The sequence below is a fragment of the Oreochromis aureus genome, linkage group 7 (assembly GCF_013358895.1).
Source record: "Oreochromis aureus strain Israel breed Guangdong linkage group 7, ZZ_aureus, whole genome shotgun sequence".
Taxonomy (NCBI): domain Eukaryota; kingdom Metazoa; phylum Chordata; class Actinopteri; order Cichliformes; family Cichlidae; genus Oreochromis; species Oreochromis aureus.
In genome coordinates, this window is record NC_052948.1 from 16,734,254 (window position 1) to 16,946,556 (window position 212,303).

The 212,303-nt window shown below is 39.8% G+C and overlaps 4 protein-coding genes and 3 long non-coding RNA genes across 10 annotated transcripts; 2 read left to right on the forward strand and 5 right to left on the reverse strand.

Moving 5' to 3' along the window:
- Positions 1-30,671: 30,671 nt before the first annotated feature.
- On the forward strand, positions 30,672-106,413 carry LOC116332615 (cGMP-inhibited 3',5'-cyclic phosphodiesterase A-like). 3 transcript variants are annotated; one of them, XM_031755625.2, is made up of 14 exons: positions 30,672-32,382; positions 72,874-72,924; positions 81,924-82,184; positions 84,088-84,245; positions 90,446-90,519; positions 92,154-92,302; positions 92,427-92,564; positions 92,789-92,900; positions 93,121-93,234; positions 93,837-94,036; positions 96,028-96,231; positions 97,204-97,365; positions 101,713-101,971; positions 102,236-106,413. In XM_031755625.2, exons 1-14 carry the CDS (start codon positions 31,468-31,470, stop codon positions 102,547-102,549), a joined length of 3,111 nt encoding a protein of 1,036 aa, XP_031611485.1. In that variant the 5' UTR covers positions 30,672-31,467; the 3' UTR covers positions 102,550-106,413. The 3 variants fall into 3 exon arrangements, with proteins under 3 accessions (XP_031611485.1, XP_039471481.1, XP_039471482.1); XM_039615547.1 differs by having other exon boundaries at positions 92,157-92,302; XM_039615548.1 differs by lacking the exon at positions 72,874-72,924.
- LOC120441229 lies at positions 97,904-100,343 on the reverse strand. The gene is made up of 4 exons (XR_005613896.1): positions 99,748-100,343; positions 99,425-99,613; positions 98,429-98,529; positions 97,904-98,021 (listed from the first exon to the last, which is right to left on the reverse strand). It is a non-coding gene; the product is annotated as an uncharacterized LOC120441229 (long non-coding RNA).
- Positions 106,414-108,502: 2,089 nt separating the features above from the next.
- Positions 108,503-124,271, forward strand: LOC116332616 (solute carrier organic anion transporter family member 1C1-like). The gene is made up of 15 exons (XM_039615459.1): positions 108,503-108,698; positions 111,604-111,758; positions 114,593-114,734; positions 115,268-115,400; positions 115,575-115,696; positions 116,639-116,785; positions 118,294-118,392; positions 118,586-118,834; positions 119,120-119,284; positions 119,923-120,118; positions 120,325-120,490; positions 120,710-120,894; positions 121,061-121,125; positions 121,477-121,594; positions 123,819-124,271. Exons 2-15 carry the CDS (start codon positions 111,663-111,665, stop codon positions 124,042-124,044), a joined length of 2,109 nt encoding a protein of 702 aa, XP_039471393.1. The 5' UTR covers positions 108,503-108,698; positions 111,604-111,662; the 3' UTR covers positions 124,045-124,271.
- A 1,272-nt stretch (positions 124,272-125,543) lies between these two features.
- Positions 125,544-128,011, reverse strand: bcap29 (B cell receptor associated protein 29). The gene is made up of 8 exons (XM_031755770.2): positions 127,876-128,011; positions 127,362-127,468; positions 127,079-127,179; positions 126,820-126,967; positions 126,579-126,714; positions 126,240-126,336; positions 125,971-126,071; positions 125,544-125,886 (listed from the first exon to the last, which is right to left on the reverse strand). The coding sequence occupies exons 2-8, from the start codon at positions 127,451-127,453 to the stop codon at positions 125,851-125,853; spliced, it is 711 nt and encodes a 236-aa protein (XP_031611630.1). The 5' UTR covers positions 127,454-127,468; positions 127,876-128,011; the 3' UTR covers positions 125,544-125,850.
- An 11,911-nt stretch (positions 128,012-139,922) lies between these two features.
- On the reverse strand, positions 139,923-145,868 carry LOC116332716 (G-protein coupled receptor 22-like). Its single transcript, XM_031755763.2, has 3 exons — positions 145,466-145,868; positions 143,193-144,352; positions 139,923-142,345 (listed from the first exon to the last, which is right to left on the reverse strand). Exon 3 carries the CDS (start codon positions 142,339-142,341, stop codon positions 141,043-141,045), a length of 1,299 nt encoding a protein of 432 aa, XP_031611623.1. The 5' UTR covers positions 142,342-142,345; positions 143,193-144,352; positions 145,466-145,868; the 3' UTR covers positions 139,923-141,042.
- A 6,776-nt stretch (positions 145,869-152,644) lies between these two features.
- Positions 152,645-177,683, reverse strand: LOC120440866. Its single transcript, XR_005613583.1, has 5 exons — positions 177,502-177,683; positions 163,209-163,320; positions 154,220-154,329; positions 153,258-153,338; positions 152,645-153,015 (listed from the first exon to the last, which is right to left on the reverse strand). It is a non-coding gene; the product is annotated as an uncharacterized LOC120440866 (long non-coding RNA).
- Positions 177,684-179,723: 2,040 nt separating this feature from the next.
- On the reverse strand, positions 179,724-181,205 carry LOC120440965. 2 transcript variants are annotated; one of them, XR_005613673.1, is made up of 5 exons: positions 181,167-181,205; positions 180,365-180,474; positions 180,115-180,174; positions 179,931-180,021; positions 179,724-179,765 (listed from the first exon to the last, which is right to left on the reverse strand). It is a non-coding gene; the product is annotated as an uncharacterized LOC120440965 (long non-coding RNA). The 2 variants fall into 2 exon arrangements; XR_005613672.1 differs by having other exon boundaries at positions 181,162-181,205.
- Positions 181,206-212,303: the final 31,098 nt, after the last annotated feature.

The window sequence follows — 212,303 nt, forward strand, 5'->3', positions numbered from 1 at the left end:
AGGAGAACGTGTTTTGATTCTTTCAACGTAAGGCTGCAAAGTGTGATCACAGTGGTCTCAAACTCTGCTTCTGTTCACTCACATTTTATTTAAGCTGTGAGGCGTCACAGTCGCGTTTGAGAAGTTATAAATATTAGATTAAAATACACATGTGACAACTGCAGCGCATTTGCAGTTTGCATGAGCTAACACCCCCATCATCAACAGTTTGAAAAGGTGAAAATAACAACATATAAGAGATGCAACTTTCCCATCACTGACACATGAAAAACAAAACAAAAACAAAACGCACCCGATTCAAATTTAGGCAATCTCCCCTTCAATATCATCTCTTTGTGCACCCCTGGATGTCTCTCAGTGCAATTTGACCATATCCACTTCTGGCTCTGCACAATGTCACAATGAACTTGAAATGATACAAAGAACACGGATCAACTTATTTGATCATTTTGCATCAAACTGATCAAACATTTATCTCAGTGCTACTCAGCAGTGACAGGAGCTGGGTTTCTGGCTACGACGCACATACTGAACCAAGAGTTCAGCTGAAGAATCTGCCATGACCCAGCTAAATAATGGTGCAGTAGGTCGGGAATATAAATATGAGGATGTTTTTTTTAATATTCTCAAATATTGTACCCCATGAGTTTGCCCAAAATGTTTTCATTACATATGTCCTTTTCTGTGTTGCATGCCAGCTTGCAGCACATTAGAAATGCAGGGGTATTATAGGCCACACCAACACAACTGTAGCTCACCATGAGCAAGAGAACTTGCTTCCTACAATTTTCTCCTCCCTCCTAAAATGAAATGCAAACCAAATTTCTGGTTTGACACATTAGAGGCGATCCAGTGGGTATGACAGTGTACACGTGCAAGTGGTCAGACTGCGATTTCCATGAGTAATCTAAAAATCATAGCCAAACTGAAGTGCACAAGGAGCGACTTTGAAGGGAACATCAGCCAAATAAAAATCAGGCAGTACTTCAAGTTCACCCACCCTATTGACTGATAGGCTCTAGTGCATTGTTTAACCTTAATTTAATATATTCAGTCTTCTGACCAACAAACAGATGTTGAAAGTGTCATCTCATTTTATTAATAGTGTAAAATGTACCATGTAATATGAATAATATTATTGAAAATTTGAAGACTTATCTTAAAGGTCTATTCACTAATGATCTGCACAGCTATCCATGTGGTGTATCTGATTAACACATCCAAACCAATGGTCCACTGCTGCAGTCAGGTCTGCTCATGTGAAGCAAATTTCTTGGATGAGTAAAACAGCTCTTTACACCTGTGGTCCAGTTCTCATCAAATATGCAGTATACATAATTGCCTGGCTGTACTATTTTTTAACTGTATTTTTTTTTCATTCAAACCTACATGGCCCTGTGTGAAGAAGGGATTGCCCCCCAAACCTAATAATTGGTTGGACCACCTTTAGCAGCAATGACTGCAATCAAGCGTTTACAATTACTGTCAACGAGTCTTTGACTAGGCCACTCCAAAGTCTCCATTGTGTTTTTCTTAAGCCATTCTGACGTGGATTTGCTGGTGTGTTCTGGATCATTGTCCTGCTGCAGAACCCCAATGCATCAGCTTGACTTTTTGAGCTTTTGTCTTGTCAGTCTGCAAAAAATATTTTTGGAAAATGTGAGATGAGGCTTTGTGCTCTTTTTGGCCAGCTGTTTTTTTCTCTTTGAACTCACCATGGATGCGATCATAGTCTCTTTATATTGTTGAATCAAGAACTCTGACCCTGACTGAAACACATGAAGCCTGCAGTTATTTAATGTTGTTCTGGGTTCTTTTGTAACCTCCTGGATGAGTTGTCGATGTGCTCTTTGAGTAATTTTGGTCAGCCGGTCCTGTTCCACTCCTGGGAAGCTTCACCAGTGTTCCAAGATTTTTCCATTTGTGTATAACGGCTCTCACTGTGGTTGAGAAATGCCTTTGTAAACCTTTCCAGACTGATAGATGTCAGCGACTTTGTTTCTCAGCTGTTTCTTTAGCTCGTGACCTGAGGTGTTGCTTTTTGAGAACTTTTAGCTTACTTCACTTTGTCAGACAGCTTCTACTTAACTGATTTCTTGATTCATGTCTGCCAGTAATCACGTCTGAGTGTGTTTAGTGAAACTGAACTTTTCAAAAAATCACGGTTAATTCATGTTTTAACAAGAGGGGCAATTGCTTTTTTACAAAAGACCAGGTAGGTTTGAATAACTTTTTTCCCTTGATCAATGAAATCATCATTTAAAAACTGAATTTGGTATTTCTTGGGTTATGTTTGTCTAATAATAAAATTGGTTTGAGTGTGACTAATATGCAAAAACTAGAAAACCAGGAAGGGGCCAAAGACTTTCACACCACTGTGTGTAGTGCTAGGACTAGCTTCCAGGACACACACGTGTTCTTTTTATTTTTCTAGGCTTACTTTTCCCAAATAATCACATCATCAGGCAGCACAATCATTTCTTGGCATACACATAAACAGTTGGCAGTATGTGGAGATGGCATTCCTCTCTTTTGGGGATTTCACTTCTGCAGGCATGATAGTGTGATTCACAGTTCATCTGACTGTAAGTCAAACTAAGGAGAGAGCAAGGGCAGAAGCAGTGACCACAGTCCCTGTGCTCAAATGTGCCAGTGTTGTTTGTTTGTTTTGGGGTGGGGTTTTTTTGTTGTTGTTTTCCTTTATGGTCATCATAAATTTGAAATCTGAAATCTGTTAACCTGGCAAAGGCAGACATAGGCAAGTGCCAGAGCCGGGAAACAATCTCTTCATTTGCTCCACATCAAAAGAATGCACTGTGTGCAACATTAACAACTCTAAAGGGGACAGGAAAGAGATTAGTGAGGAGCTTAAAATGCAAGGCAGATAATGATGTCCTCAGTTTGCTTTGGAAAGATCCTTTGGAGCCAGCACTAGAGCAATCAAACAGGTCAATGAACTATAGAAAAAAATAGCCCCAAAAGCCCAGCAGGTTTCATCAGTCTCCCTTCAGTGAAAGCTGATCTCCTTCCTGACTCAGTGTATTAAACTTATGAACATTCGCATAATTCACTCTGCAATTTTACCTCTCGCTGATTGCTAAAATATATCCATTCAGTAAAAGTTTTTTCCCAGTTCACTTCATGATGACAGATAGATAATCCAAAGTGTATCTGAACCTCTGGTTCTGACAACAAACCAATATTCCATACTTAGCTGGGAAGGATTTACTGGGCTGACTGACGAAAGATGACTGGAGTGTTTCTGGGAGTTGCTATGTACGGTGGAAATGTCTGAGTGGTTCTGCTTGTTCTCCCTCATGTATGGACGTAGTTATTTTTCTAATAAAACCACTTGTGTCATGGATAATATGCTAGTTACAGTGATCCAAGCTGCTGTGTTACTAATACATGAGATTCAAAATTATCAGAAATACTTAAAGAAAGCAAAAAATGTTGATGGCCTATGGGACAGTGTAATACCTGTAGTCTCCAACTGCTTACCTGGAATAGATAAGAACTTTGAAACAATGTCTTAGGCCATGCAGAGAGCTCCCTGTCAAATCAATTTATTTTCCACCACTAGAAAGATGTTTAAGTCCTGTGCACGTCCTTATTTGTGCTCTTTTTGCCTAATGATTTACTAAGTGACGATGCTTTTGCGACTCTTAGGCGCTGTCCTTACAATTTTGACTTTGGGAAGTCAACATTTTATGAAGTCATAATAATTGTGTGGGCTGGTAGTAACTAACTTTTTCAGTTATGTTTAACTGCCTTTATTCAGTCAACCCACGACAGAGATGACAGAGATGGAGAGAGCCATCGTATACATGTATGAAGCAGTGGCATTTCATCAGGACAAGACGAGCATTCAAGCAGTGCTTGTTTTGCCAAATGTAATAATGGGCATAAATTAAAAAGTACCAACGTAAGGCGATCGCCCACAGCACGGTCATAAAGTTTCTTGCCTGTCTGCACACATCCTTTACATTAGTGCCACGTTGTAGCTGCAGTTGGCTGTTGTCGCTGAAATCTTGTTGTGTTTCATACTCAAAGGAAACTATATCTGTCTCCATTTTACAGGCATTTCCTTCTCCTATCAACAACGATTGAGCTGGGCAAGCTGAGATGCCAGCAGCTTTCCTCTGGGCATTTGTGGACTTTGGTGGTAAACTGATGGGAACCTGTGTGCAAAGCAAGCTGGCTCCGCTTTCAGTCATCTTAGATCAGTTACAATCTGTGTTTTGTGTGGAAACACAGCTAGCATTAGCAAGTAGGTAAGCTTCTGTGTTTTATCATCGTTACAGATGGGGTTCTTTATGCTAACCACCTTGGCCAACAAGTGGGATGCAGAGAAAATGGCATGTGAAAAAAATAATTAATAACCCCTCTAGTAGATTAGCAAGAAAAGCTGTGATGATGACGGAGAGCACCTCAGCACCTCAGACCATGTCCGGTCAAATAAAACGGGCAAGTTATCTAGGTTAAGGGTCAGCAGCACTTTCAGATTAGCATCTGTGAGAAATCACTTGGTTGATTGACTGTAATAAGTTTAACCAGCTCCATTACGTTGCCCTCACAGGACAGGACAGGATGAGCACTGTCTAGTTCTTTCCGCCACTATGCTGCTATAAGAGAAGGATGCTTTCGCTGTGCTTATGCGTGCTTCATGGCTCTACCCTATTACTCACAAAAAGGCTGCAAGTCAGCTTTCTCTTCCGGATTGCAATTAAGGAAACTGCATTAAAGACAAATGTTTTAATCTTACTGGACACTGGAAATGGATTTTGTGGGACAAAATGTCATTATGTGTGTGTTATTACCGCTTGGTGTGTTGTCCTCGACCTACGCGACTCACCAGGGCACAAAAGAGACGTGCAAAGTCATCTCTCATGGAGTTCAGACTTGGCAAAAGTGAAGCACAATATAAATGCCAACTAAATATGAACATATCTGACTTAGTAAGACTGCCATCAGGACTTTTTTGGAGATGTGATCAAGGAATACATATCTGCGAGGGCTATTGTGTAGTGTTCATATGCAGCTGCAAAACAGCAGCAGAATTTAATATTTCTTTGTCACATATTTAAAAAAAAAAAGGATGTTTATAAATGATTAAAAGAAAATTAAAGAACTGATCATTAAACTAAACTTTAAATGACAGTGTTGCCTTGTCATTTGAATTGGTGGCCCAAAGCATTCATACGATAAACTACAACACCTTGAATTAAGGCTTTGTTGCACGTATAGGTTTAATGACTTAAGATTTGTTTCAGTCATTGGATAAAACTTCATGCACAAGTTTTTCAGGCATTTTTAATTCTTATGTCCTCACTATTTATTTATTTAATTATTTATTTTCTTACTTTAATGCTCACTTTCTTGATATTGCACAATTTCGTGGGCTGGGATCACACAGGCTGATGGTGTATTTAATCTCCCACTTTTGCTGGCATGACAGTAAAAGGCCAAACCCAGATGTGGCTGTGATAGATTACTGTAGTGCCCTCTGCACTGTTTATCAGACCTCTTCGTTTTTACTGCCTGCATCTACCAGGCTCACAGTAGTTAAATACTAAAGATAAAAGCATATAGTGCAGGGCCCACATAAAAACAGCCTCTCAGTTGATTTATTAAGCCGTCCTCCACCACCTCCACTGTGGCCTTGTGGTTCTCAAGGCCATAGTACAATGATGACTGCCCTGCAACATGCCATGTATCTGGTGTTGTGCTGTATCCACTGACAGCTCTATCCACTGTGCCCCCTGGCAATAATTGTCAGCTTCTTAATGGCTCTGTTTTTCTACTTTGATGCGTTTTTCACATGTTGGTCAAACATGGAGCCGCTTGAACATGTTCTTTAGGTGGCCGCCTGATGTTGCATGTTTTCCACTCACAGTTTGTTGTGCTGTAGATTGTTTCTGTTTCCTTTAATTCTAAAATTTAAAGAGGATTCCTAATCTAATAAGGCGTGGGGAACACCTGCCTGTGGATAATCTGAAGCTGACACCATTGTGGTTGTTTAAAAGGTGTTGCCTGTGGTTCTTTACTCCATTTGATTGACATTTAGAGATAACAGCAGCTGAGGGAAAGGACCTGTTTGCTCACAGCAAAGCAGGAGGAGGGTGGGCAGCCAAGAAAAAGAGACTTGAAAAGATAGACAATGTGATAGAGAGAAAATGGGAGGGCAAACTGAGATAACCTCAAGTCCTCCTCCGATGACACATGCTCCCATCTCTGACTAGGTCGATGATGATGACAGCAGCCTTTGCTCACCCGGGTCCAGCATCAGCATCACATTCCTCTGTCTGATGAAGACATGTGAATGAGAGACTTCTTGCTAAAGCAAAGAGGAAAAATTTTGAAAATGTCAGATGAAAGCTTTGGTGTAATGCTTTTAAAGCTAGTTAAAAGGGTAAAATACTATTTTATAAAGTGTAAGAAGAAAGAAAATCAATACGCAGGCCAAAATTTACACGAGTTGCAGGGTTGCAACAATTCTGAGACTTCAATCAGAAACAAACGTCTTAAATATCATACTGCAGTTCCAGCTTCCTGTCCCATGATACCCACAAGAAACCCGGCATGCAGATTTAAAGCATGCTAGTCTGGTCAAAGCTGTAACGTTTAAGGATCATTAATGGGTGAACTATAAATGTAATAAGAATTTACAGCCTAATTAAAGCTATTTCTTTGGTCATCATTAAACTACGATCAGGCAGGCAGATGAGCCAAAAATATCCTGTTTTATGTTCTTTATCCGATGTAAAGTTATTTATTTAACATTGGCCAATGCAGTTTAACCCAGTTCCAATATGGAGCATCACACTGATGTGCTGCACATAAAGTTTGTAGCTGTTGCTGATTTCCAACCCTTGTCCCATGTTGGGTTTTTACATTTACAATACACAATCAAAATTATAACACCCAATTACATAAAACTACATTACACTATGAATATAAAACTATGAAGAATTAACCCTTTTTTAAATTAGAAGCACCTAATAGTTTGCTTTAGGAAAAAAAAACAATTGAAGTGAAAGAAATTAATGAACAATGGTTGGTTTGTGGAAGTCTCACACTATGTGGATGTCTACTAGAGATAGGCAAAGGAGTTTGCAAAGAAAAGCGTCTGGACTTCTTTAAGTTGCTTGAAGATGTTTCACCTCTCATCCGAGAGCTTCTCGGATGAGAGGTGAAACGTCTTCAAGCAACTTAAAGAAGTCCAGACGCTTTTCTTTGCAAACTCCTTTGACTACGATGACCTGGATGACTGAGAACCTTCACAGACCTACTAGAGATAGCTTTGTTTGGCAGTTGATAAGGACTCTGAGAAGAAGTTTGCTGAGAGTTTTATGACTCCATATTGTACTACGACAGTCCACTGCCAGATCTTTGATAATTCCACATCATCTGCATTATTAAGTTTTGTGTTAATTATCTACTGGGATCATGTTTGATCTCTTATAAATACTGACGTACATGCTGTCCTCATCTGGAGAAATATTTTCTAATGCCAAACCCCTAGTTAATGAGTGGCCACAGTAAGAGATTGTGTTACAGAATAAATGCTGAATGAAACCACATTTAAAAGACATGTAATATTCTGTCATCAACTTGAGTGGCAAGGGCTTAGACATCAGTTTTCAATATTTCACTGTATGCTCGAGCCTTGGCACTACACAAGACTTGGATGTTGTGACTGTTTGATGGTGGCGTAACCCCAGCATTAATGTTGTCACATTTGTCTGTATTTGTATGCATTTTGTGAATTTAAAAAATGTAACTTCATTCAACCAAGATTGCTTCTTGTTATTGAACTATTGGCCACACATTTGTAACTTCTATTGACAGAAGAGCAGAATGGACGAAAAAACAATGAAAGGCATTGAAAGACTTTAGTGGAGGTATATATGCATACACAGTCGTGAAAAAAGCACATTTTCAGTTCTAAGGCTTTACATATCAGGACACAGTATTTAGTACTAAGCATTTTCTGTATAAAATTATCAGACGGTCACATCAATGTGGAGCAATATTAGCTCAGTCTGCTTTACAGGGAAGCATTGAGTAATGCACAGCTCTCTTAAGGTCATGCCTGAGGATTTCAATGACGCAGAGGTCTGGACTTTGGCTCATTCCACCACCTTCATTCGGTTCTTTACCTGAGGTGGCACTAAGGTGCCCAAGGCCTGAATCATTACCCGTCCGCCACCGTGCTTTACACTTGGTTTGAGGTCCATGTGCTGATATGCTGTGTTTGGTTTTCACCAAATGTAGCACTGCACATTATGACTAAATATTTTTAAGTTTTGCCTCATCTGTCCAAAAGACGTTGTGTCAGAAATCTTGTGGTTTGTTCAGATACAATTTTGCAAACCTAAGCCGTGCTGTCATGTCATGTTCTTGGGGTGGCTCTAGCTCAGGAGGTAGAGCAGGTCACCTACTGAGGGAAGGTTGGCGGTTCGATCCCTGGCTCCTCCAGTCTGCATGTCAAGTATCCTTGGACAAAATGCAAACCCCAAGTTGCTCCCCGATGCATGTAGTTAGAAAGCACTCAGTTTAGAGAAAGTGCTTGTGAGACTAGGTGAATGTGGGATGTTGTATAGAGCACTTTGAGTACTCTGGGAAAGAGACAAAAGCGCTATATGAGAATCAGTCCAGTCCGTGTTTTTCTTAGAAAGAAGTCGCCTGCTCTTTGCAAATAAGCCACATGTGTTCAGTCTTTTTCTAATTGTGCTTTCATGAACTTTAAACATTTAACAAGATAATTGAGTTTTATAGCTTTTATCGAGGTGATCACACGCCTATGATCAGTTATTCTAGTGTATTACATTCGCAGGTCATGGCTGTTACTTACCTTCTGAATTCCTTTGGAAGCAGGAATGGTGTACTTACGTTCTTTATTCCTCACACTGGCTGTTGTTTATCTGAAGCTTCATTTAGCTAAGTTTAAGATCAAATGATTTTTATGATGCCCTTATTATTAAAACCTTCATATTGAAAGAAAGTATTCATATTTTTTTTATATGACCATATATTTCATAAATCGATGTCTGCAAACATGTCTCAGTCTCAAGAGTTCTTCTGCAGCCGATGGCATTTGTACATTACATCACTTTCATGTTCACAGTAAGTGATTCTATTACTTCTATTCTATTACTTACTATTGATTCTATTATTCCTACCTTTTATATTTCAGTGATTCACATTTTAATTTCTGTCCTGTTGCTCTTTTTTTGTTCAGGGAAATTTAACACGTTTTCAGCAGCAGTAGACGCGGCGTCGGTATGATTAGAATCTTTTAGCCCAACTGCAACCACCACTGCCGTCACCACCACTGCCACAGACCTTCGAAGAAATAGATCACCTCCAAATATCATGTTATGCAACCTTTAAACAACTGCAGATTTCTCTCTCTCTGCCTCTTTCTTGAGAGACATGGGACCACAAGCGTGCCTGGAGGCCATATGCAGATGATGGTCTGTCAGTTTGCGGACCCATGGTCAGGCCATCATGATGACATTTGCACTCCAAGAATGTCTGTAGCACTCATTCTCAACCATCTTTCCACCCTCAGTTTGAGCAATGTAGGCTAATTCTCCCCCTGCAGAATGCGGATTGTTATGAGGGATTGCTCATACAGTATGTTTGTTAGACCACAGCACTCCCTCTTTAGGTAAGCCTTTTTTCTTTGTGGTGCATGCAGTTCAGTGATATATAGTCTTGGCAAGATTCTGCATAAGTGTCAAGATTGAAACATATTTGACAGAATTCCTTTTTATCAAATATGTGTCTGGATTTGGGGTGTAAATATCAGCAGTTATGTGCGATGTGCTAGCCGCAGTGACCGTTCGAGCAATTCTGTGCAACATCAGTGAGTGTAAGTGAGGACAGATGAAAAGACATTTTCATGCATGACAGAAGTCCCTCTGGATCTGCTAATGACATGGAGAACTTCAAATATTTTGAGCAGGACATGCATACTTCCATTCAGTCAGTCTCACCACCTGATTCTGTTTCGCTCTTCCTCCATTTTTGTCTTTCTCTGGCCTTTTTTTGTGATAGAAGATATAAAGAGAGTTTCATGAAAGAAATATTTAGACAGATCACAAGCTTGAGCCCGTGCTTTGAAGCCCACGATGGTGGTGTTGACAGCAGCTACTGGAGCAGCTAATTAGGCTGCAGAGACGGCATCTCTGTGAGGGCTTCTGTGATGCAACTTGGAAGGAGCCCAGCTAATGCCACCACAGCAACACTGCAAAGATAGCGCCTTTGAAAGAACTGATTAGAGTTTACAGTGTGTCAATTGGATCTGTAGCATGGATTTACACTCAGGTTATAATTGCTGAGCACTTTGGAGAATGCCTGGTAGAAGTTACTAGGCTGCTAGTACACTGGTTTGAGGTTAGCAGGGGTGCAATAACAGGGCTTGGCGTGTCGCTCACGTTTGATGTACAGCTTTCTGGGAAACAATTAATCTTGGCTCGGAGTTCCGTGTTGATAAAATGTCTTGGGCAGGAAACTAGAATGGCTGTTGCCTGTATAGTCAGCTTCCTGTATGGAGTCTCACTCTGTTGGGCCTGTGTGAATTAAATATGGACCAGGGCCATTATAAATGACAGGTCAGAACAGCCAAATAGGGTTGGTGGAAAAACAAAGAGACCAACAGGATCTATCATGTCTGCCAGCTCAGTGAAACTTTGTTCAGTAAGGTCATGTCAGCAACAAACAAACTAATACTAAAAATCTCCGACTTGTCTTTTACTGTGTGTGCCACCTTTTGCACATAGTACAAATACTACAGTACTCTTATAATACAGTTTATTTCTATCTATCTAAAATGAAAATAACCTGATTTATATGAAGCGGCAGAGGCTGTTTTTTGTTTATTTCCTAAGTTTCCAAAACAAATGAAATGCTCATTAAAATGTAACACGTTTACTTAAATTTAATAAGCAAATCTGTAGCTTATAACATCTGTACAGTATGATAACTAAAATGTTTTATGTAGAGATGAAATGATTCAAAACTGGTAATGATTTTATGTTTTTTTTCTTTATAGGAATGACAAAACTTCACATTTGGGTGCAGAAAGGGTTAAAAATATTTGTGAAAAATATTCTGATTACTCCAAAATAATACTTAAAACTTGTATTTGCCAGTATCCTGTATTGTTTAGGTTATGTCCAGTGTGTCTTTTGTGCAGCGTCTGTGTAAATGTTCTTTTGCCAGCTAGAAAAAGCTTATTTTTCACTCAGCAAATGTTTCCACTTGACTTTGTAATGAACTTTCAAACAAACCCAGATTCACATTTCCTGGCATCGCTGACTATCTTTGGGTATCTTTGTGTGTGTGTGTGTGTCTGAAGCATTTTCCTTTGACTCGTCTAAAAAAGTGAAATAAATTAACAGCTTTATAGAAAATAACATTTCATAATGATCAAGGAGATTGCTACTAATCGTCATTCATCTGAAGCTTTCACGTTTACTTGTCATTGTTGTAGCAAATGCACTGGGCTATCTTCTCAAGGCCAAGTCACTGGCCAAGACTGCCAATTCAATCCAAGTTTCTCACTGGAAAAAAACAGTTTGTTTCATATGTCTCAGCCTTGTTATCAGGAGCAGGAAAAAACACTGTGATAAAGCAGACTCTTAAAGAATGGTGTAGCTTTACAAAAACACATTTGTCTCTCACCTTGTGAAAATAAAGTGAACATGTTTGAAGTTAACACGCAGGCCTTTGCGATCCTTACTGTGGCTGGTCAGGAAACGCCACTGGTTTGGGGCATTAACAAATAATAAAAGGAAAAAACGGATTACTAAATTAATTTGATTTTCACGTGTCTGTATCTACATGTACATTATATCATAAAATTACTTATGAATAGAACACTGCTTTGGCCACTTATTGTGCCTCATATACAGAAATGTCTCTTTTTTCATGTACCTGTTTTTCCTTTTACTGGGCGTAAATGCAAAACATAATCATTTACACTGCATTTTCTCTCGTTCTTGCATGTAGGCTGTGTTTATTCACTTAGGTTTCAATCTTTCCTTTGTTCTGTTGTTCAGACGATGTGTGCTCATTTTTTCTTGTAAACATTGTAAATTACTTTCTTGCAAATTACTTTCTTGTAAACTACAGTTATTTAAGTTTTTGAAAGCAGTTATTTAGGTTTAATTGTCTCACTTAGAGTTTGAGGCATCAAAATTTTACAGTTGGAGTTTTTAATTGTGATGTCGTTTACAAATCTCTACTTACCTACACACACACACACATCTACCTACCTACACACCTGCTTACACACCTACCTACCAACCTACCTATACACACAACATTTCTGGTGGATTCTGAGCCAAAAGCTAAGCTCAAGTCTGCTTCAAAACACTGTTTCAGACTGTTTTTCTAATCTTGGCTACATATGAAGTCAGTGCTATGGATATGCCTAATGTGGTCATTTCAGGCATACAGCTCTGGCCGTGAAAGCACGAGCCCCACCCACTTGTGGTTCAAACTTTCCTGTTTATCAGATACAGCCAATCAAGAGAAAGTTGCCTTAAAAGGGAGTTCAAACTGATGATTAAAGCAGTGGATTAACTAATGGTCTGCACCGTCAGCACCAAAGCCCAGTATAAAGATAAAAAGATATTTTTTTTTTAACTGTGGAAGAAAAAAAGCTACTACTGGAGTCCAAGAATGAAAATATGAACCTGGAAATAAGCATAATAGATCCATTTAAAATATAGCCCCGAGCCTCCTCGTTTCCTTAATCAATTAAACCCACTGGATTTCTTGCAACCTGAGCCTTATTAATAGTTTGAGCCCTATCGAGTTCTCATACACTGTAATATAGCAAACTGCAGGCTGACTCATACCCCTTCAACTCACAGTTTCTGTTTTAATTGTAACACTAAATAATAATGTGTGTTATTACAATAATCTTCTCCTGCTAATATTGTAACAGCTCAGTGCACCAAGCTTGACTTTAGGGCCAATTAATTTCTCCTGGTGGAAATGACAGTGTGCGCTGTGTTTTCCTTGGAATACTGAACAGATCATTGGTTAACACAGTTCTCTCCGGGGTTTAACATTAGGTCAGAAGGTTGGGAGCTCAATCTGTCCTACAAGCTGAGCGTATCCCAAAGCTCACCAACCAATAACTATAATTAACCCTCTGCTCCAGAGAAACGTGAACTTTTGAACTTTTTCCTGGTAGTTACGTTAGCTCACTCCTTAGCATTGAGACGGGGAATGGGGATTTCTCTCGGCAGACAAACTCCCTCTTGACATAACTGGCTTGATAAAGTTGTTGATTTGACATCCTTTGCCAACTTTCACAAAACAGTTATATTGTACTGTCAGTTTTCCATTCCCAGCCACCGAGGGTTGGAACTTTTCCACACAAAGTCATTGCAGTTTTAAGGACAGCTTCACCAAATTAAACCCCTAGTTTCTCTCAGTCTCTCCCTCTCTCTCTCTTTCAAAGCCTGTTGTAAAAACCGAACTCAAATTCCTGCGTTCACAAGGCTGATTGCGTCTGTTGCATCTTTGTATCATTCCAAACTGAATATCTTTGGAGGTTTGGTGTATTGGTCAGAAAAAAAACAAGGAATTTAGTGACCTCATCCCTCATCGTGGCTTCTGTGATTGACAGTTTTTCACATGTTTTGTACATTAGACCTTTCCTCATCTGTTAGTGGTGAATCATGCTGGCAGATTAATAGATAGTGAATGTTTGTTTCAATCCTACAGTTGTGCTTCTCTATGCTGGCCTCCTTGCTTTCATTTACTGCTGTTGGTGCAGGGCTGCAACTCAGTAACTACGCATTAGGCGTAAATAAAAGACTCATCCCACTGTTGAGTTAGCTGTACATTACGCATCCTTAAAGCTTTTTAACTGCTAGTCTTGAGTCACGTCCTTCAGAGCGTATCTTATTCTATAATTCTATAGTATATATTTGTTTTAAAATAGGGAACCACTCTTTTGCATTTGGACTAAACCTCCAAGTCTTGTGAGAACAGTAACTTTGAATTTCAAAACGAACATAGTAGTATATCTCAGTGGGTCAAAGGTCAGCATCAACATTATTACACTGCTACATAAGCAGCTAGGCAAACCTCCAATGGGATTTAGCCGAGTTTTTGACTGCTATCTTTTTGAAATCCTAATCCACTTGCAACAGAGATATCAGTTGTAAGATTCTCGTTGGAAAGTGACCCATTCCTTTCATCCCTTGAATTTATCTTCTCCCTTTCGATGGCAGGCCTTTTCCCAGCCATAAATCCAGTCTCTTACAAAATGCTCTAAAAACCATGTAATTGTACATTGCTAACCAAACAGATTCCTTTCTTGATTACTGCTCAGATAGAGGGGCCAGCTGGAAAGTTTCCCTCGTCGATTCTGCCCTGAACACAACAGAGCAGCCAGAAGAAACATTAGTCGGGTGGCACGGTGCAGGGCAGCGGTCAAAGCTACCCACCCCACACTCGAGGGTCAATGATTCGGTTTGTGCTCCTGTAAATACATCACTGGCAACAGCACACAATTTAAAACTACGTAAAGATATCAGCGAAGAGCTAAGTAATATAAGCAGATAAATTAAAGGCCCTCAGATGGTTAGGCAAACACAGTAAAGTCTTAATTCTCGTTTATCTAATAAATACCCCGATTTTCCTTTCCATTGTTTTACAAGCAGATTACGCTGTGGGTGTCCTGCACTGTTAGTATGGCTGTATCTCTCACATTCCTTTTTGTCAGACAGACTATCGTCTAGTGTGGTCTAGAAGGTAAACAGGACCCAGGGGGGTCTCTGAGCTCTAGTCTGCATTCGCTCCTCAGTGTCAGAGTCAAGTGTTAGCTAATGGAGCCTGTCAAAATCCCTCTAGCCTAAAACCACCTGCCTTGAGAGGCCTTGTGTGTCGATGTCAACTTGCTATACTACCCACTAGCCCTGGAGCTAGAACCAATACTGTGCTGTCACACTTGATTTATACACTAAGTGTGGAGGAATAAATGCTTCAATTAATCTTAATTAAGCCTTAGTAATCCTGACAGAGCTCTCTTAGCTGTGACTTGTGTGACCTTTAAATTGAAAAAGCCTATGTTTTCACATGGTCACTTTAATAATAACCCTACAATAAATTAGAGTTGAGGTGCAGCTGTGTGGTTTACAAACAAGGTTGTCTTACCACTCAGGAATCCATATAGCCACTTTGTTAGGTACATCTGTTCAACTGCTTTTTAATGCAAATTAGCCAGAGGAACTCAATCAGCATCAACTCACAATAGCAGTTGCCTCAAGGTGCATTATATGGTAAGGTAGACCCTACAACAATACAAAGAAAACAGAGAAAACCAGCAAGCACAATGAAGAAACCTGCAGCAGAACCCGGCTCAGGGAGGGGGTGGCTATCCGCCGCGACCGGTTTGGATGAGGGAAGGATGACAGGACAAAAGAAATGTTGTTGAAGAGAGCCAGAGTGTACTAATACATAATAAGTAACGCAATGCATATCGACATGTAGTCAAAACGTCTTGCTGAAGTACAAACTGAGAATAGGAAAGAGGTGATTTAAGTGACTTTGAACGTGGCAAGGTTGTTGGTGCCAGATGGGCTGATCTGAGTATTTCAGAAACTGCTGATCTACTCTGATTTTCCTGCACAATCATCTCTAGGGTTGATACAGAATGGTCTGAAACAGAGAAAATATCCAGTAAGCAGCAGTTCTCTGGGTGAAAATGTCTTGTTGCTGCCAGAGGAGAATGGCCACACTGCTTTAAGCTGATATGGAAGGTAACTCAAAAAACCACTTGTTACAACCATGGTATGCAGAAGAGCATCTCTAAACACCAACGCATCCAGCCTCGAAGCACACAGGCTATAGCCACATAGATTCAGATGGTAGGGTCAGAAATTTGTCACAAAAAACATGACAGCATGGGTACATCCTGCCTCATATGTTGCCAGGTCTTGGGATACAGCTGCATTAATGGAATACACATGGCATCATGGTGAGTGAGTTTACATGTGGGTGGACCATGTGTTTATTACCTGGTTAATAAATACCTCATGTTTTACTGAGTAACATGTAAAAACATAACTTGTTTGTGTATGAGTAAAGCTTCACCTTTTAAATCCAAGGCATATGTTTCTAAGCGTAACTGATTTCTAAATAGATTAAACTGAAGTTTGTTGAATTATGATTATTTCAAATCAATTTTCATGCCACATTGTCAAATGTCCCTTATTGACCTGTCCTCACCTTTACTGTGAAGTTCACAGTAAAATATTTTCCCCGGAAAATACAGCCCTTGCACCATTAGCTGGCAAACAAACTGTGTTTGTGTCGAGCCGCACATAAACAGTTTGTGTATTTGGTGATAACTGTCACCAAGTACATAATTACCGAGGACTGAAAGGAGAATGAAAAAAAAGTTATTCCATTTAGGTTTACTTATTTTCAGTGGAGCCAGCTAGAGGCAGACGTACTACAACCGCAACTTTATTGACATGTACATAGATTAACATAATCGGGTTGAGAAGGAAAAAAAGGATGCGTGCCATATCGTGACTCAATTGCGTCCTTGGCATCAATGCCATTCTGCAGCACATGAAAAATAAACTTATTTAAAAGCATTTTACGGTGGCCCTGAGAGGCCAAACGGACTGCAACTTAAGAAAACACCAGCAATAAGAAAAACGCTGTAAAAGCACACAAAACACAACGGAAATAGGAAAAACGAAAACAGAAATAGGAAAAAACAGATTTCCAAAAGCACAAGGGAAGTGTTTCTGGGGAGACAATAACCTGACGGACCAGTTGCAGGAACCAAAACATGCTAGGTAAGTGTATTTTAATCTCATAATTTATATAATACTGATGATGGATTTTTAGGCTGATAGTTAGGCTAACACACTTACCTCTCATCTTTTCTTTCCTCACAAAACTGATAGATCCTCCACATCTTTTAAGTGTCTCCCAGTGCAATTCTTAGCGTATTTTAGTTCCTGCAACTGGTCCGTCGGGTTATTGTCTCCCCAGAAACACTTCCCTTGTGCATTTGGAAATCTGTTTTTTCCTATTTCCGTTTTTCCTATTTCCGTTGTGTTTTGTGTGCTTTTGCAGCGTTTTTCTTATTTTCTTAAGTTGCAGTCTGTTTGGCCTCTCAGGGCCACCATAGTAGGGGCATTTTGTATTTAATTCCCTAGATTAAATTACGCATTAACTAAAGATACAAGAATGCTATTCTGAATGATTCAGGCCCATTTTGACTCCTGTATTTAATCACCCAATCAACTCAATGCTATGTGCTACCATGTTCAGACTAAAATGTACTTAAAAACTTGAACAGCCACCAACCTAGAGTGTCTTTTAGGATTACTGAACAAGACCAAACAGCATCCACTTGTCACTTAAAATTGCCATACGCTTAATATAATTTAAACAGTATATTTCTACAAGCTGCTATCATTAATGGTAAACACTTTTTGTTAACATGTTTAGTTCTGATTTAAAGTATTTCATTTTAACTATTAAAAGTATCGAAAAAATGAACGTAGGTCCAGACACTATGACTTCCCCCACTGGACTCAGTATTAGCGCCTTGGTTGTCATCATGTTGGGTGGAGTGCTCAGACTGCAACCCCCTTCATCACTGAAGATGGGGTCTGTCTTGCTCTGAAGCTAACCTCCGGTGCCCATTCAATTATTTATTAGCCACTCCTAGCGTGCACTACATTTTTCATATTGTTCTGTCAGTTAGAAGCTGTAATTCATAAAATGGGTTGCTAATGTGGTTTTTATGAATGGAACAATAGAAAAAATGATGTGATTTTCTTGAATGGAGTATAATTTGTCTTTATTTGATGGAAACAGCTAGTGGTCATATGTTTTACTGAATACTGCACCACCGACAGTATAATTTTAAAGGAGCATGCTACCCTGGGTAGATAAAACCACATGATGTCAGTGCCTCCTGCATAGCATGCTGCACAGTAGGTGTTTCAACCTTTTTCTTCAACGGAAACGCCATCCAGCTTCTCTGCCAGTCATCTTGGATCAGCCAAATATCAAGCTAAGGAAACTTGAAAACACTCCGTTCTTCCCAGATGGTGTGCCTGCTGTTAAATCCAAACATGATGTGTGTGTGTGCCCTCAGCTGTACATACAAACAAATATAAAAAGCTCTCATATGCATGCAAATGTAGCTGCAGGCTGGGCTTGTCACGCACACTCAGCTATGGTTATATGCTCATGCATCCATCTACAGGCATAAGTTCCCTTAACAGACGTTATCTTTGGATTCCTGAGTGGTTAGTTAGTCGGCAGGCTTATCTGGCCTCTGAGGCCAAAGTCAGAGTGCACATGTAGAGGAAGGAGCACTTTCCCCGTGCACTAGACTAATAACAAGCTCTGCTGGCTTTTCATGCCCAGTGCAGATTATATCAGAGCCAGTGCCTGATGGTTCGGTCTATCTGAGACTCTTTTTGCTCTTACCATTTGGACTATGTGGAGGCTTTCTCCTTTGGGAAGCAGAGTAGAGTGACGCAGGGAAAGTCAAAGCCAAGACACACTGGTCCAAGCACCAGGAAGTGCAGACAGGAAGCGACCTGGGTCTTTGGAAGTCATTAAACCCTTAATCTGATACCACGGGGAATGGACACACTTCAGCAGCTGCCATTCCCTCTCCTGTCGATTTATTATTCAGTTTTTCTAGGGAAGTTTTCAGCTCGTTATTTTATTTTTTTTGCTGCACAACCAGACTGTTTTTGTTTGATTTGATTACAGATGATGGCTCAGATAAATTATTAATTTCGTGAAAGTATTGAATATTTTAAAATCTTACATATCATACAAAGTCAGATAAAAATAAGCGAACCACTAATATACTTCCAACAGAGACAAGTGTTAAAATCATTACAGTCAAATACTGACTAAACAGAAACACGTCCTAGATCAGAAAATCCTAGATTATACATTTTTCTTTTCTTTACTACGTTTTTACCAGAGTTTGGTTGCTCTGTGCACCAGAAATTTAAAACCAACCCTTTTTAAGTCTCTACATGACTTATGCCGTGTGAACATCAAACTGGTGGGACGACGAGAACAGTGCAGCGCTCGAGTCCAGCAAAAAGGGGGGTGTTTAAATTTTAAACATATGCCATTTTAGTCTTTTAATTATTGAATGCTCACAGTGAGCCATGAATAAGTTGTGGATAATGTACACCCAGAGAAATGTGTCAGCACCGTATAGTCAGAAAAATTTGGCTCACGTCTGTATTCAGCAGTTCTCATTACAATTGTCTGAAGGAGGGGACAAAAAGGAGCAGCGAGAAGATTGTTGTGTGACGGGACTCGTAAGTCAGTTACATGTTGCCAACATAATTTTCTTGATCAGAATTCCTCCATTTAAGTGAATTTGACTGTAAATGTACTGAAAAAAATAAATAAATAAAAAGCCTACCAAATTTGCAGAAGACACAACAGAAAACCCAGATGTCAATTTCCTGAGACAAAGCACTCAATGATTAAAGCCAAATACTTAATGACAGGGTTGCTTCATATTTTGAAAAGAAAACATAATATTTAATCAAGTGTAGAGACTATTAATCATTATCGAGCTCAGGAAGTACTTAACTATGCAAAGCCCCAAATTAAACAAAAGAATAGAAAATAAAAAGAATATAAACAACATTAAAGTAATAAAATTGAATTTCTAGTGGCACGAACTGAAATAAACAAAGTGTAAGGAAATCAAGTTCCAAAAATTGGTTTCCTTATTTGCATTTCATTGTGCGTTCCCACCTGGAGCGTCAAACTGATTGTAATTCACAGGCCACATACAGCTGGACAACTTACACCGTTGCATAACAGCCTATAAAAATAAGCACACTCCATTTTTCCCGTTTCTTTTAGTGTAAAAAAGTACACTCTGAATTCGTTCACATTAAACAAACCATTCATTACAAAACAGAAAAGTGCAATTTCGACGGTATCTCTCAGGTTTTCCACAGTCAGTCGGTTTGCTGTCATTAGGAAGAAACGCTTGTGTCATCACTCAAAGAAACACATCAGTACGGCTCCTTGGCTTAACCACCTCCCTTTGGTGTGGTATGGCAGGCTGTGGGTAATATCTTTGTCAATAAGAAGGCTGCAGAAGTGACGACTGACACATCTGGCTCAGATCGTGTCGTGATGACACATGATCCATTTCTAATGACTTGTAAGACAATGCTTCAGGGTGCAGAATCTAGTGAAACTACGACAGGATTTATGCCTTTCGACTACATTTTGTGTTTACTGTTCTGGCCTTTTGCCTCCTCTATGGACCTTGACGCCCCTGCTTTAGATGCTGGTACTGTATAAAACTGATTTATATTGCACTGGATATCCAAAGCACACTAAAGAGTGTACTTGCTGTATCTATGGAAAAATATGGCTTTCAATTTTTGGTATTCCTTTTTTATAATTATTACTATTCACAAACCTCTAACTTTATATTTACCTCAACACTGGGTAGAAAATCTGTATTATCACATTTGGCACTATTACCAGCCTAACAATGGCCTGACTGCTCGCTTTGCCTTTAAAGGGTAACGTGGATCTGTTGGTACAGTCTGTGCATCACGGTGTTATAAACACTCCTGACACTGGGTAATGTTCATTGTATCTCGGGGCACACATGCTTTCTGTAAAGAAAAGAGGAGACTGAAAAAAACAGAAACAAGTGAAGCCATATATTAGCACTGGGAATGATAACATTTAAATTTATGCTTTAAAACATGCCGTTTAAGTCTAATCTTTCACGCTGAATTGAAATTTATGTCCTTAATCCGTGGCAACTCTAAGTCATTTGTTAAATAATGTCAGTCAAAACAGTTCCTATTACCAACAAAGCACTACATGTCTAGATTAGTCCAAGCAAAAGCTTTAGCTGAGCTGCTACTAAATCATGACATTATTTGTGTCCATTTCCATGGCAATCGAGTACACATATTGAGTCAGCGAGCATCTGGAGAAGTGCCTTTATGTTAATATAAAGAAAATAAATGTAGTTTTTGCATTGTCCCCACACCGGTTTGGTATTTTGGCTTCTTGAAAGTATCCCTTTGTCCTGTTCTGGGTTTGAAAACGCTTAGATATATATGAATATTGCACAAGTGCATTATTAACAGATACAAGTTGCTTTTTTTCCCTTTAAAGGAACATAAAGCACATGTACAAAGGGGTAGAGGTGTTCACAATGTTTTTTTCAGCACATCTGGAATTTCAACACTGATTATTCATTTAAACTCCTTGTGTCAAACATAATGTTTTATGCCACTGATAGATGTTTCTGCTTTTGATCTCTTTAGAAGATAGTATATCGTAAGATGAATATAACTCTTGTTTCATGAGGTTAAGAAAATATTGTCCTTTCCACTTTGGTAAAGCCTAACTTACGGCACATATTGTACTCAACAGATGCTTGTGAGTGGCAAGGATCATGTAAGAGTTTTCCCTGTTTACAGTGTTCAGGCTCAACCAAATGACAACTGTAAGCTGTTAGCACGATTTCTCCTTTTTGTCAGTTTACTTTAGACAGTCTTTCCTCCATTAAATGACGTCAAACGGCCACTGGCTAGACTAAGTAGGGCTTTTTAAAGTCTCTTGTCCGTCTACACAAAAGTCCTCATGCTGATCTTAATGGGGGGATTTTAAGTCCATCTTTCTCCGCTTATGAGAACAGTGGTGAATACTTTGTATTCTAATTTTAAGAGCTAAAAAAAACCCCTGTTGCCTTAAAAGTCTCTGTTTAGGGTATCAACGATGTAGGTGTTTCCTATAAAATGTTAGATAAATGACAGAACAAAAGTGCAGCGCGAGAGTTTGTAAATGGAGGCCTAAATCTGCCTGCTTCCTCTAGGGAGACCACACACTTTACGGATTACTTCCTCCTCTTCTCTGGTCCAAGAACAGCATAATGTGTGCCGGCGCCATGCTCTGTGATGGCAACCGGGATGAATTGTACAAACAGCGGGGGATACGAGGCAGCTTAAAAGCTTCTGTCCCAAATAAAAGTTACAAAGAACCAGAAAGGGAGAGGGGTTGTCACAATCCTGAGATGAAGAGTGGCTATGTGAGAGGCAAAGCTGATTGGACAGAGATGGGATCAGTCTGCCGCTTCTTCTGCTGCTGCTTCCCTTTCTTGGGGACGGGAAGTTCTGGCTCCCCGACTTCTCACAGCCTCTCCTTCTGTTTAGAAGCCAGTTTGCCTGTCTGCTGTTTTTGGCTGCTTTTTTGAGGACTGTTTGTAAGTCGGCCAACAACAACCTGAAATCTCATTCTATCCTCTTTATCGCAGGACAAAATCGTGTTTTACAGTAAACTGCTAGACAAGTGATTCAGAAAAAAAACAAAAAAACAACAAAACTTTTTTATGAAGGTCTGCTTAAATTCAGAGGATTTGGCCTGAGGAGAGGAAAGTTGACTTGCATGCTTCACTGAAAGCCCACAGCTGTTTGATGATTCTTAGTGGTGCCCTAAATTGTTCCGTAGGTTTTCGTCCTTGATGATTGTTTGTGTCTGGCATTTGAAAGACCACTTCAGATTCCACTGTGTATGAAGTCCTCCTTACGCAGCTAGACACATTCTCCAATAGCATATTTATGCCCTAGGAGAATAAAGTGTCCAGCCAGCCTAGACAATGTTACTAAAATATTACAGCACGGAATCTGACCTTCTCTCCTGATATGAATTTCGACCTACACTTAGGTTATACATGTGGTGCTGCAGCATACCAAATACCACTACTCACTTGTTCCCAGATTTAAATATAAGTTACAGACATGTGAAAAAGAACATTTTCACCGGACTCTGTGAACGAGCTGTGAAAAACTAAGTGCACCCTCACTGTTTGTAATCAAGAGGCAGCGGTAGCAGCCAGGTGCTGCTAACGAATGACTTAACTGATTCTAACTGATTCAAAAAGCAGAAGTGTTCATTGTTTGCTGGCCTGGAAATTTCCATGTGTCTGTTAACACAATGCCACAAGTAGACATCCTAGCAAATCGGATGATTTGGCTGGAAGGGAGAAAACTTTTTCTCTCTAAAAATAACATGGCAGCACGGCTAAGGTTTACAAAGTTGCATCTGAACAAACCACAAGGTTTCTGGCACAATGTCTTTTGGACAGATGAAGTAGAAGTTGAGATGCCTTACTAATGCACAGCACCACAGTTTGCGAAAACCAAGCACAGCATTTCAGCACAAACACCTCATACCAACTGTCAAGCACGGTGGTGGAAGGGCGATTTGGGCTTGTTTTACAGCCGCAGGACCTGGACACCGTGCAGGCATCGAGTCATCCATGAACTCCTCTGCTTTCCAAACTATTCTAGAGTTAAGTTGGCGTGAAATTTGGTCATTTATGTATTTATTTATGTGCATGAATGATCCCAAGCAAAGCAGCAAGACTGCCTGAAAAAGAAAAGAATCGAGGTGTTGCAATGGCTCAGTCAAAGTTCAATGACAACCTGACTGATATGCTTTGGACATTAAGAGTGCTGTGCATAAACAAATGCTTTCATAGACTGCAGAGAATCATGTGAAAACTTTCTTTGTCACACTTTCACTGTATATATGACAATTTCAGTCCTTGCATTCTCCTGTGCCATCTTTCTGTGTTGATGCAATTTTCCAGTTTAAAAAAACTGCATATAATTTAGCTAAAATTAACATAATAAGCATCATAATAAGGGAACAAGGAGTCAGTATAGTCTCGAAATTACTCATCAGACAAGTAGCTTCATAACAGTTTGTAACAGAGCGTATATTTGGCCTTACTTTCACTAATCAAAAGCAGCTTTGATACTTTAAGTTGAGCTGCCATTTATAACTAATGAATCTAAGAAATGCACTCCCGAAAAAAAGGTTGCATTTGAGTCCCGACAAACAAACACTGTTAGTTTCAAAAAAATAAAAAACCTTGGTTTTCAAAATGTCCAAAATATATTTTTTGAGCTTGACAGTCATGCTTTTTGACTCCATCCAGTTGCCTTGGAACGAGTTTCATCAGCAGAAGTATCCTGGGATTTTATAATCCTATAAAAGTCCTTGTGATCCTTCAGCTGAAAGTCAACAAAACTGGAACTGCACAGTTTCGCCTGACCGCGGTGTTCCCATGACAGGCGTGTGCTGCAGTTAATAAGAATTTATTTGATTGTTATTTGTGATTATGCTTTTGGAAAAGGCTGCCTGTTGCCACCATGCTTTTTTTCCTGACAGGAAAGTTCCCGTGAAGCACTTTATCCATGACCCCATGTTTCCCTGACAAGTGAATCGAGGCTATGGATCTGTTTCTGGGCCTCAGCTCCAAGTAGCATTCCTCGTGTTTAGGAAAACATGTAAACTGACGTTAAAAAAATAAAAGTGAGCAGTCAGCTCTTTTGGCCTTTCTTGCACGGCCCAGATGCCCATATGAAAGCTGACTTTTGTATGCTGGACAACTCTCACACAAGGTGGATGGCCTGTGTTTTTCCTGGCATGTCTTGAACAAACACAGACCAATTACATTGGGCTGCCTGGTGTGTCAGCCTATGATCTACAGTTTTATTTTGCATTATTTGAACAGGCTTAGGAAGTAGGTTTGCTCTTTGCAGAACAAGAGAGACAGAGATATATAATACAAGTTCATACAGTTTCCCTGGGTTAGGATACATCCCAGGCACAAACTGATATCTAGTTTCGAAGACATGGGCTACATCCTGTGCCAGCAAAGTGCCACATGGTTTAAGCGAGCTACAGTTGCAAAAAGAACTTTGAAAACTTTGATCTGAAATATTCAAAACTCATACATGCAACTTTTCTGAGGCTCCTTAGTATATATGCATTAAAATGCGTGGCTCCTATCCCACTCAAACCATAGAATTGCATTATTCATCTGAGGCAGTGTTTCAGCGTTCTCTCCGTGGCCGCAGTGCTCCCACCCACACAACCGAGTACCTGTCTTCTAATTCACTTTGGATATTCTTTGCAGTCACGCTCCAAACAGTGAGTCTTGTCAGTGCGTGCATGTTCTGACTTTTTGTGCATGATAGAGACACATATGACTATTACACCTGATCATGTCAAAGAATGAACTAGCAATAGGACACTATAAGAATATGTACTGCTTCAATTTTACTTTTGAACAGTCGTGAAAGTATTAGTCCAACTGAATTACTTCAAATTTGGCAGGAAGGGACAAACTCAGTGGCATAATTGAGGAACCGAAGGGGCGGTTCTTGTCATATTTGGTTTGATCCATTACTAAACTGATGACACCAATTACAGATGTCCAATGAAACTGATTTGATTGTGTAGGAGTCATTTGTGGGTAATAGTGGACAAACTTTTAAGGCTCGTGCAGATTTACCATGTGGGAAGGTGGATGGGTGGCAAAAAACATGTTTTAAAGTCTGAGCAGTCGAGCATATTTAAAACATAGAAGTAGCCACCATGGCATTAGACATTTGTGTGTGGACTCACGTTTTGAAGACAGGCCTTTAGCATAATGGAGCCAAAGGAGACATATTTGAACAAGAGGATTAAGTGCTAACCTATCAGCTAAGAGTAGCAATTAGGTAGAGGCCTTAAAATTGAATTTTTTCTGGCCTGCTGGCTCACTGGGGGTGGGACTTCTGGTTTCATCCTTCATTTCTTTGTATTTTGCTTCAAATGAGCCATTTTTAAAAAGTACTCTTGAGTTTTTCTTCGGACATTGGCTTGTTTTTCTCGACCATTTTCAGAAGAATTGTTGTTTGTTTGTTAAGCCACATAATACATCAAAAAGCATCCAATTCTACCTTGATGAACTAGTTTTGTGTCTACACAAAACAGACAACCAAGCAATAAACTGATTTAAATTTTATTTTTAGACTCTTTGTTTTTATAAAAACCCATAATTTGTTCCCATTTCTTTACATGAATTCATGAAATATGTCAAAAGAGCACATTTTGACACACATGAAATATTTTTTGTGTGAAAGAGATGATTCCAAAAGAGCTAACTTGGCATATCTTGGCACATTGTTCAGCATTTCCTTAAAAAAATGTGAGTAAACTTGACAAGTGAACAAGTGGCAGTCCTAAAAATCCACCTAGAGCAGATGGACAATATCTGAAAGTCATGTCCTCAAGAAACAGAAAAAGAATCCAGCAAAGACTTGACCCAAGACCTGAGCGATGCGTCTGACCCTTCAACTGGTCCATATACTGTTCACTGGACTCTCAAAGAAATGGTCTCAGTGGAAGGTTGAGTGTAAAGAAATATTCTCAAGGAAGGTAAACAGGGAGAGAAGGCTGAAGTATGCTTAATTAAACTGGACTTAAAATCATTGGCAGAAAGCCTTACGTAGTGATGAATCCAAATTTGACATTGTTATTATGTATAGAAGAGGTCGGTACAGGGGTACAACAGTGTAAAACATGGTCGAGGCTCTGTTATGGTTTGGGGTTGCATTTCAGCCAGTCATGTTGGTGGGTCAAAGTTGATGTAATTATCAACGCAGAAAAATACCATCAGATCTGGATCCACTGTGCAGTACCATCTGGAAAGCATCTGATTAGCAACAACTTCCTTTTTCAGCTTGGCAATGATCCCAAACACACTGTGAATACAATAAAAGCATACCTGGATAGAAAAAAACACACAATGCAACACTAACAGTTATGGATTGGCCTCCACAGAGCCTGGATCTCAACATTATTGTTGCAGTGTGGGATTGTCTTTACAGAGAACACAAAGACAGCCACCAGAAGAGCTTTGAATGTCCTTCAAGAAGCCTCTAGAACTATTCCTGAAGACCGCTTAAGAAAATGACAAGAAAGCTGGCTTAAAGAGCTCAGTTACCAAATATTGACTGTCAAGCTGGTTAGAGTGATACAAACTTCTTTTTTGCCTCACATACTTGTGTGTGAATGTGAGCGTGAATGAATAATGTCATTGTAAAGCGCTTTGGGTGCCTTGAAAAGCGCTATATAAATCCTATGCATTATTATTATTATACTGTTTTTCCAGATATTTTTTGCATATGTTTCATTAAATCAGTGCACCTATTTCCCATTTTCCGTGCAAAACATGGAAAAATGAGGGGTCACTCAAGACACCCTTGCTTTGTTACTCAGATCCATCCTTCACTTGTCACATTTGGTTTCAAAGTCAAGGTCCATTTTGAGGTTTCAGGGCTTCATATTGGGACCTTGCTGTCTAAAGTCCATCTGTACATGTGATAAGTATGACATCTACCTTTGTGATTCAAAGTGGCCACGTCCATAATAATACATAACCGTACAGCCTTAATACGATGTGAATGCGTACAGACATAAAGCTACAGAAAGACTTTAACAGTGAGTTACATTTTCTCCCTGCTTAAATGTGTTGGAGAAATACTATCCATCCATCCATCCATCCATCCTCTACCGCTTATCCTGGAGCCTATCCTAGCTGTCTTGTGGTGAGAGGCAGGGTACACCCTGGACAGGTTGCCAGTCTGTCGCAGGGCCAGAGAAATACTAAAACTATAAAAAACAACTTGTCTTGCTATAAATTCACTGTACTCGAAAGTCAATCTACCCCATCGTGTGTGTGCATGTGTGTGTGTGTGTGTGTGTAAATATATCATTAATAGACATCCGTTTTGGTGTGACATTTCATAACACATCCTTCTAGACACAATATGTTGCAGTCTGTGGAGAGTCAGCAGTATTATTTACAAACAAAAAAAAGTTGACTTTGTTGAATGGAATCATTTATTGTAGAATTCAGATTCTAAAACACATTGATTATTAAAGTTTCCCGAAGCCCACGTGAGTTGTCTTGTTTTTGTATGACCACATTCTTCAAATATCTTCTCAGATTTTCAGACATTTCCTGATAAATAATCTGTCGGCAGACCTGTGACTAATCTCCTGCTTGTCGCAGTTTATTTAGCGATAGAACATTTTTATAAAATTGTATCTTGTGCATTCTGATTGAAATGACTTGAAAATTCCGGCCGCTGTCGGTGTCACTGACCTACACTGATAATAAAGTTTTTGCCCTGATTGTGCAGCAGGATCCGGCACAGACTGATTCCAGTTATGTTACGAACAGGCTCCTTTCAGCAGAGAAAGGATGCTCGCTGATTCCTCGGTTGCTCGTGCTAGAAGGCCCACGCTCTACAGGCACTCGTGCAACTGTGTGTACACACAGGGGCAAATAAATGACTGTGTCAGGGAGTGTGTGCACGTGCATGACTGTGTATATGATGGCGGTGGCATTTGTGTGTGTGTGTGTGTTTGTGTGTAGCGATGGGTGCCCACAGCGCCACAGTGGAAACTTGGCCATGAGCCAGCTTTTGCCCATGAGGGCTGGTAAACACACCGTGATGGATCTCGTTCTCTGCACTCAAGTGCCAAGCACAATGTAAACTTGCTTCCATCACGCCACTCAGCCACTCTTCTCCTTCTGTTCTTTAGTAGTTCAACACTACATTAGGCTGCATTCTATGTGTAACATCAAGAAACAGCTTTTTGCATCTCTTTTTAGCATTTTTTGACAAAATCAAACAGACATCTGCAATTTGTGTATACTTGAAAGCTATTTACAACACAAATTGCCTGAAGTGAAACCCAAGCGTGGTATATGGCATCAGATCATGTTCATATTGGATTCATGAAGCGCAAAGAGGCTTCTGGGTCAAGTGGTTTACTGGTAAACAAGCCGGCCTTTGGATAGTCACACTTCCAGAGTACACATCTGATCTTCCTGCAGCAGTCCCACAGGCCGGCGTTGGTCTGAGAAAGGTCACTTCTGAAGACTGCACCCCCATGCAACATCAAAACCAGATGTCTGATGAATTGCTCCTCATAAAAGATTCCTCTTTTACAATGGACCGTGGCATTGCCAAATACGGTAAGACAGTTAGGTGAGCATTCCCCAGTTGTTAAAATTCCTTTGGGTAATTCAGAATAGTAGCGTTTTGGAGAGATAGTCACAGGAACGTTTCACAATGAGCTTGCTGTAAGATGCTAGATGTAGTGCGGGATATGCTCCAGGTTTGGAGTGATTTACTTTCACCTGCCACAAACAGTCTGAAACAGAATGTGATGCTTTTCATTGAAGAATCTTCCTGACCGTTGACGGTTTTGTGCGAAACGAGGGCAGCTGTTAGCTTTAAATTTTGATAACACGGGTGGTGTCCAAAGCATCCCAACCTGGCATGCCTCCCTTTACACGGCCTATTTTTGCAGCCTATCACATAATAAAATCATGTTGCATTTCATTACCACACACACCGATTTAACGAATGTGTGTATATCCTGTATTCTGGCTGACTTCAGCTCTGCCCCCTTTTGTCTTCCTCTTATCTTTCGTTTGTGAAGAGGGAATGTTTCTGTTCCTATCACCTATGAAATAAACCATTCTGATAAGGCAACATTGTTTCAGCTCTCCCTGAGAAAACTTACCTATGGGTTCTGATAAGCTGAAAAAAAAGTCCCCAAAAATCTGGAGCCAGCAGCTGCCTGGTGACACGCTGCTCTGAAAGGACTGTCTGGCTCTCTGCGAGCGTGTGCTGAGAGGTGATGGACAAGACCCGGCCTCCTCCCTGTTCCTATCACTCCCTGTTAGCGCGTCTTCTCCTCCCCTGCTTCTAACTAATCACAGCTGACAAGGCATACACAGGGCCCTGTAATACCCCATTGGGTGGAAGGAGTTGTGCTGACCTGTCTTAATCAGGGGAGAAGGAGCAGGAGAAGGACGTTGGGCTATAAAAGCACGACCTCGGCTTAACAGAGACAGCCCGTCAAAAAGACAATGCTCTGTCTTCATGAGAAGACCAGATGTTAAATGTTAAACAGCTTCAGGGTTAAAAGTGTGTGCTTACGTGTGTGAATGTGTAAGAGAGAGAGAGAGGAGGTGGGGGTGGGGGGGTCAGGGTTGAGAAAGAAAAAGAAAATACTTGTCCAACATGAGGCGACTTCTTTGCACAGCATCAAATATGAGATTGCCTGTGCTTGCTTTGGTGGATCTCTGTTTGCATATGGTGCATCCACTTCACGTGATAAGGGTGTAATCCCACGAGATTATAGCAGGCCATGTGAGGAAACACACTTATGCACCTCATGAACACCGTGCATTTATACACCCACAGGCTCTCTTGTGCTGAAACATTGATGCAGACCTTTCACTGTGACGTAATACTGTATATCATCACTGACACTTACAGTGGGATGATGGGATAAATATTTCAATGGCATGGGGGGTGGGGGGGGGGGGTCGAGCTGGAGGACAACCACAGCACTGGAATTTTGCCCAACTACAGTTCGCATGCAGAGCGCCCCGTTTCTCTCGTCAGCATCTGCGCATAGCCTCAATTAAAAATGAATTCATCTCGAGGCAATTTGAAGCTCTGAAGTTTGCTTGGTTCTCCTGAAAAAATAAAATAAAATTTGGGACAAAAAATACTGTAAGAAAATGATAAATGAAAATAAACTCTCTGTGATGTAACATGCTTTGAATTTTTGTTCCTAAATACCCCGTAATTACTCCACACAGAGAGAAACTCCAGGGAAATATAGGTCATCCACATTTTTTTTTTACAAAAAATCATTTTTATTTTCTCTATCTTAAAAAAAAAACGTATACAAATGCTCATATGCATGTATATGTTACATGGTGATGTATTAAAAAATGTTTTAAAAAAAATTCTACATATGTGAGGATCTGGTGAGGACAACGCCTGCTGGGCTGGCTGAGGAGGATTTGGGGGTTTCACTGCCGCTGCAATATCTTGCTCCCTGTGTGAAGTAGGAACTCGGGGGTGTGAATGAGCTGAGACTCACGGCTGGTTAAAGAGCTGGTGACAAACACGCGAAACGCTGAGCGACAACCTGGCGGACACTCACTCGAGCGGCTTAAATTCCTCAGCGGCTTTTATCCTCGAAAGTAACCGGAGACTCTTACCGTTTGGGGAGAAACCGAAAAGTGTCGAAACAAATGGTTTAAGGCTGAATGTTCGCAGAACGGGACGGATGTTTTGCAAAGACTGCTACTGCTGCTGCTGGTGCTGCTGCACGGGCCGTGGAGGTACAAAAGAACGAGAATGACAGCAGACAAAGTCAAAGAGACGGCGCGCCACAAAGGAGGGCAAAGCGGGACATGTGTGTGCAAAGAAGCGGTGCCCTAGATCTGTAACACATCTGAGTAATTCTGTCGTCCATGCTTCTTTTATGTTGTTTTGGGGCAGCAGTTCCTCATCCCGCACCTGGAAAAACAAAAGAGAGTGCATTCCCTGGCAGTACATCTCCATGCGTAAATGGAGAGACGTGTGTGCGTATTCGCCGTGCTCTTTTCCTTTGTGCTTACAATAAATTACGCTTGTTTTGTCACTCGTGTCCTGTCCCATGACCGCACTATCATAGATGCATTATAGACTTCCTCATACTTCATATCTGCCATGAGTGATGGCGATGCCTGCAGAAGCTTGCAGTACCGGTGCGCAGAGTAGCACTTACGAAAGAAGCTTCGGCGCACCGGATCGCAATGGTTATGTGAAAACATGTGTCATTCCACTGTGGCGAGACCGACACTATGAGTCGTGGGTGAGACTGATGTTTACAAAAATATGGAGTTCGCAAAGACTCCGGAGTGCGGTGTGTGTGGGCTCGCTTTCGTTTTTTCTCGCTCTGCTGGTCAAATGTGCAGACTGGAAAGCTGATGCCAGCAGCAGCGCTGACAGCAGACTCTCGCATTCATCGTCTCCCCTTCACTTCGTTTCAGGCTGCGCAGCAGAGCTGTTGCAAACTTGCTGGAGTGTGGTTTCGCCATTGTTCACCCTTGTATGTGCCTTCTTTTGGGTCGGTGTGTACTTAATCCGCTGCGGGGTTCTAATCCAGACCGCCATCTCCCTCCTAACCTTGTGCCACCTGGGCGAAGTAGCGGCGTGGTCTCTTCTGGATGGGACAGATGAGCAGCTGTTTTCATTCACGACAGCGGCCGTTGTTGTGCTCCTCTGCGTGGCCACCGGCGCACTCATGGTAGTACGGTTGAATCAGGGCATATCGGTGATCGTTTTCATCAGCGTAGTCAGGACTATCTCACTCTTCTCTCTGCACAAAGTGCGGGCCACTTGGAGACCATACGTAGCGTACCTGGTTGGAGTGCTGGGCATCCTGCTGGCGAGGTATGCTGACAAGCTCCTTCCCAACCAAGGGAGACACAAGGAGGGCTGCACCCCTGTGACTGAGGCCAGGGAAGAGATCCCTGTATTTAAAAGGCGCAGGAGGTCCAGTTCTGTGATAGCCTCAGACATGGCACACAGTCAGTCCAACAGCAAGTCACATCGCCGGACCTCTCTGCCATGCATCCAAAGAGACCAGGTAAGAAGTTCTTGTCCCATTGAACTTTTCTCTTTCTGCTTTGTGTCCTATGAATTTTTTTTGTTTGTTTTTTGGTTTTGTTTTTTTGAGTGGAGTGGAGGAAAGATGGGAACAGTCTGCGCAGTGGCATCAAAACATGGACCACTGGCCCTTTATGGTTCTGATCACAGATTTCAATGTTATTTTATTATTATTAGCAGGGATTTTAACAAAGCCAGACAGTTTGCAGGATCCTAATTTGAAAAGAAAAGTCAGGCATGTCACAACAGAATAACCATAACAGCAGAAAGTCTATTAATATGATAATACAATTATTATTAGTAGTATTGTTAAGTAATGTGCTGTTTTTTGTGGGTTTTTTTAACCTTGCAGTGTGAAGATTACAGTTTACTTGGGTGTGCTTTGATCTTTGATCAGATCAAATCATTTTTGACTCATATTTTGTGGAGCTAATTGCAGCCACTCTCAGGCACAAATTCAATAATAACAAATGATTTATTTTTCCTATTTACATCCACACTTAAACTGTTTAGACAAACTATCATTACAAATACCTTTTTAAAAAACTAAGCTGATAATACATATGAAAAACATATGAATTAATGCAGATTTTCCTCATTTTTCACGAAAACGATGCACATTTCAAACCAGTGTAATGCTTTTGGAGTAGAAAAAAAACTTAGGCCTATGGTTTAATGTCAAGCTCGCTTCTGTCATTTCAAAATAAAGTACCAAATATGAAGTTTTGTTGCTAAATGGAATGCTATTTTTGAGCCATGCCTTCGAGTACTGATGAGAAAGGGAAGCTGATCCCTGTCATCCCTAATTTTTTTATATCAAATGTTTTCCCCAGATAACGTCTGAGCCAATGCTTTTCTGTCCTGGACTCTAATGTCACTTGTTTCTCACCACTTTATCGGAGCTTGCTGTACTTGAACCTCTGGAATGTGGTTGCACTGACTTTCAAATCTTTACTGATACTGATACACATGCATTCCTGTGTTAAAGAAGACAGGTTAGCTTCACTCAAATGAACTCATATCAACTCCTAAAACCTTTCTAATGCAAAATCAGTGAATGAGAAACTGACTTTTAGAGCCATCAAAGCTATCATTGTGACCTATGAGTGTGGTTAGTCTGGCAGATGAGAGGCTGCACTGTCGGCCACTTGAAAGATGCCTTCAGGGCTAGTTAGTGTTGTAGTGTGCTAGTTTGTTTTTCTTTGCGGTCACACACATGCACACATATGGTACACAATTTGGATACGAAAAGACTCTTAGATATTTTACACTTTGCACTTTTTTCTGATTCAGGAATGATTTTGCAACTGAAGCTTATTTTTGTGTATTTATTTTTTAATTTTTTTACTTGAAGTAGGATGTTAAAGAGTTGTCCCACAAATAATATAAATTATTTCATATTATATTTATTTACACATGAAGAAAGCAGTTCAATTTCTACATATAGTTTTTGATATCTTCTCAATTCTCCATGAACTATTCTCTAAAGTTGCTCTTGTTTTCAGTGTACGCGACCATGCTTTTAAAACAATTCAGAAATCGAGTAAAGGTAAAAGTTCAGTAAAGCATATTTTGTAATTTCTCCATGCCACACCAAAGCAGTGAGACTACACGGAGACATTTGACAGCTAAACTGCAATAAGTCACAGCAATGCACCTTTACAAAGCTTGCAAATGTCAAACACATAAAAAAGGGTGGACACCAGGTTTTACATTTGGATTCAGGCTCCACTGGATTCAAAACAGTTGCTTAGAGCACAGTAAAAACAGACAAGTTATGATTTATGATGTTTTGTGTTTTCAGTCCCCATACCTCACTCAAAAGCAGGATGAAACCGGCTGACAAAGTAGGCAATATCATGAAACAGTGCAGACATTTACAACATCTGTGACTCTCATGCATTGTCACCTCAGCCAGGCTGGAGCCCTCTGCTGAAAGACGGTCTCAATTACAGGTGTTTGTAGTGGGACGTAAAGACGGCACTGCAGGCACCCACTGCGCAACATGAAGAAGTTCACGACATATTAAAGCTTCTACAACAAAGGCCAAGTGATGCACCCTTCCCTTTCATCTCTGATGGTTCTGCTTAGCAGTTGACCAGTCACGGCCTGCATGTAATTGAGCCACACATGGCGTGCATATGCTGTCTTGTCTGTGTGGTCTGTAATGTGTAAACAAGCTTGCACTGATCCACACTAGTCATCACCTTATTCCCACTGGGCTCTGGCATCCCCGGGGGTTGATGGGGGTGAAGGGGATCAGTCACACTTTTTGGGGCCCACGAAGCAACCGCCACATGGTGATGGGAACAGGAGAGATGCCAGACAGCAAATATATACATCTATATATTTTTAAAAATCTGGCTGGCAGATGAAAATATATATATTTAGTGTTTAACAGCAACACGGCTGTAATTTTCTAGGAGTGTCTTTGTTGTAAAGAGGCTGGTTGATGTTTTAACAGTTTGCCCTTTTGCTGTTTTCAAGAGAGTTATGATGTTTTAAAGAAGCAGCATAACAAGGAGTACATCTGCGCTGTGTTGACCCGATGATGTTTACACTAGTGCTATGTGACTGAAGTGTTTGAAGAACAGTGTAATCCTGGATGGAGCATTACATTTGATACTTAACTTTATTTTTCTCAGGAAGCTTCTCTCACAGACCTTTGAGTCTTATTAAAAAAACAAAAAGAAGAAACAAAGCTCTTCAGATTCATAGTCACGATGTAAAAACTGTTTATTCAGAAAATAAATAGAGCAAAGAGAAATCTGTTTCTTTGCTTCATCACAAATCTCAAAGCTACTCTACCCCCCCATTCTCATCACCATCCTTCCAAAGTCACGCTTTGAGGCGCTGCTCAACAGTAGATTTAATAAACAGTAATTTTCCCTTTTTTAAACACAAATTGGCTGCCGACATCTATCAGCTCACTAAATAGATGCATTTTGCAATGCTGGGGTTGCCCCCACCTCCCACCCCCATCTTTGGCTTAATAAAAGAAAGTCATTATCAGCTGATCTGATAGCAGTTAGCGGGGCCCTCTGTGGGATAGTTCTTCGTCTTGGTTTAATACGAAATGACAAGCTGGTCTTCTGTATTTCAGTTGGGGATATTGAACTGGAGAATAAGGTGTGGACTCGTGTGGATCACTTTTCACAGCATGTGAGGAAATTTGAGTCCAAGGCTGTCCTGCTGCAGACATAAGCGCCACCATAGAACTTTCTGTGCGCAGAAGCAGAGGAAGGCAGTCTGCCCTGTTTCAACCTCTCCTACCTGAGCTGCAAAGTTTGAGCAGAGCTGATCAGGCCGGTAATGGGGAGTAAAGTACTACACCCTTTGCAAGGTCTTTGAAGCCACTCCCTTTTCTCTCACTAACCCCACCCCTTTCCATAGCTATTTCTCCGCTCTCTGTACTCTCACTGACACCAGCACAAATATTATCCCAGCCAGAGGAGGAAATTCTTTCTTAACTCGGATGATGAAGATATTCTTGAAATCTATGATAATGACTTCCTGCGGAATGGGATCCAAACACAATTACTGTTGCTCTTGTAAAGGTTTCCTCTTACTCTATTTTTACCGCACTGTCCGTAATTGAATTGTGTTTGGGATGGAGGAGGTTGTTGATAGCCTGTAGGGCAGTGATTTACCACTGCACACTCTCATCCTGAGCAGCTTGTTTGTATTCTAAACTCATAGCCTCATGGGACATGATGCGTTTTAACTTTTTTTTTCTCTTAATTTTTTTTTTTTAAACTTGAATGGCCTCTGGGTTAGAAATGGTCTCATTGAAAGCCTCCTTCTGCACTTGGAAAGGAAGCTGATATCAGCATGGGGTTCCGTGTCTTGTGATTGGGCGTTCCACTTCACACTTTCAATCCTCATTCAGTCCCCGTGTATTAGCTGCGCTGTGCATGTGTGAAGAGGAGGAGGCGAGGGGTGGAGGAATTGGGGTAGGAATGAAAGTAGGTCATTTGAGGTTTTGTTTAGTAGCCAGGCAAAACACCAGGCTTACTCTTACCCCCCCTGAATGGTGGAAGAGTCTTGCGTTTTACTGATGCAGAGTAGCAACTTTTAGCGTGCTTATGCTCCACATTTGTATGTGTTACCTCTGCCATGTTGGCTAACCAGCATGAAGCCACATCACTCCGGGTTTTGGTCTTGAAGTTGCCCGTCCAAGTCTCCAAAGGTTCTCTTGGGATTATGAGAACTGGGTGCTGTTTCCGTAGTTTTGTCAATCACTTCAATCAAATATGTCAACATTATGCACACTGAAGTGATTAATATGTAGTTAGACTGGCTTAAGTATTAGATAAATGGCTTTGACACTATGTAACCAAACCAAACCAACCAGGTTATCTATACCAGTGGCTTTTGTTTTTTATTTCTTTTAAATAATGTATCCAGCTGATCAAAAAATAGTTTTAAACAATGCCTTTACCAAAAGCTAAGACTTTGTCCAGTGTTTTTTTTGAAAAGATTTTTCCACAAACTGTCAAGTTTTCAAACCGTTCCAATGTATTCTTCTGTATATCTGTATGTCTCTCAGCTTCCATACTGGAATAGCATTCAAATGGTGGTAAAAAACCACTACGACTGTACACTTGTGTCTTCAACCAAGCTACAGTTGCCATGGTGCAACGTGCCAGGTTACAAAAATCAAGAGGTGCACGACCGACTGAAGTGCTACAGAGATTGTTGTGCGCGACACAGGCTTACAGGATGTGATGTCAAATTTGCCGCGTGACACAGGCAACGCAGTGCTATATTTTGACAATGAGCTAATTTTCTTGTCCATAATCTCTTGTTAGTGATATTACCTTGATCCTAGATCTTAGCAATTAACTGAGTGAGAACAAAGTTATCAGTACTAATCGAAACAATGGCCAAAACAACACAAATAATGCCCAAGCTTTGATTCTTTAAACTCTACTCTCCTGAATCACACATCTGTGTCCACTTCTTTCATTTCAGTCATTTACAGCAATAAGACTAGCTCATTCCCTGTATCTCTGATCATTTAGGCCAACCAAACAAGAGGTCCAGGACTGAATTGAATATCCTTCCCTCTCTTCCCTAACCCTGGCACAACCACGCTCTGGTTCTCTACTGATTACCATGGAAATTGCAGACGTCTGTGTGAGCATGTGTGCGCATGTGTGTGTGTGTGTGTGTGTGTGTGTGTGGTGCCAGCAGCTTGATGGCTGCCAGCTGCTGTAGGCTGAGAGGTTGAATCCGCTCTGAGAAACATGGAGGGCCTCTAACCACAGACGCAACCCAACGCAGCTGGAACGGCTAGACAGATGCAGGCCTCCAGTTCTAACACACATCACACATATTAACACCTCAGGTTCCCAGTAACTGCCTCACACTGGACTACAGCAGAAGAATCTGAAGTGAAGTACAGATTTTTAAACTTTTTTTTGCGTGAATCGAATAGTAGATTATGAACTGTACTCATTTGTCCTGTGTTCTTGACTAAGGCAACTATGTCACTCAAGTTTTCTGTGTTACCATAAAAGATGGACTATTTCTGTAATGGAGGTGAACAGAATGTTCCTGGCACAAAAGTGTTTATGAGTAGAGTATGTGGGCGTCCGTGCTTGTGCATGAGTGTGTGTCTGTGTGTGTGAGACAAAGATAGAGAGAAAGTGTGCGCACGTGGTGGTGAAGAAGTGGATGTCCATGCATGCCAATAGGGCTGGATAGTGTTTGTAATACTACGTAGCCAATACTTGCGCCAGCATGTCATTACCATAACAATGTTCTTGTTGATTTTTTATTTTGAGAATTATAAACATATTTTTATTTTTCTAGAGAAAAGTTTTTTTTTACTTGTTATAGCTCATTAGTGTCTTTTTATCTTACTGCTATAACAACTGAATTTGTAATGATTGTGTAAATATTTTTTTTTTTTTTGTCTATTTAAGACTGCACTTTTAAGAACTGGCTAGGAACAACTTTAAAAAATTAGCCTATATGGGGAACTCTGGCTTATCAGTAAGCACTATCCCTGCTAGATAGATCTAAATGCATTAAGAAATATTAGATAGTCCACTTTGTAAATGTGGTAAACTGCCCTTAAAGAAAAAAGTAATAACAAAGAAACTGCAGAAGTAAAGAATATTCAGCTTTATTTAGCTAGCATCGTTTATAGAAACATGCAGCCTAAAGTGATTTTAGAGCACAGACGGTGGTAAAAACAAAAATAGAGATTTTATAAGATCTTAAAGTCCTCGGATCAACTAGGAGATCAGGATCTTCTTATTGATCTATTTGGTACATATATTGATTCTTTTAAAAAGCCAAAACATCGCTCTGACCCTTGAAATATGAACATAGGTCATTTTTGGGGTTTCCTGTGATGCCTGTGGTACCAAGAGGGTGGCAGTGGTGTCTTGTGGCTTGTGGGGTGGAGCCCTGAGGGATCAAACTTAGTGTGGCACATCCTGCAGATACTCAGACTGCAAACAAGGCACGTCAAAGTTACCCAGACATAAATGACAGAACCCAAGATTTGAATTTTATTCAGTTCACCTAGTCAGAGGTTTTAGTGTTGTGGCTGATCACTGTATGTCAAATGCATGCCTGAGAGATGGTGCCAGACTACAGGGGCAATACAGGAAATATCTAGTAAAGGATTGTTCCAGGAAAAAGTCCTTCTGGTTCCAGGTTCCAATAACGGTTGTGGAATTTTTATGGTGGATCTTTTTTCATAATTAGGCATTGGGGTCCTTAGGCCATGGCTGCTTTGGGCTGCTTTCTGGCTAACATTTCTAGCATCACTGTCAGGCCTTTACAGTGCATATGAAACAAGGGTATATGTTGAAAATATACTTACAAACTTATATTAGCAAGCAAACATCTAACATCTAAAAGAGTCATAAGGTGGTTTTCCCTAAATTCTGAAGTCTGAAACTGAAAAAAAATTGAATAACTTCAGAATTTTCTTGAATCCAAACATTTGTGTCTGTAACCCTGATGCCATGTTTTTGCTCTCTAAGGGATGGGCAGTACGTTCGTTTGGGGAATTGAATGCAGTGCCTCAGGCTTTCATGTCTATTTATCATCCTAAGGGCCTTTCAATCACAAGAGGAGCCCACCTTTAAGACAGTAATCCCTTACATGAGTAGACATTCCTGCCGTTGCCCTGCTGCTATATGAATTGGAATGTGCAGGTTGAAGGGCCTTGAGGACAGGCCCGCGGGCCCATTTACTCAGCCCTTTCTCTCCCTGCACACCGTGACCTGAGCCAACACCACCATCCTGGGCTGTCACCAGGTGTACAGCTGGCCTCTGCCGAATGAATAGATACTCTCACATTTCCCCAGGAGGTGTGTGCTCAAGTGGGCATGTGTGGGTATTCAGGAGAAGGAGGTGGAAATGTAGTTCTAGACTGAAATAGCGACCGGCAGTAGAATGTGTGAAACACAGAATAAATAATTCTTCGTTCCCCCCCGCCAGAAAAAATTCAAAAAAATTATCTGAGGCTCTTTCATCTGAGTTCAGATTGAGTAGGGGAAGTTCAGCTAATCCCCCTGTTCCAGTGTGGTCATTGTGTCTGCGTTAGAAACAGAGCAGGCCACAGTTGCTGCTGTCGCTGCTGCTGCTGCTGCTGCTGCTGCTGCCATGACTCATTTAGCGAGGGGGAACATTTTGAGCCCCTATGACTGAGGCTGCCCAATAAATCCAAACATAGTCAGCTATTAATTGATTATACATTTCAAGAGCATGACAAGAGAAGTGGTTTTCAGTGATGAATGACTGCATTTAGTAATCCACTGCCTGGTTTGTTTCTCATGGTTTCAACTGTTCAGACTATTGAGACTTTTTTGTTAAATTTAAATTGAACATGTAGTGTGAGTTGTCCCTTAAACATTCCGGCTGTGTACTGTTTCCAAAATGCCAGTGTTTATAGAGGTATTCAGATCCTTAGGTTAACTTGATAACAGCTTGCATGAACACAGGAGCGTTGGAGAGTAACTATTATTCAAACTATTCAAATTCTGTCTTATAAATCCAAATAACTTGTTCTTTGACTGTTTTGATTTCATGCCCCTTTAAGCTTCTATTGTGCTTAAATTCAAACATATTTTACTTTAATGCGACACATTCACTTTGATCATTAAGATTAGACAAAAAGACGACAACTTTCTAAATTTTAATTTAAAAAAAGTAAAAGTTTCTTCTTATAGTTTTACGTTTTGTTAATGACAATCAAGTATGTGCAACAGCTGGCATTAAAGACAGAGTGTATTTCCAAAATTACACACACACACACACACACACACACACACACACACACACACACACACACACACACACACACACACACACACACACACACACACACATATATATATGTATATGTATATATACACATATGAAAGCTCACGCCAGTATAAGATAAATAGAATTTTTTTCTAGAATCTAAAAACAACAAACTGAGGATAACAGGTCGAACTTAGAAGATGTACATATATATTACATATATTGTAAAATCCTTAATGTAATTAATGTAATGTCATTTGCCCAGTGGTACACTAATTTTAACATACAGTTGAAAAAGTCCACTTGTTCAGAATTATCAACACTTTTTCTTTACATACTGTAAGTACATCCTCACAGTAATAAAATTGACCTTTAGTTTAAATAGACTGCTCAGTCCACGATTTATGTTTGTGTTTAAATATATGTACTATAAATATATGGAGCTATAGGTACTTTGATGTCACTGCCTTCACTTAAGAAAAGAGTATTAATATTTCCTAACTTTCTCATTGTTATTTTCCAATGCCAACAATGCTCTATATGGGAGTTAAATATATATTATATCATGGAATTACTATTACCTGTTCCTCAGTATATAAAAATTACTTTAGGGATATATCTGGCTGAGTTTAGGCTCAATCTTTTATGTAGGTTAACTTTTCTCATCTGCACATTTTTATGCAAACTGTTGATCAGCAAATTATGGCTGTAAACCTAATAGAATGAAATGTAGAATTTATGCGTCTGGTATACAGTCTAGAGTGTAAGTATAAAGTACTGGAAAATTGAGATTTCAAGTAGATTAAAAGTTTGAGTGCAGCACAGTAAGTGGAGTAGACTTTCTCAGCTACATTCTGTTAAAACAGTTTCAGCTTCATATTGTTAATGACAGAGTTCCCTGGTTAATAAAGTACGTATCGTATCTCACCTTATTTCATTTGGTCAAGCTCTGACTGTGGAATATAATCTTTTAGACCCGAACGTAAAGCCGATTTAGTCAGCAGGCTTTATGTCTCTCCCGCTCAGTGGCGTGGTGCAAGGAACTGTGTTATTGTAACCTCTGCCTGGGGAGCCCTCCCCTTCAGTCCGGCCCACTGCCTCACTGGCTCACCATGAGCCCGTCTGTCCCTGCAGCCAACAAGGCTTCTGCTGTTCCCTGCTCAATGCTATGTTTTACTCTCTAAATATGTTAGAGAAAAAAATCTGTCTGTACATCTGTCTGTCAGTCGGGCTATTTCACCCCTTGCAGTGGCAAGAGTCTTCGGGTTTGGGTTAGGGGTTGTTTTTTCACAGTCACTTTCAATTAGCCAGATATTAAAAATGCAATGTATAACTGTAGGTACATGCTGAACTGGCATGAAGATTAATGGTGTTCATATGATTTTTTTTTGTTAAACAACATTTTTGGGAGAATTTTATGTCTTTCTTTTTAATAATACTATTAGAGATAGACAGGTAATGCAAGGAAACAGAGTAGGGGAATAACAAGCAAACTGGTGACTCATTACCCATGTGGCATGCGCTCTAACCTCTCATCTATTGGGTCACCCCATAATTTAGATTTTTATGGACGTACTGTGGATGAGGTAATACTAAAGTAGGTTACATTTAATTTAACAGTGCAGAGCCTCTTTTGGACAACTTTGGTTACATTTTTAAGCCACTATGCAACAACAAATAGCTAATTTTTCAGAAATAAGTTAGTTTTCCATCCATCCTTCTGTCTTCTCCTTATCCAATTCATTGCCAGTCTATCCAAAGACATGCATGGGTTTAAATTTAAGGTGACTGCTGATATTGAAATAGCTGTAACTGTGAGTTTTGACTGTCTTTCTCTGTTAAGTTTAGTGAGAGTTTATATGTTATGTTTTAATGATGGGAACACTAAAGTTTAGAGGAACTGTTTTCTTTTTGTTCAGTGTGTGTATGATAAATATTTAAATCTTTATTTTAAGTGAGTATTATGCACTTGACATTTACTGTTTCAAGGTGCAAAGAAAGCAACCAAATGGCCCACAGACAGACTCACACTTGCATGAGTTAACTGCTCTCTCAGTGCTCACGTATTAAGTTAGAAGTGTGGGCCTGTGTTCAGTTGTTAGACAACAGTGAGACGAAGGCAGCGCCACTGTCCTACGTCTATCATCAAATGCTTGTGCTTTTTAAGTATAATGAAGAGCATGATGAAGTACCACTGTGCATATTTTCTGGACAATGTAACTGCCTTCCAATATACAAACGCACAAACAGATTGCAAGGTCTCATTGATTTGTTATGGCACTGCTTGGAGACACTAAGCAATGCAAAGGGCAACTTGCTTTTATGTAGATGACATCCGTTTATAGTCTGCCTGAGTTTATTGCGATGAACAGCAGGCTCTTCCATGTATGCATGTTCTGCCACACAATCCTGTGTAAATATTGCACTGTTGATTCCAGGCACCCCTTCCTTCCCAAGTTAGCCAATACCAACTGCTAGCTGCTTGAAGTAGCACAAACCAAACCAATGAATGATAATTTACAGGCATATGTTTAGTGTGTGTCTATAGTCTGTGTGTCGTGAAGAGAAACGGTGACAGCTCAGACGATAGCAATGGGACTGAGATTAGAACAGGAGTACCAGGCTTTTTGAATGGTTATTTGCCAAGGGCCACCTTAGATTTCTCTCTCCACATTCCCTCTCTCTCTCTCCATAATATTTTCCATTAGCTGCTGTTCCATTCATACTCTCTCTGGTTCCTGCATCGTCTCCTCCGGGGCCCGACAGCTTGAATGAAATCTCCATATCTATGATAATCCTTCTCTTTTCTTCTCTTCTGTTCAGATTGGAAAAAAGTTTGCCAACATAATGTGTCTGTGATGTTGCACCCCCACCCCCTCCCTCTTTCCCCCCCCTTCCCATGTGGTCAGTCACACTTCAGTATTGCCATTCAAAAATTCTGATAGGTTTGGCTGATGATTCTTTAGGGTTAGCGTTTCCATTGTAAGGATGAAGAAAGGCATGTGGTGGTTTTGGCAAAACTCCACAAACTGGAGAGGCAGAAGGACCTTTGACGTCATCAGGAAACGTGACCCACTTCTCAAGAGGCAAGGAGCCTTGGGCTGGTTGAGCAGATGTTGCACAGATGAGTCTGCATGCGCGCGTGCATATACACACACACACACTAACACCTAGTTTTTATGCGCACATTTTACTCTGTCTTTATTTTCCGTTAAAATGCCCACAGAAAGCGAATAAATGACACAAGACATTTAGGTGGGTCTCATTTGCGTTTATGGCCGTGCGCAGGCGTGAACCAATGTGGTCGTCTGCTTGTGAGATATTAGTATAAGAGTTAAAGGATCACAGAAGTGAGTTAGTGAGTCACTGAGGTCATATCTGGTGGTTTTTCTCTAACAGGTGTCCGAGGGACAGGAAAAAAGGAGCCTGAAGCTAATTCTACAGTACGTCTTTTAGTTACACCACTTTTGTTATGTAAGGTGGATGTTCAGCTCTCCAGCAGCTCCATCAATCTTCTCCTTTTCCCATCTGCTGTGATTTCAGATGTTACATAAAGCCTTTCTTTCTGGTCTGTCAGTTAGATATGTAGGCTCTCTTTATCTCGCAGCTATTTGCACCTTTTCCTGAAAATGCAACTGTGCCTGTCACGTTTTTTTGTTCCAGCAGAGTGACTGCACAGTTCAAGCTGACATGCTTTCCCACTGGAGAACCAAACCTGTACAGGTTTGTTACAGGTGTGACATCTGCAATCAATATTATTATGCCGAAGCTGGGCCACATGACTTGTTGTAGCTGCACTCATAGCTGAGTCACCATTATTGCCAGAATCCAGCTCCTTCGAGCGCTTTACTATGTTTTAAATCATTGTTTTGGTTTTCTAAAGAACATTCTGTTTCATGCAGAAATCCCAATAGGAGAAGGGTCAATTGATTCTTAAATCTATTGGTCCTATAACCTGAAATCACTGAACAAGGGGACACTGCTGACCAGGTGTTTGGGGGTCTTTCTTTAAAAAAAAAATCTCTTGTTCTTGTTTTTCATGGCAAGTGACCCAAACCAGGGAAGGTTAAATCAGACTTAAATGAAAAACAATCCTTAAAAGTTGAGTCAACACAAACATTTCTGAGAGTAAAAGAAAAAAATTAACATAGAAGCCCTGCTGGACGTTTTCCTAAACTACATCACAGACCGCTGCTGTGGTCTCACATGTATCTGATCAGTCTGTAATTAGAAGGTATTGAGTATATCTGTATATTCAATCATTTCATTGCCGTTTTAATGTCAGAATTCTATCCAGAAACACAATTATTATGGGTTTGTTTTTATTTATTCCTTTCAAGTTTTTTTTCTCTTTTAGCCTTTTCATGTGCCATCATTTGAATCTGGACTCATTCTCCCGTGGGAGTTTCGTCTAATCAGATTTCACCCCCTAAACCTGATACGCAAATCGCGATTTGCGGCGTAGCTGATCTTCTACATAGTTTGCGCTAATTTGAACAAATTTGATTACATCAAATAATGGAAACAGCATGTTTATTCACACTAGAGTTAGATGTGTAGTCTCTCTCATTCTTCCTTTGTTCATTCTTCAGCAGGGAAAAGGTGCAAGCAATTCTTTGCTGGCAGAAGAGTCGGCGATTTTTATATGAACAAGTCCGTCTTATTGTCTTTGCAAACACCTCATTTCCAGGGATTTATCCCAGAATCTTTGTAAATATTTGGATTTTTAGACAAATATTTTGGATATCTATGTTGCATATACGTCACAATAATATGTTCAGCCTTTCTCCCTTGCTTCACTTTCTGGCATGCCACAGCCGGCAGTCAGTTTCCAATTTCTGAGAAAAATTTGCTTATCCTAGATCTTAAGAAAGGCAAACATCAGTGCCTGTTGATCTCAATTAGTAGCTTGGCTGGGCATTCGTGATAATGTTAGGTTTTTAATCCAGATTACTTTTTAGCAGCTGTGTCCTCTTTGTTAGTTATGGGTGAAGCATCAGAGGCATCATATTATTCCAGGCAGATGTTTGATCAGGCCTCTTCACGAACAAAATGGTTGGACCTCTAGAGGGTCCTCATGCTGTTTATGATGAGCTGATTATTTCGGAAATGTCGGGGATAACGAAGATTGGTCACCTTCAAGAAGTGACCCAGTTTCTAAGATTTTTGCATTCCTCGCCAGCCCCTCTGGTTGCTGACGGACAGCGGGCTGAGACCCGAGCCAACGACATTACATGCTTATAAAGATAATTATCTGCTTCATTTTACACAAAGTGCACATGCACGCATAACACGCGCGCCCACCTGCAATAAAGGGGGCCAGAGTGCAGTGTTGCCACAGATGTAATAAGCACCCATTTATTTCCACATTGGCACAATGTTAACTCTGATTCAGGGACCGGTGGATGAAAAGGTCAGTGGGCTTGTTTTGAGTGTAAGATTTCCATCATCACATCGCACGCTCTAGCAGATCCAGTCCAAACTACACAAACAGTGTCTCTGCAGCACTTGACAGCCTTGATTCTGCCATTAAGTCAATAATCTACCCTCACCCACTCCCTCTCCTCCTCCCTTCACAACTGACCTGCTGTTAGCTTACGTACTTCCCTTTTTACTTACCCTCAACAACTCTTATCCAAACAGCAGTATAATTTTCCCCCTTATGTGTTTCCCTTTCTCCCACCGTGTCATTTTCCACAATTCTTCCTTTGCATTTTTTTCTTCTCCCCACACTTCTCACCCAGCATCTTTTCATTGTTTCCAGACAGCGGTGAAACATATTGAAGAGAATGTGTGGAACGTCAGAGTCTGTTTTCACAGAGAAAGGCAGGGATACGGACACACACACACACACACACACACACACACACACACACACACACACACACACACACACACACACACACACAGGGAGAACTGTTCCAGGAAAGTGGCATCTGTGCAGCCCATTAGGGAGGGATTCAGTGGACCTGTGTGGGCCTTTTACATATGGTGATCAGCTGCTGGAAAGGAACTGGAACCAAGGGTCACATCTGAGAGGAAACATTAGGGGAGATGAGACATGTTGGACAGATGCATTCCCTTCAAGGTCCTTTAGCGCTCTATATCAATGCCGTGGTAGCAGCACACTAGCCAGGTTTTTCAGATCTGCAGGACTGTGCTGCAGGTTGCGGCAGCCAGCAATTCCGTTGGCTGCAATCGAACCCTCCCACTAACTCAAACATGTGGATAAAATTCTAACACTCCTTGAATCATAATCCCTAAAAAAAAGTTGTTCATTTGTTCTCAGGAAGTCTGAGGATCAAGAGTAAATGGTGCGGGAGAAAGTGAACTCTGATCAGTAGTAGCACTGTTATTACCGCCGGTCTGCCCTAAAGTAACGGATGCTGAAATGGCTCTCTTGAGTGCAGGTGTACCCTCTTGCCCTTAGTAACAAGAGAAGTGAGTGAGGAAGAAAGTATGGCAGAGTGAATGAGTGTTCTGAGGTTTTTGTTTTTTTTGGGAGGTGAAGTAAGGAGGTGGCCTTCTCTTCAGACCCTGCAGCTGCAGTTCATCAGTATATTTGTGTTGCTAAGTCTGAAATGACTGGACTGGATCCTGACTGGATCCCGTCCATGTCAGGGCAAGATACTTCCTTCTTTGCCCACCCCCTGTCTTTAGTAATTCAGTTTAATGCTAACTTGTAATGAAAATATTGCTTTCAATCCCCAAAATATCAGAATTAATTTTAAATATGAAATGTAACTCCTTGTATTAGAAGTTGCATTAGTTCTCGGTGCTGTGTAGCTTAATTGTATGTAAATTGTGTTTTTTTGTTTTTATTTTGGAGAAGAAAATACTTTTTAGCCAACAACAGTAAGCACATGTTCCTGACTAAGATGAATATTGCTGCTGCGCCCAGTATTTTTTATTTATGTGGCTAGAGACTGGGCACATTTGTAGTAGTAGAAAAGAAGTCGTGGGCATTTGCAACAACAGATTTGGATAAAATATCATCCTCTTCCTCCTCATTTGGAGCTCCAACAAAAAAAAAAAAGGTGCATAAACGTGCTCATTTATTCCAGATATTCTCAGAATTGCTTGTTGTCAGCAGATTAGACATCCTTTAACTAGGATTAAGCACTTGAATTGGGAGATGTTGACTGTTGACTGATATACTGACATCTAGTGGTGAGATTTTAAACTCTGTAACTTTAAAAGAACTTTAACTGTAACTTTAAGATATTTCTAGTTCTGTTAGTGTTAACGGTGTCAACGCGTTAGCGCGGTTAGCTCGTTAACGCGTTAGCACGGTGCAGCCCTACGCAAGGGCTATCCGTGCTAACTCGCTAACGGAGATTTGCCGTGTTAATGCGGTTATGGCGTTAACGTCATTTTAACGAGACTAACGCTGACAGCAATATAGAAATTTCTATATTAAAAATCCTAATTGCTCTCGAAGACACAATATATATGACCGCCCAGGGATCTATAAATAAGAACATTAACAAACACCAACGATGTTGAGACTTGAATAGGAAAATGGAACAAGATTATATGCAAAATAATGACACACAATGTAACTGAAATTTCCCCGCTTTAGGCAATGTTTGTGACAGCCTTGCACCTTTTCAAAAGTTAGTTATAGTTAGCTAGCAAGATTTTAAAACAAAATTTTAAAGTAAAATAGTTTCTTCTTAGCTGGTCACGGTGATATTACTAGAGGAACCGTCCTCTGGGAGGCTCCTGCTCACGTTGTTTGAAGATGTGTTGTGTCAGAGCACCTGGTCAGAGCCTCAGGCGGTGGATGTGGCTGTGCATGCTGCATGAATGTGAGACTCATTAAGCCCACTGGCGTGCCAGGTGGACTGCAGCTTGTGCTTGTTTCAACACACACACACACACACACACACACACACACACACACACACACAAGCGCGCGCACGCACGTCTACATAAGCTTATTCTGTGATGCATCAACACATATATGTGTGCTTACTAATAGGAGCACAAATAAGACACATTCACACAATTTGCAGTGACACACAGAGGTAGGGAGAGCTACTGGCCTTGTAAGCCTCTAATTAGATCATCTCAGATATGGTATCATTGTAACCAAATTAGTGATGATGCAGAGTATAGTATATCAGGTTTTGGCCAGAGCTCAGTCACATTTGTGGCAGAGAAATGACATGGAGTACTTGTCCCAAATGCAATAACTGAACTTGCGTCATGGAAATTAAGGACAGTTAAAAATACAGATACTTCAGAGGAAGGTAGATTGATGCCTGATAAAGCTCACATGTAACATCATGTTCGAGCATAAAGAGGAAAAAGAGAACATTCATCTGGCTGGATGAATACTCCTCTTGATATCACTCAGCAGTAGTTACAATCTGTCTTTTGATCGATCAGTGCTAACCTGTGTCACTTTTTCAAGAAAAACCTCCTTTGAAATGTCAATACGAAGAAAGATATTTGTTGTTAAAATGTAGTTTTTTTAATCATTATAACATCAAACTAAACTTGACTACTATTGCCAGCTGTCTCAAGATACTTGTTTATAATTATTGATATTTTTCTCACATGACATCATGGGGACATTGCTCAAGAGTTGTACACCATACTTGGTGTGATAAAACCACCAGTTTCTCTGTGTATTCTCTGACTGCTTGGCAGTGGTTCCTGGAGGTTTCCTGCTGTCTCTGAGTGAAATCAGTTTTAAAGAAAGGGTTGGACCAAAAAAAACCCCTGGTGATTGATTTGGTTGCTAGAAGATTCCCACAGTTGCCTGTGGGTTTTCTTGTTTCTCTCCAAATACTCGCCAACTGTCCCAGCAGTTGTACAACTTGACAAAAATGCAAAAGAACAAGGTTTGCCTTCAAAGTAAAAATTGGGCCTTTTTCAAAATGTACAGCTTTTACTTGGATGGTAAACCTTTTCCATTTCCAATTTGCATCACACGTTTCATAGTTTCGCTGCAGCTCGAGGGATAGCTGGACAGTGTTTGTAGACAAGTCCATCACTTTCATTCAAACCATGACTGCAGCAGTATGCTAGCAACCAAAAACAATCACAAGGTAGTTTTTGCCAACCATTTAATGATTACATGTTTTTCTCTGGTGAAGGTGGTTGCCTGGAGTCACTGACTGGTCTGTAGACCTGTATGACTTCATTTTCCCAGCGACTGCCACCGACTTCAAGCAGATCTTACAACCGTTTCTCCCTTCATGACTGGCGGTTGCCTGACGGTCATTTATAAGTCTGTGTGACTGCGTCTCAATCACTTGATCCTACCTCACTTACATGATTGTTGAAAATGGTGGACAAGGTTGTTTTTTTTTCTAACCTGTCATGTCCAGCAGCTTTAGCAAGCAAAATCATGATCTGAATCCACTGTTGCGCCTAAAACATTTGCTTTGTGGAAAAGTTAACGTCATAGTGGTCACAGACAGGGGTCTGAAAACCCCCCCTCAATATCTATTATGATTTTACATTACACAACCACCTTTTTATGAACAATCACTCTTATTTAAAAGTTACATCTCACTAATGTAGTTTGACCACATTTAGATTTATGACAGTTTTAAAGAAAGTTTATACCGTATGTAGCCACATCATTGTTAATACCACTAAACAGCATCTTGCTCATGTGATTAAGAGAATTATAATATTGCAACCCAGTACCACGTGTAATAGACACACCGGTCCACTGTGAAAAAGCGTGAAAAAGACATGCATCCAGAAGTTGCAGTAGTAGCTGCAGTAACAGCGGAGAAAGATATTTTATTTTATTTCAAGCCAACATGAAAAAATCACGGGATGCAACTTCTGCATGGGTGTCCAAATTTTTCCCTATCTGGTAGCATATAAACAAGCATGCTCACCGCAGTATGCCATATTTGATATATCGCCCACTCCTGTGTGAAGTGTAATTGGTACATTTTAATAATGTTTTAATACTATTCCATCCTTATAGTGAACAGGATAGTTAAACTAGCAACTTAATTAACTACTAGCATACTATAATGGAGTCAGTTTTATTAGGACCACTTCAGGCTGGTGTATTAAGTTGTACTTTTGTGTTTTTCTCAGTCCAGAAAATAGTAGGATGTCTATTTTTGAGCAAACCATCTTTCATCTCATTTCCCTGCATTCTGACATTTTAATATCTCCAGCTCCTTAAGGTTACTGTTTCTACTTGTTTTTACTTGATTTTAGTAACATACATTCCCACTGTTTCCATAACCCATGAATCTTTGTTTCAGTGGGCTAAATAACATTACTGCAGCTATTAGAAAACATGAGCTGGCTAACATCCAGCTAGCAGCATTATTAGCAAATATGCATTGTTGAATACGCATTTAGCAGTTTCTGGAGGACAGCTTACATTCTGCTGTGTCTGAATCAACTCTGGTGAGTTAAGAAGTTTAATTATTTCAGTGCAATTCAAACATTACGTGCAACAACACGTGCAACTTCTTTTGTGTTTATGCTAGCTGGCAGTAAAAAATAAGTAAAATGACCTCATTGGCTTTCTGTACTCTTGCCGTCCGTCTGAACTCACCTAATGGTCTTTGTGTCGGGAATGTGTAAGGCCTTTATAATAGAGTCTGCATTACATGTTTGTCTCTACATGCTCTTCTCTGATAGGCCCATTTTTCTTAATTACCAGAGTGACTGTTTATCCACTCTGTTTGCCTGGATCCTTATCAGCCCTAACAGTGTTTTAACTCCCAGTGGAGAATGTGTGGGAGAAGGCGAGAGGAAGTGTGCATGCAAGTGTGTGTGTTGTGACGCACAATAGTGTACATGTAACCGTCTGTGTTTGATGTGCTTTGTCAGACACGGGTCAGAGTGTGTGGAATGCCGAACATGCAGATTCTGTCAGTGATATCCGGATTGTGGTTGTGCTGCTGAGGTAGTGTTTTGTGTTCCTCCTGGTTGCGATGGAGAGATGGATTCTCTGTCTGTTGTCACCTAGTGGACACTTGTGTTGACATTTTAGAGCAAAGTGATGAGTGTTCAGGTTATTGCCTCATTCCTCAGCACTGACATTATCAAGCATACAAGGAATTTGCATGTTTTCCATGCCAAATCGGGAGCATTTGTAAAAACTGGCATTATTTTAACAAGCCGGATTGTAAAAATGTTCTTCTAGACCGTCGTCTGCAGTCTTTTTCTCATTTAAAATGGAGCCGTTTGAGTTGGCCATGTGTATATGTATATGCTTTTGTTTGTGCTTTTAGTGTACGTGTGTGTGCGAGTGCACATTGAAGTATGTGTGTAACCTGAGCTCTGGCCATCTCCCTGTGTGTGAGTAATGGTCCCTGTTTTATTGGCCCACTCCTCAACAGAGTCTATGAGTAATCACATAATGCATGCTCTGACGTCAGCACTGTTTCCATGGTAACACAGTGCTCCCCACTCTGGGGAGGTGCGTTCATTTTTTTTTCTTTCCCCCACATCTTGTCCTAGAGCCTTCAAAGCTCCGGCTCAGGATGGAGACATTACTCCTAAAGCTAGAATCACCTCCCCCCCAATCTATAGTTTCACAATGTGCTTGTATGATTAGCACCAAGGACTTTGCTCTCTTTTACCTGCCGCTTCTCCTTTTTTAGTTCTTTTCATCCCCACGTCTCTGTGTTTCACTCTAAACCTTGTGGTCTTTTATTTGATTTGTCCCCATTTTAGTCCTCCTCTGTTTCCTTTTGCCTCCCAGCTCTCTTTCATGATTAACCCTCATTTTAATCTCTGCCCTCTCTCTTCCCTTCTTTCTTCTGCTCTCAAAAACTCCGTAATGGTGAACAAACCACCTCTCATATTTTCACGCCAGATGTATTCATTTTCCCCCCGTCTTCACGCACTGCTGAATTCCACTGAACAGACATCCCCTCTCTTTTCTAAAGGCTTTCCTTTTTTGTATGATATTTTGCCTTTTCCCTTTTCCTTCCTTGTTCTGTTCAGAGGACAAGCTGTGTGTATCTGTTCCTACCAAAGATTAATATAATTCCAACCACCCGAGGGTTGCGACATTTCACTAAAGCAAGTTCAGGTACAGTTCATAACTAGATTGTAAATAGAGTATGTCTTATCTACACAGGTACTCTCTTAAACTCATTTAGCGTTAGATTTATATCAAATAGATACATTAAAAAACAAAACACTGCATTGCATACTAAAACCTCAACTCTTACCCACTGCAAAGGTTTTCTAACTCCACTATGCCAAATCTATCAAAGTTCCACAAAGTCTAACTTTTTTCCAAGCCTGAAAACCATCAAAATGTCAATAATCAGGCCAGCCTCGATCTCTAGCTAGCAGCAGACTGTCTGTCTGGCTAGCCAAACACACAGTGAAGCCATTAATGGCTCTCTGTTATGTCTGTTGTTAATGCACAGAGAGGCAGAGACTGAAAGCATTACGTTGCCCATTTTAACCATCTCCTTTTCCTACTGAAAGTGGAGTGTTGCTGTTGAGAAAAAGGGCACTGGGGTCGCCTAATCCTAGCAGGGATTTGCCACTGCTTTTCTGTCATCTAGATGCTCAACTCTGCTGCTCACTGTCAGGTGCGTAACTGGAGGCTAACAGTGAAGACTGACTGGTTGTCTGGGTGACAAGGGAGCAGGACCGCTGTAATAGACTTTGTGTCTCTTGTTAATCAACAGGGCTCTGCTCACACAGGCGTCCATCTTCATTTTCCAATCAATTAGATCGAGTGCACACCACACACACACACACACACACACACACAGGTGCATGTGACTGAAGTTACTCTGTGGATGTGTGGAAAAGAGGCAAAAGAGTCAGATGGAAGAACCACAAGTGGTAGTTATAAACATGTGTGATTCTGTGCAGTTTGCCAGTAAGGCAGTCATAAAAAAAAAAAAAATACTGCTTTACTGGTCAGCCTTGAGTCATGGCTGGGTTTCTAGATGACTTTGCCTTGACTTTGAGAGGCCCAGGGACACACAGAGCCATAGCCATTCGTGTGTTGTTGCATGTCAATTGAGTTTTGGCCAGAGACCCTGAGAGTGCAATCGAACCATAAACCAGTAAGCCACAGTTGAGGGCATAACCGCCCGAGGCAAGGCCTATTCTGCCAATGCAGGTGCCCTGGTTGCTGACAGTTTAACACAGCACTGCCAGCACTGCAAAAAGATCAAGTGCAGTGAAGGACAAGGAAAAGGTGAACATTAGAGTCAGAGTATGGACTAAATATGAATGTAAAAAAAATATATCTAAAAATTGGGAAATTTTATGAAACACAGGTATCTAAACGTGTAAATATGACGCTACATTCAAGAGATGGTTAGCTAAATTTAGCATATGGAAACAAAGGGATCCTGCTGCTCTCTTAATGTCTGTCATTTTGGCTTTTCTGAGGTTTTAGGATGAGTCTTGGCAAACAGGAAAGAAAAGCTGTAGTTACTCTTTTTCACCTGAAAACTCCTTTCATTCTTCTTCTGGTAATTGTATATCTGGTGAATCAGTGCTTCATAGGAATTGCATCATCCATGCAGTTCCCAGTCGTTGAGCTAAGCTTAACAAAACTGTAGCTTTACTCTTGAGGGACAGATACAAGAGTGTATCACATCTTCTATCATTTTACGTATTTCTCACTAATTTTTCTTCAAGGCAGTCGATCCTTGCAAATCTACTAATTGCTATTCAAATGTATAAATGATTGAAATGAATTGTGACACATGGCAAATGCAGTTCTATTAAAACAATAGCCTTTCAAACCGGCAGGCATCATTTAGCCACTGACTCCCAACTCGCAACAGCTCATTATTGTTGCTGTGATTTGTCATGTAATGTTGTAATCACCAACAGCGACTGTTTTGGATGTGAGTGCAGGCTGGATGAGGTCTGCCCGTCTTGCTTCTTCTCTTTAGGGATTTCCAGTGTGACAGTGTTAGAGGTGGCCAGATCTGAGTTTTGCATTCACATCCGTGCCCCTCTTTTTCAGCCTTTCGGCACCAGATCCAGGCTCAGGCTTGGCGCATGTGTACTACTCAGGTTATAAGCAGAGCTGTGATTTACTTGGGGTCTGTTTTCAATTAATGTAGTGCGCACATGCAAATGATAAACATGCAGATTTTTTTAATATAAAAATTTCCATGGTTTTTAACTCCAGGGTGGCCATTTTGTATTTACAAGTCCTACACAGTACAGCCTTATCCACTGTGCAGTTGTAGCTGTTTATGGCTCGGTTTTATGATACCTATCTTCTAGTCTACCTTTCCAATTAATTGAACTACTTCCCATTATAGTGGATTATCCTCCCCAATTGGGCATTTTTTGAGCCAGGATTGTTTTTACAATGGTCGTCATTTATTCAGAGTTGCAGCAGACTTTATTTCTTTCTGCTTTTACATGGTCTATGGAAAGTACAATTAAAGCAATTACAGATGAGAAGTAACACTAGCTTCAGGCTACAGACCTGCTTTGTTGGACTTATACGGGATGTGAACCTCTGCCGAACACGATCTTAAGGCTAGGGCTAATCTTTCTTTTCATTGTTTGATTAATTATCCTGCCAACATTACTGATTGACCAATTAAGAGAATAACAAATGAGCTTTTGGACCATGTAATGACTACGCGAGGTTAAACACAGCCTCCATCAAAATTCTCCATAACCTTTTTCCTGCTTTTTTTTCAGACAGTAGCAAGATGAGCCTGCTGTTCTGTGGTGTCTTTAGAGCACGGCGTGGGGAGCAGAATGTTAAAGGCAAAGGTCTCAACAAATTGTTTCCTCAGCTGTGCTGCAAAGGGATCTGCAAAGGATAGCCTAAGAATTCATCCCTGTTAGAGATTTGTTGTCTTAAACTTTCTCTGTTGTGAGAGTTTTTCTTGGTTTCAGCAACAGAATGCAAAATCACCTCCTCTTGTCAAGAAGAGCAAGGGGAAGTTTTTCCCAGCTCACGATACGTTCATGTTTGTGATCAAATTTACTGTGCATGTAATTGTTAACATTAGACTCACTGATATCAATATTCACCCTCTGGAAAAAATTTTAAAAATCAAACATTTTTAGACTTAAAAAATGTCACATATGTTTTTCCACACATATTTCACATTTCACAGCTCTTTTCCCTCTTAACAAATTAAATAGTCTAATATTAAATTGGTTTGATGATCTGAAATATGTAAGTGTAACATAAGTGCAAAAATGAAGAAACTAAGAGATCACAAAGAGAGCAAGTATATTTCACAGCACGTGTAAATAAACAAAACCAGCCTTTTAACCAAAAAGAGATCTTGGTAGATAAATTAGAGCATAAAAAAATCATTGTTATTGACACTGATTAGCAGCTCAATTTGAACCTAAACACAGTGTTGGTGCAGAATTTAGTAACTGCTGAATCTGTAAATGTGATTAGGTTTCTACCCATTAATGTTTAAATTAAGAGCTTTTTTTACTTTTAGTAAATACAGGGCATTATCTCTCTCTCCTGCTGCTTCCAGCTGCTTTATTCACAAGGGGTCGCCACAGCAGGTAGTGCCACATGTTTGATTTGTCAGATGTTTTTACGCTGGTTGGCCTTCCTCACACGATCCCAAAGGGATTTGTGTCTCCTCCTGAGACTGGACCAGGGATCTTTTGCTTGTTAGGCAAATGTGCAAATGACTACACAACAGAGAGACTCAGCATATCTCATAAACAAATTAAATATCCTGGCAAGGAAAATGTCAGTCATAGTCAGTCTACTCATCACCGTGTTTCTCTTACAGTATATTTGCTGTTGAACAGAAGCAGCATTTAAGTATACGGCATACTTCAAGTCATGCAGAGTTTGCACATTACTATTGTTCTAGTAGTATATGCCCTTGCTCTATACATTGTATATAAACTCTACAGTCACCAAATACTGTAGTCCAAAAGAAGCAGAGTGCTTTTCCTGTTATGTAATTGTTGTAGTGTGGTAAGTGGTGAGTACAAGTTCCATTCTAGCACGCTTCCATTATGTTGTTACGCGATGACGTCCAGCACCACAAGCTTCTGCTGGGTTGATTGAGGAAGTCGTGTTTCCAACATGATGCAGTGCTTCTTTGCTTTTTTATCAAGTTTGGCCTGAATGCTGTGAAGCTTTTCAGACCCCACTTTAACCCTGTGAAGCATGTTAATTAAATGTTTAAGCTAAGTTTTAAAAAGAAGAAAGCTGTGTAGAGTACAGCTCATGTTTAGTACACCAGGTGCTCTCTGCTAATTTGGCATTGTGCATGCTGACTGAGGCTCAACATATACTTTAAAACAGCGGTCCCCAACCTTTTTTGCGCCACGGACCGGTTTATGCCCGACAATATTTTCACGGACCGGCAATAAGGTGTCGCGGATAAATACAACAAAATAAAACTAGTGCCGGTACCGAAAAAAAGAAGATTTATTCATAACACACGTGAAAAGACCCAGGAAAACCGAGTTAACGATAAAAACGATAACAAAATAACGCTGAAAACCGATAAAAACCCTGAAAACCATACATTTCACACCTGAGCCTCAACTCTCGCGGCCCGGTACCAAACGACTCACGGACCGGTACCGGTCCGAGGCCCGGGGGTTGGGGACCGCTGCTTTAAAAGAAACACAAATGTAGACGTCATCCTCATCTCAGAAATGGTAATTGTGATACTTAACTAGTCCAACTCCACAAAAAACAACTGTTTGTTGTTTAGTTTTTTTTTGTTTTATCTATCTTTTTTAACATCTTTGCCTACATCTAAAGTTGTAGCCGTGCTGGTTATCTATTTACATTGTTGTACAAGTTGAATAAAACACAATGGAATAAGGAAAAAAACACTGCAAAACCTCACAAAAACATAATAACATGACAAGCTAATATTATATGTTAATTGCAAACATGTATCTACAGTATTATAAGAACTGTGATTAAAACACACATTACCTTGAATCCTCTGTTTCTTTTCAGCAAGTCTCAGTGCTTCTTTCACGTCCTAGTTTTTGTCACTTTAGCTGTTTGGTTATATTATCGACTCCCAAAAAACACTTCTGTTGTGTTTTGTGTGCTTTTGCAGTGTTTTGTTAAGTTGAAGTGCATTTGACCTCTCAGGGCCATCGTAAAACAATGACGCAATCAAGAACAACGGGACTTTCCCATATTTTTGTTATCCTAATTTTACTGTCTGCAAACTCTCTGAAAACTATCAGAAAAATGTGATTTATTGATCTGTTTCTGATCCAAAAAAACAAATACACAAGACGCTATTTTGCCCCTGGTTCTCATCCAGCAAAGCTCTCTGGTGTGAGGGTAAACTCCCAATTATCACAGCCTCGTGTGCCTAGGTGCGCAGCCAGCCAATAAAATTCGTCCCCTTAGTGATGCTGGCAACTTTTCCTTCTTTGACCTGTGGTGATAATGCTGTGTGGATTGTGATCAATCAGCAGTTTCTTGTAAACCTATAACAGTTTTTAATCAGAAGTTTAATCATTTGCAAATGTGCTACAAAGGACTTTTTATTTATTGGAATCATTAATAAACCACAATAACTTAAAGAATGGACTCAGTTTGTAATCTTAGTTAGAAATTCATAAAAAAATAAGCAAAGATAGACAAATAAAACCTTTTTCCCCCCTTTCCCAGAATGGAGGACGTTTGTAATTGATTCCATTTGTTTGTCTGTCTGTTTGTTAGGAGTCCAGCGTCTACCGTTTTCAGGATATCATTTTTCCAATTTTGTGTGATAGTAGAGACCAATAACAGCTTGAACTTGATCAAGGTCACAGCAAATGAGTAAAAACTTTATATTACGCACAGTTTTTTATAACATGAAACATAAGAAAGTCGAAGGCGCTTCCCCTTTTTTATAGGAAACATAAAAAAGGGGAAAAAGGACTTTAGCCTGGTTTTTGCATGCTGTGTCACATATAGCTAGCAACCTTTTTTGAAAAAGCAGCAATTCCTTTTTATTCTATGGATGCCTGGATGCTATGGATGTGCTTTAGTGGATTTTTTTTTTTTTTTTTTAAATCTTTTGCAGCTCTCATCAGTCTCTGTGTGTTTCTTTTTTTGGGACAAGCCATCATAAGTCATACATTTTTTACAGCATAAGTTAATTTAGGCAAGCAGTAACTTAATGCCATATCAGGAGTACCAGGAGTATTGATTGTAACGATTCAAGGATATGGAACTATTGTACATTATCATACCTACATTATTGTAGGATCCTCATTCTTTCTGTTTAAATCTTTATTACATAAGCTAGAAAAATAATAGGCTGCCCACCCAACACCCAAAAGAAAAACTAAAACTGAAGTATTCCTGCATATTTATGTGGTGAGTTATTTCTTCCGTGCATCCATCTCTTGACAGCAGTTTTGCAATTATTTATGGATTTGATGTTTTAAGTGGAATAGGCTATTTTGGGCAGTCCCTGTCCATGAGCTAATGAAAACAGATGGCAAACATGACGCAGTGCTTATTTATTTGATCAGGATAAGATATTTATATATATATATATATATATATATATATAGCAAACACAGGCACAGTGAATGATTGCTGCTTTTATAATGTATGATCTTTGCTACTTCTGTTCCGCAGCATCTGAGACAGTATCAGTGAGAACTGAGGCTCATGAATGTGTGGAATGTAAGCTGACGTCAGTGGCCCTACCGTAGCTCCAGTCACATGGCTAGGTAAACACGAGTAGCCATTTGGCCTGCTGTGTGTGGGTTGCACGAGAAGCTCTAATCAAGAGGATCCAAGAACTAAATTCCAAAGTTTTGCTCTCTGTTGTCGAGTGCGAAGAAAAACCAAATCCTCAGTGTATTTTTACTGGGATTCTTTTCATGTTTAAACAGCAGACTAACAAAGTTTTTTTTTACTACTGTTTTCCTAGCATGTGGCAAGCCTTAGTACTATTTCCAAGTCCTGAACACACTTGCACACTGTTATAGATATATGCTGTATATGCAATCAAGGGCCTGAAAACAGATTTCAGACACAACGCAGGTACAGAGATACAATGCATGTTTATTGTAATGCACTGATAAACTAACCGACACACAAATGACCTGCTGCCAGACATGAAGGATGTTCAGATATCATCCATTTAAGCTCAATCATGTGCTTGCACCAGTTGTGCTATATAACAAATATAAGTACATTTACTTCTTTATTTCCAATAATGCTGATTCATCAGACTTTTGGAGGGAACTATTGCACTTTCTACTGATATATCCAACAGTTAGCCACAAAGAAGACACAGCTGTATCAAATAGCAAGTACCTACCATTACACCAAGCTTAAAACGCTAACAAAGTCTTAGAACTAAAGTTGTTTTTACACATGCAGTGCAGTCCTCAACTTCCCTGAGCTAACAAATTTACAGCTAGTGAGCGGGCATCGTGTGTCCTGGCTCCTGCACACTCTAGTCAGGCCGCACCTTGGACTAAACCACAGAATATCTCCAATAATGAGAGAGCAGATGACACAAAGTATTGTTTGTTGTCTACATGTGATAAAAGACAACTTCAGACTGTTTCCCCGACCTGATTGTCCTCAAATTTAAAGTTTGTAATATCCATGCCATGTCTGCTCAACCCTTTAGCAAAAACAAAGAAAAAGTAAAATCCTTCTTTCACTAATGATTTAATGCATAGAGTCTGAACACCTTTAAAGCATTTGTTCTCTCTCAAAAAACTCTCAAAAACCAAAACAAACGCCTTTGCTCCTGTGAAGACTGGTGTTGGCTCTCTCTGTGGTAGAGTATCACTTCCTGTTTCTGTTACAACACGCAATGGTGTTTTTGTGTATTTTATCTGCATAGCCAATTTAATTAAAAACTTAAAGATAACGTCTTATTCTGAAGTGTAATCTTAACATGCCTAATCCAAAGCACACTCTCTGTTCATTCACCCGCTAATTATATTCACAGTATTCGCTCACTGTGTCTTCAGGGATTCGCTAGCTTAACTTAGCTCGTAGCCAACTTGGGTTGCCAACTTTTTAACTATCAAATAAGGGATACTTTGATGTGCCAGAATCACAATACACAGCCAGCTGGGCATAGTGTAAATATGCACTTTATGTTCATATTATTAAATAAAACCAGTTCTATTTGTTGTTATACATCATCCACCTGGGTCTTACTCAAGAGCTTTTGTCTGAATTCTCAGACTTTTTATCTGGTTCAGTGCTCAGCTCAGATAAAATAATTATTATGGGCGATTTTAACATCCATGCAGATACTAAAAATGACAATCTCAACATGGCATTCATTCTATTATTAGACCTAATTGGCTTCATTCAAAATGTAAAAGGACCCACCCAACACTTTAATCGTACTCTAGATCACGTTCTGACATATGGCATAGAAACTGAATATTTAACAGTATTTCCTGAAACCCTCTCTTGTCCCATATTTTCCTAATAACAATTTACAGCCGTGGATTACACAGCAGTAGGGAATTGATTTCATCATAGTAGACGTCTTTCTGAAAGTGCTGTAACTAAGTTTAAGGATATAATTCATCCACTGTTATCTTCTTCAATGCCCCGTGCTAACATAGCGCAGAGCAGCTACCTGAACAGCTACTCCCACAAAGGTCGATTATCTTGTTAATATTTTTACAACTCTGGATACTGTAGCTCATCTGAAAAAGAAAGCCTCAAATCAGAAGTACTTGACTCCCTGGTATAGAATTCAGAATAGAATAGAATAGAATTCAAATTTATTGTCATTGCACATGTCACAAGTACAAGGCAATGAAATGCAGTTTGCATCCATCCAGAAGTGCTTTAGCCATAATATAGATATATTACAAAATATATATTAGCAATAATATAGATATATAGATATATTACAGAAATGGGTCTGTTATAGGTATGAGGGTACAAAATATGGGTCTATTGTGGGTATGTATAACTCTCAAATGCACACCTTAAAGCAGATAAAGCTGGAGAGGAAGTGGCATCTCACTAATTTAGAAGATCATCATTTTGTCTGGAAAGCCAGTTTACTGCTCTATAGAAAAGCCCTCCAAAAAGCTAGAGTACCTTACTCTTCATTACTGATTGGAGGATATAAGAAAAACCCTAGGTTTCTCTTCAGCACTGTAAACATGCTGACAAAAAGTCAGAGCTCTGTTAAGCCAAACACTGCTTTAACATTAACTATTAATTTCTTTCTAAGTCTTTCTAAGTTTCTTCTTCTTAGTTGAAAACCCTTTGCTTGTAATGACACCCTGAAGTCTTGAACTCATGGACATCACCAGCTGCTGGGTTTTCCCTTTTTTAATGCTCTGCCAGGCCTTTACTGCAGCGGCTTTCAGTTGCTGTTTGTTTGTGGGCCTTTCTTTCCAAAATTTAGTCTTCAACAAGTGAAATGCGTGCTCATTTGGCTTAATATCAGGTGACTGACTTGGCCTTTCAAGCATATTCCACTTCTCTTGGGTTTGTTTGGCTGTATGTTTTATGTCCATCTGTATTATGAAACACCGCCCAATCAATCTGACTGCATTTAGCTGGATTTGAGCAGACAGTATGTCTATGAAAATCTCCAAAAGTTGATTCTGTTCATCTGGACGTTGCGTTTTCAGTGGGAGAAATGTTTCGTCACTCATCCAAGTGACTTCTTCAGTCTCAGCTGACTGCAGGTTTCCCCAATCTTGTAAACAGTACATTTGCATAATGACTGAAACCAGCCTACTGAAGGAACAATGGGCTGGGAGGTCAGTTCCTTCATCATAATTATGCAAATTCTCATGACCATTGATCAACAACCGCTGATCAAAGCCCACCGATCAAAGGCCACTGATCAATGGCCATGAGTACCATTCACAGAGAGCTGGGGAATGGCTGTCTATGAAAACCTCAGAATTCATCCAGCTGCTTCTGTCCATCAAAAAACACTAGTGTTTCAGTGCCACCGGCAACCATGCACGCCCAAGCCATCACACTGCCTCTGCCGCGTGTTACAGATGATGTGGTATGCTGTGGATCATGAACTGTTCCATGCCTTCTCCATACTTTTGGGAATGTTTTTCCCTCTGCTGGCTTTTTCAAATGTTTTTTTTTTTAAATATTTTTTGTTTTAGCAGTGTCCAATCTAGCCTTTCTCTTCTTGAGGCTTATGAGTGGCTTGCCCTTTGAAGTGAACCCTCTGTCTTTACTTTCATGCAGTCATCTCTTTATGGTAGACTTGGATATTAATACGCCTACCTTCTGGAGAGTGTTGTTCACTTTGTTGGCTATTTTGAAGCGGTTTGTCATCACCATGGAAATAATTCTGGGATCGTCCACCACTGTTGTCTTCTGTGGACATCCAGATCTTTTCGCGTTGCTGAGTTCACCAATGCTTTCTTTCTCTCTCAGGATGTACCTGAGACCTCAGTACAGCGTTTGATACTGTAGACCATTATATTTTATCACAGTGATTAGAGCATGCCGTAGATATTAAAAGTACAGTGCAGTGGTTTCAATCTTATCTATCTAATAGACACCAATTTGTTCATGTAAATTGAGCATCTTCTTCACACTTAATTATGGAGTTCCACAGGGTTCAGTGCTAGGACCAATTCTGTTCACATTATACATGCCCCTCTTAGGCAGTATCAATAGAAGGCATAGCATATTTTCACTGATATGCAGATGACACCCAATTTTATCTGTCCACAAAGCCAGATAACACACACCAATTAGTTAAACTACAGAAATGTCTTGAAGACATAAAGACCTTGATGGACTCAAGCTTTCTCCTTCTAAATTCAGGTAAACCCGAGGTTACAGAAATGTGGTTTCTAGCCAGATTCTTACTCTGGATGACATTGCCCTGGACTTCTGGGAACACTGAGGAATCTTAGAGTCGTTTTTGAATTTAGGAGAATTAAATTTAAAATCCTGCTCCTCACATACAAGGTCTTGAATAATCATGCCCCATCTTAATTTAATGCTCTCAGACTTGTGGCTCCCAGAGTATTTAAAAGTAGAATGGAAGGCAGTGCCTTTAGCGTTCAATCCCTTCTTCTATGGAACCAGCTTCCAGTTTGGATTTAGGAGACAGACACCATCTCTACTTTTAAGATTAGGCTTAAAATTTTCATTTTTGATAAAGCATATAGTTAGGTCTAAATCAGATGACCCCCGAATCCTCCCTTAGTTACACTGCAATAGGCCTAGGTTGCTACGGGAGTATACATGGAGTGTTTCTTCTTCAGTCACCCTTTTCACTCTGTGTGTGTCTATAACCCTCTCTGCACTTAATTATTTTTTATTATTCATCTCTGGCTCTCTTCCACAGCATATCTTTTGTCCTGTCTACATCCACTCACCCTCAACCAGTCGCAGCAGACGGCTGCACCTCCCTTAGTCTGGTTTTGCTAGAGGTTTCTTCCTGTTAAAAAAGAGTTTTTCCTCCCCAATGTTGCGCTTGCTCATAGGGGGTCATATGATTGTTGGGATTTTTTCTTTTGTTTTCTTTCTATTATTGTAGGGTCTTTACCTGACAATATAAAGCACCTTGAGAAAACTGTTGTTGTTATTTGGCGCTATATAAATAAAACTCAATTGAATTGAATTGAAGAATCACTCCGGGTGGTCAAGTCATAGAACTACTGTCACTTTTCACCTGAGCTCTATTATAACCATGCTTCATGTGGTAGCTTTGCCAAAGGCAAAACTGCTACACAGCAGAGTGACAGCATATCATTACTACACTATGTGTCGTTATTAACACATCATATATCACACTGGCAAACACAACAGGGAGCTTTAAGGTAGTATGTATTGTTTATTGCTTGCTAAGCCTCAGTGAGCTCCAGTGAGGGTGTGATTGAAGAAGATGGCTTTCTGTCACTCAAGGAGCCTGCAGCTTATTTCCCCAGAGGACAGCCAGCATCTCCCCTGACTTATGCCACTGTTTGCTTTCCACTAAGCCAGGTTTCCAGGATAGGCATTAGCATGATGGGTCATTCTTAAAGGCCGTATGTTTTGTCTTGTAAAAGAAAAAAAAAGGCTCAACATAGACCTGTACCATCATTGTCTCCTCAGAACCTCTAGTTCCCGCTATACATGGAACTAGAGCCCAGTACCCCATGGGAATTTCATTGACAAAGCAACCATTTTACAAGCTAATTGTGAAAAACCTGCCAGTGGGGTTGACGTGAGCCTTTTCTACCTGAACGGGCTACCTGCAAAAAAGAGGAAGCAAAGATTTATTTCCCCATGCAGACATACACGCTGTTTATCTGAGCCTGGCATTTACACACTTTCATGCACACACACACACACACACATGTTTAGTTAGTACATAGGGGCTGTCCCGACTGCACGTTTATGTTTGAACATTGGTGATTTATAAAGGATGTAGGGATGTGATTTAAAGGCATTTAAAGGATTTAAAATGCTTCGGCGGACAATTGCTGTCTGTTTGTTTACTGAAGTCCTGTGGGAATCTTGATGGGACTGGAAATGCTGAAACTGTTTGTGTGCCTGTGTATGTGTCTATGTGTGTGTGTGTGTGTGTGTTTGTCTGTGTGTTTCAGTGGTCCCCCTCTCTGATGAGTAAAGACAGAACACAGAATACAGGCCTTGCTGAGTCAGACCTGTGAATAAAAGATGAAATGATGTATGCTCTGGAGGCAGAATGCATGCATGCATGCATGCAAAAAAAATCCCTTAGTGTTTTCATAACATGCATTTCCCCAATCTGAAATTATCTTGCAGCAAAGCTTAATTTGTATTCTCGAGCTAGATAAGAGTCATTTCAAAGAGTACAGTTACGCATCGCTATTTAGCCAAAAATAACCCTGTTAAGAAATTCTGTGGGGTTTTCTTTGGTTTTCATGTAAAGGTCAGGTCGGAATAGTTTTGTTATTCATCTGTTCATTAACTTTGAAAATCCTGCTTGACATACTTTGCGTCTTCCAAAAGAAATATTGCCTCTTGTCCCAGTCAGACTTATGGCTTCATAAAAAGGTTTTACAGTGGAACACTGTAACACCCACTCCTGCTGTTGTCTCAGACCATTTTTCATTGCTTAAAAAACACCACCGAGCAACAAAATAGAGCAAGCTGGATTAACTCTTCTCATTTGCTGACATTCTTTGTCATCTGGCCTTTCATACACAAATGTGTGATTCACATGTGCTTCAATATATATGCAAATTATTTAGCAAGATAAAGTAAAAATGTACAGTTTCTATTCTCTAATGAAAGTTCAGATCATGTAAGAAGCACGTAAGAGAGAATATCTTTCTGGTTAGCTGTTCGATACGCAGGTGTAGTCACCTTTGGGGAAAATACCCCACAGCCGTGGCTTTATTTATCTGTATGGTAAACGAAAGCATTTAAATGAATTTTAATGTCGTAACTGATTTAGTTTGACATAAGCCTTCAAAACAACTGTGCTGTTTCCTGAGCACAGCTACCGTTGTTGACGCACTGTACACTGTTCAAATCAGTTGGGAATTAAACCGCACAAAGCCCACTGGCACCTTGCAAACCGAACAGAGTAAAGGCTTGTAAAACAAACAAACAAGTGGGGCTGCGCTCCCTTCTCAGCTCTCCAGGACCCAGCAGCAATCCTGACTGTACTATTATACACTAATGGCTTTGGCATGCTGTTTTTGGTATAGGCTGCCAGGTCTGCCCAGCCAGATCCCCTCTTTTTCACCCCGTTGCCTGTGTGGAGCTGGGAGCTCATGAGCAAGGAAAAACAGTGTAATGTTAGCAAAAATAAATAAAAAGGTGTCAATTTTACTCATGAAACACGTCTGTAAAGTCGGTATCAGTAATGTAGGCCTCCACGACCACTTTTTCACTGTCTGTCTGACATATTTCATATCATTGTCTTTGAAACCTTTTAGGTCAGAATATAGGGTACCCGCACTGAGGTTTTCTCTGGGTCACGGCATCCTTGTCGTGTGTGCTTTCACCCTCAGAGACTGACAGATCTATCTCTGGCAAAGATTCATACAGTGGGTTTCTTCTAGGATCAGCCAAAGTCTCTCCCAGGAAACATAAAGAGGATAAATCCCATTAGTCACACGTTTGAAATTATAAGCGTCTGAGTAAGAACATGTCACAGGCAAGAGAGGGGAGAGGGAAAAGCCAGTGTGCACATGCAGGACTAATGTGAGAAATATGTCATGGGATCATGCTTGAGCTTGTAAGCTTTTTTTTTAAATCTTTTTTTTTTTTTGGTGATTTTCTTCATTAATTGAGTGCTTTGCAGGCAAATGAATGTGTGCGAGAGAGTGTGTGCGCACATTTAGGTGTACATGTGCTAATAAAGTATGTTCCTCATTCCCCGCACACAGCCCCCTCCCCTGCCCTTGGCAGCCCACCTCAATAGTTCCCTTCCCTCTAGCGATGACGCAAATGACCCACGATGACTGACCCCCACGGTAAAACCTGTAAATCATTAGCCAGCATGAATAGGAATGACTCTCCATGCTCTCAACTCAGCCTTCAGGCAGAGAAGGATTTATAAGAGTCCTCCCCAACTGCTACACTTGGGACGGATGTGGCAGAGGAGAAGGTGGGGTGAGGTTTTTGCAGTCACCTGGACAAGGAGCCACACAGTTTGGATCGCAATTTTTTGTGTGTGTCTGCCTAAACAGGCTGTAGTTTCTCGGTAAACTTTAGCATACGCATACCGATTAAACTATCACCCTTTAATTTTTGTTTTTTTTCCTTTTGAAAGTAGCTTGCGTCTAGACCCATTCATTAAAGTTTACAAAGACATGTTTAAACTATATGATAGCTTGCTTAAAGATAAAGAAAGTAGAGATTACAATACAGGGTAAAGAGAAAATCTTAATGATCACACTTGTGTACCATTATGATTACTTGTATCATTAACATCGGTCCAATTCTCCGAGCTAAATGGACTTTATCTGTCTAGATTTCAGGGCGAGGAAATTATAACAAGCCCCTGGTAGACCAAGCAGATCGATCATGTGTCCAGAGTGTAGCTGGTAGATAATTAAGATATTAAAGTTTATCCTGAGAACACCCCTATGTGATTTGGTCTAAATTCTGTGTTGTATTCCAAATGCTACCATTATCAAATCCTGATATTATTGTATATTTGTTATCACAATATACTTATTTTCTAAAATGTCTCTAAAACTCATAAAACAAACAAACAAAACTTTTCAAAGGGCGTCCCAGGAGAAACCGTGCTCGTGACACTAATCATGAGAATACCTCCATCTGCAGGTGTAAAACAAGACTACACCTCGTTGTCAAAGGTAGGGTGAGCAAAGTAGAGTTTTACTGCGGTTCTAACACCCATGAAAGGGAGAATAAAGTTCTTTGATTGTTGCCTTGATGGTGTCCTTAGGGCTAAGCCGCTATAATTTCTGAAGCTTTCACATAGCAAGACTTAGCAGAATCTGACCTACTTTCTTTATGTCAGCTAGAGTGAAAGTGAGTGCAGGGATGTCTGAGTCAAACACTACAGACATCAGAATATCTTTGACACAGTGCACAGATAAAAGAACAAAGCAAGAGTAAAGAAAGGAAATACTCAGAGACCTCGAGGCGGTGTGTGTGTGCTTATGTATGAACGAGTGCGCGTGCGTGTGTGGCGGACATATGTGTGAATTCATGACTTTGCAGACCTAACTGTAAGTGAGAGTTTAATTGGACACAGAGGTGCTTCATTAAACCTTTGGGTCAAGCTCACTGGAAATCCTGCAGACTGATCTTTTGGCCTCACAACAGCACCTTAATTAACCCGACCATACTGAAAGATCTGGACACAGCTCTTTTTCTCCCTCCCTCTTCTCTAACAGGATGATCGGCTGGCACTGACTTTTCATCCCAGCTTCTAACAGCCCGAGTAGCCACAGACAAATGTATATATATGAGTAATATATATATATATATATATATATAGATATATGTATATATATATATATATATATATGTGTGTGTGTGTATATATAGATATGCAGGATATTACGTAATATATTATATAAATAAGCAGAACATAATGAAAAAAAGAAAGGAAATAACCCATATCGTTGTTCAAAATAATTCATCTTTTTTAACTTGATAACAGTGGGAAGTGTTTACTGTGAGGCTTCTGGTTGGTCACAGTAAAAGTGGTGCTATAGGTGCTGCTGCTGCAGCTCCCACCACTTCACAGCCACAGAGATGTGGTTCTCAGCTGGATATTGGCGGGAGTAAGTGAAACAACAAGCATATTCCAGTAGTTTGTTTGTGCTTTGACACCATGGTGTTTGCCCAGCACCTCAGAGGCACGGCAGCGTGCCATGGTGGTAGAAAGGGCATTTTCTGTATACTGGAATCCACACAGCTGCCCTCTTAACACTCTATGCTTGAGGACGGTTGGGAGTTTACTTGGCTGGTACTGTTTGAGCCATGAGATCACAGCTTGGTTGGGATATTGTGCCTGGCTGATCCCCATTACAGTGTAAGAGCATCCCTATTCATTCTTGTAATGCGTTATGATGCAAATCCTGCTGCGCTGCATTTTACAGTCAAATGTGATCGGTTATTTACGCGAGATAATTAGAAATAAAACTAAAATAGCTGAGACGTGAGCATATAAATTGCTTAGTGTGGTTTTATTTCTCTATTTATCAGTGCTGTGTACGTTAAATAACACTCACACCATTTCTCTCTCTGGCTGCAGATTTTACTTTTGTGTTCATGCTGCTCCGCACCATGCAGACCGATTTCCTTAAAGAGCTTCTTTACGCTTTATTTCCGCCTATTGTTGGCGTGCTTCACTGCGATTGGTGCACTTCCTTCAGAGCGATGAGAGCGGAGATGTGAGTGGCTAAGAGTCACTTTACTGACCAACCCACCCTTTTGGTTTAAATTCACCTTCAGCCAGTCCTTTGGACTGTATGTGCAGCTGCACATAAAGGAACCAAAATAGCAGGTCCTGTGGGTCAGGCAGATAGACAGTGTCAGCTTTTTGTCACAACTGAAAATATTGCCTTCCCACCCCAATTGGCAAGTAGTATAAATGCAAGACGTACCGAATGTACAGTGTAACGTGGTTACTTGTTCCTGTTACTTATTTCCAGCTTATTTTGCAGAAGGAGCCTCAGTCTGGCTGCATGTTATAAAGTGAAGTAATCTGCTATTACTATTACTGAGGAGTACCACTCATTCAGATTATAACGACAGCGGGCCAGAGTCTCATAAAAATGCCTCGGAGCTTATTGAGTGCGTCATGTTATTCAGGTAACTACAGCAGAAAGACTGAAAGAGACGACTCTACTTTCAAATCACTACCACTAGACCTGGCTTATTCTGACTTATGGCCCGGAATAATGAATCAGAGGGTGAAACAAAGGGCACAACTTCTACAAAGTTGTTATTTTTCCCAGTAGGTGTACTGGAGCTTTAGAACAAAAACAAGTCCATTCGAAAGTTTTACTGCTTCAGCTGTGTTATGCTGTCTGGACGGTGTCCATGAAAACCAGGAGATATCTAAGAAATCATTCATGTGTGGTTTTACCTCTTCAGAAATGATACTGGCAGTGACCTTTCATGTGTTTTAAGTATTATCTTTGACCACTCTCCTCGATCCCTCCAAAGCGAAGCAAACATAAAGCAAAACCAAGACTTACTTTCTTTCTTTAGTTGCTGTAGATTGTATACACTGATGTGTAATCATCTAGTTCTTTTTCTTATAGACTCATATTGTTGCTTTTTGCCTCTTTAAAACAGATGATGTGTGTGCATTTGTTTACTTATTGTTTATTCTAACACTGGCAGCTTGTATTTAAAAGCATAAGTGATTTTCCATCTGTGGTTAAACGCACACACATGTACTGGCATCCAACTGCACCCACCGTTTGAGAAGAGCAGCTACTGTACATGCACACGTATTAACATTTTTTTGAGTACTCTCAGAAAAAATAAACTTCTGTGGCCTGTGAAGTCACTCTGCGCAAGAGGCTATCGGCACGACTCAAATGTTGTGCTCAGCTTAGATATTGTGTGTGGGGTTTTTTTTTTTTTTGGCACATCAAAGGCAGCGTGTAGACTTCTGTATAGTCTATGTCTGTCTCTCAGAGCAAGGAGATGAAAGGTTGGGTTATATAAGATCGTCAAACAGAAAGGCTGTTTACTCGTGTGCGCCTGGAGAGACTCACTGATACTAGGACTTTCTAATGGAGTTGGACTCTAGCGCAACTGTAGAGTAGCCTACTGCCAGCTCCATACTGTAAAAAAAGCTGTCATTAGAGCTGTAAAGAATAAGACAAATAGCACTGACTGGCTAATACTATTATCTACAGTGATTTACTGTGCATGAACATACGCCTTTTACACGGCTGATTGTTGACTTCCTTTTGTACTCTATCTAGTATAGCTCTGTTAGTGCATGGGACAGTATGTTCAAGCTCAAAGGAGTTTAAAGCAACTCACAGATGTTATCGTGGATACACTCATTGCCAAAGCACAAGAGTATGTTTTGGGTAAACCCTTCATATTGTGTTTTATTCAACATCCTAAATGTAAAACTGTGGCACGTCAGCTGCACCTAAGGAGCGATTTACAATATATAGTAGTGACCTTGTTTGCTCTCTGTCACGGTCACCACATTTTGTGCTGCAGTACCTATTGTTGTGAAAACCTTGACTAAAAGGATGAGCGATACAATAACTGTGCCACAAACTTAACAGCAGATTGCACTTTACGTTTCGTCACGAAATATGTCGAAGCTGTTGCTTATTAAAGCAATTTAAAGCTGCTGTGACTCCTAAATTCAAGACCTTAAAAACTGTTTTCCCTCACTGCTAAACAACCTACTACTTCTGACTATGAGCGATGGATCCTGTGCGACTTTCTCCCAAATTTGGAGCTACTTCTGTTTTCTCACATGAGAAGTTTCTGTCTTTGCTTTTTTTTTTTTTTTCACAATTTGGAAGTAGGTAGAGCTCAGATGGAAAAAAGGATTTGCTGGATTTTAGCAATACTTGACTTCAAATGTGGTGACAGCTGGAGGGTTGTTTGCTTATTTTGGCCACTGTCAATCACGTGCGATTAAACCGTGCCCACGCAGTGCAGATGAAGTGTGAAACTGTTCATAGATGATACCCAGAAGCTTTATTACCAAAACTTTATTTTTGATTGCTGCTTATTGAGTCTTAATTATTTAACGTTAAAGTCGCATACTTTAGATTTGAAGTACTCAGTAACAAAAACAATAACCTGCTTAATTTTCCTTCAGTGATTTTGTACACCTGGCCATAAACCGAGGCATTTTTTCCCAATTGTACAAAATGACTCTAAAAATTAACAAATTTTTGAATAAAAATTTAAATGCTGTGAATAAAAAAAGCAAATTTTCTGTTGGCCTCCAAAAAATGTAGTGGGGGTAAAATCCCAGTTTATTAAGAAGGTACAATCCCAGTTCATTAATAGTTACAAGAAGGCAAAGAAATACATAAAACTAAATTACCCTAATTGGGCAGCAGTAACAATAACTGTAAAATTGCATTTGTTTAAAACAAAGCAGCACTGTGGGGGAAAAAAAGCTAAACAAAAGCACTGCCCAGACAAGCCCACAGCACCGGCGAATGAAAACCCACTGTTTTCCTAATGTTTTTACTCACAGCATGACACAACTCAATGACCTACACTGACACAGTAAATTACACCTGAATTATCAAATTGGCTCTTATGCTGGAGCCTCTTGCCTCAGTGTGTGCAGCAGCAATTTGTCAAAGCAGCCTGCTGGGGTTCTCAGGACTTCTCACTTATGGGGCAGAAAGCCCTAACAGAGCCAGTTGGTCAGAGAGGTGGCTAACGTTGACTTGGCTCTCCTGCAATGTGCCCACCAACCATCAGTGACAGTCGCTGCACTCCTGCATTTAGTTACTCCCAAGAAAGTGGAAAACGGGTTTACAAGGCCTGTGGGAGGACACAGTGGCTGGTAATTAAACAGCGTAAAAATCCTCAGCCTTCAACAGCCCCTTAGGCGGTGAATAAGAGCTAAAGTAAACCAAACCTGACTGTGAAATTGCATTAGACGTTTGTGCTTAATGGAAAGTGAAAAAAATAGACAAAACCCATTTTTGCTTTTATGAGCGTTTCCATTTCCCCCACACTTCTTCCACTTCTTTGCTTCTTTTTTCTTTCTATTCTGCTAGAGCAGAGTTTATCTGCATTATGGTGGCGCTGCTGCTGTTGTAGGAAGCGAACAGAAACAGGATGTGCAGGACTGCGGTTTGAACATGTCTCTGTTTTTGTTTCCCATAGATGCTCCCCCGTTCGGATTGGGACCACAAGAGAGGCTCCCGAGGATCACAGGTTAGCAGTGTCCACAAAACAAAAAGAAAAAAAAAGAGAGACACACATGTTGGAGACAGGAACTACATCCCCGATCTCTACCACTCGCCTACATGCACCTCATAAATGACGCAAACAGCATAAACCCTACCACTAACTGGCCTGTTCACACCCACTTATTTTGGTAGTGCTTAAACAGCATTCCTCTTCCCACCAGTGTCCTTGTTGCACTGTTAGTTTAAAGGACGCGTGTATGTGAGTTGGCCCTGAGGAGCTGCGAAAGCCACCGAAGATCAAGGGAATAGTCCAGTGTAGGGGACGCAGCTTGTTGAGGGCAGACACAGCCACATCCTCGACATTACTGTACCTTCTCCATCTTTGTGTGTGCATGTGTATGTTTAAATTTATGTATTGAGTTGCTACAGTGCCACAGGGCAGGACTCTGGAGGACACGGATAACAAACAATGCCCTTGGCACTGGCGTGGCCATATACACTACGCGTGTGTCCTGTACTGCATGGTCTCCTATCAGGAGGATATCCTTTGGAAATAAATAGACACTGTCTTTGCTGACGACGTATGCTTGAGTAGCAATAGATGTTGCAAAAGTTGTAGTTCAGGGTAAGGTAGAGTGGGGGGATAGTGTCAGAAACTGTACAGAGCAGGATTAGACTTGAAAATTACAGCATATAACTTAACAAGAGATACAGCTAATGCAGTTTTGCTAAAATCAGCCTTACAGTAATATCCCGCTCCCCTCACGGAGAAGAAATTTTCAATCGCATGCTACCCTCTTAAAATATTGTCCGAGGCAAGCGAGCACATATTTTTTGATTGATGCATTCCCTTAGCTGCCATTTAGATTCAGTGGTCAGTTCTGTCTTTTTTATTTGGACTAGTGCAGTGCATTCGTCAGTGGAATCCTGTAATAGTCCAAGGACTGACAAGACATGTAAGAAGTCGGGGCTTATGTTGGCATCTCTCTCCATCTTGTGGCTATTTTCCCTTGGCTCCGCTGTCTTGGACCACGTTGTCGGTCAGAGAGGCCGGTTGCACTTCACTATGCTATAGCACCTCATAGCGTGTGTAAATCACACAGAGAGAACCGGAGCACTTGATTGATCTCCACTGCGTCGCATTCGCCAATATGCACACATTAGCAGGCTCATTTTCCAAACCACATCTTCTTCTTCTTCTTTTTTTTTCGTTCCCCCGTGCAAAGCTTGCGGTGGATGTTTTAGCTTAGGAATTGACAGTGAAGTTATGTATGGAAAAGAGCTTTTTAAATATTTGTATTCAACTTGGAGACACATCGGTTTTGGAATATTACCCGAGGAGATTATCGGAGAAAAGAGTGCTTGTAGGCCCAGATTTTGTGGATGTTATTCTAAATTACAGCAAGGCTGGAAGAGTGGTCTGTGAGGCAGGGGAGCTATGACATTGCAGTCATGTAGAAGATTTTTCAGAAATCGCTGTGAGCGCTTCAAACACCGATCAACATTTCTGAAACTGCAAGTTTGGAAGTTGGAAAATTTCTCTGACGTCTTTCTGGTTGGTCCCATCATAAGAGTCTAGTAGATTATTTTCTCATTACGCGGAGTCCTGTGGCAAGAGTGAATTTAAGGGTGATATAGAATGAAAACATTGAACTACTTGTGCTTTTGACTATCCGGTGCCTGAAAAAAATAAATAAAAAATGGAATAATATAGATGAATTGCCACTTTTAAGACTTTTTGTCTTTTGAAATTACTTTTAATTTTAGTATATCTGCTCATATTCTCAAAACACATGAGTGTGTGCACTGATGTGCTCACGATGAATACATTACCTCTGGTTTTACATTATATATATATATATATGTATATATATATATATTCATTTTTTTTAGCTTCTGCCTCTACCACTCTGTCTCACAGCGTCTGTTTTTTGCATATTAGCTATATTAGTATGCTCCTATGCTGGAATTATACACAATGAAATATGTGGAGGAAAAAAAACAGGAGTTCAGATGGTTTTATGTGAAGGGTCAGTGGGCTTGACCTTTCCCAGTGATTCATAAATGAGGCAGTTATGCTTTTTTGTTTTGTTTTGATACCTCGTGCAACCTCCCCGACAAGCCACGTTTTAATAAAATATATAATAGCGTGTAATTGTACCCTGGCTGCAGAGCCGGGGACCTGGCTCAGTCAGTCGGAAGGTTTGTGAGGAGAGTTGGGTCGCAGTGGGGGTGAGCGTTGGTCTGAAAGTGAGAAGGGTAGTGCTGCTTCACAAGTTTTGGCTGGGAGTTAGGAGCGTCTCAGTGGAGTTTTGTGTTACCCTTGTGCTGTGATTCATACTGTATCACTCCTCTGTTATTCTAGAGAACATCGCCGTCTCCCTAGCTTCTGTTCGCCTAATCCAACCCGACAGATGCAATCAAGGCCATTACGTTAGCTGCGCTACCGCTGAAACAGAAAACTGCATGGTAATGATTATTTCAAACGTGGTCAAAGTTTTGGGTAAATAAAGTCAAAGTAAGGAACACACTAAAGTATTTTCAGATATATTCTTGCTCAGCACATTCTTGCTCTTCCCATTTTTCTTTTTTTTTTGCGTGGGGTTAATTGCAAAATAAGCTCTGCAGTGTATGTACCTTATGAAAAAGCAGAGTTGCTTACATTATTGCCGGACCTTTAGCTTCCCTCTGGGACACATTATATTCTCACCATTGCACAATTTTCAGAGGCCCACATATCACTGTTACTTTACTTGAGGCTCAGATGACTGTATGTTTAGACGAGTGAGCCGAGAGGTTAAAGGTGCATCAAGTGGACTCTCTCAAAAATTACAAATATGTGACCTTCCTGTCTGTGTATTCCATTAATAATCATCATTAGACAGAAGGATTAGGGTTTTGTTTGTTGCACCGAGTATATTTCATCTGTCCTCCTCAGAGTTTTTGGCGAAAGACATGGGGACACAGCAGGAACACCAGTAATCATATTTCCACTGTTCTGGGTGGTTGCACTAGTCAGCAATGTTGTTTGTAACAGCTAATCCTCCAAAATGTACAGTCTGTGCATACATTCAAAATAAATTAAACATAGTGTCATAGGCTTTTAAATTAATTGTTTCTCGTGAGGTCAGATACAACCTTCAGGTTAACCCTACTAAGAAGCATTTGCTAATAACACATTGTATTTTGCGGTACATTTCTAGAGCTAAACCTACCTACACAATTGAGTATAGACCATATATTAGTACAGAGAAAAAAACAGACTCTCACTCTTCGGGAATGATTGCTGGTTTGTTTTGAATGGCCCTCAGTTTAGTTTATATGAACTGCTGCTCGGGTGCTAATCTATGACATGGCTATTGATGTACGGTTCTAAAGTGTGTTCACATAAACAATTAAGACCATTGATCATGTGCACTGCTGTTATTCATTGTACAATGTCATAACAGACTGTTCATGCATGGTTTAGTATATGACTTAGCTTTTTGAGCAGTCATAAATTCTGTTTATTGATGATGGTAGTCAGGTTTACCTAATGTAGCATGTCAACCCCCTAACAGTTCGGAGTGTGTGACTAATAGGGCACATATTTCTGGTAATTTTGTGATCAAACTAGGAGGATAAATTGGTGGTTAAGATCAGCAAGCTTTTTGTAAAAGGTTAATGCAAAACATGCTTTATAGCTACAAGCAGGAGTGTAGCCACGTTTGTCAAGCCTTGAGGCAACTGTTGTTGTGATTAAACTGAACTTTTTTGTTTGCTTATTTTTAAACAACTATCGAGTCAGTAAAATTAACTTAGTTAACACAGACTGTAAATAAAAGATGAACTTAACCAGCACGAGGCCTCCCATTGGTTTTTGGATTTTTAAATAATTATGGCTGACAGGATCTTTTGAGAGTGATATTTAGATGAGAGCGGAGTGCAAAGTAATTGGCTAACTCTAGCAAACGTGGTTAGCAAACTGCATTTAGAGTCATGGTTAAAAAAATATTACACCTTCTTTAATTTCTATGGTTTTGAATATCAGGACATAATTAAAAAATCTTCAAAAAAGAAAGCAGGTCTTAAAATGAGATAAATACAACCTCAAATCAACTCCAAAACACAACATACTACACTGTCTCATTATTTATTTAACAAAAATTAACTGAATTAGTTCACACAATGCCACAAGTGGACATCCTAGCAAAGGCGTGAACGTCCCAGCAAATCCATCCCAAGAGTAGACCCTGCACTGCTTGGAGAAACTGTATGTTAGTAAATACAAATCGTTATTATTCATAGTAAGGATTTTATTTGACATTTTAAAGATTTGTGTTCAAATTACTAAGGCAGCCAGGCTGTGATATATATGCTCCAGACCTCAACCTGATTGAAATGCTGACCTTAAGAGAGCTATGTGTAAACAAATGCCCGTAAACCTCACTAAACTGAAACAACGCTGTAAAAAATAATGGGACAAAATTCCTCCACAACCGTGAGAGACTGATAAAGTCATATAGAAAATGATTACTTTAAGTTATTGCAGCTTGTAAAGGTGGTTAGACAAACTACTGAATCATGGGGCGCACTTATTTTTTCACACACTGCTTCTGCTTTTTGGCTCAGTTGTTGTCAAATAATTAATGACACCATGTACCTTCTTGTTGAACTCTTAGCAAGTGCGCAAACTTTTCTAAATTTCAAACTTTTAATAATTGTGAAGGACAATAGCAAAAGTTCTTTTTTAAAGGAATAACCATATGTATGATATACGATTCCTAAATGTTAAAACCCATTGTTTGAATATATTATTTCATTATTTAATTTACAAACACTGCATGTGTCTAAGTGAAGAAATGTTTCATCATAACATCTTTGGAGATTTGGTTTTTGTTTGTTTGTTTTTTTGTACACAAAGTGCTTTTTTCCCAGGCAAGGTTTATTTTGTAGCGGTCACATCTGTCTCCAAGTGAAGCCTGCTGTTGCAGCTATGGCAATGGCCTATAAATGAGACCAAACATCTAACCTTTACACAAAGTGCTTATATAAGTTTTGGATATTACATAACTCACTCATAATGTCATCTATTCCAGGACGTCCATTGATGATTCTCAAGTGTTATGTTGCAGACTGTTGAAACATTGGGAACATCAGGAGGTATTTCCTGGCCAAGACGCACCTTTTGAGGCATAAGTAAAAGCTGAAAGACAGGGATAGTTGGGATTTCACATTCTTTATGTTTCCTACAATGAGCTTTTAATAGCTCAAAGTTTAAACTCCTCATGTCTAAAGCATTTTATATAGGCTTCACAGAGCAAGGGAATGGCTTAAGTGTTGTAGCAGACAGGCTTCGCTAGCTTTTCAGGGTAATAGAAATACTACAAATTCCACTGTGTCCAAAAACTCCCACCTCAAACGCTAACCCAGCACCTGGAGTCTTTCACTGCACTTGAATGTTCATGTCCAGCTCTTAGCATTAAGTTGCTTACTCTAAGTTCAGTTTCAGACCCGTTGCATTCATCATTAACGTCCTCTTATGGCCACTTAGTCACGCAGTGTTGATATTCCTTACAGAGTGTTCATCTGTCCTTGCATTGCTTAAAATGACGCCCTCTCTGTGTTCACTTATCAGACTTTTAATGCCTTCTTTATGTTTTCACTTCGCAGTCGCGGCTGTCGTGTGAAAACAAAAGACGGAGTTTGCAGAAGTAGCAGATGAGTTTGCGTGTGTACATGCATGTGTGTTCGGAGCCACTGAGACCCCCTAAGGATCACTGTTGTTTTTATCCAGCCAGATGTTTTTCAGCCACCATATTTTTGTTTAACCCCCTATTTAGCGAACTCTTAAATCAGGCAATAAATGAGCTGAAAGACAGGTGTTTACATCTTATGCTCGCGGTGTAAAGTAAAAGAGTATAGGAAATGTGAGCGGGAGAACAGAGGGCAGCGGGGACAAACGATGATCTGTCCAGAAGTGTTCCATTCGCCTTTTAGAGGATGTCTCCTTAAAAGAGATCACTCTGTCTCCGTGGTGGTCATACGTCAGATTTGTCAGTTGCTGTGTGTCATCATGCGTGGGTCACCCCGTGTGGAGGACTTTGCTTAAACTCAGAGAACACATGCCTTTTGTATTCTTGCAGACCAACAGGAAAACGTGTATAAATACACCAACTTATCTGATAGGATACTAGGAAAACAAAATGCGAGACCTTCTCTGTTCCCACAAGAGGAGACGAATGAAAGGTATACACACATGTGTTGTTAACGTCAACCGCTTGCTACTTAGCCAGTGTAAATAGAATAAATCTGGGTGCCTGGCAGCTGGTGTCAAAGTGAATGGGACACTGGGGGGAGAAAAAAATCTGATAACATTCTTTGGGGGAAAAAGGGAACTCGTGGGCTTATTAGATAAATTAGCTGGCAGCCAGGACTGACCTGTGTTTAGTTGTGGTTGTTCAACTGCTCAAGGCACAGCAATTAAGAGTGGGTTGTGAACTTTTCACTTTACCCTGTGAAAACAAGGCCGACTCGCGCAGTGCCGGTGCCTTGAAAGCTGTGCAGCAGACGGTCAGAAACAGACGATGGCTGTTGGCCATCTGAGAGGTCAGGAGTGAGGAGGCCAAAGGTCAGATTCTATTTGAGACACTGCTAATGAGTCCATTCAACAAGGATCAAGTAATCCACATCTGTGCTGAACATGTTTCAAACTTATGTTGTTATGCGGATAGTTAACAGGCTGCTAGAATATCGAGGTCTACTACTGTGAAGTACATTGCTGTACTCCTCCTTCTCATGTTTTTGCTTTCTCTGAACTAAAAAGAGCCATATAAGGCAAAAATAAAGCCTTTGATCTATGAGTGGATGTAAGTTTGCGTGTTTGTATGTGTGCCTGTGTAACACCACAGCTATAAAACAAACCCTGGCAAAGTCTAACACTACAGCTGAGTATATTTCCTATACTTGATAGTGGCACAAAATGGATTATTTTTTGTTTTTATATCTTTATGTGTTGAGTTTGGATCTCGTTTATTTATGCGATTGGCTATTTAGCGTTTGTATAATTTGTTTTCTGATGTTGTTGTTGTTTTTTCCTGAACTAAATGCACATTTCAAGGGATTTCGCAGCGTCACTCTACATAAAAGATGTGCTGTAAAAGATGAACAAAGCAATTGATGACTTTTAACTTTTCAATTATTGTTTTTAATGATTATATGCACAGACACCACTGGAAGGCAGGAAAATCAAGATCTGACCTCATGTTAAGTATATTTTTAATGCTTAAGATTTTATTCATAGATTGTTGTCTCATTTAATTTTTCAGTCATGTTTTAATGCCCTATAGAAAGACAGCATTAAATTAAAGTGCATAATCCTGAATTTATACTTAATTCCAAATTTCTATTTAGTCACTTCTGAAACACACACAAGCCACCAACACTGCATCTATATATACCATACAGTAACATCATGACATTAATTCAATTCATATCAAATCAATTCAACTCGGTTTTATTTATGTAGCGCCGAATCAACCGTTGCCTCAAGGCGCTTTATATTGTAATGGAAAGACTCTACAATAACACAGAGAAAACCCCAACAATTACATGACCGCCTATGAGCAAATGCTTTGGCGACAGTGGGAAGGAAAAACTCCCTTTTAACAGGAAGAAACCTCCAGAAGAACGAGCCTCAGGGAGGGTGGCTATCTGTGTAGGAGAGGACGCCAGGACAAAGACACAGTGGAAGAGAGCAAAAGATTAATACTGTCTAATGACTACATGCAGAGTGTTGTATAAAGACGTGCCATTCATATATTCCAAACTGTTTATTTAAAAGTTAAAATTCTTAAGGATGCACTGAAATTCAAAACTGAAAATCAACATTTTTTGGCAGATACAACAGAATAAATTGCTAGAATAACAACTTATACAATGATCCATATTATTCCACTTTGTGCCAGGAAATACAGAATTTCATTCATTCATTATGAAAAGTAATTAACAAGTTTTAAGGTCTTCATCTTTGAATCTTTATCCACATAAAGTGACACATAGATAAATATTAGCCACTGACATTGGCAGGGCAAATAACATCCAGTGCTTGTTTGGTATGTCAGTGGATTCCCTTTAATTCTAGGACTTACAGGTCTTATAGTTTTTAAAGGTTTTATAACCCCAATTCCGCAAAAATTTTAGGGCACTGTCTAAAATACAGTAATTTGCAAATCTTATAAACTCACATTTTATTCACAATGGAACATAGAAAATGTTTATATGTAATGTTTATGTTTAAACTGTGACAATTACAATTTTAAGACAAAATGTTCAATTTTTCATCTCATGAAATGTCTTCACTCAGTGAAAAATTTATGTGTGGTTTAGTATTGTCTTGCTGAAATATGAAAGGCCTTCCTTAAAAAGACTGCTCCCTTTCCAGATGAGCTAGCTGCAAATTCCATAGGCACTAATACGTCCCCATGCCACCAGACATGAAGGCTTTTGAACTAAATGCTGACAACAAGCATGATTATTTGTCTGACAACTTTGCCTCAGTCCATTTTAAATGTGTTTTGGCCCAGAAAAACAGTGTTTCTGAATCATGTTCACATATGGCTTCATCTTTGAAAAAATGGTTGAATTCCACAGTGAACAGAATTGTGACTGGTGTTTACAGACAATGATTTCTGGAAGTGTTTTTCCTCAGTCCATGAATTCCATGACAGAAAATTCCAGTTTATCTTAACAGTAGTCACTGAGAAAGAAAGAAATTGTCTTAATGTAAAAACACCATCTAACCTTCAGCATAGTTTGACTACCAGTTCTTTATCATAAACAACAAAAGAGATGCAAGTGTCACAGTTAACCACATTATATACTCAGGCGGGAGCTGCTGACATAGTTTACACACCCGCTCTTCATGCCTGCCATCGAGAAGCGGAACACGGCCGCTATCAGACTCAGCCGTTAATTAGTATCAGCTCACATCAGCTACTATTGCAATGATGATTAACTCTTCTTTGTCTCCTTGTCATCCTACAGTCATCGGGCACAACTGTCATGGTGGACATAGCAGTGATGGGAGAAGCCCATGGACTAATTACAGACCTGCTGGCTGACCCCTCTCTCCCACCCAACACCTGCACGTCTCTGCGGGCCGTCAGCAACATGCTTACCACCCAGCTCACTTTCCAGCCCCTGCACCGGCCACGCCCTGCCCCCCTGCATAACCCCAGCGATGTCTACACCTGCTCTGACTCAGAGGAGGTACCTGAGAAAGGAGAGAAGACATCCATCCACAAGGTAACAAAATGAGTTAACACAAAGAAATGTAGCCCTTGGAACCATAGATGAAAGAAGGGATATTTTTCATCCTTAAAAGAAAAGTCAAACGTGTTAATCAGAAGTAGTCAAGAGGCTGAAACAAAATAATTTTATTTGGAAACAGTGAAATATTCCTTGGATGGAAATGTGGTCCACCTTATTAAGGCCAAATGATTTATATACCACACAGCACTCCCCACACATGTTAATCTTTTAGTCCATGTTTCAGCTAATGAGTGCTTCCTGCTCTCAGAACTTTTAGCATTAAATGAAGGAGTATTTTTGTAGAGTTGAGCGAAGAAAAATAGAGCGCTTGGAGCACTGTTCTTCCCTTCATAGCCACAGCTGTGTCAACATGACAGATGTGCAGAGCCATACAGAGTGTGTGCTCACGAATGTGAGGAGCGGAGTAGAAGAGGAGAGACGACACGGAGGCGAATGTATTCCTCTAAAGGCTGCAAAAACCGACAAGCGTGTAAGCAAACCTGGACCTCCTCCATGACCGTCCAGCTATGCGATACCTGTTCTGGCCACTGTGGAAACTGTTGTCACGTCGCTGGTCTGACAGGTGCACGTTTACATCATCTGAACTGTGGAAAAGTAGTCAAGATGAACTGCACCTGTGGAGTAGCCTGCGAAACTGTGCTCATTAAGACTTTCCTCCCCCGAGGGACAATGTGCCCAGTTCTGCCTGCCCAGGAGGAGAATAACAGGAGTGAAGGTTTTCCAAGCTCATTTTCTGTCCAACACAGGCATGTTCTCTGTCTCCATTGCAAAATGGCAACTCCATTGAAAGGGCTACAAAAAAAAACATGAATGACAAAACAAATAACTACTTGTTAAATGTTGAAACTCACTCTGCCCTCTTAAACGGTTATACAAATGATGAAATGTCGACACTGCTGTGTGTGTTTCTGTGCCATGTATTTCTGCTCTTGGTTTTAACCTGATAGGGCTTTCTTTATGGAAATTTAAAATTACAGCCTTGCACAATTTTACCATTGGAAAAGCATACATTTTTGATGATACAAAAAAATGGTAAAAATGTTTGTAGTCATAGCAGAAACAAGATTTTCTTTTAAATTTGTGTGAATGGAATTTTGCATGTACCTAGGACTGATGGCAGAACTAAGGTTACATCAAAGCTCTAAAGGTAATCTAAGTGAGAAACGTGCCTCCTAATGCTGTGCATGAGTTTGTGTCCTAGCACTCAGTGTATGAAGCCTTGTTGTGAATGGGCTCATTCAGGATTCTAAGGCAATCTTTAGTAGGTCACTCTGCAGAGGACGGAGAAAGAGAGTCTGCCATGTTTAGAGCTGCTGTGCCAAATGACTGCATGGCACAGAGCAGATGGAGGCATTGCACGGGCACAGACCGCTGGGAATCCCAGGGAAGGAAGAATAGAGAGAATAGACATAGAAAGCCCGTGACTGACAGAACAAGACAAAAGAGACTTACAGAGAGAATAAGAAGCAGAGAGGCTAGAGCCTATATGATGAAAGGCATCTGCACAGTGCTGTATAGAGCCGCAGCTGCCTGCTAATGTCCGATGCGGGGTTTATTCTCCTTGGATCCAGCGAGGCAGATTGTGAAAAATGTTCCAGGTTATCACCAGCGTCATTTGTTTCAGATTGGCCAAGTGCAGAAAAAACAACAATCTCATCCAGATGATTTATTTGCCTGGAGACAAAGCAAACAAGCATTAACTTTATCTTACAGGTGGGAGTATTTTTAAAGCTTTTATCTATTTAATACAAAAGCAAATAATCATGTTTTCTGACTCCTGCGGCCACTCACTGATTTCGATTTTTACTAAACAACAAGTGATAAGATAGGTTTCCGGGGTTGTTAACTGTGTATCTGTACTGTGCATTTTGTGCAGCGTCTGAGGCGGAGCCTCCACCCTGGCCTTTTGAGGAGGATCTCTTCCACGTGGACCACCACCACGTCTGCCACAGGACTTCCCACAATTGAGCCGGGACCCGTGCGAAGGGACCGCAGCGCCAGCATCAAACCCTATCATGAAGCACTCACGTGCAGGTACCTGAGCCACACCTGTTTCACATGAACCTCCTGTATTTTTAGATCCCAGGTTTTAGTCACATTGGTAACTTTGTTCAAGATGTAGTTCCACTTACACCTTACGGCTTGCTTTTTCAAATTCCCGTTGGGAATTTTGTTAGATTTTTAAATAAAGGAATAGGAATAGAATAAGTCCTATTGTACTATAGATATACACGACTGCGGCACAAACACGCTAAGGAGGGGTCCTACAATGCGAATCACTCTGAAGGATATTGGGTTTTTCAGCATTATGGCTGTAGTCATACCAAAGCCATCAGTGTGAGTGAAAAGCAGTGGCACAGTTCAGAAAAGGATGTGTGTGCAGTGGGAGCCAGAATGGAAATATGCCCCACAGGCGAACGCATTAACCTGAATAACTAAGACGCACATCAACCCTGAGCACATTAGTGCTGAAGATAGCACGAGGCTCACGCTACACAGAAGTATCATGGCTCCAAAGTAGATCTGTGAGCCTGTCATAGAATAGACAGTGTGTGGTTTTATGGAGGTGTTTTCAAGCTTTTTGTACTTTTTAGGAGAAATATGGTGCAGGATGGAGAAAGTTAGAGGTTACATAAGTCCTGATAAGCATTTGTTTGCATACAGTACTAAAGCAGATGCAGTGAATCTGATGGGAAGTGCTAGGTTTTTCTGTTTTTTCCTGCTGGTTTTTTTCCCCCACTAAATCACATTGTTGCATTAAATCTTGAATAAACACAGGATCCTCATGTATTAAAGCTGTTGTGGTTACTAAGTGAATTGTTTAAGCACAATTTACTGTGATCAGTGCAGAGATTGCATTCCTTACAATTACTTTGTGATTACTGTAACATTATGTTTGGATTATCTTAGAGCAGCGCAGGGGAAATTATGCTTTTTTTATGAATTTCAAAGGAGTTTCAGCTTGAAATTTTTCAGCTGTGCATGCTCGCATGAGTTTTCATGCATACAGTATTTCTGTGACGCAAAAGCAGCACTAGACAGCACATACGCTCCGATTTTAAAATATTAACTATGCCTCAACAAGAAAGAGTCTATTAGTGTTTCATCCACCTTATTCAGTCTCTTCCCCATCCAGTTTGTGGTGTTTGTCTGCAAGTAGCTAAGCTTCCGGGTGTCCCTGGATTTCAAAGCAGTGTCTCAGTTTCCTGTAGTGTACCAACCAACGGGGAAAGTATGGTTTGTGTATATGCAATTCTCAAATGCCGCATAAGAACATTTGTCTGATCTAATGTCTGAAATATTAATAGGTTGGAGAATTTACGACAGCTACGTCTGATGATTCTAAGATTCACTGAAAACTGCCAGCACAGATTCAGAGAATACAACGTCAGCCCAGGATAACCTTTGCATTGTTCATTAGCATTCATTAGCCCATGTTAAAAATAAAGAGCAGCGGTAAATGTATCTCTATGTATTTATGGCTCGTATTCTAACAAAACCCCAAATTAATACATGAAGATTTTTTTTTTTCCAAAATTACAGCTTCCAAGTGCAGAGATTTGAATCAGCTCACTTACATACTTACAGTCAGCAAAGCTTCAGGTAAAAGCGACCTCGCTACTTCTGCGAACTCCCTCAAAACCTATTTTAACAATTGTTTGGACTAAATGTTGCAGATGTAAAATGAGGCATGACTCTGCAACTGCATGGCCTATTTCACTCGCAGATGAATTTAGAAACTCATTTTGTGTGGATGGTTAAAAAAATATGCTTTCAGAAGAGCTGCAATGCTCTTTTTTAGATATATATATATATTTTTATAGTAGCACGAAACAATAGCAATCACAGGGCATCGATGTTCAATCAGGTGTACAAGTCGTGGCTAATGAGGGCGGGTACCCTGGCTCAAGTGATTTCATCCATGTTGCCGTTAGTAAGTGATGCCAGCCAGACTTTAGTTGTGTATTGTTAAGTTTTTTGCTTTAAGATTTGTTGCGTGAAGCTATCTAATGATAATGGTCGTACTGTAAAACTAAGCGTTTTCCATAAAAACCACATGTGTGCTGTTTCCAAGGTAGTTTTTTTACATTTTTTTATACCTTGGAGAAAAAGTCTAGTCGGCAATGCTGTGTCTTCACCTCGTGGTAAACAAACCCACAGTATTTATTTTAGTTTTTGGTCGTTAAACTCGTGTTCCATGACCAAACTGGCTTTCTTTACTTACTTAATTAATTAATTCCAACAGAGATCCCATTAGAAATTCTTTGCCAAAGGCCCATAAGTATTCCCCTAAATTATATTCAGGACTATGTCTAAAAATAACTGTAATACCTAAAAGGTAAATTTTTGTTAAACTCCTTGAATTAAAGCTGAAACTCTGCACTTCAATCACACCTTAAAATCCACTTTGATGGTGTAAAGAGGCAAAAACAGTTAAAATTATGTCGTTGTCCAAATATTTGTGGACCTAACTGTTGGTGTTTGAATCCCTGTATCCCAACAACGTGGCAGCTTTGTTCATGAGGCCTGGTTCCCAAGTCCCATATTCTTATGGAAAGACTTTGCAAAGGAGTCCTGGCTGATATGGTGTCAGAGTGATGCTCATAGTATTTAGGGTTAGATGTTGTATTGTATATTTTTCTACAAAAATGGACCTTTGCACCTCTTTTTAAAAGCTCTAACAAAAGTCTGAGTTGAGGCTTATTGTAATAATCAATCTATATTAGAAAGCCTTAATTTTCTTTTTACTGCTTTAAACTCTTTGCACTGCTTTCTTCTGTGGCTTCAGCCCTCCAAAGACCTGCGTAGCCTGCGCCTGTCAGCGTCGTGTTTGGTCCTGTTTGCACAGTGACAGTGTGATACTTGAACACAAAGCTTCTGTACACAAAGCCCCGTTGCCTGGTCTTATATCTTAGCGCAGCCCAGCAGCATGCCCCAGCTAAGGCCACTTACTGAGTGTAAACAAACACCTGGTTCTCTCCCCAGTCACGAGAACACCACAATTAACTCACACACTCGCACTCTTAGATACAGCTGCTTCTTCTGGCTCACACGGTCCGGAAACAATTGGAAAACACAGAGATTTTCCAGGTTTCGTTTACAGCAGTGGAGAGGGCTCTTTTCTGAGCAGCACTTCAGTTAAATGCGTTCTAGATCCAGATGCCTGAAATAATCAAATAGGGCTGGTAAGGCTTCGGTGTTTAGCTGAAAGACACTTAACCAGAGCCCATGCCGACTGAAAACAACTTGCTGTGTTTGGGATCCGACCTTTGATGGTCTCTTAGCAAGCAGCAACCTGCCAACACGTCATTTCTCAAGTAGGCTTTGACACCTAAATCACACATGTTAGGGAGTAATAAGGAGTGTTTTTGGTAATTTATGTACTCTAAACTGTATTTGTTAGAGTGTCTGGCCAAGACCAGAAGCCTATGAATTTCCTTTCACATCACTGACACACCACCACTAATCATTCCTGATACATCCTCACACAGAGTGTTGGGAAAGAGGGAAGGAGAGAGAGAGTGAACACATGGAAGGGAGGTTGGGCGAAAATGAACACATGGCTTCAATTGCCTTCTCTCTACTCCATCATCAAATCTGCACAATCTTAATTAGGACATTAGGCTTCTTTTTTTCCCCCTCCCTCGTTTTTCCATCATGTCAGCCTTCAATGACGTACACTGTTAAGAAGGAATAACACCAACTTCAAAGCTACAGTATCACCTTTTTTTTTTTTTATCAGATAGACCCTGTTTAAAGGGCCCGATTGAATGCCTTCCATTTCCCTCAGCCCCAGCCACTGTGTTGTTATCTTCTTCACGTCATCTGGCTCGAGAGTAGGTAGATTACTGGAAGCAGAAATAATAGCTGCGGTGTTTATCGTGGCTTTGGCACTGTCCGTCGTGGCTCTGAACCAAAGGTAATCTGTCAACCTGCTGCAAGTGACTGAGTAAAAAATCTGCAGCGGAAAGGTTAGCAGGCAGAGGCCAGCCGGAGCTTACGGCACGGCTCAAGCCATACAAGAAGAAGTCCTCAAAAATGAGCAAAGCAGGCAGGGCTGCAATTTAAACTGAATTGCATTTGCTTGATTAAGCGTCATAGTTACAAAGTGAGTGCCAAGTGGCTTTTGGTTTAGAGATGAAGAGCAATTTATTTTTGGTGTGCTGAACAAGACTTTAGATTTTTATGACTTTGAAAATTTTGTATGTTATAAGGCAAGAAACCAACTTTGACCTTGATGATTAGACAAAACTGAGCCTGATCCAGAAAACTGATTTTAAAGCACAATGACATAATAAAAAAGGACACGAGCAGTTGTACAAAGAAGAACCAAAAGAAGTTGTGTGGTTAGTTGATTGAAATATAGCGCGTGTCATTTTTTAAGCTAAAATTCACTGTATGACGCATGTTAAAATTTCCTGGTTTTTGAAAACAGGGGAGATATTTTGGAAAAACTGTATTTCTTTTTTGTTCTGAGCAACAATGAGCTTGTGCAGAATAATCATTTACACACTACCACATATTGAAACTGTGGTAGTGTTCATTTATTTTTCTGTAAGACTCATCGCTCTACACAGATATATTTTTCAATCTTTAGGTGGTTAAGGTTACAGAATTGCAGATAGCGACTTCATTATATTAGAGAAAGTCCCCTCAACCTTAAAACTTTGGCTAAATGTAACTAAAGTCCACTTTGAGTTCCTCAATAAAACCACACTACAGGATGGCGTCTGTTAACTTCACACAGCAAATGTGTTTACAGCTGACAGTTGCGTTCTCCCAAAAGGCAAAGTAAATTCTTACTAGTGGTATATAAATGTTATTTCTAGCATAGAAAATGATAGCAAATTGAAACTGGAGTGTGTATCATGTGTAGTTAGTTTGTGCGTGAGTGAGAGAGCGAGAGATAAAAGCAGAGCCACTTGATACATGATTGGCAGATTCCTCGACTGAAAATGACCGGCCCCCTTATTTACATTTTGTGCTCAAGGCTCAATGTCAGTAGCCGAGGTTATTCTGCTGCATTAGCAGAATAGGAAAAGTGTCTGCCAGTTCTTCAACTTTCATTAAAAGTAAACCTTTTAAGCCAAGCGCTGCTGCCTGCCCAGACCCCCCTGACAATAATGTACTAACTGTTCACCCGCCAAACTATCAAACTATTTTATATTCCACACCTGCTAGGCATTAGACACAGTGGTCCAACCTGGCCGTACAAACACAACAGAACTCCCTTTGTTGGGGCCTTAGGACCATTATGCTGGGTGGGTACAGCTCAAAAGTGTTCCAGAAACACTTTATCAGGAGGAGATAGACACACTACAGGCCTTTGTGCTCCCTGTGACACCATGCTCTAACGGCAGGCATTTCCTGCTCCGAGTAGGCAGGTTTTACAACATTTAGGGAGAGGTATTTTAATTGGAACCACCTACAGCCTGACAGTGGCCTCAGTGGAGAAACACGGAAAATCTGTTGGGAAAAGTCTGGGAGGCTCCCCGTGGTGTCACACAGCTAACTGACCAGTAAAGGCCAGTTCTTTCCACAGAAGATAACATTTGCTGTTTGATTTATAAAGCCAGTCATCAGATGGGAATGTTTTCATCTGAGACTGAGAAAGTGAGTTGTTGTTGCGGCCGACACTGGTCTGTCATAAATCTCAAAGAGGGTGGGCTCAGTTTCTAATGAATCATTTATAACAATGCCAGCGTTTGGAGTTTGCTTTGTTGTTTATTCCAGTTGCATTGTGTTAATGTGTGCATCCATTAGATTCATTACTACGTATTTTCTTGAAGCAAGTGTGCAACGGCTGTTTTCGTGTGGGGGCTGCACAGTAGGAACCCCATTAAGTTCTTGTTTTTTTCTTCTTGACAACTTCTTCTGACTGTTTACACATCGAAGACAGATGTGGCGAACGGCGATATTCACACTTCTGTAGCAGAGCTGCAGATTGTCTAATAGGCTAATACATATATTCTGTATTTATCTTCCCTGTGTTTTGCCTGTTAACTTTGAACTGCTGTGAATGGCGTGGAGTTATTTGCATTCTGATAATAATCAAATAATTAAATCAAAAGAATAAACATTTCATGTTATCGTCATCTGCTCAAAAAGGTACAGGTCACTAGAGTGTGATTGTAACTCAAGTATATCCACACGCAGTAGTTAAGAATGCACATCTGAGATAAATAGAAAGTTCTCTGTTATCTAACTAACAGTGAATCCCCTCTTTTCTACAGTTGTGGGAGACCATACATCAGACTGAACCACGGTGAGGGCTCTTTAGACAAGGGAGACAGGATACCACGTTCAGGTATGCCCCCAGTCTTTCTAGCATTCCTGTAAAGCACCATGGGAAGAGTGTTTGTGTTACGTTTGCTGGCATAAACACCAAATCGCTTTTGTTTCTCTCTCTTTGAGACTGTTTGTTTCCATTGCACTCAGCTGATATGGGAGATTGATATATATAGTAAACACTCACAGAAAACCCCAAACAAATGACTATCTCGCGTAATGAGTTTGTGTTGATGATAAAAGGATACTACCTCTGCAGTATCTCATACAGTTAGGCCCATAATTTGTTGGACAAAGACAATTTTTGTGTGTGTAGTTTTGCCTCTCTACACCATCACAGTGGTTTTGAATGCAAACAGTCACAATGTGATAGAAGTGCAAACTTCAGCATTAATTCAAGGGGTTTAACAACCACTTTTCATCAACTGTTTAGGAATTACAGCTATTTTCATACACAGTCTGCATTTTAAGAGGCTCAAAATTAACTGGACAAATTGACATCATTTTATACATTAATGGATGTATAAAGTCTAAAACACATGGTCATCGCCAAATTCTTGCTTCCCTCATTGAGAACACCTGGTGCTTCTTATTTGTGGATCTTCCTGCATTAAGTTTTGTATTTGACAACTGAAAAGTATGCTGTGTTGGGCTGAGATCAGGTGACTGACTTGGCCATTGACTGACTTGGGGTTTTTTGCCTTTAGAAACTCTTGGGTTGCTTTTGCAGTATGGTTTGGGTCGTTTTTGCACAGTGAAGAGCTGTCCAATCAGTTTGGCTGAATCTATATAGCTCCCTACACATCAGAATTCCTCCTGCTGCTCATATCAGCAGTCACATCATCAACAACCATGAGTGACCCGGTTCCACTGGCAGCTATAAATGCCCAAGCCATAACACTGCCTCCACCATGTTTGACAAATAGCTTGGTATGCTTCAAATCACGAGCTGTTTCTCTCAACCATATTTTTATCCTCCCATCATTAATCTTGGGTTCATCTGAAATTCCTGTCCTTGAGCATAACCAGTGGTTTTTACTTTGTTGTAAACCCTCTGTATTTATGAAGGCGTCTCTTGGTTGTAGACCTTGATTGTAGACGATGATACGCCTACCTCATTGAGAGTGCTCTCAACTCAGTTAAATGCTGTGAAATAGTTTTTTCTAACTATGGAAATAATTCTGTCATCGTGCATTTTTTGTCTTCTGTGGTCTTTCGGCCCTTTTGTTGTTGCTGAGCTGGGCAGAGCGTTCATTCTTTTTAAAAAATGTACTACAATGTTGCTTATTCTACTGCTCCTAAAGTTTGTGAGCAGCACTCAACATGAGCACATATATGTTTCTGTAGAAAGAACAAAGTGTGCTGCTTTATAAAGTAGCACCTCAAAGCAGACACACTATTAAAACTTGCTTTCAGTCACGTGAGAGGCAGCAATCAGGGATCTTTGAGTGTTAATGAAGGCAGCAGTGACTTTCTCTGGGACCTGCAGAAAATAACCTATTACAATGAGCCGAGATTAAAGGAAGTGGATATAGAAAAGAAGTAAATCCACATACTCCAAGAAACCTAGTGATATGCATCAGTTTAAGAAGATTAACAGTGGATTTTCTCCCGAGGCTGCAGTGTGACATCTCTTTGTTTTTCTTACACCAGCAGAGGACCAAGTGGTTGTGTCATCAGACTATGACAGCACCCATGAAGCCAACCACAGTGACAGCAGTGATGTAGCACATACAGAGGACGATGCAGAAGAAGGAAAAAACTCCCAGAATGTCATCCTCCATGCACTAATACCTCCCGAGGTAAGGCGGGCCAAAGCAGCTGTCTCAGTCACATTAGTACTGCTAATAAAACAGGAACATCTACTCCTTATGTAATAATTTCCTTATTCTTTTCGCCTCTTTTGACCATTTGTTACTCACCCAGGACAAACCAATCTTGGCACCAGAGCCTTTAATAATGGAGGGCCTGGAACCTCTGATGAGTCAGCTGAACAATTGGAACTTCCCCATCTTCACCTTGATAGAGAAGACCAATGGGAAATGTGGACGAATCCTCAGTCAGGTCCGCCAGAGTGTCAACAGCTCACGATTCAGACAAATTATTTTATATTACAAAACAGTAGCACACTTTACTATTTATAACTCAGTTATAAAGTGAGTCTTTTAATTTTTTTCATTACGTTTTTCAGTTTTACACATTTATTGAACACTTTTGTTATATCTAATATATCTGGATCTGGTGATGTCCAGGGGGTCTGATAGTTTGAATTTTTTTTTACCTTTCAGGTATCTTATAGGCTCTTTGAGGACACTGGCCTGTTTGAGACTTTTAAGATCCCCGTAAAAGAATTCATGAACTACTTCCACGCCCTTGAGAATGGTTACAGAGACATACCATGTAAGCTCGAGCATCTTCCTGCTTTTGTTTTTCACTTTGCTTCAGATTACTCGTTGCAAGGATGAAAGCAGCCACTAGATGGAAATATTGAGCAATCTATGCAGCATTAGCACTCTGCACTGCCTTGAAGTTTAATTGAACAGACATTAGCAGCCCAACACTGCACCCTGGTGGAGAAGATCACACACACTGAGCAGACTTGTTATCTTCTCTAATCCAGATCACAACAGGGTCCATGCCACAGATGTGCTTCACGCAGTCTGGTACCTCACCACGCAGCCTGTGCCTGGCCTGCCCAGCCTCATGACTGACCACGGCTCTGCCAGTGACTCAGGTATGTCCATCAACGCATGCATGCTGACAGCTGATGTCCTGCAGGTGTGTATGTGTATCCATCAGTCCATAAAAGTATGCAAAACTTGTTGTCAAGTTTTTAAATAACATCAATATTTGCTCTACTGTACTTTTTTGCGCTTAAGATTTTCTATATGTAGGTCAGTTTTTTTTTTCATTCTGAATTTTTTCGCATCCCCTGCAGCCACCTCATTAATGTCAAAGTATCAAACCTGCAGGAGTGTGTGTTCTTATCCCACTCAAAGTTGGTCTTATCTTACTCAGGCTTTTGGCACTTGCATACCAAACACTATTTGAAGTCTAGAACAGCATGAAATTGCAGGCAGATTAGAGTTCCCTCTTACCCATATTTCCATAACCTCATTTGTATGCCTTACTAGGGCCATCCCTTTGATCCACATATAAGTGGATTTGAACGTTAAAGTGTGTGTGTGTGTGTTTCTGTGTGTTGTGCTCGAGAGCACGTGCGTGCGCATGTTTAGGCGTGTGCAGATGAAGGTACTGTACAGTTGTGTGTGTCTTGTGTAAATTCTGTCACCTTTCTCTTCAGCCTCCTCACTTTGTCTTCTCCCCTGTGGCTAGACTCCGACAGTGGAATAACACACAGTCACATGGGCTTCCTGGTTTCAAAGACCTACACTGTGTCAGAAGATGGTTACGGCTGCCTGTCAGGCCTCATACCTGCTCTGGAGCTCATGGCTCTTTACGTGGCTGCCGCCATGCACGATTATGATCACCCAGGGCGGACAAATGCTTTCCTCGTGGCCACCAGCGCCCCACAGGTGCTCATGCTATTCAGCCTACAGCATGGTCATCAGTATGTGATTAAATAGAAGTTTGTTTACTTGATTTACTGTCACACTTTTTTGTCTTTTTCTTTATTTCACTGTCAGCCTGCTTTAAAAAAAATAAGCAAATCAACAGTTAGAATAAATGTTTGCAGGTCTACAGGTTACGAGGTAGAAATTTTACTGTTTTGTGTAGTTCTACATTGTGTTATTAATAAAAAGAAATGATAGAAATGATTGTATTAAGTACAGTGGCTTGCAAAAGTATTCGGCCCCCTTGAACTTTTCCACATTTTGTCACATTACAGCCACAAACATGAATCAATTTGATTGGAATTCCACGTGAAAGACCAATACAAAGTGGTGTACACGTGAGAAGTGGAACGAAAATCATACATGATTCCAAACATTTTTTACAAATAAATAACTGAAAAGTGGGGTGTGCGTAATTATTCAGCCCCCTGAGTCAATACTTTGTAGAACCACCTTTTGCTGCAATTACAGCTGCCAGTCTTTTAGGGTATGTCTCTACCAGCTTTGCACATCTACAGACTGAAATCCTTGCCCATTCTTCTTTGCAAAACAGCTCCAGCTCAGTCAGATTAGATGGACAGCGTTTGTGAACAGCAGTTTTCAGATCTTGCCACAGATTCTCGATTGGATTTAGATCTGGACTTTGACTGGGCCATTCTAACACATGGATAGGTTTTGTTTTAAACCATCCCATTGTTGCCCTGGCTTCATGTTTAGGGTCGTTGTCCTGCTGGAAGGTGAACCTCCGCCCCAGTCTCAAGTCTTTTGCAGACTCCAAGAGGTTTTCTTCCAAGATTGCCCTGTATTTGGCTCCATCCATCTTCCCATCAACTCTGACCAGCTTCCCTGTCCCTGCTGAAGAGAAGCACCCCCAGAGCATGATGCTGCCACCATCATATTTGACAGTGGGGATGGTGTGTTCAGAGGATGTGCAGTGTTAGTTTTCCGCCACACATAGCGTTTTGCATTTTGGCCAAAAAGTTCCATTTTGGTCTCATCTGACCAGAGCACCTTCTTCCACATGTTTGCTGTGTCCCCCACATGGCTTGTGGCAAACTGCAAACGGGACTTCTTATGGTTTTCATTAACAATGGCTTTCTTCGTGCCACTCTTCCATAAAGGCCAACTTTGTGCAGTGCACGACTAATAGTTGTCCTATGGACAGATTCCCCCACCTGAGCTGTAGATATCTGCAGCTCGTCCAGAGTCACCACGGGCCTCTTGGCTGCATTTCTGATCAGCGCTCTCCTTGTTCGGCCTGTGAGTATAGGTGGACGGCCTTGTCTTGGTAGGTTTACAGTTGTGCCATACTCCTTCCATTTCTGAATGATCGCTTGAACAGTGCTCCGTGGGATGTTCAAGGCTTGGGAAATCTTTTTGTAGCCTAAGCCTGCTTTAAATTTCTCAATAACTTTATCCCTGACCTGTCTGGTGTGTTCTTTGGACTTCATGGTGTTGTTGCTCCCAATATTCTCTTAGACAACCTCTGAGGCCGTCACAGAGCAGCTGTATTTGTATTGACATTAGATTACACACAGGTGCACTCTATTTAGTCATTAGCACTCATCAGGCAATGTCTATGGGCAACTGACTGCACTCAGACCAAAGGGGGCTGAATAATTACGCACACCCCACTTTGCAGTTATTTATTTGTAAAAAATGTTTGGAATCATGTATGATTTTCCTTCCACTTCTCACATGTACACCACTTTGTATTGGTCTTTCACGTGGAATTCCAATAAAATTGATTCATGTTTGTGGCTGTAATGTGACAAAATGTGGGAAAGTTCAAGGGGGCCGAATACTTTTGCAAGCCACTGTAAATTACCCAATTTAGAGCAATGATGACATAATGATACTGAAAGAGTAGCTTGTCTATCAGAGAGCAATAATGTAGGCCTTAATTTTCCCATCAGTAGTGTCTAACAATTATGGTTTGTTTTGTTTGACAGGCTGTGCTCTACAATGACCGCTCAGTTTTGGAAAACCACCACGCTGCCGCAGCCTGGAACCTCTTCCTGTCACAGCCAGAGTACAACTTCCTGGTCAATCTGGACCATGTGGAGTTCAAACGTTTCCGTTTCCTGGTCATTGAGGCCATACTGGCCACTGATCTGAAGAAGCATTTTGACTTCCTAGCTGAGTTCAATGCCAAGGTATTCTAAAAACATCCCTGTTCTATGTTTCACATTCATTTGACAAATTATAAAACTCTTCAGAGGGAGTTTAGCCTTTTAAGCCAGTGTAAACATTGAGTTGAGCATATCTGTCTTCAAATATAACATGAAAAGCTTACAATTGATTTTTTTTTTGTTTATTGTTAAAATTAGAGAGCCAAGTAATAAATTGCTTGGAAAAGTTGGGGTCAAACATATTCTGTAGACATGCTTTCCTAACAGCTCAGTTCTTTTAAAAACTGGGACAAGGCTTCAGGAAAAGGAAGCTGTCAAGTGGTTTTCAAGGAGCAGATCTGTTTGTGCAATACATTGCAGTGCTCTTAATATAAGTCAACAACACAAAGTACCCCATAGCTTTTCAAGAACTCACTGGAGTGCAGACACAGTGTTGGCTTTCGATTTGAGGGTCCGCATTCCTCTCATTGTGAGTTCTACTACAGCGTTGCTGCTCGATGGCCAAGGCCTGTCAGCTAACATTGAGGTTGCTGGTTTGGCAGCAAAAGTAACAGTAAGGTCTCTCAGAGTCCCTGCTCTGCTCTTCCTGGAAGCGAATTAGCTTTGGGTGAAGTAGCCGTCAAGCTTTCCTCTGTTTCCTGAGCCTCTTTAGATCTGAAGCTCATTAAGCTTAACTAGAAATAATCGATTCATTCAAAAAGTGCTGAGCTCAACTTTATATATGATTGAGTGATGCTTTTCTTAGAAATATGCTCAAGCTCTGTATAGGTTAAAGCACCTGTTTATATAGTAAGTAGCTTTCACAACAAGAATTGGGTTATGTCAGTATTAGCTTAACTGCATAACCCTAAGTCTTATATATGTTTGTTTCGTCCTCAGTCCAATGAACTGATGCTGTAAACTATAGATTAACAGAAAACGTTTCAGCAGAAGATTATAGCTGTGCTTACATAACATGTTTGAATATACTGTCATGTCTGTCTGTCAATCCCTCAGGTAGGCGATGATCCATCTACAGGTATCGACTGGTCTAACGAGAATGACAGGTTGCTAGTCTGCCAGATGTGCATCAAACTCGCTGATATAAATGGGCCTCTGAAGTGCAAGGAGCTACATCTGCAATGGACAGAGGGCATTGTCAATGAGTTCTATGAACAGGTGTGTGAACCATCTTTTATGGGACCTAAGACCTCAGCTAAGCTAAAGCTCAGGGTGCACCTCTACACCAACATGACACCACACAGTACAGCATAGTACTGTCTCATAACACTAATCATACCAGTGCCAGTGTAACTTTTGAGCCATGACCTTTTTAGTAATATTCGGGTGGTTTTATGCATTGATATGTATTATTTATATAATAATAATAATAATGTGTAAATAACTGATTATGATTTCATAGACTGAAATAACATTGTTGAAACAATGTCAGCAACAATTTAGCTTTTATTTATATGTAATTTACAGGATATACTTCAGAATCGGATTCAGGATTAGACTACCTTCAATGTCATTACATGCAACACATACAATAAGATTTGCTGTCTTTAACAAAAGAAAGTTGCATTGTACACATGCCCAATAAATTAAAAACAAAACAAAATAAAAATGTAATAAAAAATGCACTACTATAGAAATCCAATCTATAAAGCAATGTACTTAAAAGATAAAAATATTATAAGAATTTAAGTGCTATTTTTGTGTAACTAGTGACTTAGAGCTATTGGAAAGATACTGGGAGGGGAAAACTGAGTTCATTTTTGGCTGTTGGATAGAAACTGTTCCCGAATCTGGAAATGCAGGTCTTCAAAGCCCTACAAACAAAGGAGAAACAGAGAAACAGAAACAGAGGAGATATTTAAAGAGAGAACTGAACTCTAACTAATCTTGAATTGAAATGAATGGCTTGAATTCTGCAACAGCAAAGGTGGAAGGACGATGTGATGAGAAGGATTTTAAATTTGATTCTGGATTTAACAAGGAGCCATTGATAAGAATATGGGAGAAATATCCTCTCTCTTTCTAGTCCCTGTCAGTATTCTTACTGCAGCATTCTGGATCAAGTGAAGGGAGTTTTTAGGGCAGCCTGATAAGAACGAATTACAGTCGTCCAGCCTACAAGTAATAAATTCATGAACTAGTTTTTCAGCTTCACTCTGAGAAAGGATGTTTCTAATTTTAGAGATATTGGAGAACATACAACGACTTCAAGATTGCTCACAGTGTTATTGGAGGCCAAGGTAATGGAGGATGGAGGCTCACTGGCTCACAGAAGGCAGGCAGGAAGATGATTGGACTACAGCAGTGATGTCACCAATGAGTCTGACAACATGGGAAAGTGGAAATTATGCAAAAAATAAACTAGGAGTCAAACAGCCAGGAAAGCCGGCCGGGCCGACGATGTTGAACTTCAGTTAGCATACAGTTACATACTCTTTCAAAAAGATTTCTTATGACTTACAATTAAATAGCAATCTATTTCCAGGATAGCGCTTTATCAAAGGACCATGACAGAAAACACAACCCTGTTAGACATAAAATAAATAAATACATGTAATATTTATAAAAACTGGCCATGAGAGTCAAATTACAAAGGCCCTAAGAAAAGCACAGCATGTATGTTGTGTGTGTGACGTCTTCCCGGATATGAATGAATAACAGCTATAGCAAGGATTCCTAGTTGCCTTGGTAACCAACCCCAAGTGTCATACTATACACTATAGACTAGAAAGCGTCTGTTCCCACAGAGCAGAAAGATTGTAACACAAAACCAAATGAGTTTTATAAAACGACTGGATCTCGAACAGATCTTCAATTTGATGGAATTTACAGTTGGACTCACATAAAAGAGGATACAACGAGGGGAGGAGGAGCTCTGAGATCCGGTTTTCCCTATCATTACAGTATCCTAAACAGAAGCGTTATATAATGACAGTGAGCAGATGCTGTCTAAATTAATACAAACTCATAGCTGGGAGAAAATTTCATTAACTGCCTCCTCATGTTAGCGCCTGAATTTTCATTTATCCCAACTTCCCTTTGATGACGCTATTGTGCTCTGTTTAGTTTGTAAAAGTTGAGGCGTTCCCCACGCAGTGGCACAATATTTATAATACTGTAGATTTATATCTGCACAGTGTGTAGACGTCGTTCTTTGCTGTTCTTTGTTTCACATCTAGAGCCTTTGGTCCATCTCCTTTATGAACTTCAGTCTTACCTGGGGCATACACACCAATCTATTATATTGCCAGATGCTCTCCAAGAAGTCAGCTTTTGTTGTTAGTTTTGGCAAGCATCCATCCATCCATTTTGTTTTGCTTATCTAACTCGGCTGTCCCAGGGGCCTGGAGCCTATCCCAGCCGTCATAGGGGGAGAGGCAGGGTACATCCTGGACAGGTCCCCAGTCTATCGCAAGATTGTTACACAGAGACAGACAACCATTTACTCTCACATTTACACCTACAGGGGGTTTAGAAAGCACACACTAAAAGATACATATAAAGGTAGGAGAAGCTGAGAGGGAAACCATGAGTATTTACCTGTGGCCTCTGCCAACTCCCTGAATACTTGTGACAACTTGTAATACTTCACCAGCGGATTGAGTAGACTGATAAAGAGCCATAACAGACAAGACTGGGGGCCTATAAAAAAACAAAAGAAAATGAAGTTGGGGAAAAAGTTAACAGAAGGAGCAGAAGGGAGAGAAAAATAGAGTAGAAGAGCAGGGCCCAGGCCCCGCAAAGCAGCCGCCAGGAGCGAGCCAGTACACACCCGAGTATCCAGCCCCAGACACCGAGAACCAGCAATTCACTGGTGGGGGCACCAGCCACTGGCAGGGAGTGTGTCGGGGATAAACAGGCCCGAAACCCGGTCGAGCTTGAGCTTTTCTCAGAGAGAAGGAGAGTTTAAGACCTGACCTGACACATAGTCATTGACAAACAGGCACACACTGACACACATCCTGCTTCAAAAACACTTGAGTGTTCAACCCGTTTGAGCCTGGTGGTTGACTCTGTTGGCTCACAAAGTCCTGGGTTTGGATCTGCCATCTGGGCCTTTCTGTGTGGAGTTTTGCATGTTCAGGATCTCTCCAGGTACTCCAGCTTCCTCCCACAGTGCCAAGACATGCAGTTAGTGGGGTCAGGTTAATTAGTGATTCTAAATTGGCTGTAGATGTGAGTGTAATGGTTGTCTGTCTCTCTGTGTTAGCCGTGCAACAGCTTAGCAACTATCCAGGGTGTAACCCTCTACCTCACGCTCTGTGACAGCTGGGATGTATTGTGATGCATTGTTTTGCTGGTTATTTTTTTCTTCTTCTTTTTTTTTTTTAGTTGAAATTTCAGGTGAAACAAAAAACTCTGATCTGACGTGAATTTCAGCTGTGCTAGCGTCACCGCATACAAAACAACTAAAACGAGCTGCTAGACGTGGTGATGAACGCAAATATCCTGTAGAGGTTTTGCTCTCTGTGCCTCTCCTCCCAAAAAATTCAGAGGCACATAATGCGCAGGGTGTGTCGTCACCTAGTAACCGCAGTCTAGATAAGGGCTTGAGCATATTCTTCTTGACCCAGAAGCAATTAGCTGAGATGTGTTCCAAGCCTAAATACTGTAACAAAAATTCACTGTGGGCGGGTTTAGACTAAAGGCAAAAATAGATTCTGTTTGGTACTGCAGCACCAAAAAAAAATAGGCCATGATTACATATGATATTATTACAATGGCAACGAAGCCAAGCATACATAAGACCTACAGCACCTATGAATCATTAGAGTTTATTTTAGAAAAAAAAAAACAAAGCTACAAGATACCCCAGCTGTCTCTACTGTTCTTCTCTTATATGTAGATACAATGTAAAATTAAAATGTAGAATATGTAGTCCTGTCATGGAGTTATGACAGCTCCTCACACAATAGCAGCTCTCAGAAGGAGCACTTCCATTACTTTCTCAATATGTCAGAGGGATTAAATGAAGGGAATTAAGGGGAGCAAAAAATCAATCATGCCTGAAATCCAGAAGTCTGCGTAGAGGAAAAAAAAAAATACAGAAGAGGGCAACTATGTTTCAGTATTAGTACTTGCTCCTCTTTCATTGGCATATGACCTGGACAAAAACAAATGATATGAACCTTAAGCAGCCGGCCTTCGCAGTCATTAACAGATGACTAAAAACATCTCTTACTGCAAAACAAAAAATCTAGGGCAGCAGCAAATTTTGTCTTGCATATCAGAAGCTGAAGTGGGATAAATATATTAATTATGGCTGCATTCCATTTAGGAGAGGTCCTGCTCTTGTGTGTGACAGTTCACTGTTATAGTGTACTGGAACATTTGACCTCTGCCATCAGTTATTCCACCTGGTTTCCCTTCAGTGAAAGCCCAGTTTCAGTGATGTAGACTCTGAATCAGTTATGTTTATGCTAACCATAATTACTAATTTCCTGTAGAATAATATGAAATTAACTGGTGATAATTTTATATCTAAATGGCTTATGCTTTGTGTAGGGTGATGAGGAGTCCAGCCTCGGCCTTCCTATCAGCCCTTTCATGGATCGAGCAGCCCCACAGCTGGCCAAACTCCAGGAATCCTTCATCACCCACATCGTTGGACCACTGTGTAACTCCTATGACTCGGCCAGCCTCATGCCTGGACGATGGGTGGAACCCAACCCGGAGGAGGAGGGGCCAGAGGTTGGAGAGAATGAGGAGGAGGATGAGGAGGATACTGCAGAGGAAGACACGTCCACCTGCTCGGAAGCGTCCCGTAAGTATTCAAATGTAAATCTGCAATAATGATAACAGTATTTATATTTTAATGTCTATCTAAAAAGAGAAATTTATTTGTTTAGAATAATTTTTGTGCATTTATGGGCAGCATTTTTTGATTAACAAAAAGAAAAGAAGGACAACTTAAATTCCTGTAAAAGATGAGACGTTTGGGGAGGCATTTGCCCCCACTCGCAAGTTCTTACCCCTGCCAAAGAGAACGATGGACGTATTAATTCATGGATGTGTTTGTTTTTTCCAGAGAAAGCAACTCTCAAGAAGAGGAGGAAAGTCTTCTGCCAGATCACGCAGCACCTGCTGGAGAACCACGAGATGTGGAAAAAGGTGATTGCAGAAGAGAACCAAAAACAGGCACAAGGAGCGGAGCCTGTCCATTTAAACAATGTAGCTGAACCTATTCTGGCTATTCATGAAGAGGAAGAGGAGTCAGGTAGCCGAGAGGAGCTGATAGAAGGAGAGGATCCAGAGGAGGAACTGGAGGAACCAGAATGGCCTGTAGCTCTGAGGGAAGACTCTAAACCTCAAGAGCAACTAGAGGAGGGGGACCCACAATGAAACAACACAGGGGAAATATGGCATCATTCAGGACAAGGACATGAAGAAGTGTTACTTTGTTTTCTATTAACTGACTCCTGTTTTTGCCAGCACATCACTTAGACACAACACTGTAGATGTTTGGGAAATGTGTGCCTATAAAGAAAAAAAAAAAACAGGGTGGCAAAATATGTGCTTTACACATGTTATCTGAATATTTGATTTCACCAAACATATAAAGCTTTCCATATTGCAATACGGGACTATTCATATACTTTGGGATATAAACTCTTTTGCTACTGTCAAAAGAAGAAGAAGAAGCCTGGTGGCACAAGCTTCAACCCTTTGTGGTAACGCGGGACTCCAGAAATTTGCTGCCAGTTTATATATAATTACTTCCTGAGTGCATATATATATAAATATATATATGGACTTGTGTTTCAATTTTAGCATTTTTGAGCTCTCCCACTGACTGTATGTTATTTTTTTTGTTTTTGTTTTCTATACATGGATTATAAAGGGGGTCAAAGAAACGAGGAACATTGGTGTTTGCCAAAATAAATGACTCACTCTTGGGAATTAGCATACAACATCAACTATTTACACATTTTGTTTTCCATTTGTTGCCAAATGAAGTACTTTATGTACCATTTTAGTTTCACACAGAGACCCGAGGCTCGTCACGCTATGCATGTGTGTCCATTTGTGCGTGCCTGCGTGTTTAAATGAATGCGCTCATGTGCACAATTCCTCTGCAGATGACGTAGATGAATTCAGCAGGTTTCTTATTATTTGTAATACATTACTGTCCCAGATATTGTATTCAAGAGACCTGCACTGGCAGCAATCATGCATTCAAACAGAACCAGAAAACAGATCCTTTTACCACTTAGGAAAACTTAACGCCATCTCAAAAAACATTTAATTCAAATTAATTTGTGTCCTCTCAAGTATTGTTTAAAAATCGCCTTTTGACAGGAAGTCCTTTTTTCTTCCTGTCATCATCATTTTAATACTCATGCAGCTGGACTCAGTGTGTAGTGCAATCTATAATCACTGTTGCTTAAAATCTGTAAACGACGCTGACCGTGAACCCTCAGGAAAACCCCAACTGTTGAAATTCTACGTGAACATCACATAACAGGACATTACGTGAAAAACACACCAGAAATCTAAACTTTAACTCTGTTCATAAAATAAGGCTTAGTTTATGTCACAGCTGCTGACTTTGATTTTTTCATGGTGACTCTGTCTGAATCCCATCCTGGCACCTCAGGGAGTTAATTCTTCTCTTCAAGTTCAGTGCAGGCAGAGTGCATCAGCTGGTGGATGAAGTTTTGCAAAGAATATTGATTACATCAGTTTGCATGATAATACACGAAGGGAATGTTGCCAGTTTTCTTTCTCTGTCATTTCAAATTTAGATGATCATAATCTGTCTTTTTTTTAACATCACATGACTTGTTCCCACGTCAAAGTCTTCTCACAGTGGTGGTGCAACAGCATTGGAGCCAAAACAATTCTCTCTGTTTATGTAACAATTGCAGCTGTTTGGAGTTTGCGCTTTATTTAATGAAACCAATGTTCAGCGGATAAATGCTGGGAACCGTTTTTATGATTTCACCAGGGTCAAGATAACAGCACTGCAGCGTGTAATGTTTTATCAGTTTCACCTTTCGTCACATCAGATTCTTTCCATGTGATTTTTGCCCCGACTGTCTCCCGTTTCTTTGTGATGGTGGGAAGTATTTATGAGTAACATTGTAAAAACTGTGAAATTTCACAGGAATTATTTTAGCAGCCAGACACCACCAATTCTGACAGTTAAAGTCACATTATAGCTCAAGGCTTCAACTGAAATAAAGCCATAAGTGTAAACAACCTTGAATAAGATACAAAATCTAATGAATATCCAACTTAAATTGAATCACTGACATTTATGCACAAACTACGAAGGAAAAAAAAATAAATGCATCTTGAATTGAACAAGTGCTTTCTCCAGAATCGGCAGTTCAGATTTCTGTAACCGATGCAGTCAGCAAGCATCTCATGCTGCACCACTGCTCTCTGTCATAATCTGATTTCTTTAAACTGATCTTTGGAAAGGTGAATAGCAGATATATGAGTCTGTACAGATGACACAAGAGGTGAAATTACACTGTAAGACACGGCTGTGGAACGTCACGCATTGTATTCTAGCATATCCTGCGTTGACGTAGTGTCACACAATACGTCCGGCTGTGCTGAATAGAGCGCCGCATCCACAATGGGCCGCTCTGCTTTTCTGCCTCTCCTCTGCAGTTTGTGTTACACGGGGAGGAGCGCACGCACAAGCTCAATAATTGGTTGACCTACTGATTAGTAGGTCATCTCAGATTTACGAAACCCTTTATCAGGCCAGAATTGTTACAAGCCATTGAATCGGGACAATGTTAGTTCTTTGGGCCTCAAATGACCATGGGTTGCTGGGTGCATTGTGTCTTGTAAATGCATGCTCTTTTCTGTATGCTGATGCATTTCATGCCCAATGAGCTATAATCATCATTACCTGCACAATGGACACATTTTATTTAGCTTTGGAAGAGCCCTGTGAGTTATCATCAATGTTATGTAGGAAAGCTGTTCAGTGTATCTAAGCTAAAGTGGTCCAGAATCGGAAAAACATACATTCTGTCTATGACTCATTGGGATAATGTAACTTCCACTTCCAGGCTGTACAATTACACAATTGCATCACCTCAAACGCTCTAGAAATCCTTCCTTTTTGAATGTATATATACATTATTTAGTGTATCTGCGAGAGCAAAACAGTGTGTGTTTGCTTCTATGTCTATTCTTCCATTGACCCCTCTAATGTGACTCCGTCCTGTATTTAATTATCTTGTACTGTTGGGGAGAAGGGGATAGAGATTGTGAAGTAATGAAGGGCAAAGCGATGCTGTGAGTAGTTCTTCAATTCTTCACGGATACTCAGATGAAATTATTATTCACAGAAAGTCCTATAGGATATTTCTCCTCGCGCTTCCTCTTTGATCTGCGTACTCTTAGCCTCACAGACATAAGTACTAGAGCATTCATCGCGCAACATCTTTAAAGGCCAGCGGACTGTGTCCACTGTGTTAATTTTCTGGTGATCGCAAGTGGAACGCGTACGCATTTTGCCCCACAGTCACATCAAGTCAATACTTGCATTTGAGTGGATACCACCGTATATCGGTTTTAATCGTGTATTTTTTGTGTCGTCATATTGTTTTAGTTGATTGCCATGCTTATTCACACATGTAGAATAATTGTAACCAAGAGAACCAAACAAGTTTTACAATTATGTAAACAAAAGGAGATGATGTATTTTTATATAGTTGACACATAATTAACGAATTAATTGCTTTCTTCTCACAAGTACCTTGCACTTACCACATGTACTAAAGAAGAATATGTCCAAATACATAGTATTTGTGAAAGTAAAATAATTGATTTCCTTGCAGGTCGATGCTCCATTTTGTACAAAATGCATACATGCTGTACAGTGAAGAAATTTTAAAACTACAAAAACTCTTTTAGATATACATTATTTATTTTTACCATTTTGTAATTTAGACACTATACTGTAGCTTCAATATTGCCAGACTTACTGGAAGTGCCTATATTGGTATTATGTATTATACAGTGAATATATTTGAAGATCAGTAGACGTCACAAACTGAACCATGTGGATGTTGTAATGTGAATACATTGAATTACAAGATTACGGTTTCTGTGGTATGCTTGTGTCGATGTGTCGCATCTTCTTTGTATTTAATTCTATAAACGCGTACATGATAACACAATTTCCTGATCACTTCAAAGTGCCATGTTTCATTAAACCATCTTTGAGCTCTGATTGCATTTAGAGTTGAACCATTTCTGTAAGTATGGGTACGTTTCTTTAAAAAGGCAACTCTAATCAAATCTATACTATACTACTGTATATACTTGAGTTGATATATTTGAGCCTGCGTATATCATTTCTGGATTCAGCTGTGAATATAGCTAAAATACTGTCAAGTCTTAAAACAAATCTTAAGAATTAAAGTAATGTGGCATGTAGTAGCTGCTACTCATACTTGCTGATACTAAAAGGGATGTTTATGTTCATGCAGGTAAACCATGCTTAGGTCACAGCTTCTAATTGTTCAAGATACAAGAAGAAGAAGCAAGTGCATAAAGTGCAAATTCACTGTGTTTGAACAAAATGCATCAATATGTGACAAATACTGAGTACTGTAATAAAACAAAGGCACAAAATGAAGCTGGGGAAGATGGCATATGAAGATATTACTACTGAATGCTGCCGTATGTAGACAAAAATGCTTCTAATTTACAGGTATTAGCTGTTCATTAAATATTTTATTATTAGCTGGGCTAGGCTCCAGCCCCTCCTGCACCCCTAAATTTAATGGATGGATGAATGGATGTACCTTGATATGGTACAAACCATGAATTCTGTTCTACCATGTTTTCTGTAAAATCCTTTTCTTAAAAAAGAAACAACAGCAAGAAAAATGGTTTTACAGTATATCTCAGTGTAGAACATCATGTTCTAATAAAAATAAAAAGATGAAAATTTTACTCAGGTTACAATTTTGTTAGGGTGGCTGCTGTTGTGGCGACTTACTGTCTATGTATGTAACTAATAGGTTCTATTAAGTGCCACTAAGTCCATATTCTAATTTATTTTAGGACAGTAGGGGATCTTCGGCCATGGTCGATCTCCTGTCTGTTAATTTTTTATTATCATTTCATGAAATTTGGTTAGGTAATATAATCTTGCTGACAGACTGACAAGAATTTGATACATATGTGAACAGTATTGCATAATGGGCACAGAGAATAAGCACATCATTCCTACCTGACAGCAGCTGTAAGAACTGGAAGCACATTCGATTCGATTACAGGCAGAAATATAGAATATTTTTAAATCTTCGCTCCATAATTTTCATGTTATAGTAACCTAACAATGAAGCTATATGGGGCGTTTTTGACATATTCAGTAAAAGCTACATAGACCAGGTGTCCCCATGGCAACAGAGGAATTTAAGAAATTAGGTCCCTGCTGTGTTGATAGGCTCAGTGGGAAAATCATGACTTAATTTATTGATTTTTAATGATTTTCATCAAGAAAGCACATTTGAACCTTTGTTGTTTGTGCAGACTTTTACTTTTGTCTAAATTATCCTATTCACGCGTTACATTTCGAGGGTCAAGGCAAGTTCACTGAAATGTCCAATTAGTTTTCAAGCAAAGAACTGAATCTTGATTGAAAACTTGATTGAATATTCACTGCGGCTGGCCTACTTTTAACAGAGCTGACTTTTTACAGGATTCACTAAGTTTCACTGGATAGAAAAGTATACAAGATTTGTCCAGTGCTACCATGAACATCAGACCTTAAATAGCCACTCACTATATCTGAGTAAGACACAGTCATGGTTTGATCAACAAATGCTCAGTGAAAACTGCTGCATTATTTAGTATCTGCTGTAATTACAAGTAAGAACTACGCGTTCAGACTATTATCAACTTAATGACAGTATTATGCACTTCATTTGCATTTGTCTGTGAACGTCAAATTGTTCACCTTTAGTGTCCTCACCCCTTGAAAGCTGTAAACACTGCATACTGTTCAGCGACTGGAAGCCACTGGCAAACAATCCATGCACTCTTTGAGCGGAATTACGTGAAAAGCAGAGCGGCTGTTGCATTTTTTGCAGCAAATTTGCGTCACAACAGGTCTAATCTATTAGATATTCAACGCAGAAATTCACGACTTCGTGATGTGGGTTGCTTTACCTACACTCATGCACACATATGTAACGTTTGACAGCCTCCAGATTACCAGGGCTCAATGAAACGCAGGCTGGGCATAGTTTTTCCCCCCTCCCCGCCTCTGTTCAGGGTATATGCGTGCTCCACCGAAGATCGTGCTCAGTGTCTACCGTGTCCAGCGAAACACGCTGTTCTCCCTTCACAGCCTAAGAGCACACGGTGTGAGTGTAGGCGACTTAATGAGGAGAGACTGAAGATTTTCTTTTAAACCACTGGATGTCATTTCATCTCCTCTTTGTGTGCTGAATAAGAAGTAGCCTCAAATACGTCGTTAAGAGAGAAAGCTTTGAAGCCCCCACAGTTGGGTAAGTATCATGATGGTCTTTCGAGTTATTATCCCCAGTCAGTCATGAGAATGGGAATATTCATTTCTTGACGTATGTGTGTATTTAGTGGATAATCAGCGGTATAATAATAGCTGTAGATTCAAGTGACTAGAAAAAAAAAAGCCCCAACAGAAAACAGTGTCAGTGAAGCTTCAACTGTGCATCATCAAACACTTAAATGGTGCAGTGCACACAGCTGTCTGCGAGAACAGCAGGTGATTTGGAGAATTCGGTGAAAGCTTACTGAGTACACAGTGATTAATCAACCTGCATGCACTGCCACCGATGGATAATTAAACAGGGGTCACGTGCTTGCTAATAATAAATAGCCCGTTCGTTGCCATCATTTGAAGTTTCTCGGTGTTTTGAGCTCAGCTTGATTAAAAGTGTTTGCTTTTCGCTCGGTGATCATTTGTCTTCATCCGCTCGCGCAACTGAAAGCGCAAAAGATCATGGTGTGTTTTTCCACAGTGAAACAGTAACAGAGCGACGGTCAAAGACTTTAAGAAGAGCCTTACACATTCATATCACTGATATTTGTAGCATCAGAAATGTAATTTATGTAGATGTGTAACCATTAATCACTGAGATTCAATAAAGGACCTGCCAACAGATGGCACTTGGATTCACCAGGACCTTTGGAGAGAAGGCGGTATGATTGTACAAAAGGAACGCTTCCTATTAACATCTCTATCGGAGGAAACTTAAACAGGCTTCAAGCCAAACATATTAAATGTTTGGGGGATTTTGTGGATGTTTATGCACACTAATGATTGAGAAATCTTTCATTACACACAGGGGGATCTTTGCTGTGTGTGCAACCTTAATTGGTCGAGGTTTTAGAAAGAAAATGTAGCTTTGCAAGTGCAAAACATGAGTGTGGGCATTTGTATAGTTTCCAGACTAGCTGTGTCAAAAGAAACTGCTGCTCCACTGAATGTCTGTCCTTGTTGAGTGAGTGTTTAAGCCTTTACATCTTCAGCCCTCTCAGCTTTTTTTTTTTTCTGTAAGAGAGAAAGGAGGAGTAGTTCAAAGCCATGCTATGGTTCAGTGCACTCAGTAAGAAGTTCACATCACTGAACAAGCATCCTGGCCCTGCTGTCTCTCATTCTGTATCATTTGTAACACTAGACCACATGCCACACACAAGGTTTTTTTCTTTATATTTTTATATCACCAAGTCGTAGTGGCTTCTTTGTCTCCCCAGGATGAAATAGCCAATTTGGTGTATTTACTGAGCTGCCCTTCATCCATAAGTCTGCTGCTTGTATTTTCCATTAGCTTCATGAGTGAGCTGTTGTTCCTGCTGACAGGAGTTATATAGTGTCATATAGTGCTCGCACTGTGAAAACACTGCATTTTTTTGCATCATAAAATCATTAACATAATGTCACCAGTGTTTAAGAACGAGTGCTGCTTTAAATAATAATTGGAGTCTGTTTTGAAGACTGTCAGATGAATTCGCTATGCTTACCTAACGGCGACATTTGGAGAGTGGCTCACACATTCATTGTCTTTATCCACTTTTTTAAAAAAAAAAACAAGGGTATGGGGATTTTTCCCCCCTTTGAAATACCATTCAAGGAATTGCACTAGTCATTCTTGTAGTTCAAAAAGCTAACAATCATGAATAAGAACAATTAACTGAAAGCAAATTTGATTGGAATTTGGTATACAAATTTGACAAAACTTGATTGACTAGATCTAACTAATAGTCAGATTTATACCACACACATATTAATTTATCTGTTCTGGAGATTTTGTAGGTTTTGTAGGTCTCATATTGATCAAGGAAGAATTTAAGCATAAAAATGTGGAAACTGAGAAGTGGTATTGTTTTACCAATTCTTAATTTGATGCCAGCATCAAGTCTCAAAAAAGGGCATATAGGGCTGTCCCCTACATTTTTCATAGCAGGCTTGTACAAGTCATTTTATGAGTATTTCTTTAAGTTATGAAAGCTACTTTCATCTGCTTCCTTATTCATAAGACGTCACCCCAGCAGGTTGTTCCACATGATGTAAGCCCGAAGGGATTTGTGTCTCCTTCCAGGATTGAACCAGGGACTCTGCGAATGCTGTTATCCACTGCACTTATTTCTTTAAGCTATAATAACCCTTAGCAATAAATATTCCTGGACAGGGCATATATTACTAATATAGTTGCTAAAATAGGAAATGGTATTTCTATAGCTAAATGCCATGCAAGGTCTTTGACACCAAAATCCATGCAATTAATCCAAGCATTGATATTTTCTAATCTTGATTATTGCCCAGTAGTGTGGTCGGGTGGTACAATGGAACGGATTAAGAAATTGCAAATGTTACAAAATAAGGCAGCAAAAATGATTTGAATGGTTGTGGGCGTAGAACAAATATTGTAAGAATGCATAAATGTCTTTATCGGGTTAATTGTAAAATTTAGATTTCTTTATTCTTTACTTGTATTTATTAGAAATATTATTGTAATTCATTTGTATGAAAATTGTATTTCAGTATAGACAGACCTGAATATGCTACTAGTCAGGCTACAGGAAGGAGATTTTTGTTACCCAAACCAAGAACCAGTTCAATCAAAAGAACAGTTTTGTATAAGGCTATGGAAGAATTGAATTTGTTACCAATGCAGATAAAAGAAGAAACCAGTAAAACTGGGTTAAATAATTGTGTCTGTGCACTGTAGTAATGATGGTAAATCAATCTTACGTTGTGCAAAGGTTAGGTTATCAATGCTTACCCTGATATGAGACCTTTGCATTGTCAAAATGTAAAGCTGCGTTGCAGCAGCTGATGGGGATCTTAATAAACTAAACTAAACTAAACTGATTGTTGTTGCACAATACTGGCTTGATATGTAATCTCTAAATCTGACTTCATTCCAATAGGTCCAAGTGAGAACAGCTACAGTAAATCATCAAAAGAGAAATCACAGTAGGAGGCTGCTATGAAGAAAATGAACAACACAGCCACAGACAGCTGGATTGTGGACAGCAATCCTGACTCATCCACAGTGAAAAACTCCTGTCACCCAAACCTGAAGGTAGTCTACTTTCTCCCTCTTACCAAAAACAATCTTAAGTGAGTTAATATTCACAAAAAATTGGCATCATGTATTTTTAATTTCTAAATATTAAAAAAAATCTAATTCTTTTGTTTTCATTCTTAAAAAGTCCATACATCAAACTGGGAGGACCTTCCTTTCTACATTTCTTTTATGAGGCCTGTAATTACACATGAGACCAGCCAACGGAGACGTTGTTGTTTACCAGAGAAAAGTCATATGAACACGTAGAAATCATTTCAGCCAAAAAGGACAAAGGCCCCACATGTTTGTCATTTTCCCGAGTCATCTGACTGGCCTAGAGGGTGCACACAAATCTCTCTCTCTTTCTATCAAGTGGGATCACGTGCGTGTAAAAGACACAGAGTAGATTCATTGGTTGGCGGCACTCATTTATGTGCTTTCATGTGTAAGTAAATGCTACTACTCGAGATAACTCTTCAGCCAGTTTGTGTAAAAACACTTTATCACACTTTTTTCTCTGTGTTGATGAATCTATCAAACACCCACTTAAAATCTGAGTTAAGTGTACGGCATGTAAGCCTTGTTAATGACCATGCGAGATCTAGTGCAACAGCTCACAGTGCCCTTTGGACTTGGTATTAAGTCGCTGTGAAAAATTTCTTAGACAAAGTTTGTGCTTTTGTAAAAGAGGTCTGAAAGGAGGTTTTGTGCCTCTTTATTGGATTATGAGGCACACTGAGCAATAATTAAAAAGCTGCTTAGTGAACTGCTTAGGTAACTACAAGAAACAGTTACATGGAATTCCAGTAATGCTGCTTTTTTCCTCTGTGTGTGCTTTCCATTTCTGCATAGTAAAGCTATAACAAACCTCTCAGCTGGTTCTACTGATACAAGCGTTCTGCATACTTTTGATCTGAGCAGTCTCCATGCTTGTTAATCCCAGATTAGGCTTGTCCTACGTGCATGTGTTCTATGTCACTTGCAAACACTCTGAATATTCCAGTTGCCGTTGCTACGACATGAAACTCTCGTTTAAATTCTTGTTGAAATGTGTTTCATTTGTCTAGCGATGATTTACAGAGACATGGCCACCAAATTTCAGTGCTTGGCCAAATTTCAGGGTTTTTTTAAAAAATTGGTGTTAAGATTTTTTTATGTGAAATGTTACCTTTCCTTCAATGTACAAAACAAAAATGTTTCTGTAAGCATATTATCTGTTTTTAACAGAGGTTTTAAGAAATGTTAAATGGTAAAATTTAATGAAAAGAAAATTCCTTCATTTTTAAAATGTACATTGTACCATATTTATACAGATTTCTTTTTACTATGTTGGTATATATAAGCTCACGGCTGATGGTCAGTTCCTATAGAAAAGTGTTCATGGTGAAAATTGGTTCAGATGTTTTTGCTAAGAAGGAAAAGTCCAGAGTACATTATTTTTCACAGTGTGAAATACAAAGGGAAGCATATGAAATGGAAGTAGTTATGTAAAGTAAAGTAAGTGTGGATTGAGTGCTGTTACTCAAAACTGGATATAGTGACAAAGCAATACGATGTCCTCAATGCCTTCAGTAGAGGAACGAGAGTCTGCCAATTATTAGGGCCGAGGTCATTGTAAGAAAAAGAAACAAGTACACTCGCAGGGCCCTTGGATGTGGATGGTTTCCTTAAGGATCTAGCTTGGGTTTGCAGAACCTTGTGGAGGATTTTTACTGAATGATACACGTCTCTAACGTCATCTAGCAGGGGTACTAAACAGGAGAATTTACCTAATAGTTGACCTTTGGACTCAGGAGGAACAATGCAGTTTTCACTGTGGCCATGGATCACTGGGCTGGCACTGTCTCAGGGATATTCGAGCGTGTATGGGAGTTTGTCCAGCTAGTGTGCATGTGTTTTGCGCATTCCTTGTGGTGTCCTGTATGGGGTGTGAATAATGATCCCATTTATGATCATTTTGTCTGTTATGCAATCATTATGGTTTGAAATTTAACTTTAAATTGTATGAAAAACAAAGTGAAAAGAATTTGATATTTCTGGACAAGTAGAAAATAGGTTATATTGATATATTTATTATAATGCATTTATAATGCATTTCAGTGAAAATGATGTTTGTTGTTTGGTAGCAGTCTCTTCTGCTTTCACTATTTTAATCCCTTACAGTGCAGGCTATGGTTACCGCTCACCTGTTTCCAATTATGTGTCCAAGGATGTGTCTGTGTCCTTGTGGGATTGGCTTCTCTAATCCTCCCTTTGTGACTGACTGTCAGTGTCCACAGGTGGCTGAGCAAAAGAAGGAGGGAGCTCAATACACTCTCTGGCCCAGCGCATATTGCCAGCTGCCCTTTTATAAAGATGTATCTGAACTGCAAATTCATGTCATACATACACACATGTATCCTCAAAGAAATGCATTCACGTGCGCTGCTGTAGCTCACTGGGTTCAGCATGCAACCCATATCCCATATGCCCATATAAGGCTATTGCAGAAGCCTGGGTTTGAATCCACTCCCAGCAGTTTACTGTCTGTCTTCCTTCGTTCTTTCTTCTAGCTTTTCTCTCCACTGCTCTGTCATAATAAAGGCTTAAAACCGCTGTAGAAAAGAAATACATTCAATAAGTCTCGTGATAGGTTTAAGGTTAATTAGTGCAGGCTTGTGTTTTTATCTTGTTAGTCGAACTTTGGAAATTAATTTTTATTTTGCAGTTGTAATTGAATCTGTGCCTGAAAATGAAAGAATGAAATTATGAGATGTTTGGACTGCAATCAAAAACAAAAACATCATATATCCATATCAGAGCCAGTCTGCCTGACATTGTAGTGTCTTTTTCTTTTTGTGTCTCTGCAGATGTTCCTTGCAGCCTTGTCCTTTGCTTACTTTGCCAAGGCTTTATCTGGCAGCTACATGAAGAGCACAATTACACAGCTAGAAAGGCGATTTGATATCCCCAGCTATCTGATTGGCATCATAGACGGCAGCTTTGAAATAGGTGAGTTTCCTGAGCTCTTTCTGTACATTTCTGTATTTATTGGCTGTATTTGTTTATTCTCTATTTATTGCATTTTTATGATACTAATGCTACAGCGAGAGTGCTTAAAGGAGGCTTAAAGGTAGAGACGGGTGACAAAGCTTATAGTTAGAACTGGATCAGGTGACTCTAAACCATTCCTTAGTTGTGGAATACTGTGAGGCCTTGAGGCAGGAGTATTATGATGGCATGTTAATATTCCCAATACCATTGCATACTTCCATCTCATTTAAGCTTTGAATGGTGCCTTGTTGCATACCTAACTGACTATTGAAGAGTGAAAAATAGTTTTAAGCCACAGTTTGCAGGCTTGGAGTAATGGTTTATGTCGTTACAGACTCGTAGATCAGAATCAGTGCTTATCAAAGATAACACATCATTTGTATGATGTAGTTAGTGAGACTTATCATGATTCATGATTCTGAGCAGTACATTTCATGTTTGATGCCTCTGACTCCTCTCCATCTTCTTTTCTGATCATCTTAACCCTGTAGGGAATTTGCTGGTAATTGCGTTTGTGAGTTATTTTTGTGCCAAGCTCCACCGACCCAAGATCATAGCAATCGGGTGTATTTTGATGTCTTTTGGAACCTTCCTGATCGCCATGCCTCATTTCATCATTGGCCGGTAGGCAAAGCGCAGTGTCTGAATGCATGCATCGCTGTTCACAAATTCCATTCACATATTACTTTGATCTCTGTAGTCTCTGATGTATTTGTGCTTCACATTGTGAATGTCTAACAATACCTGGTGCTTTCTCCCTTCCCTTGTTTAACAGTCAAATTGGTATTTTATACGCAGCTATAAGATCGAAACATCAATTAGATCTTCAGTGAATTCGACCAATAACCTCTCTCCATGTCCGGCAAGCTCACCTGAGTCCCTGTGGGCAGGTGACAGACCCTCTATACTGCCTTCTCGAGGTAAGACAAACAACATTTATGTTGTTCATGACAATTGTTTTAACATGTGATTAAGGTTGGATTTTGTTTTTGCAGATACGGTTCATGCATCATTGCTAGTTCAGAATATGCGTGTTTATGTTTTACTTGTTTGATTGCAAGTCATTTTTGATGATGACTTGTGATAACTTGCACATAACCATGCCATAGTACTAAATGAGTTGGCTATTCATTCTGTTGGCTGTGAAATAAAAATGATACAGTACTTTTTATGAGCTGCTATAGGTACATAAATGCAAAAAAAAGGTCATTTTAGCCCATTATAGGGAGGTTTCTAGACAATGTGATGACATTATATCATATAAAGGCCAGCTTTTGTGGATATATATGCAGATATGAGAAGTTAGAATCATGACATTAAAATGATTTGATGCTTACATACAGCTTTGTAGGTGCATGAGGGCCAAAAATAGGTCCTTTTAGCCTGTTGCTTGGTAGTTTCTAAATGTTGATGTTAATGATGATAAGAACCTTCAGGGGCCTAAGATTAACCAAGTGTGTGTCCAACTTCTGATAGTGCAGGCAAAGTTGGGGGACAAAGAAACAAACATATAGACAAACAGAGAGAGATTGTGGGCATTATAGTAAGATATGTTGACTTATTGTGATAATAGAATATTTTTCATCAATGTTTTGTTAGTGTAAATCATAATGTATAGTTTCGGCCCATCTGGAGATGGCAAGGTGTTCACACTTCACACGAGTCTTCCTATTGTATTGTTCAGGATTCAACCAGTCTTACACATAACAATCACCATGTGGGTCATAATCCAAACTGTGCTCAAGGTCAAGCTCAAGGTCATAGTTGTTGTTTTATGGTCAGTAACCTGCGAACTGAGATGGATCATGAGCTGCATAAGGCTCTATATCATTGACATTCTGACTGCTGTTTTTAAACTGCAGGCTGTGAAAAAGAGTCCAGTGTTTCCATGTGGATCTATGTCCTGCTGGGAAATATCCTGCGTGGGATTGGAGAGACTCCAGTGCAGCCTTTGGGAATCTCCTATATTGATGACTACGCACAGTCAGATAATGCTGCTCTCTATATTGGTAATCCACCTTTGTTACAGTTGATAGCTTTGGTAGGAATTTTTTTTATTAGACATTTTTTGCAACGATATTTTGAAACTAGAAAATTATGTACTACTAAAGATGAGTTAACCTTCTATAGATTTCTGTAATAGGAATATTCTTGTTTCACTCTGCTGTCATGTTAGGGAATATTGGATGTCTTTAAAAGAAATTTAAAAAAAAAAGTGTTGTCAACAGGTAGAAAACAAAGCAATTTTGTAATGTTGTTTAAGCTGTACTTAAACAATAACATAATGCAGAGACTGCACAGGTAGGCGAACACCTGCTTATTACAGATGAGAGCAGGTTCACCCTGAGCTCATGTGACAGATGAAAAGTGGTTCTGGAGAAGCCGTGGAGACCGTTATGCTGACAGTAACATTGTTCAGCATGAGTTTGGGTCAGTGATGATCTGGGGAGGTATATCCATGGAGGGATGCACAGACCTCTACAGGCTACGCAACATAACCATGACTGCCATTAGTCATAAGGATGAAATCCTTGGGCTTACTATCAGACTCTAGTGCAGTCAGTCCTGGGTTCCTCCTGGTGCACAACAATACCCGGCCTCATGTGGTGAGTGTGCAGGCAGTTTCTGGAGGATGAAGGACTTGATACCACTGACTGCCCCCCTCACACACCTGAGCTAAATCCAATAAAAAAAAAATCTAGGAGCTATTATGCTTCGGTTCATCCAATGTTGCCAGGTTGCACCTGGCCGTCTCATTAGGAGCATGCATCAGTATTGTCCTGCAAGCACGTGGAGGCCATACAAACTACTGAGCACCATCATGAGCTGAAATTTTGGCAAAATGAACTAGCCTCCTGCATCATTTTGTCACTCTGAAAATAGCTCTTTTCCATGAAGCAATTTGGCATATTTCTTTTTTGTTAACCCATTACCTGGTCCGTATCAGTATAGAGATCCAGATTATTTTTCCCCCAATGAGATCTGACATGTTTTCGAAGTGTTCCTTTAATTTTTTGAGCAGTGTATTTGAGCCATTCCTATTATAGGAATAAAATTGGAATTTTTGTTGTATGTAAGCACAACCAAAGCAAAGATGTCAAGTTCAGAGTATGAGGGGAAAGAAAGCTCATTTTGAGAAAATAACCTTTAAAAAAACTTAATGCATCTTTATTAGAAAACATTAAATATCATCATACAGCTGCTCCATCATACAACTACCAGTGCCTGACTACAGTTTCACTGTTTTTGCCTGTAGTGGCTCTCTTCATTTTCAGTTTTAAGAAGTTTAAGAAGATTTACTAAACTATCTAGTACAGTTTGATTTCTTTTTGTTTATAGGACATAGTGTAATCCATTATGATTAGATGGATCTTGCCACCTGGCTTTTCTTTAAAAATTAGAGTTCTGATATAAGTTGACTGTACTGTATAATATAATGAACAATTTTTTTTTAATGATACAGAGATGAACCCAACATATATTAGGCTATAAGTAGGTGTTTTTTTGTGTGTCTCAGGTTGTGTCCAGACAATATCAATAATTGGTCCTGTCTTTGGGTACCTGCTGGGGTCCCTGTGTGCCAAAATCTATGTTGACATTGGATATGTGGACATGGGTGAGTAACAGGTCATCTAACCATCAACTACATCTTTAAGAATTTGAAAAGGTAATCAGTAAAAGTAAAAAGTAATCATTTTTGCTTCAACTCAAGTGCTTAAGGAGCATGTGACTTTAGTAAATACATAATTGTGGTTAATTACAATCATAAAAGAATGAACAGCGCCAATAATGTGCTTCTGTCTTTACAGAGACTATCATCATTACTCCTGGCGATGCCCGCTGGGTGGGCGCATGGTGGCTGGGCTATCTCATTGCTGGTGCCATCACCCTCATGTCTGCTGTTCCTTTCTGGTTCCTGCCAAAATCACTGCCGATGCCTGTGGAAAAGCATGACACCAACTGCACACCAGAGCAAACCAGATTTATTAAAGATTCCCCAGGCTTGAAGCACAAGTTCAGACCAGAGGAACCAGCTAATTTACATCTGATGGCCAGTGGTAGGATAGCGATCACAGTGTGCTTTATGAAAGCACTTTAATTTTCCATTTTAACAGTGTTATTAAACTTACTGTATGCAATTAATGGAATCTTAACGGCTTTAAGATCTGTTTTACTGCTATAGTATATATAATACTGTCATTTCTGTCGACAGTAAACACAAATAGAAGTTTATTTCTTCTTGTCAATGTGAGAAAATCAAAATAGTTTTAATGATACATCAAAATAAAAGGCTGAGGTTACTTCAAGAAGTGAAAATCACTCATTTAAACATCCTTTCACAGAATTCGTCCCCACATTGAAGAGTCTCCTTGGAAATCCGGTGTACACCATCTACTTATGTGTGACCATTGTTCAGTTCAACTCTCTCATTGGTATGGTCACCTACAAACCCAAATACATTGAGCAACACTACGGCCAGTCAGCTTCAAAAGCCAATTTTCTCATGGGTGAGCAAGATACTTTACTAATTTATAATGTTTACCTTGTTTGGATTATTTTGTTCTTTTATCTTTGTAAGTGAGATCTTTGTAGAGCTAAAAGCTTGCTTAGAACCACTGCTGTTTGGCTGAAAAGTACCTATTTAAGGATGCAAAGTGATGTGAGCTGGATGGTCATCATAAGAGTTTCATGAGCTAGCTTTTGATAAATTTTTTATACCCCAACTCCCACTTCCCTCTTAAGTAAATGCTGCAAATTCAAGATGACAACCTGGTTTACCTCAGTCCTTGGGCATTTTGAAATGACAGGCATTGATTTAAAAGCACTTGAGGCAATCAGAGCAATTAACATGTCTCCCTGATGCGAATGGAAACAACGTTGCTCTTTTTGTCCCTTGTAACTGAGTGAGTTAAGAGTACATCGGCTGATGAGAAATACATCCCAGATCCTCTGAACCACCATAACTTATTTTCATCTTTCACAACATGACTTAAGTAAAATATAAATGAGAGTGCTTTGATATACATGAGTGTTCTGACTTTGATCCCTTCTGGCGAGTGATGTTGCTGCCTGATATCGCCTGTTTAAGTTCGTTCTCGATGCTCCATCCATTTAAGGATACGCTGTATTCTGCGTTTTTTCATAGGCATGATCAACATACCTGCAGTGGCCCTTGGGATGTTCTCCGGAGGGGTTGTGATGAAAAAGTACAAGCTGACTATCATGGGAGCAGCTAAATTTGCCTTTGGGACCTCTCTGCTGGGCTACTTTCTGTCACTCCTATTCTTTGCCATGGGCTGTGAGAACGCTAAGGTCGCAGGCATCACAGTTTCATATAGTGGGTATGTAATACCTTTGTATATTTTCCTTAGTGGACTTGATAGTCATCAAACCGGGAAGTAGATTCAGAGAAAAAGGGATTGGGGTTTTATTTATTTAATCAGTCACTGTTTTTAATTCCATGCACGGTAATGGCTCGTTTTTCTTGTCTGATCGATGTTTTAAAAGGGCTGACAATCACATGCCTTTTTTTTCCTGTCACATGCAGAGTGGGGGGCTTATCTTATCAGGAGCAGTCTCTCATCTCTGTCTGTAATTCGGATTGCTCGTGCACAAGCAGAGAGTGGGATCCAGTGTGTGGAGAGAACGGGATCACCTACGTGTCCCCGTGTTTGGCTGGATGCAACTCCTCCACTGGCTCTGGCAAGAACACGGTCAGACACACACCACTGCCCTCATGAAACTTGCATGTTTTTCAGTAAACGCAGCGTGATATTCAGGCTTGATTCTCAATTTTCATTCATATCATACAGTTGTATGTACCACAGAGTAGCATGTGACATTTCCGTGATTATTTACAGACAGAACAAGTGTTTCCTGCTGTGCCGCAGCTCATTTATCACTGAATTACACCTTGTGTTCTTTTCTGTCAGGTGTTCAACAATTGCAAGTGTCTCGCGGTGGCTAATACCCAACCAGGCAACTTGACAGCCACCCTGGGTCAGTGTCCACACAGGGACAGTTGTGAGAAAGTCTTTCCGTACTTCCTGGCTATGTCTGTCCTCAGTTCCTTCATCATCTCTCTTGGGGGTACACCCGGCTTCATGCTGCTTGTCAGGTCTGTCATATTCTGCTTTTGTGCCACTTTTTGCTGTAATGTTGTTTGTATTGTTCTGAAGCGTCTCCCTCTAAGAAGTACAAATGTCATTCTTTCATTGTCATTCTTTAAGTGTTGCCAGGTCAAAAGTTGAGTCCTGTCTAATACTACAGTGTTGTTTCTAAAGGTGCATTAAACCTGAGCTGAAGTCTCTCGCTCTTGGAATCCACACCTTGGCCACTCGTACCCTTGGTGAGAACCACCTTTGCTGTTCTTGGCATCACTGTCTACTTCATTTAAATTTCAGGCTCACAGACATTTCCCTCAAGCTGACATTCAGCATAATATATAGTGAGCACAGTTACTGGAATACTGTTTGTTTATAAGGATACACATTTGGAGATCACCAATAAAAATAGCTTTTTATGTTAAATTAACCCAAAGAATTTAGCTTAGTACGGCTAATTATCGATTTAGCAGTATAATTCTTAATATTATAAGTTATTGTAAGGAAGTCTGACTTGTTTAGATTGTAAGCTATGTTCAGGCGAACCGTGATTTGAAAATCTGACATAACAAGTTACTTTATATGTTGTAACACAGCTGGAATACCTGCCCCTATATACTTTGGAGCCATAATTGATACGACCTGCCTCAAATGGGGATACAAGATGTGTGGAGGAAGAGGAGCTTGCAGAATATATGACACTTCCGCTTACAGGTACTTGCAAGATGGCTTTATTTTGACTTCGCATGCAGTTTCTATGGGGATTGGCTATCCTTCACACTCTTGATTTAGTGACCCTGTAATCAGGTTATGTGCAAGTTATTACGCACAGCCATGAGTTATGGTTGATTTATTTAAAATGCTGAACCCAGAGCAGATCTTAAATGTACAGCTGGAGGCCGAGTGCATTAAAAATAAAAAGTGAAGAACAATTGCTAACAACTGTCAGAATGATGATTTTAAACGCTTTCTGGCATTGATTTCTTTTTCTTTGTCTCAGCTTCAGACACCAAAACAAGCGCATGCTCATTTTTTTAATCACTAATGATAAAAAGGGATTCAAGTTCAATTCTACCTAAGTAAGGATTAGCATCAGAATTCTATCAGATATTTTCATTACAAAATAATATTGATTCATTCTCCACCACCTCACTGCACCAAACTACTGTTGGGGCTCTACCCATAATTTGAAAACCACTGAACTGCACGCTGTCAGCAGTGAACTGATGATGTTAGGCACACTAGGGAAACCATTGGTTACAGACTGCTGCACAACAAAATTATAGCAACCATGTTTAATGATCTCCTTGCACTTGAAATGGTTGCTTCAGAGATGGAAACAAGGTCCAAGACCACTTCAGTCAGTTTTCATCTTCAGACCGACTTTGGTGAGTCAAGACTACAAAAAAAGGGCAACAGGATGGATTCAGTCAAGTATCAGTTTGCCACTGAATGGAGTCAAGTTGGCAATGACAAACAATTTGCTTGTTTACTGTGAAAAGTCACTGAAAATGACAAACCTGGTTCTGTCTGCATCTACATGTTTTCGTATTGCTTTTACAATTTGCTTTTAATGCTTTTTTCAGGGTGGAGTGATTGTACAGGATAGATTTTTAATACATTTAAAAAAGAAAACTTGGGTGCACTAGTTTAAATTTAGTTAAATCACTCACTTAAATCTTTTAATAAGTGGCTCTACAAAACCCCTAACCCTAACTTGACAAGGCCAAGTCCTGTTAACTTCTTGTTAATGATCACGATTGGCTACAACTGGTAGTTTCTTTTTGAACTTCTAACCACAAGCGAGCATTGAGAGTCTGCCCAGAACCTCACAGAATTAAAACAGAAGTTCAGAAATTCCTCCACAAATAGTGATGTAGTTGCTGCGGAACAGCAATTTAACCACAAAGTGGCACAGGCGCTCAGCAACCCTACTTTTATATTTCTGGCTCTCTTCCACAGCATGTCTTTTATCCTGTCTTCCTTCTCTCTCCCCAACCGATTGTGCCAGATGGCCGCACCTCCCTGAGCCTGGTTCTGCCGGAGGTTTCTTTCTGTCTTCCTGTTAAAAGGGAGTTTTTCATTCCCACTGTCTCCAAAGTGCTTGCTCGTAGGTGGTCATTGATGGTTGGGTTTTTCTCTGTATATATTATTGTAGGGTCTACCTTACAATAAAAAGTGCCTTATAAAGTGCTGTATAAATAAAATTGAATTGAATTGAATATAGGAACTAAAGTACAATCACTTGGCAGGCAGTTGAGTCAAGACCCCTACTGGAAAGAAATGCATCGCAGACAAGTATTGTTCACTTGTGATCACAACATGTTGGAAGTGTGTCTGCATTCATGAATTAGGCAGCAGCTCTTTGGAAACCTTCACTCGTCTTTCTGAGACTGATTGCCGTCGGTCCAAATTGAACTGCAATTCTTTGACTGGTTGCTTCCCACCAGGTGACCGGTGCAATCACTTTGTGACAGAAGGTGGTCATCCTAGTCGTTGAGGGTGTTGCCCACCCTCTGGATAACCAGTTACAGTAGTTACTGCAACTACATGCAAAATGCAAAAAAAGTTCAGTAACATCACAGGGCTATTACAGATTTGACCTTGTCACAGTCAGTTTAACCGTCCTGTTTTAACGGTAGTGCCTGAGAGATTGCAGTTTTGGACCAAAGTATTTTGACTGTAATAAATAAAAAGAGCAGTAATTTGACCTTTTCTTAATTTCAAGTCCTGTGTTTAGTAGAGAGCTAAGATTGTGGAATTAGAACATCTTCCAAAAGGACTAGAAGAATTAAGCTATTTATACAACTTTGAATGGGAAAAAGTCCAATAGTGACTAACCTGTAGGGATTTGTAGCTTCACTTAGAGCTGCCCTAAAACATGACGGAGCAGTTTGTACTCTTAACTGTATTGCTTTTGTTTTGTTTTTTTGTACAGGATAGTGTACCTGGGTCTGACTTTGGGCTTGAGAACAGTCTCCTTCTTCCTTTGTATTTTGGGATTTGCTCTACTCAAAAGACATATTAAGAAAGAAGAAAAACATGTGCTGACCAATGGGAGTGCAGAGTTGGAAACACTGAGGAAAGAGGAGAACAGCTCTATACATTGTGAGCAGTTTATACTGGCCTTGGACTGCAATCCCGACAGAGAAACTCGCTTGTGAGCCTCAGCGCATCTTCTTCTCTTCTGACTCAGCCCGACGAGCACCTCACCTCACATGTACTGAGGAAGACACACTGTGGACATTTTTCATAGCACACAGAGTATATATATTTGTAAAGGATTTGCGTAGATGTACGGTATCTGAAATTAGTCATTTTATAAACAAAGTCTGATATTTCTGGAATGTATATGTGTTTGTGTTTTTCATGAATGGAAGACTTTCATAGAAAAAAAAAGATTGTAATTGTGTTGTATTTTCTGTTCTTCATTTTTATGATTAAACTTGATAAAATCAAATTTTGTATTTTAACATTTAAGGTACCTGAATATGATGGTTTAACACACCTGTTTGTTCTGTGCTCGTAGCTTTGCTTTTAGTTCATGCATACACAGGTCTGTCTAGTGTCTCTCACACCTGGATCACGTTTCTACTTGTGACTGAACAATTGGTCAAGGGGTAGATCAAAGCTTGAGCAACAGGAGTAGCTCATTGAAAGGGTATCTCCTTTCCATACAGGGCGAAACCCATCACTTCCTGTACAGATATGAGGGGAAGTGTTAATTCAGTGAGCTAACTGTGCCTTACAGTATGAAATTAAATAGCAAAAATTCTAGAGCTGTTTTATTTTTGACGTATAGTGCATGTTGGCTTTCGAAGCACCTTTTCTAGGTGATTATACAATCATCTACTACAAATATCCAACACTGGGCCTCTTGATCACACCGATCATAGCAACAAGTTCAGGAATTATTATTAATTATTATGAAAGTTTACTATTCGTACTCATATTTATACCATCAAACAGTACAGTATGTCAAGATTAGGTTTGCCCACCTAAAGTCAGTTCAGTTAGAGCCACTAGCTTAAAAGAAGATTATTATTTACATCTTCCATATTTTATACTTGAAGGTATGGGTCTTACAACCCAAGCCTTCCCCAGAGGCAGACGAGGCAGGCAGAGAACGAGCAGAGCTCCCCATACAGAATAAAGTGGAGGTGGTTTTCAAATCGGCTTCCAATTTTGCAGTAAATAGCATAGATTATATGAGATTTGTTGATAATCAGCCATCAGCTGTTGGCTCACAGACATCTGCTGGGACTGCTGGTGAACTGGAATTTGTGAGCAGCTTATATGTGTATGTATATGTTTTTACAGGAATCTGTGTGCAGGTTCCTGGAAAACTAAGTACACCATTACTGCTTTCATAGGAATTACTATAAAAGGTAAGTAGCAGTTGGAGCTGCTAATCAAATGCACATGATTAACTGATCAGCAAGCGTGACCAGCTCTATAAACAGTTCTGGCAGTTTGCTGGTCTGGAGCATTCAGGTGTATGTTAACATAATGCAACAGGCTGTGAATCCCCCACAAATTAACCTCAAAGTGACACCTAGTAATGCTCATAGAAATAGCAAAAACCCACGAGCAACATCTCAAATTGCACAGCTCTCAATTAACATGTGAAATGTTCAAGTTCGTGACAGCACCAAAAGTATGGCTTGTTTGAAGCATTTAGTATTTTCCCACTGATGTACACTATAAAAAGTCATTACAGTAACACTTTGTGTTTATAACACAGCTTAGCAGTCAGTAAAAAAGGAAACAATGCATATTCATAATGAAGAGTTACTTTAAGTTAATAGCAAGATTTGTCTATTGCACTCAGTTCAAACTTTAAACAACAATGAAGATTCAAAGACAATAAAAACAGGTCGGGTAGCAAACTAGATACAGCACACAATCCAGAGATATGAGAAAAAAAATATCCATGGAAGGAAGTAAGAGCTGATACTGTGTTCTAGTGTTCACCGATCCTTTTTGTCTTCAGCGCTCTGAAGATTCTGTAAATTAAAAACAGGATCAATGTGGGATTAGCAGTGTGAATATACAGGAGATATTCTGTGATGTGTGTTTGTCATTATTACCTGGAGTTGATGGTGTTCCCTGAGCAGTCTGTCATACTCCTGAGCCAGACCTTTGGCTTGCCTCCTCATTGCCTCAATATCTGCATCAGACTTACGAACAGCTACACACACATACACGCACTTAATGATTACAAATTTGGACTACATATCATAAAAGCTTTTTAAAATGTATCTATTGTACAACCATATGACCAAGGGACCTCTTTGTCTACATGCTCTGCAAACATAGGTGCAGCTTTCCATTAACGTATTTAAATTAGGTCGCTCACCCTCCTCGGCAGTCTTCAGCTGACCCGCCAGCTTTTCGACCTCCAGCTTCAGCTGCTGCTTTGTTGCTGACATGGATTTTTCCTTTTCCAGGAAAGACTAAGCACAAAGGATTCTCCTTAATTACTGAGCTTAAGCTGATTATTTAAACAGCAGATGACAGAGCACATGTTAAATAGAAAGCAAAGGAAAATGCTCTGTTGAAATCACAGTATGGTGTGTGCCTACACTATGCTAATGCGTGGGCATGACCCAGAAACAAACAAACAAAAAAAAAGCAAAGTAATTTTTATTATGTTACTTGACAAAAAAGAAACAAAAAGAAAAAAAAATGACCTCACTTGCTTGAGGGTCAGTTTGTCCTCCTGGTGCTGTTTCGCTGCTCTCACAGCATTGTCTATTTGTGACTGAAGACCTGCGCTGTCCTCCATGGTGACAGCAACCTGGTTTAGCAAACTGGCAACCCGACGCATGATACTGTGTTGAAGTCACAGGACAGAAAAACACAACAAAATAAGACAGTACTTCAACACGTGTGAAAGGTGTGCAGATGGGCAAAGTAAGCGACAAATTTCCACTAACAGCCAGAGAAAGAGAGAGAAGCCAGATATGTAGAGGTTCCTCTGGGCTCTGAAAAGCTTCATGTGGACGTGGTCATACACATTTGGGTTCACTTTAGCATCTTGCATCGGCTCGGGACCGGAATACTTCTGCACCTCGCGTAAAGCGTCTGGAAGGGTGGACAGAAACATGACCAAGTGGGATTTGAGTACACTTGCTATTATTTTTTAATATCTGTCACACAAAGGAGATTATGTCTGACTCACAAAAGCTCGCTTACCCAGGAAAAGAACAATAAGGACCATTATTATTGTAAAAAAGCATTTATTCCAGTAAGGAGATAACCAGCTCCATATTCTCCAGCTGAAAATCAAACGCCACCTGCAATGTAAAGGTATAGAAGATCTGCTGGAGAAGGATTTGAATGCACTCTACTGGTTATTTGTGTGAACTGCCCGTTTGGGATGATATATCTTTTTAATTATTTCAGAAATTGTGCTCCTTACAGCAAGTATCTAAATAAGCTTTTGATGACTTATGATATGCTTTTAAAATTGCCTTACCGCTGTGCTGATATTAAAGGCACACACAAAATAAGGTTGACTGTGATCTCTGCATACAGGAAGAAAGCCACCACCGTCCACTGGAGAGTCATTGCCACTGTGATTCTCTGCAGAGATAAGCACATTGATCTATGGGTAGTGTTTTATACTTGTGGAAATCTGTTTTGCCTCCATTGATGAGAGCATTTGTCTGATAGATACCAGCTTTTAGATTAAATTACTCTATTAAACAAGTGGAAGTGGGTGTGAAAATGGCCAAATATTCCTCTATTTTTATCTAAATTTTGTCTAGGAAACCATACACCACGCTGAGCTTCTGAGCATGCATATAAATGTGTCTACAGGCCTACAAAGCAGGCCAACAGTAGCAGCTATTCGGCTGTTTTCTCTATATGGGACGTTTATATCAACATTTATACCAAGTCATTCATCACTGTTCTGAATGCTGAGCTGGAGGCAGCCTACAGCGGAATATAAATCCATACAAAGCAAAAATATACAGTTGTTGGCTTACCGGACAAAGTTGTATGTTGCAAAGTAGGCTACTGGAAAGTCCAGACGAGCACACATGCGCGTACACAATTCACGACAGCTGCTGGGGAGCCTCAGAGCACCCACAGCCCTAAATAAAACTCTGCCGGATGGCCTCATTAGGGAGTCCCCTTTGGATTGCATCAAAACCCTTAAAGTGATCAAAAGATTTGTTATTAGTCGACAGAATGATTTTAAGAAGTTGTTTTTGTTTGCCTTCATAATGTCACTCTACAAAAAAACTACCCAGTGATCATTATATGAGTATAGCAAGGCATTATAGCAAATATAACTGATGTTTTTCGCAGATATTATAATGAAAATAAAAGGACTTTATATTTGCACTTCGGGTATAAATATGTTGGCTTTTCTAAATGATTTTTCTTTTCATTGAAGAGTAGAAGGCCGTCCAGAAGGGGGCGATGTTGATTAAAGTTAGCTGTTGCACAGGCGCCTGGAGGAGGACGACTTGGATATCTTTTGCAATTACTGCATTAAACTCAATCCAACAATTCCTCATGTGATAATCAAATATAAGCACGTTGAAAAGTGTGGATAAAGGGTTCTATTTACAAACCAACATAATGTAAGTGTCAGTAAAATAAGGAAATACGAGCTCATTACGAAAGCTAATTGATTTCTTAGTTGATAGAATTGCTCTTATTGTGTAACCTTAAAAAGGCTTCACATGAGGTTTTTTTTTTGGACATTTCTCCCTCTCAAATGTACTCAGCTTGCAAAGTGTATTCACATGGGCTTCCTCTGTGAAAGAGACTGGGCTGCTGTCCTTTTTGACTGCATTTCTCAGGAGGGCTGAGGAGCAAAATCTTTACAGCTGCACCCTGTGATAGCTTTTGGAGAGCGGGTAAATGAGTATGGCAGAACTGAATGTGCTTTGATTGCTCTCCTCTCCACATCGTGTTAGAGGCTACACCCACTGTAACTGTTTGTACTCATAATACATCTACAGGGAGACATCCATAAACATGAAATTATGTACACACACCAAACATTTTATTAGAAACACCTGTACACCTACCTATTCATATAGTTATCCCATCAGTCAATAATGCGGCAGCAGTGCAGAGCATACAGTCGTTGAACTACAGATCAGGAGCAAACCATCCAGGTGGACATAAAGAAACAAAAACATGATGGAAATAAATTTTAAAAAAAGCAATTACAGACATGATTGTGCCACCTGCAAGATGGGCAGGTTTAAATATTTCAGGAACTCACAATAGAAATAGAAAATACTCAGAATAATTGAAAAGAAAAATGGGAGTGAATGGCAGTTCAGTGGATGGAAATGCTTCTTTCAAGAGAGAGGTCAGCCGAGAACAACCAGACCGATTTTAGCTGACAAAAAGGTGGTAGTGGTTCAGATAACCACTCAGGAAAAGAGCATTTCAGTGTGCACAATCCACCTCCAGGTACAAATAAGTAGGGTGATTTGTAACACGACTGTACAGATTACAAATACATAAGCTGAGAGTAAAAGGGAAAAAAAAACCTCATTTGTAAATTGACAGTTTGGGCTCAAGTGCTTTATTCACTCAAATGGTCCCACTTCAGCATTTACATACAGATGAATGTCAATGCTTCACATTTCTCTTGCTAGAAATATGATTAAGCAGTCTTTATTAACAGGCTACGTACCACAGGCTTTTAAGGTGGCAGTAACTAAACCATTACTTAAAAAGCCCCTAACTGATCCATCTGTCTTAGTTAATTATTGACCGATTTCTAAAAGTCCTTATTATATTCCTTTAGCAGTCTTCACAGAGTTAACTTATTATTTACCAACAACTGGTTTATTTGAAGAGCTTCAGTCAGGATTTAGAGTGCAACAAAGTACAGAAACAGCATTAGTGATGGGTATTGATAAATCTTCTAACAGTATCTGACATTGGACTCATCTCTGAGGCTGTTAGAGCTCAGGGCAACACTCAACACCGATGACCACAATATTTTACTACAGATATTAGAAAACATAGTTGGTATTAAAGTAACTGTACAGTGTGATTTGTAATATATATATGTGATAGATTCCAGTCTGTCTGTGTAAATGGTCCTTCCCTTATATATTAATCATGGGGTTCCACAGGGTACTGTGTGGGGACCAATTCTGTTTACATTATACATACTTCCAATAGGCAAAATTATTAGATAAATTCTGTATGCATTTTCATTGCTATATCGATGACACGCAGCTTCATCTATCTAAGAAGCAAGATGGTACAAATCTATTACTTAAGCTGTAAGCATGTCTTTAAGCTATAAAGGCCCGGAGGACCTGTAATGTTAAATTAAGACAAAACTGAGGTTATTGTCCCGATCCTAAAAATCTAAGAAACATGACACTTAGCTTTTATTTTATATAGCAGTACCTTAGCTTCCAGTATGACTGCAAGGAATCCTGGAGCCATTTCTTGATCAAGAAATGCACATTAAACAAATCAGTACGACTGCCTCGATTCGTTTGTGAAATATCTCTAAAATTAGAAACTTCCTGTCACATTAAAAGTGATGCTGAAAAACTAGATCATGCATTTATTATTTCTAGGCTGAACTACTTTACGTCATTACTATCAGATTGCTCTAAAAGTAGTAGAAGAAAAGGCTTAGTTGATACAGCATGCTGCGGCAAGAGCACTGACACATAGAAAGGAGGAGACCATATTTCTCCCATATTAGCTTGTGTTTACTGGCTCCTTGATAAATTCAGACTTCAATTTAAAATGATTTTCCTCACACACAAAAGCTTGAATAATCAGACTGTCATATTTGAAAGACCTCGTACTATCTTATTTTCTTAACCGAGCACTTTAGTTGTGGCGGCCTTACTTGTGGTTCCTAGAGTTTTCAAAAGTAGAATGGGAGGCAGAGCCTTCACTTATTGGGCTCCTTTCCTGTGGAACCGGTTCCCAGCTTAGATATAGGAGACAGACACTCTCTCTATTTTGAAGATGAGGTATACAACATTTTCATATAGCTTACATTGAGGGCTGGAGCAAGTAACCCTGAACACTCCCTTAGTTATCCTGCAATTGGCTTCCTGTTCCTGAGCAATTGCTTGCTCATTGGGGGTTTTATGATTGTTTAGGTTTTTTTCTAATATTTACCTTGCAAGATAAATCACCTAGAGGCAGCTGTTATTGTGAATCAGCAGTATATAAATACAGTTTAATTGAATTGCAGAGTTTATGAATAGCATCAAAATATGCATCTTTTACCTTCCTTCTGACATTTGCATGTGACAAACATATGCAATACGTCTTGTTTCCCTGACATTTCAAATCAAAGCTAACTACAAACAGCTAACTTGCTAAGCTTCCAGTCCCCGGCTATGCACAGCATGGGTCAGTGAATGGCAGGGAAGGCAGCCTGACAGATGAGGCCCTGATAAATTTCCAAACTGATATATTTGAAAAACAGAATTTTTATTAAGCTGTAATAAAGAAACAAATATGTCCATTGTTTTACTTTGAGTTGCAGGTAGACTTACCCAGATTGTAAATGGTTATGGAAGGTCACAAATGTGTTTGTATTCACTGCCGTTCACTGACTTTGGTGACTTCTTGGCAAAAATTGTTCTGTGGTTGGTTACAGTTGTTATCAGGCTGATGATTTCAGTTCTCTCTGAGATTCCTTTGTTAAATGGGACATGTTGAGAGTCATTGATGCAATATTGAAGAGCCACACCAGCCTCACAAAATCCAGGGTATTGTCTCCCCCAGCTCTGTCCGTACACAAGGACGTGTCATTCGGGCTTTGGATTTCCTTAAAAGCGTACTTTCCTGCCTCAATTTCCTGTCATCCCAAGCCAAAGTCAGCATTTCCTTACCTTTGCTGAAAAACAATTCTGAGGCACATTTCACACGACTCCCTGCGAGCTTTTGCTTTGGGAACTACAAAGATTTTTATTTTTCCCCAGTACACTGCTTTCTACACTAACAGCCACAGTTAGTGTTATGTTCATATTTCTGTTCTCAGGTGTAGTAAGCACACAGGTTTTCAGTACATTACAACCATGAGAATTTCTTAGCTAGCCTATTGTCATCAATAACAACTGATTAAATCAACTCAATTACAGCATCAACATTCAGCCTACATTTGCAGGTGTAGAAATCTTACTGCAGTCAAAAGCCACGAGTGATCCAAACTCATCAACCAACTATTTGGGGGGCTCTCAGAGCTTTTACTTGCCCTCTGTTGTGTTTGCTTTAGACTTTAGTATTTTAAAGACACTGGACACAGAACTGTGGTCTCATTTGCATACAGCTATCCAAGTGCCAAAGTCACAATCTGAACTATTATGGGCATTGAATGTGAAAGTCATAGACTCCACTAAGCTAAGGACACAGGCCACTGTCTCAGTCTTGGTTCAAAGCTACAATCTTTATATTTATAGTTAAATATAAATGTTTGCAAGGTTAAAAGACTTTATGAGATTGGTGGAGTCCAAAAAATGTGCAACCGGATTGAAATTATGTAAAAATATACGCCTTTATCCACACAACAATGCAGGGAGAAAATGAGCATTAGTGATGCATAGGATAATTCAGCTATGCATACACACAATTTCAAGCCTGATACGGAAATGAAAAATAATGCATAATTTAACAAAAACAAAACAGACAATTTCACAGAGCATGCATTTTGTGTTGTTCTTTTGTAACATTTTTTTCCTTCACACATTGACACAAACTCAAAAGGTGTGATTTGATAGATTTAATGTAACGTTCCTAAAAAATCTAACGAAATGCTAGTTATAGTTAATAAGCAAGAAATGATAGTTCTGCAAGGATGGAGAACACTATAATTTGAGGATCGAAAGGTTTTGTACATCGTCTTGATTTTGCTAACTGAAAACGTAAAAAAAAAAAGACAGAATTTCTGAAAACAAAACCGTTTATTTTGATCACAGAAGTAGTAACAGAGAATTATCAATCTATGTTGTTTCTACTGATGTAATATGATTGATTTAATATAAAGATTGTATTGCAGCGTAGTTTGTGAAACGATAAAGTTCAGTGCTGTCTGCTGAACTGTGAATAGCAGACTGTAGCTGATAACTAGCTTTGGATATACAACGCTGGAAACAGTGACATAACATATTGTACGTATATACAAATGTTGGGAGGTATACGGATGTGCGTGATCTGATATCATCATGTTGGTGATGCTCCTGGATCAACAAAATAGGTTGGTTTAGGTTCAACATTGTGAGTGACCAATCACATTGCAGTGATGTCATAGATTTGCAAAAACGCGTCACACGACACAGTAAACCACAACACTAACCCCATAACCTTAAACCTAACCCTGACTATAGCCCTGTAACCTTAACCCTAAACACAATCACATCCTAACCCCCCAACCCCAACCGCCCCTTTTTTGGATTTCATCGGCAGGTTTTTTTCTTCCCAAGTTGCAAAGCTATGACAATGTAATTGGTCAGATGCAATGTTGATCCTGGACAAACAGTATTATGCATAACAACACAAACACGATGATATCAAACAGACCATATGGATGTAGTCATTTATAACTTGAAGACAGCCCAAAAAATCCACTCTGTTGGGCTCTTCTGCCTCTCCATCTGGCTAGATGCATGATTAAAAACTGTCAACCAATCATTCACCTACCTATGATACTACTTGGTGCATATTTGTTTCAGAAACAGAGACCATTTTAGTTATGTTAACAATACAATGCACATTTTTATAAAAAATAGGGACTAAAAGTGTACACTTTTAGCAAAGCACTTTATTTAGGCAAAGAAAGATATTAGGTATTCTCAGCTCGACAAACACTACACCTGTGTGTAGTTTACCACAACCACTGAAATTTTGCAACTCTGTTGTGACACCGGGACACTTGAAATCCAGCAGAATCTAAATTTAAAATGCAGTTGCCAATCATGTCTGCACTGAATGCAAACTGCATCGTGCCAAATTTAAGATGCCGGGCTCTGTTAGTGAGCTTTGTTATGGAGGTCCCACTGATATCATTCCATGAGGGGGGAGGAGACTGGTGTATAATCACCAGACAGCAGTCATCACTGTGAGGAGAACTGGAGGGCAGCAATTTTCTCTCTGCTGTCTACCTTCTCACACACAGTGGTTGACACTCTGTCATTGCCTGATAAACATTTGGACTGATATGTGGCTTTGTGCACACATTATATGGGCATAGCAGCACATGCTGGCATATACACTCATGAATTTAGGGTGCACACAATGCTGAATAGATGAATGGTGGACACGCATGTGCACATGCAATTGGTTTCTGACTGGCAGGTGCAGACAGACACACTCAGACCGGGCATATAGCCATGTCAGCGCAAAACTTGTGACTTCTTTTTGTCCTTCACAATTTTGGTTCGGAATGATAAGAATGTGCTAGTCAGCCCTTTTTGTCTAGTCAGACTGAAGGATGAGAAAGATTTCACAACGTAATGGCAAATCCATGAGTCTTAATAACTATGCTTGATAAATAAGCGTTTCTGTAGTTTCTTATTTAGCATGTATCCAAGTTGCTTATCCATGTTTACCCCTCTGGATTTCTTTGTTCTCTGACAAACAGTGGATTTTAGAGATGAGCACTTGTCTCATTAAGTGTCTGCTTTCTGCTGATAACAACAAGGGAATACTGATCTGCACAGCACTGTTTAAAAGGCAGACAGTGTTTCATGTTTTTTCTGTATCAATGATGCCATTAAGGTCATGTCAGGTGGAGGTTATGTTCCATTGTATCTGTCTGCCTTTAATTCCTGCTTCTTCTTTTCTTTAATATCTCAGCCATAGATTTTCTTGTACAGAGATTATAGGTTTTTATCAGAGTCATATATCTTTCAACTCTATAAAGTGTCCTTCCATCTCACTAAATGTGGCTTGGTGAGAGTAACATTTGGAAAATGACCACAAGCAACGATTTGTCAAACTGTGCTGGCTGGTGTGCTCAATACACTTTCTTCTTCTCTACAGTAGCAGAATTACAGTTGAGTGTTCGCTGACCTAATGCAATAGAGGCTCCATACGGACAGAGTAATGTGATTTCCCAGGCTTTTATTCTGTGTCTGCTGCTAGATAGAGAGGAGCCCCGAAGAGATGCCATCTGAATTGGGGATGGCTGTCGGAGAGAGGCGGCCATTGAACAAGGGATGGAAGGACATAATGCATGTGATAGGGACAGCAGCAAGCTGCAGCCTGGATGTGGACCGCAGACGAGAGGGACAGAGGAAAAAGACAAGGACTCACTGGGGTCAAGTGATTATTATAAGGCTCTCAGTGAAGCATCACTGACCCTTTGATATTAACTGTGCTGCTAAATAAGAAACTACAGAAATGCTGAAATATCAAGCATGTGTTGTATTGTGTGTGTTGGTCATCATAAGTTAGAGTTGTAGTGGCACCTGCTGAGCTATCTAATATATCCCAGAAGGTTGATTCTGTTCATCTGGACGTAGCGTTTTCAATGGGAGAAACATTTCGTCACTCATCAATGCATTAATGCAATCACACCATTGTAGCCATTCCCCAGCTCTCTGTGAATGGTACTCATGGCCATTGATCAGTGGTCTTTGATCAATGGTCATGACATTTTCCATATAAATGATCAAGGAACTGACCTCACAGCCCATTGTTCATTCAGTGGGCTGGTTTCAGTCACTGTGCCAACGTACTGTTTATAAGGTTGGAGAAACCTGCAGTCAGCTGAGACTGAAGCAGTCACTTGGATGAGTGATGAAACGTTTCTCCCACTGAAGACGCTACGTCCAGATGAACAGAATCAACCTTTTGGGGATTTATTTACCTGGGTGATTCAGCATGCAGTCCCAAGCTTATCAGTTCCAAGCTAAATGGAGAATGACTGAGACTGTTTGTTTTTCTTTGCTTCTTTTATGTTTGGTTTCTTCGATGGACAAAAGATGTTGATCAGATTTTAAAAGAAATTACATTTAGACAAAATAATGAGATGAAGGCACAATTGTTGACACGGGTCACCGCCTCACAACCAGAAAATATTTTTTACAATGTAACTAAAGGCTCTGCATATTTTCAGTATATCTTAGAAACATATGGTCTGGGAAAAAATATTCAAAAAGATTTGATTGTTATAGATGAGCCCAAGACAAAAGATGTTCCACAATAGTTGTCTTTATTAAGACTGAACTCTTTTCCACTAACAAATGCCTGCAATATGTTAAAACCAAAAGAAATGTGTAAGACACTCATCCTTTTGTTTTTGCAACAATTACAGAGATAAACACTACAAACTAATGCACAAAAACAACAAAACAATTAAAGGAAAAAAATTCACAGCTCTGTTAGCAAGCAATGCCCAAAGAACGTTATTCATAATTGTAATGTTGCCGTTTTGATTTTGTGTTAGGTAAGAAAGGGCTTCACAATAATATTTAACTACTTTAATCCATAAATAAGACAAAAAAATCTTTTTAAATTGGTTTTGAAAAAGTGGAGTGTGTCATATATTCAAGGTTTAAGACAACTATGTTGAAAGCATTGCCTACTGTTTGAATAGAGAGTGTATCAGTGTAATGTAGCGTTTTACTGCAAGTGTGAAGGGATTAAGATGTATCTGTAGTTTAAATGCTGCTGGTGAGCAACTGCATATAAAATATAGACGTATAGTACTGTGCAAAAGTCTTGAATCACCCCTCATTTCTTGATATTTTGCTCTCAAGGCTCCAGACTTTCTTTCTGTCATTTTAAGAAGTGGTCCTGAGCAATAGTTCTCCAGGCTTTCTGCAGATCAGGTTTTTCTTTGGACTTTGGCTGTTTTTTTCATTAGTTTTCAGTCCAGTCCTTGTACCATTTTTAAAGCAAATATTATTATTGTTTAAGCCACTTAACACTGACATGAAAAAAGAAATCCTTAACTCAATGAACCATTGTGGCCAAAAACATAACAGACAATTTAGCAAAGAACCAAAATATAGTTTTAAATTGTATCTTTAGGCACTTTGTTACTAGCAGCCCGTTGCAAAAACACACCATTTGTTCCCATTACTTTAGCTTAATCGGCAAAAAATGACCAGAAATAACTGTTTGACAGACATAAAATAGTATTTTTGCACAAACAAAGGGAATTCCAAATGAACTATTAGCTGAAACTTGGCATATCTTGGCATATCTTGGCATGGGGTGCAGTGTATCCTTAAAATATGTGAGGAAATTGGACAAGTGAAGGAAAAACACAAAGTAGCAAACCTAAGCAAAACTACCTGCAGCAGATGAACAGAATCATTGAGTCATGTCCTTAAGAAATAGGAAAAAATACAGGAAAGAACTGGCACAGGACCTGAAAAATACATCTGGCCCTTCAGTTTATCAATTTAATGCTTGCCTCAACAGAAATGGTCTCAGTTTCAGGGTCACTGTCAAGGAGAGGTCAGAAAAGAGGTATAACAGTGAGTGCCCACAGCCATCAGTAAAACACAGTGAAGGCTCTGTCATGGTTTGGGACCGGCGGCCATATTTCCACGTATGCTTGTATATGTTGCAATAAATAGTTCCACATATTTCCTACTTTGCTAGCAAAATGTAGAGAAATGAGGAGTGGCTTGAGACTTTGTGCACAGCAGAAGCTGACCTCTAGTAAAAACAAAAAAGTAAAACATAATGGTAAATAGAAGAATTGTATTAAAGAATGAAGTGAAAACTTTTCACCTTGTTCTCTAGTTTCAAGTGTTATGATGTTTATTTTGTAACCTATGACCCCCATTAGAGTCAAAGCAAAGTATGAAGCAGGATATTTTTTTGTGATTGACAAGTCGTTATGATACTAGCGAGCAGTGTGGATCTTTTACCAGTCTGATCTGCCCCTTATGACAGCTGTCCTCCTGCTTAAGGCTTGGCATGGTGTTTCACTAACCAATATGTGATGCCAGAGTGGCTACATCCATCTTTAATTTTCAACCTATGGTCAGCACTCAAAGTGTTTTGCTATCCCAGTTTATAAAACTGATTTTTCTGAAGGCTTGTGCAATGTGTTTTGTTGCCACAGAGGAAATGAAGCGTTAAAACAATTTTATAGCGCGAGAAATGAATGAGGAAAATGCGGCTCAAAAGGTCAGTCTGAAAAATGCCAACTATATTGACAAGAGACACAAAGCTTGATTTTACACATTACTGTAGTTCATTTTTCAGTTGCACCGGAGAAGAGCCTTTGCAAAGAAGCATCTTTTCTCCTCTGTTATAGTCATGGTGTTTGTAACAACATCATATCAATAAAAAAGGTCTTAGTTGGGATAGTTCGGAGAGTTTAATAATGCAATGTTTTTTCAAAATAAGAGCGGCGATTGATTTGGTTTAATACACTGCTACACCCTTTCCATTTTTTCTATGACATGGGCTACAGTGTGACAAAATAATAATTACATATTATTAGATATTAAGTAGATAGTAAAACTTCCAGACCAGCAAAGCAGCTTTCATTTGTGGCGACAGCAAACAATACAGGCCATTAACACTAACCTGTAGTAGACTTTGTGAAGATTTTTGCCACTAGTCAAACTAATGTATAAATAAGATGTCAGCTGGTTAGCGTAGTAGAAAAAGTGACCTGACTTTAAAACAGCTGGCAATGGGAGCAAGAAGCTACAAAACACAACAGAAGTCTAACCAAGTAGGCCCTTTAAGGTCAGTATGTGACAAATAATTGAAATAATGCAAATAATGGAATTAGCATTGGCATTAAATGATGTACCCAGTACTCACACATTTCTGTGTGTGCAGGAAGTAACATCAAGGGAACTGATACATTACCCAGCGCATCAGGATATGTTGGTGTGTTTACGAGACCTTTTTTTGGCTTGTTTGTTTCTCTCCAGTGTGGCTGCATTTGTGGATCGAAAACAAACTGTGACCTCAGAGTCTAGTTAACATAAATTGTATTGGTCTTTGAGAGGTAATTTTAGGAGGGAATCAATAAAAATGATTTTTTTTCCAGCAGCACTGATGAAGTTTAGAATAGTACCCGGCATGTGAGCACAGATCTAATTCATGTGTTTTCCAGTAAGATAATCCTGTTGGTTATTGTGTCTCACTGTTGTATGCCCATATAAATGTATAGACTTATTTCTGATGCCTCACCTTGGAAGTTTGTCTCGTAAAATTCAGACTTGTATACATATTCATCTTAGGTTTATCCTCTGGCTAAATGTGCCATCTTGTAGGTCACTTTCTTTGCCCTGTCAGCTAATCTGTTGCTGGCGGTGTTCCCATCTCCACTCTCAATCACAAATGTGCCCTCAAGGCACCATGAAATCCACACTGCTTGTTAACAGTGGGAGCCATAAAGAACCTCGCCTGCATCAATATTCCCATATCACTCCTTTCTGCTGTGCTACAAACCAGACGCCGACAGCTAGAGAGGCATCTGATCGAGGTTGTGTAATCACTCTGGTAGCCAACACAACTGTGCTCTCAGGATTTAAAGGGCTCTTCAGTTTTCTACCATACCTGATGCAGCAACGGCACGCATGTGAGAAGTTCATTACAGAGATGTACAATGGGAACAAATGGAAATGAATTTGTGTGTACCTTCATGTATGCATGGGAATGCGATGCGTGTATCCACATCACAGATAGAGTCTAATTCTTGACCCTGGGATTGAAATGAAGTAGACCGCCACAGTAGCTGAGGGTGGCTTTACATGCTGATGAATATTGTTACTCTGTATCCAGATTTGGTATTAGAGTGCACATCAAATGTATTAAGATGACAGTAATTTTTTTTCCTGTAGATTTTTACTTCAGAACTGCAGCTGAATGAATAAATTATTCTGAGTTATTTAGGGCAAATGTGTCAACTAGACAAGTTGAGCCAAAAATACAAAGCTGGCTGCATCATAATCTATCAGCTGAAAAATAAAAACACATTTACCGTCCTTTTTCTTTGACAAACAATCAAAGGCATGCACTACTGGTAGTTACACAAAAGCATGGAAGAAGAACTTCATTGTTGTGTATTGTAAACAAAATCTTTTATTTTCCTTCATGATATTTGCAGTGATCCTTTATTACAGTCACGGATTTGCTTATTTGGAGAGCATTGTCGTTTGGCTGCTGTTATTAAGCACAGACAATTCGATAATACAACAATTTCCCTTCGGTTAAGAAACTTGTGTATTGAAACGTTATCTGTGGATTATTGTGCCATCGAAAATAAACACAGTGCTTGCTGATCATTCATTCAGCGTGTTCAGCATGTGCTCGTCACTGTCACAGTCTCCTGTTCTGCCACAAAACAAAAATAAGGCAACTGTAGAATTTCCATTTGGCTCAAAGAGGTGACTGCTAATGCGAAACAGATTTTTCATAACATCTGTTTTTATGTCAGACGTGATGATGAGAACCGTGGCGTTCTGTTGCGCCTGAGAAATGTGATCTTGGTCTTTGTCAACTATAAAAGCGGAGTTTGTGAGCGGCAATCTCAAAGTTTTTTTTACCTTTTTTTTTTTTTAGCTAAAGCAACAAAACATCCACAACTTCCAATACCTATGTTTCCACATTACATTTGACCTATGTGTGTTTTGGTGTGTCTTCACGCTTATTGTCTCATTTAAGTGTGAGTGCTCTTCCCTTAGAGGGTTCCCAGGCAATAAGGTCAGTGGTCACTGGTGATATCAGGGTCTGGTGTCAGAACAAGTTGCACAGTGATGAATGGGAGTAATCTCACAGCTGTTACACAGTCACAGACATTTTACTTGGGGGAGGGGAGAATACGAGTGAACACAAAATTTATTATAAATATACATTTACATAACAATTTCTATGTCTTTGTCTCTCTCTCTCTCTCTCTCTCTCTCTCTATATATATATATATATATACTTTGTTTACCCTATTCTGTACATGTATTTGTATGTACACAATGTTATTCATGTTGCTACTAATACAAAAAGCCATGCAATATCTACAGTACAGTAAACAGTATATCTATGAAACCTAGTTTTGTTCTCAATAAATAGTAATAAATAATCTAACTGGTGTTGTTGTATGTTCTACTGCCCATAACATTTACATTACTGCTTTGGATTAACATTTTCCCTTTTTCGTCTTGACCTGATGTCAGTTTTAGCTGCTTTGACTGTATTTGCTGATAAGATGATAAGTTCCTTCACTCCACATTCTCTGAAGATAGACATTTCAGTTGGGCGTCTTTGTCCTCAAATGTCACCTTTTTGTTCCTCTTTGGGTCAATCCAAGAGTTGTGAATAATAGCGTTATTGGGGGTAGGGTCCGCCTCAATTATTGACACCACTCGCTTCTTCATCTTGCTTTTCAAGACTTTCTGAAACTTCTGCCTTGTGAAGGCATAGAGTAGTGGGTGAAAGATAGTTGTCCCATAAGCCATGACCAGGAAGCCTAGTCGCAACTTGACCATCAGGTCACTGAGGCCCACGCTGAGGATTACTGTGTTTAGTACCGTGATGGGCGTCCAGCACAGCAAAAAAGTAGACACGATGAGGAGGGACATTCTGAAAACTCTCTTTTGGCGTTCCCGTCTTTCCCTGTGACGTTTAACCGCCCTGCGCAAGGCGATAATGACGGAGACGGAGGTTCGCATACCCAGCGTGGGATTACGGGTGCCACTGCTCTGTGAGCCGTCCGTGGTCTCTTGCTGTGTTGTCATGGTTGTCATGGACAGACGCTTTTTCCTGCGAGCTTTCTTCTTCTGTGAAGCATGGAAACGCGTACCAATGCGAATGTTGAGCGCTTGCAGGATCTTTGAGTAGGTGATTAGCATGACAATTGCAGTAAAGAAGAAAATAGGAATCTGAGCAAGCAAGTGGTAATAGAGGCCAAGTTCATTGTAGTACTGGTTAGTGGGGACCACGTTCTCCACCAGTGTCTGGTTCCGCTCTGTGTAGCCTTGAGCAAAGAAGCCCACCTCAATAAAGGGTACAAGGAAGCTAACAAAGGATAGCACCCAGATGGTGGCCAGCAGGGCCAGGGCACGACCCATGGTCAGGACTCTGTTGGCTGGTTTGACAGAGATGTCGTAACGATCAAGGGTGATGGCCAGTACATTAGCAGCAGTGGCAACACTAGCGAAGGAAACACAGGCTTCATGGAAGCAACAGACGAGGGCTGTGTCTCCTTCCAGGGAGAGTAGGACCACCACAATGGTGAGTGGGATGCAGCACAAGCAAACCAGTACATCCAGCACATGGAGGTTCATAGTGACGATGTTACTGACGGAGCTAATGAGGTTTGACTTCATGCAGTAAAGGGCAAGCACAGTGAGGTTGGAGCTCAGGCCAAGCAGGATTTCTAGCATGAGGAAGCCTGTCAGGGAGACCTGAAAACTAACAGGATATAGGCTGGGGGTCGCCGGACTCATGGTGCCGCTGATGGGCTCAGTGTTGTCGGTGACCGTGACGTTGCTCATGGTGGCTTCTTTTTCAGGGCACATTATCCTGTGTGTAGGGAGTGAAAAAAAAACAATATTTATGAAGTGGAAAAGGAAATGAGGGGTTTTTGTTTGTGCATCTCTGGGAAGTTCCATTTAACACTTATGTGATAACTCTTATCAGATGAAGTTATCCAGTAAGAAGGAAGCATCAGCATTTAAATGAGAAATACAGAGAGCACACACTTAAATAGAGCAATGATTTTCTTTCCTGTTATGCCCTGCAGATTAGATTGTCTCACTACGTGATTGGCATGACTCCTTGGTAACTATACTGTCTCAGTGATCTCTTACTTTTGTGCTTTTCACAGTCCTATTTCAGGCTGTTGCATCTACAGCGGAGACATATCACAGAAATCCTCGACTGAATTCCAGTGTTTTCAGTTTCAAGATTGCTTGGTATATTGTTGTTTTGTCAAAACCTACTTGTGGCACAGTGTAGTTCTGAGCATCTACTGAATAACACTTTATAACACATTATATGTTCCTTATTAACTAAACTAATTAGTATTCAACACATTTTCTCAATTGCAAAATTATGAATTATAGTTTATAACAAGATGACTCTGCCAAACAGGGATGTTTACATTGTCAGACTTCCAGCTATTAGAGACGCACATTAAAATACCGAGTGTCTATTCAGGCTAATCAATGGATCAAAGAAAAAAAGCTGCTGGCATTTGGAAATGTCATAAAATTGTTGTTAGGAAGAAGAAAAATTATATCTTACTCTAGGATAAATCATAATAGCTTATTAGTGCATGCATTATTAAACTCATCTAGCCAACCCTAGTCAAATCTGAATATGGTTATTAGATGACATGGAGAACAACAAATGTTTCTGTAATATTTACCCTTGCCTCCAGCACTATCTGAATACCAGAGCGGTGTAATCAGGCCATAGAGTCCATGTTAGATCCACAGAGATGAGCATCGCATCCAAACATTGCTTGTAGAAAAGTGCTTCCGTTCAACTAGAGCCCCCAGCGAGGCTTTTCCTTTTACTGCTAGTCCCTCCCAGAGAGGCCGAAAAACCCCACCTGTCTCACCAAAGATGTCAATGAGTTGTCACTTTTCTCCTTTCTGACCTTGTTGGCAAGAAAGCTGAGCAATTAGCCACCTGTATCCAGTGGATGCTGGGGAACATAGGCTGATGTCTTCTAGGCTGATTTTTTTTTCTTCTCTCAGATCTCTGGTTTGATTTGGTAATGCTGAGATAACTGATAGATGAGCGGAGCAGGGATCAGATGTCTGAGCCACCTCCTGTTTATAGTCGCATGATATTCCCAGGCAGGAGAGTCGCAGCCAACCAAGAAAACGAAGAAACGCAGACTCTCTTTCTCCAGTGCAGTGCTAAAATGTACTGCTCATAACATGAGCCTTTTTGCTTCTTTTGTATACAGTGAGAAAATAGCAGTCAGATATGTGTGTATAAGAAAATAGTTACATCCATATCCATGTCTGGTACTCCAAGAAGCGCAGTTGTCTGTCTGCCATGCAGATATTTCCGGTGCACAGCACAGTAATGTCCCACATGTATTTGGGAGAGGTCAGAGTGTCCGGCCAGCATACAGGCCCATGCTTCCCCTGGGAGTACTAATGGAACAGGCCTTCAATCTCTACCTTTCTCATTAGTCTCTGTTCTCTTGGCTCCAGCTGCCATTGACTGAGCACAGATCTCCAGTTTGTCCCTCGACATGCTGAAACCTAAATCACTGGAGATGGCATGACTGTAGTGTATGTGTATCCAGTCACAATGACATATGTGAACACTGTCATTTGTGATTACCAGTATTTAAAGGTACTCAGGAGGGCTGGGGTGGGGTGGGGGCTTGAGTCTGCAATTCAGGCAAAGGTCATTATCGTGAGGTAGTGGATGTCAGTTCACCAGAGAGAGAAATTGCCTTTTAGATTTGTAAAGAGATCCCAGACAATAATTAGTCTTTAAGAGGCCAGATGTGTAAACGGTATCATCTACATGTCCTTCAGTTCCACACCTTTCATTCACAGTGACCTAAAGAGACAGAGAGAAAAAGAGAGAGGACAGGAAAATGGATAATAACGAGAATAAGATAAGGACAGAGAGGGAGTAGAAGGAGAAGAAAAGGGAAGTGTGGGGGATGCATTAGTGAAAGTAGACATATCCTCAGTAGAGAGGCGACAAAGAAATTCTCATTAACAAAGCAGCAAGCCTCTGATGTCTTATCGTGTTCCTGTGCAGAACCTGATGCACTTGGTGAACGAGACAGTAGCACTAATAAAGGGATGCACAAAAGCCACGGAGTATTTTACATCTCATCGTTCGGTTTGAGATTCAAGATTAACTGCAGCGTTATCTTGTCATTCTTGTTATGCATGTACATATTAATATAGGTAAATGCTTATTAGGATGCTACTTGTGCAACAACAGTGTTGGTGACATTGCTGTTGTTGCATTTTCACCAACGGCACAGACTTGCTTAAAGCTTTGGTGGAGTGCGATCCGTTGGGAAACTTGCCACAGAGACATGGATGCCTCCTCGCCTGCCTCGATATGTGATCCATGTAATCTCTCTGGAAGAACACGTCTGTCACTCTCCAAGGTTGCAAAAGTGAGATATGCCTTTACTTGTATACCAGAATGCCATCATAAATGATCGTTCCTCTGTAGCACGCAAGACATACAGCACAATTTTAAGGTGAACAACCAAGATTTCATGTTTAGTTTCTTATATCACAGAGCATAGAGCATGTGCTTGTTTGTAAGTAGGTGTGTAGCAGTAAGACACAAGTGTGCCCACAGTGGAATACACGTACATTGCAGTGGATAAAATTAAAAAAAAAGAAGAAAAAGCCTTTTAGACAATTAGCTTCCTCGAATTGCCCATTAAAAACAGAATTGATTTTATTTAGCTACTAATTGGTTTAAGCAAAACCAAATGTTTCTCAATTAAAGTCCTCCAAAAAATGCATTATGACTGAAACTGTTCAGGAAATTATATTTGTGGTTTCTAATCCTGCACAATTGTTCTAACAGAGATGTTTGGTCCCTGATTAATCTTTGCTGCCATATACTCTCTGCTCGGCTTAGCGCTGTAGATCAAAGCAATAAGTATAGAGTGCCCCATCACAGCACAGCAAAGCTCACCATGCAGAGTAAACACAGATGCTCCTGAGCTGGTCTGTTCACCACGCTGTCCCCTGTCCTTCCACCTCTGCAACAATTCGGAGCGACTGACAGAAGCTGCTGTTTTTCTCTTTCGCTTCTCCCAGCAGGAATCCAGGACTGAATAGTGATGAACATAGAAGGGTCACACAACTGACAGATGTTCTTTCCTTCCTGAGTACCAGACAGAAGAAGTCCAGAAAGATGAGTCTTGACATGGATGTTGGTGGGATTCCCCTTTTTTCCCTCTTTTGCCCATTTTACTTTCATCCATCCATGCGCACTGTGAAAACTCCTTTAGCCACCCAACTCTCTGTTGTGATCGCTCCTTCTGTCAGGATAGGAGTGCAAACCATCACACTCCTGGTATCTCTCTCCTGCTCTGCTCCCCTCTTTCTCACTCACTCCCTCGATCCCTCCCTCTCTCTCTCTCTCTCTCTCTTACTGCGGAGGTTTGCAGTGCTCTCCCCGTCCTGATTGGTCTTCTGTAATAGGCTTAACTCTTTCCTCTCTGGTACGGGGAGGTATTTCCTTTTGTTCTGATGCTCTCCTCTTTCCCTGTCAGTGATTGTAGCATTCCATGTGAGCCTGTAGTGAACAGCGCGGGATTAAAAAAAAAACTACTACACTTATGCACAGGGACTTTAGATGTCACTGCGCTAATCACACATCCTGCTTCAAAAGCAACCGGGCAGACTTTCGAAGCAAAAACAGGGGTAATGCATCCAGGATGATGTATTAATTAGCTCTGTCACAATATAATGAACAAATAATGCGCTTGTAGACCGTGGAAGGAATGATGAGGATGGAGAGCCAGAAGAGAGACGCAATATTTCAGCATTGATTTTTGTGCACAGGTCTAATTATGCATGTGCAAGTGAGCATGAGAGACAGCAAAACTGATAGAGAAGAGGTAAATTCTTGATGCTACGTGTGGGAGAAATAGATAATGCAGGAAAGGTAGAATTCAGAAACAGGAGATAGAGTATTGTGGGCTCTGATTGATAGTTTCAATTAAGTTGCTTTGTCAGATCAGTGAGAGGTTGACCACCCTCTATTTCTTTTTCAAGTCTCATTTGTCAGGTGCAGTTATTGTCAGAGGGCATCCTGGTACCTGACAGCCTGCAGTAAAGAAGATGAAGGCAACTGTCATTCTGTATAGTGACTTGAAAAGAGCAATTAGCCCGCAGAAAACTTAGATTCAAAATTAAACCTTTACAAATGTGTTCAGGAGAAGAAAATCTGGGAATGCGCAGCATATCGAACCTTGAGGTCAATGAGCGATGGTGAAAAAAGAAATCTGCAGAAATCTGTGGTGGGCAAAAGCTCACCAAAACTGGCCAGCTGAAGATTAAAAATAAACCTAAAATTAATAAATTGCTTGTTTGCAAAAGCATAAATTTGCGGTTTCAACCTGCCTTATATCAGAGGTCTATGTTTGTGGTTGTGGTGCGATGGTGTGGGAAATGTTTTCTTCACTCACTTTAGGCCCCTTAAAACCAGTCAATGAATATGTAAATGCTTATCTCGGTATCGCTGCTGAATATTTGTCTTAATAGCCTCCTCTTTTCCATCTTCTAATGGCTACTCTTGTCGTGTTATTACACTATATCACGATCCAAAAGTTGTGTTAATATAGTTTTGTCAATATAACATTGGAGACAGTAGCCTATTAGGCATGTGCTCTGAAGATCCAGATTCAGCATCTTGGATGTTGTAGAATTGAGACATTTGTAGGATGAATGTGTATCTAACACAGAAATGACATAATGCAATCATGTAACACGGACTCAGGAACACTTCCAGCATCCAGCGTTAAGAGCTAAGGGAGAAAGAGGGGTTGGTAAGTGCTCAGTAAGTGTAGTAATTGCACTTTATCATCTGCCACCTACTTTTCAAGGCATTTAGAGTTTTTGGTATCAAAGGTCTAAATAAGACTATGAATTACAGCACCCAGTTTCAAATAAATCAGTCACTCTATCAGGTATCCATCCATGCATCTTCTTCTCCTTTTATGTCAATATTTCACAAGCTTGAGCGTTTCAAAAGTGAGGATTTTCTGATTGCTCAATTTCAAATTTACATTGTTGTTCATCGATTCGGTTTGAAAACCACAGGTGCGAAAAGGTAACTTGTGATGACAGTTTTTAAATATTTTCTGACATTTGATTGGATAAACTTTTGTAGCCAACTATTTGTAAAGAATTATTTTGCCAATGTAATGCGGTGCCTCTTTCATTTTTATTCTGTTGAGCTAGAGCTGAAAAAGAGTTGTACACCGATGGAAATACGTAATCTCTAAAACTGGTAGTGCCACAGAGACCTGGCGTTGTATGGTAACAAACCAGTTGAGATATGGGAAGTCTTTTCTGAGCTAATAAGCTTGCAGCTCAGGCAGTTATGTGTTTCTACGTTTTCTCTAACAGATTCACACTCTGATTAAACACGTTTAGTAGAATTTGTCATTCATTTTATCATTTACAGGATGCATGGCATCACTAATCTGTTAGCTTCCATTAGCCGAGTTTTAAACAAAAATGAACTCTAGTGGATGATTCTGTATGTTCTTCTATGAGTGTTGCAGTGCACACTTCTCCCAAAATATATGTTGGGCTGACGGACACCGGTTGAAATTTGTTTTTTACATATTGCTGAACTCTAGTTGAAAGTGAGGTGGTGAGCTTTGCAGTGAGTGTCTTGATGGAATCCACTGCTTGACACTGTACCAATGCCAGCTCCTTCAGTGTAAACCAAAGGGGAAAACAGTTTCACCAAATCATTTTTTTTCTCGCAAAAATCTAGAGAGTGATAGCTGTGAACAGGTAGCTGCAAATAAAAATGCATTCTCAAAGCTATCAATAGAAAGGATAAGGTTAGTATTTCATTTCCATGAATATTTCATTGAGCTTTTTCGCTCCATCTCATATACTCTACTGTCTGATATTCACTGCAGTTTTATTATTTAGTCTCTGCGTGCCTGTAGATGTCCATGGATATGCTGCATGCATGTTTTTGTAGATATTCAAATGTGTGAATATCTTCGCCTATGCAAGATCCTCCTTGGCACAGAATGTGTGATGTGTCTGTGAAGAGGACCCTCTCTGGCCTTAGCCCATCAGATGAAGCAGATGCAGATGTGCCAGACAGGGGCTGTCTTATAACAAGTGTACAATTTGCATGCCAAACATCAGCATGCAATCATGCATTACAGGGAGGGAAGCGATATGGGGCAGAGAAACCTACCGCATTCACTTTTATCTCTGTCCTGCAGCATGCATTGTGCACCTCCATTTGGTGCCACTGTGATTTGTCCCAGAACGAAACTGGTCTGCTCTCACCTGATCTATGGAAACTGCCCTTTTAACAAAGCCCGAGGCGCTCCTGCTCTAGCCTCATGCGAACATGGGCGGTCATTTGGAAAAGGAGAAAGGAAAATGATGTCTCCTGAGCTGCTCCTCTATTTGCTTTCCTTGTTGTAGGAAATTCTTCCCACCTATTGCTTAAATCCCTCATTTACCTATTCATTACTAATCAATCCTTGCTTCAGAGAGAAATCAAATGCCAAACTCTTATTTTTACTCTTAGGATCAAGGAGGGCTGAATGATGAGCTAGTCTAAATAGCCACCGTGTTGTGCAATCAGCACTTAGAGTGACAAATTAAACTGGCAAAATGAGAGTTGTTTGCTTCATGAAAGTCGATCTTTCATGGAATAATGAGGAGGATTAAATGACTTTGTGAGCATAAAAAGCTTGAAAGAGTGGAGTGTCTTGCTGGAGTCACGAAAACCATTAATATGTCCTAAAAATGAGAGATCATGAAGCTGTCAAAAGATTTGTAAGCAATTGAGAACAAAGACAAATACTTTCTATGGTATTAAAGGAACAGCTGTAAAAAGCTCATCTTGAGCAGCAAAGTGGCATCAGCAGGAAACACAAACCAGCATTTTGGGTACTTGTAACCAAAACCCAGACAGAGAAACATTTGCAGTGAATTGCCACTCAGCCCTAACAAGACTACAACGTCAGCAAAGAGGTGGCGGACAGATGATCTTGCTGGAATATTGACCAGTGAAATGGAAATATCTCATTAGAATCTCTTCTATGGTGTGAAAAGAAGATATCTTCCAGAATAATATTATCATCATGCAGGACAACACACCATCCCGTGCTGCACAAAAAAGACTTCTTGGTTGCTATGGAAATAAAAGGAGAAAGAAATTCATGGTGTGGCATCATCCCCTGACCTAAACCCTGTTGAAAACCTATCCATTTAAGAAGGATGAGGGAAGGTATAAGCATGCCTTGAAGCAGTAGCGGCAGAAACCATACATGGACTTAAAGTTGAAAGGATTAGAAAGCTCGTAAATTGATAACAAAGAAGGGCCTTTGTATAACTCTGTAGTTTGAGCTGTAAGTATTTTTTTGAAGATTGTTCTGTTCATGAAACAAACACAACACATATCTGTTTGGCGTCTGTTATTACCTGCTGAATGGTTTTAATCTTTATTCTGCATTGTAATTCGGTCCAATGTATTTTGTTCTTTTCAAAAATGTGTCAGATTGTAAACAGTTGAGCACAATCTGATAGCGTTATGTTCTTGTTCTTGTTCTGTCACTTTGTGCTGTGGGCTTGTTTCCACCCTCAGAGAGGAATTTGAAAGATTATCAAACAAGACTTGAATACTCCAAATTTGTTCATGTTAAAAAAAAAAGATTGTATTAGATTTTTTTTCATATGCTCTAACTTGATTTGTCCAGCCACCTATCCCACACAGTGATATGAGTTTTTGAAAGTTTACACATGCACTTCTGAGCGTTTTCTCCAGTGAATTATCAGAAAACAGGTAAATTATCTACGGTACCAACTATCTTTTTTTCTTTTACTCAACATACTGTATTTTTCAGACTATAAGGTGCACTTAAAATCCTTTAATTTTCAAAAATCGACAGCACCTTATAATCCGGTGCACCTTATGTATGAATTCTGGTTGTGCTTACTGATCTCAAACTGATTTTATGTAGTACACGGCGCTCAAAAATCTGTCAAAAAAAGTTCTAGTATGACTTTGGTAAGCTACGAAGCCACACCGCTTGATGGATTGTCAGAGCATTACGGCTGCCGTAGTCAGGAGCCTCGCGGAGTAATTCGGGTCCAAAACTCCGTCTGTTTCAGGTCACTGCAGCATCACTGAGAGTTAAAAACTGTCTAAATTCTTAAATCTTTAATAAAATGACCAGCGTTGCTGCTTTACTTGGTGTAACAATTAAGTTTAACATCCAGGCATCCATGAAAACAGAATTTATTAAATTCAATTTAGAACTTAGCAGAAAGTTAGCTCGATAGTTTCCAATTAAACATGATATAGCATGTTCTGAGAGAGAGATTTCTGAAAAAATTCAAATGTACAGCTCTGCTATCACTTCCGACATAAATGCAGACAGAAAACTAAACAGCAGTGACGTTTGTAGGGTTACTGAAGTTGGGCTAGCTGGAATATAAAGATGTGCTACGTGATCGCTAGTGATACAGCTATGTTAGCATAACAGTAAAGCAGGAGGATGAACGCTAACTTTTTTCCACTCGATAAAAGTTAATGCGAGGGTTCCTGATGGTTAGGGACAAATGCAATAGCATGGCATAATGCTGTAAACAGACCAAACTTCAGTCAGGAGAACAACTGAGATAATCCATCCACAATACGAGGTTAGTCATTAATATACTGCAAAAACATGGGAATAGAGCAGCTGCGAGAGAATTCAACATTAATGAATCAATGGTACGGAAGTGGAAGAAGCAAGAAGAATGTGTTGCGTGAAGTTTGACTTATCTGTTTTGTTTTGCTTAATGCGCTTCATAATCCGGTGCGTCTTATGGTCTGAAAAATACGGTAATCGAAATTAATGCAGAGTTCATACTTAAGCTATGAAATTTCTCATGATATTGATGCTCAATAGTTGATTCTTGAAAAATCAGTCTGTATTAAAAACAAGACTTTGACTTATAGTTGGAGGTCCCTGACAGGGCTGTAGAAGGTCTTTTACAGATCAGATACAAACCTCTACAGGCTAGGCAACAGCACCCTGGCTGCCATTAGGTATTAGGATGACATCCCTGGACCCATTGTTAGAACCTTAGTGCAGTGGAGTGGGTCCTGGGTTCACAAGAATTCCCTCATGTGGCCGTCCATCAAGGCAATTCATGGAGGATGAAGGAACTGATACCAGGGACCAGCCCTCACACTAAATCTAATAAAACACCTCTGGGACATTATGTTTGCGTCCATCCGACTCCAACAAGTTGAATCTCAGACTGTCCAGGAGTTCAGTAATGCTCTGGCCCAGATCTGGCAGGATATCCCCCAGGACACCATCCGTCATCTCATTAGGAGCATGCTCCGGTGTTGTCAGGCATGCATACAAGCATTTTTTTATTTATTTATTTTTTACATTTCAGTGTTGCCTTTGAATTCAGCCCTCTGTATGATGATAATCTTCATTTCCATCAAACAGTTTGGCATCCATTCATTTCTTACATATTGTCCATACCAGTATAGATACTCATTATGATTTCTTTTTCCCATTGAGATCTGATGTGTTTTTCAAAGTGTTTTTTAAATTTTTGGAGCAGTGTTATGTTTACATGATATTCGTGATCATCCCTTTCGGAAAGATGACATCGTATACATGTTTTCCATCCCTTCCTAACGAGCAAAGATACCCAGTGTTGCTGTGGCCTTCAGAGTCTAATGATCTTTGTTGTCTGTGTGTTTCAAACAAGGACTTCCCTCTGTGGTGGGTCTCCGATGGCTAGTGAGCACAGAAATTTGGATTTGTATTAGTTGTTAGTCAGAAAGCCAAAGGCATCGACAACATTCGGGCACTGGCAGTGTCACTTAGTGTTATGTTTTTGAATGTTACTATGTTCTATGTAGAGCAAGCTGCTTAAAAAATGCACCTACAGGGATTAATAGTTGTTTGAATTCTGTTTTGTTTTTGCTTTTTTGTAATAACACAAACACAATAAAACAGACACAAAGACGTGTGCAGACCGACTTCAAGCCTCTGGGGCTGAGATGTCCTTTGCACAAAGCATGCTTGAAAAATAATCAATTTGTCCTGATGTGTATTCAAAGCATGGACTATTCAAAAAAAATCCCCCAAACCAGTTACTAAATAGTCAGTGACAACAAATTGGTTACTGAAGTCCTTTAGCTGCTTGCTCATATAGAGTGGCTGCTTAAGAAAAAAGCCATATTTCCCAAGGGCAGCAGCTTGGCCTGATGAAACGCTGAGATGACAAGCACTGCGTTGCTCTGATGGCCGCCTGCCTGCAGGGAGGAGCCTGAACGTGTGCATCTGCGTGTTTATCTGCAGAATGTGTGTGGTTTGCCTGTACGTGCTTCCCCCAAGATTCAGGCTCTCACTGCACTCGTACCTCCCTGTGAGCGCGTGGGGGTCCCGCATGCATCGCCTTGCGTTCCCACGCCTTGGTCAACACTCTTTGACATTGCTAACGTAAACAGATGTTATGCTGCAACAGGAAATGGACAACTTCTGAGGGGCTGATGGAAAAAAAGCTGTTATTCTCAGTGACAGAGAACAGTGACGAGGTCACAGTTCAGCAGAAAAAAAGCAAGGAATGCGTCCCAGGCGTCAGCATTTGCGGAGCCTATTGGGGATTGAAGAAACTCGATGGACAATCGCCAATTTCTTGCTCAAAGTTAAACAGTTGACCTCACCTAGTTACAACTTTATGGTTATAACCCTACTGACCTGCTGCATCGTCCGGACTGCAAATCACAGGCAGAGTACCAAGGTCATATCTATGCACAGCAGGGAAGGACAGGTGATTGACTATGACAGAGAGAGACACAAAATGACAGAGTGAGAGAGAGAGGAAGACAAAGATTACACAATGGTGGCACCTGTATATTCAACCGTTGAGTAATAGCTGTAAAAAAAAATTAAATAAAAAAGATTAAATCACAGCTTTTATTGAAGCTCTTCATTAAGCGCCACAGCATAACACACGCCAGAACAATAAAACTGTTCAATAACTGGGAAAAGACACGATTTCACTACCCATAAGATTCAGGCTCGTGTTCACCTGTTCGTCATCAATCTCGAGGAGGATGTGAGAACTATTTTCCTTTCACCTTCTTTTTTAATGTGTACCTTCTTTTGCAAAGGTACACTTGGACCGAGGCCAAAGAGGACTGCTCTGTGGTCAAGCCCCAAGCAAAAAACACTAAGGACGTTGGAATTTACTTTTGTCCTTTTCTTCTCTTCTTCTCTCCTTCAACTCTGTCTCTTCGAAATTGTTTTCTCAATTACATTTACTGTAAGTGCCTCATAAATAAAATCTACTGCCTGCAGGGAAGGGTTCCAATATTACACCTTGTAGACACAGGCAGTATGGCACAAGCCTTTTTGCTGTGCTTCTCTCCCTTGAATTTCCCATTTTTGCTCCTGCCCTTTCTTGTGCCTTTGCATACTTTCTTCTTTCTCGCTTTCCTTAGTAGGGCCTAACGATAATTAGGTACTGCTAGCTTTTGCCTTGTGCCAAGTCACCGCTTGTCATTGAGGCCACTCTTGTCAGCGGTTCGCCACTAATGGCCTACTCCCTTGGCTCTGTCAGCCAGGATGTGCCCATCTTCTTCACCTGCTACCAATAAGGCCTCCCTCAAGCCATTGTTGCACGAAGATCAGAGCCTTTGTGTCTGCATATGCCATACCATTTGGGGATCTTCGCAGCATCTCGGCTCCTCCTTAGACTCAGTTCATAATCCACATGCCGATCCGAACGCCTCAGCAGGGATGGTATCATGGCTGCATGTCCGCTCGTCTGGTGAAAGCAAGGAAGCAAGTGAGTGAAGCTGGTGAAGGCTCCTATCAATCATATAAAAGTAAAGAATTAAAATCGACCTAACCTCTAATCCATAAGACAAGATGTAAAGGTTCTCAATGTGTGCAAAAAAAAAGGATGAAGACAGCTCTCACTCCTCCTACTTCTTGACTGTGTGAATGGGATGAAATAGATGTCAATTATATATAAATAGGGTAAAATTCAGGCTGCTCATCTTCCGCTGCTTACTGCAAAGACGACGTTAGCTGTGAATTGAGTTCTTTATTTTATTTTGGGATGGATGGATCTCGACCTCTGACGGGTGTGGCGTGGACGATTTATCTTGCACAGAATTACTGCAGTGTCACTGCAGAGTATTTAGCCTTTTTAGAGCATCAGTGACACCAGGTGCATTTCAGTCCAGTCTCCCATGTTTCACTGAGATGACTGCTGCTTAGGAGTGTGACAGTCTGCGTGGGTGGCAGCTGTAGGGTATGGGCCCTGTCTGTGTGCATACTGGGCTCCTGCCCTTGATTGTCTGGCACAGGGTCAAGGTGACAGGGCTGGTCAATACTGTCTGCACTTCTCACTGTCAAAGCACGTAGTTTAATAACACTCAGATGTGTGTGACTGAAGTGTTTTCGCTTGTAGGTGTCCGGTCTGTTCTTTTAAGATGCTATTAATTTTGATGCTGTTTTTTTCCCTATGTTTTGCTATTAGTCACGTTAAAGTGGACTGCCAAAATATTTCTATATAATCAGTACATCATTACATGACATAGTGACTGACTCATCCGCTTGCACTCTAACATGCACATCCTGTTTCGTGCGCTTAATTGTAGTCTGTGATCCAACAGTTTCATCCGGTAGTGTCACAGGAAATTGTGCACTAGTTCATTCAAAAAGTAGGAAGAACCTAGAATATTATTCAGACATCTCTGTGGGGTTTATTATTTAGCTATCATTTTCCATTAAGAGATGTTTGCCTCCACTATGAATAAGTCTTGCTGTCTGCATGGAGGAAGCTTACTCATCTCAGCAGAATGCAAATTGATCGTACTTTATCCAGGCAGAAATCCAGGGAGGGTGACTTGGGAATTTAATTGAGTGGGTGATGGTGTAAAATAGCGGTGGGTGAAATGACTGTCACTTAAAAAAAAAAAAAAAAAAAAAAAACAAGAAAACAAAGAATCTATCTATCCATCTATCTTAGTGATTCCAGGTAAATGGCACTCCAGCAGGGGTCCTTCCTACAGTCACTGTCTCTATTGCCCTAGTAATATCATTTCTTGCTCTTTTTATAAACTAGCAAGTTGGGCTGAGCCTGAATATGTGGGTCATATTATTTTAATGGAAAGAAAAAGCAAGTGACATCACTTGCATATAAATACTAGGGTTTATTGTCTTATTACCCTCTCCATTTAAAATGATTTCAGATAGCATTTGAAAAAAATTCCAGTTATTGTGGAATGTGTGAATAACATAGGCTTACATGTTTCAGATCCATCAAACACATTTTAATAATAGACAAAGATAACCTGAATAAATACAAAATGTAGTTTTTAAATGATGTTTTCATGTATTAAAGGGAAAAAGCTACACAGACCTACCACCCCTGTGTGAAAAAATCATTGTTCACTAAAGCTAGTAACTGGTTGTCTCACACTTGGCATCGAGAACTGCAATCAAGCATTTGCAATAACTGGCAATGAGTCTTTCACATCACTGTGGAGGAATTTTGGCCCACTCTCCTTTGCAGAATTGTTGTAATTCAGTGATATTGGAGGGTTTGAGCATGTTTATTGTCATGCCAAAGCAGCTCAATTGGATTTAAATCCGTACTTCGTTTTATTTATTTATGTATTTATTTGAGCCATTCAAAAGTGGACTTGCTGGTATGTTTCAGATCATTGTCCTACTATATAACCCGACTCTGGTTGACCTTCAAGGCAAAAACTGATGCTTCCTTCAGCGTTTTTTTTAGAGAGCAGAATTCATGGTTCCATCATTTACACTGAGCATCCAGGTCCTGAAGCAGCAAAGCAGCCCCAGACCATCACACTACTGCCACCATGTTTGACTGTTGCTATGATGTTCTTTTTATGAAGTGCTGTGTTACTTTTATGCTAGATGTAACCGAAATCAAACTGTCCAAAAGTTCAAATTTTGTTCCAACAGTCCACAGAAAATTTATCCAAATGTTTTGGGGATCATTTGATGTGTTTTGGGAAATGTGAGACAAGCAGTGGTTTTGACCTCGGAGCTCTCCCTTTTTGCCCAGTTTCTTTCTTATTGTTGAATCACGAACACAACATCAACTGAGCCAAGTGGGAGCTGCAGTTCTTTAGATGTTTTTCTGAGATCTTCTGTGACCTACTGGGTGTCATAATCATGCAGCACCTTCTTAGCGCCCCTAACAACAAACACCAAACTCCTAGAACCAATCAGGGAATCTACATTTTCCCCCTGTGACCAGTGATTGTGTCACTTTTAAATGTGGCAGACAACTCTCAAGCAATGTGCACATGATGTCACACAAAAAACCTTTAAGCTAATAGTACGGTGATGATAGCTCTAAAACTGATTCTCCGACTGTGTTGGATGCAGAGCGAGGTTCTTGGCGGCATCTAAATGCTGGATGTGAAAAGCCAAGAAGGCACAGGGCTTGCAAACAGGCTGTTTAGTGGGCCCTGTAAAAAGGAGCTTCGTATCATTAAACAGACAGAGTAGATTTTCGTTCCACTTGACAAATTGATTGAAATTTCTTTTGCTCTTTGGATGAGACTGGATTCTGCTTGGCTCCAGACAAAATTTACCAGAAACATTAGCAAAACAAACATCTAACAACTGATTCTAAGTGTCTTTTTACATTGCCTTGTGCCCAGATCGATTTACTCTAGAGTTAAGAATATGTATGACAATGAATAAGAAACTGAACTGATTAAAAATGAAATGATAAGCTGTCTTTATGGAAGGAGTGGCAGAGTGAGTAATTGATGGTGCCCCGCAACAGGAAAGATCTCAAAAAGGAAATACATGCCATGGTGCCAAACATGGCAAGCAGATGGCAAGCAACAGGGCCCTGTCAGTCCAGTGCAAGGTTGGGCATGTGGAAGAAAACGCAAGGAAAAAATGGTCAGGATGGATGATGTCAGGCCATCTGTCTGCATTAAAACAAGGTGTCATTTTTTAAGAGGGTGGATACATTCGCTCCCACTCTTTCCTCAGATCTAGTCTTTGAAGCACATAGCACTTAAACAACTGTGCTTCTGCCTCCTCTGTCTTTGACTTTTTATGCAATCAAATCCCACAGTGTCAGTTGCATAATCGTATTTGTTTTAACGTTTCTAAATTTACGAATACTGTATTGTAGCACTGATGTTTTCTCACACTCTTTTTCATTGCATCCTTTCTGTGCCCTCCCTTAGATCTGTCTGTCTATCTCTGTCTGTCTCCGCTTCACTTTTGTGCTGCATCTGCACTGCACTGTGGTCAATGATGCGATGTTGATTAGGGATGTAACAGTTCCTACAATTTTCTCTTCTGTGTGTTTTAAGTATTGAGAGTTACATAATATTGCATTTTAGAAACCTATCATTTAAAACGACTAATAATTTTTTAAAGAAATGATCATCTGGTTTTATTAAAAACTGATGACGCTTAAGTAGATGTCTTTTTTTAATATGCAAAACATCACATACCACACATAAAACATTACATGTAATTTATCTTATGCATAATCATAGTCATCTGCACATTATCCAACTAGCGTCTTGCACTGAATTATTTATTATATAAATTACATCGTATGGTATTATGCACTTTGAGTACTCAGATTACCTTTTTTTGTCATGAGTAACGAAGCACTTTGTAGTTTAACAATATGATAACTAGGTAAGTTTTAAAATAAGTTACTTTTCCCTGCAACATTCCTGTCTTCCTCCAACTCCTTGTCACATGGCTGCCTGCCAGATTTTCTCTTCACTGTTGTTGTGGTCAAAAAATTTTCAATAACTTTATTGTTGTGATATAATTAGAAAATGCATTTAGAAAATGTAGCAATGGCCCAGTTATTTACAGTAATATGCATACATATCTGCATTATTGGCACCATATTAATATATACATTTTTAATATCAGGGTAAATAAATATCATCAAATACACAGTTTGATGATATATATAATTAGAATTTCTTAAACTGAACTTTGGAATATTCTTCTTGGATATAGCGTTCACTATTCAGTGTTTACTATTTCCTTTTCATATGATACATGTAATGATATAGTTCCAATACAGGTTATTAAACTTGTGTACTGGAGCCTGTTCTGACTGGTATGGAAATATAAAAACATATGTACACCACACTGCACATTTAACACAATAATCTACACCAATACTCCACAGGAACTTAGAGTATGTGTCTAAATTCATCTAAATTTTATAAATTTGCATTCACAGCCTGACTTTTAGCTCTGTCAGAAACATCTTTCATCAGTTAACTACAAAAAAATATTATCCAATCACTCCATTACTGGTGTCCTACCAAACAGCAGGTAAAACATTACTCTAGAAATGGCAGAGATCATTTCGATAACAATGCCCAAAACTAAGCTAACTAGTTACAAAGTGCTAATAATATAACTATTACTAGCTTGTTTTAGCCTGCTAGCTATGCAAAGTAACTGTCACATGGTAGCTAGCAGAGAGGGACACACCAGGCTGTTCTGCTGGATAATTTAACTTAATGTTACATTTCAAAGCAAACAAATGAAATAGTGTGAATCTAGTGGCATTTATGTTACAGATAAGCAGTATTTAGTTATCTAACATTATAGTTAATCATTATTATTTGCTGTTTTCTCTTTCCCTTTTTTCTTCATCTTTTTTCACCCCACAAATGAAAAGTCATCCAAACTTTAATTGACTGGCATCAGTCATAGGGTTTCAAATCATTAACACCACTGGAAATGGGAATGAGTTAAGTGGGACTCCCCTAGGAAGGTCAGGTCACTGCAAACTTTGCACATTGCCACGGTTGGTAGGTTAAAGTCTATTAGCCCTCTTGGCCCCTCACAGGCTTGGGGAGCCAAGCAGATGCCTACCTTGCCTGCTGGGAAACGACACCTCTGACAGTAAGTGTTTGTTCCTAAGGAGATTTGGTTCAGGTATCAAAGAAATACATGTAAGGTCAGTTCAGCACGACAACACTTGTAGTGAGGCTGCTGCCCACAGCTCAGAAACCACAGTGGCTCCCTTTTAGTTTGGCTAACTGTCCTGGGAACATTAACAGGCTTGTTGTGGTGGAGCACACAGCTCAGCTTACTATGTATTGAGATGAAGTTACAATCACAGATAAACTTACAATATGCTGTACATGCTGTGGAAAATGAGGGGGGGGGGGGTCAATATAGCATAGTATCACAATATTTTGTATGCAATATTGTATTGGAGGGATAACAAATATTTATATTGTATTATATAAATTGCAAATTCAGTTTTATTTATGTTGCACCGGGAGGTCATCTGCACCTGGTCGGAGCTGGTTGGGGTTGAGGGGAGAGAGGCAGGACAAAAGATACACTGTGGAACACAGCCAGAGATTTCCAAATCAAACTTTTTGTTACAATGATAATAATAAAATCAATTTGTGTTCTTAGTCCACCAGCTTTTTGGGGGTTGTTTGTTTTTTAGTAAGTTCACAGAGGTGATTTTTAACATGTTGGACAAAGTTTGTAACACAAAGATGGAGGCTGAAAAGTGGCATCAGTATTCAGATCAAACATACAGATTTTCTTTTTTTATGGACATGACACATGGGATTTTCAAGGAGTTTTGGAAATAAGTAAAAATACTTTTAAGGACACGCAAAATGCAACGGATGTTTAATTTTTGTAATCCAAGAGTGCTTTAACAAGTTACTTTACTCAAAAGATAATGCTGTAATGTAATGATTGCTCTTTACTGGCATAAATCTTGTAGAAGAAACACTATAGAGCACAAAAGTCAGCTGTTACAGTAAGATAATGGTTGTGCTATTCAGTCCGTTTCGCTTGCTGGCACTCAGCTTCCACTATTCAAGAATGAAAGACATTTTAAAATCATATTTTTTTCATCACTGTGAGCTCCACATTATGGCCTGACAATTGACCCATACAATGTGAGATGAGAAATCTGCAGGTTCTGCCCAGGCAGGGAGGCACATTAAAGTGTGCGGTGAGAGTTAACGCACAAGAATAATAAAAATCCTATTTTCCCAGTTTTATAATATAAACCCTATTAGCACGAGAGGGCTGGTGACAGTCTTCTAAGATTAGCATTTTGGAGGCAAGCGTATTTTACATAAATAGACTACTCTGACAGTCCTCTAAATTCTGAGGGATACTGAACCTAGTCGAACATGTTGTACCAAACAGTTTGGAACAAATACACATAGCGTTAGACACGTAATGCTCATGTATTCTAATGACATTCATAGATAAGAGGCTTTGTGCAGAAGGAAGTACTGAAATTCACACACGAAGGGGGACATTCTTGCAGTTACCAAGTGGAAAGGAGTTTGTCCGCCTACACACTCAGAAGACCAGGAGATGTGTGTTTGGGCCTGGTTTAGAGGCTGCTGGCTTGCTTTACTGTAGCAGGTGGTGGAGATTTTTCATTTACAAGAAAACACTAAGTGTAGGCAGCAAAGAGGAGGTGCTGTCATCTATGCCTGCATCGAACAAAGCTGTTATAAACTACTTTGTGGCAGCATGAATGATCACTTTGCATGGATGCCACTTATTCTGGCCTCAGTAATATTTCAAAGTTTACTCAAAATAAAACAGAGTTAAGAGAATATTGATTAACCTCACTTAAGTCTTTCAGACTGTCCTTTTTAGTTAGCGTCTAGTGTCAAAACTAGCATATTTAACCGATACAGCAAGCACTTTCTGCATGAACACAGCTGAGTTTCAGACCGCAGAGAGTAGCGCTGCCACCATTCAGGAACAGCAGCGCTCTGGTGACACGTGCTTTCAACAAAATGAATGCAGAAGTGATGTGCTATATCAATGCCCCACAAAGTTTGAGTCTTTTTCCTGAACATCTGTTCTAGCTCAGAGTTTTCAGCAGGGATCAGTGGATATGGGAGCTTTTCAGTTTCTAATGAAGTCGTTATTTGGTGTTATTTTTAATTACATTAATTTGGTCTCTCTTTAATTTGCTCCTCAATTTCATGATGAAGACTAGAATTCTAGTTTTGTGGTTAGAAAGGTTCTGTTAGGCTACGGAAAAATGCTGCTGCACTTTTCAGTGATTTTTAACTATTATAATAGTTGACGTGGATGACTAGGGATGCAATTGCATCTAACAAAATCCAGCAATTGCAAATGAGTCACCCAGCCAGCAGTAACTGAAACAGTTCATTTCAGTCAGGTTTCATCTAGCAAAGAATATAATTTAGCCTATGATAATAACGTAACAACACAAAACTTACTGCAGGATACACAGAACACTTTCTATTTTACAAAAAAACACGTAAACACACTTCAATAGAAGGCTTCAACATGCTTCCAAATAATGCCTGGTAGCCTTTTTAATTAAAGAAAAAAAAATCAAGAAAACACTTAGCTGGCAGCCGACATTGTTTGATGAACTACTCAAGTAAGACTCTAAAATTAGTTCCCTTTTTCTGTTTAATGAATAGAGGATCAATTTTGAGTTCACGAACGAATAAAGGAATTGAACAGTCTAACAAGAGTTGTAATTGGATTGAGCTTCCCAAATATTTCCAGCCCTACAATCAAGAACATGTTTTGTCCAGGGATGAATATGTCCTCGTTAACCTAAGCATTCTTGCTTAGGAATAATTTGACCTATTTTTTTGCTTTTTTATCACCCCAAGGCTAGTTTATCACCGTTCAATAATGTCTGTCTGTATGAGAGAGATATGTGGATCAGTGTTATTTGGGCCAGTGTAAGGTCATCTATTTAGGACTTTTGATTTGATCTCTCTGATGGCAGACAGAGAATACCATGCACATGTGCCAACAAAAAGAAGGACTGACAGACACTGAAAGCCATATTGTCATGCAAGACATGAACTGTAGATAAAAATATGTAGACTCAGTTTTGGCTCTTGTCATCGTGACCCAGAAAAGTCATGGAGAGCTCAGGGGGGCATTGCCCTTATTTACGTGTCTTTCACATGCAGGACTGATGGAAGGATGAAGTGTGACTAAAAATCAAGAACAGATTATCCCTGCCTGTGTCAGGCAACTGCAGGATCCCACACTAAAGGAGTTCAGCAAATAATAGAGATTATGCAGTGAACCACTGGTTACCATGTTTAGGATTAAGTTGGAGCTTCTAGGGATTCGTAGTTGTTGAGGTGTCCTTCACTGGGTTCCTGACAGACTGCATGGTGGATGTTGTGTAGGTATCTTAAAGTTTGTTTGTTTTTTTACTGCTCCATATTATTCAGCAGCATTATTATATACATATATAAATACATTGATCCATGCAAATGTGTTTCATGCAAATAAGGCGGCACTAAAAATAGATGACACAGACTTCTTTTATGTGCAGCAATGGTTTGTATATACACTGAACTGAACATTGATGCTGAGTAATGTTTGATGATGGCCCAAGCTTGTTCAATTCCCCGAATGTGATACGCCTCGGTGGCTCTGGTCATTATACTCAGAACGAGCATCCTTTAGAAAGCACTTTTAATGACAGGCGTGCTGCAATAAACTGCTGCAGTTAGACATTAAATGATGAAATTATGTTCACGTGGAGTTGTTATCACCATTGCTTTTCTTACTAAATAATATTATTTACTTGCTAATATGAGTTCTGCATAGCCTTGTTGATAGACAGAGACATACTGATTACATTACCGTCTCGCTGTTGTTGTAGCGCGGCACTTGTTCGGGGATGAAGAATGAGGAATCTATTCACACGTGGCTGAACGCTGGAACCTCATTTCCCTCATTCACCTTCTTGTTTACACTGTGAAACATGAAAAAGATAAACTATACATTGATATACACTTAAACCTAAAATACTTTCACATTTTTTTTTGAAGCACTCTATAAGATAACACGTGATTTCTTGCTATTTCTGGAGCCTCTACTTCCTACTCCAGGCAGTCATTCACCTCACACATTGCAAACAATGACAGATCCTTGCGTTTTGCAGGTCTCTCCCCCTCTCACGCTACAACCCCCGCCCCCTCCCACCATCTTATACCCCCACTCCCACCACTTCCCCTTGGGCAATAAGAGCCGAGATGGAAGGAAAGATGGATGATGTTATTTTGAACTGTGACACGTCTCCATGCAAGTCATTCCATTATTATTCATAAATAATTGGCCAGCACCGTCTGTAGAAGCTATTTATAGAGCTGATTGCTGTTTTGATAAGGAGTGCAAACTCTTAGAGCGTGCTCTTGTTTATACAGCAGAAGGTTCAGTTTTCATAAAACTCTTGACCTCTTGCTGATTTTCGTTTGCCCTCAAACACCGGTCAGATATTACAGCCAGAGTAAATGTGTAAGATATTGATTCCAACTCTGTCAACTCACCTCTTCATGTTGAAGTCTTGCGAACAGTTTTAGGCGCTTAGATGCATTTAATTCTCTTTTACCGGCAGCTAGAGATATTAACTCCATCCCTCTTCTAAGGATCTATCTTCCACTTGAATTGAAAATCAATAGAGACTGGTGAGGCCGGTCAGTTATGCTGTATTAAATAGTGCCACTAATCTTGCTCAGACAAATAGCTTGCACACGCATGAAACACTGCTCATTTGTTCACTCGGACTGCAAGATTACAAACTCCATTAGTTGCATCCGTTGACATACGCATATCTGGAGGTACCGGTATAACTAGACATGCGTGTGTCCTTGAATGATGATGTTAACAACAAAAAAGCAAGAAGAGAGGATCTACATGTAAGCAGTGAGGAAAAAATGAGAAACTAATCTGTTTGGGAACAAAGGAGTGGATTATTTAACCTTCATTAGGATAAGCCCAGAGCTTTATGATGGATATTACACTTGAGCATTAGGATAGATGAAAAAGCCTTGCCCAGACAAGTTATGCACACACAGTAAGTGCGGACTTAATAAATGTCTGTTTAAAAGATGGATTCTAAAACAGTAATTGCAAATGAAAATGAGCTGTGATTTTTTTCTTTGTTTTTTGGCTTTTTTTTTGAGAAAGCACGTGGAGTTAATGCACCTTCCACATGTGTGTGGAAATAAGCAGGTTCAAGTGCAGCTAGCGACTGAAGGATTTCACATTCATCAACTATCCCATTTTAGAAAATCAGGATTTTAGGGGATAACATGTTAAACTAAAAAAAAAAACACACAACAACATTATGTGTTTGGTCTGGGCTTATCTACCTGAGAATAAGGAATTTAAGTCGGAGCATTGCACGTGCTGTAGCAAAGCAGACCGCGATGCAGCGCCTCATAAAGCGCTCCATCTGCACCGCAGCGTGACAGCATGAGAACATGGCTGGAATGCAGGATGACAAGGCTGTGTGGTAGAAACAGTTGACTGTCATTAGTATGCAGCACAGACCCATCTTGTCTAGCTGGACCTTTGCAGAAACTCTCTCCCCCTGAACAGGAGATAAATTGTCTGTAGTGAATTGAGCAGCTGAGGCAAATCTGTGCTCTTTTCTACACAAGGAGATTTCTCGTTTGGAGCCGCTCCACATACAGCAATCACAATGGACCAACTACAGAAGTTGTATGAAGAAAAGGGTCAAAGTTTAACTTCCCTTTAATGCTGCCATGAGAAAGAGAAGCTGTGAGACAGATAGGGAACCTTATTAAGACCTGCTCTCCAGAGGCTTAGTTCTCAACTCCTGAGTGAGTTTTATCTGAGAATCCCTTCAAGCATGACCACAGTAATGAACCTATTAGCCATGAAATTGACTTTTCTGATAAATAGGGAACAGATGAGAGTTTAGAGGACCAATTCCGCATTACAACCCTTTTGTTTGCAATTCGTAATTACATTTTGGCTTTAGTCTTTCTTTTTTTTTTAGACAAATTGATTTGCATTTGTGCACATGAGTTTTTAGCCATCCCTTTTTGCTTTAGGCATTTCCTGTTTAGTTGCCACTGCATGTCATGGTCCTGCGTTTTGGAGGCACTGTTTTGATTTTTGTATCCTTGGTTTAATTTTTGTCATTTGCATTTACTCCGTTGTGTGTTTCACTTTAATCTAGCTTCTCCTGTGTGTTTTTTTTTTCTTACATTGTGTTGTCAAGTCTTCATCTCTGTGTCAGGTGTTCCTGTTTTATTTTGACAGTTGTTGCATTTAGTTTTACTTCCCTTGTCTTGTTGTCCTTGATTAGTTTCAGCTTATGTTACTGTTCCCTGTGTTATCTTGTGTATATTTTGTCTGAGTCTCCTCTTGTCGCACCATCCACATTGCTGTGTATTTCCCTTGCTCTGCTTTCCCTGAGCTTCCTATTCTAGATGTTTGAATTATTTGTTATCTTTTGGATTTCGTACATGTAAAATATCACAAAATAGCATTTTTGAGGTAACAAGGTAAGCCTATTAGCCTAAAATCCAGTGTCATGGTTGTGAAAGCAGGACCCAAATGCAGGACTTCCTGTGCAGAAAAAAGTGCATTTATTTATAGTGAATAAAATGACAACAAGAACAAAAATCCTCCGTGAGTGTTTCTCTTTTTGTGCGCTCCCTCCCCAATCCCATGATGTGACTTCTCCAGTGTTCGTGGTGATCTTCTTTTCCCTTCAGTGTCTATGTACAACGTGCTCCCCTTCCTCCTCTTGTTTACGCAACACTCTGGAAAATAAACACAAGCTGCTCCACTCGAACACTATCACACACTAGCTGGGGACTGACTGTTTTCTCGCAACGATCCAACGTCGACTGAAGCTCAGCTCCGCTGTTAAGTAGCTCTTCAGATGAGGCTGATCAGCAACAGGTGAGTGTCATTAACTTTCAGGTGTGGCTGGCTTAAGGGCAGGAAACTCTGCAGGCCTGATGTCTCCGGAAAACTCCCGTACCCACCCACACCAACTGACACGAGTGGAAACGAGGGACGGGGGGGAAACAACAACAAAACATTCATGGCCGCGACAGGTCGCCCAGCAGGGACTACGGACCATGACACAGGGTATCTCAGCATAGTTTATAATGTGTTCTTAGAAAAAACTGAGGAAATTGGACAAGTAGAGGACAAAAAAAAAAGTGTCAGGCCTAAAATCAGGTTCGCAGGTTTTATGGAGTAATGAATCCAAATGTAAAATTCTTAGGTTGAAACTGATATCAATATGTATGGAGGAAGTTTGGTGACAAGCACAACACTAAGTTTCTGCAGCCATGTATGAAACACGGCAGAGGCTCAGCCATGCTTTGCAGCAGGATTTCAGCAACTTTGGAGATCTTGTCAAAACTGATGTAATTATTAACACAGAAAAGATCTGGAAAGCATCTTAGCAATAGCTGGATAGAACAGCACACAGTGGAACACAGTAATGGTTTGTCCTCACCAGAGCCTGGATCTAAAATGACTGAAACAGTGTGGGTTCATGGAGACACATGACAGAGAATGATGCAAAAGCATCCAAAATCTAAAGAACAGCTTTGAATGACCTTCAAAAAGCCTGAAGAACTATTCCTGAACACAAGAAAGCTGCCTAAGAGAGTTCAGGCTGTGTTGAATATTAAAGGTGGTCATATCCGATACTGGCTTTCAAGCTCTTTAATTGTACAGTTTCTGTTCCTGCTTTAATAGCATGTAAGGAATGCATAACTACATTTGGTACAAGGACGGTACACGTGGAGGTTGTTGGTACTGGCACTGCTTAACTGAATTAGAACGTACTCACTGGGAATAACTCCAATAAAGAGACAACTGTTTAATCTTTTCCTCCAGTTAATTTGAGCAAGACATCATTTTAACGAGAGTAATGTTTCTCAGAGCCACATATTCATTAGTTGTAGTTCCACAGCTGTTATTCCTCTCATAGATACCAAAAGAAAATTTGAAGTTAAACATTAACAGATAGAGAAGTAGTAGTACACATTCAGCAGCAAAGAGACCTTCCTAAGGTGTGTTGCCCTTCAGTTCTGTTTTCCTTTTGCCTCTTCCTCATTTCTCCACGCTCCATCTTACATTTGATTTAACCCATCAAATAAACACAGCTGACCATCAAAATGAAATGATTTATGACCACCCTTACAATTGTCCATGGGGTAATCTGTAATGCTATTTGGCTATTGAGTTTCCAGGCAATCAGCCACACACATAAACAAATTTGCCAGTGCAGATGAATATATCGCTGATAAGCTCAAGCAAAATGCATCCCAAATAAAACTGGCAATTCCAAGTGGCTCATTGTCATATGCTCTCCAATTATCACAGACTTTTCTGGGATTTTGGTGACAGTCATGTACAGACAGTCTGCCTTTGTCCTCGGGGGGCACAGGAACTGAATAAATAAAATCTGAAGAAAGCAATAAAAAATATTTCCTTAAATGGAGTTTATGCAAAATAAATATTATACCTTCATCTTGGCATGGCAGTTTACTACCCCGGGGTTTTTAAGCATGATGCTGTTCAGCGTACCATCAGCCTTCATATTTTGTCCTAATACCAGTACTTAGACTGCTAAATTTATTATAATATGTCGTCATATTATTGTTTATAACAGTGAGACTTTGTGCTTTTTATTTTGGGTATCATTTTTATAAATAAAAAACAGAGTAATGGAGTGTAACAGGCTGCCTGAAGGAGAGATAAGAGTCTGACATGTATCAACTCATAAACAGGTGTCAGTCGACATGACATAGAGTCTGAAAGGTTTTGGATAAAAATACAAATCCTAATAACATGACATTCAATCTAGTATTATGTCAAAATCAGCTTGACAAACACAGCTGTCTGTAGATTCTTAGAGTGCCTCTCATACTTGCAGTATTTTGACCACATTCTTGTCATCACTGTGGAGAAGCAGTCAGGGTTTTTTTTTTCTGAAGCAGGTGTTTTGGGGATTTCACTGGAAAGGAGCAGAATACCAATGAACTTAAACTGTTGCTGGTGTGAAAAGACCATCAGACCATCTCAATATATCCCATTGTGGTGAGTGTCAGACCCTTGTTGATTGATTGTAGTTCTGCTTTGCACCCCTCTGCTCAGAGCTCAACTTTGCAATGACAGAAAGGACACACAGATGAATAATGCATGCCTCTATCAACCCATCTTGCAAGCACAATGCAAGGAGAGAAAGCGATGGATAGATAGTGGGACAGATGGACATGGAAAGTGAAAGAAAGACATGAAATTATGAGTCACACCATCTCACATAAAGTGTCAAACATGACATGGGAAATAAATAATTAAAACCACTATCTTTCATTTAGATAGCTTCACTAATTTCAGATAACTACTTTTTTCACTAATTTAATATATGGCTTGTCCGCTCAATACCTAGTCTAATTAAAGGTCGGTTTCTTTGAGGTCTCAATGTTGCTCTCTAAATTTATTAATTATAGGCCTGAGCCATGCCATTTGCTCTGCTAGACAGAAAACTGAATTACTCAGCACCTGCCACAAAGCAATATTACTTATTAGAACAAACTCATCAGTGACTTGAAATATCAGGTAATGCAGATGGAGGACAGATGCTTTACTCTGCACAAGAACCTTTACCCATATACTGACTAGAAACCAAAAATACACACTGGAGTACAAGCCTGTTTCCTTCTGCTGCACATTAATAGACAATAGGAAGATTTAGAGATATTGATATCATTTCCTTGTGTAAAAATGAGGTTGACTAAATTCCTTTATTTCACCGGTGTTATTTGTTTAAGGTATGGAAAAACTCAACAAAGGCATCATATTCGTTTTTTTTATATATGGATAAATAGAAAATCTCCCTCTCGCTCCCTGGGGGTTCGTATGTGTGTCATCAGCTCTGGACAGTGAGCTCTGATGTTGCTCTTTCAGGTTAAAGGTTACAGCACCCAGTGCTCCTATTATCACTGGGACAGCTTAGGACTTTGCCTTTCACATCTGGTCCAATTGTTCCTTCAGCCACTGACACTGATGTTGGTAATGGTGCTGTCTGCTGGGATTGCCACATCTATCACAACTGCAGTTTTTCCACCACTATGGTTGGTTGGCCAGCAGCTGTTTGTCTGTGTGAGATTCGACGTCCCACAGGACTTTACCCTGTTGTTGTCAACCACCTTTGGTGGCATCTCCCATTAGGAGTTGGGGACTTCAGTGTGGCATACACACACACACACACACACACACACACATATATATATATTTCAAGTCTTTTTTTTCCATGTCCATCTGTCCTACTATCTATCCATCGCTTTCTCTCCTGGAATTGTGCTATATATTGATCAGGACTGTCCGGCCTTCAGTTAGACATTCCGGGTGTCTCTCATCAATTAGCAGCTGGCTCATTTGTGCTGCCAAATGCTCATGGAGTGCAGTCAGCGTCTTCAGCCAGTTGGCGTGAATCATGTCAGGGCCTGGTGTTGTCCAGCTTTCATACTGGAGACTCTTTGTTGGATGTCTGTCACTGTGATAGTCACTGGATCTTGTTCAGGGAGGTTGCTGGGATCTACTCTTAGATCCATTAGCCACTGAGCATTCCTGTTATAGGTTTCATCCTTCTCCCAGATGCTCTTGCAGTATTGCTATGTCTCCAAGGCCTCAGGTATGGGCAGCTTGCTGTACTTCCCAGGCACGCATTTCTTCATCGCACATTTCTGCAGCTCCTATAGTTCCCTCTTCCCTCCATGCTACCTTAATCTTGGCTTCTAGTCTCCTTGTTCATGGAGGATGCCGCTCCTTGTGGCTGTTCATCTTGTAGCCAAGCTTCTCCGTGATCACTGCAAAGAAGAATGGCAAAAACTGGCCAAGCTTGTAACATCATACTCAAAAAGACATGAGGCTGTAATTGTTGCCAGAGGTGCTTGAACAAAGTATTGAGCAAAGACTGTGAATACTTATGTGCATGTTATAGTTTTGTTTTTTATTTTTTATAAAGTAAGAATTTCAACCAAGCTTTTTTACACTTTGTCATCATGAGGTATTGTGTGTAGAATTCTGAGGTGAAAAATGAATTGAATCCATTTTGGAATAAGGCTGTAAAATGACAAAATGTGGAATGAGGGAAGCACTGTGAATACTTTAATGCACTGAACAAAATAATCACAAAATATTAGGCACCAAAAAGCATTAAACCACTCGATAGCATATAGTGCTTCTAAGTGGGGTATTTTTACATTCACTGGCCTGATGAATTAATCATCATAACACTATCGTCATGCTCATCTTCACCCTCCTAAATGATCATCAACATTATGTAGCAGAAAATGGTATTAAAAAGACTGTGCTTTCCTCTCTATTTGTGCTGCCGTGTACACATTTAAAGAGCTCTGAGCCCCTTTCCGTCCCACCTATTTTACTCTTAGGTGTCAGGAAGTTCTCTGTCCTTTCCTAGTATGTGAGCTCACATACAGAATGGGGTTGAACTAGGACCGAGAAGAATGAGTGTGTAGTATAGGACCTGATGGAAGTGAGAAAGGGTGATTTGCTGGAGCTGCAGATTATGCTAATCTATGAAAAGCCTTGTTCCTGCTCTGTACCTGAAACGAGTACTATCTTGACTGAAGCCAAAAGCTCTTTCAGTCCAAAAATGTTACATCTTTCACCAAATAACGTTCCTTTGATCTTTTTCGTCTCTTTTGTCCAAATAAATTGTTTTATGTGCCATTATGATTGTACAAATGCATTTTTGGAGTTTGAGAGAGTTCCATTAGTTCTTCAAGTCCATCATTTCTAAGTCCTAAATGGTTGACAAAAGCATATGATCACCAGTTGTCACATGATACATCTGCAAATGTTGTAATTTTTTAATGCCGTATCCTCAGTTCTGAAAGTGAATGTTATCCTTCCGTAGTCCAGGACCTCACCAATGTTACACAATGATTATCAAAGCTGCCAGCGGATAATTTTAGCTCCATTCTGTTTTTGTTGGCTTTGCTGTATAGTTCATATGGTCCTCCATGAGGATTTGACTAATTAATACCCCCTACTCTGTCGTCAGAAAAACTGCACAATCAAGGGAATCAATGGAGCATTGCCACAGATTTAGGAAGCTTTCCACGTTCGCACCCAAGCATCACAGATGCACCGTCACATGAGGGTGTTTAAGAGAAAGGCCTTTTTCAAGATAACATCCAAAAGAATTCTAATTTGAATATGCTGCCTTCAGTTCTTATATAATCTAGCACAGCAAGCACAGTAAAATCTTTTAATGGAGTTCCATCTCTTTTCATTTTGGACGAAATGTGCAGCTGTGTGTGGGAGCATGCCATGACTGGAGTGGTGAATCTTTATCATGTCCGTACCTGCCAGTCTATTTTATACTCAAAGCTCTTATCTGACCTCCGGCACAGAGCTCACTCATACGCTGCATAGAAAACCCCTGCAGTCATTGGCTGTTTTGGGTTTTGGCTACTCTGGCAGATATGACAGCATCAATTATTTTCCACAATAAGAAAAAAAGGACACACGCATCCAAAGTGTTTAAATGCTTTAAAAAATTGTCATATGTTGTTTTTTTTATATCTATTGTACCTGAGCTTGAAATCCATTTTTAACGTGCTTCATGCCCACGGTGTTTTTCTGTGTGTTTGCTTTTTGTGTGTTTTTTCCTGGACTCAGAGAACAGACTTTTTTCTTTTTTGCAAATGGCATAGAGCTCGTGTTGTTCATTTTAAAACACTTTCCTAACCAACCAGCCTCATGCTCCCTTCATTCCCACTATCCTCTGCAAACTGCAAATTCGTACCATTTTCATTTCCATGCTTTTAATGCTGGTCTCAAGCAGTCTGCTTCCACATGCGTCTGTGCTAGCATCACTGCTACTAGCAGTGATTTTAGTACTTGCTATGCAGCTACTATTTATATCATGCTGTTTGTGAAGCCAAAATGTGAAAAATAAAACAAAGTTTGTTTCAGTTATTTACTTATTTTTGCAGTGATAAGACCTTTGTACACTTGATACACTGCCAAACATCTTGACCTCACCTGGAGTGCTTTTTTATCACTGTTTAAGTCCCTACATGCTGAGCCCTCACTGGCTCCTGTTTCATCCACTGTCAGTCAAACTCCTCCATCTCAGGCTATCACACAATACTCCATCACTTCTTTTATTGCCAAGAAGCCCTACAGAGCTACATTTATGTCAATGTGTTTGAAAAATAAAAATTAAAAAACTAAATGCTACAGCTTTTGTTTGGTGTACTCGCTGTTTAACTGTTGCATTTCTTTCCAGATAAATCACCCACAAAGCATTCCCACAGCAGCACACCACCTCCTCCATGCTTCACAATGGGAATCACACATGCACATCTATTTCTCAGTATTCACAAATACTGGAACCAAAACCAATCAGACCTAATCACATATTTTGTTTGGTCTAATGCCCATTCTTTGTGTTTCTTAATGCAAGCACTTCTCTGCTTCTTATCAGTCTCCCTCAGGAATTCAACCATGAAGGTCAGATTGATGCAGGCTTCTCTAAACAGTTGATTGTTAATATTGTTAATAAAATTATCCTCCCCATCATTTGTAACTGTTTTCTGGAGTTGGTCTGATAAGAGCCAGTTTCATCAGAACCTTTGGTTTTAGACTGTACTCAAGGGAACTCCGCGTTATTGAAGTTTTACACATTGACTGAAAATGTCTTAATTGATGTTGTTTCTCCATCTCATTATATGGATGACTGCAAGAGTCAAAGGGTTGTTTGTTTCATACCGACGCGTCTGATGTCTCAGACACATTAAAAAGTCGTAAAATTGCATTGCACCACATAACTTTGGACAAGGCCCATTTGTTAATTAAAAACCGTTTCAAGTTACAGTCCCGTGTGTGTGTTTGGAATGTCTCTAATGGCAAGAAGAAAATCGTTGGCCACTTTTGTTTCTTTAGTTCTGTATTACAGAAAACCCCTTAAATAAGGTGTGTCCAGTACGTTGCAGTACATCTATATCTGCTTTCAGTTTAAACTTTTTGTGGGGTTTTTGGTTTAGTATGGTGAGCTAAACAATTCATTTCCACCTGAAACATTTTTGACAGTGCATCAGTTGTGACTAGTGTAGCATGCTAGCAGGTAAAATTTTGAAAGCGTGTTAAAAGAATGACAAAAGCATGTTAACTCGCACTGCACATTTTTAACTGTCTTTTTAAAGACGAATTTTGTGACTTCTATGCTCACACTGTGCAAACTAATCAATGGACAACCATGTGAAGCACTCGCTGGACATAATCACAGAAGCCCGGGTCTTTTCTGTCCAGTGACATTTCCAATAAAGTCTTTTCAGCCATAACAGCTCGGTTCTCATCGCTGACCGAAAAAGACAAAGGTAATTTTCTGCAGTTTCATACTTGCCTTTAATGGTTCATTTCATTCTGAATATACTGCACTTGTCTTAATGAATTTTTTTATTTATTTTAGACTTGAGAGTAAATGGATAGGAGTCCTTGCTTATTGTTATTTGGTTTTTTTAATCTTGTTTTTCTTATAAATTTTTATACCAAAACCATCTTTTAACTCACTTCTATAGAAACTCTCTGCTCATTTATATTCAAGTCTTAAAGAAGAAAAGAAGGGAGGGGTGCGTGGGGAGTGGTTAATGCATAAAAAATTAACCGTTTAGTTTAAATTCAGTTCTTTTTCAGGTTCCTCACAGACAAAAGGGAACGTGGGTGAGTGTGTGAGTGAGTGTCCAAAACATTTGCACAGCCATGGGTGGATGGAAAACATTCAAGCTATGATCAGCTCTTAATCCATCACCACTGTGGTTGTATTTTTGCTCTTTTGCACAGTTTCACAGGAGGTTTAAAAAGTACTTACATATTTAAGAGCAGAGAGATAAATGTAAGCTGTATTTCTGCATGTACGTGACAATTGTGCTGCCTGTATATAAAAATGAAGACGTGTTGGTATTTCAATCAAAAACTGCAGGAGGCATCACAAACCACAATCTTAATGTATGTAGTGCATGTTCATAAATACCATAGGATATACAGACAGCCCACCCACTCACATATGTGGTGGCTGTAAATTGGTGGGAATCCAACGGCAGAGCCAGATTAACTCTCCTTGTAATACAGAACCTCATTTTAAGATGAATAAAGAACACAAAGCTAGAAAACCATATGTTGGAATCTACTGTTGAACTCCTGCATTTCTGTTGAGCTTTCAGAGTGTTTTACAGTATTTATCTTTCATAATGTTCTGATAAATTGAATTCAGAGTTTGGTTATATCCCCAACCTTTTACAGTTATGACCAGATTTTAAAAGTTACGTGCACCTCTTGGTAAGAATTTCAATTTGTGACTTGAATTGCTGAACATTTTTCATTTTGCTGAAACTTTGAAAATATATATGATTTTACCGTACATATTATTACAAGACACTGGAAGATTGTAAATGCGTTTTAAATCATTTCTACAGTTTAACCTTTTTTTTATTTGAGATCATTTACATTTGTTTTTAGAGTTTTTAGAGTTTCCAACTGCAGGATCTATTTTTCTCTAGTCGTAACAAACTTTACCAGCATTATATTGTACTATGAATCCTTCTATAGAGCCTAAATGTACTGTAAACATGCATTTAGCAGAAAGAGAATGACAATATCAAAAGCCAGGAAAACAATGACTTTTCATCCAGCAATTGTTGCCAATTCCAGAGAAATATTTGAATATGACCCAGTTTTAGGAGATTACTTGCATTTTGCTGACGTCAGTGTCTAAAACGCTGGAGGCCTGAGAGCTTCTGCATGAAAGAAAGATGTCTTAAAATTTTAGGAACCCTATGCAGGAAGGAGGGCTGTGGGAAAACCTTGTTTGAAGTTTCAAACCGGCTCAACCTCAAGAGCATAATAAATTTAGAACTACTAATTTCACTAGACTCTAAGCCTTAGTATTGCATTTAAAAATCTCTGCGTCTCTGATAGAGAATTGTTAGGTTGCTGCGTTACGTGGAGTCTGCATCCTGCAACTGACTGCTTCATTGCTCACCTGGAGCTTTGTATAATGTGTGTAAAACCAAAACAATCGGGCCTATCAACATGCTCAAAACCATTTTATACTAATAAAGCCTTGTTAACAGACCTTACCTTCTATATAAGGTATCAGGACCACAGCCAGCTCACTCCGTTATTAAACTGCAATGTTATTTGTCCTATTTTGTACATAATTCTCATTGTCCGGATTTGGCTCAGAGATAACTGCAGATAACAGATTCCAGAAGTGTGTTTTGTGTTTGTAGGAAGATGTGGGTGGGCACTTCTATCAGAGTCCGTGTAGATAGGAGTGCAAAGCTAAATAAGTAAAGCACTCTCTCAGAAATGCTAATCTGTTTAGTAGGCTCGCTGTTAGATTTCCTGTAGCATAGTACACAATTAAAATGATTGTATTGATTCTACATTTCCACTGCTGATAAAAAACTAAGATAAGTCATTACTGCGGTCATGGCATATCCTCTTCTGATTTTAATAATGTGCTTTTTCAGCCTCTATTACATTCTCTCAAAACTGCCTCCTGTCCTTGTGAAGCATGATGCTGCTTGATGGATTTCATGGCGTTTTCTTGGCCTTGTACATTGAACCCTCCCCCTTCTGCATTCCCCTGTGGCAGCAATTAGCCCTCAGTTTGTCAGAGGCTAATGGCTTTCTAACCGAGTCTCCGCAGGTAGTTTACCTGTTTGTGGAGGTTAAACGGAAACAATGCGGGCAGGACAAAGATCTTTTTTCCACCTCTTCATCATTTTATGGCAAACAGCAGGAAGCAGTGTCCTCAATCTATAAGTGTCATCCTTCCTGTCTCTCAGATTGTCACCCAACTGCACTTCATCCAGTTTGCTCCAGTATCATGCTGTTCAGCTTTGACTTGTACTTGACTCCTTCTGTCTCCAGTAAGCCTCAAAATTCAACCTTACACCAAATGTATGCCTATGTTAACACATATAAAATTTACAGCACGCTTTCACACCAAAAATTAAAGTTAATTGACAGCATGACATTTTTTTTTATTTGTTTTACAGGTTTTTTGATAAATTGGAAATTTCACGTTGCAGAACTATTCCAGTGCACCACCATGCATCCTTCTTCTCATTCCTCCGCGCCACATATATCTTTGCACCCTGCATTTTACCTAGCCTCTTACTCAGCTTCAATCTTCTTTCCAATATCCCTCTCCTATGGTGCATTTTCCATTTTCTATTATCATTCTCACACAGGGCTGTCTTTTTTCTTTAGGTCCACAGTCGTCCATCTGTGTGCCGTTTTTAAAAGCTTTTCTTTTTCTGCCTGGACTGAAGGACACCACCAACATCTCTAATATCACTTGCTGTAATTTTAAAATATGATTCTTACATTCCTGTTCCCCAGTTATTTGCTAGCTATGGGAGAAACCTAAAATAAAAGTATCATCTCTCTCACCTTCATCCAAATGAGCACCTCTTCGTATTGATTGAGTACTAAGTGCATTAGTGCCTAAACATGGACTCTCGCTCCCAGCCTGGTAAAGCAATAAAAGGCTATTGATCATCCTGCTCATCTGACATCTGCCTTTTTTGTATGTGTGTGTGTGTGTTTGTGTGTGTGAGAGAGAGAGAGAGTTTCAGGGGATGCATTGCTGATGCAAATGTGTGTTACATAGCTCGCTGTGCTAAAATGTGTGTTTTTTGGTTTTTTTACTGTTTTTTTTTTTACAAATGATTTTTTCTTGCATAGTAGAGACGTGTAGCAATGTAATGGGAAGCTAATCATTTAGCTATGCACAGGTATAAGCCATTATGACAGAAAGAATAGCTTACAGCTGCTGTCCACCTAATTGCACCTGTTGACCTTTCCGAGGCAGTTTGGTGCAAAAACAGGATTGCATTCACAAAAAAAAGTCCTATGTTATTATCGTACACCTGTAAAATGAATTTGTCAGAGTAGTTTTGTGGGATTTTGTTATGGGCACAACATCTACATACTACTGTCTGAACTAATTGTTAGTGAATGAAATCTTAATCATCCATCCCTCTATTTTCTTCCACTTTTCTGAAATTGGGTTGCAGTGATAGCAGCCTTAAGCAAGGTTTTCTCTCACCGTACGGTTCTTGTTAGTGGATTCTGAGGTAATCCCAGTCCAGAACAGATATACCTCTACACCAGGTTCTGGGTATACTCCAGGATCTCCTCCCAGTTGGGCATGCCGAAAGAATCTCTGAATGGATCCACCTAGGAGGCATCCTTGAAGATGCCAACCCATCTCAGCTGGCTGATCCCAGCCACCCTACAGGGGAAGCTCATTTCAGTCACTTGTATTTGTACTTTACTATTTCAATTATTACCCAGATCTCAAGATCATAGCTGAAGCTTGAGGCATTGATTGGTAAATCGAAAGTTTTACTTTTTAGCTCAGCTCTCTCATCACCATGACAGTAATTCCTGCATTACTGCCTGTACCGCACCAATGTGCCAGTCTAACTGACACTTGAATGCTTCATTTCGGCATGGACATGCATGAAAACGTAAGGTTAACGTTAATGTACGTCATGGGACTGTAATTGTGATAATAGATACTATTTTGCTAAAAGTGTCAGCAATTACATGAAGTGGAATTTCTGAGTGCGAATAAATCAGACATCACTTACACACTGTAAAAAAAAAACTGTCAAATTTACGGTAAAATACCGGCAGCTGTGGTAGCCAGGAATATACCGTGAAAAAAATGTGGAATCTGTAAAAGACAATACGGTATACTGGTTTTGTAACCCTAAATTTTAAGGTAGACAACGTATTATTTTACCAAAATCATGATAGAAAAAAACAAATATATTTGTCAATTATACAGCAATTTAATGTAAAAAATGCAACTTTCCATAGCTTTTTACGGATATTTGCAGTAAAAAAAAAGGTTATGATATAATAATATTTACAGTAATTTGTTGTTAATTTAACAGTAATAGGATAGACCCTATTATTGTAAATAACTGTAAAAATAACAGAAATATGTTAAACCTTATTAAAACCTTTGACAGTAAAAAACACAGTGAAATTGTATAACAAATTACAGCATTTTATTTTGACCAGATACATTTTACGGTAAATTCCTGGCTACCACAGCTGCCGGTATTTTACCGCTAAAAATACAGTACAATATGAGGAACATAAATGGTTTACCGTACATTTTACATTTGCAACCGCTAAATATAGAAAAACCTAAAGATGCTCATATATAGCCAAGGTAGTGAATATTACTGATAAACAATGAGAAAATTTGACATACTATTTGAAAACAGACTAAACATATCATTTTCTATTCCTACAAAACAGCATAGATCTTGAGAATACAGCATGTGTCCATATATATGGCTGGTAATCCATAGAGGAATGAATAAACATGAAACAAAATATTACCTGGCCCTGACCTATCAACAGTAATGAGTCACTGGGTCCTGCCTTGGTGAAGGAAAGGACTCAGTGGAGTTTCTAATGCGCATGGTGTCGAAGATACAAGCTCTGCAGGAGTACTTCAATGTCCATCAGGAGTTCACTTTGGACTGGCAGGATCCCTCTGCAGCAAAAAATGGACAAAGTTTGATCAGTGCTTGAGCAAAATGCACAGAAATGAACAAAACGTGCTGCCAAAAAACAGATCTAATGATAAATGATTTCTTAAGTGTAAAATATACAGTTCTTAAAGGATAGCTATTGTCAAAATGCAACCTGGGCTGTTTTTTTTTTTTACTGTAAACGAGACAAACATATATCTAAAAGCATAATTACGACAAACAAGCCGTTTTTGAGATTGACCGTGATTTTGTTTTGTGGTCAATAGCCAGTGAATGGGAATACTAGGGGCCGGGCATAAATTTGAGCGCATCAAAATCGATACAGTAAAAAAAAAAAAACAGCCCAGGTTGCGTTTTGGCAATAGTTATCCTTTAAATCTACTTATGTAAAAGTGATACATAGACAACGCAGCCCTAATCACAATCATAATTTGTTGGAAAACGTATTTAAGTTTTCTATTGATTTATCATAGAACTTGAAGTTAATGGCTGAATGCATGGTGATGAGACCTATCATTCAATCTACATTTTATAGCATATGAAACTGCTCACCTGGACATGAACCTGAGCTCGGCTGATTAAGATTAGTGTCTCCTGTCCATCTTTCTTTAGCAAAACTTGAATAATACCACTGCTTACCTCTTATTGAATCTTTGGGTGCAGACTTAATTGAAGAGCCTCGTATAAACAGGCAGGGTGTGATGTTTAGGGAAACCAAAGAATACAGGCGCCATCATTTCTGCCAGAAGACTCATGGGTGCAACGAAGCTTTCATTGTGGACTGGCTAGATACCTTCTGCATTCAGAAAGAAAACAAGAAGGGCATACACCATAAACAATAATAACTGACAAAAATAATGAGACAAGAAATTAAAGTAACAAAATAAGTGCAAATCAAGTTTCCCTGTGTTGCAGTGTAGCTGAATGTTTTCAACAATTTGATTTACGGTAAAACACATACCAAATATTTCCAGCCAAGGTTTGTTTCAATCTTCAGCATGTTTTTCCTGCCATTGTCTTGAAACTGTTTCATCTGTCCCTCTCATTTGATGCTGTTTACAAAAACAAAACAGCAATATTGTAAAGGGAAAAGGAAAATGAATTTAATGGAAAAAAAAAAAAAAGATTATGACCTGAAATCTCACCATTTCCTGAGAGTCACAGGTCCTTTGAGTATCCTTATGGTTTCTGCTCAAATTCAGTGTCTGAAAAGGGCAGGAACAAAACAAACCTTTTAATCATAATAAAGACAAAATAAGATTTAGAGACAGACAACAAAGAAATGTGTAAAATATCTTCTTGAATCTGTTTACTCCCTCAAAGATATCATGACCTAGACATGGTGGCAAGCCTGGCATACAAACGTTGAAGTATTTCAGTGAATTGAACACTGACCTGAACTTCACTCCTTCGACGTCTGGTGTATTGTCAATCTGGAGGCGATCAACAGCAGAGTTGTAGTTCTCTTTGGTACGTTCTGGTCCACACAGATTTGGGTCAGCACCCTGAAATTCAGATTTCGTTATCAGGCAGTACCTGCAGAAGTACTTTGAAGAACTAAAGTTTTCAGTGAAGCCACCAATACAGTGAGAACCCAGATTATCACCAGCAATGCAAAACAAAGTTCCTTTGACTCTAGTTTCATCTGATGCAACAATCCCACTGTCCTCCAATTCTTTCAAGTCTGCCAGTAATTCAGAGAACACATTAGCATGACCAAACTCTTTAAAATCTTTCTCCCTGCACAGTAAGACAAGAGACATGTGATCTGTGTCTGAGCGTACATGAAGTGGCAAGTTTGCCACTGATGCATATACAAATAATACCTTGTGTTTTGTCCTTGCAGAGCCTAAAGGGTTAACGACTTCAAAGGCATCCTGGTAGAGTACTAGCTTGAGACATGATGGGTTTTGACCAAAAAAAATCACGTAGCCCCTTGATGACTGAACTACCTTACCAAGGAAATTACAGGTTAACATAACTCCATGTACTTTGGTAATTCCTCCCTAGCACGCCAAACACAGAAACTAATCCAGAGCAATGCTTCCCTCGTGACACTAATGCTAACTCAACTCACAAATGCTAACTAAATTCACAACCTCACTCATAAAAAACGAACTGCTAAAATTATCTATAAACGCTGGGCTGGTGGATTTTTATAACAGAGATAACTTGAAGTTGCATGTACTCACCTCACCTCGAACTAATTGTAAGCTGCCAGGATGTCTACAAATTCAAGATGCTGTGGTCCAAGCAGCAATAAATGGCGCTAATATACGAGTTCAAAACTGTGTCCGTTAGCGAAGCCAACTTGAGTCTCCTGCATGAAAAAAAAGAGCGGTTGGCACACAGCTCAGCAGCGCGCCGCGCTATTGGTCATTTTCAGGTGACGTCATCCCGCAATGTAATGTCGCTCTTTGTTTCTTTAGGAGGAGGTTCGAATTTGATCAGAAGTCACGTCTGCAGACCGCTGCAGCCACGTCTTGCCTTGCTTCCCCTTTTTTTGGTGAAATGGTTCGCTCATACTGCACAATGTTGCTACCAGAATTTTTTTTCTCTGCAATTCGAACGTAAAACGTCTGTACACAGTTTACCAGCAGTTTAGCTACCAATCAACAGCGATCACACAAACTCAAAATTTAAGGCGGACCCACTTAAGGTGGTCTGATAATATGGCGTGAAACACAACAACATAAAGTTGTTTTAAAATAATAATTAAAAAAGATTATTGAAATCAATTTTATTCACAACCATGAACTTTATTTTTAACATCTTCTTTTGCTGTTGATTTTTTTTTATCAGAAGGTTAACAATGATATACTGCAGGCCTAACTTTTAATCTGTATATCAGTATCTGAATTTTTAAAAAAAAAAAAATACTATCAATTTTATTGTCTTTCACTGCTGATATTTGCTTTTTTTTTTTTTAATGGTATTTACTGGTTGTATTATTACGGTGGACCCTATTTTTAACATCTTGCTTCTGTAAAATGAATGTTTTGTTTGCTTAAAATCTACAGCTTTATACTGTGAATTCCAATGTGCACAACCCCAAAAGATGTAGTTTTACTCAAATAATACCGTAAAATCTAAGTTTTTCAGACATTTTCAACATTACAATATTTAATTGTAAAATGTATGCATATTTATTTGTTTTCACAGACAATATTTATAATTTCAACATTTTATTACAGTAAAAAACAAAGTTTTATCCAGTCTCACAATTAACGGTTATTCAATCTATTTAATACAGTAAAAGGAAGTTTTTGGTTTTACGCTCCATTACCGTTGGAATTTGACGGTGTTTTGCTGTATATTTTACTGACTTTTGTTACAGTGCATGAGCAATCATTGCCGAGCTATAGCAAAAGTAAATTAGCTACATATTTACCCACCAGCCAACTATGATGCTCACAAGCTTCACAACTATATTTCTATTAGGATATATTAGTCAGAAAGCCCAGTCTGTGTTGTGCTGCATGTAATTTATGAATTTACTTTCATATATAACATATCTATATATTGTAAATACTGGGTTCATTCTCAATCCTAAATAACTGATTATTAAGTTCATATTAAAAAGTGAAAACATTTTTTACTGCAGTCAGCTTACATTCCCATTCCCACTTCATCATTAGCTCATGTGGGAACCACCATTAGGTATGCCAGATAAAAGGAAAAAGCATGTGGAGAGAAGTGTGAAAATGAGTCAGTCAGATGGTAGCGGTGTGGATTAGTAAAAGACAATAAGTGAGTATATTGTTATATGATAATCGTTGTTATATGCATGAAAAATATAGTCCATGTTCTTTGGAGGGGGGAGGATAATGGAAAAGCCCAGACCTCAAACTTAGATTTGGTCCCTCCAAAGCTGACTCCATGGCTCGTTCATATTTCTTAATAAATGATTTAATATCATGAAAGGTTTATCTGGGTGTTTTTGTAACCTGTGATGCCTCACTCAGTTTCCTTGACTATAGAACAGGGTGTTACCTTTGGGTAGTGTATAAGAAGGCAACGTGCATTCATAGAATTTCGTAACCTGCCCATATATATCAGTTCCTGTACATTTAATTTAACTTTGATCAATCTTCCCTTCAAGAAAACCCCGTAGCTCACTTTCGCTCGTACAGTAAAGCACAAACTTGTTTAAATAGCAAAGATTCTGTGTTAAATTCAGCTAACATTCATGTGTAGGGCCATCACTGATGATGAGAGATCCCAGTGTCCAAGTCCAAAGGCTGTGCATCAGGCGAGAAGCAGAATCAGGAGCATTTTATCAACACGTGCAGCTGACACAAGATCAAATGCAAATTCTGTGCAATGACATCATGGGTATGCTAATCAGTACACTTAAGCTGTGTGTCATGGGTTAAACATGCCTGTGACATTTCACATAGTTTTTAACACGTAAACCTGAGCACCTCATAGAAAGTACAGAGATATGCAATATACAGTTTACCGTCATTCAGCCTAAAAATACCACAATCTAAGTTTTGGTCCATCTACACCAGAAAAAGCTGAACAGCTGTGTTGCTATTAAACAGTGCAACTTCTTAACTTCCACAAGTTTTCAAATATTTAATCTTTATACAGTTACAGTTGATGTGATCTAAAGTGTGCTATGTTTTGTCATTTTAACCAGAAATGTTTAAGATGTAAAGCTTTGATCGTGTTCCTTTTTTGTTCTCATCCTAGCCTGATTCAAAGACAATTAGTTATTACTCACACCATTACACACACAAAATATTCCACGTTTGCATTTTTCTGTAGTTGCAGGGTTCCAAGATAGATGTATGGCTCAAATTATTATGCTAAATGCTAAACACAGCAAAATTCCCATACCACTAATGTATCAGTATCAGATCAGAGCATCAGAATGAGGAGAATAAAACACAGTAAGCCCAGTGAAGCCTGGAGTAGCATTTGTTTGACCCTATCAGTCCTATAACAAAGATTTGATCCATGCCAACAACAATCCTTTGGAATAGCTTGGGGCAATAATTCATGGTGCATCTTACTCCTTATATTCCTCATCATGTCCTAAATTATTCTGTACAAATTTCAAGGCATAGAACAAAGTGTTATTTGGGTTCACTTGTGTTCCTGTCCCGTGTTTCTGCTTCTGTGTTGTACACAGTGTCCTCTTGGTGTCACTTCAGAGTTAGGACAGCTGGCACAGGACTATTTGTTTCCCTCTGTAACATCTTTTAATTATGAATAAAATGAGATCTCATAGGGCCGTAGCTTATATGCAGATCCAATTCACACCAGTTTGTCCTTTGGGCGGCTGGTACCCTTTTTGCTACATTGTGCAATATGACGAGCCTGCTCCCCTCTATGAAGGAAGAATTAGCATATCTGAAAAACCCATTCCCTGCACAGGTCTTTGACCATTATGTGCATTTGATAATTTTGTTTCTCTTGAAGTGGCTTTTGAAATAGAATTCACAGATACAACTGTACGCTTCTGTATCTCTTTCCCACTCATTTTGCTCAGAGCAGTGGAGCAGAAAATGGGAGTGTGGTGCGTTGGATTGTGTTTATGTGCGCGCGTGTGTGTGCGTGTGGAAGGGGGGGTGTACGTACTTGTGCATATTTGGAGTGGGTGTCGTTTAAAAGATGTGAGATTATGTGCATGTGAATTATCTGGTATTTTCTTATGTGGTTCAGGGACATCAGCTCATTTATCAGCGAACAGCCTAATTACATTAATTCAAAAGCCGCGTGCTTTTCAGGTTAAGTGACATTTAAATTTTGCAGTCTGTTGTCGAAAGGTCTTTTTAACGATGTTGCACACGATGGAGAAGGGTGTGTGTGCATGTGTGTGTGTTTGTGCGCGTGCGTTTCTGTGAGAGAGCGAAGCAAAAAGACAGAGGGGGTGTGTGCATAGAGAGGTGAGAGAGAAGGAGGAGGGATGTGAATCCATGATTAATGCAGTATTGCCCTTGTATGTTTCAGAGGAGAGAGGACGGAGGTAAGCCTAACAGCATTAGCATTCTGCTGTATTCCTGGAGTAGTCTGCTGTGCCACTGTACAGATGCTCCATTGCCTTTCCGATTACTTGATATGTGCTTCACAGACACACTTTAGTCTGGATGCACACTAAACAGACATTTTCCAAAATCAGTCTTAGGCCTATAGTGTACTCATAGATTGCTTTATTCTTTAATACAGTTTGTTATGGAGTGTCCATTCATCTGGTCTCAGCTGTCATCTCTCTTTATAGCTCTCATTCTAAAGCTATTATTGAATACATAAACAATAGAGTTTGCTACCTACCGTAATTGGGGAATCAGTTTAATGGTACTGGGAAAGTGAAATATTATTGCCTTCGAGTGACGATGTTGTACAAGGGCCTGGTTTCAAGCTGACTTCAAAACTCATCACATATTTAAATCCCGCCACGCTGCCAAAAACCTTTGGGGTGTTATTTGGAGTAGTGACAGCAGGCACTTCAGGGTTACTGGTATGCAGAGCAAGCCGTTCCAGCACATGGAAGAGCTACTAGCCTGACGGTGCAACTTTTGACATTTCTGGTTCTGTGCTGCATTATAATGTGAAATATGAGCACCAGCCTAGCAGAAAACTCAGTCACCAACTTAACTTTGGTTCTGTACATGCCTGAGCAGGACCAATTCTGTCCAAACTACAGACACAGGCGTCCCAATTTAAAACATTTTTCCTCTCACGTGTGACACAGATCTGAATGTGAGCAGCAAAAAGCACAAGAGCATTATTTTTCTAGTTTAAGTTGGGTCAGCTTTTGTTAAAACCTCAATGAATCAATTTAGAATGCTTAAATTGAGGATGAACCCATGCTTGGAACAATCATTGATCAGCACACAATATATGAACTATTTAAAGTTTCAAGTGTTTGTGCAGCATTATTTGTTCTCAGGAGCAAAACCTAGGTATACAAATTGACTGCTGATCATTTTCAGGACCAAACAATCTTGTGTTAGAAGTGTTTTCCAACCTTTAACATATGTACAAATGACATAGGTTGAAAATGACAAATTATTTCTGTTTCTGTTGCTTTTGTTACTCACTTATGGCAACAGTACCTCAGCAGTGTTGAGGTAGTTTTTCGAAACAAGTAATTCATTATGCATTACTCATTAATTTCCTTAAAAGTAATGCAATGCATTAATTATTCACTGGACAGAGTACTTTGTTATACTACTCGTTACCTTACTTTGGTCGTGAAGCGTACTGTCACGTAATTAAGGGTTAACAATATGAAACTAAGGCTACCATCCAACACACTAACATAAATCCCTTTTCTAACTAGGACACACTTTCTTTTACTTTTTGTAAGAACAAAAAAATCAAAAATGTAAAGCAAAGTTGAAAATGTGCAGCTTCAACATCACTCTGGGGTTATTGCTAGCTTTGTGTTAGCATGCTTCTGTCCAGATGCTTGCTTGCTAGCTCTAGTTGTGCTAGCATAAAAATTTGGTTGTTCCGGTCTTGGAACCAGTTTGAATTTCACCTTTCAGGTAATTAAAATAAAAGTAATGTCCAAATCTCCATTCCTCAAAAGCTGTATATCACTCGACCATTTTCCTCGTCCTGCACACATTACGACGCAGGAAGTAGGGCTGATTGTAGCGCTAAGGAAGAAAACAAGATGTTTTTTTGAGTTTTTTCCTCCTATCTGCCCGTCGTGCTGATAACTGCAAAACCTTTGTAATATGAGTAATGACCTTATTGTAACTCTAATGTAATTACTAACTTATTTACTACAGTAATTTACAGTAATAAAAAGTGCATTTTCTTCTATCTGAAAAATGTAATGTGATTGCAGAAACATGTTATTTGGGAATGCATTACACAAAACATCATGACAACAGTAAAATCAGATCATGAAAAAGGCATTTTTTCATGACAATGCAAGAATTTGCTGAGAAATCATGCGTCTTGGTATGTTGTTTTTACTTTGACATATACTAACCACCAAAACATTACTACAGTGAGCACCACCCCATCACCTTAGCCCTTTCACACTGAACAAATTACTTGAGGAATGCAACAAAGTAGACCCCAAACAATTAGCCAGATCCAACCCCAGACCTACTCAGCAAAGAACCCAAACAATCTATTGTCAGCTTTGTGATCTGGACATCAAAGGACACCCTCAGAGGTCCTGCATCCATGACCCAGAACTTTAACAGGTAACAAAGGCAGTGATGAGCAGTCAGGCTTGTAGCGTCGTAGCCTTGCACATGCCTATGAGAGTCTGAATCTAAGTCTACGGCTGTATAAAAAGCTACATCAACGCAGAGTCTACCTCAAAAGATGCACAATAATGAGATATGGATATTGTGGGGAAAATAGACAGCTCTTGACATTTAATTCCGATGGAAAATTGATCTTTGCATTTACTCAGTCAGTACCTCTCAATGGATCAAACCTAGTATTTCATTAACATCCAGAGGAAATCCATATGTTGACACTGGTCGTGTAGAATTAAGTAATGCTTGAAAGTTAATCACAGGTCTAGGTACTAAAATGTTCAAAATCTCATAGTTCTTATAGTTCGCGGTATAAAAATTGTCATCTTGTGTTATTGTGGCTGAAAGAGGCTCGTTTCACAAACAACATCAGCATCTCTTTGTGTCTTAGGAACTGCTTGATTTTTGTGCTGGCAGTGGAGGAGCTGTTTAAGAATGTCTTTTTGATCCATAGAGCCGAGATCATCACAGCTGCCATTGTACCAATCGATTCCTGCATTTACCCTCCAGTGCTTGTCGTTGTCCTCGCGTTTCTTCTCCGCTGGGTTAAGGAAATGTTTGCACACATGGCTTGTTCGGGTACTTATTTCTGCTCCTGCCTCAGGTCACATATTGAGCTGAACCTGGCAGTAATGTTTGTTATATTGTCGGTCAGACATTAACTCTGCATTGTCTCCTTGTTACATGCTGTGCCAGAATGATTTTTTTAGCAGTTTGATGTAACTATCATTCTTAAAGGACAATCAGTGTGGTATGGTTATTTTGTCTATACTAATCCTTAAGTCTGAGTGTCACCACAGATCAGTTTCATATTGTTAACTAATGGAGTCTTGGTTAATCAACCAGCTGATATGGCAAATTTACGTTATCACTGATAATGTGTATACACTCATCAGCCACTTCATTATATCATGCTAGTTCTGGGTTGCCTTCCAAACAATCCTCGGAGATATATTGACATGATAGCATCACAAAGTTGCTGCCAATTTGCTGGCTCCACATTCATGATGTGAATCTCCTGTAAACACCACATCCCAAATGTCCTATATTGGATTGAGATCTGGTGACTGTGAAAGCCATTTGGAGTACATTTGAGAACTCATTGTTCTGTTCAAGAAACCAGCTTGAGATGATTTGAGTTTTGTGACATGGTGTGTTACCCTGCTGGGAGCAGCCATAAAAAGATGGGTACATTATGGTCATAAAGGCACGGACATGGTCGGCAAATGTACTTAGGTGGGCCGGGACTTTTAAACAATGTTTTCGCTAATGGGCCCAAAATGTGCCAAGAAAATATCGCCGACACCATTACACCAGCAGCAGCAGCCTGAATTGCTGATACAAGGCAGCATGGAGCCATGTTTTCATTTCGTTTATGCCATATTCTCACCCCACCATATCAGTGTTACTATGGAAATGAAGAGTCATCAGACCAGGCAACATTTTCCCAATCTTATATTGTCCAGTGAGCATGAGAGAACTGGAGCCTCAGTTAGGTTATTAGAAAGGAGTGGCCAGTGTGGTCTTCTGCTGCTGTAGCCCATCTGTGTCAAGGTTGGCATGTTGTGTATTTAGAGATGGTATTTACCATACTTGAGTTGTAACAAGTGGTTATTTGAGTTGCTCTTGCCTTCCTATCAGCTCGAAGCAGTCTCCTTCAAGCTCCGGCATCAACAAGTCGTCTTCAGTCAGAGAACTGCAGCTCACTGGATATTTTCTTCTTTTCCAGAACATTCTCTGTAAAATCTAGAGATGGTTGTTTGCATAGTCATCCTAAGTTCATTGAAAATTAATTTTGCCTAAATAATGAAGGTCAACATTTTTCACAAGATTCAGTAAAGTCCTGCTTATTAACTTCTGTACACTTCTTATTTTTCACCTGGTTGTCCACACCCTAACCTGAAGGGTTTCTGCATCCCACCAGGGGGGCAACAGTTTGAGAACCACTCATCCGATCCAACACTGCTGAATAACAGCTGAAGGAACCAGTTTATATCTTCAGATGTTGCAGACAATAGGCACGTAACTGGTGCACCTGATGTCTCGGTAATTTCAGAAATTGTCTGAACTTATGTCATGGGATGGGATTTTCTCATTCATGCTTTCAGGAATCATAAAATCTTCCCATTCTTTGCTATTGATGTCTCTGCAGAGGGTACAAATGGCAGCCTCAGAGGTAACTTTTGTTCACCAAATTCACAAATGTGATACGCATACTTTTAACCTTATTCACATCAGTTACACAGTTTTAATAGCTTTTTACTTTACGTGCTGTAAACTAAATAATGACTTTCATCAGTTAAAATGTAAAAGATCTGCTATTTAAACAGCAAAACCTTACCCACGGGTAACCTCAAGTATCACGTCTTCCTTGTATACATAGTATTTCAGTGTAGTTCATTATGCAGGCATATTGTGTTTAGCCACATTTAAATCAGAATCTGTTTTCAGTTAACAACCCACATTCATCTGTTCACATCTTCTACCTTTGATACTATCATCCATATTTATCTGGCATATTTTAGATGTGCATAATACAGTGGTTTGGATGTGCACTGTGGGATTTGTGAACGTCGTTAGCCAAAACAGCTTGCATATGTTAAACTATAGGTAATTTCCATAAGTTATCACTGATTACCATGTAATTGTTAACGTCTTTTAGAAGCATAGTTATTATTTAAAAATCTTGCTGAATGCTCAATCTATTTTACGTCACTTACGGTACTTAAAGACTTCTGTTAAAACAATATATAAGTTTTAAAATTTAAGTGAAGTTAGAGCAAGTAGCAAAAAGTAGCAAAAGTGTTATTTTTCACAAAAAACAAAGCCTTCAGCTCCTGCCTAGTCATGTGTTGGACTGGCTGTCTGAACAGTCGTTGCAGTGGCATCTTTTTCTTTTCTTTCTTTCTTTTTTTTTCTCTCTTTCTCTTTTTTGTTGCCCTCTGCTTCACTGCATTGTGGAAATGGATGACAGCACCGATACAAACAATGCTATAAAGTTACGCACCGCAGATTCAAGTTTAGAAAACTTTTTCTTCCCCTTTTCATGTTACGCTTTTAAGTATCTTTTGCTGCAGCTTTACCATTTATTGAAACAGACGTAACCTTTGCTTTCCCTCATTGCATATGGTTCCCCTGTGCTTTTGGTGCATCCTAAAATACCTCTAAAAATTGTTTCATGTGTTACTGAAGTCGGGAAAGCAGGCATCCTTTGGGCATCCAAATATGGGTCATGAAATAATTTGAGTCCTGTGAATGTGAGGATATCTTTGTGGTGGAGTTAAAAATATCAGCAAGCTGAAATGTCATGGGGGTCGTGTCTATTAGTGAATAGATTTTTTTTAGGGGGATCAGGACCTGTTGCTGTTTCTAGGAGTGACTTTCATGACTCTTAGCTTTCCCCAGCACCTGTGCCCCAGAGCTGGGTTTCTGTGTTTGATGTAGCTTTAATTACTTTACCTGTCCTGTAGAAGTCAAGGTCTCCACCTGTCTCCGGTGCCTGAAGTATAGTTCATTTTGCATCTTTAGCTATCCTTTAAAATAGACGTCAAGTCACTCCTGCTTGGCTTGAAGTGATTGTCAAGTGGCATCCTTCCTGCAACTTTCATATATGACTTTTACTTTTACAGGTAATTTTCCTCTTTATTTATCCTGCTGTGCCTCAAAAAAAAAATTTCTGAAAGCAGCGTAACAACGAACCAAAACATATGATGAAAAAAAGTATTTTCAGCAACAAGGAGTGTGTAACAGATGATTTGACCTTAACAGAGCCCTGATCTAAATAGTCTCAAGTCAGTCTGATATTACAGAGACAGATAGAGACAGAAATACTGAAACAGGCAAAAATCTGCAGAAGTGGGGAAAATTTTCCAAAATGCTCATGCAGATAAATTGTCTGGTATTTGCATTTCAGCATGGACGTCGCTGCCAACTATGTGTATGGACACTTGTTCAGGAACCAATAATACTATTTTTCCATAAGCAGGCACTTCTTTTACCCAAATCACCACCTTTTCCAAGTAGTCCCCCCAAACTGTGGCCTCCTGAATATGGACAAAGTTACAGTTTAAACATTTGTCATCCATCCTGCCTTTTTATACAAACCCCTGCTTCAAACAGGACTGTGTAGTGTCCAGCAGCCGTGATTAATACATCAAGGCACTGACACCTTGTGTGTCAGTCACTTAGCATTTGATGCCCTTAGATGTGACTGTATTGAAGATCTTCTTTGCATTGTTTTTGAAGGGGTACTGATTTAACATCAGCGCTGCTAATGCTGTATTTGTACAGGGTTTTTTCTTTGTTAAAAAATAATGCAGTCTGTATACCTCTGTACACCCAAATCTTACACAGTGAGTCATGGCAACATATTTCAGGCTAATGTACTCAGAGCAGGTATGTAGTTTCAAATATTGCAGCTTTGACTAACTGAAATGCTGTCAGAACCACCCCACCTAAAGTACTGCTATGGATATGATTCTTTGTTACTGCACCTTATGCTCTAAATTATTTTCTGTCCTGTCAAAGTGTATAATGATAATATGCTGCGGATGATTCATTATCACTGTGGTTTAGAACAGGGTATATAAAATGAGCCTGACATTGCTCAATTCATCTTAATGCATGCATATGCTGTATATGTCTGCAGACCCTGTGTTAAACTGCAGCCACAATCACTAATATAAACTCTCAGCTGTTGAATATTTCTCCTGAGATGTGTATGCAAAGCCAAATAATGCACTCTCTCCTCTGTTGATAATTAGAGACGTTCACCTAATCAGGGTTGTGAGACCACCTACAGTAATCTTAATATATTAAAGTCCCCGATCTTCCCGGTGAGATTTTATTCCTCTGCAGTTCACTGTGTTAGACTTTTAAGACCCAGATCTTCTCAGCGGTAGCTTCTCCAACCCTTATTTTTCAAACGTTGTATTATTCTCCTGCTGTGCCCCAGGTTTGAGGCTGTTGTCGTCATTAATTCTGGACACAGCGCAGTGTTGCTGTGACCCATTATAACCCACATCTCCATCTTGGTTCTGTGGTGATGCATTGCTCTATAATTCTCATTAATAATCCCAACTGCAAATAGCTTGGTGGTGGGATGAGGCATGGCAAATGCACTACAAAAGGCAAGAAAGCAGTGTTTAGATAAAGCAAAGCAGAAGTAGCTGATGGCATTAAACCACCTGTGTAGGTTAATTACTGTGATGATCCATTAAAGTAGCTATGTCCACTGATGCAGCTGGGAAATGGTGTACTAAACTAACTGGTCATGGTTGTGCATTATTAACTTTCAAGGAGCTAAGACAGACCGAAGGGATTTGTGATGTCAAAAAAAAAAGGCAGGCATGTTTCCCTCCCACAGCCTTCGCTGTAGCTGAAATGATAAGTATTTTTTAGGAAACAATCTGTTTGTGCTTCCTCAAGTTTTCAGAGTTCAAAATGTAAATTTTACCATTTAAAACATGTCTGAGGAGATCAGTCATCATGTAAAGCTATTCTGTTTTCTAGTGGTGAGGAAAAATGTCAAATAATTAGTCGATAGGGAGATAAACAGCATGTAATTTGTGATAGCTGCAAGTCTGTAGCGTTAGTGCAATAATTTATAGCAAACACAACTGCTGCAATGTCAGGAGAATCTGGCTGTAGTACACAACAGAAGACACCCAGAAAGATTCAAGGGTTAAGCACGGTTGCTGCCTGGGTGGAACATGCAGGACACGTGATGTGATTTCTGTGGAATATTACCTGCACTCTTCTCACACAGGTCTCACATCAACCTCCATCAGGTAATGTCTGGAAAAGTTGTACAAAAAGGGTGCAGTGCATGTGGAAAGTGCATTTTAGAAAAAGGCGAGAACAATAAACTGTTAATGAATCATTTACTCTGTCAGTTCACAGAAATTTAAATCATTACCGTGCACTTTTAGAGCCTTCAGCAATACATCGCATGGATTTTCTTAACTTGTTGACAGTTTTCTAGTGTCTTTCAGGATGATGTGTAATATTTTACAAACATGCATATTTGATGCAAAAAAAAGCAATGTTTGTGGATCTTTACTGCAAGCGAGCTTTTTTGTAAATTCAATAAGGAAGATCTGTAATCTCTCATCTGCCTGCTTTCCTGGGTGTTCTGCTGCTTTTCTGTTCTTTACATGGCTACAGCTTTCCCACGCTGTCCATCTCAACGCTGACATCATTACTTTAGACTCTCCACCTCCTCCCCATCTCCACCTCAGACACCTCAAGCCTCAGTCTTCATCTTCTCCACCACCAGCAGCTAGACTCTGGGGTGTCCTGTCCTAAATCCTATCACCGCTGGGATTCTCTTCTGCCATGATGGTTCCTCGGAGTCTGATCGCTAAATACATAAATTTCACTACCTCAATAAATCATGTTCAATTCTTTAGAGTCTGAAGGCACTACAAGCTCCATCGCCAAAGTCACGCCATGTGTGTTGTTAATTTGTGTTATTTTTAGACTACACATGCACAGATAATGGCCTGCATTGTGAAAAATTTCATGTAGCCAGTGAGCTGATATTTCTAGTGATTGTTGTTAGCACATACTGTACAGTACAGTGCTTTAGGCTGCTGCTGGATTTCTGATATTCTTCATATCATAATTAGATCTAAACAGCTGAGATGGTCTTATCAAACACGCAGAGCTTGTTCGGTAGTCTTGTTAGTAAATGGAACTGAGGCAAAAAATTGGACTCAGACATGAAGGACATACTCTATTCACTGCACCATTCAGCATTGTGCGAAAGTCTTATAGTCTGTATTTTCCTGGGAAAAGGCTTACCAGCAATTTACATGCCGCAATTTATTGAAACAAGCAAGCATGGAAATGCTGTATAAAAGACTAAAACATAGCTTGTACAGTTATAATGAGCTTGAAAGTCAATATTTGGAATGACTATTCTTCAGCACAGTATGAGCACTCTTTACTTTACTGTTTCTCTAAGTAGCCTCCAGATTTCTTGAAAGGCATTCAAAGCTCTTCTTTGGATGCTGGCTGCCTTTTTGTTGCATTCACTGTCCAAATGATCCCACACTGCTTCCAAAATGTTGAGTTCTTGGCTGTGGGGAGGCCAGTCCATGACTGATAGGGTCCCATTGTGCGTTTGTGATCGCTGTCATGCTAAAAATAAAATCGTTGCCAGTTAGATGTTTTCCTGATGGTATTGCATGGTGGATCAAAATCTAACAGCACTTTTCTCAGTTCATAATCCCATCAGTTTTCCCCACCACCACTGACTGAACCGTAGCTCTGAATCAGAACAGAGCCACCTCTGTGTTTTACTGAGGACTGTTTGCCTGATGAAGGCTCAATCATCCACATGAAGAAATCCCAGAAAGTTGATTCTGTTCATCTGGACGCAGCTTTTTCAGCTGAAGAAAAGTTTCTAACCTATAAGAGAGGATCTTTTATGAAGATGACAAAAGCTCAGAGAGTCTGATGGAAATGTGTTTGTTGAAAATGAAGCTGTAAAACCATTTAATATCCTATTTGTTTTGGAGGTTATCGCTCCCATCTTCCATTTTCTTCTTTTCACTATCTCTGACTGGATCACATGGAAAGGCTTACCTGTTTGAGCCCACTCACTATTCACTCAAGTACAGGCCTGTCAGGCCTAAATGAAGAAAACTTTTTTGTGCTAATCAAGAGCATATGTTACTTGCCACCAGGGTGACTAGGAACCTCGCTGACAAGGCAATTTGGCACACTACAGAACTCCCAGAATTAACAGTATGTTGAGTGGCACTGCCAGGACTCCTTGATGAATCCATCACACTGTCACTGTGATACTCAGAGGATTCCTCATTAATTCAGGTATTTTTTCACATGACCACATTCACTTTAATGGTAAATGGTAAAACTTTCTATGTAAGTGCTTTCTATCTACCATTCACACACATTCACACACTGATGGATGTATCAGAGAGAAACTTGGGATTAGTATCTTGCCCAAGGGCATTTGGCATGCCGAGTGGAGCAGATGGGGAGTGAACCTTCTGATTAGTAGGTGACCTGCTCCACCACCTGAGCTACAGCCACCCCATAATTGTGATACTGTTCTCTTGATTGTCTATTGACAGTCACTGAATTGTTTGATAATTTTTTTTTTTTTAAAAGACTGTTACTATTACTTTTAAATGAGATTTTAGCTATATTTGATTGCTCAGGCCAGCCCCTTCAGGTACCATTTCTCCATCTGTCAATCTTTCTGATGTGTTGCATGGCAACAAAAAAAAAATGCAGCTCACAGTATTGACCATTGCAGATTTGTGTCTTAAAATTATTTGTCATTTTTTAAACTGTGGGCAGCTGCAGGCAAAAGCAGAAAAACATTTTATATCTTTCTGATTATCACTGATTCTGATGGATGAACAAATGTTGCAGGTTGCAGGTGGGCTACAGCTAATTCAGCTAAAACAAACTCCACTAACTTGTTAAAAAATACTGCCTGTGAAGCATGAGGTTAGGGAATTATTCAGACCAGTGTGTCATTTTCATCTGGTCATTTTTCAACAAAAAAAGGTGACTACTTGTAAAGGAATGTGCTCTAGCTTGATCCTTTAAACCTAAACAAGTTGTGTTTAGCGCTGTGACCTAATCACCACGTGCTAGAAAAGTTTAAAATAAAGGGTAAGGGTTGCCTGCTCACTGAGTTTAGCAGGGGATCCATATGTCATGAGGCTAATGCAGTAGTCCTGGTTCAAATCTTCCCTGAGGCCAGTTATTTCCTTCCCCCGGCCTTTCTCCCAGCTTTCCTGGCCTCTCTCTCTCTTGGCTGTTATACCTGTCACTTATGTGTCAACCCAGGGTGGAAACATTAAATTCAAATGTCAGCATATCCCAAGATGATGATCCATGTGGAACAGAGGAAAATAAAAAAACAGCATTGCTTTGTATACAAAGTTTACCGCAAGTATAGGATAAGAACAAATATTCAGTGTTATTATTTTAGTGTACATGCTTTTTTTTAATATATGCATATGTCATCTGGTAACACTGAGATTTCACAATTTTTGTTGGGAGTAACCAGGAGGGACAGGATTCAAAATCAGAGGGACAGCTCAGGTTGAGTGGTTTGGAGACAAACCTAGAGAGGCAAGGTTGACATGGTTTGGACATGTGCAGAGGTGAAGGGCTACAGAAAAGATTCATGGATGTTGTGAAGAAGGACATGCAGAGCATTGGTGTGACAGAGGAGGAGGCTGGGGTTAGAGCGAGATGGAGGCAGATGATCTGCTGTGGCCATCCCTACAGGGAGCGGACGGAAGAAGGAGACCATCTAAGGTAACACTGACAGGACTGCTAAAAGTAAACATCCCCAAAAACTAATAAAGAACTGTACAGAGCTGGTAATGTTACACTAAAATCTGATATCTGAGAGAAGCAAGCCAGGTCACTGTGCTGTTGCTCTTATGTTCTCATCTTGGAGAGCCCAAAATATGACACCACTCTCCAAACCATCTAAATATGTCTCAGTTCATTCCCACCAATCTGGGTGTTTAGAGGTCAAGTGTGTTTGGTTCTTTTGTATTTATTTGTATTTTCAGTAAAATGCAAATTCTGAGTTTACATTTTTCATAACATTTAGATGGATTGTTGCTGTTTTATACGATCCTCGGTCTATCACGAGAACCAAAAAAAGACAGATATATTTTTCTGGGGATTTATGAGTATGGATTTAAACTCCAACTTGCAGAAATGGATTTTTTTACATCTAGTTTTAAAATGTTAAACTGTTGGAAGGCGCTCCTTTAGTTGTCTATAAAGATTAACTACTCAAGTGCAGACATCTGGGGAGACTTCCTCAGCAACTGTGATGCTTATGACTCTGCCCGTACACAGCAAACACTTGATGGCTTAAAAGGAGAGTTTGTGAAGTGCCACTTAATATACTGATCATCACCTACTGTAAGTGTGAAAGTCCAGGCATGTCGCTCCATCTGTTAAGAAGAAGCAGTGATTATTAGCTCGCGTTAGGGTTGTTGTCACTGCTAGAGCTGGCCAAAAAGCAATGTGTTCAAAGATTAACCTTAAAGCTTGGAGGATTTGTGCCAATGTATGAGAGGGGGAGGGGTCAGAGTACTGCATGTATTATTCAAAAACACTTATTTAATCATCAAAAAAAAAAGAAATGCATTATTGACCAGTTGCTCCGCAAATAACTATGACTATTTGTTTGATAGCACTGGATAGCAGTGGTAAGAATCAGATAACAAGCAAGGGCGCCGATGCAGTCTCCTCGTCTGTCTCTGATCCTCCTAACTTTCTCATCCCGAGAGTATAACCGTCATCTGTGGGCTAAGATCAGTGTCTTAGCTTAGAAGATCTTCTTTCCTCATATGCAGGCTATGCCAGTGTTTCATTTTGTGGGTGCAGTCACAGGACGATCACGAATGGTGGCAACCACATATTTAATAATTGGTTGTTTTGTTTTCTTCTATGGAAAATCAGAAAGAAATGCTTTATTCACACTGAGTTTTCTATAAAGATAATTTTGCATTTCTGCCACATTGGTTCTGTTAGGCTGGACAAAAGTTGCACAGTTTTTGTTCAGTGTAATTTTGCAGAAATATTTCAATGTTTTTTTTTTTCCTGTGGATGGCTGAAGGAGAATAGAACAGTCTGGCAGACTGTGGCATAACACTCTTTCTTATTTACATAATATATCAAATTCACTAGAGAAGAAATGATATTAGAGCCCACTGGTGCTTTTGCAGCTTTTAGTGAAATGTTGTTTTTTTTTTCTGTTTGGTTTTTCCAAGTACTGCTTCTCCATCACAGCAAGAAAATGTGGAATTTATTGAATTTAATTTCATTTTCTCCCACTTAACATAGCGAGATTACATATCAACTATGATAGAAAATAATACACAATCGACATAATCTTCCCTTGGCCTGGAACAGTGAGGAAAGAGATGAGCAGGTAGCTGATAGTGAAATAAATATATGAATTTCAGAATCAATTTTCCTCAGAAGTGTATGTCACAGTGTTCATCAAGCTCCATCTCTGACCTTAGAACTTGAGGCGAGTGAGCGCGCTTACATGAATGAATGTGACAATTACGTTCAGGCTGCACTGCGCTTGCTAATCAGTTCAGCCCTGTGTTTACATTCCTGATGCCTCCCATTCATCACTTTTGTTTTTCCATTGAAGCTCAGGTTATTTTTTAAGCGCTAAGCATCGCTATACGACCACTCAGGGAAGTCTGAGGAGCAACAGAGATGAATGAATTATGCGATCGTTTTATAGCTGAACGTGGCAGAAGTACTTTTACATTTGCACTCCAAAGATAAAGAGGTGTGTAATTCAGCAGTGCCTTTACTTATTTTATCCATTTTATTTTTTTAGACCTAGTCAGCCTCGTTGATTTGTGTTGAATCTGGCAGAGATGCAAAACTCTTTATTATCTCCTTTGACTGGCTAAGAGCCTCAATAAGTGGATTGCATACATGTACAGATAGTCGTGCTATAATACGTAGATATGTAGATTAACTGGAATGTCATCTTTCCAACTTTATTAGATTTTACAGGTATTAAGGGGATTACTGAAACATGCTGCAGAACATAACCATTCAGAAAGCGATGATAGCGCAACCAGCAAATGGTCTCTGACAAATCCTGCAGAGACCACATGTCAAGCAGTATCTTTGAAAGAGTTACAGCTGGGTGTTTTCCTCGCACGTTCACATTTTCCTTCAGTACTGAGGGCTATAAAAAAATAAATAAGAATAAAACTGGGCTAGTCTCTTGGCGCTAGGGGTTCCAGAAATACCTGCAGGTGATAACTAGCTGAGACTTTGTAGCAGGTGTCCTGTCACCTTCACCATTATGTATGTATGTATCATAGCTGTGGGTGGAGGTGGTAATTAACTGTTGTTTGCCTTTTTTTAGAATGTTGCCATGACAGCTCTCCCTGTCTCTCTCTCTTTTTTTCACCATTATTTTCTCAATAACTGTCACCTACTTCCAAATGTCTCTGCTTCTACATTTTTACCCTCGAGCTATGTGCCATTACACTCGTTCCTCTTTGTTACGTATTTTTAAATAGAAAGTCTGCACTATGCAGTTAAAATAGAATCATCTCACCTTACAAATGTGTGTGCATGTGTGTGTGTTTTCTTGAAATAAGGATGGTTTTGATGGGCTGACAATGTCATCCATCACGGTCAGATCAGTTCATGCACTCTGCCCAGTGGGCGGTGGCCTGCAGGTAACAACAGCTGCAGCACAGTGTCTCAGCTGTCATCGGGGTACCGAACATCAGTGTGACAAGCCCTGCCCATGTCAGCCTGTTGTAATTCAATGGGCACACACATAAAAAAAATCCCTGTTCTTGTTGTGCTCTGAGCCCTTTAAAGCCTGCTGTTTGATCGATGTTGATATCCAGGTGTGTGGGTTTTAAATTACAGTCTTCCAAAAGAAGAGAAGATTTTTTTATAGTTGGGTTTATTTATAACAGTTTGAAATGATTAGTAATTGTTTGTTAGCTGATAGACAAATGTTTAAAGGGGAAGTATTAGAGTCATTTCTGGCTCCTTATTTTATTCTTGAACCCCTTATTCAAAAGAGGTCCTCACAGCAGGCGGCTCCGCATATTTGATTTGGCAGATTTTTTACGCCCGCTGCCCTTCATGACACAACCCCCAAGGGATTTGTGTCTCCTCCTGGGATCGAACTGGGGGAGCTTTCACTTGTCCTTGTTTATCTTACCTACTGAGCTTGTACTTGTGCAGCCCTTCAGTCCATCCACAGTCCAAAACAAGTTGTTTTAGCTCCATTCTCTTTAAGCCAATTTTCTTCTGACTGGCTGCACCTTGCAAGCAGTAGATTTGAACAGCATTTGGGAGGCCTTGCTGTGTTGACAGCTAGAGCTGTGTGCCTGAGATGACTATATGAAGTATATCTGCTCTCACTGACATGATTCAGAGCCAAGAAGAAAAAAAATGGAGAGGTCTGACTCCCGATCTTTTCTTCACAGGGATTACTTGCACATATGCTGCCCACAGGATTTGAAACTTTTACCATGTTTAACATGACCATCCTCTATTGTAAGTGCACAGATGACAGAAAATACTGAAAAGCATATCAGATCTCTTCGCCTTCTCCAAGTTTCTGCAGAAATCCTGGTAATTTTCAAGGTCCTCAAAGCTATTCTTTTTTCTTTTTTTTTTTAGCTCTTCCTCTTGTCTCATTCAAATGCACTTACTGCAAGTTGCTTTGGGCAAAAGTAATTGGCCCAGGAATGTAATGTTAAGGTTCAGCCATGTATTGTGCTCGGAGGGAAATGGAATACTTAGAAATGATTCTCAAATAATCTGTAATCTACTGTACCCGTGGATTTGTTTTTTCTGTGGAAAGGTGATTCGGTGTTGCTGCTGTTGGCTTCAAGGTTTCCTGCTCTGTGTGGATTTAGTCATATGCATCTTACAACGAATAAGCATGTGGTACTAGCTCTGCTTATGCTTGTCTCGCTTTTGTAGCACTATAGCTAGATGCTGAAATTCCACTGTCTTAATGCAGGGATGAGGATGAAAAACGGGTGTATAGAGAGTGCAGGTGGGATGATGGGGTGACTTACTCAATGATTTAGTGAGTGAGTACCCATGAACACCAGGCTGCGGCACACAAAAATGAACTCACTTCATATCGTTATGTATTAAACTCCTATCAGGTCAGTCCCAAATCATTCTGGCTCACTTGAACCCCTGACTGTGCTACCTTCCTGACTGCGGATGAGTCTTTTTGTGATGACAGTTTGTCATTCAGAGTCAGTCACTGGTGAGTGAGCACCATCATAGCATTGATGGACAGGTCTCTTCGAGGGGACCCTTTCCCCCAAAGGAGCAGAAGCTCAAACTTGTTCAGGTCGAGATTTCAGGCAGTCCATCTCAATCCGCTCTCAGATGTCAGCCAGGCAGGCATCAATCTGCATGGAGAGTGGCGTATCTGGTAGCAGATAGGTCAAGGAATATGAGGACAGAAGAGTCTCCTGTAGCAGAATGAAGCTCTCGTGCCACTGCAAGGATGGGCAAACTAAACCGGTGGGGATCTAAGAGGTAAGCAATTCTGTTTTGGCCGTTTGTGGGTCCAGTGTGTGTTGACAGTGTGATAGTGATAGCAGCAAATTTGACAGGAGTAGAAAAGCTAGACAGGTTTTGATAGGGTTAGTCCAAAAGGAGAGAAGGTTGGAGGTGACAGACTAGTGGAGCGCAAAGAGGATAGATAAATGGTAGCAGGTGGGAGCAACTGGAAGTTACAGGGTCTAAATAGAAGCCAGGGAATAAGATTGGATTATTTTAAATTGAATTAGATTGTCCAGGTGTTACTGAATGAGCATGTTGTTACCAGTACAAATTGTCACATTAAAAATTATGTCTAACCTCTCTACTTCAACAGACAGACCTGGCAAATGAAGTACAAACGTGAAAATAGTGTGACAGCGAAATATTTGTTATTTAAAAATCAGGATAATAAGATATTAATATTGCGACTGATAATGCAAGTGCAGCATCATCAAAAGGGGAGTATTAGTTGAAGAAGGAGACGATGTTTGAGTAATGATATCTCAGGTCTGCGAAAGCTCTCCCGTGCATCTGTTTAAACACTGGTGATGGAGAACACAGGCGATAAAGACCAGACATGCCAGCATTAACATGCTACTGTAAATCACTCAGGCTTCTGCCATTTGGGGGCCTATTTTGTAGATTGCTTGCAAGGCTCAAGCGCTTGTTATCTGTACATGTTTTCACCATCAGAGAGTAAAAGGCTAAATCTTCTGTATTTCATCTTCAGCTGGTTGATTGAACTTGATTTGATCCTGTATTCTTCTGTGCTGAAATTGATCTACCACAATGATGTCTAAAGTGTGCTGTGTGAAATCTAGCAGACCATAACACAGACAGCAGCACTGTAGCACATTTTAATGGTTTTACTGCTGGGAGTGTGCGAATGAGGATGATCAGTTTGGTTGTTAAGGATGTTTTACTGAATTAGACACACAGCCCCTGTGGAAATGCAAAATAGCTGTTTTTAAATCATGCAGACTCTTAATTCTAAATCTCTAAAGCAGGGGAGTCAAAAAAGTCAGTCAAAATTGGCCTAGTAAAGACTCCAGTCCAGCCAGCTGAATAGCCTTAGAAAATGTGAAGGGGCGCATGCACTTCGGACTTTCAGCTGTGTAGGTTTTACAGCTTTTGCTCCTCCATCATGGTCTTTCATACTACACCAGAGTAATAAAGAATTAGATAAACAATTAAATGACGGAATAGCTTTTTCACTAGAAAGTCCAGGTTTTTATAATTGGGTCCAGAATAAAAAAAATAAACTAATGAAATAAATAAATTATTATAAACAGGGTATTCTCTGTGAATTAACAAAAACTGCAATGAGCTAGCAGAAGTTTTTCCTGTAATTCTACATGTTCATTTTATACATTTTAAACTCAAAGAATCCTTTCTTTTATTTACCACAGCAGTGTTTCTCTATCATGTAGAAAAACTGAGACGTACTGTTGATTTTGCACTTCTTATCTTAAGATATCTCTGGGATGAGATGTGTAGTTAAACTCTTTTACACTGACAGGATGGAAAGTTTGACTGCTCCAGCCCTCTTAAGATCAAAGTGGGCTGCATGTGGCTCGTGATGTAAAATGAGTTTGACATCCCTGCTCTAAAGAGACACGTATGTTTGCAGGAGTGCTACTAAAACTGACAGTAAAGTTCTTTCTCGTGATTCCCGCCAGACATCCGTGAGAAGCCGATCTTCTGCAACAGCATTGCTTTTTTTATTTCTTTCTTTTTTTGTACAGTCTCAAATTACAAACTTCAGCTGGTGTTTTTAAAAATCTTTGTCGAATGTACTATATACACTTGATGGACAGACCCGATATCAAGGATTTACCCATACCAGCGGGCTTAGAGCAGCAGCTTATTAGGTTTTCATTAATGTCTCCAAAGATTCAATAAAAGATAAAGCATCCAGATCTAAAGCAGTGCTTGCCCCACTTCTTCTGTGTCCTTGGCGCAGACTAATTCTCACTCATGCTGGCATATTTATGGTGTGAAGCACAGGTTGACTGCCAGGTTAAAAGATTTACTTTTGAATTTAGGAGGATGTTTGGAGTGAGGGGGGCTTGAAAGAACGTTCATATTACGTGGTTGGGAAATAGGCCTGTATATGATAGATAGATGTATGATATTTTTACTACACTGTTTACACCGTGACAGCTGTCACTTTTATAAAGGTAGCTTCGGATGCAGCAGGTCTTTGTGCACTATGTTCTAAATTACTGAGAGCAGCAGCTTTATGGCAGTATTTGATTTTCAGCCATTCTATTAACTCAAGGAATGTCACAATTGATCTGCCTGCCTGCCTGTCCAGAATAAAATCTCTATACAGATATTGGACGGACTGCTGAAATTTGTCATTTCTACAGTATAAATCTGGATGTTTTTTGACGATGCCTTGATTTTTCAACCAAAGCTATCAAGTACAGTTAATATTTACATATTTTATGGGTTTGTTGAATTGCCAAAAGTTTTTTTTCTTATTTTACTTATGCACAGTTTTGAGAATTGGTGAGAATTGATCTAACATCTATCTTTTGTCCATTGATGAAATTCCCTTTTGCTGTAACTGGTGTTAAGCAGTAAGTAAGTAAAGTTTATTTATATAGCACCTTTCACAGACATGTGTCACAAAATGCTTTACAAGAAAGGTAAGAAAATACAATACAGTCATAAAAACATCATAAAAACCCTGGTCTAATTAAAAGCTTTTTGAAATAAAAATGTCTTTAGCAGCATTTTGAAGGCAGAAATAGAGGAAGTGCATTCCAAGCAGCTTGGAAAGATCGGTCCCCTCGAGTTCTGAAACGAGTGTGGGGGACCACTAAAAGGTTTTGATTCACTGACCTCAGGTTACAAGAGGTATGTGTACAAATCAAATCAGCAATATAGGGAGGGGCCTGTCCCTGTAATGCTCTAAAGGTTAAAACTAGAATTTTAAAATGGAACCTAAATCTGATTGGAAGCCAGTGTAGCGACATTAAAACAGGGGTCATATGAGCTCCCTTGTTCGAGCGGGTCAGTAGCCTTGCTGCAGAGTTTTGAACAACCTGTAGACGAGCTAGCCCTTTCTTGTTTAGACAAGTAAACAGACTGTTACAGTAGTCGAGTCTTGTAGCGATAAAAGCATGGATTATCATCTTACGTTCACTTGTTGACATGATAGATCGAAGTTTTGAAAAGTTCCTCAAGTGAAAAAAGCAAGTTCTTACTATCTGATTTAAATTTCCCTCCAAAGACAAAGCTTCATCAAAAATAACATCTAGATTTCTAAGGTTATGCTTCTGTGAGGAACCTAAGTCACCCAGTCGCTGTTTAATATCAGACATTGCACTGTCTGGTGCAAAAATCAAAGTTTCTGTTTTGTCTGGGTTTAGCTGTAAGCAATTGTTGTTCAACCGTTTGTTAAACAGTCAATCAGAGCAGAGAGCTTATGAACTTCAGAAGGCTTAAATGAGTAGTATAGCTGAATATCGTCAGCAAAAAGATGATAAGATACATCAGGAAACTACCGTATTATCTGGCCTAAAGGAAGGATGTATATTAAAAACAGAATAGGTCCCAGCACGGAGCCCTGAGGAACTCCCCACAGCAGCTATGTAGATTCCGACATAATCTGGTTTGCAGACACACTAAAACTCCTTTCAGATATGTAGGATGAAAACCAGTCTAGAACAGAGCCTGTGATGATAAGCTGGTGTTAGTAGGCCAAAGGGCTAAGCACACGAGATGAACAGTTGTTTCCATCATTCTTTGTCATTATACGCATGATCTGCTGCCTCACAGACCTGCTACCGCTGCTGAAGACTTACAATATACTGACAGGCAGCAGGGTCCTGTGTTCGAGTCTTGTTTTCTGTCCACCCTCTACTCTCCTATCAAAAAAAGGTTAATATATTCCTTTAAATACTGTATAGGATACTTAAAATGACATGTACTTTAACAGAGGCTTTGTCTATAATGAACCCCCCTACTTTGTGCAAAGGCATAGTCATTGCCTGTCTACGGAAGCATACAAACGCCACTACACACAGTCATTAGCGCTGAAATTCTCCTTTTAATTCATATGTAAATTGCTGGAGCCTGATTAAGTCAGGATTAAGATAATGAAATTAAACAGCAAAGGTTCAGAGATGGTAAAAAGGTTTTGAGAAGAGTGTGTAAGGCACCTGTGGGAGTTTAGTAACAACAATGTCTGGATGTCTCAGAGCAGCAGTGTTGTTAACCTGTATTGTTACCCGTCTCTGCGGCTTCCTGGGCTTTTGTTTGGGATATTTAGTATCGTTATGTAGTGTAACACAATAAAGGACCCACGCGCACAGGGTTGTAGGTTGAGTGTTATTATTTTCAGAGTGTCGTTGCGGCAGCTTTCAGCTCCCCTCCCCTTCTGTTTCACGCCGCGCACGGTTTTGTCTTCTTATCCCAGCGACATATTCAAATGGGGAGACATGATCAAATGATGGAGGTCAGATGTGTGAGTCAGCCTCCCCTGACACCACACCCTGAACCCACTGCTCCACCCCTCCCCTCCAGCTGAGCCACAAACCACACCCCACAACATGCTGATTAAAATGATTTCCTTCACAGATCCATAGTCAAATTAACCTCTCTCTTACTCTCACTTATTAGCAGTACATCAGATGGTAGCTTGTTTATTAGTTAATGAATCACTCACACCTGAATTTATTGAAATATTGCTAACATATGTGGAAATACAATATATAATACAATATATTTGTCGGTTATTGTGTTTGTCTGTTATTGTGTAAATACTTACGCTATTGTGTACTCCACACACGGAGAGATGCCAAACTGCCTTTCACTGTTCTTGTAACAGTGACAATAAAAAGCTATTCTATTCTATTCTGTTCTATTCTATTCTATTCTATAAGGCAATTCTAATGAGCTTGGTCAATACTTGGTATGAACACAGCCTGAACTGTCTTACCTTTCTTTAAGTAATCTTCAAGAATAGTTCTTCAGGCTTCTTGAAGGACATCCAAAGCTCCTCTTTGCCTTTTTTTTCTGTTCTCTGTCAAGATGATCCCACACTGCTTCAATAATATTAAGGTCTGGGCTGTGGGGAGGCCAGTCCATGACTAATAGTATTCAATTGTGCATTTGGGTTCATTGTCATGCTGGAAAATGAAGCCATTGCCAGTGTGGCATTATCCACATGGTGTTGCATAACAGATCAAAATCGGACAGCGTTTTTTTGCACTTATACTTCTATAGGTTTTAACAAGATCCTCAACACCCCTGGCTGACATGCAGCCCCAAACCATGACAGAGCCTCTACTGTGTTTTACAGATGGCAGATGTAGACACTGTAACTCTCTCCTCACCTCCTCTGGGGCGATCGTGGCTCAAGAGTTGGGAGTTTGCCTTGTAATCGGAAGGTTGCTGGTTCGATCCCCGGCTTGGACAGTCTCGGTCGTTGTGTCCTTGGGCAAGACACTTCACCCATTGCCTACTGGTGGTGGTCAGAGGGCCCGGTGGCGCCAGTGTCCAGCAGCCTTGCCTCTGTCAGTGCGCCCCAGGGCGGCTGTGGCTACAATGTAGCTTGCCATCACCAGCTTTGGGGTCCTTAGGGACTAGTAAAGCGCTATATACATACAGGCCATTTACCAGGCCATCTTTAGTTATTTACAATGTCAAAAGTACAGCACACTACCAACACCCTATCGGTATTAGATCTCATGGCTGTCTATAATTATTTAAAATCTGCTTCTCACAAAGGCTCCTGAGCAAATAAGAGGGCAATAACATTATGTCGAGGTAGTAGTGATTTAATTTAATAAAAGCATTTTAAATCCACCTAAACATATGAGAACAATCAATGATTTATATTTCCCAGTGAGACCACATTCTACCAGTATTTTATGGCACCTTATAGAAAAACTATTTATTAAGCATCCATTCACTCTCAGTGAACCCACTGGAACATAATGTGAGTAGAGTCTGATGTCTGACTCCATCCATCTCTCTTTCATGTCTTGAAGTCTCATTAGCTGCGTGCTCTAGGGCTATTGATCTCGAAGAGACGTTAATTACGTTATCAGAGCTCGAGTTGTATCCTTCGTTATAGTAAACACAGGAAATGATCATATGAGGCTGGTTTCAGTCATGTACTGACTCAGGCCTCTAAGTGAACCTCCAGTTTCACCATTTGAATAAAATTAATCAATTAATATACGGGCGGCAATAAAAGCTCCTTGTAACTTGTTTAATATTTTCCTGTGAGGGATGCTTTTTGCTTTCTAGCTTCCTCTCTTTTATTTCCTTTACATTTACTGTGAACTAACAGTATTTTTCTTGATCATTAGTTTTTGAGAATGAATCACTGCACCACTTCCTGTCCCAGTAGATAGATCATAAATGTCATCTGTGACAATTAAAGATTGTTGGAATCAACAATCATAAATCGTTAATGATACTTTAAATAGAATATCTACATTGTGTTACTGTGTTCCAGCAGCATATTGGACCTAATGCAAGTTTTTCTTAGTTAAAGGCTAATTCATCAGTACAAAACCTCTTTTCCCGTTCTGTTAGCACAGCTGATTAAAGGAGTAATAAATCTGGCTAGCTGGATGCCCGGAAGCATTACCCTCGTACAAATGTCTCAAAGTGGGGAAAAAAAGGCTTGTTCTAAAACTGTCAGAACACTCTTGGGGTTAAGAAATGCAGGCTACTTTATCAAGGACATTTCCAAATTTCATACAAAAATTATATACTACTCCATTCACAGAACAGCACAAAATGGGAAAATGGGTATAACCTTAATGGAAGAAATGATGTCTTCTCTGGTTGAGAAGCAGCTGCCTCACATGACTTCAGCTGGCAGCTTTGTTAAACGGTACCTGCAAACCATCAGGATGTAGGCCTTCTCGCTGTAGTAGGACATAAAAAGACAGGAGTTAGAATGATCCATGAAGCGAGGGATTAAGATAAACAAAAGAAGACCAAAAGACTGCAAAAAGATGTTAACAGCAGGCAAATTAGGTTTGAGATGTTTGGATCAAAATTAAGAACATTTGTGAACGGACAAAGACATGCTAGAGGAGTGCTTGAAGCCTTTTTGTTGGGGAGTCTGGATATTTACTGAATTATCCTAACATTTTGACCTGTATTATAGTGGATCACAGTTGTTTTGGTGATTCTTCGACTTTTTATGTCTCCTGATAGATTTTAAAGACACTCACTAGATGAACTGACACAAAAATGACACATTCTAACAACTGTCCTCAGGTTGTCATGATGTTGACATTTTATTTTGTACAATAAGCAGCTTAAATTATATATTAATTAACAAAATTGATGTTTTAATTTTTCATTGCTCTTCTCATTCTCTGATCATTTCAGCCCCAGTTTACTTGGTTTTAAAAAAGTTCTGTAACCCAATTGTGACACAACTGTTTTTTTCATACTCCAAAATCAGTCACGCGGAAAGTGTGCGTTGTTAACATTAACAGCTATCGCACATAATCCAGGGCAGCAGCTACTCTTTGAGCATTAGTGTAGATTAGTATGAAACAGCGGCTTCTCTGGAGCATTGTTCGACTCGTGTGATTTCTGTCCTTTCGGCTGTTCTGTTGTTCAGCTGTCAGAGCAAAGTGCAAATTCTATCAGCAGGAGTTTATTCAATCCAGTTTTCCCCAGCCTGAAACCTGTGGACCGAGAAAATGGAATGATTTTCCCCCCTTTCACAGTGTTCACGCACCATCCAATTAGAGCGCCGAAACACAAGGGACAGCGCAATAGGCAGGCAGAAATGTGGGCAGTGTTAAAGGACAAAAGAATGGTAGTACGACAGGTCATAGAATATTATTAGAGAAGGAAGGACACACAAAGAGGCGCAGAAGTGGTGTCCTTGAATGCCAATTATGTGCTTGTATATAAAAATTAATTGAATAAATTAACGAATGAAAGTTCACTCTGTAATTAAATGTGTTTTCTATGTGGTGCAAAAACTGAGCATTTTAGAGCTAGGACCAATATATTGCCCAAGATTTTCTTTTGGTTACTAAATCAGATATAAATGTTCAACTGCTCATTATTGCAACTATCCAGTTAGCCAATCACATCTCACAACCATCTCTAGTGTTTACAAAGAATGGTCCAAAAAAGGGAGTAAAATCTCCAGTGAAAGGCAGCTCTCTGGGTGAAAATGTCTGGTTGATGACCTGATAGGAAGAGACCTGTAACTGAAAAAAACGATTACTCAAACTAAACTAAAGAACCAAGGTATGCAGAAGAGCATCTGTGAACACACACCACGATAAACATCGAAGCAGAAGACCACAACAGGTACCACTGCTGTGAGCTAAGAACAGGAAACAGACTACAATTCCCATGGTTTTACTACAACTCAGCAACAGAAGAGGCCTTCCAGCTGTTCTGTTGTTCAGCTGTAATAGCTAATTCTATCAGTTCAATTCAGTTTTATTTAGAACGAGTTATATCACGGCTGTGTGTGTCGAGATGGGCCAACATCTCTGAGGAATGTTTGAGACTTTAAATAGTAAGAACACTCAAATATCTTTTAAATCGATGTTTTCTTTCAACTGCATTAGGATTGATTTAAAAAGTCTAAGCTGTCTTATAATTTAATTATATACACTTAAATCTATAGATCAAGTTCCAAATCTCTGACATGAATAAAAATGATTAGTGTTGTTGTAATTTGGCACTACATGAACTGAGTAGTGTGCAGGATAGTGGATTTCTTGGTTTTTATACCATACATGAATTCTAGGGTGCATGTCTTTGTGGCATGCACTTTGCCGCCAGACAGATCTCCTGCTACATGCTGCCACTGCATCAACAGGCGTCCCCTGAATCATCGTTAACCTCGGCGAGCAGAGACTTCGTGATGATCGGTGTCGGTCCTTCCCACACAGCACTGATGGAAAGGACCAACACCTTCCTCTTCCAGTGGTCAATTTTAAATCACAGGGGGTGACCGAGTTTCTGCTTGAATAAGGCAAAAGTGGCAAGATAACAGTCGCTATTCTTTTCTGGACTCCTTGCAAGTAGAACAAAAGCAAAGTGATAAATATCTTTTAGGTTCGGTGTTGAGCTTGTCCATCACTTTGGTAGCAGAGCTGTTAAAAATCTGAGTGTTCGGCAGCCAAATTGTGATTTATGTTTTGTATTTTAGGGCAAGTAAAAGAAATAAAAGTACTGACTTTTCTCTGACGCTACTAAAGTGTAGGGTTTTTTTCGTCTATTTCTAGTATCAGTTAAATAAAAAATAAAAACACAGCAATGTGTTTTTCAGCAATGTGAAATTGTTAATATTAAAGTGCTTTTCAGTAGACTTAACACAGCTGAAAAAAGATGCAGGGGCATCTCACTCTTCCAAACCTGTTATTTAATATGCATCAACTCCTAATCAGAAGTTCATGCATATTAGATAAAGATCACGAGCTCATCTTTTTCTTAAATCCCAACCTTTAACTGTTTTTTATGTTCCCCGAGTCAGACTGTTGCCAGTGATAGCTTTGCATTTGAAAGCAGCACTTAAAGTTATTCACTGTGTAAGTAAAGTTCAAGGAGAATAAGCAACCAAGAAATTTAGTAGTAGCACAAGCAAAAAACACTCAGTGCAGCAACATATCCTATCACATTCTCTTGTGTTATGTTATATACAAACTGGTGCTTTTAGTTAAACATACAGACGTTCTAAAGAGAACTCTAGTCCCAATTTTAGTAACATCACCACAATGACCAAATGACTGTAGAGACTTATGGTTAAGAAGAAGAAACTCAAATAGCAAGGGAAAACATTTCACTAAGCTAATGAAGTCAGCTGGCACATTATTGGAATTATCCTTATTATTATTATTGAAATAATATTGATAATCCATATACACACTGATGGAATGTAATGAATAAATCCACAAGTTTTGCTTTTTTTTTTGCCTTTTTAGTGGTGCGTTTATTTCTTGCGTTGCACAAATATCATGATGTAACGAAAATCAATCAAATATTGAGTGTTGAAAATACATCATGATATTTGGGGAAATAGACACTAACTGGTCACTTTGTTACAAATACCTTGTTAGTACTGAATTGGACCCTTTTTGCCTTTTGCATAGTTTCAACAATGTGCTGGAAACATTCCTCAGAGATTTCGGCCCATATTGACATATTGGCATCACACAGTTGCACATCGATGATATAAATCCCCTGTTTCATCACATCCCTCGGGTTCTCTATTGGATTGAGATCTGGTGACTGTCGGGGGGCATTTACATACAGTGAAGTCCTTCTTACCTGCTTTGTGTTATGGTACATTATCCTGCAGGAAGCAGCCCTCAAAAAATGGGTACACTGTCATAAAGCGATGGACATATTCAGCCACAATAAGCCTGTTTAAACAATCCAGCCTCAGTTTCCTGCTGTTAGCTGACTGGAGAGGTCTTCTGTTGTCTGTAGCCCGTCTGCTTCATGAATGGATGTGTTGTATATATTTAGAGATGTTCTTCTGCTTACAGTCTGGCTATTTTCCTGTGATCTCTCACATCAACCAGGCATTTTCTGTTGCACACTAGATGTTTTCTCCTTTTCAGACCGTTCTCTGTAAACACTTGAGATGGCATTGTGGGAAAATCCTGGTAGATCTACAGTTTGTGAAACACTCAGACGAGCACCAACCAACAACCATGCCATGTTCAAAGTCACTTAAACCCCATTTCTTTCCTGTTCTGATGCTCAGTTTGAACTTCAGCAGGTTGTGTTGACCATGTCTATGTGCCTAAAAGCATCGAGCTGCAGTCATGTGACTGGCTGATTAGACGTTGAACGTGTGCGCCTCACAATCTGCCCAGTGAGTGTATTGTGATAGTATCGTATCATGTGCTCCTTTACTTCAAACATCTATCAAACAGACATGATTGTGTGGACTGGTGGGGCACATACGTCTTTCCCGTCACTACTGACAACCCAGTGAGCCTGCAAACATGTTCAGCTCTCTTCAGATGCCATGGCAAAAGTGAGCTGCT

Excerpts from the sequence above, each read along its gene's own strand:
- LOC116332615 (XM_031755625.2), top strand. The coding sequence starts at position 31,468 with ATGGCGATGCCTGCAGAAGCTTGCAGTACCGGTGCGCAGAGTAGCACT. Across the intron at positions 32,383-72,873 it reads CATGCATCCAAAGAGACCAG|ATGCTCCCCCGTTCGGATTG; the intron begins GTAAGAAGTTCT and ends TGTTTCCCATAG. Across the intron at positions 90,520-92,153 it reads AGACAGGATACCACGTTCAG|CAGAGGACCAAGTGGTTGTG; the intron begins GTATGCCCCCAG and ends TTCTTACACCAG.
- LOC116332616 (XM_039615459.1), top strand. The coding sequence starts at position 111,663 with ATGAAGAAAATGAACAACACAGCCACAGACAGCTGGATTGTGGACAGC. Across the intron at positions 111,759-114,592 it reads CCTGTCACCCAAACCTGAAG|ATGTTCCTTGCAGCCTTGTC; the intron begins GTAGTCTACTTT and ends GTGTCTCTGCAG. Across the intron at positions 115,401-115,574 it reads CCTCATTTCATCATTGGCCG|CTATAAGATCGAAACATCAA; the intron begins GTAGGCAAAGCG and ends TTTTATACGCAG.
- bcap29 (XM_031755770.2), bottom strand. The coding sequence starts at position 127,453 with ATGACTCTCCAGTGGACGGTGGTGGCTTTCTTCCTGTATGCAGAGATC. Across the intron at positions 126,715-126,819 it reads TTCTCTCTCTTTCTCTGGCT|TATCATGCGTCGGGTTGCCA; the intron begins GTTAGTGGAAAT and ends ACTTCAACACAG. Across the intron at positions 126,337-126,578 it reads ACAAACTGACCCTCAAGCAA|TCTTTCCTGGAAAAGGAAAA; the intron begins GTGAGGTCATTT and ends CTTTGTGCTTAG.
- LOC116332716 (XM_031755763.2), bottom strand. The coding sequence starts at position 142,341 with ATGTGCCCTGAAAAAGAAGCCACCATGAGCAACGTCACGGTCACCGAC.